This window comes from Psittacula echo, assembly GCF_963264785.1.
Source record: "Psittacula echo genome assembly, chromosome: 5".
In the NCBI taxonomy this organism is placed as follows: domain Eukaryota; kingdom Metazoa; phylum Chordata; class Aves; order Psittaciformes; family Psittacidae; genus Psittacula; species Psittacula echo.
In genome coordinates, this window is record NC_137739.1 from 71642894 (window position 1) to 71931251 (window position 288358).

The window sequence follows — 288358 nt, forward strand, 5'->3', positions numbered from 1 at the left end:
GGACAGATTTTATTTAAGGTGTCCTACAAGCTCAAAAATGTTTGGTTTGGTGCCTCATTTGCATCCTCAAAACCTCTAAAGATATCTTTAAAGAGCCTGGCTCTAGGACGCACAAGCCCAGTGGCCCTTTAGCTTTTATTTTGTCAAAGAAGGTATGCTGCCTATACCTCTGCAACTGCATCCCAGCTCTTCAGATGAAACACTCCCCATCCTCTCCTCCTAGGCATACAAAGTTGCTTATCCTTGCAAATAATAATGCCCCAAGCAAACTCTCATCAGAGGCAGCGTCCCTGGAGAATACCCCCCATTTGAATCAAAACAGGAAGGAAACAGATTTAAAATGTTCTCCAATTTATTTTGTGAGTTACTTTGAAGTCTGACTATGTAGCTGATGTTTTCTCATGGGGACAGGTGCATAAGCACAAATGCAGTCTCTTCATAAAAGTAACTGTTCCACGTATTTAGAGGAGAACATACAATTGCAATCAGTATTTTCCACAAAGCAAGCATTTTTCAAGATTTGCTTTCAACACAGCCAGATGTGACGCAGGTCTATTATTAGCAAGAATTTAAGCAACGCTACGTCAAAATGAAACAAGGGAGGTCATATACAAGGAACAAGAAAATAAGAAAAAAAGAAACTACCAGCTCTGCTTATTTCCCAGTAGCAGGTTTTTCATATGCCCCAGTGTGGCTGTACTCAAACAAGCCTTCCACACTTATATGCAATTTTACAGTCAGGCATAAAGCATGCAGGCACGGGAGGTAATGTCTCAGCTCACTAGCCGAGGTGCAGCCTAACCAGTGCTGAGTACAGGGGGACAATCACTGCCCTATTCCCGCTGGCCACACTATTTCCGATACAAAACAGGATGCTATTTTACAGCAATAACCAGATTAAGTTCTAGTTGGGCTTTCATCCTTCTAATTTCTTCCCTGCATAACCTCACAACATCTTTGTAGTCCTGCTAAGTTGTCTGCCCCTTCTTCCAAAGGTCATAAAGTCTTCTTTTCCCAAGTTCCAGCTAATGCTCTGTTCAGCCAGGCCAGTCTTTTTCCTCACCAGGTTCTCTTTCAGCACATGGGGTTGGCCTCCTCCTGACCCTTAAATACCACTAGAAGTGTATTGAAATGATCCTCAGTTGTCTTTAGCACTGATCTGAACTGTGTTGCAAGATGTACTCATTTCAAATTGGATTGAAGTCAAAGCTGCTGGAGACCAAACTTCCTTTACTTTAGATCCTTCAGCCAGCAGGAACAATGAATTATTTAACAATAAAAATCAGAGCAGACTGCTGTAACACATATCTCTGATCACCTCAAGTCAGCACCACTAGCTCTTCTGGCAGCCCAGAATCACAGAGCAAAAGAGACCCTCCTCTGGCTGTTATTCCCATCTCTGAGGAACAGCTCAGATACAAGGACAGAAATTGACACTACCTGAGCCACCAGGATGTCCCTTCTCAAAACTCCCCAATCTAGATGAACCCCCAGTTCTGCCAATGGTGCCACTGCTCCATGCAAGTGCAGGGAGGGTTTGCATCTGCTGAGGTGTCTGTTGGGTATAAAGCTAAACAGAACAATACAGATTTTCTCACTTCAGTAAGAATCATAGTTTATATCTGAGTGAAATTTAATACCAGCACTCCAAGTCCAAGGAATGCCACAGTATTAATTTAATACTAGGCTTCCCTCTGGTCTCTTTATTCTAGGTTATTATTTCTCAATCAAAACATTAAGTAATTTTCAAACAGATGAGGAATTAACTGTTAGATACACATACTAAGATTAAATATTGCAAGCCACCAAGTAACTTAATGAACGCAAAACACATGAGTAGCCTTGAAAGCATGATGCCTCAGACCAAGGACCTCAGCTCTGCAAGACAGCTAATGCTGAGATAGAGCAGGATGGAAGTCCACCACATCTGGACTGACATACAAAACAATGGGCAGTGCATGACACTCCAGTGGCCCTGGGCCAAGCCAGATGAGCTTAGCAGAGTTTATTAGCTTGAGTCTCACTCACTGTGGCACCAGTGAAAGGTGGTGGCAGCCCCAGGAAAGCAACACATGGAAGGAACCACAAGGAACAGAAAACAAAGGAGCACAGACATTTTCCAGCAAAGCTCACCTAAAGCAGTTTGGGAAATGATGATCCACTCCAAAGCATCAGCAGCTGAACCAGAAGACAATGCATATGTCTCCAGTCTGCTTTCATACACTTCGTACTTCAGTGTATCAACACTTCACCATTGCAGTGACCATACTTCATGGTGAATCCCATCCCTTGTATTTGTTAGGCTTATGAGGAGCTAATTTACAGCATCATAAGAAACTTTAATGTTCTGTTTGCTGCTCTCTTAGTCACATTATGCTGTTTTACCTCTTATTTTAAGTGTGAGGAAATTGAACTAAACTGAAATTCTAGAAAAAAAATCCTCCAGTTCCCCTTCCCTAGAAAGAACACCAACATTCTGCGTGCCCAGATCTGATCTTAGAGCTACGGCCTACGAAATAAAACCTCACTTGGAGCTCTTCTCACCCCTGCTACAGTCTTAGGCTGGGAGAGCCTGTCCACACAGCTGATCCAAGCTCCCTGTACACCCAAAACCAACAGCAGAGGGTCAGAGTGGTAGGTGCTCAGCTGCCCCCACACCTTAAACAGTCACCCACCAAGTAGCACAGCCTGAAGCCTGAGCCTCCTACCAGAAGAGGAGGTCCATTAAACAAACAATACCTCTTGTAAGTATTTTGGAGAACACGGAGGTGTTCTTGTTTAAGGAACAATGCAACAGCTCGGCTGACTGTTGGGTCAGAAAGATATCGAATTAATTAAATATTGTACAATTACCCATTTCACATTTGTGCAGCAAGAACAGAGGTGAGAAGCCAAGCCACCATATTGTCAATAATTCGCAAAATACTAGAAAATGAAAACTAATGATAATTATGTACTGAGCTCTATTAGTACCTTTGGATCTCTACTTTGAGGATGTAACTAACAGAAGGACAGATTCTGCTAAGCAAAAGTGTACTGTTACTCTGAACAAACCAAGTCAGTTCCTAATTCTCCCAAGACCACCCTGAAGTGTCCACAAGTGTCCACATCACATCAGCCTGGGCCTTGCCTGAGATGACCCTTCCTCAGAGACACAGCCTCAAAAGAAAACAAGGAAACAAGGAACAGCAAATACATGTGACCATCACCAAATGACAAAAGGAAGAGAGAAATTTAACTCCTCATTAGGTCCGATCTCTTGGAAAAGCTCAAATATAGGATTTTGTTCCTAAGACCTTAGAAACTGCTGTGTGCCATCCTGATATCTCTTAAAGGTTCATGTGATTGTTTCCCCCAACCTGGCAAGAGATACAGTGAATCAACCTAGCAATCTCCATGAAGCGTTGATGTTGCTTTTTCTACAGTAAATCAGGAGGAGACTGCCAGCACCTTGGCTAACAGCAGTAATTCAGGTTCTAATTCACCAGTGCTGTGATCCAAAATATTAATAGAAATACCCGCCCTTCGTGCAGCAGCACCAGTACCATGGCCAAGACCTAAGCCATGGTGGTAACATGCCATCGGGCAACAACCTAATCAATCAAATAACAGAAGGCGATCATCCCTGAAATCATTTGTATTATAGTATGGTCAGAAAACCCAGAAACTCCGGATCTCTCAGACACAGACAACCCTCCCGTGATTACAAGAACACCTGTTCTTTATTAGCATCTTAAAAGCAGGCTTTCCTATTCCCTTATTCTCCCTAAAATTTGTGTCCGTGCCCACTCACCTGCCCATTCCTTCCCGTGTGGAAGGCAGTTATCACACACCACCATCACCATCATCACCCCATCCCCTGTGAAGCCCCTGGGGCTCGGGCAGCGAAGCCAGGCCTTCTCATGGAGGAGAACGGACACCCTCTGAACCCCGTATTCCCTCCTAGCCGGGCCCCGCGGTCCCGGTTCCCCTCCCTGCCGGTCCCAGGGGCAGGGCCGCCGGAGCGGGGCCCGCTTACACCCCGCCGCGCCCGTTCCCTGCCGCTCCCCTTCGCCCGGGCCGGCAGAGGCAAAGCCCCTCGACCGCAGCGCCGGCCGGGGAAGGGCGCGGCCGGTGTCGATCGCGGCCGGCGCCCGAGTCCCGTCCGGGGGGTGCCGCGCCCTCCCGTGCTCCTCCGCACTCACCGTCCTTCGCCATGGCCGCGGCGGCAGCCCGGCCTCCCGCGCCCGCTGCCCGATAGCGGCGGAGGAGCCCCGCAGCGAGGCGGGAGGCGGCCCGGGCCGCCGCCGACAGCGGGGAGGGTGCGCTCTGACCCCCACTGCGCCTCCCCGCCTCGGTGCGGGAAGGATGCGGGAGCGGCCGCGGGGTCCCCGGGCTGCGAGAGTAAGCAGCGCTACTGCAACCCGCGGCGGTGCCGGCGAGCGCTGCCCGGGGCGCTTCGGGCGGGGGGACAGTGCGGAAGGCGGCACAGCCCGACTACACCACACCGCGGCCCCGGGCGTATCGGCACCGGCGGGGCTCCGTGGAACGTCTTGGGGTGCAGACCCAGCTTGGGGTGGTAAGCTGCTTCACCTCGCTTTACAAAACGTTGTGGCATCGTTGCTCACGAGTCCTCAGGCCTGTGATGACCTGTTAGTAGCCTACATAAGGGACAACAGTCAACTCCAGCCTAGCTTTCGGGGACATGGTCAACACACAGCCCTGGCTCCGAAACGAATGTGGAGACACAGCAGGTTGCACTGAGTCTGTCGCTAAGATTTAAATGCTGCTTCACTTTTCATCACACAGACAAAACTCACTTCCAAAGAACCAAGTCACTTCAGATCTCAAAAAACTTTTAGCAGCTGATGGCTGGCCCTTATGTCCTCCATTATTCTCCATATCCAGGTTTATGATTAAAGAGAAAGCAGTTTGGGGTCTGAAGCTTCAAGCTGCTGCAAGATAATTTTGCTTTGCAGTCAACAGAGAAGACTGACCCAAGTTCTGAAGTGGTAGGGCCAAGACAGAGTTTTGGCACGTTTCTCACTCCCTTGTAGCTCACAAAGTTCCTACTATTTCACTTCCAAGTGTGGGGCTGCATACACATGGAGGAGGGAAGTATTTCATTACCAGGTGTAATCAGATGCCTAGATTTAAGGACAAAGATGAAAATAGGGTGAGGAAGCCAGATCCATGCAGCAAGCTTTTAAAACCTGAATGGGCAACTGCAGAAGCAAAATGAACTTTAAAATGAAACATGCCAGAAGAGATAAAATATCTGTATCATTTGAAGAATTTGCTATGCATGCATGAAGAGAGATAAACTCTCTGCATAGGGTCCTGCTACATAAAACACACAAGTATAACACTAGAATGAATCTCTAGTCCATCTTCAGTCTCCAAAGCAGGACTAGGTCTACTTCAAACAACCACGACTCATGTTTTTCCAACATTGTTTTCAACTTCAACAGTAAAAGTGATTCTGCTGTTTGTTATAAGGCCAAACTGTTTACTTAACTGCAAAAAATCTTATTAAGTAAATTAATGTTGCTGCAAATTGTATAGCTCTACCTCAGTGAACACAGAGAACAATCACCATTTGCATAAACACGTACTTTAAAGCTGTAAAGACCATTACCAGGAATTGTTTCACTCTCAAACTTTCTTTTCCAGACTAAATCCTCTTCCACTCTGTTTTCTGTTTGTGAATGCTTTTTTAGGATTCTCTAATGATTTCAGAAGTGATGTCTGTACCCTCCCCAAATTATACACAACACAGATCACCGCTGCCACCCATTGCATTTGGAAGTTGTCACATCACCCCCATATTGCTGATCCGCCTTCAGTTTGAGGGCTGCAAAAACATGCAGACTGAAAACAGCGGCTCATGCAAGCATTGCCAAGCTGACATTTTCATCTAATCTGTCCTTCCAAGTGCAGCACTGTACTTACCTTTAATTAATTAGACCTTGTTGATTTTACCCATTATAAGAATAAAAATTAGACTGGAAAATGTCTTCTACTTAAACAGTTTCTAAACTGGTGTCACCCATAAGTGTTTTAAGTTTATTCTGCTTTTCATCACCCACACTGTACTTGTCAACATTGCATAGCAGTAGCTCAAACCTCCACTTGGAGGATCCTTTAGCTTTGCCAAAGCAATGAATGTAACTCTTCGCTCAGTTGCATATCCATCTCAAAGATGTTTCAGCCAAATCGTATGTCTCTAATTCATTTACGAACACTGTAACAACATCCAGATACACATTGTCACATTGCCTTACTTCCAACCACCATATCAGCCAGAAGTTAGGCTGGCCTTACAGACAAAGTTTCCTTGCAGCCTTCAAGGCTGCAACCTTGAGGCTACAACAAGAAGAGAAGTTAGAACCTAGAGAACAGTATTCTTGGAAGTCCAGATTTACTTTTTTGGGGGGAGAGGTAGTTTTGTTTGTTTGTTTTTTAATGACAGCCTGCTTGCTTCAAATTAAGCATTTAGGAAGTCCTGTTTGTAAAAGTCTGTAATTGCCCATCAGACTACACAAGGGATTTATTTTTAAGATTACACCAGCATTATGAAACTTTGCTTACAGCTGCCTCTAAATTCTCAGGATTACCATTTTGAACTATTACCACTGCATATAGTCAGCGGTTCTAAGTCTATCCTTAAGCATAACTTCCATTTTACATCTGTGTAATTTTATAAACAAATTAAAGAATGCTTGCTTTCATAATTACAACACGACACCCATCTTTGAGCCTAGTCAAGCCTTTGCATGCTTCCAATGTGGATTTGTGAATAATTTTTAGAAGTGTGTGCAGGGAATTTAGTTGAAAATAACCTGTCAAGAAAGTAAAAAAGAATTTTTTGTAGCTGTGTTTCATCTTTAGCTTCTTTGAGAAAGATACCTGCAAGTTGGAGGAAAACAGAAAAAGAGAAGTCACTTTCAAGTTTCTCTTCAAGGGAAAAACACAGTATCATGTAGCTGGAAGACCTAGCTTAACCTTGGTGCCTAGAAACAGCAGAAGAGGATTGGTGCTGTAAACTTCATCCTTAAGCAATTTCCAAAGTAAAGAAACTCACAAGAAATTATGCATTTGAAGCTGTAGTCCCACTATCTGCTAGAAAGAACTCTCCATCTGTACCTTAGCCAGGAAGAGATTCAAATGCTCCACTGCATCTTATCATCACATTGCTCCACTATTACACCTCTCCTGCTATCCATTCCCTGCAACGTGAGGACACTGGAAAGCTTCCTCTATACCCACACCCAAAGCAGCAGCTGAAATTGACAAAACTGACAAACACAGTATTACCAACAGGATCCTTACGGCATTAAGATGAGCAGAAAATACTGACCAAGAAAGTCTGGTTAAGTTTTCTTTAACAGGTCTCTTCATGTTTCTTGTATTTGCTTGCCAAAAAATAGGAACAGAAATGCATAGAAGCAGAACGAGTTTAAGCTCGCAACAGAAAAACACAAGCATCAGCTTCTTCCATGACTCTCCAGTTTACAAAGATCATTTTGAATTCCAATCCCAGCCATGTACAGCTTAGGGTCATCTGCAGAATCAATAAATACACTTTACATTTCTTTATTTGAATACACAATGATTCCAGATCTGCTGGAGACAGAGTACAATAAAAGACCAAGTCCATTTCCTGCACCTGTGGAATCAAATCACAATAAACATTGCTGAAGTTACACACTATAAAATGGAGCAAGTAAACTGTGGAAAAATAATTTATTGTACTAATTTTCAACAGTCAATAACCTTAATTTTATGCTCACAGACAAAAGATTACAAATGTCTCATTTGGGGCAATACTGTGAGCTGTTCTTTTACAGTCTCGGCTAAACCCATCATTTCAGATCAACATGAGTTCCAAGCAGTAACTGACATTGTACAAACTAAATACAACAAGAAACCATGTTCTCTTTCAATCTCAAACAGAGCACAGCAACTTTGTTTCCCAAAAGAAGCATTCACCAGGTGAACAAAGGCACCAGAGGCTGTACCAAGAGGCAGCTAAAGTAGGCCACTCGTTACCAGTATTCCAGCATCACCTGTAGTTTTGGGCCGACACTTTTGTTGTACATTCAAAGACATCCAAAACAAGCACTTTGTGTTACCTCTGACATTAACATTTTGTCATTAAAATTAACATTAGCGCTTCTCCAACTGGATCCTCTAACATCTTCTTTTCTTCTTGGGAAGAGATACTTCTGAAAGGAAATACAGAGATTTTCTGACAAGCTTTTCAATCTGTCTTCCTTCACAGGAATTATTAAAGTAATATTAACTCTGCCCAGCAAAGGAAATTAATTAGATGAGCTCTTGAGATCCCCTCCCAATTCCTTTCCCCATTGTTTTAAATATGAAAAAAAAAAATCTTACTGGATTATACAGCACACTATCATTCAAAGTGTCAATTACAATTCCACTGATAAACAAATACTGTACTTCAAAAGTTACTCAACCTTCACAGCTTTCTGCTTCTCATAAACACCTTCAAGATTTCATTGCGAGTTTGTCAAATTGAATACTAACAAGATTAAGCACAGAATACTTTAACAGATTGCTCAGGGGTATTTTTAATGCCTCGGAATTTTCTGAGAAATAGAAAACGTAAGAAACTTTTTGTCCACAACATCCTGAAGGATAAGTAAGTAAATAAAGTACGATATTAAATGCTAAATGCACCATTGTGACTTCAATCTGATCATTTAAAATTGAATGAATTCACATTGTCTACAAGTAAGGTGATCAGATAATGCAGTCTTGTTTCAGTATTACAAAGCACACTTCTGCTTTTAAAAAGCAAAAATGTAAATGTGCTACCTCACTACAAATGTATTTTAATCAGGATTATGCTTCCTTGTACGAAATATCCTTCCATTACATAAAATTTTGGATAGTAAATTAACTCCAAAAGATATACTCCTTGCACTTACCTATGTCCTTAAAGATTTCCAGAAGTTGTTACTAACTCTTTGCCCCCCACTTTACATAACCTAAGTAAACCCTACTCTTTCAGGTTAAGAACCAGAACCTCTGGTCTATCAAATCTGCCTTCCACTCTGTAAGCAAGACTAAGCCAGTCTTAGACCACCCAGAACTGCCAGCAGAAATCACGCCTTCAGCTGGCCAGCTACTCTCCCAGGAACACTACCCATCTTTGAGACATGGCAGCAAAGCAGTACCCTGGCTCTTCCCAGAGCACTGCTAAATAAGGTACATCAAGATAAGGAGGATGCAGCATCTGTTCCATGGTGCTTATGTTCTCCTCAAGCAATACTGAGAACAGACCCTGAAGCTTCTAAAACCTCAATTTGTACTACATGCATTTGATGCTTCTCAGACCAGCTCCACCATCAGCTTTGAGAAACCTGCTTTACCATTGCTTCCAAATAAAAATCACATTATTTCTAGTAACGTGAGTGATAGAAAAATCATCCACTTTTCTGCTGCAGTCCCCAAAATCTCATCCCAACTATGTCAGACAACTTCTAATACAGCAGAGGACACTGTTACTGTACATGTCTACTGGAACATAATCCTTGAAGCACTGCCCAGCTGAAATGAAAGCTAGAGGGGAAATTTCAATGTTCCTTCAGTTCCACAGAGTTGAAGGTTGAGAGGCAGGTTACATAAATTCCCAGAGCTACTAGATCAGGTATCTTCTGTGAGTGGGAGAATGACCAAACAAACCCCACTTTTCCCTATACCTGGGAACATTTCAAGACAGACTTTATTACAGAAGAGTGAATCTTCTTTTAACTGGGCCACTTTTAACGCGCTATACTGAAATCTATGTCAAAAAACATGACTCTAGGGATTTTGCCACCATGTGAATGCACAAAGACTCAAATCAAAGCTTCAATTTTCATGCTACAATTTACAGGCTAAAACTAATACAGATTTTGCACGGCAGCCACACATGGTCCAAAATACCAACTTTAGTTTCAAAAGAATATAGAATGCAGAGAACTATTAAAACCCAAGTCACTGGTTTTGTTAGAATTTCAATCACTGTACCTTCCTCATCTGAGTTTTCTTCTGTGATTATAGGCATCCCAATATGCTGAGTAACAGTTTCCTTTGCCACTTGCATTTCACCTGCAGACAAATATTCAGGAAGAACTGTCATCTTTTTTTGCTTCTACATCTCAGGTGGAGCAGTTAAAAGATTGCTCACTTGCTCCTCTCTTGACTTTCTAGTCAAAGGCTGTAGAGAAACACCTATGTGTCACAGCACCATCATACAGCTCCCTAAAGAAACCTCCAATAAAAAGGAATTAACACTATAAGTGTAAAGTGTATTAATCACCAACTCAGTGCAGAGATAATTCAAAATGCCTTATTCCGCTTCAACACTTCATCTATTGTTTTAGAACGAAGCAAAGGCAACATTGTGTAATGCTCACATCTGAAGAGGGATTTATTTTCTCAGTGAGTTTTTTTTTTAGGAGAAGCTAAGCAAGTCAGGAGAGAGTCTGGAACTTTGAAATGAAATCCCTGTGTTCAAAATAAAGTTCATTCAAAACTATTTTGCTGTTCAATTTCATTTAAACTTTAATAAGTAAAAACTTATATGGTAGAACAGCTTCTATCACTTTAAAAGCTGTTTTTAAAAAGTCTGCTCCTTAAAATTGTTTTTATTCCTAGCTAAAATTACAATGCTCATAAGAAAAAAAAACAACACAAAACCAAAAAGACCAGAATTACAGAAGAGAATCAAATAAGAAACAAGTCATGGGTGTATAAAAACCACTTCTGTCAAGAAGGTAAAAGTTAAGTCTAGCTATAAACTAGACAAGTCTGGAACTATTATAATGTAATAATTGCAATACTGGGATTAAGGAAACAATTGGAAGAGAGTTTTGAAACTACATGAGTTATTGACAAAAGATTTGTGTTCATATGGAAGGACTAAAAATTTCACTAACAAAAGGACAAGATAAATAGATGGAAGGAGAATGACGGATGTGATAGTGTAAGACTATACTGATGTACTAGTCTTACAAAGCAATCATTGTCATTAAGACATCAATATAATTTTCAGAAGTATTAGAGAATATTCCTTCAAGAGGTCACAAACAGAATAGAAACAGGCAAGATTTACTTTGGATTTCATTAAAATAGTATGAACTATTAGAATAATATGAAAATTACCAGATAGGCTGATTTTCCTCAAAAAGATAGCTTCAAAAGGAGAAGCTATCTGTCAGAAGAAGAAACTGACATATATCAACCTCTAATATGTCTGTTATATGGCAATAGGAAATATTTAGACACTGCCACACAGAACACGCTTCTCCAAGGTCAAGCCTTTCCAGAGAAAAAATTAGCAGGAGTGTATGAGAGAGACTACAGATTAACAACAAACTGCATGTAATCACATTGTTAGGTAGAAACCTAACCAGACTATGGAAAACAAATTTCCGTTACATACTGGTATAACAAAATATTTCTTTAATCTTCTACCTCTACTAATCAACAGTAAAATTTAACCCAGCTACCTCAGCTAGCAAAGCAATGGATAAACTTTTATAGTTGCTCCAGGTTCACAAATGCAATGGAGAAATACCTTTGATTCCCAAAGAATCTCTTTTCCTTGCTACCTGTGGTCTCCTACTGTTTTTTTTACTTCGGCTTGGAGATTTCCCATAATTCGATCCTGATTCAGAAGATTCCAATTTTACTTGTCGATGTCTTCTGGATTTGGAAGCCTAAAATCCAAAAACATACATATGAATGATACAGTAATATCTGGCTGTAGAAGTTTAGCTTTTTTGTATGTCACCCAGTACTTTACATATCAGCAACAACTTCCATGTCAGGGTGGAGGAAGGGATTGAAGGTGTGTGGGTGGATTGCCACCAGTTACTGTTCTTCAGTTTTAACAAGGCAATGGGCTTCTATGATTTAATGGGTGTTATCACTTAAATTCAGGCAATGAAACATTCATTTCTTTTCAAACCACTCTCTGTTGGCATCAGCCTACACTATGTTGGACACTGCTGCGTGCAAGCAAAAGGAACACCTCTGAAAACCGTTGCACCATAAAGCCTCCTTACTGTCATATTTTGCTTAGGTGCCTAGAAAACTGCCTGTTATACATTCAAGAGCTCGGTTTCATTTAGTAGTGCATTTTTCAATATAAGATTTTAATCAACAAGCAAAGTTTTGATGTTTCTCACAGGCCTGATACAAAAAAGACAAATCAACAGTATTTTTCAAGTAGCAATTATTGAAAAAATAACTGTACTGCACCAGCTACTAAGGAGGAGAAAAATAATTGTTACAGCTGAACCCAGGACACAATGTTTCCAAGAACTTCCAACTGACTTTAAAACCCCAAGATCCATTTTCACAAGCAGCTTTGGAGATTCCCATGTCTAAGCTTCAAGGAATTTGAGCGATTAAACTTGTAAGTATTTTTATTCCATCTACTTGAAATTCCATCTACTTAAACAGAGCATAGACATTAAAAGATACCTTGTAAATTAAAACTCCCCAAGCATAGACCATATCTGCACTGTTACCATAAATCTAACAGGAATAATAAGAGCTTCAAGTTTCCCCTATGTTTTAGGAAAACTAGAACATTCAAAGGTTGAATTAAAGAGCATAATTTTAACTCATTCCTTTCTAATCCAGCATTTACATTTAAAGTAAATTTTATTTAAAATGGTAAGTCATTAATGTAATAATTCATTACATACCAATTTAAAACAAATACACCCCAATCCTCAAATTTTGCACCAACCTCAACAACCGCCGAATAAGACTTGTATTTGATCCTAGCCAAAGCATTTGCTCTTTCAGAGCCCTGCAAAGAAACAAGAGATCAGTCAGAAAGTTTTAACACTTATTATAGCAATATTTAAATGAAATTCCACATCAATCACTTCAACAATATCTCACTACCACTGTTATTCTGTAACTAGTTCTATGTTATTAGAATGCTACCAAACTGTTACTTTAATAAATAACAAATATATTTCAAACTTCATAAAAAAGAGCATAATTTTGATTGTCTTTGCTGTTACAAAGCCCAAGAGAAGTAAATCAGACTTAAAACTTCACATCTTACTTAAATTCAAAATTGAAATAAGCAGCTAAGTACAAGAAGAGACATAATTCTATAACATAAGAAAACCCCCATGGGTACAGCATTTATTTGAAACTGCAGGAACCATAAAGAGTTTGACCGAGAACATGAAGCTCTTTCCCTCCTTATGTGAAAGGGATTTTTTACTATGATCATCTAAGAGCTATCACAGCAGTGAATGTTCAAAGATTAACAGAAAACAATCTGATTTAAAAACAAAACCAACCAAATAAGAAAAACCAAACAGCCCCATTAGCTATTCCTGGGAAGTTACTTTGACACTCAAGCCCTAACATCCACTGCTTAGCCTGTGATTTGAAGTAAAAAACTATCAGATCTGCCTTGCACATCATAGCAAACTAGTTAATTTTTCTTACCTCTGATTCTAGCAGATTCCCTTCTTCCTTTTTATTTAGCATTTCATCAGTTTCCTTAGCATTTAGGAATAATTTCTGGGGGGAGGAAAAGAAATGGGTTTTTTTTAAATGTCTGTCATATACAAGACAGCTAAAATCCAAGACCTGTGAAAAACTAAACAAATATTTACATACACGTCCATTTTCTTCATTGATCTTACGCTATGGCCTATCCTTGATTCAAGAGTAAGTGTTACAGAGGTAATTCTAATACCACCCATAAGTCACATCTTCCAGGGCTTATCTCTCAGCAATCATTTACATTAATATGGAGGCAGTACCATATTCCACATCCTTCACACCATACCATAACTCTGCCTAGGGCTTTACTCATTCCATGTCTTCAGTGTTACAGTTCCTTCTACTTAAGTCTGAGATTTGCAAAGTATGCTCATAGGTAATTACACTAAGAAAGACAGCTGTTATGTTCACACAATCTGTTAAGCCGCCACAGAATAATGGTTGGTATTACCTACCATTCTGTTCTGCTGCCATTCCTGATGTTCCAAGGTTATATTTTTAAGAGTAGCTACAAAATCATCTTTTATCAAGCTCAGGGCCTTGTCTGGCTGGGATTTGTCAGCTGAAATGACACACTTCATTTTCTGATAGTGGTCATGAATATTCATCAATTCCTAAAAATAAGAGAGAAGCTTTTTTCAGGGGGAAAAAAAAAATTATTCCAGCAATAAAGTAGTATTAGTCCTCAAAGAATGAAACCAGGTTTATACAAACCATTCTAAATACACCAATGAACTAGAAAGAGTATTAGAAACAGATTCTGCTTAGATCAGTTTTAGGGAGCCTAACAATACTGCTACCTAGCACTGAAGAGTATCTTGCATTACTCAAACTGACAAGGAAGTATCAGTGATACTCAGGATCGGCGCTCACAGAGGATTCACTCTGATATGGTAGTCTATTTTCATCTCTGAGGAAGTATATTACTTCCTCCTTTCGAGGAAGCAGGTCTTCTCACCCTGCTGTCTCCCAGACTACTGATTTTTGTACCACTGCAGTCAACCTTACTGATAGCACCTGGTAGCAGCAACTCAAAAAACCTGTAAACAAAAATCTATTATTGAGTAATAACGAGCAATAGAAGAACTTATACCTGGCTTGAATTACTCCATTTTTTATAAAATTTAAGGCTATTACCCTAGTCTGCATTCCATAAGGTTTACAAAGAACAAGACTGTGCTAATTAGAGAAGCTGCTCCTCTTGGACAACATCAGAAAAACAAAACAAGCCCCACTGATTAATCTTAGTTTAAAAGTATGTACCTCCAATACATCATTAGTGATAAGGCTGTTTACTCTGCTACTTGGCTCCTTAAATTCTTCTTTAAATTCATTTTCCTGAATCTTCTTCTTAGTTCTGTAGTTTAGCTAAAACAAAAGATAATATTTAGTAACCTAAAAGCAGACTGAAAATGCCACCTCCTCTTGAAAATCCTTACTGCATATCCAACAATCAAGAAACGCTGAAGGGCATAAAACCATCTCATCAGCAGTAATATACAGCTTTACTGTCAAGTGCTTGGAGTCAGCATTTAAAAAAAAAGATTCCCTAGTCAATAATGTAACCCAGCACTCAGACTCACTTCCACTAATGGTAAGACATCTCAATTATAGTAAGAACATTAGATACCGAAAAAATACTTTCAGGTGAGAAGCATGCTACATGCAAACATCCTCCAAGCTTCACATCACATACCCAGCTACGTAAAGCAAGACATTACATTTCAACATAGCCTTAAAGCTAAACTAAATATGAGTGTTACTGAATTGTTAGCCATTGAAAGCTAAAGATATTGTATTAAAAAAATTAAGTCATTAATTTAATAAATGTAATAACTCACAAGCTTTGGCATTGCTGTGAAATGGAATGCTCTGGCAAGTCGCAGCGCCCTAAAAATGTATGCTGCGTCATAATGTTGGGAGTTTATCAGATCCTGTTGAAATTTATGGATTTCAGGCCAATCCTTGAGCGCGATTCTGATCTGCAACAGAACAGTTACATATTATCATACCTACCTGCATATTTCAACTAATAAAAATTAATCCAGCTGACAACTGTGATCATGCTATAGTATACACAATGCCTGGATGTCCAGGGTGTAGCATGTCATATGATCACAGAACTACAGAAAGGATCCTACTATAACATTTGTTATTATTATCAAGATGTTATGTAGATAAGCTTATTATACTGATATATTAAATATTCTGTCTATATCTTCAACAGTGACATGTAACACAAGCCCTTTTTTACACTTGAAAAAGTTAATTCTTCACATTCTGAAGTGTCTGAAAAACAATACACACCTAGGAAAGAGACTCCCATACACTAGGAAGCAATACTTGTACCATGGTTTGCTGCCACTGAAATGCTCATAAAAGTATCTCTCCATTATTTCATGCTTTTGTTCCTCTCACATCTACTCTAACCACTTCATTTTTAGTCTCTGTTAGCTTCTTTAATAACTCCTATACTCTCTACTAGTTGGTATACAGTAGTGGTTTTAAAAATTGCCTAAATTCATCTCCATAAAAGGTACTGACTTCTCTGAAATCAAGATATGAGGCATAATGGTATCCCTGTAGACTACTTAAACTTCAATTTCTTACTTAAAGAATCTGGACTCAACTGTGCACATGTGCTCAACATGCATCACACGGTTTCTAAGTAAACCACTTCTTACACGGTTTCCAACTCCTTTACATACTGGTCTCCTGTCCTAAAAGCAGCAAGGAGGCATGTTGTTTAGCCATTCACACTTTCAACCTATTTATGAATTCCACTTCTGGAAAAAATTCAGCCAGTCCTCATTATGTTGAAATTCTGAAGAATAACTGGGGCTGCAATGGTGTTCATTGTACAGCTGATGAGCACATCCTCTGTCCCCATTTTGAAAGCTAGTAGTCTTCATTTCCTAACAGAGAACAGCTTCCTATCTGGTAAACAAGATATCTGAGACCACAGCTACAATTTAGTAGGCATAAGCAATATTTTAGTCACCACCCCATTAAGTTCTCAAGCCCAAAGGTGTCTGAAAGGCTACCTTTTCCAAAGGGACCATGTTTCCAAATATTTTTATTTTAAAAAAGCAAGAGGAAATGCTCTGCCCATTTATAATGACAAAGTAGACAGAGGCATACCATGTATCTTATACCTAGTAACTCCTGAGAATAAAACATCAAGAATAGTTACCTTCTGTTTTGGCTGACAAAGCTGTGTACTATAAAGCCCATACAAAAGGTACAGAGCACCAACTCGAATCTGGAAAGCGTACGGGGGCAAGAAGTACTGCTGTGCCACTTCTAAAGTCTTCTTTGTGAGCTTATTCCTCTCCAAAGCTCTTATTCTACCACTAAATTAAATAAAAGGGAAGCAAGTTAAAGCAAGTAAATATAAAAGCGCAGGTTTCAGAAAATACAGAAAATTGCAGAAACATACCTTAGGTATTTTAAAATATATTATCGTAGGACCAAAGTCCTGGGAAGTCTTGAAAGACAACCAGCCCTTAAGCTCTCACACAGTACTGCATAAAATTCTCTGTGCTAAATTAGATTTAAAGTGAAAAACGCAACATCCACCAATCATTTTTTAATCTCATGAGGATTACATCAATCTCCTAGATGGCAGTATCCAAGTCATGCATTACTAATGTACAAAATAAATTCAGCTAATATCTGGTTTTAAGTATCACACAGGGACTGATGTTTCACTGCCATTTACCTACACACCAGCCAAGCAAACCTTTCCCAAACGCCATGCCTGAAAGGAAACCTGGCTCCCCAGCACACCACTTCACGGTCCTCATTACTATCCCAGGGCAAACTCAGCACTGGAAAGCTGTGCGCTTTGGGAGGGAGAGGAAGAGCTTCCTGAGGCGGGGAACGGGCAGAGGGCCCGAAGGGGCGACCGGACCCGGTGCCTCTAAGGGCGGCTCGCAGAGGGCAGGCCGCGGCGGAGGCGGCCCGGGGACAAGTGGGCCCACCGGCCTCCTCACTCACTAGAAGATGGTGTGAAAGCGGCGTTCCCGCCACAGCTCAGCGAAGCGCTCGAACCGGACAGTATCAGCTTCCTGGAAGGCACCGAGCAGCTCCTCGCAGTCCACCTGCAGCCCCGGCACCGAGCTCATCCCGCCGCCGCGCTGCCACACAGCACCTCCTCAGCGCGCCTGCGCAGCTTTCCCGCGCATGAGCGCAGCCCGCTGCCGCTGCTCCTCCGTGAGTGGCAGGGGCTTTTCCGCCTCGGATATCCACTTCGCGCCTGCTGCGGCGGGCGGCCCGGATGCCCAGAGGTTCATTTGACCAGCGTTCCTCCCAGCTGGCCCCGGGGTGTAGTCGGGAGCAGCCCGGGGAGATGCGGGGGTTTGGTCAGGAGCCACCGCTGTACAACAGCCACAGGGAGCCTGGGGATGCCGGCGGGTTCCGCCGCTGTCCCCGCGGAAGCGGCGCAGGGAGCTGGCCGTCCCGCAGCGCGGCAGGCCCAGGAGCAGAGGGGCTGGGCAGGGCCGCGGTGCGCCCTCGCTTCGCGGCTGTGTGAACGTGAGGCGCCGCCAGTCTCCCGAGCAGATGTGCTCACGAAGTCCTGCTGCCGGCCTGCTTGCGCCCTGCTGCCGAGGGCCGGTGCGGTGGCCGCCCGCCTCCCGGCGCTGCCCGCAGGGCTCGGCGGCTGCTGGAAGCCGCGTTTCCGCCTGAGCGGGCGCGGCGGGGAGCGGATCTGCCGGTGGCCGCCCCCCCTGCGCTGAGGGCAGCATGCCGCTCCTCGCATGCACGGACACACGTAGGCGGCCGGGGCGAGACGGGCGGGCGGGGAGGGGGCCGCGGCTGCCGAGCCGCACGTAGGGTGGGTGGGTGCGGCCTCGCCGGCGGCGCGGGGCGGGCGGGGGGACTCTAGTGCCCCGCGCACGTAGGGGCGAGCGGCGGCCGAAGCGGCTGCGGACAGGAGCGGAGCGCTGGAGAGCCCTCGCGCCCCGAGTGAGTACGGACTTGCGGCATCGGCGAGGCGGGCGAGCCCCGGCGCGGCAGAGATGCGTGTTCTGGGGGAGCCGGGTTTCGGTGCTGTCTTCACTGGGGAAGCCCCGCAGCCCTCTAGCAGTTCCCATGGGGGTTCGGGGACGGGACTCCGGTTTCAGGACGTTGTTGCCAAGGTAGGCGCCCGCGGGCGGAATCGCCGCTACGGCCGGGGCTTGGCCGGAGACGGGCTGTGGACAGCCTGCGGTCCGCTCCCGTGGGAGCGGAGCTTAGCGACGGCGGCACCTGTGGGGAGAGCGGGTCTGCTCCCGCGGGATGAGGCGGGCTGTGAGCTGGGTTCGTGGGAGTTTGTCCTTGCGCTGAGGGAACCTCGGCGGGTGGAAACGGCATGTAGATAAAGTAGGGAATGTACGGGATGGTGCGCTGCGTGCTGCCCTCGGGGTATTTAAACCTGCAGGAGTTTCCCAATGTGATCAGGTCAAAACCTCACGTTTCGCTTTCCTAAATAACCGTGCACTACAAAATGGATTTTAAATTCTGTTGGCTCTGCTACCGTGGTGTTCTCCAATTCACCATTAGTATCAACTAATTGAGTCCAAGGTAGCTCCTAAAAGCTATAAGCTCCTACAGTGACAGTAGCTTCCACAATGCATCAGACACAAAACCATCTTTCCATATTTATTATATTTCCCACAAGGTTGCTGGAATATAACCTCCAGCAGAGCCTTTGTAGATGAGGAGGAAATGAATGGCTATCAGCTAAACAGCCGTTGCGCTTGAGCACCACTGATTGTCACTGATGATTATAGGAGCGTTAGTAGAGCTGTTGCACATGAACTGGACAGGTTTTAGCAGCTGCAGGGAAGGAAGAGCTGCACCTGCTGGATTTTGGGTTGGCTTTTCTCTGAAAAGACATTTTCATCTCTCATTTGGATTAATACTTAAGAGACACGGGGCAGTGACCCTGTTCATCCAGTACGTGACCCTGTCTTCAACAGATTGTACTGATTTTGAAAGAGAATGCCAACGCTGAAAACAGTTATAACATACTCCTTCTGCAATGGACTCATGGATTAAAAGCACAAGCAGGTTAATAATTGACATGTCATGGAGCGAGTTTGTCATTGCTTACGGGTCAAGCCAAGCCCCATGTAGTTACAGGAGCTATCCCTTAGTGTAAAAGGAGTGGAGGAGCTTGGCTCTGGAGTGATGCTGAATGTGTAAGGCTTCAGTGTGCTTTCTGATTTTTGTACTTTAAGCATGCAGTGAGTATTGTGATTTCTCAGAGATGATGTTTCAAGAAATACTAGATGGAAATGTCTTAGTTTTTCTAAAGCAGATGAGGCTGCATGTCATGACGCTGTCATTGTGTAAGATGATGTAAGATACAGTAAGGATGAGGCTATTGTGCCCATATGGTAATGTGTGCAGTAAGAGAATGAAAATGCAGATAAATAAAAAAATAAAAGCAACAAGGTCTCTTCGTAGAATTCCATTTCTATGGTGTATATAATGAAATAGTGTCAATTTTTAGGTTAATATTCTACTCTTCTTGATAAATTGTGTGTTTTCATCTAGTGCTCCTTCATTTTCTCATTAATACATTTTAATTCTTAATACATCACCTTCCTAACAAAAAAAAAAAACAACTCAAAAACCCAAGAAAAATCAGATGATATAAGGAGGTGCTGGTTACTGTATCTTCTTTGTATTCTTATTTAACTCCTAAAGGATGAAGTCCTGTTTCCTCTATTAATTCCTAGCTTATAAGTTGCAAGTTAAAAAGCCATTTTATCCTGCATAGGTATAAATACCAGGGTGTTCTCTAAAGGCACATTGCATAAGACAACTTTTTTCTTTTTTTTTAATATCTTGTATGGTTGTATTCTACCCCTTTTCAAATTGAAAGCATTAAAATCAGATTTTCATGTATTCTCATGAAAATAAATCATGGATACATTTTATTAAATAGTATATTCAAACTTCTGTATGTACAAGCCTATTATTAACACCAAGTAACAGGATCGTACTCTACTGTGACAGCACTGGCACTTGCCTTTTGCTTTCAGACTTCCCAACAAAGCACAAATGTTGCCAAAGACTTTTAATGTGTGCAATAAGAAGCACTATTGATTTAACAAGGCAGCAGGAGTCACAAGTTCTCATGAAGTTATTTGCATGTACTGAGAACAAGTGAACTCACCTGGAGACAGCACCTTGGATTCAAAGTAGTTCCTGTTTTGTTCCTAACAGCATTTTTTTTTTATGTGATTACTCAGAGGCCTCTTTAGTTCATGCATGTAGTCTACTTAATTCAGGTGGGATAACCATTGTGTCCAATGTTCTATGATTCTATACCATCCCTGGAAGTGTTCAAAAAAATGTGTAGATGAAGCCCCTAGTGACATGGTTTAGTGGTGATCTTGGCAGTCCTGGGGTAAAGGTTGGACTTGATGAGCTTAAAGGTCTTTTCTAACCTAGGTGATTCTGATTCAGTGTGAATAGGATTCAGCTGTAAAGTCAAGACAGAATTTGTAAATACTTTTGGAAAACAGACCACCTGTGCTTAGTGTTAAAGTTTCTGACTTCATTAGTAAGACCTCAAGCATGCAAGGAGTCTTAGTTATGCTGCATAGTGGGTTTTAGTTCACTTTTTTTGAAGTGGTTTTTGCCATCTGCCATAATCTTTTAGAACAGGGATAAGGGATGAACAGACAGATCACAGATGTCACAAATTAGAAACAAACCCTCTCTTTTATTGAATTTTATACTGTTACACAATCAAAAAGAAATACAGTCACAAGTACATCAAAATGTTTCAAGAGAAATATCAATTGCAATATGTTGTACTTGGCTCCAAAAAAGAATTCCATTAAAATATACCACTTCTTCATGAGAGAATACTGCTATTATTCACAAAGTCTACCACACTGTATAAATCCAGTAGCAAACTCTTTTAATTTTTGGTAACTTGCTCAAGGTAAACAGGGAAGCAGAATGAAAATGACAACTAATTTCTGCAATTTGGATCAAAAATAAAAACATAATCACAGTTCTCCAGAACGGAGCATTCCAGGGAGTCAAGTCCCTGTAATTGCTAATGGTACTTTTAATGAAAGCTGGATACCTAACTCCTGGGAATTACTATGGAAATGGTCTTCTTATAAAGTACTCTTGGCCTGTGAAATGTTTATTTTCATGCTGGCAATTCATCTGAATAATGTGCTTAAGTGCAGTGACCTTTGTGGAAGATCTGTGTTGGGTTCAGTAGCAGCTAATAAGCAGGCTGGGAGCAGATGGTTGACAGTGGCAGGGCACTCACACTTCCCAGCTTCCACTGCTCTGTTCATCAGGGAGAACAGTCCACAGTGGAAGTGGGGAAGAAAGCTTGCCAACAGGTACTGGTCAGACAGCCCACATCTCTGCTTTTCACTGCCACTGGCTAGCTGTTTAATTTAACAGCTTTTTCAAATAATGAAAAAAAAAAAAAAAACAAACCCAAAAAAAACCCCCAAACTATTAAATATACAGTATCTTAACCTGTAATGATCAGACTTTTTTAAGCTGTATTTCAGTGGAAGCAGGGCTAATCAATTCATCTAATATAACCTTTGAAATCTTTTAAATTGTAACCAGTGTTACAGGTAAAGGCCTTAACTTGTTCTTTAATGCAGTAATTACTTAGGAAGAGTTTAACATGTGAACAGAGACACACAGGAAAGGAAACTTAATAGCAATTTCTTTCCATTTCACCTGAAGGTTTTCAAAGATCAGCACAGTCCAAGCCTTTCTCACTACACAGGAGGGAGGTATGTTTGTTAGAAAGGTGTACTTTGGACTCCTTAATGTATTCAGTATATTACACCTGAGATCAAGTTACTGGGCAGCAGACTTCAGTGACTTCTTGGAAGCTGCAGCTGTAGTTAATAACTACTTTCAGGTAAGGGAATGAATGATACCATAAGTACTAGTTTTAAAATTCCTTTCTTTTAACAAAGCCATCAGGGCTTGACTACTACTACAGTGACAATAATCTTCCGGAAGCTGACTTTGTTACAATCTCCTCACTTTATGTGGAAATGATAATTGAGGATGTTTCATATGCAGAATGAAGCACTGTATCCACCTACAGTTCTTTACTGACAAAGAACAAACGCTCTCATGTACTGTCTCGACATTTAAAAAAGATAGCAAGTCAGCAAAGAAATTATTCAAAATCCCTAAGAAAAGATTTAGAAAGTAATGTATTATCATAGAATGGTTTGGGTTGGAAGGGACCTTAAAATGATCTAGTTCCAAACCCCCTGCCATAGGCAGGGACACCCTCCACTGGACCAGGAAGATTGTCCTCCAAAGTAGGTTTAGAATCAGATCATGCATTCTGAGAGTCTAAGAAAAAAATACATAAAAAATTAAAACAAGGCAGCTAGAAGGTGTCCTACTAGATTCTGTGAAATTCCAGATGCATTTAGCAAAGCTCTTATGAGCCCAGAGCAATTACTGTTACTTTTCCATATGTTCTTTAGTGTCTTTGGGACTTTTGGTGGTTGGTTTTCTTTGTAAACAAAACAATGAAGTAAACAGTACAGCTACTGCAGTTCATGCCATTAACTGCTTGTTTCAGTCACTTTTACATGGACAGTAAGAACAAAATGCTATGCCTTATTATGTATAATTGAAAAAATGTGAGAGTTGGGAAGATTCTTAGATGAAACATGGCTCATTTAAATACAGAGCTGCTCTCATTGAGACCAGAGATGATTCCAGCAGGCACATAACCATAAATCATGTAGGTCACATAAGTTTCCTCCTCTCTTTAACATGGATTTTCTTTATGAAAACTTACTGCCCTCTTAAAATACACTGAAGAGGAACTGAGAGATCCAAACAAGTCAGGCTGCTCCAAAACAAGGTCAAGAGAGTAGCAAAAGAACTTCAAGCACGATGGTATGAAGTTTCTCTTGGAAGATGGAAATGGAAAACCCACCAATGCAGCTTAAAGCTTGCTGGGGCAGTAAGAAAAGCAGAACCCACTTGAACCTTTCACACATATCAAGACTCTCCTATCTCACAGAAGCATCACATCAATCCACATTGAGCTGAGCGGAAGGGATGCCCATACCAGCAGGTTCTTTACCCTAAGCCTTTAGCAACTTCACTGGTAAAACCTTTTAATTGCTGATAGAACATCATCTCCAAGACCTTACGCAGCAGGGACACAGTAGCTCTGCTGCTTTCATCCAAAGAACTTTATAAGCTTTGTACACTTAAAGGTTGCATTAAAAATCTGTAGTATTCAGCAGCAGGTGTATATATATATATATATATATATATATATATATTCAAATGTTGCCTGCATGAAGCTTCAACTCTGGCTTAGTGCACCTACATGCTTTCTCCTCTATGTGCAACTTCTACTCAAAACTTAAGTATGCAGCCATCTTCTGCTACTAGTGCCTTATCTTTTACTTTAAGCTGGTAGCTGATAGTCTACATTTAGTTTAATACAGTTGTTTTAGTTTCAAAACTGCTCATTTTCGTGAAACACTGATTTGTAGAAAACAGGTTAAAGCTTATGTACTTTTATATTGATTGCAAGAGTCTAATGAAGGCAAAGTTTCAAAATAAAACCAAAATCATTCTTGTGATGTGATGTCTTACATTGAGATAGTTTTTAAAGTAGATTGAAGAATGCACAATTATCTTGACCATACTTACACATGACAAGGTTCTATCAGTAGTAGTGTGGTTTATGGCAACAAAATGACAAGTCACCTAGTTAAAGTTATGAGTCAAGAGCACAAGAATGCAGAACAAGCTTATCAAGCACCAGCTTAATTTTGTAATCATGCAGTTTTGTGAGAAGAAAAAAAAAAAAAAATAAAAAAATAAAAAAAAAATAAAAATTTATCTTTACCTGATCAGTCCCGTGAATTTTACTTTTTCCTGCTTTCCAGTGTTACCTTGATAAAGCTTCCAGAGACAAGCCTTTAAGCTGTTCACAAGGAAGAATCTTTCCACTCTGCAGTAACACAAATATGCTGTCTCCTCACTTTAAAGTTTGCTAACTGGTGTGATAACAGATTTAAAAGTTAAACATCTTTGGTGAGCGGTAGTACAACACTGTCTAGGAGACTTAAGTACTGAATAGGCTCAAATAATTAACACAGAGATGTTACAATCAAAATAAGGGAGCAGTGATTTCCAATCAACTCTAATTTAAAAAGGAAACACGGATGAACAATAACCACTAACAAAAATATAAATTATCTTATTTCTCTCAGATAACACACTCCCCAAGGGGGCCTGGTCCACATATAGTTTATTGATGTAAGAAAACAATACAGTTAGTGTTAGATCCAACCACAAAGAGCAAAAGAATGAGTGAATGAAGGTTTTGTACAGTACATATAAGGAAATTAAGATGTTTGTGACAACTATGTATTTCTAAATAAAAAGGCTGCTAAATATATTCAAGTTATTGAAATCTACATGAAAACATATGGATGTTAATAGCAACAAGGTGCATAAAACCAAAACATCAAGATATTGAGCAACTCAATGATGTACTAGATAAAACTTTGCTAACAATGCAAGATGTTTTACAATCTGCTTGAAATATCACCTATACCACACAGGGTAAGCTGAACATTTAGATTTAAGATCATACACAATATTAGCATTAACTTCAACAGCTACAGGCAGGGGATATTTTTTTTTTTAAGCTGGCAAAATGACTACTTTAATAACATCAAACTTTCCTAAATTGAGAGTGAATCCAAATAAAATGCTGCTAGCCCTTTCCAGATAAAGCCTTTCCTTTGACTAACCACACTCATTTAAGTCAAAAGCATAAGACAGCATTTAAGAACAATTTATATTACAACATGACTAAAATAATGACATAATCCAGGTTTAAATATGATTTCATAGGCAAACAAAAGAGGATTCTTCTTAAAAACTAGTTTTTATAAATGCAGAATATATTGCATGAGGAACTGCTGGTATTTTTTAAGAAAATATATTGTGCGATTGTGGCTACAATGCACCGCTGCAAAGCATTGTTGTTTCTTATAAAAACTATTAAAATAAAAAACTTATTTGAACATAAAGAGTAAGAGAACACAAGTCTTCCAACTACCTATGAAAAGCAGGGTGGAAGTACTGCCAGTTTTTCCTGTGTTGACATTTTACTACTAAGTTTTGGTGACCAACTCCCCAGCCAAAAAATAAATATTTATATTTTTTTAGATCAGGTGCATATTTCAAAGTTGCTATTGCAAGAGTGTTTTAAATGTAATGGACTTAAAAGTGTATGTACCAAAGAATTATAAAAATGCACTATAGTTTTGAGTTATTGTTACATAAAGAACATATTAAAAAGACTGTCAAAAATAAGTAGAAAGGGGATCAAAACTGAACTAACTGAATTAGTGCAGTACTGTAGCCAGGCTTCTAAAATCAGATATAGAAAATATAAATAGACTGCTTTAGGTGATGATTCACCAGTGTCCAAAAAAGGAACAAGTATTGTGAAAGCTCAGTTAACTTGATCCAGAGCTCTGAGCAGTTCTTCACCCTGTAGCAGGTTTCTGTTGCCTTGTATGGGAGCGTTTACTTCACAATCGTAACTCGTGAGTTGGGGTAGCCCACTTTCATCCATCGACTGCCCTAGAAGTTTACTCGCTATGTCTAAAGAGGGAGGGGAAGGAGAAAAAGTGCACTTTATTCACCACTTTCAACTTTTTCTCCGCAATTCTTCATAAAGGAGGTAAGTTTGGGTATGCTTTTGTCACTCAGTTCTCTTTCACACAACCCCCTCTGCCCCCCTCTAGGTATTTAAAAGGAGAGACTGACCAGTTGATAGTAGAATGATTGTCTTTTGCTCCACTCCATTATGGCCATTTGTTTTGCATCCCTTCACACGTTTCCAAGCAAGTGATGCATTTCCTCCACGGTCACCTGTCTGCTGGAATAAAGACCCCTAGAAAGGAATAAAATAAATCTTCTTTACTGAATACTGTATCTTTGTAGCCCTCCACGTCCCTCTTCCAAACTAACAGTTCCTGTCACTAATTACTAGTGTAGGCATTGTTATAATTTAAAGTGGACTTCATTCAGAACTTGGGGAGAAATACATTTCCAAGTACAGTAGCCTTGAGAATTATTTAAAAGAAAACTGAATCAGATTTCAAAGACCTTGCTTCCCTTACAGAAAACAATTACTAAATCCTGGTTATGATCGGTTACCATGCTTAGGATTAGCATGTTCCTGTACACATACACACCCATTTAATTGCCACTGCTCTTGTGTGAGTAAGCATCAGGTTTTCACTGAAGTCTCTAATGGTTTCCTACACTGTAGTTAATAGCGTAGACAGGAGATTCAGGAACCTTGGTAAGTCGATTCTATCTAAATTTAAGACATAAATTCTGCTTGCACTCCAGTTACTGCCACCAAGCCGTCTGAGCCAAGCAAAGGGAATGCAGTCCTAAGCCATTATACCACAGATACAGCTCCTTAGCATATTGTTTTGACAGCAGTACAGAAGATATGGCGATTAGAAAGCTTTTAAAGGTTCCATATGATTAGTGTAAGTAAGAAGAAGCTGCCAATGAAACAGATAGGATGGAAGGAAAACACACCATCTTAGTATCAAATTTATTAGCAAAAGTAGTGGAATCTGCAAAGTTTTGTCTTGTTAGTAGTACTGACTGCTGCTAAAAGAGGAAAAGGTATTTCAGAACACTGCCATTATCCTGAACACTTAAAATAGCAAAGAACATATGTTTTCAGGTTATAAAGCATCCATGTAACTCAAAAGGACAGTTGTATAATAGAAGCTAAACAACTTTGACTTAGAAGTTGCATTTCATAGTAAGGTTGGTCCACCTGCATGGTTGCTGGGGTTTTTTGTTTGGTTTCTTGTTTGTTTTGGATTTTTTGGTCTTGTTTTTACTGTGAATGCAATACAGCCTTCATATTAAGAAAAATATAGCTCGTATCTTCTTGTATCTGCTTGAAATAATATCACTAAGACCCAGCTACATGGAAAATTCAGCTTCTGACTGTGCAGAAACAGTCGACATTTGCAACACTTATTTCAAACACAGAAAAAAGAAAAATATTTAGTGAAGGATGAAGTCTGAACCTTTAAGCATTAAGCATAAAAGCCTGAACACTATTACAGCAGTTAATGCAGAACTGCTTGTTTTCTGTGTACTTAATGACAACTCAGGCTACTCTGAGTATTTAAGGACAGCTGTAGCACCATCACATGAGAAAAAGGCAATGGAAGGCAATAAAGTATCTTGCAGAGCTGTGAATGTTACAGAGCTACTGGAAGCAAAGAATAACATGCATAAAAGTGCAAAACATTTAGCAAATGAAATCAATAGTATGATTGTTTTAAAGTCTGCTTGCCTCATAGAATTAAAATGGACATACAAAAGTTCTTAGCTCTTCTGGAGGACAAAAAAAATGATAAAACCAGTATACAGTAATTTGTCTCATGCCCAAACCAGAATGCCAATACAGGAATAATTCATAGTTCAAAAGAAAAATCATCCTGCACATGACAGATTATTACCCCTAGGAGATGGATTGCTGGAGAAACAAAGAATCTCAAAGACTACCTTGCAGTAGAGGAACTAAGAATTAACTGTACAAAACTTAAGACAAGTGGGAATTTGCAATGAAGGCAGAAAGAGAGATAATAGTATGTAATGGCAAAGCTCAAGATTTCAAAATACTAAGAGAACTGACAGTAAGAGACAAAGATTACGGAGACAAAATACCCTTGGAGAAAATAACCTAGATAGCCCCAATTAAGTGACACAAACCTAAGAATACCAAGGTTTCTTTTGAATAGCTAGAACAGACAATGATGAGCTACTCACAATCACGCACACTTAACACTACAGAAAGTGTGCATGTAATGGAAGCAGTAGTTATATGTATGTGCTAGGTTATATTAATTCTATTCCTTTATGGTTCAGATGGTCTTGTTATGTGATCAAATAAAAGAACGTAAGACTCAATGAAAAAAAATGAAAGCATAGAAAGAAGCATAAGAACACTTCCTCCAGTATTGACAAATATGAAATCGAGTTTGAATTCAAAGGTGAAATCTGGCAATTTCACATTTAAATGTCATGTCTTACTCTTCTGTGAACATATCTGTTCTTCAGTAGAATACGCACAAATATATTTCCTACCTAATCAAGAAATGTGCTTAGGTTTAGAGGGTACTGTTGAAACAGCTGATAGTAAAAGAGAACTAAAAATCAGAGTACCTGTATATACATGGGAATTTCACTACCAAGCAATTTTCTCTGATCCCAAGATTCCACTGCATACCAAGAACTAAAAATCAGGAGTCTGAACTGGTGCCTCATTTCAAAAATTGCAAGGTTAAAAGTGAATATTTTAAAATGGTAAAACAAAACTCACAATTCCAACTGCCTGAAAAAGTGAACCATCATGTTCCATTTTTCGTTTTCTCTGAGCATTATGCAAAGCTAGCATCTTTGGATTTAGTTCTTCATCCATTGCAGTAGATCTAAGAAAAATTGATTCAGGCTGTTAAGACGTTTCTACTATCCTCAAGCCATTTTTCTTTCGTGGACACACATACAACATTACAGAACTGAATTTATGAACTATACTACTTTTCTTTCATAATCAACTCATTTCAACAATCACTGTGTATGAGCATAGCAAATATTAGCTTTTCATCTTGCTATGAAGCTCAGAATGAATTATAATAAAAATTATAGTCTTTGCAGGAAAAAAAGCGCAAAAGTTCAGCAATTCACTTTCAGCAGAAAGGAGGGAAGGGTGAGTGAGGAAAAGTCTATTCTGAATATTCTATGTACAGAAAAGTGTTCTATAGATCAGAATTCTGATGTTTGACTTCGTAGAGTTTTCTATTGTGAAAAATATCTACTACATATGCCACAGTCCATCATTATGAAATACGGCTAATTTCAAACACAATAAATGCAGCACACAGACTGCAGTCACCTCTTACCTCATAAAGTGGACAAGAAAAGCACCAGAAATAGTGTGTACATAACTACTTGTAAATTGCCTACTGTGCTCTTTTAAAAAGGCTGCACATCAGATACAAGAGCAGAACAAAATTTATATGTAAGAGTCTGTATACAGTAGCTGCCTATTAAATCAGATGTTTATGTAAAAGCTACTGCAAAATTAACTTTAGGGAAACTTACTATAAACCATACTAAACTGGTTTCAAGTGTCTAAATTTAAACGTATTGATTTCTACTTCGAAATAGAATGCCAAAGGCAACATATAACAGTTGGTGGGATTTAAATGTGTAATACATCTAATTTCTTCAACAGATACTAGGGTTTAAGCTTCGCTTTTAAAATACCTTTTATTCAGAGTGACTGTTAGCAAACCGGGTGCTCCAGGACAAGATTTTTCTGTCTGATCTGATGTTCCTTTTCCTGCTCTGATTGGAGATGCAGTTCGACTCCTGTTCCCACTGTAAGGCGATCCCGGGGCACTACTCGTTTCATTGATTATGTGAACAGGAGATGAAGGAACAATTAGCGTCTTCACATCATCCACACGTTCCGTCACTGGTTTTATGTCATCAGCAGTACTTGATGGTGTCTGAGTCTGCTGAAATATGGTAATGGTGGCTGCATTCTGAGAGCCAGAAGAACTGCTTTCCAGTGGAGACAGCTGATCGAAGGATCGCAACTGGAAGTCATCATCCATTGGTATATAAGGAGCCAACATCTCCAGATCTAAATCAGTTTCCTGGAAAAGACAAGAGGTAAAAATTATAAATATGTAAGAACATCTCAGCTGTGACTTCATGGCTTCATTAAGGCTTTTCCCTTTATCAAATCCTTACAATATTTTTTTGCCATTTAACAAAAATGTTACATAGAAGAGGATGTTCCTGAAGACATTCTAAGAGAAGCACAGAGACTAAGTATTAAGATTATACAGAATTTTAAGTTAGTGTACATTACCTGAGTAGAGAATGGATTTTTTGCCTCTGTATCTATTGCAAAGAGTTTCTCCACTAATTCCAGTTTGAATTCATTAGCCATATCATTATCCACATCAAAGCAGTAGTTGTTGGGACTACTGGGCTGTGAAAACATTGTAAGTGCGGTTTTAAGTTTCTGCCATTACATTATTTTGCACTGTATCTACAGGTTCTCTGAAAAATGTTCTAATGTGAAAGCTAATTCCAAACTATACTTACACAAAATTCTAATGGGAAAGGAAAACACATTTATACATTCAAATTTACTCCACTCTGGAAGCACACAATTTTTTGGAACTCAGAAGTGGCCTCTACAGTAATAGGTAACATCTAATTTGCTGTTTAGGGAAGTTGTCTTTGAGCCATTTTTTCTTCTAGACAGAAACAAGAACTTGAGATTGCTCTATCAGGCAGTACTGCAAGCATTTGCAAGACTCACTTTGCTGAAAAGGTAATACTCGGTTTCAAAATTGATCTTTTTCCTCAGATCATGGCATGAGCTTAAGTCACACCATAGAAATAATTTTCAATTCAGGTCCTGGCTACATCCTTAACCTGATTTGCTCCACAAGCCCCAGCAGCACTTAAATTTTAATGACAGTGTATCCAAATTACATAACTAACCTCAGGTGAACTTTGGCTGGTACTTGCATCAGAAGGGCTGGTTGGTTGCTCTTGCACCTGAGGCATGGTAAAAGAAAGTTCGAGTGGCTCTGTGTTTGGCTCCAGCTTTGATACAACTTCTCTATTTAGTGCAGGATCAGCATTGCTACGAAGTGGCTTTGTAGTTTCAGAAGCAGGTAGTGGGGACATTGCCATATTTATATTCTGCAATTTCTCACTGGATGAGGGGAGCATTACATCGTTATACAAAGGAACTTCATCACATTGTTGTTCATCAGACTCTATAAAAATTAAAAGAAACCATCAGCCTAAGTAACAATACTGTGCATGTCTACGGACCTCATTAAATTCAAACAGCAGCTGACATACCACTAGGCAAGTGATACTGGGAGGTTATTTTTACTGTAAAATACTAACTTCACTAATTTGCATGCTCTCCAACTTAAACGCACACCCACCATTACTGCTGAAATCTAGAGAGATAATTGTGTCTCCAGCAGCTGGGGCCAGCACAGTTAAAGCATCTGGTTCCTGCTTCAGTTTTTCAAATAGGCTGTTGGTATCTTCCAAGTCATCTTTGCTGAATATTTTGGTCATTTTCATATCAGGAGAATCCACTGGTTTCAGCATACACTCAGTTTGTCCAAGGGAAAAAATCAAGTCCTTCTGAACAATTCCACTGTCAGACAGAGAGGAAGAAAACTCTTAAAAGAACAGCTAAAAGGAACAAATTCAGAGTTAACAGTTTTGTAAGTTGGAAATAAAAATTTAAAAAATAATAATAAAAAAATACTGCCCACACCACAAAATCACCAGGATAGGAGCTTTAAGAAGTCTTTTTTCTTACTCATTCTTTCCCCAAATGTAACAAATAAAGCAAGTACTAATTGTGGTGCCATCAAGAAAAAGTCACAAAAATAAACGTGCTTTTCTGAAAGCATTCAGAAAGTAAGAAAAAAAAATGTTACTTTTAAATGAATGTGTAATACGTTGATAGATAGATACTGGTATATTCACTGAAGTTTCAAAAAACTAATTTAGAACTATTGTACAGTTGCAGAAAAAGTCAACAAGTCTGCTTTCAGTCGAAGCTTTCAATTATAAAAGAAATTCTATGGAAAAAAATAGGATTAAAAAAAAAGACACCATTACTGCTGCTCTGAGTCCACGACTAAAAGTTATTAGTGAAATGAACTGCTCCAGACTGCAAAATTAGGGTGCTGTCTAGAACACACACCAACTCTCTCACTTCCATTGCAATAGAACGTAGAGCTAGCCTCTGCTGTATGTTTGCCTACAGAGATCTTCCTGCTGACACTACAAGATCAAAAAAGTGTTTTGTTTTCAAATACAATTCCTAATCTTAGGACTGGCAGTATTCTAAGCAAAGTTTCATTAGTAGGAAATAGTCATACCATAACACATTCAACAGGAGACCACATTCTTAAAAAGTGAGAAAGGATGCAGTGCCATCAGAATCTGACTTTGTCTTCAGCAAAGATAATGACAAAGAACAGCAATGCACACTCAACTTACCTCAACACATAGTTTACACAAACTATGCACTGTGGCTGAGAATTCTTAGTGTTGTATATAACAGTTGCTTGAGTTTCAACCCAGACATAGCCACCTTGTTTAGCAAGCATTCTGTACTGTCCTGTTGTCACCTGCCCTTTGGTGAACACTGAAAGCAGAAAGGACACCAACTTTAATTACAGGCAGAAAAAAAAACTGTTTTAAGGTAATTTCACTGCAGTTCCATATCTGCAATTAAAAGAAAGCCCTCATTCTTCTGTTGCTTTACCCCGGTGCTGTAGCTCATCTCTTGTAGCTGGAGGGCTTTAAATGTGTCTTTTACTTACTGTCATGGTGTGTTTTGGTCAGATGATCAGAATCCAGCGCATGATAGTACTCATAGATTGAGCGACCCAGGAGTTCCTCTGGCTCATATCCCATCAACTCTGTTATTCTTTAAAACGAGGGGAAAAAAAATTGCTAAGTAAAAGCAGACATTGACTAGCACAAACATTAAAGAATTTGAATGCTTGCACATCTAGAAAAATCCCAGTACATACACATTAGCAGCAATTTTGGTTTATTGGGAGTTTTCATTTTTAAATAAATTGCCTTTTTTTTACACTTTTTTAAATGGAAGTTTCAGCAGGCACAGGATTTTACTTCTCACTGAATATTTATAAATCACTTTCTGTGGACAGGATTAAGTAAATCCCTGCTTTGTAGCCTTCCCCCTTCCTCCTTCCTCCTTAAAAGTAGACTAGCTACTTATGGACTATAATATCCAGCTTAAGCAAATATGAGTATTTGCTAAAATAATATAACCATGCATCAACTATTGTAAACCTTCAACTAAAAAATTAGCAATCAGATTTATTCTTCTTCCCACTCAACCACTGCCAGCTTCTAAAGAAAACAGTATTTTCTTCAGCCTCTAGAGGGCCCTGCTAAACAAGGGAACACATTTATTTTGCCCTATTCTACATGGCAAATGTGACCAAATAAGTACTTTTCATATGACACCATCAACCCTAGAACAGTAGTTACTGCAGAGGACAGAAAATAACTTGCACTGACATCTCTTTGCATGTAACTGCAGCAACTAATTATAAGTTCGCTTTTGTTATAAAAAAAGCGAGGCAGTAGCAAATAATACCCAATTAAAACCACAAAACCCCCCAGCCTCAAACAAGAAAAAAAACCTCAGGCCAATGATTTCTTTCACTTCTGTTTTTAAAATTTGTCAAGCTAAGTTTCCAGAGAATAGTAAGAGCAGTCTTGTGTATTTGACTACACCCATGATTTGTACCCGAACACAGACATCTCATTTTCAACAGCAAATGTATTGCATCAAAAGTACAGCTGAACTTTTGGGGGTTTTTTGGACTGGAGAAAGCAGACACTGCTCTCCTGAGGAAGGGAAGTGGTAACAATAACATGCAACTGACAAGTATTACATACACACTCTTTTCAGTCACTGAAATGCACCACCATCTTTGACAAACCTAAAATCCTTCCCTTTTTTTCAGTGTCCAGGAGAATCTTATGATTTCAGTTTAATTACTGCTGCTACACTAAAGACCAGTTTGAACAGGCAGTTAACTGCAGGCAAAAGATTTATTCCAAAATAATAACCTGCACTCTCCCTAGATTTAAAAATATGGCTTTTAAATAAGACATCCTTATCAGTTAGTAAAAGCTGAAGTATCCCACCAATGACTCTGCTGCGCAGATGAATCAAGTTGCAAGACTATGTAAATGTATAAGGCCAATATTAACCAACATGTACCAACCCTGCAAATGCTTCAAATTAATTCTTTTTTAAAGTACAAAATATATATTACCTTTCATCACAATATGAAAATTTCATATCAAGACTGTGACGACTGAGGAACGTTTTACTGTCCAAGGGGACCTCAATGTTCGATGGATGAGGAATAGGTTCGCAGATCAACACCAGACATGTCATGGGAGGCTTTTTGTAGCCACAGTGAGTTTGATTACCACATGTGTCATATACACGTATGTGTCCAGTGCAGTGGAGTACCTATGAGAAAGTTCTATTTTAAAAAGAGACTAGGTTCTTGTCTGTCAGACAACACAATCCATTAACACACCCAGAGCAAAGTCCTTCCCCTCCCTACCCCTCAATGTGATAGCAACAACAGAAGGGCAGCAGTGCTTTCAGATGGATGGCTACAAGAAAGCAGTTTTCCTCCTCATGCTATGCAGAAAGCAATGAGCACACAGGCTGCCAACAACTTCCTCTTGGGAACTGGCTGAAGCCACACTTGATATTTCAGTGTTTCTGTGAACTGTTCTGTGTAAGTTACATTAATGATGACACTGATAAGCAATTGCCTTACAAAGGGTATCTTACTATTTAAATTGGAAAGTTATATTAACAGTAGTGACTTCCATTTTAAATCTTCTGCAGAAGTAATCAAATACATTCTCCAAGACACAATAAGTTTCACATTTTGTGGAGGTTTTTTTTAACCATTCTGAAGCAGAAATTAATCCAGAATAATGAAATTTAGGTTATAAAAGAGAATTGTGAGCCATGATACCACTCAATACAATAAAAGGTTACTTTTTGTCCAGAGGATAAAATGTATTCACTGGAGAAAGTTATCAGGCTGGGCTTTTTTTGTTCCAACCATTACAAAAGGGATAGCCAGCAGCTTCAGAAAGAATTATATTGAAGTCCTTCAGAGAGACTTCAACTGTCACGTTTACAGTGTCAAATCAAAAGAAATCGGGTATCAGCATAAGTGGTGTCAAATATTTTTTTCTCAGAGAAGGCTTTATGCAAGCATATTTAGTAATCATAATTTCTAGTAAGCAAAATACTTTAAATTTAAAATGGAGAATTCATGAAAAGTTTTAAAAAACTAATTTTAAAATACTGTTTCAGTTACCCCCACGATGTAGTCAGCATTAAAATTCAGCATATTGAAGCACAATCATTAGATAGTGAAACTCCATCTCATTACATGAAGTCAAGATGTTGAAATACAATGTTATGACATGTGAACACGAAGCTGACAAACTACGTAAGTATTCTTTTGCATTAGTTACCTTCCATGTAGCAGACTTGATATTTACTGTTCTTCCCCTGCTAGTCAGTGTACACTTCATTCTGAGAAAAAAGCTGCGCTCGGTATTTTGCTCTTTGCCCTTTTTCACAGGACCTAGAAAAGCAAACAGTAAACCAATTCTTAAGCTCTTGGATCATCTTTGGAAGGCATAATTCCCCAACCTTCCCCCCCCCCATAGACTTCTGAGACTAGGAGAAGACCCAAAAGATAAGTTAAAAAGATTGGTAAACCTAGAAGTGCTTTTGATAACAACACTTTTCAGAACAAGTTTTACTGTGAGCCAACTCCACATTCCCAGGAAAAAGAAGTGAGGAGAATGAGAGACCAACTGAAAAATTAATATCCTTTAAAATTGTGAGAGGACAAGAAAAGCATGTGCGGAATAAGAAGTACTATTGAGTTGGTTTCCACTGAAATGCATCAGTAACTCACTGAAGGGAGGTTTTGACCTGTAGCTTTTCAGGACTGCAGTGTTTTAAGTTTTTCAATTCAGAGTTTACAACTCTGCTGTTTACATGCATTCAAATATTTACACTCTTAGAGTAAACAGTACCAAGTTTTTAAACACATTATTAGCATTCTTGGAGGAGAAAACAGTCAAGAAATCCTAACACATTAATATTAGTCACACTATTTTTTTAGTCTTTCTGCCATCAAGCTTTAATTTTTTGTCTTTACAGAGGGAGAACCTTTCAGAGTCTATTACTAGCTAGGCTATTCTGGGCAAAGAAAATGCAAACTGATCCTAACAGGAGGGCAGCTCACTGTGCATGGAAGAAGGAAATAAAGCACCTAGGATAAGGAGCAGTGGAAGAGCAAGTTTGCTGAGGCATGCTAAGGGGTGAGGACCAAGTCATGGCAGAGGGTGGAGGTTCAGAACATGCGAGCTTACTTCTGATACAAGTTTATACAGTAATTTGCTCTCATCCTCCACAGACAACAGCAGCTATGAAATTCTTCAAGGTGGCTTGTACTCCAGCTACTAGTTTCACAAAATTCACTAGGAAAACGCTAAAGCCCTTATGCTACATTGTCGATAGCTTCTAGCAGAGGCTAATGGGGGACAAGCCTACTTCATGCCACATCAAAATACCCTCCCTAAAAGGGAGGATGAATAAAGCAGAGTTCAGAGAAGTAACCAAAACTTATTTAATTTAGTAAGTTTTTTTATAAAACATAAGTTAAACCAATCTAGGAATTCATAGTTGAAGACCACACATTATTGTTACCAGTCCTCATGTTTAAGGCTCTGCTTTAAGAAGCCATTGTAAAATTTGGAGCAACGTTCTCAAGTCTGATTCAGCACTGGACATTATTTTTAAGATTGCCAGCCTTGAAAGTTTAAAGAGCAACTTCATAAAATCAGAATGCAGTTCAGTTTCTGCCAGTCACATTTATAGTCATTTGCACCAGTACAATCCCAAAGGGGAGTATTTAATGCTTAATTCAAAACCAGAATAATTCCAGTGATGTAAGAGCTGCAGTAGAATGCAACCTGGGAATTCTAATAAATATAAAAATGTAGTATTATGACTGTAATTTAGACTTTTGTCTGCCAACTTCATTTGCAAGACAGATTTTGTAATAATGCTTTCCAGACATTTTATTCCAGTCTGGCCAATTTAGACACACGACAGTTGGTTTGCATGAAAAGCTCAGTAATATGACATTTTTAAGAATAAGCTTTTCCAACATGATTTTACACTGCTGTAGTGAAGTTGTTTCCCCATCTCCTCCCAGATCCATTACTGTATCCCAGAAGGATGGGGAGGAAGTCTCATCAAGCCTTAGAAAGATACTTTAATACTAAGGGCAGTTTAGAGAACACAAAACCAAAGTCAGGGCCCTTAATGTTATGGCATCTTATCAGGTCTTATCTTATACAGAATGGCAAAGTAAGATGAAAGCAGAGGTCAGGCTTGGTAATTTATCACAATCTAGATTCAGAGTCCATATAACCCTTGTTTGATGAAACAAATTAAAGAGGCTTGATTTTGGACATCTAACAGTTGAATAAAGCAGATTTGTTTGGAGGCATGCAGGCTGCCAAGTCTTTATAGCCATTAATAAACCTTTAGAAGACATAAAAGCAGTAATTCATGGGCACTGGTTAAATTCAAAAGCATACAGAATATGTGAACACAGTGTTCTGCTCTCTCAGACAGAGAAGAGTCAAATCTGTGAAAAGATACCAATTTCATGCACCAATTAAAAGGTGCAGAGAAGCATCAGTCCCAAAGCCCTTTCTGGGACTATCCAAGTATTGCACAACTAGGTTTTCAGTATCTTAAATATAGTATCTTTTTTTATTTTGTTTTGTTTTAAGTACACCATCACAGATTCTTGGAAGAAAGCATTTGCTTTCAAATTGTCCCGTAAAGAGAAGCCCAGATCAGGATAAATGCAGCAATTTATCTTCTCCATATCCCTCTACAGCAGTTGCTTAAGATCATTCTTATTCAAGTTACCTCTAATTTTATTCCTGCAGGCATGCTAATTCTTTCAACCTTCAATAATTCCATTTCAGTCATTAATTTTGTTTTAGATTAAAGTAGTAATGAAGTCTCCTCTCCTTTTTAATTAGGATACTGCCAAAACATTCTGGTTATTTCTGTTATTATCTCTGAACAAGGTTTATTTTGAGATTTAAGCACTGAAAGATATTAGTTTGTTCTCTCAACAGCTTTTTCTGGCAAATATCCAACTGTACTAATACAAACAGGAACTATCCATAAATAAAATCAAATCAATTTTGTCCTTCTACTCACCATTTCTGTGTGTAAGCATTTCTCTCAGCTCTTCATGGTCACATGGATGAGTGAAATCAAATACACTGTGCCCCGTCAACTCAAACTGCAAAAAATAAGAGGCATACAGGTGTCTAACTTTATATATATAAAAACATAACTTTTATAGACTTGAAACAGTGTTAGGAAATGTTAGTATTTCACCTGAGTGAGTCCCATACACTTGTTCACGTTTTCAGACATGTAAATCATGTCCCCATCTTCAGACAGAACCATGACAAATCCATCAAGAGCTTTCAAGTAGAAACAGTTCAGTTCCTTCTCCATTTTGGCTTCTGTCTCCAGCTCACCTACAAGCAGCCACACATTTTTGCTTAAGTAAACATCAGCCATTCTTCACTTACTATCAGGAACGACTTCTGGCACCAGTCTGCAAGGAGTCAAATCTTGCAGAACTGCTCAAAACTAGTATAATTCACTTACCTAAGTGGCCAATTAAATTTTTCAAGCTATAGAAATTGTATCACAAATCACAGAAAATCAGTGAGGTTAACCCTCTGTACTTTTATGCATAAGCCAATAAACCTTCTACCTTAAGGAAGAGGACTGCATAGCAAAAATCTTACCATTTATCTCAAAAAGCCATTACAAACTTCTCAGGGGCTTCCTAGGAGACGTTTCAGAGTACAGCTTACGAAAGTTACTTCTCCATATGGTATAGGTATGCATGCATGAATACAAATAACCAGTACAGCATCTGTGGCATGCTATACAGATACTGGTTCATAAGCTAACTCAGATACTCCTGTAGTTGCATGCGTAGGTGTAACTGCAGAGACAGATATATATTCAGCTAACTTGCCATGATGAGCTAACTAGGATCACCGAGATTGAAAGGGAAAAAAAAGCCCATTGAACAGTGGCCATAATTCTCCTGTACCATCACCAACAGCCTATTTCTACTGCAAGCTCTTCCACCTTTCCATAGAAAGTATGCCACTATTGATATATTTAACTGCTGACAGGTTTTGGAAATAGCTTGTTCTTCAATATAACTCCAGCCCCTTTTCCAGACTCTGCTACACTATCTGCTTACCAGCATCTAGCAGCTTTCTCATGCGCAAGTAGCTGATGGTCAGTCTCATAATGGATGCCTTGTCCAGATGTGCACTCACAGTGTGAGGCAAGGGAAGCTGATGGGCAAGCTCATAGAATACTTCTGATTCCTTGCTCCTTCGGCACCGGGCTGCATCTCTTGACTTCTCTTTTCTGCGTTCCGAGCTAATCCTATATAAACAAAGTTCGGGTTCAATACAGGAAACAGAGTTCTCTTTGCAAGTTAAATTTGAAACTAAGCTGCCCAGTAGCCAAGTACCTAGTTATCAAAATCAAGTAATTCAAAACCTCAGTTTAAAAGTGTAACTCTAATTCTGTGTAGAGAGTTCTGCCATCGTTGGGCTCTGACAGAATTAAATTCAAACCCACAGAGTACTCCAACAAGACAAATTCAAACAGACATCCACATACTCAGAACCGTTCCTGAAGTACTTACCTTGTACTTTGACAGCTGCTTCTCTAGCCTCCAAATCCTGTTTTCTTCCTCTTTCCTAGCTCCTTAAGTCCAATTCAAAATACCACAGTGTAAACTATCTCCAGCTCAAGGCTCTAGCAGCCTCATGTACACCCTCCAAGTTCTTCCCTTGTTACCATCCTTATAAAGCCCATGTTAACAGGTCAGATAAGCAAAGATATTGATTTAACATGAGGTGTCCTGATTTTCAAGCAATCCAGAAAGTCTCTTTTCCAGCTTTCTCCAGTACAGCCCTTTCCATAGTCTCCCCTATACTGGAAAACTCCAGCTGTTAAGAAGTTGCCTTATTCTCCTTCCATTGCCTCTCTGAGACAGAGAGACCTGACAACAGAAGTTCCTGCTCTAGTCATGGATATCTTGGACTGAGAAGCTTGAGGCTCTTAACATACAGATATATCTGGAAACAGCTATTACAAGAAGTCTGACCTTTAACAATACCGAAAAAAATAATGCTTTTGCTATATAAGCTGGTTGATTAAACATTTCTTATTGAAGACAGGCCTAAAGGAACTTTCCTTTTCATAGAAAACTAAGGGTGGAGGTGAAAACACATCTGGATTATCTTTGTTCTGCTTCTTAGACCACAGATTCACTGACAAAATTAACACAAGTAATTATGCTACCTTAGACAGATCCACCTTTATACCTCCGATTTTTCTTCATTAGCTACTCATTCAAGATCCCTACACCTTCAGAAAGTTCATTCTACAATAGAAACTCAAGGGAGCATTACTGGAAGTAATTGGTTTCCATCTGCCTAGATGCCTGCAGTTTTGTCACGGCTTCCTTTTCAACTGCAGACACTTTTAAGTTAAAACCTCCATGTTTTGGCAATAACGCTGCGCACTTCAAGTCTACAAGTTTGTCAGGCTTGTGCAAATCACAAAGGGCATGTAGAGAAGGAGAACACAAGAGATGGAAATAGATGCTAACCTCACAAGTTGTGATTTGAGCCCCTTCCCTTATATTTTCTTTCGCAAAGCCTAATGTTCTTGAAAATATTTCAGCTAGTTTCTGGATTTTTGCCTGGTTTTAGCATGCTTAGCAGCAGACTTCAACATGAACAGTCAAAAACTTCTCACAAACCATTGAATTATTAATCACTGAATGAAACACTGTTCTAATCAAGCTCATAGTGCTTCTGTTACAAAATAATCCTGGAGTAAGAGAATTAAGTGCTGCCTACTGGGGGGCTGCCTGAGCTCGCAATGGGCAAAACTCAGGAAAAGTGCAATGCTGGTACCAACCAGTGCTGTCCAAGCAGCAGTCTCCTTTTCCTCTTACTAGGTATTTCCTTTCTAGAAAAGCTACTACTATAGACAGATTATTTAAACAGTACAGCACAACAGTTTGCTATTTTTAGCTGCTGTTTAAAACTAAGCTGTAACCAATCTGAGTAAAACCCAGCAATTTAAATAGGAAGATTAACTACCAGCTTCAAAGAGTGTTTCTTTACTGGATCAAATTAAAAGAGAAAAGGTCTTTCACAAATGAGGTTTAATTACCAAGTGAAGTCAGAGTTGCCTCAACATAGGATGCCACCAACTAAAAAAATCCTTCACTGTTGCAACTACTCTAAGCTTTGTTACAGTTGCATAAAGTAAATGAAAAAACACACATCATCGTGTAGCTGCCTACAGAGTTCTGTGTAGTCAATTAAAGGATGACAAATCCCTGTACAGAAAATATGTTTCCTAAGTGAGCTGTCTTTCAACTAAGGGGACAGGGGGGCAAAGGAGCTCAAGGAAGCTGGACTTTAAGCAGCCAGATGTGAACTGCTTCAAAATCAAATAAGTCATTTAAGAGAGATTTTTCAGAACTGCCCCTATGTAAAGAGGCAGTTTGTCTTCACAACAGAAATAGCCATTCTGTTGAGACAGCAAGAACCCAGGCTCCATTTAAAACAAACCCCAAACTTAAGAGCTGTATTACAACCTTCTTCTATCAGTCTTGCATGAAAGAAAACCTCTTAAAGACTCAGAAGAAAATCTGAGCTCAAGAGTGGATTATACGTGCAATGAAAATATCAGAAATGCCGGTGCTAGGCAGGAAATTGCATGCATTTTCAGGTATGATTTTTCCTGCACAATTTCAGTGCCAGACATTCATTTCCATTTTGTATTTCTGCCATCAGAATACAGAAGCAGAGATCAATCCAGAGCAGGTTATGCATCACAGCTCACAGAAAGCAGTATTTCACTGACAGTTTTAAACACAAACCTATGCATTTTCTATATGTAAGAGATGTTCACATGCAATAGCTGAATAAACAACCAAGTTCCAACAGATATTCAAATTAGAAACCCAGAGCAAAAACGTATTTCACCACCAGGATTCACTGCAGGCTCCCAGTCACTGCCTCAAATCAAAAAGGCTTTAAAATACAACAAGGTGGACATAAACAAAGTTTTACAACAAGCAAGAACTGGCCCAATGGCCTTCAGAACAAAGCACATCAACAGCAATCACATTTGCACCAGTAACAGATGTTAACATGGCCTCTCTACTTGAATGTGCTTCTGTCATTGTCATATGAATGATTTGGGTCTCTCAAACAATATATTGTTCCCCCTAGCATCCCAAAGAGCCCTCTGTCCACCACTGCATACTTCTACACATGATTCTCCAATTAAATACACCCCACATTTTTCATCTCCTTCAGTGGAAAACTAATCACTGACCACATTTTAAGCTGACTTGTTCCTGCGTATTTACCACAGGACCCTGGAAAATACCATCAGTAACCGATAAATTTCAGTTTAAAAGAACTAGATTTAAAATGGTCAACAGACAAAGCTTAAAACATGTAGTATATGTCAACTTTGTCTCCTTCTAGCTTTCTAAATCACCACCCACTATAAAAAAAAAAAATCTTACATTGTGTACACAATATTACATTAACAAAAGAAACAAGGGGGTTCTTGTATGCTTCTTTATTGCTGTTATCTATTTTCTAGCATTTCTCGAATTCTAACTTACTGTTTCATCTAATCAGGTAGATTTTGCCCTAAAAATGTTTTCAATTCCCATGTAAAAGAGCTATAGTGCATGTATTAATTAATCCAGGCTAATCTTTCTTGATTTAGATTTTGAGAACATTCTAAAAATTCACAAGCATCTTCTGATAGCAATTCACATTTTTTCACTCTACAATTGTTTTCTACAATTGAGTGGATTTGTATTTATCATGGTATCTGCTCTTAAAACAGTTTCATAAAGTATACCATGTGGAAATAATATAATCCAAATTAATAATGTGCCTCAAATCTGCTAACATCTCATTATTGAACTTCCAACTAGTTTTCAGTTCTGCCATAAATTCCCATCATTTACCAGTACAAGATTCACACTCAGTACTTCAGTGTTAGATGCAACTTCTCCTCAGACTGTAAAACTAGCACAGGAAATACCAGGCTTAGAAATGGATCCACGAAGACCATATCTGCTGTAACACAGGAAGAATTATGCAAAAAACAAAAAGATGCAGCTATTACAGTACCATAATACCCTAACAGAATATGCCATCATGATGGTATCAGAAAGTAGACCCGTAAGCAACCTCCTATTTCACTTTTAAGATTGAACACATCCTGTGGCTGGTACAAAACTTGGTCATCTTTTCACACCTAGAATAAACCAAGTGTTTCTGCCAGCACAGCTGTATGCAACCCCCAGTTTGCAGCCATACCCCAGCAGAAGACATTAACACTGGTATCTTCACACCAGCCTAACTAGCTGCATTCAGGTGAACCATCTGAAGAGCTCAACCCTAGGCATGTCCATGCCAGCTGCTCTCACCTACAGCACAGTAGCACACCAAGAAAATACTGACCACATATAAGCTCATGTAAAAATGGCACAGACTGCCAAAGCCATTCATTTTTCCTGTGAGGAAGATAACAAGCAAAAAAAAAAAAAAAAAAAAAACACACACCGCACCCAAATCTCATGTGTAATCATAAGCATGTGATTTTCTAGACAAAAGTCTTGCTCTTTATGAATTAATGAGCATTACAGCCCAGTAATCCATCTCAGGAAAAGAAATCAGAAATACCTTATATACAGTAAGAATTAAAAGAGATCTAACTGCAGAAAATAGCATAATAGCCATAATAGCCAGGCAAAGATGACAACACTGTATGTAAACTATTAGAACTCATTCCATTGCATATTCCCTTCTAACATGGCAATTTGATCCATTTTTATTACATGAGAGTAGTTACAGGCATTTACTCTAACCTGACTACCACCAAAAAAACCCTAAGAGAGCCAGCAGGCAGTTCAGACCAAATTAACTACAGCAGCACAAATGTTCTAAGTGAACATTGAAACCTACTGCCGTTCGCAAAATGATGGTGGGGAAAAGCAGTGAGAAGAGAATCCATCAAGCTACACATGCACTTACAAAGTCACATCTTACTACCAAAACTGTGAAGTCTATACAAACAGCCGTTCTACAGACAGGTAAATTGTGGCACACAGGAACAGGCAGCAGAGCCTGAAACTCCTGAAGCCAGCACAGGACCACACACTGCCAAGATTATCCATCACCTCAATTTGGCCTTGAGCTGATCTGAAACCCCAACTACCTCACCGATTAGGAAATGTGATCAAGAAAGTGAAAGCTTCCAGAATTAGTATTTCCAATTCAGAATGTGAAGCGAACCTGCTGTGTCCTACTACACAATGTAACCCACTGATATTTTACCTCTGCATAGTAATTTACCGTTCTCAAATAACCACATGGCATACGAATAGCTGTTTGCCAGAATTTTTTTTTTTTTTTTCCCCAGCTTGGTTATTTGGCTTTTTCCTATAATACAGCATTATTTTTTTTAATTACCTCTAGTCTGCCCTTCAGGATACACTGTACTTAAATTGTGTTGATTATTACAGAAAAAAACACAGCTATTGAAGAGAGATATCTGGACACCGGCTTTACACAACTAGCCACTAAGTGCTCCCCCCGCTTCAGCCCTCCTGCTTTTACTTCTACCAAGCTCACAAAAAAGATGCAAAACATAACCCTGAGATATCTGTCAGGCTCTCAGTTAAGAATGCTTTAGCTACAAACTGGTCTATCTTCCAACAGATGCAAACTCTTGATGAAGTAACTAATTTAGTTTAAATCATGGCTTTAATATATACAATTTATGTCATTGTATTCAGATTTTCCAGATGGGAGGCTGGGCATTTTCCCCTCACTGCTTCCATCCAAGTTCTTGTCCTTTTACCTCATGTTCCTCAACTGCTTTCAGTTAACAGGGCACTTATGATCAAAGGTTAATTAAAAAAAAAAAAAAAAAAAAATCAACCAAACAACAGAACTAAAGAGATAGAAAATCATATTTTCCTGTATGAATAAAGAACTAACAGATCCACTAAGCAGTCAAGAAAAATACTTTCAACAACAGCTAGGACAAAAAGCCCACAGCAAGGTCAGCTCAACATCCAGGAGATTCAATAGGGAACACAGGAAAAGTCCTTTCTGAAGGACTGGGTACCAAATACTCCTGTCCCCCTCTAAACCACATAGACCTTCTCATTTCTTTAGCTTAGCTAGGCTGAAGCCTTTACATTTGATGTTGATTACTTCAAGTCTTCTGTTTCGTGGAACACATTCTCACCTCTTCCGATGGATGTGAGCAGAGGGCAAACATAACAAGGTAAGCCTCTAGTAACTCCCTCCCTAGCTTTAACAGTCCATTTACTATTCGCAAAAAACCACAAAACAATCCCCCCCCCCCAAAATACCATCAAAAAGCCCACCAAACAGGCCTTGGCCTCAAATTGTTCAATTGTGAAAATACATTTCAAGAAACTAACACCAATCTGCTTTAGGATTGACAGCAAAATGACTTGTTCTGGCAAACAAAATGCGTCATCTTTTTCAGGTAACACTCCCAGGATTGTTACAAATTGAGTTGATAAGGTGATTTAGTAAGTTACTTGGTGAAATCTCCCACTGTTGTAAATATAATAGCACAGTTCAGTGCTGCTGATTCAGTTTCCTCTATTCTTCACTTGAACTTCAGGCTCTATTTTAATGTAGTGAGTTACAAGATGTTGTAACATTTTTGCTCAGAACGCTTAGCAAGCGTTCATTCACACCACACCAAATTAAACAGAAGATGCACAGCGTCTCGTAACACACACAGAGTTTATTATGTATTGGATGTCTTTAAGGAACAACTAATGGATCATCTTGAAACCAGTGCCAGCAGAGCCATTTCAAATGTTTTGATACTAAAATATCTCAGCGTTTTAAAAGACTACATTTTTGTACAAGCCCCAGTATTATCAGGCTTCAACAGGAAAAAAAGAAATTACAGATTCAGCATGTGATGAAACTCCTCTTTATCAATGCACTTACTCTTGAGATCTTAGACCAAACTCCCAAGCTGGTATGAATGGGCGTAGCTTCAACCGAGCCTATGGCTCCACATCAAAGAACCCTAAAGTGTTTGTCACCTACATAAACTGTATTAAAAAAAAAAAAAAAAAAACCGAAAGAACTTTTATATATATATATATATATATATGCTGGTATGTATTCATTTGATTTCATGTTCATGTTTTTAATAATTTCAGAACTTAAATTTTATAGAGGCTTTTATTCTAAACTAAATAATAGAAGAAAACCTAACAGTCTTCGTATTCAGAGGTAATTTGGAAACCTGTAACTTTCCTGAATTTTCAGTCATTAGTTAAAGTAAAAAGGCTCACCTTCTCTCCTGGGCCATTTTTGTTGTTACCAATGTCATAAAACCCCCAAGTGCCTCACATTTTGGAGCAGTACTCAGCAGAACACTCAGGTTCTCCTGCATGCTCCTCCGCTTGCTCTAATACCAAGATTTCTCAAGAGAGGCTCAAAATGCTCCAACTTTCTCAAATTCAAAAGAGAAAGGGCTGTTAGAACATGGAAAGATTATTAAGGTCCAAGTTCTTTCCATGCATTACCTATGTGGTTTTTCTGAGGCATGTAAACACCTGCCTATATAACTGTGTCTGTGAAGATAAAAGGCACATTTGAGCTGATGACTTATAATCTGGAACATTCCTGCCTTTTGGACATCGGCTTACTAGAAACGGGTTACTGTGCCTTCTTGCTACAGTTCTTCCAAGATTTGTTTTTGGTTTGAAGCTGTTTGTTTGTTAAATAACACATCTTGTAATCAGATCAGTATTTGCATCTCCTTGACAGAGCAGTATCATCAGGAAAATCTGGATGCTCTCGTTTACCATTGCTGAACCATGCAGTACTTCCCTCCTGGGTTTACTTAACAATGCATATTCTACAATCATATAAAAATTATTTTGTTGGCATATTATAACACCAAGCTCTGCAAGAACAAATTGAGATAATACTGCCAAATTCTCTTATGCAGAAGAACAAACAGAATACTCAAAAACCAGCTGTTTCTGTCATGCAATGTCCTCTTTAATACCAAAAATGTCACATGAGCCTACTTGAAATGCAACCTTTAACATAAAATGGTGCAATATTACTACTGAACAACACGACACACTCAAGAATTCAATCCACTGACTTACATAGGCTCAGCAAGAGTCTTCAAGGCTTTCGGGTCAGAAGCACACCAAAGTGAACAGGCGCACTCTCAAGAACCTCAGAAGGGTTTGGGCTTACACTGCAACACTGCTGACATTTGCTAGTGTTATTTATATTTATGGACTTTTTTATTTCCACTTCACCATCAGCAATCAGAGTCCTGGAAACAGCCTTATAAACTCCATGCATTATAGTTCAAGGATATGGAGGAACAAAGGTCTACGATTGCTTTCACAATGCACCAAGAACGAAGTAAGCACCTGCAAGTGCATACTGTAACATTGCTGACTGAAGCCTTACATGTGATAGCAGCATGGTCTTCTCTGGCCTCTCTTCTGGTGGTGGTAGAAAAACAGCATGCAACTATGCTTCTCAAGGCTTACAAAGGACATACTTTAGCATGATCTTACCTAAATAAGCCCTTGATGGACATTTCTGATGAGAAACCAACCAAGAAAACTGTGATGGCAACTGAGGGAATAAAATGGATTATCCCCTTCACACCTTCACCATTAAACCAGTAGCTGACTTAATTGCCAGACTGAAGTTGCTGTTAACAGTATGCAGCTACATTTATGTTGTTTCCCCTCCCAAAAAATAGTCCAGGATGCGCTTCCAGAGGCACCAGAAAGGAAAAGCATTCCTACACAAGACAGAGTTGCTAAAAAAGCTTGAAGGTACTTGAAATAAAAACCTTTTACCATCCCATCACCCTGTTACAGACCACCTGACAACCAAGGCCATCTGATCAGTCTATGCTAGATCTCTTCACTAAATGTGGACCGGTTGTTGGTATTTCAGGCATGCCAATCAAGAGCCCCAGACTGCAGACTGGAGACACTATGTTTTAAAAGGGCCAAGCAAGCTTTACTGTAAACAAAAACCAGAAAACCCTCCTGCTGCTTCCATCAACATAGTGCCAAACACTCACACCTTCACTGATAAAAGGCAATCAAAGCATCACCAGAACAAAATTATGGAAAAGATCTTCAGTAGGCAAATCCTCCACAGCTATTCTTCCCTGATTGTCAGTGCCTTGATAACAAGACAAGAAGGGCAGTGGCACTATGCTGTTGCCTTTATTTTTAGTAGGCATTCAAAAGTAATTTCTGATGGCTTTTATTGAAGGAACTCAAAACTGTTTCATGTTTGAGGAAATAGCAAAGAACAGACAGCAAAGGCACTACCACAAGGTAAGCCTCATGGTAAGACACACAATCCAGAAAAAGCCAGAAAGCAGTAAAACCACCATTCTGTAAGCCAGAAGCCACCCTGCCCTCCCCATACCTTTGGGGAGACACTACAGCGATTTTCTGAAAGATTTCTCTTCTTACAACACAGTAGATACAAAAGGTTTTTGTATTTGCTTTCAACTCTAGTAATGGTGGCTCAGTTCCACCAGTATTGAAAGAAACTAACAGACAAAAAACAATGGCACATACGATCCTGAAGACCTTACACAAGTTTAAGAAAAAACAGCAGTAGCTATTGCCCTTCAGCACCAGCAGCACAGGACCTGGGCTTCTCAAACAGATTTTGGAGCTGGACTCAGTGGCAGAGATCCAGCAGCAAAACCCTGGTCTTCCAAATCATTCCTCAGATGCTAGATGTCAAGTTTCAAGTCCCAGCTCCAAGAAGCTGAAAAGCTGAAGCTTTTCTGTTAAGACACTCAAGTTAGGATGTAAGAGTTCACCATCTTAAGATTCAGAATGAACATTCAAGGAATCACTTAAATCCTCCTGTCTCTAATTTTTATTTAGCACCCATCCCATTAGAAAAATGAATTCTGGATTGGTTTAAGTCCTCCTCTGCAGCATAACATACGTATTTTTTCTAGAGTGTCTACCAGCTGCAAGCCACTACCAAAGTAGCATAACCAGTAACCCTAAATGGCTCATTTACTTAAACTGGTGCGAGAATTACTCTGCTAATAGTGAAGTATCACACCACAGACCTGGGGAAAATCTTTTCATAGCATCTGCCATCTACGCACTAGAGCTTATTAAAATAATATTGAGAAAAATCAGCATCCTTCTCAATAAGTGCCTTAAATTTGAACCAAATGAGAGTCAATAAGCAAACAAAGCTCCCAACAATGCTGTTTTACCAACTCCAAGCACTGAGACAAACTCACCCTGGTAGCACATGGGGGAAAACCCAGGCGCACATGAAAGTGATACAACTACTGAAGAATAGCTAAAACCCAAATAACTCAATACCTAATCATATTATGGATACTTGGTTTCTTATGGAATCTTTTCACCTGTATGTATATGAGAAGCCTGGGACTAGATCAAAGAATGGATTCAACACATCAGTATATGAACCCACACTTACATTTACTATTATGCCTAAATTACATTTATGTAAGACCGACACGCACACTCGGTCAAATTCCATAATTCTGCATCTCACAGCACATAGTTAAGCAAATAACAAGCTTCACTTTAACTATCAAGAGCTAAACACTATCCAAATACAGGCACAGAGAGAGACAAGGAATAAAAGGATTGCAATGCATGCCAAAGCAGAGGTGTATAATATATACAATCAGTAAAATTTCTATTATCAAAGAACAAGACTCAAAGGTCTTCTCCCTTAAAGGTATTCTCAACATGGACATCATCAAACCTAAACCCATCTAAAACAACCCAGGTTCTTGAGAAATGCTCCAGATTCTCAGCAAGTTCTCTGGTGAGCTCATATCCTTCCTTTTTGCTTAGCCATCTTTGCTCAACTGCACATTCACAGCCCCCAGGATGAGCTTACCACAGATACAACTTTGTTTTAGATTACGACCTTACAACAGAAATAATCTGAATGTTCCTTACCGTTTTATAAGAAACATTCCCAACTTTGAACTCTGCCTACAGGAAACAGAAAACAACGAATTCTCTTTCTTAAGCCCTGCCTTTAAGGAAGGAAGGATAAGCTTTGCATACTGATTCTTACATTCTGCAGAAAGCAGATTACATCCAGGATAAGGAAATTGCAAAAAAAAAAAAAAAAAAATACCCAAGTGGGACAGAATGGCAAGTAAAAAATAACAAAATAACAAATGCTGAAGGGAATAGAAGAAAAAAAAAAAAAAAAGCCCACACCAAACAAACAAACAAAAATAAAAATCAACCTGACCAAACAGAACCAAAACCAGCAACAGAACAATTTAAGTCTCAAAACCCCTTTCTAGACCTGCAACTAAATTAGAGCAGCCGAGCAAAGCACAAAATAACCATTTCTGTTGCAACATTTTCTCCCAGACTTCTCAATAGCCATCAGCTTTCAGTAGAGAAAGGTTACAGAGAACCGGCGCACCCCCAGGTGCCCTACTGTACGGATTTCATTAGACTACACACACACCCCTGCACCACTGTAACAACTCCAAATCACCACCGAAGTGATACAGACCTAGAAGTGAAGCGCTGCCCGCTCCCAAAGCCAGCACCTTGCACTCCCAGCTCAGCACAAAGCTCACCATCCATTTTAAAACCCAAGCCAGTCTACTTCCCGACACAACTTACGCACTTTAACACTGACGGCGTTTAACCTACTCAGATGACCCTCTGATACAACAGCTAAGAAAACCTATCTCAAAAAAAGAAAGCACCCCCCAAAAAAGGTATTAATATCAATATAAACAAACGACGTCTTCTGCAGATGGCGATTATGGCAATTAATCCCTCCACAAAGCGCGCCGGTGGGGCACCAACGCAGAAATCTGGTCACTCAAAAACTCCCTAACTTCACCGCCTAACAAAGGCTTTTAAGACTTTTATTTCCCCCTTCTAATTTGAGGTAACGATCCTTGGTGAATTATTCATACTCCTCAACTCACATTGTCCTGCCACCCTACACCCCCCCAAAGGTTTAGGTTTGATGGGGTTTTTTCCAATGCATATTTTCAGGTTTCAAAAATGCCCGTTTCTACACAAAACCAGGCGGCCACCGAGCCCGGAGTGATCTGGAGTAAGGCACAATCGATTCCCCCCTACTCGTTTTCAGAGGCAAAGACAGCCCGCGGTCGCTCCCCGCAGGCGGAGGGCGCGCTCCGGCTCCCCTCACAGCCCTGCGGCCGCTCCTTGTCCGACCCGGGTGTCTCGGTTTGGGCGCGCAGGCCGCCCGGGCGCCACGGCGAAGCACGGGGAGCGGAGCGGGGCCCACGCCCGTCCCGCGGGGAGAAAACACAGCGCACGCTCCTACCCGCCCGCGGAGCCGTGCGCCGCGCCAGGCCAGGCCGGCGGGACAGCTCCCGCCACAGGGAGCACCCCGGCAGCGGAGCCCCGGCCCGCTTCCCCCGCCGACAAAATGGCGACGTGGACGGCGGGGAGGAGAAGCAATGAAAGAGCGAAGCGCTCGGCAGGCCGGGGCAGCGCGGGGGAAGGGGAGGGGGCGGCGGTAACAAAGCGGGGGGCGGCGGGGTGCCCGGGGGACGGCGCCGGCAGCACCGGGGGGGGCCGAGGGGGAGGGGGACAGAGGCAGCCCTCAGGCCGGCCGGAGAGCGGGAGGGCGGGCAGCGCGCTGCCGGCGCGGGCCGAGCCCCGGCGCCGCGGGAGAACACCTCGGGAGGCCGCCGTGCGGCCGGCGGTACCTCTTCTTGTCGGTGACGCCGCCGGGGCTGTCCATGGCGGCTGGCTGGCTTCTCCTCCCGCCGGCTACCCTGGATGCGAGGCAGGCGGCTCCAACGGCCGGAGCGGGGAGATGGCGGCGCGGCCGGGAAGGCGCCGGGTCTGGGGCCGCGCGGGCTCAGCACATCGGGGCAGGCTACGGGGAGATGCGGGCTGCGATGGGCGCAACGGCGACGGTGGGAGGCGCGGGGCTGCGCGCGGAGGAGGAGGCGGTGCGGGGGCGGGCGCGGCCTGCCCAGGCCCCGCGCTGCGCCAGTGAGAAGCGGCGGCGCGGCCCGGCCCCTCGGCCGGCGGGGTCAGCTGAGCGCTCAGCTGGGAGCGGCTGGCGCTGCACGTGTGGTGCTGCGCGGGGCGGGACCGCCGCAGACCGGCTCAGGCGGACCCCAGGAGAGGGGTCTCCAGGCCGGCACCAGCCACGTCCGCAGAGCGGGGCTCGCCCCAACCGGGGTCGCTTGGCTTCATGCGGAACAGCGCTGGTGCGGATCACTCGCCCCAAATGGGACCGCCGCTCCTGAGAGCCCGCCGGCACGGCCGCGCGTCCGTGGGCACGTCGCGTACTTTTATTTTTATGGCACAGGGCTTGACGCCTCTCCCAAAGGTTTCCAAGTCCTAAGCCCAGGACATTTACAGTTAAAGAGTTCAAGCCCTCACGCTAATTACAGGGACAAGGCGCTACGTCTCCGGGCGGGCCAGCGGGGTAACGCGCGGGTCATCCCGCACATTTCCAGCAAGCCGTACAGCTTCAGGAGCCCAGGGAGGTCTTGAAGGACGGGGGTGCGCTGAGGCACAGCGCTCCCGCAGCCTTCCCTCCCTCCTACCCAGGCAGGCCCCGACCCCGCCGGCCAAGCACCGGTCCAGGCTCGCGGGACGCTGGCTCTCAGTCGGCAGCATCGCAGTCTCTGCCGAGGCTGAGGGGGAGCGTCCCAGTCCCTCGCCATGCCCCGGGGGCGGTGGGCGGCCCAGCGGCGTTGCCCCGAGCTGCCCCTGCTTCACCAGCGGCCTTCGGGGGCACCGTAGAGCGGCGGGACCGGGCGCGCTCCCTCCCACAGCCCCATACAGCCGTTTTAAGCGTGGCGCCGGGCTCTTCTTCCTAAGGGCCTCGAGGCCTCCTGCGAACCTCGGCTGGCCCTTGAAGCTCCTGACGAGTGGGACACTTGACAGGGCCTGCCCGAGCCTTACCAGGAGGCCTGGTGTTTACAAGGCCAGCAGGTGCTCAGAAGGAGGGAGTCAGGCCAGAGGCCACAGCCGTCGGGGCACAGGGAGAGGAAAAGTGGGGGCTGAGCCCATGCATGGAAAATTACAGGCTCCACATTGACCTTAGCTATGTACCAAGGCTGAAGAGTTGCAGCTTCTGACGGAGGGACTCCAGAAAGCTCAGAGCTTCCTTCATGTTTTGTGGGCTTCCTCCAGCAAGGACTTTAGGTGATCCTGCAGAGCTGAACCTTAACGATTCTACTCGGTTTGCAGCTCAGATGTGATGACACCTTTAAAAAAAGCAGCTTTGACTGGCATAAGTAACAGCTCTGTGCTGCTGTGTGTGTAGGCAATATAAGAAACATCTGCAGGGCAAAGCCATGCTTCAGTACTGCACCTTCCCAATACTTCCCTGGTGGGGTCCAAACTTCCAGATAATGAGCTGTCCTTTTTGCATACAACCATGAATGTCTTGTGGTTTTTTTTTTTTGTGGGTTGTTTTTTTTTTTTTTGTTTTTTGTTTTTTGTGGTTTTGTTTGTTTGTTTGTTTGGGTTTTTTTTGGGTGGAGGGAGTAATTTCTTTTAAGAAAAAGCAGGGACCATGGCATTAAATAGAAATCACAAAGAATTTCTGTATGAAATTAATTGCTTCTGCCTGCAGCAGTCAGATACACAGAAGAGGCACAGGTGCTATCAACTCCTTTCACTCCTTTAAGGTTTCTCAGCCCAACACTGACAAAGCCCAGCTTTGCTTAACTTATGAGATGTGACAACGCAATAGCCCATGGCAGTGTGGCTGTGAACTACTGGTATTTCTGTTGTTCTGTGCTCCCTGGAGCCTTGAGAAGAGAAATAATCAAAGCAAGACTCAAACTCAGGTCTCTTGCATAAATACCAAGAAGCCCTATGTAAGAGCTCACAGACAACTTCATCTTTCAAAATGAGGTATAGAGAGTTTAAACATAGGAAGAAACTCCCCCATGCACAGTAGTCATGCACTGTTTTAGTACAGTCACAGAGTCACCATAAACAGCCCCTGAGATATTTCTGTAGTGAAATGGAGGGATCTCCTGGCAGGTGCAGAATTGACATGTCCCACCACCACCAGGGGAGCACACACTGGGAGTTTTGGTAGTGGTGTTACCAGAGATGCTTCCTGTGCCTTAGAGAAGGTGGCTGCAACTCAGGGCAGCTGTTGCAGCTTCTCTAATCTGAGCATGAGGATGAAGTGGTTCCTGGTGAGCCCACCATGCGCAGACATGAAAGCCTCTTTTTCGCTTATGACTGCAATCTCATTGTTCACGTTCCCTTCAAAGACAGAGTAGCACCGATGTGGTCCAGACCTGAGACTGCCTAGCTGAAAACTAAAGCTACAGAACCCAGCTTATCCTACCCAGTGAACTCTTATTTTCAGTCCTACAGCTGTCACTCCTTTGAATGATGTTTTTGGTGCCCATAAGCACGAATGTATTGGATTCACATGTGCACTTGTATTAGCATTACCCAAATTCACATACTGTGCAATATAGCAAAAGGATTACTCTGAGTATTCAAACACTAGGTTCTGATCATTTAAAATCAGGCACAAAGGCTCAAGATGTGTTAGCAATCCCTGAATAAAAGACACTGCAGAAAAATCTCAGTCTACAAATTACTAACACTGCTCAAGTTGATTGTTCAAAGCTATTAGACTTCCCAGTACGAACCGGCTGCAGAGCTGTGAGTAAGTGTTGTGGTCTCCTTACTAGACATATTTCTTTTATGCCAAACTTGCTTATCCCAAGCTCATAATAAAGAATGCTGCTTCAAAACCCAACTGTGTTCCAGGAGGATGTTAGTGGAAACTTGTTCTGCAATTAAGCATTTCATACTATAGCAGCTCTAGAGAGATGTTAAGCAAACACTCTCCTCCACACGCATCCTCCCCCTTATTAAGCTTTTGCTTCACTACACTAAAATTCTGCATACACATTTTCTTTCCCTCTTTGCTGGTGGCTGATAACAGAAAGTTATTACAGTATACAATACCTTAGTCACTTTTCTTGACATTTGTTGGTATGCTAAGTTCAATGCTCCAACTTAGGTTAAGAGAATTTCCTGAATAAAATAGTGATTGCATATGACTAATTAGGGCAAATACAGAAGCTGATGAATCAGCAAACAGCTTGGGGAGGACACTGGAAGGGATTCAGCAGCAGAACGAATCAACATGAAGATGTGAGATATGCTCCTGTCTCTGGCCTCAGATCTGCTTGCTGGTGGGTCACATCTCAGCATGATGGGCTCTGTATGCATTAACTCTCAGGATGTGTCTCCATCAATGCTGATTGATGAAACTTCAGATAATTTCAATGGGAAGATGATCAGGGGCTTAACTGTCTCATGTATCATCCCTCTGAAGAACATTTACTATTTCTAAGCATGGACTTACCAGGTGGTAAAGAGAAGACTCCTTCCGTTTGTCTTGCTTGAGTTGACAGCTCATATCACATGGGATGTCACTGTAACAACCTGCCTGCAGCACTGGCTTTCCTGGGCTTTTGCTTCACAGAACAGCCACTTACATTTAGGGAATTAATATCCATTGATTCAATAAACAAGCAAGGTCCTACAATGAAGGGTACATACTAGTCTATCAATATTTGACCACAAAACCTGCCTTACCCATAGCATCCCTGTGGGAGCATTTACTTGAAAGAAAAGTGCCACATGGTCTTGAATGCCGTGCAGACCTGTGGCTCCGCTACACAGACTGCCAGTGATCTAATGCCTGTTACTACAACTTACTGTGCTTAACAGTGCAAGAACCTGAGATCTGTGGTGGTCATATAATTTCACAACAGAAAAGTGAATTGAAATTTGAATCAAATTCAAGCCAAACCTTTGGTAGTGAAAGCTTAGTGCTGCTTTTTCCTAAATATGAAATATTGTCTGAAACAAGAGTACATGATGGGGGACACAAGTTCTCTTTGGCAACTGTTATTTCCTCTGGTCTTTTCTAACCTTAGTGCTTCTCCTTCCCTTCTTATGCCAGAATCTTTTTTATTTTCCTTTTTGCTTTTGCACAATCCGCATTTTTTAAACTATGACCACTTCTTAAATCCTGCTTGACTCAGTGCACATTTAGGCATTTGGAAATACTCTCTTGACTGTGATTTCTGCACAGATGTTCACCAATGTGGGTTACAAACTCTGCAGTATAATAAAAGCACTATGTCCAATTCAGAGTAATTAGATTTGGGGGAAGGATTTTCTATCCATGAAAGGAATTTACCAGATGAAAGCATAAGGCAAGCAGGCGCTCAGCAGGCTATGCTGTACAGTCTCACCAGTCGGCTGTATCCTGCCAACCCCAGGCCACTCCTGAGCAGATATTGCCAATTGTATGGTGGTTTTCCTGATGTGGACAAAAAGCAGGATGGAATTTTAAAATCATCATTACAGAAAAGATGGGTTTGTGGTCAAAGCCCTGAACAAAGACTTGGGGAGACGAGGTTTGGTTCCAGGCTTCCTGTTGGACTTCACACAAATCACTTAGAGAAAGGCTTTTGGATTTCAGTGCTGCAATCCTTTACTACTATGCTGAGCGGAGGAGTTCATTGCATGCTAGGCATGAAGCCTGGTTCCCCATGCTGCACACTAGGAGATTTGGGGACCTGAGCAGGAGCCACAGAAACCAACTGAGGAGGGACTGACTGAGATAACCACAATGTCAACATTGAAAAAAGGAGTTCTACTTAGACCCATGGTCTTGTCAAAGCCAGGTCCAGTTTTTGTCCTTCAAGATATTTCTCTGTGTTCAAGATCCTCAGCTGATAACTCAGCCCTGCAGCTGGCCACAGCAATGGAACTCGGACAGACTAGCCAAAGTCTGGAGGTAAAGTGCTCTCTTAGAGGTCAGAGATGCTTGTTTAGCCTCTGTCCTGTCCAGCTCAGACCAGGGTTTGGCACCCACTTGGGCAAAGCTTCATTTCTTCCATCCTCAGGGAGCTGTTTCACTTCAGCCTCTTAACTGCTGTTTACAGAGAGACACTTGGGGACATGAGGGAGCTGGGTTTAAAACCTCTCTTCAAGCAAGACAAAAAAGAGATTTGGGCACAGGTTTGCCCCAGTTGGCATTTAGAGAGTGCAGGAGAACTTAAACAGCAGGTTTGGTGCTCCTTGTCTTGGTCCTGAGTACTCTTGAACATACCGTGTGCTGTTTTCATGGCCATCAGTCTTACTGTGTAAGATAGAGATAAAACACTCTGTTTTCCTCCCCTTTGCCTCTGCTCACGCAATCCAAGCACAACTTTCTTGTGAGGCTGCAGTGACCAGCACAGCACAGTCTTTTGTCGCACAGGTAAGCAGCACACCGGCTGGTTTTGCTTGTGACCAACAAAGTGTTTTTAACTTACATCTCTGCAGCCAGCAAGACACTCCCAATATGCCAATCAGCCCTAACACCTCATACCTACCCAGCTAGTTTTACTTTCTTCTTTGCCCAGCTTCCCTTTTGAAGGTACTATAAACACGAGTGAAATGCTTTGAGGACACGTAAGGGAACCCAGAGGAGCAGTCAGCAGATGCAGCGTGAATTGTGCGACAGTCTTTGCACAAGTTATAACCTAGAGCAGAGGGAAAATGTGTTTCTCAGAAGGAGATGTGGTTTCAATTTCATGCAAATTTCTGACTCCTACAGCTAGTTATGATCTGCAGGAACATTCTGAAGAGGTTTCTTTTCCCTTTTTTCAATTCTTTTTGTCCATTCTTTCTACCAACCCCTTTATTATTTTACAGCCTGGACGACAAGTTTCTCACATGGAACAAAAAAGAGTCCAAAATAAATCAAAAGATGAAATTAAATAGGCTTCACTTGTAATTAAAATGTAAAGGGCACCAAACTATTTTACCTGATCTGAAATTGAGAACTGTTTCAAATTCTGGAGTTTTCCTCCCGGTTTTTACATTAAAACATTCTTTCTTTCCAAGGATACAGTTTCTCAAGTGTTTCTACTTAACATTTCCCCAACTTGGATATAGCTAAAATACAAAGGGCTTGAGGTTTTATTTGTTTGTTTGTTTGTTTTCCCACAACACATTAGAAAATGCAGTGCAAGCTTTAATGACTATGTCTGTTTTAACATGCCTTTTGGAGGACTGTAGGCATTTATGAGGGAATGAGGTAATTAATGTATTACTTAGGCATGCAAAGACAAGTTAGAAGCAGCTGTCTTTCTTCTCTTGATATGGCAACACAATTGTTAAAACAATGGCTTCTTATATCTTTTATTTTTCTCTCTTCGTTCACAGACCATTCAAGTTGCTTAAGTCAAAACTTTAAGAGCTCACTGTATTTTCAGGACCAGCAATTTCTCTCTCAAACACACTGTTCCCTATTACTTATTTGAAATAGCAAAATGAAAATCAGTATCACAATCCCTTTAAGGAAACGTTGGTATTCAAGTAAATTCAAAAGCTCACATGTTCACATTTCAGACGCAAAATAATTACTTTCATAGTACATCAATTTCTCTTCCTGAGTCAGTTTTTCCACCTATTAAGCTAGAACCACAGCCTTTACAGATGCTATGAGAAGATGTGAGTTCAGCTGACCAAGCCAGCTGTGAGAAGTATCAGGAACCCCAGAATCTGGGATCCACAAGCAAATGAAGGACCACGTCACATTGCTTTCTGCTTTGCAGAAAGCCAGGTGAGTAAGGATACTTAAACCAGCGTTTCTAAATGGCAGGGTCAAGGAACCGATCGTTGCTCTAGGCAGAAGTAAGCATTTTGCCAGCTTGATAACAACGGAGCTGAGACACAGATTACAGTTCCTTTAATTTTCTTCCAGTTAATTAAATGATCAATTGCAGTATTGGCTTTCAGCTGAAATGAGCTCTCTAGTTTATGAGAGGTTAATCAATAGGCATCATTTGCAGTACTGATATGGTTTTTTTTATTTATTTTAAAGACAAATATCAAAATGCAGAGGCAAAATACTGCTGTTATTCACAGCAAATTGAGATCTTCTCAAACCCCTATAAATCCCAATAAAGGGAAGAATGGCACAAGTAGTCACAGCTTTAGCTTAGGTTGTGTTTTCACTTCTTTGCTTACCATAGACTTCCTGCGTGACCACAGACGAAACACCTAGGTCCAGATATGCAAAGATATTCAGGCAACTGAGATAAAGATCAGTTAGACTGAGATATGTAAGTTGTTTGTGGATCTGATGCTTTGGAAGGAGACTGAGTTTTCCACTTATGAAAGGTATAATAGGTACTTTCCAGCAGAACTGCAGTAACTCTCATCATGGAAGACAAAGGCTAAGCAAGAGCTGAGGGAAGGCCCCGAACAGCTCCAGGGCATTTGACCACAAAGTAGCATCTGGGCTCTCTGTCCGGTGTCTTCTCCTTAGTGCTACCCACCTCAGCCAGCAGTAAGAGACCAACTTCCCCTTTGTTCCCTTTCCAGCTGTTTCTTGGTTCAAACTATTCCCAAGGACTTTAGCTGGAGTTACTGTGGGGTGCAGGAAGGGTGAAGTGAACAAGGACCACCAGTGCTGGATTGAAGCATACAATAGGCTGGGGGCATTCCTATATTGTTAATGAAGAATTTGGAGATCCTGGCAGGTTATGGTAGGAGCTAATAAGCACAGCATTTGAGACCAGGAAAACCCTGTGTTTGTATGTCAAAAGATGTCAAGACAGGATAGAATAATTTTGCCAAGGAACTGAGTAAGCAAAATTGAGACCCATAATGACAAAGTTGGTGCACCAAACCTCTCTTTGCTATCTGAGATCACATGTTAAATAATGAAACTGTTTATCAAAAACAGGCAACTCATGAGCGTGGGAAACAAAGATCTCATAGGAACTGGATCTAGATAAGAATGACCACAGACCTCACCATTTTCAGAACCAAATGAAAATTTGCTTATGCTGCCAGCTTTTGCTCAGTGCAAACCTGTAGTACATATAGGTATTCATGCACCCAACAGAGGTTCACACAAGCTAATCAAGTTTTCTTTTTCCTATTGCCTTGGCAAAGAGAAAAAAAAAGGTCATGGATGTAATTTTCATCTTTAGACAGCTGAGAAATCCTCAGTTCATCATGAACAAAATACCTCACAAAAAAAAAAAAAAAAGAACATCAAGGTCAGAAACCAGTTAAATTTCATAACTATTTCATGGCTCCTGCCTTTATTAAAAAAAAATAATGATGCAAGAGGACTATAGCAATAGCATCGCTACTATTCATTTATAGTACTAGGACTGTTATGCAAAACTGGGAGAAGACAGTACTACCCACAGTATCCCCCAGGTAAAAGCAAGAATAGGCCTGAGTACAGCAGCTCGTGGATTATTGATAGGACTAGCAGCTGAACATTAAACCATCTTCTCCCAAAGCAGCAGCAAAAGAAATCTAATTGGTGGAGTAGAACACGGTTTCTCAAGAAGGAAAAATCTGCTCTGGTATAACAGGAACAATTTTTCAGGGTTTTAAATTTATTTAAGCTTGTAAACAAACAAGATAAAACCAACCCCTTAGGTACCACGATCCATAGGAGACATAATCAAGGTGAACTGAGCCAGGAATTCACAAGCCAAAGTGTCTCAGTAGCTGTTGGAGGCATATGTATCACCATAACTGATTTATTGGGCAGGAATGCACACCCTACTCACCTGGTATTCTCAGCCTGACATGTCCAGAGTGTCACACCCTCACCCATCTGCCAAGCATCCCTGAGGCTCAGAGGGACAGAAAGAGGCCTGCAAGTGCCGGAGTTAGGGGAAACACCTCAGTCGCATCTCAGGCCAGCCTCACTCACTGAGCAATGCCCCTTACAAGGCAACTTGGTGTGATCTCACTTCCCTGCAGGTACGCACAAGAGGGGGCAGAGGAGAGCCCATGTGAGTTGCCTTCAGTTCAGCAGGCTGCAGGAAAGGCAGGGACAGGCAGGCTGCTCTGATCATGTGTCTTCTCAGTGGGAAATCGGAAACATAGAAACATAGCCACAATAATAAAAACCAAAACACCCCCTCCTCCTTCAAAATACAGGCATTCAGGCTTGGCTCAAACCAAAGGTCAGCTCGTTGCCAGTCCATTGGCTTCTTCAGGATCACGTAGGCAGCCAGTTAGCTTCTCAGGGATACAGCCCAAGTTTCCAAATCCACAGATCTGCACCATAACCACTAATTTTCCTCGCAGGGATTTTTTACAGACAAAATGTCCCTCACATGTTTTTATCCCATCAAGAAAAGACAAGTAGCTTGCATCCTACAACTTCTAGTATTTTTCCCTGCAAAACTTAAAAAAGTGGGCTGAAAATGGCTGAAAAAAACGAGCTGAAAACTACCCAGGAGCACTGTGTATTTAGCAAAACATAGGTATCTCATGTCCAGGAGCAGCCTTCCTTAATTTGAAAAGTTTCCCCATGACCTCAGAGTTTCTGTAGCATGTGTGACTGTCCTACAGCCTCTGCTGCATATCATGGTAAAGAAATTGCTACTGCAGCCGTGTGGAAAGAATAATAGTTCTGTCTATCATGTCTGAGATGGCACAACCGATTTACTTGTTAAAGTAAGTTACAGTACTGCACATCTCAGTGCGAGTACTTAATTGCTGCATATGCGTGCTCACCTGAAAAATGCTGCTAAGCAGTGGTAGCTGCTGGTCACAGGGTTATGGCCTGTGTCAGACACAGGTATGCTTCCTGAGATTGGATGTGGCCAGCTTTGAAGTCCTGGGTGTCAGTGAAATCAGGCCAAGCTCTTGCAGGCTCATAGGAGGAGTATGAAGAAAATATAATTTCCTGGAGTTAGCTAACACATCTGACCAGAGAAAGTCAATCACCTCATTGATTAGTATCTCTTCTTCTGTTGGCCCTCTCTAATCTCTCCTGCCTGGGCAACCCCTCCCAAACACCTCATTGCTAAATAGCAATTAAAGCATAGATACACTAGCAACACTGTATTATAAACTCCTTGCAAGCCACCCGGTGCTGCCAAGCCTGGCTGCGACAGTGGGACTCTGCCTGATGGCTGTCCGCTTTCCCATGCCAGGCATATCGATCAGTCACTCTGAAATGATGTCAGAGTTCATGCCCCGTTATAACACAATTTTGACCTTTACGAAGTGGCTGCAGCTTCTGCAGGGTGTGTGGTGCTAAATGGGGCTGGGCTCAGGTGACCTTCTCTGTTCCCTGCTCCCAGGCAGCTCCTGCGCCACCAGCTGCTTTCTCCTCTGCTTGACTGGGTCAGATGATGTCCTTTCTCCTTTCAGATGACAGGAAGCATTCATAGTCCATCATAAGGGCAATAGCATATTGCAACTCTCCAGTCAGTGCTCGCTGCAGCACCCATGCAGGCACTTGATGTGCTGCCCACAGCAGGTCAGCGAAACCCAGAGCTTTCCCCTTCAATATTCAGCTTATCTCCAGGAACACAAGGACCAGCTGTGGAAACCTGTGTCTCCATTTACCTCACTGGGGGTGCATCAGTTTGGAAAGGGGTTTTTGTGAAGCTGAGGAAAAGGAGTTTTGATGGGAAGCTTTTGTCTCTGGTGCCTGGAGAGAGAACCAAGTGTGATAACCCTGTTGCTGCTGAGCTGGGGGCAGGCACATGAAAGGCGGGAGGATGGGCAGCAAGAAGGCACCAGCTCTAACTGCTGCTATACGCAAAAATCTCTGCTCTCCTGCGTCACCCCTGTGACGTTCTGCTGTGGCAGGTTGTAAGCTGCAGCTTCCAAGGTAGAAACAGGACACTTCTCAAAACCACATTGAGTTTGACTCAGTTTGCCAGTGGTGCTGAGTGCACGTACTTCCAGGCAAGCCATTCCCCCTTTGCTGCTTTGTGTCTTATGTGTATCAGCATAGCCAAGTTCACTTCCCCTGTGGTCAAACAAGGAGATAAGGAGTTATTTTAAAGTCCTGGAGACTTGTGTGAGGGCAGGGTGAGGGCCTCCTCATTTATACACCATTTTGGTAGAAAAGCAAAGAGGTGGGCCTGGGAAGAGGGAGGCTTTCCCATGGCATCCTGCTGAGCTGTCCATGGAGGTCCCCGAGCTCCCAAACCACACAAGGGATGGAGTGGCCTGAGAGCACAGGGATGGTAAAAACATGACTCAGGCATGAAGTGGTTTCAGCAGAGGGATGGTAATGCACAAGCAATAAAATGGGAGCTACCAGCACAACATTTCCTGTTAACCACATACCAGCCTCTCTCGGCTTTCGAAGGAGAAGACACCCGGGAGAGGAAAAAGGGATCTGCTGAGGAGCCATGGCTTGGTCTGTGCCAAAACATTACACTAGACGTAAAAGATGAGAAACTCGCATCACAATCCAGAGGGGTCTGGGCACACGAGAGCTGCAGCAGACAAGAATAAGCAAAATCAGGGACAGAAATGGGAGCAGCGCTGGAGAGAGCTGGGTGAAAGCCCACAGCCTGGCAAAGCTCTGCACAGCCCTGGGGAAGCAAACACCAGTCCTGTGCAGAGCCTGAGCATGAACCAGGGCTTTCCCAGGTGGGCGCAGCTTGTTTTGCCTCTTTAGAAAGGAGAATTTGTGCCACGGCAGGTATCCGGAGTCACTTGCTGTGCACGGCTGGTTTTGGAGCTAAGCTGCCATCAGGAAAGCCGGCGTTGTGGGTTGCTTTAATAAATGCTTTCTGCAAGCAGCCTTTTAATGGGCTCTTTTGCCTCTGGAGGATGTGACGTGTGGTAACAGTCTGTCTGCAGAAACACTTGCCTGTCTGTCTGCAGAAATAGTCCAAACATGGAGTTTTCTCCTCATTCACACCAAAAAAAAAAGGTGGTTTTTTTTTAACTTAAAAACATGAGTGCTTTCGCAGAGCACAGGCACAGCGCTGTCAGCTGCCGCGGGAGAGGTTTTCTCTCCATCACACACAGCGGGATCTGCTGCCAGGTTGCTCTATAGTAGCTGCTCTGACCGCTGCTGTTTATACTGGTGGAATATATTTTATGCTTCCCAACGCCTGGACTTACTGAAGTCCTGCACCTCTGGAAAGCTACCGGATATTAAAAGAAGGCGCTAGGATTGAAACTGTAAAAATATACAATATTAATAGCAGCACTGACTTTTAAAGGTGTTAACATCCATGGAAAATATAACTGCATTTCAGAAATGTTTAAAGGATGAATAGTATTCTGTGTCAAAATATGGCTCTCTGTGACAGGTCGGGGGGCAGCATCTGGGGCAGAGGGACTAAATGACATAAATTTGTCTTCCTGTGTATTTTGGAACATGATTTATTTGTATTCATTGAAATGACAGCTTTCCTGGTAATTTCTTCCTTTCCCAGCAAAGAAACCTTAATCTCCTTACTGGAAATTGTACTATTTATGCAGAAAATCCTGCCTCTGAGATTGCTTGAGATCATGAGTTATGTAACCCAAACAGATGGAGCTGGAACCTTTTTTTTTTTAATGTCAATTCATATTATAATCCCAACAGGCTGCAATCATTTATCAGTTCATTTGTAGCATAGAAAAAATAGAGTGAGGATTTTAAATGTGCATTTAATATACGCTTACATAGGAACACTGTCGCTAAATACTAATGATACTAGTTACGCCTATTAAGGACTTTCCTCATTCTTACGAACAGAAGGACTCTGTGTGATACACATAATAATATGTACATGATATTATGACCATCACCCTGCAAAGACATGTATGTGGTTGCATTTACATGTTGGATAGATGTGGTTATCTGCAGTGCTAGTATGAAATTAGATCTGAGAGAACCTGGGAGATCAAACCAGTGAATAAGAGAGAAGGAGGAGCTAGAGGAGAGCTGGAGGGAAGGAGAAGCTGGCGAGGGCAGGGCAATCAGTGTGAAGAACCTGGTTAATACTGCCTTGTTCAACTCTTGAGCAATATTAAGTCATCCAATGATGAATCATCCATCCAGCTCCCAGCTGATCACGTGCATACATGGTAGAAGCAAATATACAATACATAGCTTTAAAATTCACATTAGCATAATAGTCCTTCTGTTAACATGATCAGGCAGATAAAATCCTAAAAGGCTCAATTACACTTGCAGAGATTTTATCCTTTTTTGTTACTAATGTGGCAGCTCTTATTTCATGTGAGTTTAAGCTAAAGTGAAAAAGGGAAAAAAATTATGAAACGGAATGGGAGGGGAAGGTAACAAGCAAAAGTTATTCCAAAATAAAAGGAATATAAATTGAGTGTCTAGGTGTTCTTAAAACTGAAAAGGGCTTGATCAGATGGATTTGGGAGGAAGTAAAGAAAGAAAGAATGATTTGAAGCCAAGTCTAATTTTCTATCAAGCCAAATTTCAACCAGAGCTAAAAAAAAAAGCCCAACCCACTGCATTTAAATATGGTCTTTGTACAACCACATTACTTTCATTCTGTTCTGTGGGAATTCCCCATGTGAAACACTTGCATAGTTGGGCCCAAACTGTGATCTAAAGCTTAAACCGTGGCAAGGAGCTTTGCTAGAGGAGAGCTTTCAGAAAGCTGAGGCAGAACTCCTGCTATGACACAGTATTTTCTGCAAAAGCAAAACCAAAACAGAGGCCTCCAAGGCTGGGTTTTGGGGTCTGTCCAGAGCTTGACCACCGTGGACCTGGCTGTGTCTTGTGTTTAGCTGTTACAACCACCACTTCGTTAAAACACACTGCCTAATTTTGCTGGAGTTTGCCAGCAAGAGGTGTAAGGTGGCTGGGATGGGCTTTGATCCAGAGAATGTAATGGAGGCACCAAGACCTGGTCTGTCTCCAGCACCATCTGCTACATTTCTACATATCTGTGGTGGCATTTCTCCTCTTTTTTAGGGACTTTTATGGTGCTTGCCCCCAGGGTTGTCATTTCCAAAGGCATACCTGGGTAAGATGCTGGGAGCAGAAGCTCACCTGTATGCTGCGACTGTGGATGATCACAAGACAAATCCCACAGTTTGATCCCATCTTTCATTTTGCTAAAGCCTGAACCCTTTCTCTGGTGAATGTTTTCCAGGGAGCAACCTAGAAAACGGAACCAGACAGCAGCTTACAGCGAGGCGCTGCACCATCAGCCCTTTTCAGGTCTCACCACGGACAACACATCTTCCACTACAAATATTTCCAAGCAGGACAGTAAAAACCAAGTCAGCAGGAGTCAAATTTTAAATCCATATATGGTTATGGCCTCTAAATTCCCTTGTCCCTTCAAATTTAATTTGTTTTCCTTGTCATATTGTATTTAAGACTGCAGAGAGAACAACAGATTTTAATGACGCGTCAAGTGATAGATATTGTTAAAAGATGGCCTGAGAGTAGAAGAAATTAAATCATTTCCAAGACAGACCCATTTTTACCCAGGGAATTGCTATTTCTTATTCACAATGCTATGCAACACTTTGACCTCCTTTCTTCTGGACTGGGGGCTTTACCTACTTAGTACTACTAATGTGAGAAAAATTATAATGTGTTTTTAATTAATTCTGGACCTTGGCCAGTGATTAATTTAGTCAGATGCTTTTCTATTAGCCAAAACTTCAAAGATCCTCCTTTTATTTTTTCTTCACAAGGAAAGAAATGAGCTTCTGCTTGTAAATATATGTAAATGTTTAAGTGAGCAGGATTTTGCTCAGCCTTATGAAGTGTGCTTTCTTCAGAATAGCTTTTCCCTGGATGATGTAATTTACTTGACTCTGTATTTTCTACTCTTGCACAACTGTGTTAGTTGCTCTGAGCAGATTAATCTGAGCACCAGCCTAGCATTTGCTTTGCCAAACAGTTATTCAGTGCCCTGCAGAAAAGAATTGCTATTTTAGGGAGGTAAAAAGATCACTTCTCTGTGCCCGAGATGACTTTCAGATGGATGTTAGTCTGTTTGTGTGTAAATAGGTCTACAAGCCCCAAGGACTGATGGGCTGAACGAGCCAGATACTGTATTAGCAGTTACGTAATAGAAGCAGCACTAAGAGGAGGAAAAAATGCTGGTTTTCCCCCATTGTTACAATGACAGTCCAGAGTCAGATGATATAAAGGGCATAGAGATGATTTTAAAGGGAGCATCCCAGCACTGGCTATGCTTCCTAAACCTTGAGCCTCACAGAGCTTTTTATACTAAGAATGTGGATTTGGGGGGGGGGGGCAGGTGAAAAGAGCGGAAGAGGAGAAATAAGAAGGTTTGTTTTTAGTGGAAATTATTCCACACAGGGGAAAGGCAATAGACTGATAGCTTTCAGGAAACGTTTCGTTTAAACCTAAAGAACAGACTGTGGGGAGCAGATTCAAGCCATCTCTGTAACTCACTCTAAAATGCTTCAACATCACTCGGTCGGTCTGCCCTTAAGGGTGAGATAATTACAGCTGTGCTGTCTGATTGAGGGATTTTTTGGTTCACTGATCAAAAATCCATTTTACATCAACTTGCAATGAAAATCTGACCCCTTGTTTTGTTTGGGTTTTGGGGAAGTCAACATTTTCCCTCTTTTTTCCTCAAAATTATTAGTGTAATTCAGGCAGTATTCAAGAAAACACAATTTTTCATTAGTATTCAGGAGATATTAGGGGAAAAAATAATCATGGAAATTTTGCTATTCTAAAAGTACTTCATAAATTCAGCTTGGTAGGTATTTGGTCACTCCAAAACTTCAGGCTCATGTGGTGAAATTTCTTCCTGGGCTTCTAGTGATCTCTGAGTTAATATTCAATTCCTCGATATTTCTGCCTATTAAAGACCTAGATTTAGTACATCCAATCACATCTCCCTCTTGTGGCTACTTCCCACGACTAAAACAACCTGTTATTTATTCAACATCATATGGGATTATAGAAATTGCTTCTTTCGCTCACATAGTTTCTCTGCTTCACCACTATTTCTCGCCTTGTGCTTCTCAACAAGATGCCACCAATGGCACTTTGGGGCTTGGGGACACTGATATCAAACTGGAGGGTCCCACCAGCCCCATGCCAACTGGCTCATCCTTTCGACAAGCCGTGAGAGATGTTAGCAAAGAAAACGCTTCTGCATCTGCAGGATGGGCCGCTGAACAAACACACTAACTAGACAATGCTGATAAAACATGGGCTTTATAAGCAGTTTTACCCTCCAGAGCCCTTGTGGAGTTTCCCCCTTAAATTACAGCAAAATGCTGCTCCCCACTTGGGTTTTACAAATAGCTTCTTTTATAACTACATTTATTCTCCTGCTAACAGTTTCGCAGAAATGATATTTCATTTTGATGAGAAAGCTTTTGAGCAGAAGCCAAATTGCTCCAGGCAAAGCAGATTTTGTTTTCCTACAGTTTAATCAGTGGGAAATTAAGAGGCCAATATTGTGCTTCCACAGACGTAGAGGCGAGCTGCTGCCTTTGCTTGGGTGTTTTCCCTCCCTCGCTCCCCAGAACATAACTGGGAGTCAAAAGTCACCCTGTCTAACATACAATCTGATGGTCCCAATCCTCAGCCCATGTAAATCAGCATCACTTTATTGGGAGCAGATTTACAGCCTTCATCAGTCGTCAGGTACACAGCATCCGCCACAGAATAGCCCATGATCAGCCAACCTTTCTTGTTAAAAAGACAATTTTACCTTTTTAGAAGAAATTGAGAGGATAATACAAATTCCTGTTTGTGTCCTTGCCTCAAGAGGAAGGCAGCTCCTAAGCAGCTTCTGGCAGCAGCTGGTCAAGACAGTATGAAAAGCCACTGAAATTATATATACATATATATTTTTTTTTTCATGCTGTCAGAAAGGGTCAAGGCTGGCTGCTCCAAGGGAAGGTGTTTCTAAGCAAACATTAATGTGACATTCTGTTTGCAAGGGTTGACATAGCCACAGAAATATGTGCCTTTTATCACACATTTTGAACTCTGTAAAAAACAAGTTTAGGAGACTTCAGTCTGCTTATTCCCTAGTGAAATTCAGCTTAAATTCTCCATCCAAAAGATGTTTATCTCACAGTTTTTTGCTAATGTCAAACACTATAGATTAAATGCTTTCCAAGGGGTATGTATTTTGTTTAGCAAATACAATACCTGTGTTTCTTTAAAAAGAACATCATTATCTAGTTGATGGTTTTCCAACACACGCCTGCAGAGATTTGTCCGCATAAAGCCTCACTTTACAGCAAAAGACTGATTATGTATCCAGTACCCCATCCTTAGGAGTTAAAACTCCTTGCTGGAACCCCAGGCTCTTACCAAAGGACTTTGTGGGTTGCTATGGAGGAATGCAGCAGGCAGCTGCCGGTCCCTGTGGTCACAGGATTTTAGCACTCAGACTTTTACATGGGGCTATCTGAGGTTAAAAGCAACAGGGGCTGTGCTGGCTCAGGCTCCTCTTGCCCTCTTCAAATCAGAATTAAACTGAAACTCATTTCAGTGCTGGGCCTGGCCCTGTTACTTCAACCTGAGGCAGGGTATTTCCCACCCACTTCACTGGGTTTTGAAGGGAAGACATCTGCAAACTCCGTCTCTTGCCCTGTCTCTCTGTGCAGATCACGTTCATGTTCAAGCAGGCTAGATCCAGAAAGGAAGAGAGCAGCCTGGAGAAGCAAACACTGACCAGGCACAGTTTGGATGCAAATAAACCCTGTTGAGAGGAAGGGGCTGAGCTGATTCCAACCCCACATGGGTCAGCCATATGCTCCAAGGGTCCCCTTTGCAGCATTCAGAGCCTGTGGCAGGGATGATGAGTGCATTTGACAGTGAAGGAGCATCTTTCAGCACTGCCTTGGTGTTAAGCGCCTCTCCTGGGAAGGCAGCCACTGACAGCTGGTCTTAGGAGAGGAAAGGGGAGAGTGGTGGCATGGAAAACCCTGTCACCTTTCTCCAGGTTTCCCCATTTCGAGAGTCAGCACTTTATCATATCTCTTACGGAAACTTCTTAAAGGCTTCTTAATTTTCCTGTGGTCTTCAGCAGTTCCTGTGCTGGCTGCTAGAAGCACCCAGGCGATACCACAGGGCTCATTTTGTCAGATGGAAAAAGTTTGCATGCAAGCCACAACAAAACTGTGTGTTTGCCTGACTACCAGGCTGGCAGGGGGTGGTGAGTGGAGGTGAAGAGGGGGCAGTCATGGTGGGTGGGATTTGTTTGTGCGATACCCTGGTAGGAATGACAGACTCTATATGAGCTGGATCTCAGCAGGTCTCACCTCTGAAGCGCTTCTCTGTTCCAAGCTCTTGCCACAGCTGGTGAGAGGAGGATGGGAATTGCTGTGCAGAGAAAAGTCACACAGCATCTGAAGCAACCATTCCTGTTTTGCCCACCACATCCTGCTGTGTAGCTCACAGCCAGTGTAGCTGGGGTTTTCCTCTTTTTTCTCCACTTGAAATCTCAAAAAAAATCCATTTTTTTTGTGGGATACCTCCCCCCTTGACCTGTGCCTGGGTACCACCACCATGGCAGCTTCACCTCACTCTCCTGCCTGCACCAGGGCCCCCAGCTATGACACTATGGGATTGAGGGTCAGAGAAAGACCTTTTATCTATTTCATGCCAACAGGGGAGCCTGAGTTAAAGCTTGTAATCACCTGCTAAAATATTGTTAAATTAGGTAGTTAACTCAGCTCTTTACTCAGCTGAGAAACCTGCTTTTCAGCTGGCAAACCTAGCTGCTTACCCCCGTGTTTTGGCTGAACCCCAAGCAAAACCAAATGACAGCTCCTGAGTTAGAAGGGGATCCAAAACCAGGATCTTTTCCTTGCTGCTTCCCTCCTCAGGGGTGTACCCCCCATTCCCTAATCCCCACCTGCTCTGTTGCTCACACTCTATAGGAATGGCTTCCAGAGCCAGCTGATCCTGCCTGTAGCAGGGCTCCCACCCCCTCCCTCCCCCAGTCCCCAGTACAATTCCCTCCCATTTCCTCAAATCCTTCTATGGCATGTATATGCATCATGCAGCTTGGGGCTTTTCCTTATGAACAGAGGTGCCCTGAGTACATCTACATCGGCTGTTATGTATAAAAAAGCAGCTGTACAGAAGTATGTGCACTCATGTGAATATGGTCATGTATTACAGCAAAATGTTTCTCCCACAAGTGTCCAGAAAAGAGTGGCCGGGGACTGCCTGTTGCTGACTTTTCTCATCTTTACTTCCACACATGCAGGGGAGGATTTCATAGGCAATAACAGCTGGAAATAGATTTCTGAAGAAGTTTAAATTAAGAATATTTTCCTCTGCTTAGGCAAGCATTTGACAGTGTAATTCTTAAATACACTTTATTGCTATTAAATTTAATACCCGTGAAGGATTACATATCTGCTTCTTTGTGAGTCTGGCAGGATTAGGAGAGTGGTGTCTACTTAGTGTTTCTAAAACATCAAACACTAACAAAGCCCTGAGCAAGAAACCTTTCTATGGGCTCAAAATGCCAAGGGTTCAGTGAATTGCACTGTGCCAGGAAATCTGATGGCATGCTCTTTAAGAAGCTCCATGTTTCAGCTGCCGAAACACATGGTGACAGGGACAAAGCTGCTGCAGAAATCCTCTCTGCACCCAAATACTCCAAATTCTGCTCACTGGCAGTGCAAAACTGCTGGCTTCAACTCAGGCAGCCAGCTAGAGGAGCAGAAGCTTGCACCCCTTCTCCACAGGCTGAATAGCTCTGGCATTTGGGATTTACATACTATTTCAAGCGCTCACGTAGGAACTAATTGTTCATAGTTGCATTGTTTGTAATGATCTCTCTATTCCAGAAATATATATATATGGAAAGAAAGTCAGTTCTCTTAGTCCTGAAACTACGGATTTGTAGCAGAGATGTTGAGTCCTCAGAAGAGCAGGAAGTGTAGCTGGGATGGGATGAGCCAGGCTGGCTCAGACCCTCCTGGCATGGCAAGAAGATCGGCACAAGGCCCTTTGAGGGATCTGTCTCTTTAAAATGATCCTCAGTTTCTCAAAAGAGGCTGAAAGTCAATATTGTTTGCTCTAATTAATGGCCTCTCCAGCTCAGGCACCAGCCTTAGGCAAATCCACCCCAAAAATCCCCTGGAATAAGCACCACCACTTTGATGATAGCATATGAGGTGACTTGCCTTGCGTTACAGTAAATTGGCATGTGGGAAGAACAAACCAGCCTCGCCGCTTCCCTGCTCCCTCCGGAAAGCTCTCGAGCAGGAATGGGATTCTCCACCCTCCATCTTCAAGGACAGCGGGACTGCGCACTGTGAGTTGGAGCCAGTCACTGCCAAGCTCTGAAGGGCCCATAAGCACAACATATAGGTACCACGCAGGGACAGGGAAGCGTAGTTTTGATTCGGCTGCTATTAGGGTGACTCTGGGCATCTATAAAGATGAATTAGCTCTGGATATTTCCAGGCATAAGGGTTTGGCACTGGAACTGATAGAAAAAACCACTTAGGCTAAGCAATGGTTGGGGTTTTTTTGGTATTAATATTATTATTGTGCTTTCCTTTTCACAGCTAACGAGTATTAGTCCCTGGGGAAGGGAGCATGTGTAGTAGGAAGGCTGCGGGCACTAAAGGCATCTTTACAGGCAGAGCCTGTCTGCAGAAGGTGAATGACAGTAAAGCAGCACTTCCTGATAGGTACCAAATGGACCCAGAGAGGATTCACCCATCTCTGGCAAGATATGGTGGACAAGAATCCCCAGAAAGCTCATTTTCTGCTACAAAGGCGAAAGAAGAAATTACAAAACAAAAGTCACTCTAAGAGTTGCCTTCAAAACTCCAGCAGCAGATTTAAATGTCATCTCCAATTACTTCTTCACCTCCACAGCTCAGCTCAAATTCCTCGTAACTGTTTCCTTTACATCAAAGACACAGAAACTTGAAAAAAAACCCATAATCAAAGTAGCAAACAAATCATGAAGGAAAAAGGGCTTCTTAAAGCAGCATGCGAGACAGATCTCTCCTCATTTGCCTAAGGAGAGCCCAAAGACAGAGCCTTGCAGTTGCTTACTAAAAAATGGGGTCACATGGGAAGGCTCTTGGCTAAATCCTCCATCCCAAATCCCACAGCTAGGCTGGAGTGAGCCTAGTTTAAAGCCGTGCTTCCAAACCAAGCGGCTTGCATTGAAAAGACCTGGGGGTACAGGAGAAATGCTGGCCAGCCCCACAAGCAGCCAGGCATCGCATTTGCCAGGGGCTGGGAAAGGGGTCAGACCTTGCCAGGGGCTTCTACAGCCTGAACCTTATCCACAATTACCCAGACCTAATTAGGTTGATGGGAAACAGGAATTTTCATGAACAGAGGCCAGGGTGAGGGGCTGTCACCATAGCTCAGCTTCAGTGATGCTGGTTTGAATCCTCAGCTCGAAACGAGATAGCAGCACCAGCCAAGAATAAATATTTCCATCCTTGGCTCAGATTTGTTGTCATTGGAGGATGATGTGAGTGCAGGAGGACCCAAAGGCACCCCATATGAGGCACAGCAGCTTTTCCACAGATGGCCTAGTGGGAAGCAGAATTTGTGGGTAATTCATTATCCAGCCCGCAGTAGTAAATGCCGCACGGTGTATACACACCCAACACAAGACTGATTGCCCTGGCAGAGACCAGTGCAGTCCTGGGAAGTTTCCTTTGCATTAAGTTCTTCTGACACTAATGTCAGTGCCTAAGCAAACATATTAGGATGACTAAAACACCGTGACTGCTAAGAATCACAGAGCACACATGCTGGAAGTGTAGCAGCAAACCCAGAGCAAGAGGGAAGCAACATGTCTTTGTTTTTAAGGCTGATCCTTGGTCTCTCCTGCCTTTGCATGATTGTGTTGAGTTTGGTAAGGTGCTTATGGGTGAGCCAATACTTCCTCACGACACTTCATTGTTATTTATGAGGCGCGCCTAAATATGCTAGGCTAAAAAGTATTGTGTGTAAATTATGCACGTGTGAAGATTAATTGAATTTGATTATGTCCTTTACAGATATGGGAAGTAAAACCACAGCCTGCACTTGGTAGGATTACAGTGTTGTAAGGACAGCTGAAACAAGAAGAAATTCAGGTTCATTGCCCATGTTACTTGGTGCATCCACACAGTACTAGAGGTTTGTTGCACAGATATGCAGCCCAGATATTCCCATTTGGAAGAATCTGAGATTCAGGGGATTATGAAGGATGCGTGGGAGTATTAGGCAGTTCTCCATGCTGAAGGTGAAAAAGACTCTCATAGAAATACTTAATGGCCTTTGAAACAAGAATAAAGCACGCAGGATATTTTTAGAAGCTGGCCTGCACTTGCCAACACCTGCATCTGCTGATGGCAGAGGCTCCTGAGTGTCGACACCCAGCATCTCTTCTTGCCATACTGCTCCAGAGATTTACACAAGATTATCTGCTGCAGCCACAAAAAAAAGGGAACTATGAAATGCACGTGATTGGCTGAAGCAGGTAGCATACCCTGACCAGAGCATCCCTGAAAAATCACCTCTGAAAACTCCAAGGACCTTGGTTCCCCTTCTGCAAACGAAGAACCTGTTTGTGCTTCAAAAATGCCACCCTGGAGCACCAGGGGTTGCATGGTGGCAATATCCTGTAGTGTATGAGAAGAACAGAGGTGAGACTTGTCCACAAGACTTTAACAGCTCCCTCCTTTGCCCATCTCTTATCTTGGTTAAGGATATGTCATCTCCAACTAAGTTACCTGGTTTGGACTTTCTTCTGGAAAGCCAAATGGTGGCTGCTGCACAAAGACACCAGCACTAGTCAGTTACGGGAATACTGAAGTGATGCGAGTTAAAATTTCTTTGGAACTCACACTTCAAAGAAGCATGAAAATACAGAGTGGTTTAGTGTTTTGCATGTTTACCTACCACTCCAAAGAATGGTTAGAAGCAGGTTGATAAGTAGAGGTTTGTAATTATCCTGTGTGTTTTTCCCTTCACCCTATTTGCTAATAGTTCTCTTAGAAATAGACACACAGACACTGGAATGAAGCATTTTCCCATGAAAGACTACTAATGCCAGATTGTGTAAGTTCATAGGAAATTACTTGTTATTACTTGTTTGGGTTTTGACATTAAAAATCTGTAGTGTCTGAATTTTCCAGCAAGAGAAACTTAATCTTATTGTATAAGAATAATCCCAGGCCAGTAATAACATTTCTGAAGGAACCAGTCATGGAAAACATGTTTCTCAGGACTGTTCTCAGGACAAGAAATTTCCTAGGCAAATCTAAAACTGGAAAAAAGAAAAAAAGGAAAATTGAGACCAAGGGGTCGGGATAGAGGGATGGCTGGAACTGCTGTTCTAGAGTGGCATGTGGGAATTCAACATGTCACTTCTGCTAGTAAGAGCAGTTAGCCATTCTTCACCAGGATGGTTAACTGCTGTGCTCTAGATTACAAAGGGTCGTTTGACATGGGAATAATAACAGTAAAACTATCAGTTTATAGGGGCTGTGCTATAGAAATCCACATACCAATATCCACCACCCCTCAGGCTCGGTGTGAAAGTCCAGGATGGTTTTCTTTCTGTATGGTTTCCTCTCCAATCCTGAGCAGGGCTTTGGAGGAGAAACCAAGAGGCAGCCCTGGCAGCAGGCCTGCGACATAGGCAACTCTCTGGAAAGATAACAGGGCATGTTATCAGCCTAGCCCTTAAGGGTGCTCTGGTTTTAGGGGTACAGCCAGGCATCTCCCTTGATATTCAGCCGCCATGCAGGCTGGCTGGCTGCTCCCTGCTGTTCGGCAATGAACCCGGGCTCCTGTCCCCAGGACTTTCTCTTGCTTGCTAAGCATAGCTGCAGGGACAGGCTCTTTTCCTACCCAGAGCCATACATGGAAAATATATTTTGCTGACAGCATTATATCTATCAATTCTCCTATTAAAAGAGGAGACACAAGTTTTGTTTCTGCTAAGGCTTGTATGTGCAGTAAAAGCCCTTCTATCAACAGAGGCACCAAGGAAATGAGCTGGCTGAAACCCAGCTAAACTGTACAAGATCTTATCTACCATCTCACAGCCTGTTGGATTAATGCCTGCTTGCATTGAGGGCATTCTGTTGGAGCAGGGTCTGGGACCAGGGGTCAGGGGAGAAAGGAGCCACACTGCCTTCAAACCCTCTTCTGGGTTCTCCTTTGTATCTGCCACCTCAATGTGCTATGTACTGTCTATGCAGGTATCCCTTCTTTCCATCAGGGTATCCTCACTCTCACCCTGAAGAGAAAGGTTGGAAAAAGGCTAGACAGGGAGGAGAAAAAGAAAAAAAACAAAGCAGTATTTCAGCCCTAACAAGGGCTGTAAAGAGCAGCATCAACCTGATAAACACTTCTCACTGGCAGCAGTCATGATTTGTTTGTGAAACATTAATTTGGAGCCAGTCTGACATAGATCTTTCTTTTCCCCTGTATTTATTGTTACCGCTCAAAGTGTTTTGCCGTGATCTAAGGGCATGTTGCAGAGCTGAGCACTGCAATAATCATGGCAGTCTTGGATTATTCACTTACCAGGCCAACAGGGAGGATCTTTGTAACAGGAGGCCAAGGGCAATTCCAATCTCATTCTGAAAAGCTGCATTTCATTCAGGCACCCTTTGAGGATCAGAGTTTCTCCATCATCTGAAGCTATTGCCTTAATCTAAATTGTTATTTCAATTGCTTTCCATGAATTTTCACTTAAAGGGATTAGGGCAAAAAAGTTTTAATTTTCCTTCTGACCTTCTAACATCATCAAACGAAAGTTGGGACATCAGCAAAGGGATTTTAAGTCAATAATTATTTGTAGTGACTGTATGTTTGTGGGCCAAATGCTGTCCCTGTCCAAATTCTCGCTCCCTGTATGGAGCAGAGTCATCTGCCGAACTCTTCTGGGTTTGGCTTTACACCGGCCTCATGAACAGGACAGAACTTGCAAACAAGGCAAGAGAGCAGAGATCCAAATAAAAATCAGAGCGATGAGGCTGTTCTGCTTGAGTCCCAGCAAGTTCTCTAAATGGGCTGTTGCTGAAATCCTGACCTTGTTTGCTCTTGGGCTGCCTGAGCTGCTGCCTACCCTGTAGCCAAGATAAATTAATTTGTGGCAGTCGAGCAACTTCCATGAAATCATAAAACAAGCAGAAAGCTGTTGGTGTGCTGTTGAGGAGGAGACAGGGAACCAACATGTAGGGATTTACGGCGCAGCATACCAAGCTAGCACAGCTATAATCTCAGGTTGTGTTGCCTAAAAAAGAGGCACATCAGGTACCTCATTCTGTTTTGTATTACTCTGGGCAGAAGTTAATGGATTTAAATAGGCTCAAAGCACTTGCCAGTGAAGGGACAGTAACCAAGGAGACCAGATCTTTATTCCTTTGACGTTTCATCTTTTATACCAGGTAAGAAACTGAACTGTGAAGTCTGCTTTTTGCAGACAGGTTTAGTTACAGTGATGAATTGTAGGTATAGATTTCCTTTCAGTCCTCAGAGCTCATCTTTGTCTCCTCCCTGGTCCTGTGTTGGTTCTCCATGCTGTCACTTCACAGTTATGGTGACAGTGCTAGAATTAGAAAGGCTGATTTAGAGGTGTGGTTCATGCTCATGGAGGGGATGGAGGTGAAAGCAGTTGTGCAAGCCCTTAGGGGCTGCAAGAAATAACAAGGCTAGCAGGAGACCTGGAAGGAGGCATAACTCATGGCAGGAGCCTCTCATCAGCATTCCCTTGAAGAAGGTCCACAGATTGCTTGGGCAGCACATGGTGGTGGGGTTGGGATAGATAGCTCATGCCATAGTGGGTCTGTGGGGCTGAAACAAGGGCACAGATCCATGGCAACATTGCCTTGCAGCAGGCTGCGCATGAGGCCAATTCCACCTTCTTTCTGCTTTTGCAGGTCTTTTTTCTTCAGATACTGCCTCCTTGGGAGGGAACCATTTCTTGCAAAATCTCTGCAAGCACTTTCAAACACAATGAGTCCCTGTTAGGAGTCTTCACTTACTCCGGTACCAAAGTACAGGTGAACCACAAACAAGAACTGTAGTGTTGCAACACCACTGTGCTGCCACAACCCATCTCAGCTAAAAATAACTGCTGGGATACACTGGCAGCCTAAACAAGCTTCAGACTTTCTTTCACCAAACGCCGTAAGCAAGACACCCTTCAAGAGCATTAACCCAGACAGGGCACAAGTAGCTTCAAATACTGCAGTGAGTTTCATTTTTTGCCTCTCTTCTGAGTGTTAAGTGCCTCCTGAACCCTCTCCTGCTCCTCTGTCCTCAGTAAGTAGCCTGGAGCCCCTGGGATTTTTCCAGAAGCATTTCTATCTGAAGGCTTTGTCCTTGCTCTCATCACTTCAGTATATTCATGTGGCCCCCAGGAGAGCAAATCCCTGTGTGGGGACAGGAACAACCCTCACCTTTGCTTTAAGCTGAATTCTAGCGATCCGTAAGCTCTGGTTTGTAGCTCACCTCTTCATGTTTTGCGGTGATATGCAGGATTTGCACAGCTTTACAGGGAGTGGGGAATCGGCCTTGTGGAAAACCACCCACAGGCAGACAAAGGCTGGCAACAAAGCCCAGCAAGCTGTTTTGTCTGAGCCGGGACTGCTCTATCTCTGGCTTCTGCTGAGAGTGGCAGTAGTTGAAAGCCAGGCTAGTTTTCTCAACTAATCTTGCTTTAGTCTTACCAGGCTATCTGAAGTTCAGCTCTCCCCCACTGCCCCTGTGTGAGCTGAATGGAGTGTGATACTCGCCCTGAGTCGCAGCCACACACCAGGCTGCCCACAGTACGTCGTCCTGTTGCTTGTCAAGAGCCCCTCTAGGCAAGTTCCTCAGCTCCTCGCCTTTTAAGATGAGCTGGAGAGAGTAAAATTGTCCCATGATGGTCCTGAGGACACTTTCACAAGGTTGTCCAATGTGCATCAGACATGGTCCCACCACAGCAGCAGCTTCCCATGAGACCAAGACAACAGACAACAGCTCCCAGTTTCGGAGGCCACACCGTGTGCCTCATTTATACAAGATTTTCCTTCCCTCTCTCAGTACTTTATTTTCAGTGTTCTCCAGCTCTGTGAGAAAGCCAAAGAGGCTGGAAACAAAGCTGGATCTTTTTCTCTTCCTCTCCCCTAAATGCAGAGATGAGGTGCAGCCTCATAAGACCCACCAGCCTCTCCACAAAATTGCCACTGGGCTCAGTGGGAAGCCTATGACCCACATTTGATGCCTCCTTGGTCCTGCCATCCTATAGAGCTGCATAAGACACTGGGATGCAATCCAGAAAGGTTTGGATTTCACCAATCCAAAATCAGTGAGGAGAACAGCACAGCTCCCTTGCCAATCCCAGCTCCAGTGCATCCCCATGAACCCCATCAGCAGAGACATCCCCAGTGCCCCTTGCTGGGCCCAGGCATACCATGTCACCAAAAGAAGCCATGCCTTTACCGTCCACTCTCTCTGCTTTGTGTCCAAAATAGCTACACTCGGGGGCTCAACCCACAGTATCACCAAGCTATGCCTGGGAGGAAATCCCTTACCCTTTATCTTCTTTCTTTGCCTTTTGGCCTTTTAAAAAGACTCTGACCAAATAAGTGAACAGGATGCTGGCAAGTGGAGATAAAAGCAGGCTGCAGGTGGTAAGGGACAATGCCTTTCCTCTATCATCAAGCAGTCATGGAGATGGTGGGGCAAGTCAGGCTGCTTTTCCGTACCACCTGGACATGGAGAATCCCAGTTCAAGGAGAGGTGATGCTCAGTCCCCAGCTGGATCCCATGGCAGGTGCTGTGGATACCATGTCCTCAAGGCTGGCTGCAGATTTATAGGCTGGCTTGCACTGATATGGTTCACAGAGTGGTGGAAGAGAAAATGCACATTGGCTCCTACATCTGCCCTCACATAGCATGTCTCCTTTACCAGTGCAGAGTAACGGTGGGAGATGCAACACTGGAAGATGCCAATAGTTCAGCATGGACACCCAGTTGATAGGAAAATTTTTACAATGTACCCAGTTTCAAGCAGGACCAAGTTCTGCAAAGGTTTTGATCCAGAGATGCCAAACCGCTTCCAGCTGAAAGCAAAGGTACCTTTAATGCTCCCTCATTCAAGATTAACCCTTGACTTACCCCAGCATGGCACCTCACTTGGATACCACTGAGGGAGGGCAAAGTGTTTTTTAGTGCACAAATCTCTGCTGCAGGGCTTTGGAGCTGCATGTAGGATCATTTGTGGCTTTGTGGAAACGGTTGATCACCTGAGTCCTTCTCAGAGCTCCTTGGCCAGAGAGCGTGGTGTGCAGAGCATGGGGCCAAACCACTTCCAAGCCCTGCTCCCACCCAAATCACAGTTGGAGCAGGCACAGACACAAGCTGAGCCAGTGTTAACCAAATGACAAAGAGTTTTGACTGGCACCTAGTGAACGGTGAGCAAGGGATGCACTTCAGATCCCTGTAACAAACAATTTCATCTTCAAAACCTCATGTAAAGATTTGCTTATAAAAATTGCTAAAAAAACCCAAGGCACAGAAATTCTTGGGCAGGTCCATCTGTGACCAGCACGGTTAGAGTCTCGTTTCTTCAAGTTATTAGCAGGTATAAAAGAACATTAAAAATACCTCAGTCTGGGGGGGATTTGGGAGTGAAACCACGCCCTGTCCAGATCAGGCCCTGAGAAAGGCAGAGGCGGTGAGGGTGCAGGAGCAGGCTCTGTTTCCCTGTGCATGGCAGCCAAGCTGCAGCCAGCCCAAAAGGCAGAGGAGAAGACTGTAAAGCCACACTGATTATGCCTTTCACTCACCTTCATTTGCTGATTGCAAGACCGTGAAGGAGGGAGGCCGACAGTACAATTAAAGCAGCTGAAGGTTGTTGTTAGAGATGCAAAGCAGAGATGCAGTTCCCCAACCTCCCAGCTGGCCTGTTACACTCCGGTCCTCTGGGAGCAGACTGAAACCTACTGCCTGATGGTGGTGGGCAGTGTGAAATCCTCGGTCCCTATGAGATAACTGAGATCGGGATATGGCATTTGCAATGAACCTGGAAGAAAACAAAGCAACAGCTGGAGCTGCAGCTCCCTGCCACAGGATGAATTATGCCTTGCAAGAGAGGGGCTGATGCTCAGTGTTAATTCATGCTAACAGGAACTTGGCCCCATGTATTTGAAGCCTCTGTACCAAATCCCTCGTCATTGGCTGCAGATGTAGCAGCAGTACATCAGCATGGAGGGGTGAAACAGGGTCCTGGCCTGGGGCAAGGCTCCTTCAGCAGCAGGAAAAACAATCGGCTCAGGTTTGAGCAGAGCTCAACACCTCCCAGCTTGCCTACAGAAACACTGTGGTACTGCAAACACTCCTTGGGTTTTTGTATGTTTTCAGTCAGCGAACGCTCAGTCTGGCTTTTCCTTGTTTCTGCAAAAATGCTTAAAATTCTCCTGAAATGCCCTTGTAAAATCTTCCATTTTTAAACACAATCTGGAGGTTAAAAGAAAAAATAATAAAATGAAAAGAGGTGTGCAGCTGAGGCAGACAATGTTGGCTGGCTATAGGATTTATGCCGCATCATTGTTATATTTGGCTCTTCCTAATGTCAATACCCACCGCGTTTTTAAGGCTGCATTAAAAAGATAAAAAAGGAACCAGACAAGGACAGTTCAGGCCAAACTTTGGTACCATTGCATTGGTCATATATACAAAGCAGCTGCTCTATAGTCCAGAATCAATATTTTCACATCAGAGTGCTGCACAAAACACAAGCCAGAGAACTGGGAAGGTTTTGACACAAATTTCTTTGAAAAGTTCTGTTTAGGCTCAGGCAGCTCTGGAGGCTGGGCTGGCGAGGAGTCAAGGCTGCAGGAAGCCTTTACAGGAGCTTTGTGCAGGGAAACATCCAAGTGTTTTACAGCTCTGCAGCTGTATGGGCCAAAGTTTAACTTGCTGGGTTACAGCTATTTTCCACTGGATCAACTGGGAGCTGTAGCTGCTGCTCTGTGGGATAAGTTTGATCTTGTGGTGACTTGAATTTCCTCACATGAAGAAAAACATTTCCCTGCTAGTTTGTGTGTCTGAAAATACACTGAGAAGGGGAAAGTCATGTCAGACGGTGCAGCACAGATAGTAACCACATCGCTTGCGCCCTGTGTTATCCTGACTGCGCTGCTGAATAAATGGGGCTGCAGGGGTGGTAAGTTGTGATGCCACTGCTTGGAGAGTAAATTACCGCTTTGAGAGCAAAAGCAGCAAGGTGAGTTCATCAAATAGAACTTGTTCCTGCTAGGAAGGAAAATCTCAAGCCAAGGAGCTTCTCTCCACAAAAGCAAAATTTGTAAAGTAATTCATGCCAGCAAGTTATTACTTTTCTGATCAAAGCATCTTTAAGATTAATAGAGAATCCCTCTGTATACAACATGCATAGGCACATGAATGCCATTTCTTAACTGCTGTCTAGCTCCAGGAGATAGGAAGGTGGAGCAGCAGTAAAAGCTGGATCCATCCAGATAGGAGCCAGCACAGCACACAGAGAGCTGACTTCTGAGGAGAAAATAAAAACTCAAATTATCAAGAAGAAAAGAACGTTGAGATGTGAGGGATGCTCAGTGCCCTGCTGTGGGGCTGGGTTCACCTCTTGTTTGAGATTATCTTTTATTAGTTCACTGTTGCAGGTTGAGATAAAGTCCTTGAAAACAAAACTGTAGTGACCTCTCAAACTCTAAGGAGTTTAGGCAATGTTTAAAAACATGAGTTTAAAACTCATGGCAATGGCCACAGTTTTCCAGGGTCTGCTTTTATCTGGATGTCTATATGAGGAGGGATAGGCTTTCCAGCAGCTTCAAGCATCCTTGCCAGGGAGGGAAGACACCACTAAGTCAGGGACACAAAAAAGCCTTGAGTCCAGTGGTGACCACCACAAACCGCTACTGGAAGTCACGATCCCATGAAGGTGATCCAGTGCCTTAGCCTGAGTATGAGGCAGTGTGAGAAAGGCAGAAGCAAGCCCCAAGTACACCCCCAGATACTCTCCAGTGAAGTCAAGCAGCTCCTCTCCCCAGCCTGCAACACTACAGCACCTCCTATTTATACACCCCATAACCTGTAATTACCTTACTTGGAACTTTAATCAGCTGCAGCATAAATACATGGGTGCAGTAAACTGCTTCTGGCAGGGGGGGAAGCCTCTCCTTGCTCAGGCTTCCCAAGGGGGACAGGGGTGGAACAAAAAAGGGCTGTGTAGTTTAGCCAACACTATGATGTATGGTGTTGGGGAAGAGTTGCAACCCCTACATAAGACCCAAAACACCAGCCTCGCCAGCACACAGCACTGGCCATACCCACCTGCCATCCCCATGGGTGGCTAGAAACTCCCTGTGTGATTTTGCCTCGGTTAAGGCCACATCCAGAATTCCAGCATACTCCTGCTGGGATGGCCTGTGAGCCAGACGAGGCTCTCCATCCTCAGGAGAGCAGGCACGAATTGTGCTCCTGAGGACCCCATCCCTCTTGCCCTGCAGAGGGGAGAAAAATGAGACACCAGACATGTCCACATGCATGGTGCTTAGGTCCTTTTCAGGGTGGACTCTCACCTCGCATACCAGACATATTTTGCTAGCAGAGCACGCTGATGGGGCATCAACGGTGCAGCGGAGGGCAGAAATGTCTCAGGAGAGACTTAACTGGGCAAAACACATATATTCTGCAATCTCCTATCCACACCCATGCTTGGCTTCTTGGGCAACTCTAACTGCCTGGTTTGCCCTATTCCTGTTCCAGAACAGTGGGGATTGATTTGCAGTCCAAGCTGATGGGGTGTTGAAGAGGCCAGGCTGACTCAGTGGGTGCAGAGGGCTGTGACTCATGCCGGAGGGTGGATTTCACCCAAGCCCTTGCTGCCTCACTGCCTGCCTGCTGCGATGCCGAAGGTGCTGGCTCCATGGTGGGCAGCTACTGATCAACTGATAGCGTCCCAGTTGGCGAGGCGATGCCATTGGGATCAGTGGCGTTTTGCACTAATAATCTGGATCTGCAAACCAGGAGTGAGGAGTAGAGCACCACTGGAGCAGAGATGCCAACATGCAGGGTGGGTGGGCAGCAGCCAGAAACATGCTGGGTGCTGCAGCTAAATCCCCCTGGTTCAGTGAGGCAGAGCTCTTCACCAGAGCTGACATGCACTTCAGGAAGGCAGTGGGGATGCTGAGCTCAGCTAACAGAGCCAGGATGGAAAGAAACCCTGCCACTCTGCAAACACAGAGCCTGGAAACACCCAGGGGGTCAGGAGGTGAACCATGGTGTACCAGGAAGGGGGAAATGGGGGGCTGAAGTAGTAAAAAGCTCTGATAAGCACCTTGTAATCAGGACAAATGCTGAGTGATTCAGCAGCAGCTGATCAAGGAAGGAGTAAAGTATATTTGTTGCAATGTTTGACTTGCTGACTGTGACGGCGCCACAGCCTCCGATGAAGCAAAGCAGCACATGCAGCGAGCAGGCAGCTTCCCCCATCACCATGGCACCTGCTCATCTGCTTCTTTCGAAAACCCTGGCATCTGTGGGCTTTCTGCAGCCAAAGAGATGCCTCCTCCTGTGGCATGTGCGGATCTGTTTTGCAGGACAGCAGCAGCACTTGGTACCAACCTCCAGGCAGGAGGCCAGGACAAACAGCCAGGTTGTTTGCTGCCTGTCCCAGTAGACAAACACCGCTGGCAACCCACGTTACCTTGCGTGGGGATGTTGCAAGAAATGCAATCCCCTCCTTGCCAAGCCTTGTAACAGGGGCAAACAGCCAAGCTGCAACTAAATGTCCCGACAGCCTGTGTTCAGATGGGGCAGGTCTGCCTTTAGCCCTCATTTCACAGTGCTGGGGTGCGGTCCTCATCATGCTCATACCACCTCAGCTCTGGGCTCTGTGGCTGGGTCAGTGCCCAGCATGGGCATTGCCTTCTATTTCCCCCCTAAATCCTTGCAGCAGGTAGTTAGGAGGGGTCTCGCTTGCTTTCTTCCCTGGGGAGGCACTGGGAGGTGTCATGAAATGACCCACATAGGACTTTGCTGGGCTTTGAAAAGCCAGAAAGCCAGTGATGCTCCAGGTCATGGGTGGGGTTTCCATTATCACCCTCAGGAACACAGACTTGTAGTCCAGGCTGAGCACCCTCCTTCAGAAATTCAGACCTCTTGAAGGAGACCTAGAGCTGCAATGGAAGAAAGCAAACAGGAAAAAAACCCAGCCCAACCCCAGCACCTCCCAAAACCATGACCCAAAGTTTACTTGTGAAAATCTAAGCTCTCACCCCATACATAAAACACACATGTGCTTCCTGCAGGCATCACGTCTCGCTCATGGCATGGCCATTGTTTCACAGTGCCTGGCTGGCAAAAGAAATCTTCATCTTTCCTAGCGGAGATAGGCACCAGCTGGGGTCTCTGATGTGCGGGACCTCCATACCTTCAGCCTCTTTGCTCTTGGCTATCACAGATGTGTCATGGCTCGGAGAAACTTTGGTGGGACACTTCTGCTGCCTATGGAAAACTAGCAATGCTCAGGGGAGAAACGAGCCAAAACATCCCCCAAAACGGTGGTGGGTGGTGTGAATCCCCACACCATGACATAGCGGAGATGGAGGAGGTTCCTTGGTTGCATTGGGTCTTTCCACACTCCCTGCATTTTTCCACACGTTGTGTCAGTGCAGGTGGCTGGGAGGGCCCAGCAGAGAGGTGCTGTGGCAGGATGGGCTGTGTGTGCCACGGGGCTGAAAGATGTTCTGCTGGAGCAACATGGGGAAGAGTGGGAATAACTCCCTGTGCTGAGAGCACCTATCTCCTTTTGTGGGAATAAGGGCCACTATGGTGCTGAGGAAGAGGCAGTGGCTGCTCTCCCCATCAGTGGCAGAGGGAGGTCCTGTCCATGCCATCACCAAAGCTGGCATTTCAACACCACATCAACACTGCTCACACAAAACAGACCCACAGCAGACACATCCCTACCCAGATGGGCAGAGCTGTGCTTATCCATGCCAGCTTGCAGCACTGACTGAGCACAGGAGTAGCTTGGCAAGCTGGGTAAATGAAAAACAAACAACCCCCAAAACAAAACACAGTTACAAATAGTGATAAAACCAACTTTTCAGAGATCACATTTTTACTTTCTCCTCCGTATAGCACTGCTCCTTCCCAGCCAGGGTGCTGAAATGCCTCTGGAGGATCAGATAGGCAAAAACACAAAAGGAGAGGGAGGAGGATAAATAAGACAATACAAAGATCATGTAGGTACTGAGTGAGGCATCCCTGCGGGTTGGCATGACTTAATGTGGATTTGCAAAGGCTTGTCCAGCGATTGACCAACCTGCAGTGCTGAGGTGCCCCTGAACATGACCTGAAACCAGACTAGTGAGAGATGGAAAGTCCCTTCACGACCTGCCATCACCAGCTAAGAGGTAGGGAAAAAAACATCAAGCAGGGGATTTCACTCCCCTGGAAAACAGTTCATGGGACAAAAATGCATAGCCCTGCTGGTGCTCCACTGTTTGAGCTTCCCATCAGCATAATTGGGGTTACAGCAGCCACCACCGGCCACAGTTCCTGCAACTGGTGATGCACAAAGAATGCTTCTGTGCAGCTGGGGTTCATCACTGTTGCTCCAGCCCTGTGCTTCCTACCCCACTGTACGTCCCCAGCCACCTCCAGTGTCTTTGCCAGCAAAGAGGGAGGGCAGTGAGTGAGCTGTGGTGAGAGTCTGGGGATGTGTTACCAGTGCACTGGTATGCACACGGGGAAAACACAAGGTGTTCGCCGCAGGCTTCTTGCCACAGTGCTTGCTGCTAAATCGACTACACTGAGACTTTGTACTCCATTTGGAGCTCCTTGCCCATGGGAAAACAGGTATTGAAACACTGAGGCCCTCCTGATAATGCCAACAGCTCTGGCAGCCCCTGGAGCCCGGTGAGAGCGGCTGCCCATGCCTCACAGTGCCTCAGATCGTCAAGTGCCTGCTCTGGCCACCAAGACCACTTTCCCTGCCCGCCCTGGCCCCAGCCTGCTGCCGGGGTTCCTCAGCGGTGCAAGAGCTATGGCCTATTGCATCATCCTCGTTCCACCTCCCCAGGGCAGGTCTCCATCAGCCCCAAACCTGCAGCTTCTCCTGAGGGATCTTCAGCAGCTTGCCCAGTTGGCCTAAGGGAGGCGAGGCCATGCTTGTCCTATGTCCCAGCAGATACCCAACGTTTTGAGTTGTTTCCTGGTCCCAGGCCATGCCAAAGCCAAGACCTTCTCAGTTCCAGGAGCAGCACAAGTTCCTGGTGTTCCTCTGAGACAGGAGCACCCTCCTCTGTGCCGGTTCCTGCCTACTTGCAAAAACTTGCCTCGGACGGACAGGGTTGATGGATTTTGAAGTGGCTGGAGAGGGCTGTTACAGGCACATATTCAGCTATACCCATTGCTAGCAAGATGGTTTTACTCAGGCTCCTGGGAGACTGGAAATGAAGGCAGAAGTGGAGCAATTAGCCTCTGAGAAAAGGATGGAGAGGTGAAGGTTTAAGGGCAGGGTGAGTGTCTCTCAGCAAAGTGGGGCCTGGGTGCTGCCAGGAATGCCTTGGTAATACTGTGAGAGAGAAGATGGTCCAGAAAAGTAGCTCCCCTTGGGCTGGAGAGCACCCAGAGACACTGCACCTTCTCCATGGCCACCCACTGCCTGTCTTCTGGGATGGGAGGCATTGCAAAACTCTCCATTCTCCTGGCCACCTGCAGCAGGAAGGCTCATGGCTCTGCCACAAGCCCAACAGATCAGAGTCTTAAAAGCAGATGCTTTTAAGACTCCCTCCATATAAAAATAAAGTCATCAAGAGCTTTTGGCCTGAAGGAGTCCACGAGCTCCTGCGGGGAACGGGCCAGTACCAGAACCAGATGAGGACCTTGGGAGCTGCATCTCAGGGGGTGCAGAGGGAGGTGGCGAAACCATCGCCGAATCACACCCGCGATATTTTAGGCATTCCTTTGTGGGCTTTTCTATTTTTGACCTTCCATCTAATCACATAAGCTGCTTTCTAGGGCAACTACAGCATTTGCAGCTTTCAGTGACTTCCTCCAAAAACAAGAGCAAGGATTGCCAGCAGGGAGGTGCCAGAGCCGCACTCGCTTTGACGTGGTTTATTCACCTGGATGGTCCACAGGCTTCAAATAACACCAGGCAGGCACCTGGGCAAGCAGAGGTCTGGCAGTGCCTGGCTGGCATCTGCCACCACTTTTTTTGCTGGCAACTAAGAAGCAAAAGATCTGTTAAAGAGGGTGAGCTGTTTGTTTACAACCCTCTCCACACAGCAGAGGCTGAACTTTAAATCCAAATCACTCTCCACTCCACAATAAACAGTGGGTGTTGGGTTTTAAAGAGCATCTCACCATGACCTTGATGGCCCATTTTATTTGTGGTGGCATGGAAGGGAGCCCGAAGGTGAAATGGCTTACTTGGTAATACTTCAAGCTGATTACTACAGCCCATATATAGGGTGACCTGCATCTACTATCACTTAGCATGGTAATGACTAAGTACAGCATGTGGTTTAAATATCTCCTTAACGCTAAAGCTAAAAGCATCTATAGCCCTAACCCTCTAATTGACTGATTCTAAATATGATAGATTAGCTTTCCATCTCATTATATGTATCTAATCAGGGGATGAAGGTGTGTATACCCTTGGACACATGGTTTTTCATTCCTACTGCCCTACAACAGCAATTAAAACAAAATGACTTGTCTGCTTGGGTTTGTTGCAGGCTTATCTCATACCCTATCTCAGAAAGCTGCCAGATTCACTTTATGATGATAATAAAAATAAGCTGCAGAATCCTGCTTCCGTGTGGACACCAAAGTTTAGGAACCTAAGTGTTGCCTGTGTGACCTTTGCCTGATGACCCTAAATTGTCCCAGGGCTCTCACTGCCTGTGGTCATTTCCCCATAAACAACTGGTTCATGGCTCATGGGCAGCAGTGACAAGTGGAAAAGTCTGGGAGCAAGCAGCAGGGGAAGGTCCTGGCACAAGAACCAGCTTAGGCGTCAGTTGCCCATTCTCAACCAGGATGCTCCTTTAGTAATTGCCTAAAAGAAGTTTCCTGATTCCAGCAACGCCTTTTCCTGCGGTCATCAAGCCCAGCTGCAAGGTCCTACACATCAGGCAGGTTCCACTCCCTTAGGAGCTGCTCACCACATCACCAGCCTGAGACACAAATGGGTGGAGAACTAAGGCAAAGTCCCCAAGTGACCTCATGTGCACCATGCTGAGTGCTAGTAAGCTTGCTGCATTTAGGCTTTCACTCTAGGTCTGGGTAGCTCCAGGCACCTCCTTGCTCATCGTGCCTTGCCTCTGCCTAGGAACCAGTCTCCAAAGCAGGATGCTATTGGCCAGTTGCCTGTGTTGAACTCCAGTTGCTACTGGGGGCTCCTAAGCCATTTATATATATCCTTGTCTCTAAATTGGAGAGACATCAGTTTGATGGGTGGACCACTCAGTGGATAAAGAACTGGCTGGATGGCCACACACAAAGAGTTGTGGTCAATGGCTCAATGTCCGACCAGTAACAAGTGGTGTCCCTCAGGGATCGATGTTGGGACCGGTCTTGTTCAACATCTTTGTCGGTGACATGGACAGGGGGATTGAGTGCACCCTCAGCAAGTTTGCCGATGACACCAAGCTGTGTGGTTCGGTTGATACGCCGGAGGGAAGGGATGCCATCCAGAGGGACCTTGACACGCTTGTGAGGTGGGCTGATGCCAACCTGATGAAGTTTAACCATGCCAAGTGCAAGGTCCTACACCTGGGTTGGAGCAATCCCAGGCAGAGCTACAGGTTGGGCAGAGAAGAGATTCAGAGCAGCCCTGTGGAGAAGGACTTGGGGGTGTTGGTCGATGAGAAAATGAACATGAGCCGGCTTCAGTGTGCGCTCGCAGCCCAGAAAGCCAACCGTATCCTGGGCTGCATCAAGAGGAACGTGACCAGCAGGTCGAAGGAGGTGATCCTGCCCCTCTACTCTGCTCTCGTGACCTCACTTGGAGTATTGTGTGCAGTTCTGGTGTCCTCACCATGAAAAGGACATGGAACTGTTGGAACAAGTCCAGAGGAGGGCCACGAGGATGATCAGGGGACTGGAGCACCTCCTGTATGGAGACAGGCTGAGAAAGTTGGGGCTGTTCAGCCTGGAGAAGAGAAGGCTGCATGGAGACCTCATAGCAGCCTTCCAGTATCTGAAGGGGGCCTACAAGAATGCTGGGGAGGGACTGTTCATCAGGGACTGTAGTGATAGGACAAGGGGTAACGGGTTCAAACTTAAACAGGGGAAGTTTAGATTGGATATAAGGAAGAAATTCTTTACTGAGAGGGTGGTGAGACACTGGAATGGGTTGCCCAGGGAAGCTGTGAATGCTCCATCCCTGGTGGTGTTCAAGGCCAGGTTGGACAGAGCCTTGGGTGACATGGTTTAGTGTGGGGTGTCCCTGCCCATGGCAGGGGGGTTGGAACTAGATGATCTTAAGGTTCTTTCCAACTGTAACTATTCTATGATTCTATTAGTGCTCAGGAGTCCTTGGGATACACTTGTGCTCTGTCAAAACAGACAGACACCTACATGGCTATGGATGCTACATTTCCTCTATGTTTAACCCAACATAAGGGCTATGGAGCCAAAATAAAGGCCCAGATACCTTTATGGTCGCACTGGCAGGTCCAGACCAATGCTGATAGGTCTATACATAGACACAGTAATTCAGCACGGGCAGATGAGCCACGTTATAATTTGGTCATTTTTCCACTCAAGTGTCCCGGGCACTGACTGTAGTTCCACCAGCACAGCTGACAGAAAGCCCCATATTGCATTACATCATCTTCACCAGATTACCACCAGCACAGCTCCCCTCTGTGTGCGTGAGGGAAATGCCTGCCACGGGCAGGACACTTGGGGCCATGGTAAATTGCTGAAGCGCAAGGAAAATTAGAGGAGTCAGGGTAACAGATTAGAGAAGGCATCCCAAGCTGGCAGGGGAAATTCTTGCTCATTAGCAGCAAAACCAAAAGACATCCTTCAACTGCCAGGGTGTAATTTAGGTGCAGGCTCTACATGGCCATTTTCATGGGTCTGTAGGGAGCCCTGGTGAAACTTGGTGATGAAGGTTCCTGCAAGTAGAAGTATTTTGCTTAAGTCCAGGCCTAGCTGAGCAGGTTTAAAGTCACATTTGCCTTTTTTCCTCCAGTCAAAAATGAGTTTTAACCTACAAAGGTTAGCATTTGAAAAGGAAAATTATCCTGTGACGTATGGCTCACTTGACCAGTTTCCTTAGGCAGTTGGAGGCAGGTTTTCTCCACTGTCCAGGGAAGCAGCAGAAGCAAAGAGCTGAACAAAACCACCACCCAGCCTTCCCCTTAGAGAAAGGGTTAGCGACGAGTGAGAATAAAGGGCCTGAGAAGTGGCAAACAAAGGTTGCCCCAAGGAGAGCAACAAGTTCAGATATGTCTATCAGATAACAGTGCTTAAGCTCAGGCCCCAGAGTGTGTTCACAGAGCTTAAAAATAATGGTGACTCAGCTCTAGGTGAAATACTTACTCACCTGTAATATTGCCCTCCTGCCTCAAGTCAGAAGGTTCAAGCTACCAATGGCATTGCCTTCACTCCAAGTCTGGGAGACATCAGCATCCCAGAAGCTAGAGGAGACATCGGCCAGAGTTCTTGTTGGCATTTGCAAACCCAGTGACCCAGTTCTTGAGATGAACATGACACTGTGTCTCAGTTCAGAAGAAATGCGTGGTCAGCATCAAACTCTAATAAAGGCTGTCAATACCCTGGGTCTTATGGACTGCATTTGGGAAAAGAAAGCAAGACTTTTGTGCAGAAGGTACCTCTGGGCAGCAGACAGGTATGTAATGACTAGGAGGCCTGGAACTGCTTCCTGTCTGAGTCTAGAAGCAGATAAGATGAAGATCTATGAATTGCCTCTCAGTTCCAGCCCAACCACAGCACATCTTGACTAATCTCCAAAAAAAAGGCTTATTGACAGCTCTTGCAATGTTCTTCTCTCTTGGCATACGTGGTGGTGGTGCTGTTGTTGCAGTGGTTTGAAGATCATGAGATCCTGCTCCTGGAATCAAGTGAGACCAAGGTGAAACAGGTGTCATTTAAGGAGAAACACAGTTTTAGCTGTCACTGTTGTAGGAAAACTGAGGCTCTGACCCCAGCCCACACTAAACATTTGGAAATGAGAAACCAGGTGACGAATAAACCCCTCATTTGAAGGAAAGGGTAAGGAAGCACTGGAGGAACTGAGTCACCAGTTTGAAGCAATCCTGAACTTGCTGCTAAAATCTCTCAACTGCACTTTTATAAGACCTCTTGCCAACAACAGCTGTGGGAGTTCAGAGCTGGAGCAGGAGAGCTACACCACAGGCAAGTTAAAACTGTTTCAGGGCTAAAACCTTCACAATGACATGTTACCTGTGGGAGCCCATGCGGTGAAGCCTCTGCCTCTGCCTGACTCAAGCTCATTTCAAGCTTCCTTTTTGGGATGAAAGGGTTTGGGAATGTTCCTCGGCAATTCTGCCTGGCAGCCTTTTGCTGCAACACTTTCTAACTCCCACCATCCCTGGGACCTGTGGTCCCCAAGTCTCTTCAATCAAACCACCCTCACCGAGGCAAAGTCATCTGCCTTCCCCAGTGTGGATGGGGGCAGAGATGAAAGGGCAACTTTCTCGCATGTCTTCAGTAGTTGCCTGCAAGCAGCCTAAGGCACTTCTAAAATAAACTCCACCCTCTCAATCAGAACTCAGAGTTGTGACCCCATTTCTCAGATGATACTGTCCTGCTTTCTCTCTTTTCTAGCTTCTAATACAAGGTGTGAGAGGGCATATAGCCTATCCTTCTCCTACAGGTTTCAGTCATATACGGACATCACTGGGACAGTGACAGTACCAAAGTCCCCACCACATTGTTCAGGACCAGAAGGCACTCAGGAGGTCAAGCACCACTTCTCTTTCTTCCACGCTTCTTGACCTCCTGCTCTTCCTACAGTCTTGGCTCCATCAGCAGGACACATCCAGTGATGATGGTCCAAGGGGCGATGCAGAGTGCTGTGCCCAGCGGAAGGCAGGACAGGCAGTGGGGCGGGTGGGGAATGGTAGCACAGGCTGCAGAAGGCAAAAGGTGAAGGGCTTGTGCAAGTACTGATGCACAAGTTCAGAAATGCTGCTGGGCAAGCTCCACACACAGTGACTATACAGCATATACACAGTAAATGCCTTCCCCAGCCTTCCTTTTCTCTTTCTTCACTCCTGGGCCTCCTGCATGCTGCATGCCCTGTTATGTGGGATTTGAGACAGAGAGACAAGGGACCACTGTGGTGACTATACATAAAGAATAGGAAGACATGGAAAAATACATAAACCCCATGCCCTCTGTTCTTGCAGTTTTACCACCCATCTCTTGGTGTTTGGCATTTTCTTCCAAGCTCCAATGCCTGGCTTCACATCAATTCATGAATCCCAGCTTTCATCTAAAATTATTATGATGACATGACATTCCAGTTTCTATTGATGTGGAGAATAAATGCAAGTCATAATCCAGATGTTAAATTAAAAAAAAAAAAAAAAAAAGAAAGAAAGAAAGAAAAGACTTTTGACATTTATTATTTTGGAAAGCTCTTGATTCCTGAGTGAGCCAGGATTTTCAGACAACCTGACTCATCATTTCTAAATGCTTTGGTTTGGCAGCTCAGTATATATTTAGTAATACAAACCCTGACTTGCAGCTTCCAATAAGGATCCTAATGGCATGATAAGACAGATTTTCATCTCATTCACGTCATTTCCAAATATCAGGAAATTTACTTAGCAGCGAGAGTTGTAAAAGCTGTGAAATGGTCTCCCTGGGGAGAAGCAGAAACCTCCTGCCTATACACTCGAACAGCTGAGCAAACCCACAGAGAAGAGGCAGCAGCGAACAGCTCTTTCCTTTCTGGCCAAGGGACAGAGCAGATGATCCCAGACACGTTTTCCTCTTCACTTCTCCTGGCTCTGGGCATTGCTAATCAAGTCTTCATACCACAGCCACCAGAGCCTTTCTCATATCCAACTAGAGAAACGGCAACTTCTGCAGGAGGAGCATGCAGCTTCAAGGAAAATATTGCTGCAAACCATTTAGGACTTCACAAGGAGTAAGGAACCTGTGCCAGTGTTTGAGAATGCATTCAAAGCATCTTCATCCAGCAGTTAGAATTGCATTTTTTTTACATTAAAATCCCTTAGGCACTTGGAGTCTGTGAGATCTTTTTTCCATTGCCTATCAAGCAGCGGTATTAAAACTGATGTCTTTGGCAGCACAGCCAGCCTGAGTAGATGCGAGATGATTTTCATCTATTCATTCTAGACCATCTGCTTCTTACCCTCAACTTTCAAAGGCCGTGAATGAGATGTAGGCCACTGAATTTTACAGCTAAATTTCATGAACCTCTTTGAAAATGAAACGATTCCACAGAACACAAATTTAGAGACATCAAAGGGACCTTCCCTTTTCATGCAAGCACTAAAAGCAGTGCAAAGGGAACTAATTATAATTCGCTCTATTGTCAGTTTTCACACTGGAGCAAATACAAGCATTTTATGCTTTAAACCATGGCTGCCAGCTTAATATACCCCTAAAGCCAGGACCAAATTAATAGACTAAACCCCATGTTGCATCCACTTAGACAAACAATGATGGCAGAAGAGCTGGCAGGCTCGCTCATGGAAAAACTCTTTCTTTTTTTGTATCCCTGCTTTGTTTTTTTAAATATCAGTTTTTCTTTGCATATTCCATTACAGCATAAATACTAATTCAGCTTTTGGAAAGCAAACCTATTGCATAGGTACTTTGTATTGAGCTGATCTTCATCCATGCTGCTGACAGAGTCTGGCGGGAACACAATCAAAATGGCAGCTCCTTGGAAAAAGTATGGGAGAGTTCAAGGATCTCAGCCAAATGTGGCTGACTCAGGATCTGCTGACTCGAGCAGCCGAAATCATTACGTAGACATGTGAGTTCCAGGCAAGCAACGGAGGAGAAGAGCTGCCCTAAATTGTGAAGCAAGATCCAGGTGAAATTGTGAAAATCAAGGAAATTATAGCAGAACATTAGGCTTCAGGTCCAAACACAGATCTGCACATGTGCTTTGAGGCGAGGGTGATGGCAGGGTGGAGCGACCCTGACGCCATTTGAAATCAATGAAAAGTAAAACTGGGAAGAATCTCCCTTTGATATTTGATCCCTGCCCCATCAAGCCAACAAGCCCTGGGCCAAAGCAGGTACTGGCTGGCCAGGGCAGGAGCTTTTCCTGCTCCCCGGGGTTGGCCTTAGACATCATTTTATAGCTTCCACAAATCTACAAGCTTTCTGATTTATAGTTCACAAAGATCCTAACAGAGCACTACAGAGGCGTCTCAGTTTCCATCCCCCAAGCTTTCAGGACACAGATTGTTTGCTATTGCTACACAAATAAAGGTCTCCAAAAGTCACTATTGCACATTCTTCACACTGTCAGGGGTGTAAGCAGAGCTGCTTGGATCCTGTGACCATGGAAGCGGGATCACATTCTGATGCTGAAGATAACACTGTGGCACTAGCTTCTCCAGCAGGAATGATTCCATAAGGTCTCCAAAACCCTGGGATGATACCAACGTGCTGGCAAAAAAGCGTATCACTTACTGTTCTCTTGCACTGATCTCTAGGGAAGGTCATTCATAATCCTCGACAGTGGGGCATTCAAAAAGCTGTCAACACAAAATTCGTAGATAGTTTTGGTGCTCTCACCCTCAGTGGCCAGCTTAGCTGTACTCATCCCTTGCCAAGCAAGCACTGCTGCAGTCATAACACTGGGAAACTGAGTGAGGAGATGCCTAGGTTCATGTCTGCACCAGACAGGTGAACACTATGCTTTCACACCACATCATGGTTTAGACACCACAGTGGCCCCATTATGCAAATGCATTCATCCCTGTACCGTTTCTTCCTATATGTGAAAGCAATTCAAGCTGGCCTGCATGACTGGTTCTTGGATAACTTTTCTGGATATCCGCTCTCTCTTCTCCCACTTACACTACACAACCTTCCCTTTTTTGTCCTTCCTCCTCTCTTGTTCCAGTTTGAAGGATCTATAGACCAGCAAAGGGCCAAAAGATGGGCTGGCTGCAATGTGGTCAGAAGATGCCCATGGGGGAAGGGAGGGAAGATCAGAGAATGAAGCTGTCCTTACATGTAAGAGACAATACAGAGAAGAAAAAGGGAGAGCTGGTATAACACAAGCGCAAAGGCAAGAAGAGCCTGAAGGTAACTGAACCTTTGCCCCATCTGTCAAACAGTTCAGCAGCTTGTTTCAGGGTTGAAGTAAAAGGGACTCAGTCAAGTAGAGAGCGTTTGGGTGGGAAGGGGTAACACTTCTATGTAAATCTCAGCCTTGATTTCTTATTTCTAACTTGGTCTTACAGCAGGTGAACACGTACATACTGGTGGGTTTGTGCTCTAATGGGGGTTGTAGCAGTGTAATTTCCTTGACAAAGGCTTCTGCTCCCCTATGTCACCCCTATGTCCCTATGTCACTCCACAGTTGCAGTGGTGCAAGGCCTGCACAGAAGGTGTCCCTCTCTGCTGCACCTCACCCTTCTTGCAAGTTAAAGCATGTGACTAGCCCTATACAACCATAATCAGTTTTGCAAGAGGTTAGAAATCCTCCTCCTTCTCCAGTAATTCGTATCTGCCCAAGAAACAGGCTATGATCCTGGCGCACAGCTTCAAGCCCAGAAAGGATTGCAAAGGCGTGCCAAGGAGCTATAGAAAAATCATCCCACTTCCAGAACAGCAGGGAAAGCACAGAATCATTTCCAAAGTGTCTGGTTTCTATAAACCACGTAGAAAAAGTGTCTCAGTCTTCCTGCAGCAGAGGCTGCAACTAATAAGAAGTGCTCTGTGCGTAATAAGCCCTTAAATCCAAACCAAACCAAGTTACCCTGTTTCTTAGATAACGTTTATCATTCTCATGAGAGAAAGTTGTCCTTTTGTATTACCTGTTGGTTGACAACTCTGCTTTCGAGCGGTTTGCCATCTCTGTGGCTCTCGTTACAATAATGCTACAAATAATTTAAGTGCTACCACTTTGGATCAAAACTTTAATGAGGCACTAAACCCACAAAAGGGGCTCTGTATAGCATAATTAAATAGAATCGGCCTAAATAAACAGTAAGGTTTTACAAGTTACATTATAGTTGAAAACAGCTGGGAGGCAAAGAAAGGAGCATTGAAGATGCATGATGTAAAAAGGCACTTCACAGAATGCAAACACTAAAACTTTTCATATCGCACAAACAGTAAAACACTACAAGCACATGACTCCCCTTTGATTTGGAAGAATCTGTGTGGGGCACAGGGCGTTTGTTTTTCTCCTTCTGCTAGTCAGCACAATGAAATATTTCACATGGAAAACCCAAACAGTGGCAAAGAGAGCCAATTGTCCTTCAGAAAGAAATAAATACTGCAGAAACAGGTAATGTCAGTAGGAACACCAAGTTCAGTCAGGCCATGGGATGCTGGATCAAGGCTCCGAAATGCTGGACAGTGCTGGGACTCCTCAAAATAGTCTTGCAAACAATCAGAATTGTAACAAGTCTGTTTGGCTCAGAGCTGCAAGACACTTATTTCATGCTCATGCCGACTCCTTGAATCCACTGCAAACGGTGACATTCAGGCTGAGCCAACTAGCTCAGCATTCAGTTCTCTCTCTGCACCAGCTATTTACAATACCATGTTTGTTCTACCCCTGTCAATATTTGATCCAAGAGCTGCATAAATCCCACAAACACAGGAAGGTTTCAATTTCACATTAAGGTAATGTAGACAGTGGTGCTGCTGTACTGCGCAAAGTCAGTGCACTGTTACTCCTTGAAAACAAAATTTCTCGTAAACTTAGTTTTCATTTCATTTCCCCCCAGTCCCCTCAGCAGCCCTTTCCCAGAGGTGTAGCTATTGTTGCAGTTCTGGGCTTGTGAACGAAAAGTTTCTAAATTCATCTTGGTTTATCATTGGAAGAACTCCTTCTTCAATGGGAGTGAGAATGGGCTCCTCTTTTATAAAATCTGGATCAAAGTTGCTCACGTCATCTTTGGATTTCTGTCAAACAGAAAAGACAAAGGAAAGAGATGTCAAAAGTATGCATCACCTGCTTGATCCTCGCTCTGCATCTTCAGTCTAGTCTTGAGTGCAATGAGCCATCCCCTCCATAACCGAGACTGAGCTTACCAAAAGCTTTTTCTAGGGTTGGGCTGGGAGCACCTGAGTGCCCCACAGGACCTCGTACAGTGCAAACCTTCTAGAGCCTCTGCAGGCTTCTGACAGGGAAGCCCCTCTCTGATTTAACTGATACCACCTCTGATGGATTGCCTGCCCAGATACAGCAGGACAGGGCACATAAATCTGTTCCTTTCCTCAAGTGGCAGCACAGACTCAGCCATTTGAAGCAGTTATCAGCCATGTTTCCAATTAGCTGACTCCACACAGTCCTTCTTTATCTGCAGAGTGTCTATAGCTGGGTTTTAGGGGGAGGGTGGGTGTACACTCCCATGTGTGAGAGCCATTAAACCTGCACAATAATGAATTACTGGGCCACGGGAAGGCAAATGGCTTGCCTCCAGGTGCTGGATTCCTTGCTGTATGCACAAAGTGGGACTGTTTACAGTGCACACACACAAACTGGGTTTGTGGCACATTTTGACAAGGCACGTGTTTTTTCTGTATCCAGAACAAGATATTTTATGGATATCAAAGTCTAAGGTTCCCAGATGCTGTCCAGCTCGAAGCAGAATGAGGAGGCTCCGTTAGCCTTTGATTCAGGTCACAAACCAACCCAAGAGCCTGACTTTGAGCTGCTATAGCTCAACTGAGTTCATGATCCTGCACCCTGCAATCTTCAAGAAGCAGGACCGAGTCGACCATTGCTACTAACAGCTTGAAGAGTGACCACAGTATGAGACAAAGCCACTCTGGGCAACAATTTCAAAGGCATGTGTGGTGGGGTTTCACAGAGACAACCTTGGAAAGGCACTCCACAGAGAGCAGCACCTTCTATCACACAGCATCCTTAGGGCTGTGTGGCACCACTGGGAAAAGGGGCAGACTGGTGTCCTCTGCAGCCTGTCTGCCATTTGAACCACTCCACCGACAGTGGTCTGAGCAGGGAACATGGTGCTGGGTGTTGTACAGACGGAGATAGACAATGGAGAGACAGTCCAATTGTGAAGGGTAGGTGGAGTGGGCAGGATGAGGATTACTTACCCTGCCTTATGCCTGGGGCAAGGCAAAGGGTAGTTAGGTGCCTAACCTGCTGCAGCTGCTCTTACAAACCTGCATCTTTTGGCTGAGTTGCCTTTGAAAATCCTGCATGGAGGGGAAACGTGATCTGTACAACATCAGGTGGCCAACGAGCAGCCAAGCCAAGACCTCACCTCCTGGCTTGGCTCCTGGGCCAGGGCTTTTGTATCAAAGTTGTCCTCCCTTCACCTCCTTTCCTTTCTGAGGGGAACAAACCTACTTACAGAACCCAGAAGAGAAAAAAACAAACAAGGATCCTTCCCCTAACCCCTCCTTCCCATGTACAATTCGGGGCCTGAACGGTGGCTCCAAACAGGGATCGTTCCCCCCATCCCTCCTTCCCACGTACAATTCGGGGCCTGAACGGTGGCTCCAAACAGGGATCCTTCCCCCCATCCCTCCTTCCCACGTACAATTCGGGGCCTGAACGGTGGCTCCATCTGGCGCTGGTTCAGCAGGTCCCAGTCCAGATCTTTGAAGTAGGGGTGCCGCAGAATGGCGCTCTCGCCGCCCAGCCCCGGGCTGCCCAGCCGCATGGTGGGGTTCTTCGTCATGAACTGCAAAACAGAAAGGGCTGTTTGTTTCCTCCCATCCAGCAGGGCCATGGGAGAAGGACCTATTAGCAGTCACACAAAAGCTTGTCCTCAGCTTTCCTGTTGAACCCAGTTGCTGGCCAGACTTCTCCGTTTCATTGTACTGGAGCTGCATGTAAGGAACTTCACTCATTCTCTAAAGGAAGAAGTCAGGGTGTACTTCTCCTTGGTCCTTTTTCTTTTGGTCAGATCCTTGGTTACCACAATAAGAAAGGAAAGTTGAATTACATCCTTTTCACCATTATAAATGTTGCACAGTGGTTTTGATGGCTATTTATTTCTGTATTAAATTCTCAGGAATACAAGCTCGCTCCCAAATGCTGCTCCCCAGGCTTTGGACTGGAGTCAGTCCCGAGCTGCATCTTTTTCCTAAACCTCAGCCTGCTGAAGCACTGCCAGAAGCCTACACTTTCCTTCCTGTCATCTCAGGAGACAGAGAAAAAAGAGCAAGGCACTGGCTTTTAGAGCCTCCCAATCCTGAGCAGATGAGAGCAGATAGGTGATCATCTCCTCTCTCAACAGTGAAACTCTAAGAGGATTCTTTTTAGTAACACTTTTATTCTGTGACCAGTGAAAAGAAATCTCAAACCTCAGCCAAAGTGCCCTGGTTTTTCCAGGGAGAGATGAGAAAAGCCATACATCACACACATGGTGTGAGAGGGCCATGGTGGGTGCCCTTTAATCCTGACAAGAATGATGAAGTGTGAGTGCTGCAGATATTTCTTAAGGGGAAGGGAAATATTGGGGGAGGAGGGGAATCCTTTCCCTAGACAGGAAAAGAGCAAGTTGGCTTGTTAATTTAGGATTATAGTTCTTAAAAAATCAGTAAAAACCCAGCATTGCCCCTCCCCACAAGTATTTCTAATTCATTAGAGAAATCAGGTTATGTTTAAACTGGGAAAATAGCCGCTTTTATTTGCCTATTGAAATAGCAGCATAAAGCAAGCTCCACTCTGGTGGAAGTGTCCAGACGATTTCCTCGAAGATGAAAGAGCATTATGTTTAGCAAATAGCTGAACCAGCCAAACCAGACAATCAGTCACTGTTTCAGAAATGACCAAGTCTGCTGCATCTCGGCAATGGGGAAATTAAAAGAAGGGGAGGTGCAGACCAACTTCATTCTGACTGTAGGAGCTTTTCAGAAGGTACAAATTCTCCTAGGATGAGCAGATAAAAGCTCTAGTCATTCCCTACCTAGAAAGAAGACAGGGAGAAAAAAAGATGACTGCCAGATTTATTTTAGAAGTCTGCTCAATACCCCATCCTGATGGGGCTTCAGAGCCAAAGTACATGAGGCATCTGCAGCTGAGACCTTGCAGGACCCCCGACTCTGCTAGCATCAGCACAACCCCCCCAGCTCCAGCCTGATCTCCTGAGCCCTTCAAGGACATGTGCTGCCATGGGATTCCCTATGGCAGAACTGTTTCCCACCATTCCACCCCAAACATCAGTATAAAGGGCTGCTGAGTGCATTCAGATTTGTAAGAGCAGTCACCAGGAGAGGAGCAGACTCGGCATGACTCTCTGCAGCTGGGGTCTTCCCATGGGTCTCTGGACTCTTTGGCCCTCAGTCATGCAGCATTCCCAGCATCAGGCCCAAGTGAAAGCAGAACTTGTCTCCCAAGCCTTTTAACCCATTCTTCTCCCTTTCTACCAGCACAACCCCAACACAATTTGTTTCCCAAGAGACTCTGCCCCAAAACTTCTGTAGGATACTGATCCCCAGACAACAGTTTGGTTTCCAAGCAAGAAATGGGTCAAGCCAAAATCTCTTGGAGACCTGGTTCAGACAAGCCCTTTCAAGTCTTGAACTAAGCTTCTTTGGTTTGCAAAACAGGCTAGAAATCTCCTGGCAGTCCCATCTTTCTCTAGAGATTCCCTGCCCAGCTTCTTTGTCTGCACATATGGATATCTGCACCTCACTAGCTCTTATTTGCATTGCTGGAACACCTAGAAAGCTCAAACAAGATCAGAGCTTGCTGGTGCTGGGAGTGGTATAGACAAAAACAGCCCAAAGAGACAAGACAAAAAGGAGAGAAGAGTTGGGAGTAAGTTCCTTGTCTCCTGGCTCTTGACCTGCCACCACCTCCATTACACCAGGAAGCTTCTACTAAACCTGGAGAAGTAGAAAAATAACCACAACAAAATAATGAAAGCAAATAATCTCTGAAAAGGGTTGGTAACGTGCTTTGCTTGGATTCCCATTCATGCACAACCATATAAAACCAAACCCTAAACTGGACAGTCCCTTTCCAGATCAGTTCAGAGACCTGGAATATAAAAATGTCTTTACATTCCTGTTTGCTTGCTTTATTCTACATGAGGCCAAAATTGTACCAAGCAAAGGCATCCACGAAACAAGCTGAGAGCCAACGTAAATGCATTCTTGTCTGCTTAAAACACCCTTTTTGTTAGGACAATGAGGATCAGGCAAGCGCCATCCCTTGAGGTGGGCTGTTTTGAGTGCTGAAAAAACAAAACATAATATTCAAACCAAAATGACTATTCAAATTCAAATGGCCAACTCCCATTTGAGCACTGGACCTGCAATTTAAGAAACCCAGGAACCATCAACCTCACACTGGGTGCCCAAAGGAGGCAGGAGGAAAGTGAAGGCTTCAAATTCACCCACTGCTGGAACACATGCCCCTGTGTTCCAGCAGTGGGTGAGAGTTATACTGGGCTGCCACAAAACCCCTCCAAATTAATCTTTGCCTCCAATAGGAATGAGATGACCTTTGGGCATGTGATTGAACAGAACCTTCTGCTGCTGCCTCTCTTGCTACACAAGGAAGAGCTTTGACGTACGAGGGTATCAAAGGATGCAGTGTCCCACCAGCAGCATAAACAACTTCAGACATGTTTCTCTACGCTTGTTTTCCAGATACTGTGGAAGAGCCTAACACAGGCTTAGGACCTTGAAAGTGAACATAAATCATGCACTCTACATGAAGAAGCCTCCCTTTCAAGGAAATCAAACTCAAGCTAGTCTGCTTCAGCAAGAGAATCATAGAATGCTTTGGGTTGGAAGGGGCCCTAAAGCTCATCTAGTTCCCACCCCCTGTCATGGGCAGCGACACCTTCCACTAAACCAGGCTGCTCAAAGCCCTGTCCAATCTGGCCTCGACCACTGCCAGGGATGGGGCAGCCACAACCTCTCTGGGCAACCTCTGCCAGTGTCTCACCAATGTCTTCATAGTGAAGATTAATTTCCTAATATCTAATCTAAATCTACCCTCTTTCAGTTTAAAACCATTCCTCTTGTCCTGTCACTATAAGCCCTCATCAGAAGACGTTCTCCAGATTTCTTGTCAGTCCTTTTAGGTAATGGAAGGCTCCTCTTATGTCTCCCTGGAGCCTTCTCCAGGCTGAACAACCCCAGCTCTCTCAGCCTGTCTCCATAGGAGAGGTGCTCCAGCCCTCTGGTCATCTTTGTGGCCCTTTTCTGGACTCACTCCAACAGGTCAACACCCACAGGGTGTGATATCATTTCAAAGGACAGTTGGTCTCTTATTGTTAACTTACATCCCTGATAAATGTATTGTACGCTGCGCTGAGTCCTCTTGCTTCCATCTGAACATGGGACTAAAAATGTTGCCTTTGAGTAGCATCATGCAGTACATGAAATATGGTCCAGTATTCTGGGACCATTGCTGCTCCTCCCTTACATAAAAATTCATGGTGAATTTTGGAGGGGACAGGTCCATCACAGCCTGGTGAAGATGGGGCGTTTTCTCTGGGGAGCGGCTGTAGTCTTTATTTGGCAATTGGACTGAAAAGCAGGTGCACAAATGGTGACTCCAACTGAGACAGTACTAATGTTTTACACTGGAACAGAGTTACCTGCCTTACTGCAAGAGATATATGAAATTAAAAGATGAAATTTTGGAAGCCAATTTCACTAAAATGAGTAACTAGTCCTTTCAAACACTATTTGGATTCACTAAAAACTACTGCACTGACAAAGAAATGGATTTTAGTTTTGTTTTGATTTTAGTGTGGTTTTTTTGTGTTGTCCAGTATTTCACAAAAAACCCAAAAGACAGTAATGACCTCTCAAGGGCTCAAAACCCCATGAATCCTCTCTCTTTCTCTCTCTGTCCCTCCCTTATGCAGTACTGACGTTTCTCTGCTGCAACAGGGTAGCATCCGACAGCCCGTTTCATGACACCTCTGCTATCTGATGGCACTTCTAGCAAAGCAGACAAAGAACCTGGGATTTCTGAGGAACTTAATTACAAGCTCAGCCTTCATCTCTGAAATAAGTAGTTCATACCCACATCTCTGTCCATGTAAGAGGCACTTCTGCAGCAGGAGGGGTAAAGCTGAGTGCCCAGAGCAAACAGATGCTGCCTTCCGCACACATGCAGGCTGTGCAGGATAAAAGTTTTTGGAAGGGCAGCTAGTCTTTCACCTGATCCCTTTGGCTGCATTCACAAACAGCTGGAAAATGTCTTAGAAAGTGTTGCCCGCTCCTGGCATCCACATGAAGGCCAGGGTCTGACTCTTGCTTCACAGGTTGGGCAACCCTAAATGTCCTTCCAAGTACAAACCTCCAGTGTTTTTGCAGGTGATGAGAGAAGATGCTCAGCTGAAAGTTTTTCATCTGACAAAATGTCACCTCCTAATATTTATTATCTAATTTTGCATGATAATCCAGAATCCAGTATGAAGCTCAAACTCTGGCATACAGAGTTCAGTGAAGAAACAGAGAAAAATAATTCAACAGGAAAAACAAGGCAAAACAGAGATGTTCCTGAACAAAAAGAAATACGTTATCACCCAAATTCAAGAAGCCTCCCAGGAAAATCAATAGCAAGACCATCAATCTTACGCCTGAACTAGGCCATCAAGCCCTCACTTTCTTATCACATCCAACCAGAGGGAATTATCCCATTCCAGTGTAGACTCCCTTGTGAGCATCCTCAGACTAGGTCCCTTTAGGCTACACTAATCTGCCGAGCAGCAAACTTGAGCAAGGCTCTCATTGACCTCAGCTAACCCTCTCAGCAGCATCGCAGCCAAAACCAGCAGTTGGAATGAGCCAAAAACATGACTTCATGAGATCATTTGAAAACATTTACTGAAAGAAAATGCAGCAAGCCATGACAAGAAATTAAAAGCTGGAGATTAGTCCACAGAGGGTCCAAGAAGTTACAAGGGAAAAATACAACATAGCAGTGCCAACCATTAGGAAAAATCTGCGTCAGCCCTGGGAGCTCAGCCCACAGGCAGGTGAGGGAGAGAAGGGTACCCGTGCTGGTCCTCCCCTTTACCCACTATGTGGCACAGACCATGTTGGGAAGGGGTCCAGGTCTCCCTGTCTGCTGGGCAATGCTGTATGAGGCTTCTTCAGTGCTGCCCGCATGCAGCATTGCAACTTCTGTCTCAAGATGCTGAGTCTGCAGATCAGTCTAACGGCCTGGAAGTTGAAAGGGATGTTTGCACAAAACAGATGTTTCCAAGCATTAATTTCCTTGAATTTACAAGTTCCCTTTCTCAATACCGGAATCCCCAATAGGTTTAACCTAACTCATGTATGTGCTATCTGCATCAGGACAATTAACTTTATGAGAAATATCACGGTGACTAGATTGCGTTAAATTGTGTCATGTTCTAGGAAGACAGTAACAACCCCAGACCCCTTCACAGAAGTAATGCACTTCAGCAAGAGAAGAAATACAACTTCCTGCTCAGCCATTCCCTTCACACTGTCAGCCACCTAGACAAGGATGAAATTATTATTTCTTGTATTAAAGAAAGTCTTAGAGGTACTAGCTCCCATCAGGACTTTGTTGCCCTGGGCAGGGTGCATTTACCTTGTAAGAGAAAGCCCATGCCCCCAGGCAGCTCATCTTTCAAATGCAAGTGTACAGCAGAGATGGAAGCTATCCCCCATCTCACAGGCAGGAAAGAGAGACCCAGGGAAATTCATCACTTCATTTTGCCAGGAGCCCAAGAGCAGCCTGTCACAGATACAACAGCAGACCTTCAGTGTCAGCTGCTCTCTATCACATCATATGCCTCAGAGGACTTCAGGATTGATGGCAGATCCTCAGTCTCAGGTCCTCTCCATCACACCACATGCCTCAGAGGAATTCAGGATTCTGCCAATGCAACAGTCAAGCCCAATCCGTTAAAGGAACACAAGATTTCCCTGTTCACTGTATTAACATTTCCTGCCTGTTGTTTCCCAAAGCAAAAAGCAGCAGCAACAGCATAGATTAACACCCCGCAGTCTGCCCTCTAGGAATGAGAGAGAGCAGAGAGATCAGCAGATATCCAACACGCCCATCTTCGTTCAGATCCATGAGCTAAACTAACAGGGCAGAAATTAACTCAAAAGGAAACAAGATTTCTCAAAGATCTATCTGATCGCAGACAAAAGAGAATCGTTATATAAATAGAGCAATTACTCTAATTAAGGCTTCCCTCCATGAGTCTGTGGACTGAATGCTGCAATTGCTGAAAACAGTTTGGCTGCCTATTACGTAAGGCAAACAAACTCACACTCTGGGGTTTCATTAGCCTTCATCCACCCCTAAATAAAGGAGAAGAAAGATGGCTCTATGGCTCTGTCAATGTCTGTATTATTTTTAAAGATTGGAAGCCAGGTGGCATTAGCATAGCAGACGCTTTTTTTTCCCCTTTCCTTTATTTATCTTTTAATAAAAAGTCGCTTATTTTGAGCCAATCTTGTTCTTTGCTCTCTTGGGCAAGGCTCCCATGAACCTCCATCACAGTCCTGCCAGGGCAATGCTCACAAGCATGCCTCACTCCCCCATACAGGAGCAATCCAGGGCTCAGACACACAAGTAGGTTATGAGGAGCAACCCCAATTTCCATAAATGTCATCAGCTGTGGAGAGCTCTCCCATGGAATTCCTCGTACTTGCAAGCAGCTCAGCCGGTGCCTGGTACTGCAGCAATTTGGCTGTGGGTGGGAGCCAAGTGCTTGGGAGCCCAAGTCTTACTGACCTTCAGTGTGGATTGTGCTGCTGAGAATAGGACTTGGAGTCATTGTGGCTCTCTTGAATGCTACCTCTGTTTTACACTGGGCATTTGCTCTGATTGCAGCCATTCGAGGCCATGTGGCATTCTGGCTTCCTACCCTGGGCACAGCAGGATCGACTGCTAAAAGCCCTGATTTGTACTTGTGCAGAGTACATCCTAGCCAGAATGCAACCCACGCTTGTACAGGGTGCTTCTACCCGCATGCTGGGGTCATGGCTACAGAAAACTCTGAGCAGGTGAAATCCTTCAGTGCAGAGAGGGTCCAGTGGCTGCAGTGGCAGGGCTAAGAAGTACAAGACTGCTCTGTGAAAGCATTTTAAGGAGGAGGAGAGGAAGAGAGTGAGAGATCTCTGTTATCTCCTTTTCCAGGAATGGAAAGAGGAATGGGAAGGGAGGTAAAAAACAGTATGCAGGCCCTGCTCCTACAAGCCAGAAGACTGTAACAATAAGCATGACAACAATCACATGTTTAATGTGTCAGCCACAGGCAAGAAGGACAAAATGTCAGTGCAGTGGATAATAACCAGATAAATTTGATCTTGCTTTCCCCTAGTACAGAAATGGCTGTTCAATGCTGCCCAGTCAAAGCCCAAGGAAACAAGAAGGATTAACTGTGTATCAGCAAACAGTGCGAGCAAGGGAGCCTAGCAAAATAAACCAGATAGAGCAACCCAGATGTGGGATAGACATACCTGGGCCCAAATCTCCTAGTAGTGTTAACTGATATAACATTGCTTACTACCACCAGGAGAGAACTTAGCCCAAAATATGGGAATTAAATGTTGTCTGAATAGCTACAAACTTCTTTGCTGTTCTGAAATCTACCTGCTTCCATGCCCCTCCCCACTCATCAACAAATAACTCACCAATACTAATGCATATGAAAAGGCCACAAGTATCAAATGCATATTGGCCCCTGACAATAGCTAGAGATTTTTGACCCGTCTGCCCTCAGTATTCCTGTAATAAATCATATTAAACAGAAATTAACTTTATTCATTAGATATATGGAATATTTAACATAGGTTTTGGTCAAGATGTCATTGTAGAAATCTGTGTTTTCAGAACTGATGAGTCAACCCCAGTTCCCACGTGGATCACCAGCCACATGGGCTGCCCAGACAGTATCAAACTCCAGCTGCTGTTTTTAAATTACTCCAATTGGACTATAGGTACGACATGGGGATATGCAGGTCAATTACTAAATCAATACAACCATCAGACTAACACAAACATGGATGAAGAATGAGAAACTCACTTGTTAACAGTCTGTGGGTATGATCTCACTCTCGTTTTAAGCAATGGTAAAATTTCCCTGGGGTTGCATGGGAAAACAATTAATCCTTTTCTGATGGTCTTGTCAAGAGGAACTGGGAATCTATTACACAACCCTGGGTGGCCTATTTACATAGGGTCAAGTACAAAGGGACTAAAGTGCCCCAGACAAACCTGTAAAGGCCAATTAAGAAAAAAAAAGGAAAAAAAAAAAAAACCAGAGGAAAATACTTCAAAGGAGCTTTTTTGTGGTCTTGGTTATATTTCAATTCTTTTAATTTTAAAGTTCCTGAAAAGACACAGCAGGTCAGAAAGTTCAAAGCTGGAAGGACAAGTAAGACCTACAGCCCTGAATGGCTCGGACAGTTGGAGATTTGTTAGCCCTAGCAGACCCCCCAGTTAGACAGACTGGCCCCCTCCACTGGGGCTGCACAGCAAAACCTGGTTCCATCATTCAGCTATCATTCCCATCTCCAGGTGGAAGCCAGGTTCTCAAGGGAAGCCTTGGGCCTTCCCCCAAGATTGGATTTTAATGGATTTCACCAAAACACTTTTGAGGGGCTAAAATCACACTGTTTTAACTATAGCAGAGCTGAGAAGGAGCCCAGAACAAGTCTTAGGCTCAGACACAGGAATCGCTTCTTCCTGAGCACCTAAGAGCAAGCAGAAAAAGAAGAGCTGGAAGACAAAGTCGGCACAATGAATGCCCTTCACTTTTTTCCCATCTGGGGCAGGAAAGAGGAGGATGAGTCACACCTGATATTTCAATAGGCTGGGTTAGAAGTTTCTTTGCAAATCTGAGCCTGCATACTGCGGACTTCAACAAGAAGCTAATTTCAGCCTATTGGAAAGGGAAAGGTAAGTCTTAATGACTACATCAAGATGAATTTGTCTTTGGCAAGCAATGTAGAGATGGCTTTAGTTTTCTTTCCACAGTGAATTATTCAGAAGCATGGGACTATTGCTGTAGGGAAGAGGAGTGCTTCAGAAAGAGGTGATCAGATCAATCGACAGAAGAGATTAAAATCATTGGAGAAAGCTGCTTGTTGAGTATTAGGAGGCAAAGAATAAGAAACAGCATGTTACAGCGATGAATATGCAAGCTCAGGCAAAAGAGGTAAGAAGGCAATCCGTGGTGGAGCACAGCCTTGTCACTTCACCACAGTGTATGTTTACGGCAAAGATTATCAAGACGAGATCATTCAAAAGTGCAGAACTCCTTCCCAGTTGGGAAACAACAGGCTCTGGAGTCCTGCTTTGCAGCAGAGGGTCTGGGGCCAACCAGGAAACACAAGGTGAAAGCTTTTCTAAAAACAAAATAAAGGAAAAATGTGTACACAGAGCCAGCATAGAGTTTCACACAGAGATTTAAATATTGACCTCACTCTGACAGCCAAAGCTTAATCAAACTGTGCAAGAGGATTTATCAAGCCCGTCAACTCTGAAGAGATGCCAAGGAGAATAATTTATTGGTATATTTAAAGGCATTTTTAATATCTATCTGCCTCTGTTAACAGGCTCCTCAGCTCTGAGGATAAAGCAATGAGCTCATCTAGATCCCTCTTTGATTTCAGTGGGTCCACCATTGTGTTGTTCTTTTTCCTTTTAATCTTTATCTTAAAAATACTCCCAGCATCTGTTTCATTCAGAAACAAGTTAATTCTGGCTATTCCAGCACTGCATGTGAAACAGATTATCCACCTTTTTGTGTCTGTTGGAAAGAACGAACTTGGCTCGGATCTATAGGATGCAAGCTGAAGGATAGACATGAGCTTGCGCAGAGCAATGTAAAGGAAACGTAGGCAACCTTGCTGCCTTGTTTCACACCTCGCAAGTGTTCAGGAGAGGACTGGAAAGCACAAACATGAGGGTTTAGTCTAGTTCACACAGTAACCAAACTGACCACCTGACTGAGGGAAAAGGCGAGGCACAAATGGAGCAGGAATCGCCTATGTACTGCATTTAAACGTGCCAAGCAAAGCACAGCCCAGGTATTCTGAGTCTGTGCAAGGAGGATGCACGCACTCACCATGGTATCTGAGCTGATGAGAGCTAGTTCTGATCTCTCGGTATCCAGGGGTGCTGGGTCTTGAACAAGTGCAGTGCATGAAGAGAATAAACTTCTCCAGATTTCAGAAGACCTCCCCCTCTGTGCTGATGTTGGGGTGACCAACTGCAGCAAGCAGGCATCTTGGACCATACACATCTCTCCTGAGCTTAGGTGTCCTTGCAAGCAGCCCTTTCCCCTCCATTCTTCTGTCACATCAGACTCTTCACTTCGACTACATTTAAAAATGTGCTTCTTTCTGCTGTAAAAACGCTGGCCCTCTGCCTCCCCTCTTCATTAATCGCATTTTCAAGCTCCTCACAGTGGTGAGGCCACTCTGGTTCAGCACAGAGCACTCACCATCCAGAAAGCCTTTCTGAAAATAAGCTGCAGCACACACAAAAGGGCCCCTCACCAAGGGTTTGGGCAATCATGGTGGCATCCCCTTAGGATGGGTACTTTAGTCCTCCCAAAGCACAGCTCAATTCACTTTGCTTTCTGTCCTTGAGATGCACCAGGGTGGAGTGCCCTAGGGAAATCTCTATCTCTCCAATCTTCTTTCTTCTCAGCCTGTTATGGTAAGCACGAGAAGCACAACCTGAGTCTCCAAGGGCTCTGCTGGAGCTGTTATCCTTCTTACAGACAGACTGGACCGGCCTGTGCTCTGCATGCAGGACATTTTGAAATCATATCCACAGGCTTCCCCCATCAACTCCAGAGAAATTGCTGGTGGAGCAATACCCTGCTCATTACAGTACCTTGTGGGGAAGTCTCTTGTGTCTGATGGCTACCTGAGTGACTGAGGGACCCAAGGCAGCCTCACGTTCACTCTTCTGGGCAACAAAGGAATGACAAACTCCTGTAGAAAGTTTTGAGTGGCTTTTTTAATTAACAAGATGAAAATTGACCAAGCTATTGTAGAAGGGCCCCAATACCTCTCTCCCAGTGAAGGTGAAATGGCTGGCTGCCTTCTGCACTGCAACATTCCTGGGCCCTTTTCTTGCTCTCCAGAAAAACCCAAGTGTGCTGCCTCCTAGCAAAGGGGGTAATTTACACTGCCAACAAGCCCTTGGTGTTCAACACCGCTGTGTGTGCTAGCTGTACAAGCAAGCCAAAAAAAGAGGGAACTAACAGAAAATCTATCGTTTCTGGGTGTCAGTGTGTGACGTGAACTCACGTGAATGTGAGAAAAGTCTTCTCCTTTCTAGATCAGGGCTTTTTTTGACTTCTTGATCAGGCTTCAAGGCACATTTAACCATTCCCCTTCCAGCTGCTCCTGAGAATCATGCAAACTCTCTCCTCCCAGAAGCTGGGAAGGACATTCCAACTACCTTACCTTGTGCTCCAGCAACCAAAACTGAGTCCATAAATAAAACACAGGTCATCAGAGCAAGACCTGGCTCCTGCAGACCCACAGAGCATCACTGCTACTGCAGCTGAGTCTGAAGCACTAATTCCCAGACACAACAGCCCCTTGATGTTAACCTGGCAATACAGAGGGGATTTTAAGCAAATCTGCAAGAGCAAAGTATAAAGGAGGATGGGGGGCTGCTGTGCATGTTAGACTTCAGTGCTGTTGTCAGGGTGCAGGCATCTGGAGAAAGGAAGTTAACTCCGTGACACAAAGCAGAAGAGAGTTCACTAAACCTGAGTATTTGCCTTTTGAGTCAGCGTCATTTCCAGGCTATCGTTCTCTAGAAAAACAGTCTTCAATTTTTCTTTGCACCCTTAGCTCTGTATTGCTGACATCAATTTTCTCTGAGACGTGTCATGTTTACTCTCAGCTGATCTCCCTCACCTTTCAATACCTCTCCCTCTCTGCACTAATCCACGAGCGTTTGGATTCCCCTGTGCTGTTCCACCTGCCCTGGGCAGGAGTGCAGGCTGCTAAAATCACAGCAAATTTCTTCTGCAGCTTGCTCTTTTCTTGTCTGGTGTTTATTTTTCACAGGAAAACCACGTGGAAGGAGACAAAGATTTTTGCTCAGTCTCTTGACTCCAGTAGCGTTCTCTTCAAAATGCATAGTTTTAACCAGCTGGAAGGAGAACAGGCTTTAGTCTCATTTATGTCCCCAGAATATATAGCTACAGGCAAGGCTGCCCAAGCCTCACTTTCAGAAGGAGCATTTCAGCTAAGCCAGAAGTGTTTCAGAGCTCACATTAAGACTGGAGGTTGGCACGCAAACACTAAGATGACATACTTGGCTTCATCAGGCTCAGCTGTGACAAAAGGTCAGAAATCCAGGGTGCAGAAGGCAGAGCAATGCTGACATTTCTGTGGGGAGATGCTGCTTTCTAGCTCCTGCTTTTACCTGGCTCAGAGTGAAAACATCCAAACTGCATTTGCTCTTCTAAGTTTCCAAACCTTTAGGCCAACCACTGCTATTTCAGATCATCAGTCCATGGAGCGATTCAATAGGCTTAGCCCTTCTCTCCTCATCTGAAATCAGACTTGGAAAGGAAAATCCCTGTAGCTTTCCCCAGGAATTTGCTTCCTATTACGCCATCGACTTTTGAGATCTGATTCTCACTGTGTCCCTGTTCTCCCCTCAGCTAAGCCTGACTGTGAGCAAGATAGCATGACTGAATTGCATTTGAGAAAGTCATACATGAAGTGGGTGAAACATGCTGCCAAAATACCACCCTGCTTACGGGAAACGCGAGGATTGTGTTTCATTTTGCAGTTCAGTCAGCTGAATCCCGAAGCCTCTGGCTGCCTGGAAAGACACCCTCTTTGCTCAAGCACTTTCTGCTAGTGACAATTTACAAATTCAGAACATCAACATGCTGCAAACTCCAGCTGCACTCTCTCTGTAAAAGATACAGTGCGGCAGTCTCTGCTCTCTGCATGCTCACAAAGCTTCTCTTTCACAGTCTCTTTATCATCACAAACCGGTGACAACTCTGTCAACCGATGGCAAAGAGCATTTGAAAGAATTTCTTTTACTCACACAAACCAAATAACTCCTCTGGCATAAACTCCTTGTGACTGCATTCAGGCAGAGCTATGAAGAAATCTTTTGGGAGGAGGGCTCAAAATCAAAGCAAAACTTAAATGTTTAGAATGTGCTGAAGTGGTCTGAATCCATTTGACAGCAATTCTCCCTTTCTGCACTTACTTCACTCCCACAAGCAAATCCATGCCCAGTTGCTCACATAAGCAGTGGAGACCTCAGTTTGAGTCCTCTTCACCTGACTTGACCCACCAATACCCAAATTCCGCAGTGACACATGCAGACAGGGCAGAGTACACGAGTGAGATTTTCTACTTCCCTCCTCTAGGAGTATTCACTCCAGGAAAATCCAGCTGATTTACACTGATTTAGCTCACCCTACCCTTTCGGGAAAACATCCAAGGGTAAAAAAAAAAAAAACATTAAAAATGGAAATAGATAAAAACTTCTTTTTGTAGAGCACAAATATTTCTGCTTTCAATTCTAAACAAGGTCCCAGGCCACTGAGTTTGGTTTGTTTTCCTTGGTACAGTGCTCAAAAACACACCAGGAACACCCAGTGATCTAAATGAGGTCCTAAGGACGTATGTTGGTTATTACTGGGAAACTGCAGAGATGAACAGGATGCAGCTTTCAGAAATCAGCTGGTTTCTGACGGGGGGAAATCAGTGAAGCACAATTATGGCAAACAAAAGCAAACAAAAATAACAGCATCCGTAAAATGGGTCCTAAACCATATTATCCTTGTTTACAATGAAGCTCTTCATGAAGGCAAATGGGCCAAGTGCTTTCTAAACCTAGATATATCCATTTGTAGAACATCTCTAAGCACCTACATCTAATTGCATCTTCCTGGCAGAATTTGATTTCTGTTACAGAGCTTTGTACAATTCAGGACTAAGTGAATTCTCATTTAGACCTTTTCAAGGTTAGAGGCCAGAACTTTTAGTGAGGGGATAATCCAGTTATTAAGGCTATTAAAGCCTTAGCCTGTAATACAGGAGACCCCCCGTTTAACTCCCTGGCTTCCTATGCCATGTAATTACTTATAATCATTTATGTCACTGCAGTAGCTGAGTGCTCTGATTCTCTGGAGCATTTAATATCACGGGTTAGAAAGCCCTGTCACAGCTATAAGTCAGGGAGCTTAAGTTCACTTTTTGTTGGAGGCAAACACAGTAGTGATTAGAAGACACTCACACAGTAATAATGCTGTATCTAGGAGACATAATATTAGCATTAGTAGTCTCTGAGAAAAATAATCTATATACTTAGCAGCTGAAAATCTACCATTTTCCTTCACAAAATAGCCACAAAGGTACAAAAAAACTAGGTTCACCACTCTGTGTTATGCTGAAACCTAAAAATACTGACCGAACATTATCAGTACACTGCAAATATAATACCTCAGCAGTGATCACATTTGTTATCATTCAAAAGAAATCAAAGCATGTGGGTTTTTCCCAATTTTAATCTACAGTCCCAGACAACCTCATGACAGGATGTTTCCTTCCCATTAAAGGTAATATGCTGTGATGCCTCTACAAACTCAGCATAAGAAAGAGAGGTGGAAATGAGTTCTTAGTCCAAAAAAGCAGCTACTGTGAAGTTGCAGAAATTCAGGCTTTATTTTACCATCAGTGCTGTAAAATATGATGCAAAAGTTGCCTTAAGGTTGCAGCCACCCAGGGAACAGAAACACTGAAGAACTGAAGGTCCAGTGAAAATTCCAGTTGCAACTTCCCCTGGTTAAACACCAGGCTCCTGGTTAGTGCCCTAAATTTCAGCCTTTTTCCCAAAGCATACATAGCTTAGTGCTTCTCTTGAACAACACAAGTGCATTCAGAGAGGCAGTTTTGCTTTCGTTTGGGTTTCACCAGCAACACGTGACACAGCAGACAAGAAGAGTGGCTGGACAGGAAACCTTTTTCAGGCAAGTAAGCAGCAATTGCTAAGCTGACTGTGCAGTTTTGGAGGCACTCAGTCAGTCTTTATTTAAATTCTTAGCTCTGTCCCCAGTTCTGGCCCTCTTTCTCCAAAGCCTCTCATCAGGCTGCTTGCTATTAATAACAGAAGGGACCGATTCTAAAAGCTGGGCTCTGAACATGAGCTAAAGCAGCCTGGGGTGACTGCAGCTTGTGCTGGCTGTTTCTGAGGTCCCTACCTGAATTAGGAAAATAAGCATTTCATCAAGAGGCTAAAATTCATATTTTATTATATCCTGAAATTTCTGTTACGATGAGCATCTATGTGGCCACATTTTACCTCCATCTTATACTTACACTAGATACCTGCAACAAATCCACTCTGCTATTACTTGTTCAGGCAGAAGAGGAATTGGCTCAGACACTCAAGATTCCCAACCCAACAACATGAACGTGGCTCCAAATGCCATGAGAGTCTGAACTTCACTTAAAAAAATGAAATAAATAAAAATGAATAGGTTACAGGTTATTTCCAAGACCAAAGGCAGCCTTCAGCATGACAATCACTCCTGAGCACAACCTGTTATTTCAGTAACACAACCCTTTGCCTCTCAAGAAGTGGATTTTATTCTCAGTTGATTTCTGTAGAATTTATTAGATGTGTTTTCAGATACAGAAAGTAGCTGCTCAGTCAGTATACAACAGAAGTCTTTCGGCAGAAACCTGAGGATCTAATGAAAATGAACTCTCTTCTTTCCTTTAAATAGTCCCATCATTCATTGCCTCATTTCTTAGTGCCAATGCTCCACAAGTTACTATGAACTACCATTTTATCCAACTATTTTCTAGATCCTCTATTACCACAATATTTAGTTGTATCCAGTCTTAAATGCACCTTTGGTCACAGTGCTTTTGCAAGGAAATGGAATACTCTTATCCTTCTCTTTCCAAAGGGTGCCTAAATATATTACGTGTCTTGGTTAGGGGCAGGAAGAAGTCAGTAGCAGAACAGCTGTGTTAGGTCTTCTCATTCATAGGTTAACACCCTCATCATTTAATCACCTTTTGATTCATTACAGTAAAGCCAGGCCAATTCCACTGCACTAGGCACTGTTTGTACACACACAGCCTGAAATCTTAAAAAGCTCCACTCCCATGTCACAGGCAAAAGATGGAAGGCATGTGGATGACAGCTCCTGGGGAAATTCAGGAATACATGCTAGAACAAGGACTAAGTGTAGCCAGCAACAGCTTTCCTCAAACTGTCTGCTGTATGGCTCCATTTTTTTTTTACTCCACACAAAAAATCAAACCCCTGTCTTTGTATGCAAGTAGACAGGAAACCCTGGAGGATAACTGGTATTACCATCAGAAGGAAGGAATATCATGAAGACTTCACTTTTTCACCACTCCAATTGCATGGAAATCATATATTCACTATTGATTAAATATTGATGACTGTACAGTGTAAATCATTAAGTCAGCAGGGGAATGCCCAGCCACACAGACACACAGACACTTTGCTTGCCAAGCAGGCAGCTGAACCATACAAAGGACATAACTATGCAAACATACCTAAGTGTGTCAGGATTTGTTTGTTTGTTTGTTTGCCCTTCAATCCAAGATAAGAAAAAGACCAGGGTATCAGCAACTTCTGAGTGCTCACACCCCCAGCCCTGTTTCCTTTTGCTAGATGTAGGCTGAAGAAAGCCAGAGAGAACACGAGTAGCCAAATGGACTCACTGCTTTGAGAATTGCCACTGCGTCCTGCTGGAGCCATGTTGGGTAGACAACTTCATCATTCAGAATGGCCTCAAAGAGGTCGTCCTCGTTCTCTGCCTCGAAGGGTGCATGGCCACACAGCATCTCATACAGCAGCACGCCCATGGCCCACCAGTCTACGTCAGGTCCATACAACATCTCCTGCAGGATCTGAAGAAAAGATGGGGAAGAAATATCAACCCTAAAGCTTCTTAGGAAAGGAGGAAGAGGGGAGGAAACATTAATGGGGAAGTTCTCACTGTGTCCTAACAGTGCTCTCTGCTAAGCTGGCTATGTGACCAGGAACGTATAGGTGATCTCGAGCTGGTATCAACACAAAGGTACATCAGACACGTTAAATAAGAGCTTGGCTGCTCACAGGGTCACCTGGGAAACAAACCTATGCTAGGGGTTAGCAGGAGAAGAAGGGGATTTCAGCAAAATTGGCTGAGCCTCAGAAGCGGCAGAGCAGCCATGTGTGTGGGTTGACATCGCCTCTTCCTTGCCCCTGGGAAGGAATTGCTTACCCAGCTCCAATGGCAAGGCTTTTAGCTGCAGAGGGGAAGGAGCGTGAGTGTGTGAGAAAGGCACAAACACAAACCACTGGCAAAAATTCAGTTGTGTTGAAGAAGGATCTGAAACCCTGTCAGAACATCTGGCAGCATCTGGAGAGCAGCTGCTCCTTAAAGAGGTGTTTATTAATTTTGTAGTGAAATAGGGGAATGACAAGGAATAGGAGGAGGTAGAAAAAAAGGAACAAGGGTGAATTCAATCTCTTTTCAATTTAAACTGGGCAAGTATCTTTATGTGCCTCAAGATTTTTACAGCTGCTCCTCCATTTTTCACCTCACATTTCCTAAAGAAAAATACAGGCTTATCTTGGTGCTTACAGCAGCATGAAGGTTTACTCATGCTTTACTGGCACAAAGGACTGATGATACAAGCATACATCTAGGAAGAATCCTTGCACCCAGCAGTCAAATAAGGTGTAGCTAAAGACACCAGGGAGTACACTTGCTGTTCCAAAGCTAACCTACACTTTTCATATTGTAGCCAATTTTCCTGGGCTCAGAAAGGTTCCTATACCTCCGGAGCGATGTAGTCTGGTGTACCACAGAAGGTGGCTGTGGTAATGCCATCATGAATGCCCTCTTTGCACATTCCAAAGTCTGCCAGCTTGCAGTGACCCTCGTAGTCCAGCAGGACGTTGTCCAACTTCAAGTCCCTGCAACGAGAATTGTTGATCAAGTCACTACATGCTTGGAGCAACCCCAGCACAAATGGAGGCAGCGTCCCAGGCTTCAGAAGCTTAACCTGCAAACTGGACAAGCCTCATAATCATAAAAAAATAAACAGAAGTCATGCAGGAGGAGTTTTCTTTTGCTTCATCTCTTACAAAAGGAAGGGAGGAACAAACACCCATTTGCCAAACTGCATTTAGTATGGGCAGGTGCTATATGAGTTCGCCCACATGGCTTTCTGAACACACCACAAGCCTGGCTGGCACAGCTCCTGCTCATTTAGCTCTGGGACTCACTGGAGCAGAGGTTGCCAGAGCTGTCAAATTGCGTAATGATGGTATGATGCAGCAGAACGCACCGCACGAGATGTACTCTGATTCAGCAAAGCGCTGCACCAGGAGCACGGTGCTGAAGCCAGGAGGCGTGCAAGGCTTCTTCAGGGGGAAGCATGTCCCCTCTTCTCCTGAGGTGTGTGGGGTTAAGATGCCAGACTTGCCTGTACTAGGGCAAGCCTGACTGATAAACCAAGCCTGGAGCGTTATCCAAGCTGAGAAGAAAAGAAGCTCCCTGCTCACAACACACCATATAGACTGGGGGAACCTGCGGCCAGCGTGGGATGCCCCCATCATAAGACAAAGTCTTAGTCCTTCCAGGGGTATCAAGTTCAGCAGGACTGCACTATTGCAAGAAGTGAATGTCTCCCATAGCCTTCATTAGGGTGCGTGGGGACCTCCTTGCCACTGTCACAAAAGACCAGCTGCAAAAGGGCTCGTTTTCCAATACGTCACCCCTAGGAGGCTGGGAGCTCCCTATCAAAAGCAGAGCTGCCAAAATGACAGAGCCATAACACAGCTTATCAGCTTCCCTGACCTTGATACTGTCTGAGGGAATAGCCTGCAGTCAGAAGCGCTGTCAGGAACATGAGTAGAAAGCAGGGGGTCATCTGCAGACTTAGGCAATGCCTTCCTAAGAATACATACCAGGTCATAGCACCTCTGCTTTTCAGCTGCCAGGCATGCTGTAGGCACTGTCACAGATGGAGGAAAGGAGCTGAGATGGGAGCTTTGTGCAGTACACATAGTTTGCAGTTCATTTTTTGAAGCATCTCAGGTACTGGTCCAAGAGTTATACAGAGCCCTCACAGCAGCTCTGAGGCAGGGAAGTGTTACCATCACCATTCTACTGAGATGGAGTACACATTATAGGCCTAGACAAAGCCACTTTCAAAGTCATGCAGATGCCCAAAGAAGGATCAAATAAATGTATGTATTTGAGTGTCTCAAGACCCCTTCATGAAATCTGTGCTGGAACTTCATCCATTTTGCTTTCTGGTTGGACACCTATTTCCCTGGGAAGGGGGAGCAATGGGGAGGGTGGTAACATAGGTGGTGGCATCTCCATATCAAATATGAAAATCTCTGGATGAGCCGGAATCTGAATCCAGCTTGATCCTGTTCATCCACTGTAACTATGGTCTTAAAGTGAAAATCAGGTGGTCAGTTGCTTTGTTGTGCATTGGCATTTCTACAGCCCACACCACCACCAGAAACCTCTCTGGAGCTTGAGACAGCTGTGCAGTGGAAAGATCAGTGACGCATTGTGCTAGACAATTAGAGCCACATCCTGTCCTAAAGAGATAAGGGAAAGTATTATTAGCCTATGTTGAAAGCATGAGAAAGCGAGGAGTAGAGGTTAAGAAATTTGCCTGTGTCCCCAAGAGCCGAGACTGAACACCAGCTTCCCGAATTCCAGCTGCAGATCTTAATCACAAGATCACACATCCTCTCTCCTCAACTTTGACACAGCATGGCAACAGAAGCCAGCAAGAAGCCCTCTGCAGTGACGCTGCCCTTCCCAGGAGGCCCACCAGCTACATGGTGACCAGTGAGATTCAATGCCAAGGACAGTGCCCGTGCCTGCTTTATGCTGCCGTGTTTCCTGTGGGTGGGATGCTCAGCAGAAGACACTTATTTTTCCCTTTCTGAGAATCAAAAATGGCTGTCAAGGCCAAAGGCTCGTCCTGGAAAGACTTTAGGAAAGCACAGTGAGAGGTATTGTACGTGGTCGCCCATGACAGTACGTTGTCAGCAGCAGTTTCCAGCCAAAGCTCCTGTTGCTCTTCCCTGTGGTTCCTGGCAGAGCAGGGAAGCCCTTCAAGCATGAAGGCAGGCCTTGTTTCCAAGAGTCTGCAATGTGGTTGAGATACACAGTTTATTCTTGGCTCAGTTTTAACTACAGCAAACATCTTTTTTGGGCAGGACTGACTGTTGGGGGTGCCCATAAAGGTGAAACTGGAAGGGAAATTTTGATGAACGTGCTTGGAGATCCCCCTTGCAAACCTCCCCCCACAGTCCCAAACATCTGCCATGTACTGGAATGCCTTGGGAATACTTCACAATCACCTTCCTTATACCCAAGCTAGCAGAAACATAGTCACATATATGGAGTGAGCAGGTTACGGTTTCTCATGGAGAGCCTGAGAAGCAGAGGCAAGAGACCAGGGCCAGCTCTGCAGACAAGATCACCAGGCACTCTGAAATCCCTGCTAGCTTTGTAATACACCACGTTCACTACAGCAACAGGATGGTCAGAGCTTCTGCAGGTGCAAGAGCACTCTGTGCCTGCTGTGTCCTCCCAGAGAGCCCCTATATATGTAATTGCCATTAAATTTAAACTGCCTGACTTTCACTGGGTGACTACAGTTTTAACCACACAAAGCAAACCTCCAGCCCCTCAACTTCTCAGCATGCTAAATCCATTAAGAGTGCCTGTTGTCTCCTTGTGTAGTTAGGATATTGGCCTCTCCTGACTTCTTCCCAACTATGCGAAATCCAAAACTTGCATTTTCTGTTTCCACTAACCAGTAATGTGGCATCAATCTGCTCTCACTTGCTCAGGCGCTCCGGCTACGTGCAGATCACTTTAGAGGAGGACCTCCCATGACAGAGACTTCTCAATGCTCTGCTCTTGGCAACGCCACAGAAGATGGCCCCACACATCCCTCTTGGAGCAGGTCTCATGGACCAGCACAGTGGCAGGCTCAGCCACGCAGCTCCTCTGGAGCCTGCTTTCTCGTATGGTAATAATTGTCTGGGAAAGTTGCGGTTTGTCAGGTGTTCGAGCATTCATCCCAAGCAATCCCAGCAGCCAAAAGCTCTGTTCTCACTGCTCGACGTTGACAGGTCTCCCTATGCACCGTACCCTGTGAACCAGCACGGCCACATGAGAGGAAAAACACTGACAGGTTTCTGAGATTTACAAGGAGCTCTTCATTTTCGCAGTAAGGATTCCAGGAAGCTGATGAAACTGGAAGTCATTCAGCTCAGAAAGCCCAAATCTACCTCATTTCCTTAATACTTGCATTTTCCATTCAGTATTTTTAGCAGTTCGATGAAGCAATAAAGGCAGAAAGGTTTTCTGAGGGCTGAGTTTCTAAGGTCCATCTGAAGTTCTGCCTCTCACTGGCAAACCTCCACTGGAAAACAGGCTTCATCCTGACTCAGAAAGGCAGCCTTTGTCCTCGCAGGCAGCTCAACATAACGGCTTAACGGCTTCGGTTTAGTCTAGACCCAGAAGAAATGACAAAATGAGCTGCTTCAGCATCACTCGCTGGAAGAGGTGTTCTTTACACATCTGCTGCTTGAGTTTAACATCTGTAAAAGCCCAAAATTACAATTGCAGATGATCCAGCCCTTTCCTGCAGCATCTGTCAAATGCAATTCCCCTGCAGCAGGAAGCTTTGCCAGTGAATAGGTGTTATACATGTACCTGCCACTCGTTCTACTCTGATCATCTCACTCGTGATGTGGAAATGATATTTTAATGAACGGAGCTTTGGTTGGGGTTGGTTTTTTTTTCCCTTTCAATTTTACCACCCTGTGCTGTAAGGGCTGTACACATGGTAAGGATCTTCTTCACAGGAGCAGGGAGGGCAGAAACTAGCTTCCTGACTCAGCTCAAGGTTCTCCCAGGTTTAGTAATCCCAAAAGCCCAGTTTAAAGCTCATAGAAGCCTGCTGTTCCCGTCTTGACGCAAATCATTTAGTCATGAAAGATGTAGGTACAAAGCAGTGGGAGCTAGCCACAGATAGGTGCGACTAATGTAAAACTCCAGCCAAATGTTTGAGAAAAAAAAAAGGGGGGGGCAATTAAAAAATAAAATCCCCAAAACTGAAACTAGCTAAATGAGTAATTCTGGCAATTTCTGAAAGAGAAAATCTTTGCTTCTTTAAACCTTCAGCATACAAGGCCATTTAGATACTCCTTGGGAACACCTTTGGGTGATCAATTGCACATTCAAACACCCTTCGCAAGCAGGGAGCAGATTTTGGTTTTTCTCCACCTCTGCTGCTGAAGTCACTTTGCTCCATAGAAATACTAAAATCTCCATCACGATGGAGAAAAATGTGTTTCTATTGCCTGCTCTGGTAGCCTAAGCAACACAAGCTTCCAACTCCTGCTTAGTGAAACTGAGATTACTTTTTGCAAAATGAAGCAACTTCAATAGAGGAGAAGGAAAGACCTACAACCTGTGGAATAGCAACAGCTGGTAAGATACTTATGGGAGAGGTAGGATTTTTCAACTTGGAGGCTTGCTCCAAATACAGAAGACAACAGATTTAAACCAGTATTATGATTAAATAAAGAGGAGAACAGATGGAGTTCTCAGTTTTATGTAAAGCCCTAAAAACTCATGTGAAGCTAATATAATTTCCCATTTTCCTTTGCATTCATTAATAATACTCAAACCAAAATATTTTATTTTACTCAAAACCAACATTCTCTTAGGTTGCACAAAAATATTGTTAGTTTCAAGAAGCCCGAACAATTTTTTTGGGCCCACAACATCTGAAGCAATTTTTTATCTTTCTTTCCACACCAAATGTTGGAATCTCAGTTCCCAAACTCAAAGCAAGTAATTATTTTCACAATTCCATTCTCACCAGCTTGGACTAGGGACCTCCATGTATTCTTCCCAATATTCCATATCACTTTGGAAATTAAGGCAACTTCCAATCCCATGTGCCTTGGGTTGTAGAGAACTCACTTAAAAATGCCTTCACAAAGAACAATTTGTATCTCCCACATTTTTCTAATAACAATCAAACTTTTTTTTTATGGTCAATTAAGTTTTTATAAACAGAAACTGATATTCTTACAGCATCAAGGAAAAGTTAAGGAAATTTCCTAAGCAATGGTAAAGCTGAGCGTCAACAAGTAGCAGTAAGTGCAGGCTAAAGACAACACTTGCAATATATTCTACCAGAGCCAGGACATAAAAACACAGGCTAAGCTGTTATTTGCTTAGTTGGTAGACATCTTTAGGGCAGGGGGAAATAATGAAATCACAAAGGAAACACCATGTTACCAGCCTTTGAAAAAGAGAGCCACAAAGCAGAGATCAGGCAAAGATCAAGCTGCACCGAGTTAGAGAAAAACGGTTTGAAATCCTTAGTTTTGCTGCCAAGTAAAAGGACAAGCTGTTGCTCCCTCCCAGCCTTGGAGGCTTCCTCTAATTCAGCTCCTGACATACTTTAAAGGGGAAAATCAGTGTAGCTGGAGCAACCCTGCTGTGCTTAAAGAGGGCACCCTCTTAGGTGCAGAACCAAGCGAAGAACCAGGGGTAAGACTCAGCGCTGTTATACAGAATATAACCAGTGTGTAGCCATTTACATACACCATGTCATGGGACTCACAAGCTGAGATGGAAAGTGTTGCTACACACACCCACAGCTTCACAGCACAATCCCCCAAGTCCTATGGGATTTAGTCTGTGTACTTTATCCTTCGCGGTACTGCACGAGTAATGTTCAAATACAATGCAAAACATCACTACACTCCCTTTTTCCTGAAAACTGTTCTCTTGGGTGAAGAAAACATTTCTTCTAGTTTCCAAACAACTTCTGAGGTGCAAACCCATTCAGACCACCAGCATGCACGTGGACAGCCCCAACTACAGCAGTCATACTGCACCTTCCAGTGCAATATAATAGGACAGGTGTGGGGTGTCCCTTCCCATGGCAGGGGGGTTGGAACTAGGTGATCTTAAGGTCCTTCCCAACCCTAACTATTCTATGATTCTATGACAGAAATCAAGAGGAGATCTCTCCAGATACTTCTAATTCATAATTACCAGAAAGCAGGGATGAATCATAGTGAGATGCCCTTCTGCTCTAACGACCAGAAGTTATTTTCGAAAGCTGACCACGCATAAGTGTTTAGGGACTGTAAATACACGCACAACAGCCCCAGACTGAACTTTCACATTTCTCAGAAACAAAGCAAAAGCAGAAACGTGATATATTGATTCAGAGATCCAACTCAGACCCAGGTGAGTGGTATGAGTGAGTGAAACTCCACTAAAAGTTAACACTCAGTGCTAGGCCATGTAACAGGAGACAGCACTTGATGCAGCTGTGGGAAGCAGAAGCAGCTCATGGGGAAGATTAATTGCACAGGCAGCTCAGTACCTGAGCAGTTTTCCAGCCAGGAGCCCAGCACTATTCCTGGGGATTTTACAGCCTCATCCCACCACAGCACATTCTACAGTCTCTGCAGAGAGCCGCAGAGGGGGAATGTGCCAGTATAGAATACCCCCATGGCTTTTCTCTGCTTCACCTAACCCACCTGTGCTGGCACGCAATGTGCAAACCTTTGGAAATGCTCCGCAGCCGCATGTTAGGATAAAGGCATGATGGATTATGGCCACCCAGCCTCTAAAGCAGGCTCCACCTCTCCTGCAGACACCAGGATGGTAATAGTGATGCAATATGGACTCGTATCCAGGGTCAGATACACCACCAGAATGCATGGCTGAACTTCTTTGGAAACTCACACCGCAGCACTGGCCAAGGACCACCCTGGAGGACAAGGTCATGGGTGTTTTAATTTGTGCAAGACAGAGGGAGATTCTCATACCCACCTGCATCTGTGCTCTTCAGTATGTTCAAAGGCACTCTGTATCAGTCTTACACATTCACAAGGATAAGTCTGATTAAGCTTTGAAATACATTCTTGCTCTGTTGCTTGGGCTTCAGACTAAACTTTGACTGGCAAGCATATGTATCCAGAAGCAGTCTGCTATTACATTTTAATCTCGAAGTCAAGCAGCCCTTGAAGCACAAGGACAAGTTTCTGCAAGTCTTCTGCCTGGGTTAAGGCCACACCATGGGTTTTTTGGTGGAGATGGGTTGGAACCCAGTGCTGCTGGGTCCCCATCTGCCTGAACCCCTCCCGCTGTCGGGGCCTCTCTGGAAGCTAGTTCCCCAAACCACATCAGTGCACCAGTCCCCTCCTGGCTGAGACAAAGCGGCACCCAAGGCGTTGACTTCTCTTATGGCAAAGAAGCTGGCATTACTGGGGATCCAAGACCTCTCTGGTGGTTTCAAGTGCCAGCAGCCCCACCTCCCCTCCCTCTGGGCACTTCAAAAAAGCGTCTGTGGAAGCTAACACAATTACTGACATGATTTCATTGCTACTGAGATGAACGAGCATGATTCATCCCCCAATTAAATTAGAGTGGTAGGTTAAAGTATACAGGCATACACTAAAAAAAAAAATCCTCGGCATACCGCAATATATAATTACAAAGCTTCCACCAAGTTAGTGGGTCTGAACCTGAGTGATACAGATCCAGTGAGATCCCACGGTTGCCCTGATTCCCTTTAAGGCCAGGTACAGCTATTATCTTCCCCTTTATTAGATGCACAGCAGCTGTAAGAGAGCTAATGATAGTTTCCAAAGGCAGATTTACAAGGGCAAAAAGACACATTGAAATGGAGCACCCAAAAGCTGGAGCCATCACCCATTACTGCTGAAATACAGATGCGCTGGAGATTGCTACATTGGAGTAATCTAAAGATGGTGCAATCCATATATATTTATATGTCCACATTTGTGTGTGTACTTTTTTTATATGTATGTAAATATAATACATATATTATTTGCTTCACTTTTATGTGGAACTCTAGTCAGGAAAGAGGAGTTACATTTGAGGTATTTCCCCGAATCCCAGAGCAAACGTCCTCCCATTTACTGCGGGAAAGGGAGAGGTAGACAGAAGAAGGCTTCGTGTCCAGCTCTTGGTATGCATGCCACGCGCTCCCTCTCCGGATGAGCCGCCAGCCTAGTCCTGTGATAGACTCCTCAGTCCGACTGGGCAGCAACACTGGAATTTGCTGGCCCTGAGACATCACTTGCTGAGTTGCTCCCAACAGAGCTCCTATTTTATCCTTGCCAGAAAAAGAGGGAGAGAGAAAAAAAAAACCCAACTAAACCACAATACTTCATTCTGTGAGCCGCATTGCCTGAAGTCTTCAGAGGAGGCATACAACAGACTCAAGACCCAAATGCACAAACAAGAATCAGGTGCGGACTTACAACTGACAGCACTGAGAGGTTAAAAATATAATCCTATTATACCACTTTGACAAAAATAGACTATCATTGATTTGAAGCCTGAAACTAGAATTAAATCACGCTTGTGCCTACAGTACAGCACGGTCTCAACATTTCAAGATGTAATGAAAGAGTTACCCAAGATTAACCATCACCAACTGCCCACAGGCCACTGCAGAGCTGCTCAAAGATCCCATCACAGCTCCGAGCTTTCCAGGTAGGATCAGGGTTGGACTGTGTTGCTGAAAAGGCTCCTCTTTCCACTCGCACAGAGTGACACAGGTTTCACTGCTGCCTGCCACTAAGCCTGTCCTGGGGGAATTAGCAGCTCACACGAACGCAACTCTTGTGTGCTGTCACTGCTAATCTCAGGGATGCTGTGAAATCCACCCTCCCCACACTCGGAGTCCTAGGAGGAATGTTTCACTCCAGGAAATATCAAAGAACAAAAATAAAAATAAGGATGGCCCTATCCATCATGATCATGTGTTCAGACTGCCTTTGGCAACGGCTTGGGCAGCAAACCAACCTGTGCTAGCACTGGTAATGCCAGTAGGTCTTTGTGGGGGAGACACTCCTGCATTGAACCTGTATGTCTAGTCAGACAGACTTCACCATCTTCATCTGATACGGATAAGACTCACTTTACTGAGCCTGATCCTGAAACCAGGGAAATCAGGGGAAAAAAAATCCTGTTGGTTCAGTCAATTTTGGATTAGGGCCTTAAAAAAAATAAATAACCTTATTAAGGCTCTGAATTACAGATCCAGACTTATAAAGCTAAGGCTGTAGGTGCTAATCTCCTTTCTACAATGGAAAGCACAAAGCTGAAGGCAGAAGTTCTGTATTTTTAGACAGGACTTTTAAAAGCATTCTGCTTTAGCCTGCATGGCTAGATTTACTACTGACTTTTGAAGGAGCAACACTGGGCCAGCATGGATGCCTCCATGGCATGTCTGCACTGAATTTTTGTCCACGTGGAGAAAGAGCAGTCTCTGTGTTAATGACACATGGTGAGCACAAAGCACACAGGCATCCCGGTACACCGCAGGAGGGGTACTGCTTAGTACCCCTTGGAACAAAGTTTAAATACATTTCCTAGGAGATGCAGTCTTGAGAGTTGTATCTTAAAAAAGACTGAGACCATCACTGATATCATTGATTCTCTTTTTTTCCTAAGACTCCAATAAACCCACAGGCAAATTAAGTGCTTTCTTCACTGCTCTGATCTCCCTGCTTTTTGCCACAAAAATAATTTAAATAGCAGTAGTGAAACCAGAGGGGTTTGTAGGTATTTGTAGGAGCATAGCAAAATGGGTCATTATCCTAAGGTTTGGTTTCCTATTTCATGTGGATTACTGTTGCTATTCACTCATTACAGCTGATTCATGCAGGGCTGTGTGAAGCTCAAGTATCCTGGATAAGCAGGATAGAGCCAGGTGACAGTCCTGGCTGGGCATGTTGAGCTCTCTGCAATCCCACTCCCACTTCTGGGGACTCCTCCCAACCTGCCTGAATGCAGGAACCAGCAACACTGAGTTTTGTGCCAGGCCAACAGGGACAGACTAGATCCCACGGGTCACCCCAAATTCCATACAGGCAGTAAACAGACCCCAACCAGTCCATGAACAACGCTGGTTGGTTTTGTCCCTGAGTTACATCAGGCACTTAACCCACAAGTCTCATTGGTCAGTGCTCCCACTTTCCACTAGCTTCCCACTCTCCACTAGCAAGGGAGACAGGACGCTTCCCAAGGCAGCTCAGCCCCTCTAAAATATCACTCACCAGCTGGCAAGGCTACCTAAGTTTCCAAATTGGTGCCTTAGCTGGTTGCCGGATTGCAAGCAAAACAGAAGTTAAGTGAGAGCAGGAGTCAATCAACGCTTAGCTGACATGGCTAACCAAGCACAAAAAGCTCCCTTGTTCCCGTAACATACGAAACAAATGAATCAGAAAATGAAAATAAGCACTGTCTCAACTGACCTCACCTAGAAAAGACAGAAAGAGAACCAGGAGGAAAGTCTGTCTTTACACTGCTCACCTCTTGAGTGTTTAGCACATAGATCTATCAAGTCCCTGCTTGAAAGTCACTGCAACCCAACTGTCATCTCCTCAGTGCAGCAGGGCACTCTGGCCTCTGCAACAAGCAATCAGGGAGGTACTATGCATTTGTGCCTCTGGAAATACGCTTCCTGGCATGTCTTGTCTTTCCAGATGAAATATTACAGTCCTTCCCCTGATAAACAAACCAGTCCTTCCATGGACATTTACAGTCACAGCTTGCAACATGAAGAATCAGCGGCCCTTTCCTTTCATCACCCAATACACAGAGTATCAACTCCAGAGCAGAAGTAGGAAGATTGTGTAGAGGAAGCACAAGTGGCATTTTCAGGACACGAATGGGTAACACTAGCAAGCTCCACTGAAAAAGAAACTTGGGCATGTTAGGCACAAGTAGCATGTGCCCTTCAGTTGACTGATTCAGAGTCAATTCATGATGTGACTGTGTTCATCCTTCTATCCAGGACCAGGATGCCTTGCTTACTGGAGGTACCTCTGACAACTGTTCTTACCTTGGGCTTTTTCAGGACACAGACTACAGGACTCTCAGATTTTACTATTTTAACTAGGGAAGATCTAAACCCGTCAGGTTCTCCTTGCTTACACAGGCCTGGATTATATGCTTCAGTGTCTCAACTGTAAGTCCCTTTCTGCATGAAGAAGACCCCACAGATCCTCAATAAAACTTACTTCTTAAGGAGACAAGAAACAACAGGCAAACCAGACAGGAATCTTTGCTGAGAGGCATGATGGCACTGCACCAGATCAGAATTCAGAATTAAAGATTTTGTATCTAAACCTGCCATGTTTACATTGGCCAGAATTGCACACCAATACACATTTTCTATCACAATATAAAAGTCAATGTGAAGGCAAGATGTTTTTCAAAGAAGTCCTTGTCTGTGCCTGCTAAAGGTACACCCAACTGACATCTAAAGTGCACTGTTTTTCAGCTCATGTCCTCATCAAAGTTTAGCACACTCCACCTACAAGGCTGTACTTTTATTTTGTGGCAGGAAAGCAGTTCTTAATGGTATTGACAATTCCAGTGGGTTCAGTCATCAAGTACTTCAAATTCATCTACGCAGTCTAGTGCTGCTACTCCCTATGGGACTGCTGTTTTAAGATACTCTCCCATGAATAAATAACTGAGGACTAATGGAAGACCATAGAGACTCAGATTGACTCTTTACTGCCCTGAGAAAAAGGAACAAAAGGTGAATTATACTAATTTTAACATGTTGAAATATATCAGCCACAAAAGATACATTAAAACTAACAAATTCTCAGAACTATTCCAGATAGTCTATGCGGATGAGGAGCAACAGATGTTCCCTCTGCACTTTGGGTACGCTATATACATGTGATTTACCAGTCTCCCGATTCTGTTCTCAAGCAGAATCCACAGTCCTTTACTTTACAAACGGTTTGCAAACATCTTCATGATTTTCCGTAAGAAATTATTTCACAGTGGGGTTGTGAGAGCAGAGAATGATGCGTGGGGGATTGGTGTGGGTGCTGCAGCATACTTCGTGCTAGACTGAAACAGGAACGCAACCACACCATGATACAGCAGCTACTTTCACATCAAGATTACATCCATGTGCATTGGGAATCAACTTTTAAACACAGGGTCACTTTCACTTCCCACCTCACATTGTCCCTGTGGTGACTTGGGAAGCACCAGTGATACAAACGTAAACCCAGCTTGCTTCCTGCTCTCCAGCCAATTCCTTAAGTTTGTGCTACTGGTTTTGAATCTCCACATTCCCAACGTGCATGCCTGTGTCTCCACAGCCACCTGCTACCTGGAACTCAACCCTTGGGCATTTGTTTCACTGTCCCCAGACCAAGCACTTGTCACTCCTGGCACTGCGAGCAACCCTCACCATGGCTGGAATGACTCAAACAGAAAATGCCCAACAAACCTTATCAACAGCCTTTCATTCACCCACAGCAGCTAAAGCATGCTCCCAGAGCAGCTCTGCCCAGACATGGAGCAGGTTCAGCTGACACCTGGTATGATGCTTGGATGTGGCAGGCTCTGCCCCACAGCTAATCCAGACTTCAGGGATCAGGCAGAATCACCTTCAACTGCGCATCCCCAGATGAGCCTGTATGGCAGATTTCTTCACAAGTGCTTCTCTACCCCAGCGTTGTATCTCAAGGCAAAGCCCTCCACAGCCTGGCGGCTCTGGTGCCCACACAGCACCTTCATACCACAGACGTCAGAGCTCTGGCACTAGTGACACATTACTCAAACACACGGCGACTTGATATTCAACCCAGCAGCCGAGCAAGCAGAGCTCCCCTTTGTCCTCAGTTGCCCTGGGCAGCTGGAGCTTTTTCTGGCACCTGACTAGCAACCCTGTGGCTTTTACCTCATGTACAGAAATGAGACAGAGCATGGATTCCGGCTTCGCTTCTTCCTGCATCTTCAAAGAAAAGTGTTCAGGTTTAGCACTGGCCAGCCACTAAGTTGCCATCAGGGCTGCTTTTTAGAAATAAAGACAGCAAAGTCCATCTTTATGGTGATTTAAGTCTTCTCCTCCAGCACCATGGCCACGTGGATTTCTTACCTGAACCTGCCCTTCCATGTCCTGTCCCATCTGTGCTTTTTGGGGCAGTAAAGGTGCTATGTGCTGGGCAGACATGGTGCCCTGCAGAGAGGTACAGCGATGGAGGGGGAACCCAGTGCTTCCCCATGTATTACAACCAACCTCAGCAGCAAGAGGAAGGCTCTGTGCATGGCACAGCTGCAGGCTTCGCCCTTGGCAGAGGACAACACTGCACATTACTCATGTCGTAAGCAGTTATTGGAACTGAGAGATTTCCTGGTTCACTCTGGCCAAGCTGTGTTGTGGCTCTCTGGTGCTATCATAGGCCTTCAGCTAGACCCTCTCCTCCCTGTTGCACCCCCGTTTTTTTTGCCAAGCTCCAATGCATCTGTTCACATCACACAGTCTCCTGCTCCGCAGCACTGTCCCCTTACACAGTCTGAGACATTCCTAGGACCAAGTACCACTCAGATGAGCAAGACTGGAAAAATCTCACCCACCCCCCCTGCGCACAAGTCCTATTTTGGCTTGCTGTTGGTATAAACTACAGACTACTTCATGACTTTCTGGCACCCACAATCTACATCATCAGCCAGCGAGTGGGATGGGTCATATACGCATGAGAGCGCCCAGGCGAAACCACAGAAGGGTTAACCCTGCAGTGGGCTGAGAGAAAATTCGACCTTACAGAAGGCTCTCAGAGGAGCCAGAGGCTGTGACTCACCGGGAGGGGCCGCACAAAAACAGAGCTTTCAGCAAGGCCCAAAGGAATTTCTTTAGGGAGATTCAGACACAGTTGAGGGAAGGCGCCTCACCTTTCCCACCATGGATGGGATCCGATGACTGCCCTGCCAGGAAGGGAATTTGCTATTGTCCAGCTGATTGCTTACAGTCTGGCTAAAATGGGATTGCAGAAGACTAATTGCTTCACTGGAGAGGAAAAAAATAACAGTCTGGAGTGATGGAATTATTTTGTGGACTGTTGTTGTTTGGGTTTGTTTCCATCCTGGCTTAACGAGCATTAATGACTTCAGTGGCAGGAGAAAGAGGGGAGGAAATCCATTAGTGTGAGAACATGATCCACACAGACATCTCTCACCCAGCACACACATTTCAGCCCCAGACAATCTCTACAGCCATGCTGGCAGCAGCACATCGCATCTATCTTCCACCCATCCCTTCCTCCTCCAGCCCTTCAGAATGACGAAGGCAGCTGAAAGGAAACGAAGAAGTTAAGTTTTCCTTTTTAATCTGTCTGACCATGAGTGCCAGCCTTCCTGCAGCTCAAAAGCTTTAGAATGTTAGCTATGCTCGGCAGCATCTCCAGAAAAACCACTGTCCCTTCTCAGTGGTAGGGAAACAAAAGCAAAATGTCCCAAAACAGAGGATGCTCCAGGAGAAAGCAACAGAGCGCAAAGCTTGTAAAATAAAGTTTGTTTGTTTTGTTTGCAGAAGCCACACTGAATCTTCCGATATTGCTGCTGTCCAGAGAGACAAAATGAAACCTAAAGCCAAGACACGTAATTAATGTCAAAATTCTTCCTTACGTAACAGTGCCTGGGATGCAGCCACTCACTTGGCCAATGCTCTGAATAGCCCTGCCAACACAGGCCTTGGAAAAGCCTGCAAGCGAGCGATGCCTCTGTTATACCCTGTGGCTACAGGCATCCTTACATACTCAGTGTGGGCTTCAGAGGATTAGGGATCAGGAGCCTAAGGAAATCATGTGCTCACATCTACAGGCCAACTCTATTGCGGGACAGCCATCTTCTAATTGGCCACTTAGCCCCAGGAACAGAACAGCTTCAATTACATCAACCCACAGCAAAGTCTCAAGAAAGATACAAGCAGAGCAAGGATCTGGAAATATTAGGAGCTTCCCTGGAGTATTTCAGAACAAGTCTGGTTGTAAGGAAGTGAAGAGAAAGTATGGAGGACTCTCAGTCAGTCAAACAGTGACTTCAATTAACCTTTCCTAGACATGACAGAACATGGAGATACCTGATACTCCATGACACATTTGACTCATGCAGAGGTAACAGCTAGGCCTCTAGAAACAATCATTTGACATCCCCTCCTTTTCACATATCCCCAGTCCAGTGCTGGCTTACTGGTTCACGGCAATAGTTGGAATTTGCTGTCTTGCTTCCTGGCCAGCAGGGATTCAGAGATGCCACAAGTTTGTGTTGGGAAGCAGCATCCAACAGCTCTGACAGGAGCTTCTCTTGACTACCCTGTGGCTTATGGAAAGTCCTCAATCCAGAAAGACCCAAAAGGCAGCTGCAACTTGAAATGATGAGGTGCAGGAAATAGGGCAGGCTGCAAGACAGTTTTCCATTAATTTTATCACACAACATACCTGATTTTCCCCCTGGGGCTACCCCTGTCAGGGTAGTCACCAATCTGAGTGAGCAGGGCAATTTTACTAGATAAAAAAAGTGTACGGGGATGTGCAACACAGACTTTTCACTCATGAATCACACTTTAGCCCACTTGAGGCACAGATGTCTTGTGGCTTTAGAGGTTCGAAAGCCAGTCTTGCTTTGCTCTGACTCCTTTCCAAACCAGCATGATTTCCAGGAAGCAGCACAGGTTACTACTGTCTTTCTTAAAGCAGACAGGAAAGTATGTTTCAAGTGGCTAAGTCACAGGTAAAAGCTATCTATTTAACAGATATGGTGCAATAAAGGCTTATTTGGGCATTTTCTCTTTGTGTAGGGATAGGTCAAAAATCATGATTCTGGGTATTACACTGGTTCCATCTCAAACCTACCACCAACAGAATTTTTGACATTGATGGGCCATCACATCTTTGAAATTAACTCTGCAGTTCAAGATATGAGTTGGACTGGCTAAATCATCATTGGCTTGCATGCTGAGAGCTGTAACCCTCCTGCGGGGGTTGGCTCTGGCCCCAAAGAGACCCCAGTGGGAGCAGGACTGGCAGGACCATGCTCTGTGCTTACACAAGGGAAGAGGGACCTGGCAGTCCTGCACTGTGACCTTCACAGTGGGTGGACTATCTCTTTGGGAGCTTGGCCAGCTATCAAGAGTCAGAACAGCTCCTTGGCTTTCTCATTTATCAAGGCTGGGCTGAGAAACAAGAAGCAGGCATCAGCTGCCAAGATTTTTGCTCCCTTCAGTGCTCAACAGTGGGTGAAGGCAAAAATTCTGGCTGTAAAGCTGTGCTTGGGCACCAAGTTTCAAACTAGTAATATGAGAAATACTGCAATGGGGAGCTCCAGCTAGGAATAACTGCAGGCAAAGGCAAAGGCTACACCGAGTTGATAAGATTGAGTCAAAATCCCCAAAACATAGAAAAGCATACGGTTCCTCAACTTATGGTCAAGAGATGCTGACAGAGAGAAATACAACGGACACAAATTCAGCTTTTAGGCACAAGTCACAGGGACACAGGACCTTGCTACATTTTCATATCAGGGAAATGTCAAAACTCCCACATCCAGAGGAGGGAGGAGAAAATCTGATGCCCACATGCTAAATGTCACACATGAGCATGGACTCTAACACGGGTGCCACATAACCTGCACGCTGAAATGTGCTGCAGCCTCACTACAACAGCACACACAGGCTTATTTGAAAGCCCACAAAGAGTTTGAAGGGATCGCTTCCCATCACTCCCCTTCTACCACACAGGCTTGCACATGAAATAAACTCTCCCTGCTACCTTGCACAGCTAATCCTGCTTTTCCCAATTCCCTGTCCCCATCATGTCCCTTCCTTTTCCAACACAATAAACAAAGGAACATGACCCTTTGCCAAGGCACCATAACACTTCTGCGCCCCCCAAAATGGCATAGATCAGAAATGGTTCAGATGTAAACATTCACATCCTTATTGGATGGACTTTGCTACAGCAGTACACCTGGATCAGGGATTTAGCTAGTAAATAACCTCTCCTACCTGGCAGTAATTTTCCTGATTCATAAGCACTTCTTTACTATGCTGCTGAGAGATTTGTGAAAGCAGCTCCTGATGGTAATAATAAATTGTGCTTGTGAAATTTTAATTGATCCAGAAGAAATCAGCTTAAAGAGTGGAGGATCCCTGTGGTTGTGAATATATCACACCTTGTACATGGTTGAGACTTGAAGGCTTGCTCCTGTTTCCATTGTTGTCAGCTGGAATACTGCCACCTGCTTTAGTGGAATAATAATCAGGTAATACAATTCTGAGACTAAATTGTGCCTTTAGGCACAGCCTCATAAAAGGGGAGGTTCTCCATTCTAGTAACAGCAAAGGTGTTATGACTCAGAGGCCAAATGATGAGTAATGCTTTCCCCTTGCTTCATGGGAATAGGCTTTGCAATCTGCACCCTGGCCTGCACCAACAGCTAACTACAAGCCTCAGCACCAGCTCAGGAAGATGATGGAATTTTCTCCCACATACACTTTGAGTCGTAAAGCAGGCAACCATTGCTGCAGTGCTGCCATGTAATAGTTGAAATTTTCAACTGTGTTATTATTTTTAGTTTATTTTTTTATTGTTACAGGCAGCTGGTGATTCTGAACTAGAATCTAAAGATAAGGTGTTACAATGGTCCACCACTGATATTAAAAGCTGCGGATGACTTTTCAAATTCCTGTTTGCATAAAACCAGAGTACCTAAATGCTCACCAGCATAAAGAGCAAAATCTAAACACTGGGATATTGACCAAGGAAGCATCAGGCACTGATCTTGCTACAGCTAAAAGAAAAAGTCAGATTCTCCCTGAATAGCTATGGCAGTTGCTGCAGGCCAAGTATGTTAACTATACTGATTTTCTCATTGTCTCCCTTACATAGTAGCTTCGCCCGCTGCAACACAGCACATAACAAGAAATTTTCCATTTCAGCAAGTCAGAGGGAGCGGATGCAACAGCATTTTGTTGCCATAATCTTTGTTTCCAAAAATTGTGCAAAACATTTATTAAGGTTGACAGAGACCTTTTCCTCAGCTATATATACCAGCCTCCCTAATGCTACCCCAGGGGTCATATTCTCTGACATTAATATTGAAAGCTTCCTCGATTCAAGGTGGGTACAAAGATCAGTAAAATGATAGGATTAATGCTGGGCAATTGTGGGATCTCAGAGCAAAAGTTTTCAAAATTGGGTCCTTAAAAATCACAGGCCTGAATGCTCTTGATGGCAGGAAACACATTAAAAATCAGATGAGCAGTTCTGGCTAAAAAGGGAGCAATAATGTTCACAGGTGGTTTTTCAAATAAATTTTACATAACATCTTCAAATTTATTTCTGTTTTTACTTTTCTCTCCTCATGACCTTCATACCTTTAAAAAGAAAGAAAAGGGCAGGAAAGGCAGAAAATCGGTCTTTTTGTAGAAAAATTTCTTAGTTTCAGAAGTTCTAACCTAAACACTCCCAGCTGCTCTGGGACTTAAAAACTGAGTCTAATTCTGGGCTCCTTTCTTTAAAAACTTGTCTGTAATCGTTACACCTAGCTATTTCTTAAATTGCATCTATATGCTTTTTAATTGTGAAATGCCTTCATAAGGACATATTAATCATGAAAAGAATGACGGAACAGAATTCACATCTAATCACTTATCCCCTCCACAGATGGGTAGCATTGCTCATTTTATTGCACCAATACCAGAATCTCAGCTGACGCTGAGCTCTCCTTTCAAACACCGCATAAATGAGAGTCCATGCCTGCGAGAGTGTAGGTCTAACAGCTACACCAAAAGAGAAGGAGAGTGAAAGTATGAGACATTTGTATTTAGGTAAAGGTTATCCAGCCTTGGGGCAGGTGGGGAAACTAGACAAACTCTTGAGGTCCCTCCGAGCTCTGTTTTTTTAATGGTTTATACAAACTCATTATGTGCAGGGTTTGCAGGTTTCAAATCAATCCCTTTAAAGAGCCATAAAGAAAAAAGTAGACACTAGCAGAGCCAATAACTTCTGTAGGCTATTCAGTAGTCCTTAGTCATGTGGAAAGTTGCATTAAAGTTCACAGACTATATACAGTGGAGTCAATGGGGCACAGAGATCTGATCTCAAAACAGGACTGCTCTACGTAAGCATAACTGTAAATCAGGACTCAACTGTCCTGCACAGTGACTGATTAAACATGACATGGAAACGTGAGAGGCTGGTTTTTTTTCTCTGCACTTTCCATTTGATCAAGTGCAGAGAAACAATACTTTAAACACTGCATGCCAGAGGCTGTAAAAGAGCCCCCCTTGCAAGCATGCAATAACCACATTTGAGAGGAAAACAATGTGGAAGACGCACTGTCTAGAAGTACAAATCAGGTCTACATGAGCTGTTGACTGCCAGATAAGATAGCCACAGACATTACTAGACTCCTGACCCTAAGAGACATTCTTTTGTATTTCCTAAGCTGAATGAAGCGCTTCCAGAGACTCGAGCATGAAAATTTCTCTTCTGCACTAAGCAGTTTTTGTAGGGACAGGGCTGTTGGTATGCTATTCTGTGCCAATTTGCAGCTTTGAGCTGATTTGCTTCACTCATTCACCGTAAAATCAGCTTATAGTTCATTCTTTCCACTATTCTCATAATATAGCACATCCTTCATTTTGTTCTGTTTACATTAATCTGCTGTCATCTTCAGGGCCCCAATCCAGAGAAGCACCAAGTCCAGGGCAGCGACAGGGACCAGATCCCACAGCTAAGGTTATGGTGCTCCACGGAGCAGGGACTCACACCTGTTTTGGCACTTGCTGAGCTGTTTCCCACCCTTTCCTCCTGGATGCAAACAACCTGCCTCTGCCCACATGTCAGAGAATCATGGTGGGGAAGACAGAGGCATCAAATAGAGCAAAGATGCCTCTACTGTAGCACATTCAAGCAAAAACTTTGAGAAAACTTTTAAAACACTTCATTAAATAAAAGATTTATCTTTATTTCCTAAGAAAACAAAGCTATGCATAGCACCAAAGCAAACCAATGTTAATACCTGGAGAGCCTCCCAGCTGGTTTGCTTTGCTGGGCACTGCAGCTGTCAGTCACAGACCCATTTCAACTGCTAATTTACCTCTTGACTTCAGGGGAAACAAGATCTGGCTCCAGATGTGAAAAAGGTCAGGGGATGAGAATAAACAAATTCACCAGTTGCCAAAAGAAAATAAACAAACCTACACACACACAAAGTAAGAGACGGAACATGAGGGTTTCCATGTCTACAATACCTTGACTCATTGGAAAAAGCAAACTGAACACTAATAAAATTGCTCTGCTAACAGTGGGTGTATGTAATTAGGAAAGGCATTCAGCTTCTGTTTTCAGCATGTAATTTCTAATTGATTTTGCTGAAAGAAACTTTGGTGTTGTTTCAGTTAATAGGGGACTTTCCAGCAAAAGTGGTCTCCGTAAAAGGCTTATGTAAACCTTACATCAAGTGTCACAGGCTCATTGTTTGAATTGGAAGAGAATTAACCTGTTGCAAAAAAACCCTTCACTATATAAACCAATAGTCATGAGACACATACCTGCAGATCTGGTGGGTCTCCTACCCTAGAGAAAGGTGATGGTTTCAGAGACCTGGCCAGTATCCAGCAATCTTTCCAGACCCCAGAGGATATGAAGCTATTCCTTGTCGTAAGTACCACACATGTGAAGGTGGTGCTTTCAGGTAACATACAAAAAAGTAAACATTTCCTATTAACAAACTTATCTTATTTTCCCCAAGAGCTGGTGTTTAGCCAGAGGGCAAGACCTGTTCTCATCTAGGTAATTGTATAATTATCTTTTGCCTCCCAAAGGGACCACACATCCTATTAAGCACAATCAATACACAAGACTTACTTAATGGTGGCTGGTGCCACATCAGAGCATGGGGACTCTGTGCAAACCACCCCACATTCAGAGGCATGATAGAGTACAATGAGACCCCAAGCATCTCCAGAAGGATAAGCTGCATTAGAAATATTGATATGGACACAAAGGCAGTGAAATAAGCTAACTAGCATGAGTCCTCAGGATAAAAATAAGGTTCTGCAGCCAGCCAACAACCAGTCCCTCTCCTAAGCTCTCTAATCCAGTCTTTTAGCTTCTCTGGCTCTTGGTCAGCTACATTACCTACATGCTACACTACCTATACCCCTAACGATGCACCTGCCAGTCTGCTATGCCAAGCAGTGAGCCTTGATTATCACCTAACCTTTTCCTGGAAACATGCAGCATGAGCTGATCCCAGATATGTCCTTGTCCTACTACTCTGTGGGTAGGAGTGCACAATATACTATAATGTGACAAGTAGAAAGCTTGTTTCCATGGCTGGATGCATTCCCCTGTATGATGGGATAAGGAACCACACTGTACTTGTCGACATTTTTTTCAGGAAGCGACTATAAATAGTTGCTGCTGAGTTGACAGCTAAACCTCAGCTTAGGGAAGACAGAGATGTTTCCTTGATAAGCCCAGAAAGCCACTTCTCCTTTGCAGTGTTGCAAATGAAAAAAAGAAACAATCACCATAATCTGTGAAAATGAAAGCTCCCTTCTGAAAACAAACAAACTCACACATGTACGTTTACGGGACTTCTATTCTGGCCACAGCTTAGTAGCAAAAAGCAGTTTCCTTGAAGTGAGAAGCAAACCTGCTGAAAATTTCAGCTGCATCATGAAAACCATCCTGTAAGAGCACCAATCCAGCAGCAGGCCTGGTTTTAATGTTAAAAAGTTGCATACAAGCAAAATACAGCATTTGCCTCAGGAACCCCAATTCAAAGACTCACAGCAGCAACTGCAGGAATACTGCACCACGGCTGTTTCAGACTGCATATGTGTGGCTAGAAAAGTAACCAACATACACCTGATTTTAGCTGTTATCAGCATTGTCACCCCAGGGCAAAGTGACACATTTCAGCTACTTTTTGATGAATTTTCAGTGCTGGCTCTCAAGCCTCTCCAGCATTTCAAAAGAGAGAAGACACAGCTTTTGGCAGTGCTTGCAGCAAAAGCAACTCAACCTCAACTTACCAGGAGAATGCTCATTGTGTTGGTAAATGCAGACTCTCTCCTGAACTGCTTAATCTTGAAGGGGGCAAGGAAAAATACAGTATTATTATGTTTAAGTTTAGTGCAGAAGAAAAACAAATGATCCAGGGTATTCTAGGCCAGCATCATTCTTACTTCATTGACCCTGGGAATCCAGAAAGAAGAGGCACAATGAATAGCTTGTGGCAAAACACTTTCTGATCAAGCTTTTCCTGGTGTCTCTTTCCCCTGCTCCCAGCTTCCTAAGCAAGCACTCACATTCTGATCACAAAATCTCCAAACTCTCTTACACAAGTGCAGTGACTCCCTTCTCGGCATCTCCTTCCATTCCGCAGACTCCGTTCTGGAGCCCGGTGGTCATGACCCGGCAGAAGCAACCTCAGTTCAGTACAACTGGAGCCCGCAGCTCTCTCCTCTTACATCTCCCAGAGCAGAGCCACCCTGACTAATTTTAAAACAAGTCATCCCCCTGCAAATCTGGCCCTTGCAGCTGAAGCTGCCTGACTCCAAAGCTCAACCAGGTTCTTAACAAGATCAAAGCCCGTGCAGTTGTTCAAGCAGCATTTCAATTACTCCTCCAGTTTCTACCGTGAATTACAGCAGCACTTGAAGAGTGCGAAAACCCAGAGGGATCGATTACTCCTGCCCTGTGACAGGCAGCAGGCTGGGGGGCACAGGACATGCTGTAAGCACAGTGGCATTACATTATGCACAGATGCAGTTTTGCTGCTGAATGATTGACAATAACTACTGGATGTCACTATTTTAAGGATAATGTCATTCACGTAATTATTTGGCATGGTTTCTCTTTGGCGGCTGGCATTATTCACAGGGGAGGAATTAGACCAAAATCCAGCTGTAGAGTAAGTAGATTTGCTATTCTATGCAGACAATCACTGTGCCTTACAAGCTCAATACATATGGTATATATCAGTAGTAATTTTCATACTCTCAAGACCCAGAGAACATTAAAATGACACTCCTCTATTTCACTGTGCTACATATATCGTATGATTTCATACCTGAAAATGATTTCATATTCTCTGTCCTCACCTGACCATCTGGTTCTCACTGGAACTCAAGCTAAGAAGAGAAAGTCAAGTTGCTTTTACTTGATTTAGCCTATCATCTCACCATCAGATAGGAAAGTGTCCCCTGCACAACCCCTGGCCCTTCAGCCCTCAGCTATTCTGGTTTTAGTGTGTTCAAACCTGGTTTTATCTGACACAGGAGGATGCATTACTAAACGCAGGACTGCATTGCCTAGGTTAAACTATGCAAAGCCCCAAACCAAACGGCATTTGGCTCAACCCACAGTATGAAATGGTACTAACAGAGCCTGGCTGGGATTGGAACCGGTCCCATCCTAGACTCAGTTGTGGGTCTCAGCTGTACAATTGTAACCAACCAGCAAAAATCGAGAGTTGGCATTATTCTTTGCAGTGCTGGCATGCCACAAGTGGGACAGAGCAGAGCTACAGCAGACCATACAAAAATACGCATGTTTTGCTGCTGGAACCCAGGTAACAGTAGTCCAAAGAAAACAACTGGCTGTTCCTCTTTCCAGTGGTCTGGGCAAGAGGATGCCAGAAATGTTCTGCAAAACATGTTATAAAGAAGCCTTTCTGTATAACCAGAATGCCTCATCACTGACATCTCCCAGCTCTAGCTGTCCTGCTTCAATCCAGAAGTCTTGCTCTGCCCCTGGCCTATATGGGAGGATGCTGCTTACATGGTCATCTTGGCCAGAGAGGCTTCCGCAAAGCAGACTGGCTGTCTGATCCATGCTGGCTGGTCTATGCCTTGATGCCTGAGCTGACAGGGGAGCATTTTGGCAGTACAGAAGGGAAAAAATATAACTGTCAACCTGAGTACAGAATAATGGCAAATAAAGAGCTGCGTATAGGAAGTAGCTTGCTGAGAAAAGCCTTGAGACCTGGAAATGGAGGCTGACATAGGGAGGCAATGATGCTTCGATCCAGTTGCAATAGAAGGATGCCAGACATGGACAGGAAGGAAAAACTCCTGCTATGGGATCATGGCAGGAATTAAAAGACTTTTAGTGGCTGAGCTGCATGGTACTGGATAGGTGTGTCAAATAGATAGGGTTTAAGCACAGGCCTATAGCTAATACAGGGAAATAAAAAGGCTTTGGTGTAACCAGCACATATTAGCCTTTAAATAACACAGTGGCAAAAGCAACAGCTCCTTGCATTTATCTCCAAGAAAATCTAGGAAGGTTTCACTTAAAGCCTGACCCTTTGTTATCAGTTTGACACATGCTCTATGGCAGCAGGACAGGCCCAGAGCAGCACAACAAAGGCTTTTGCTAGTCAGCAGCTAACACCCAGCAGCCACACAGTCACCTGAGGCGCAGACAAGTTGCAGTTCTGGGGCCAATATAAACCAGCTACGTGAATTGCCACCAATGCAAACCCTAGCCTCTGTGCCTCTCAAAAAACCTGTTTTCCTATGTGCTTGCACACACATCATAGGAAGACCTTTCCTGCAGCCAATACTGCAGCCAGAAATTTCACTCTTGCCTAAAAGCTGGTGCACCTTGGATAATGTGCAGGGGAAAGTAGAGGTACTGTTATCCCAGCTGACAACTTGTTCCTGGTGGGCAGCAAGTGAGAGTTATTTATTATGCAGAAAACTCAGGCTATCATCTCAGCCATGGTATTCAGACAAAGAGAATGAATGAATGCAGAGCTCACCGATAAATGATGCCTCTTTCATGGAGAAACATAAGGGCTGAAATAATTTCTGCAGCATAGAACCGGGCCCGATCTTCATCGAAGCGACGCGACTTCTGAATATGGAACATCAAGTCCCCGCCATTTACGAACTCCATCACAAAGAACAGGCGATCCTTCACACACGCAAACACAACAGATATGAACAGCATTAATCATACCTTCTGTCAGGCTTAGAAAGATCTAAGTAAAACTATTATCTTCCAAACAAAAACAGATTAAATACCCATGAAACACTGGGGAAAAAGAAAAAATGCCAACTTCTTCAGGAGAGATTAATTCAATACCAGGAAGAGCTGTTAGTGCCTCCTTGCCCTGCACTCCTCCCAGAAACATTGTCCCTGTCATGAAATGAATTTTTGTCCATATGGCATTAGGCATAACCATAGGTGTGTGCTCATCACTAACCAGCTCCCATTGGGTTTCCCAAACTGTCCTTAGCCTGAATCAGCAAAGAGCGACAACCTTTCAGCAGCACTCTCCGAGCCAAGCAGGCACAAGAGAAATCTGTAAAAGGTCACTTGCTCTGTAGTAAACACCTCAGATCTCTGCGGAAATACACTCCATAGTAAAACAGGTATAACCAGACTATACTCAGACGGCAGCTTTGCCACAACAGCACGACGACATTGTCTGGAGGGTATCCTAATGCCATTTCTGGGGAACACACATTGTTTTCCAGAATGGGATTCCCTGCCATACACTTGCAAAGCAGCTGCTTGACAGACCCTCCAATTTCAGCTTTCCTATGGTTAACCTGCAGAGACCTCTGGGTGTTGAAGGAACTGATAAGGACAAAGTATAAACTAATTTTTGAGCCGGACAGAAAAGCAACCTGTTTGATAAAGTTCAGCTCACTAACCACAGCTGCTGGTCTCTGAGGTTTCTTTTTTGGCATTGTTCAGGCTTTTGTAAAAGCCTACAGATAGCGAGGCACTAGCTTACACTGCATGCTCACCAGGCTGGGTACAGGTTTAGTGCACGCAAAAGGGGTGCTCACTTACTTGCAAGAGGAAGGACAAACAATGATTTGGCACAAAACTAAACCCTGGAATTGTTGCAGTCTGGCTCAAAAATTTCCCCTAGTAATTGTTTCTGGACATTTGGTATTGATTGTTTCAGTTTTACTCGGAGTATCAGGAACAAGCAGACTGGAAAACTGGCATACAATTCAGTTGAGACTAGTCAGCCTTTTAATGGTGCTATTTGGCCTTCTTTCCCCACAAGCCCCTTCCCAGATCTGATGTTAATCATCTACAAGCTACTTTTAAACCCTCTCTAAGTTTAAGAGGATAAGCATTGTTATGCTCCACTTTCTGGCAGCCAGCCAGCTTGAAATGACTACTGGTATTAACATCTTGAGATGCACACAGCAGAAGAAAAGCCACCAGGAATCCTTTCATTCCTCTCTGCATATGAGCAGGAAAGCAAAATGGCTCATGACAGACAAGAACAGCTTGCTTCTCGTCACCATCCTGGGCTCTGCTCAAAAGCTTCTGGGCTCCTTCCAGAAGCTAAGATAGATGTGTTCCTGGCAATCTCACAATACTATTGTGTGTAGCACCAAGGCCATGTGTTTAATGTTATCTCTGGTCCATATAAACAACAATACTTCATTGTTTCACCGTGCCTTTATTACAGGGCTGCTCAAAGACACCCGAGCTGGCTTGTCTATAGCACCAGTCTAAGACAGTAGCACAAACTTTGCAAACCAGCAAAACTTGGCTCTTCAGCCCACATCAGATCTCTAATGCTACATCTTTGATGCACTAGTTAAACTGAGCCCAGCTACGCCTCGCCTACCTGTTCAGCAACCCTGCCTCCAGCTGCAGTGCAGTTATCACCCCTGCCTTGCCAGTCAGGCCAGCTTTTACATCTCGTTATTCCTCCCGGCCTCCTTCCTTGCTGATCTCTCCACAGAGAGGTCTAGGTTTACCTAGACCAGCTTGTCCAGGCATCTCTTCAAGACCATACTTAAAAAAGAAATCCGTTTTGCCAGATCTCCAACAGGAAGGAATTCAGCAGCAACCCAATGAGGGGGGGTGTGTGTGTGTATTTATATAAGTAATATATATGCTTGTATAAACATGAATACAGTTAGGTGAACATGCATGCATTTTCTACTCTTTCCCTAAAGGTGAGCTTCAGGGAAACAAAGTCTTCTTAGCATAAAACTGCTTCTCCAATGCGGACAAACCCTCACAGCCCATCTCAATGTTTTGGGGGTTGGAACTAGATGATTTTAAGGTCCTTTCCAACCCTAACTATTCTATAATTCTATGTACTCACCTTTACTATGATGCTTAAAAGAGATACTACTTCTTTCTCAAATGTTCCAGTGAGCACTGAAACAGCCAGGCTTAACATTCACATCACTGCTGTCGTGGCATTAGCAGCTTTGTTTTAAAAACAGCTCTTGCTTCAGACTAACTATAAACCTGAGCTGGTATAGAATCACAGAATGGGTTGGGTTGGAACGAACCTTAAAGATCATAATGCCTCACTTCCACCCACGGTCTCACTTCAAAGGTCAAGTATAAATACAGTACTTTGAACTATATATATATATATATATATTTTTAAGAGGTCCAGCTAATTATCAGTCCAGTATTCTAACATTTAGAAATCCTGTGGGGCATCTGAAGAAAAAGGCAGAATGGGTATTATAACTTGTTTATGATACAGCATTTGTGCACTGGCCTGCTACATGCCTGGCAACAAGTATTAGCAAAATGAACACTAACAACCACCCTTCAGGGAACAGCATCTAAGAACCAGGCAGTCTTCCATTTTCACTCTTAAGCAAGACCATCGGCTTGACAAACTGCAAAGACCAAATGCTCCCCCAGGAATCACTGAGAAATAAAATAAACAGTGCTATTTCATGGGAGGAAGAGGTGTAGGGGAAGGAAGGCAATTCTGCAGCAGACAGATTAAGAGTAAATAAACAGATTAAAAAGGCACCAGGAAAAGAAATCTTATAATGACAGACAGTTCAGATACTTGAAAATTTGACCTGATTTAAAGTTATGTGCATCCTTTCTTGGGGATTAACAGTGAGAATCAGAAGAAGTTGAAAGCTGGAGTGTTTTTTGACAGGGCTTAATACTGAATTCCTCAGATTTCTACTCACAGAATCATAGAATCAACTAGGTTGGAAAAGAGCTTTAAGCTCATCAAGTCTGACCATTACCCCACGACTGCCAAGACCACCACTAAACCATGTCACTGAGGTCCTCTTTACACAGTTTTTGAACACTTCCAGGGACGGTGATTCCACCACCTCCCTGGGCAGCCTGTTCCAATGCCTGAGCACCTTCACTGTGAAGAAACTGTTCTAGTTTTCTATTTCGCATTGCTCAGAAGTCTCCCCTGATCTGCTATCTCTGTTTGACGTTGGCAAGAGTAAGAAAAGAGCATTTGAGTCAACAGGAAACAGTGACGTGAAAGCCTTTGCAGCGGTGGCAGCCACATGAGGAAATCACATTGCACCATTTCTGGGCTGGGATTGAGATAAATAAGTCACAGAGCAGTTGTTACTGTAAATTAAAGAAACATTCAGAGGAAATAAAGTCCATGAGATCAGGTGGGGTCATTTCAATGCTGGCCTCCATCTAGAGATTAGCCTTGCTAATTTCAGTGTGAGAGAACTGTTTGAGGTTTTTTTGGGGGGGTTGGGTTTGGGGTTTTTTTATTTATTTATTTGTTTAAATTTTAATTTGCTATTCCTATGCATTTGTCTATTAGCAGGACAGAGGCTGTTGGAATCACATACTATGTCTTAAGGACAGTGTTTGATAGCAATTACACTTAACTTCAAAGCTTCATTTGCTTGTTGTCTTAGTGGGGTTTTGGTGGTGCTTGAAGAGAGTCCTCTGAGTGCAAAAGCCACTGGGTGGGACAATCCACATACAAGTTACTGCCCCTTGCAAACACAAGCACTATGAAATCCAACCCAAACATTACTTCAGCCCTTTGCCCTCACCAGCTCTACAAGCAAGCTGTTTTGAACCCTCATAACTTTCCTCTTCATTATCACATGAGAAAAAAAAATAAATAAATACAGATTTTATTAAAAGAGCATCCTTTCCCTCTGCATGACCCAAAAAATTCAGTGTGATGGATAACTTACACCTCCTCCTAGTTAAAAGTCTAGCTGATGTCCATGTACAACCTACACAAGACCAAAGACCTCTGAAGAAAGGTAAGGTGAGAACCTTACCTTTGATCACAGGCTTTCATGCTAAGTAAATGGGATAGGGCAGCAGGATTGCCTCCTTCAGGAAACACGGAGGGAGGAGATGGAGAAAGAAATATTTCTTATATGCAGGCTGTAATAGCAAAGCTGCCTTCCCTATCTGCCCTACAACAGCTGTTGTGCCAAGGGCAGCATGGACCAGAGAGAACTTCTCTCCAGAAAGTCATCAGCAGAGCTTCAGGAAACCCACTGCAAAACACCAATGGGTGTCTGGTCTCCAGCCTCCACAGCCATCAGGAATAGGCCTGGACAAGCCCTGCACATCCCATTCACAGCAGAGCTCTCCCAGACACTGCTTCTGCACACACTGATTTCTCTGCAGGACAAGCGGCTGAGCTGACCCACCAAGGACACATCCCAGCAGTAATTCCACCCAAGCATCTTCTTTAGCTACCAGCTACCGTGTAAGGCAGCATTTGCAGGATACAGAGATCTGGTTAAATGTGGTTTAAAGCAATAGCTCAATTTCCCCCCCCCAAAAAAAAGAATGTATTAATCAGAATTCCTGGCTCAGGAATTCTGCTAGGTTTGCATTCATCTTTTTGGAAATAATTCACGCACACAGCTTCTCAGAAAATCAGCTTTAGGCTCAATCTGAGTTCCCTGAAGCCAAAGGATTTTCCCAAGAAAACAGTAGTTTTTCATTGTTTTGGCAGTTCATGCTTTGCAGAGCAGAAGGCAGGCTTTCAAAATTATCTCCATACAGAGACAGCTGAGTCACTGCTTCCCAGCAAAAGTTTACTGTTTCCAAAAAAAGGAGTAGCAGGGCTCAGGGAGCTTGCAAGCAAATTATTACAAGATAATTACAAGAGCTGGCAGGCTCCCTAGCACTCCCAATGTTCCTGTTCTCCCTTTGTGGTCCACAAACCCCACACAAAGCAATCTGCCTTAGGTCTTGCTGGGAGTGTGCAAATAAACCGTGCTGTCACTGTACCAGGCTTTGGAAAGCCACATGTCCAACTCCCCCAGCAGTGCAAGTAGCCATCCATATCTAGGTCAAGGCACTGCAAAGCACAATACCCAGAGAAAGAATAATAAACAGGTTTGTTTCTCAATGTTTATCTTCATAGGTGTAACAGAACCATGAACCACACTCAGGCACTGCTCTGCATTGAAATGCCTTCCCTCCATACCCAGCCCTCCGACCAAGGATGCACCGCATCCTTGTGAGCCGAGTACTGGTCCGGCTAGGAAGTTTACAGGAGAGCAGTCTGTTCAGGAGGGTTATATGTGGCAGTGTTTCAAATCCAGAGACGACTGCAGGTGTCATAAGAACAGGCTCACTAAAAGCAATGTGTGCGCACAACAGCTGAAGCAGATGGGATGAGCTCAGCCCAAATTTCCAGACAGTGTCAAAGCCACATTCACCTGACTGAGATGGGGCAAGACACTGACTTATGTTAGGTAAAGATTTGGTCCTTTGATTTCAAATCAGAATAACTACATCAAGCAGAGAAGAAGAAACACCTCCATGCCACGCTTGCTCAGCTGGAATTACATGCACGCGTTAGTTGCGCTTCCTAAACATGGCCACAGTGATGACTGCCATGGTACCTGCTGCTGCTCTGCTTGTGAGACTTCCCAGACGAACAAGGCGGCGGTAGAAAGGCAGCAGGTTTTACAGCCATCTGCCAGATGGCTTTTGGTGCTCTGGCAGACGTTTTACCTCCCTGCTTCAGTGGCTGCAGAAGTGCACACCAGCCTCAGGAATCTCTTCTGCCTAGGAAACATCAAGCCACGCAAGGGAGCATGCCACAGACGGCACATACAGCCCTGGGGCTATTGAGATGGAGGGATCACTGTGTGCCACATATTAAAGGCTGAGAAAGGGAAGGTTTCTTTCTTCTGATGGTTTTGGGGTGGTTTGGTTTGTTGGTTTGGGTTTTTTTTTTTAGCTAGAAAGGGGTGCAGTGAAATTAAGCACTCAATGGGGATAAGGTGCACGTGGCATCTACTCCAGGCTGGGCAGCTGGTAAACATGCTTCTGAGAAGCGCGGGTCACTTCCTCATACCAGGCTCAGTTTTAGTTCCTTTAACAAAGCCACTGGCGTCACTGTCGCAACTCCTTGAACAGGACAATTATCACCAGTTATCACTTAAAAACGCACTCTGCTATCTGACGCTGCTGGTAATGGGCCCAATGCAGGTTCTCCTGTGTGGCAGTCAGGTACATAAACATTGCCTAGAGAATAACAAATTGGCTCTTCCCATTTGCATAAATAAACTCTGTGGGGTCCCTCAGGGTAAAGGCTGCCTTCTGCACACGTGTGCATGGCACGACACAGCACGAAACCTGAGCTCATTCCAGAAGAGCTGAACAGTGACAACCACAATGCAGGGCAAGCTGATGGGAGTTAGCATTCCCACCTGCTCCAGGAAAAGTAAACAGATAAAAAAATCACAAATCTAACTACACCCTCCAAATTTCTGCCTCTGTTTTCTTAACCATGCGACTAAAATCTCAAGCTCATAGACCGGAGAGTTTTTGTAACACACAAATTCATTCAGCCATTTCTCTGGAACAATGCAGCCTTTGGGGTACACAAGTGAACCATATGTGCACCCTTCCTCTTCATACCCTCCCCTTAAGACGGTCTAATTCATACACCATTACACGATTAGCTCATCTTTTGAGTAGAAACTTTTACTCAGTACAAATGCAAAAGGATGCCTTTTATCACTCTTGTTCATCTGTAGTTTTTCTATTAGAAACAAACCAAAACTCACAACTAGAAAAAACCCTAAATTCACCCCAGACACTAAGTCAACCGATTAAATCCCGTACCAAAAAAAGCCTGTATAATCCCAACTAAAAAAGAAAAGCAAGCCAGTTTAGCTACCTTTAAAACAAAACATCAAAAAAAAAATTAAAACTAATTGAAAGAATAGACAAAATTAAATCTTCCCCTCCAGACCTTTTAAAATGGCATAGAAAACTACATAAACACTCCTTTCCACCTCAAAGATCAAAAACCAAAGGGTTGGCTGAATTTAGAGGGGAACAAATTGAAGAATAAGGAATTAGAATGCAGCAAGATATAGACATCACCTGTTAATCAAAGATTTATAGGACATCTGCACCCCTCAGGTGGCTGCTGGTATCACGGTGTCTCAGAAGAGACCTGTATGAGCTCTGTAAAGATCATGCTCATTTTACAGCCCCCGGTTCAGAAGAAAGCTATTGGAATGGGTGTTTCTGGTTTGGAGTGACCAACCTCAGACAGCTCTGAACTCTGCAATACTTGCTGGCCTCAAACTGTGCAAGGGAATCATGCAATAGTTAGGTTTGGAAAGGACCTTAAGATCATCTAGTTCCAACCCCCCTGCCATGGAGGCTAGAGAGCTTTACAAGCTCAGCCAAAGGTCTTCAGGAAAACTAAGGATGCCAAAACATTCAAAGGCCACTTGGAAACTGCTTAATTAGAAGGCTTTGTGGATCCATCCTCCCACCCTAAACATCACCTGGAAAGCAATATGTATTCAAAGAGACTGAAATCTACACAATTGCTGGGTTGCTCCTCATCTAGTTACCTCTTCTCTGAGCTTCAACTGCCCTTTCTTTTGGTTCTCTCCTCCTCCTCTATCCTTAGTGGCACCTGCTGGCTCAGGCTGCTTGTGAATTGCTTCCAATTTGATCTGTATTTATGCTGCAACTTCCTTGATTTTAAGGTCAAAGACATTAGTTTCACATGCTCTGGCTGACCATTGGCAACAGCATCTCCTCCAGCTGCCCTTGCAATAAACTTGGTAAGTCTAAGTTACAGTCTCTCCCATAAGCCACTGCAGATGGAGAAAGGCATTTTCTCAGTTTCATAAAGATGCAAGTATCCATGGTCCCTCAACAACTGGAGGTGGGAAAGTTACACTCAGGAGCTACAGCATGATGATGGCAGCTAACCCTTCAGCTCATCTCACCTTTTTGTGCAGCCTAAGTGTGGACACCCACCAAAGTTCACAGATCAAATCAGAAATGTCAGTCGGATCCTGTTTCATCTTCCACTATGCCCACAAAAAAAAAAAACCAACCAAAACTCTGACCGTGTTTGTTCCTGCAATGAAGAGACCATCACAAGGTGTTACTGTGCACAACAAAGAAAGCTGAGCCTTTCAGATCGGGCTTTGGAGGCTTCACACATCTGATTTACTGGCAACTTGAGCTGGCATACCAGCAAAGATGTCATGGGTTTTGGTGGATACGAACATTGTAAAACCACAGGAAGACACACTTTTTACCAAGCTGCCTTTATTTGGTGCTAGACAAAACAGGAGCCAGAGAAAGGCAGAAAGAAACTGCCTGTCCCATGGTCACAAAGCCAATGTGAGAGCACCATGATGCACATACCTGCAGAAGCCACACTGGACAGAAAGGTGGAGAGAGGGAATTCCCCTGTGCTTCCTGTCCAACAGCCCCCCCCCCCCCAACCCCTAACTCTCCCCTGCAGAGTCCCAGGTAAAACACAATTCACGCCTGACCTCAGAAAGACTCTGAAGCCAGCCTCCAGCAGCGTGCTTTGTGTTTATAGCCAGGAGGCATGCTAGACTGTACCAAGCTTTTTGGAAAATGCCTGGCCCAGAAACAGGATGTCCCCATCAACTTCTTCACTTGATTTTTGACTGACAGCAAGAAAACTGAAGTGTGCACTGGTCTTCCAACAGAGTGGCCTGGGGTGGTGGTCTCAGTGCCAAAGAACAGGGGAAAGGTCTCAATGCTTACAGAAAAGCATCCAAGGAGTGCACTTGGCTGTCAGGCGTATGCATGTATGGAGTCATGCCTCCCCAACATGTCAGAGAGGGAAGGTTGGGGTTTAGCACCTGGGAGATGATCAAAGCTGGCCTCTCTGCTTTTAAAGGGCTCCCTCTCCAGCACCTTTCAAAGAGACTATCAAAGAAGCCTCACCACTTCCTTACCACCCACCAGCACGCTCCTAGGCCTGTCTCAGGACACTTGTTTATCTAACCAAAGCCCTGGGAAGGCTGCCACTGCCTTTCCAGTCTTCCTTACCTCCACTATGCCATGCTCTGCCCGAGGGCTGCCCTGCACTGTGACCATTTGGTGACAGTGGAGTAGCTGGTGACAATCAGGGTGATACAGACAGCCACTGGAAGGACCATGACTGAGGGACTTCCCTGGACACATAAGGGCACCTAGACCTCTCTTGTGGCATCTGGGGACTAATGGGTGGGTGAGCAACCAGCCAGAAGCCACTGCTCAGTCCCACCACTTTGGCTGGTGGGCCCTCACTTGAAAATTATGCTCCTGTCAAAGGCTCCAGGTTATCTCCAACACTTCTAGGAAGTGAAATAAAGGCTAATCTCTCCAAACACCTGGGTAACCCATGACATGATGCCCATGCTGACCATGGGAGAACTGCTTGAGTGCCCCAAGAACCAGCAGAGACGTGCAAAAACCTTCCCCTTCCATGTCAAGAGCATGACATCAGCCCACAGCTTGTAAAGGGAGCACAAAGCTGCGTGCCGGACTTCAGGCTGCCCTCGTAAAATGGGACCAGTTCAATTATTATGCTGCCCTGGAGTCCCTGGGCCAGTCCCTATTGGCTTCAATAGCACTCCTGCTAGCTATTATCTCGGAAGGACGCTCGTTACAGAAAAATCACATCCCTCTGCCAAGTTCTCGTGTCTCACTATTTTTGGAACAGCATGGGCAGGCTCTGTGCCTCAGCAACTGTCAGCAGAGCCACCCAAAGCAAATCCATATAATGATCACGCTAGCAAGGACAGTGCTGGAAACAGCATTCCCTGGGGTCCCCTGAAAGCATGAGAAAAGGGATAAGGGCAATAAACATAAAACCCAGAAGCTATTTGACACTATTTGCATAGGAAGCTGATCTCCCCCAGCCCTCTTCATTCTCATGCATATGAGTGGAGGCAAAGGGATTTAAGAGCAAACCACCTGCACAGGAAGGATGGTTCCTAAAATCCAAAGAAGACAGGACCTTCCTACTGCAAACTCCTTTTAATTAAAACATTCCAGGATCCGCATTCCCCAGGATTAAATTACTGACTTAGCTATTTATACGTATAGTCTCTTTCACTCGTTCCAGGACAGTATGGTTGAGGTGTTGGATGACAGTGTCAGGTAAACAGAAACAAGCATTTTTTTGTGCTTGTGCTCCCTAATACAGGATCCATGATTATCCACAGGTCTCAGCACCTGTCAGCAACTCACAGATTACTGGAGAAGGAATATAATCCTCTGTGACACTAAAGGATGATTCTAAGGCCCTAGAAAAAGCAGAGGTAAATGGCTTGGGCAAGCTGCAAAGCTCCCATAGCAAGGCTTTCAATAAAAAAAAAAAAAATAAAAATTAAAACCCAGAGATATGAGGAGCAAGGAGAACCTCACTTGGATGCATACAAGCACAACTTAAGACTGCAAGGAAGCAGCAGGTCTCCTTCCTTGCCTTTCACAGGAAAGGAATCTGGAGGTGCAAGTCCAAAACTGCTCAGCCAAGCAGTAGGCACGCAGAGGGCCACATCCAGCCTCTGCCAGCCTGCTGTGCAGTTAATATGTCCTCTTTAGGCTCTGAAAACTGTGACCTACAGCAGGCAGAGGCAACACTGGCAGCTCCTACCACCTAGCGGCTGCAGTATTTCTCTGTGACACAGCAAGGAGGCTGTTTGGAGGGCAGGCAGCCTCAGCTCACCCTGGGCTTTATTTGCAGCCCTTGCAGGTACCACTTATGCCACAGCTGAGACAAAATTAGGACCACAGTGAGCACAGAGGCAGCACAAGAGAGCAGAAAACCTTTCTGGAAAACATCAGTGGCTAATGTAAGCATAAAAAGCTCTCAGGCAAGCAGAGTAGCAGCAATATAGATGAACTCAAGTAATGCATTGCTGTTTCTGGTACTTATTCCAGCTCAGCTAATGCTAGATTACTGGCACTACACAACATGGCACCATGCAGCGTAGACATGCCCCAGGCTGTTTAAGTTACCCCCTAGGCTGCTTAAGTCAGGGGAAGAGTTTCATGGAATCATATAATAGTTAGGGTTGGAAAGGACATCAAGATCATCAAGTTCCAACTCCCCTGCCATGGGCAGGGACACCTCCCACTAAACCATGTCACCCAAGGCTCTGTCCAACCTGGCCTTGAACACCGCCAGGGATGGAGCTTGTTGGCTTGGGTGGAATATTATACAAAAGCCAGAATTCAAATGCCTCCAGATCCAGCCAAACCCTCAATCCCTTTGAGCACTGTGTCCTCAAACTGCTGCAGTATTTCAGGCACTTCCAAGGTCCTTCCTTTCCAGGTTCCACAATTTCCTCTTGAACTGGGGAAGGAAGGGTGAGAGAGGAGCATAACTGGACACCTCTATTCCACATGCAGCCTCACCTGCAGAGTGCCAAGCAGAGGGTATAATGACTTCTCCTGAGCTCCTGAACCAGGCTAGGACATAATTTAACTTAAGTGCAATGAGATTCCAATGCTGACTTATACACCGACCATAAGTCTTTGCCAGTTAGTCCCAGCCTGTCTTGACGCATCTTGTGGGATCAGGCTCTGACTTTGCTTTGACAAATGGAAAGAAGACTCAAAATGGCTAGTCCTTGACAATGTCCTAAAGGCAGGCCCAGTAGCTCATTATTTAACCAGGATCTCCACAGCTGACTGCAGTCAAGCTTTGCTTTTTTATAACATGAACTGTTAAAACTATATTTTCAGAGTTTGGGCTATGTGATACATGTGATGTGATTTCCTTGTAATTTAAAGTGAAAATGGGTATTGTTTTGTGTAACCTTGTTCCCAACTCCAAAAATAAGTAGTATTTTTAAATATTCAAAACATTGGCCAGCGGCCGTAAGTGGTTAGTTGTTTGGTTTTGGTTTTATTTTTTATTTAATTTATACATATACATATATTATTTTCTGCTAAGTTTTTGTTCATGGAGAGGATAACGCCATGCCATATAAAGAACAAGCAGAAACCCCAAGTACTGTATCAGCCTGGCTAAGTCCTCCTGGAACAACTCTGTCCAGTGAATACCCTCCTGTTGCAATCACTTCTCTAATGTAGCAAAGGGATTTAATTATGATTTTATGAGCAATTTAAATCTGGTTATTCTGGATTGCAGTGGGTGTCACTGAGTGCAGAACATGGGCAAAAGATGCAATGAACCACGCTGGTCTTAAATCTACTTTTTCGTTTGTAAACACTTTCTTTTTTGGTTTTGTGCATTATTTGAGAGAAGTGGTTTTCTGTTACTGACAACCTAGACAACAAAGCAAAGCGAGATTCAAGTAAAAGTGGAACCTGAGAAAGACTGGCAATAGCAGGGTCCTGCTGTGACAAGCACCACTCCCTTGGCACCTTTCAGAGACTGACCAGCTCTGTGTTCTTGGCGGCAAGGGCTGAGGAGTTCTTCCCTCCACTCCTCTGATAAGCTGGTCCAGAAATTCCTGTTCCAGGCTGCTCTACTGTTTAGCAACCTCCTTTTCATTTCCAGTCTAACTGTATCCATGGTCAGTCTAGACTCATTTAATCTGAGCCAGCATCTTGACAGCTTCTTTTCCCTCCTCAGTGTTCAGCATCTGCAGACATCAATCAGATCCTCTTTTTGCTTTCAATTTGCTAGTCTAAACAGACTGAGCTCTTCCATTTTTTTCCTCTTTACAAAAGACTCTGTAATTACTTCATTAGCCCAGCAGACCTTGTCTGCACCCATAGCAGATTGCATTCATTTCTTGAAGATGACGGACAATACTAACACAGTGACCTTAAATCTTCCTTAAGTTCATGGGAAATACTCTACGTAGCCGAGCAGCACACCTACTATTTTCACATCTACAGTGCAATTCAGTAAGCAATGCCATAGCAAAGGGCATAGCAACAGCTCGCAAAACCCACTGCTATCCTGCACCTGACTTCAAACAGCACACACCAATACTGGACATCTCCAATACTTATATGAGAACTTCAGGAAAGCCATTAAAATATGGGCCCTGTTTCTTCACATTATAAGATACAAGAGGAGTTTCCTTGGTTACTTGTGACAACAGTGAGGTTTAAGTTTTGTTTCTGCTCTACAGCACAGCTGCTCTGTGAGCCGTGTATATAGGGAAAAAAACAAACCCAAACCATCTCAATATAATTTCTGCTACATGAGTCTACCCAAGGGCTCCACCCTAAATGAGCACAGTTCTAAAACTCCATAGCTGTCTGTTGCATCACCCCAGTGAGAAGAGTAAGACATGGGTGTGTGGCAGGATCCATTTGTCTGCCTTCCCCCCACCCCCTTTTTTTATTTCCACAGTATTTTTGGTATATGTAGGAGTGAAGCCACAACTAAAAGGGCAAGTTTCTCCTGCCTCTTCTAAGAGGAAAACAAGCTCTATTATCATTTAGCAATGGACAAAAAGCACCTGGAAAGGAGTCCAGGCAGTTTGAGCGAGCTACGCTGAAGAAAATGCTTTGGTCCTAATAACAGCTTAGCTCAGGGGCTTCCAATCTTACCTTGCTGGTACAGTGCTGCTGCCACTGCCTCCATCACAGTCACTCCTCCTCACCACCCACACCAGCAACAAGCTCCCACCCACATGCACACACCACAGGAGGCTCTGAGCTGGACAGGCAGCACATGCGCAGTCCTTCACTGAGGTATACATACCACAAATGACACACTTCCCTGTTATTACCATTTTCTCAGGGAGCTTAGGACATGCCACGATTTTGTTTGCCAAATGCCCAGCAGTTGTTAGAGGTGAACTACAGCAGAGTGCCCTGCTCACCCCTGAGCAAAGAAGTTTTATCCTGGTTCCAAGTGGACATTTATACCAGGCCAGGGACCACATACACAGCAGAGGGCCTCTGTTCTGAACATGCCAGCCAGTGTCAGGAGGAAGGCTGTCCACCACCTGGGCTATACTTACAGGAGTCTGGAAGCAACAGTAAAGCTTGGTGAGGAACGGGTGGTTCCTTGCTAAGGAAAGGATGCGTTTCTCAGTCATCGTGCATTCAACATCGTCATCTTGGAGAATGACATCCTTCTTCAACACCTTCACTGCATACAGCTGCCCACTCTCTTTCATCTTGGCAAGCATCACCTAAACCAAAGGGGAGGGTGAATTACAAGGGCTGAGCCCTCACTTTATGAGCAACACAGAGACTCTCACATTTTCTCACACTAGAAGGGTCAGTTATCTCATGACCAGGCTTGTGGATGTGAGTCAGCCTGTTAGTATGGGCATCAGTGTACAATCAATGACACATATGCTACACACATTACTGTGATGTCTGGTGCAGGACTAACTGCTTGAAGCTCATTCACTGTGCCAGGGCAAACACCCTGAGCAGTACCATTCACCCCACCTCCCTCCTCAATTACCAAATTCAAATGCACCATTCCACACCATCTTTGTGGCAAAGCAGAGAAACAAAGCCCCCATCTCACCACATTTGAAACCACTGCCTTGTTTCCTTTAAAGGAAAAGTCTTCACATGCTCCAAGAAATGCTGCCCAAACGAGTGCTAACGCACACACTTGTAACTACTGGTATAGGCCCTGGCATGCATCTGCTCTTTCAGTTGCTTTTTTCTTTCTTGTGATATCCAACTCTTCACTTTGCTGTCAGCTTTCTTTCTCTTCCCTCTTCTCCCTGCTCTCTGTATCCAACTTTGCTGCACAAAGCATACTTCAGCAGACAGTCCGTGTGCCACATTATGAAATAACTTCATCCATCTTGCAGCTTCTTAAATAAGGAATGTGGTTCTCCCCAAAAGAGCCACAAATAACTCTCACCTTTCCAAAACTGCCCTTTCCTAATACACGAAGGAAGGTTAAGTCTTTGATCCCAAGTTTGCTCGCTGACGATTCACTAACATTGTTGCTGTCTTTCAGGCTGCCTTTTCCCTGGTGTCTCAAAGTAGATCTTGAAAGCAGTTTCTGTGGAAGAAAGTAAATAAGCATCAGTCTGCACAGAAATTATACTTCTTCTTCAGAAGTGCTGACATGCAGTTAACCTACCAACCTAGGCATTCAGGACCTGTTCAGATGTACGGCCACTGGAACAGAAAGCACACTGGTACCACTACCCCACATAGCTGCTGTGTGACCAGCAAACCTTGGTACTGCGCAGAGCTGTGTTGAGATGTCAATGCTGGTTCCTGACCTGAGCATTTTTAGTGGTAAACCCACTGCCCAGCAGATCCAAGAGGCAAGCCTGACTCTCTCCACCCTCACTCCCCAGAAAAATAAGACACTGAGTGTGGAAAATCAAAGTCTCCTATATAACATCAGAATGAGGGAAACTGTGTAATTTCTGCAGTACGTGAAGCCCTGGTGAGGTCTAGAACCCAAGCAGATTTCATCTGATCTCTGAGGCTTCTACGCGATTTTGAGACTTTTACTCAAAGCCTAGTTCAGTGGGTCCAAAACATCAAAATATTTCTCTTCTCCACAGCTGGCTGCTGGCCAAATGTAATGGAAGGCTGCTCATTCCCATGCCAGCAGTGAGAGGTCTGCACTTTCAGGACTTATAGCAGTATCAGTACACATTACTAGAGATCCTTTATTTGCAGTATGTGAAGATCAGTCAACCTTCAGCGCCCTCTATTCACAGCTCTCCAGGTACGAGTGTACGCATATAAACGACTACTTTTATTCACTTAATTAGCCCGAACAAAGTCACACGGACTTCTTGAGCTCCACCTTGCGACTACTTTGGTATAAAGCAAAATTCTTCCTGCACAGAAGCCTTGTCTCAAATGCCATAGAAATGTCAATCCCTGCCATGGGTAAAAACACAGGCGCATTCATCACAGCACCTAGCAAAACTTTCAACAGATTTAAGCTTACAGCACTCTGAACACTCATCTACAGCCTTGAGCTCACAGATAATGGGAGCAGATTGTTAAACACCAAGCACAGATTTTTATTTTCCTAGTTTCATCTCCTTTTGATGTGCAGATTATGCAAACAGCAAATGTTAACAACTGCTGTTTTTAACAGAGTTGAGAAGGAAGTGTGGGACTTGCGTTCCTCTGTAACTCCCAGGATAACTGTGTTGACCAGTGTAGCTGGCTAACTGTATGACAAGATTTACCATGTCTGGCAATTATGTTTTGGGGATTAATATTTTCTTTTGGGCAAATAAAAATAAACAGACCAACATTTTATTATGGGTTATTGTGATGTCAAGCAAACTCACTTTTCAGTACTGCTCGCAAAGGAAACATGATGAAAACTGAGTTGTTATCAAACGACAGCTCTGATTTCCATTATGGACTATGGGCATTTTCACTCAGAGTGAAATTTAATACAGAGTGTATTAAACTCTGAATAGATTCACGTATAGAACAGCTGGATTTTTAGGATGCCTTAAGTACTGAAAAGCAGAAAGCATACAAATATCTCCAAACCATGGCAATAATCTCACTGAGACCATGTCTCAGACAGCAAAGACCAGAGATAATGTTGTGTTGACCCGGACCACAGATTTTAGCCAGGGAAACTGTAGTGAAAAGTGAAATGGCTTCCCAAAAATCACTCAAAACAACTGTGACAAAGCTGTGAAGAGAATTTAGGCTCTTGCTGAGCTCTTCCTTTGATCTGCCACAGGCCACATATGCAAACAGAACATTTATGCTTGCAGTAAAAATAAAAAAAGGTATGGCATGGATTAGATTGATCACTTATTATTTAGGGCTCTTATTCCCCTCTCACTCATGCCAAACAGATAAAAGAGTGACTGGAGTCACAACAATGAGAAACATAAGCAAACAACAAGGCAACACCTCGAGATTAAAGCCTCCACCAGGGTAAACCTGGATATAAGACATCCATTTTCCAGCTGAAGTCTTTGCCACAAGATGCAGACAATAACAACCTACTCATGCAGTCCACTGCCCAACACCATCTGTCATAACGGAAGTCTCTGGCTTCTCCTGCACCATGTAAAGACTTGGCCATCTTGTAATGAAATGGATGAAAGAAAAAAGAAAAAGACTCACCGAATGTGGGGAAATGCTTCCTGGTTGCAGACCCATGCATGCCAAGGTTTTAGCAAGCTCTGCTGAGTTCACCCCACAGTTCGGTGCAACGTTTGCTTGGCATCGGATGTGGACGTTCATTTTACAGACTGACAAGGGTGATGGTAGGGATAGAAAGCAAAAGCAAAGGAACAATTAAAATAACTTGGAGGGATTTATTGCTGAGAAATCATTTAGCAATTCTGCTTCAGGAAATATGCCCATATGGATGTACTCCGGGTCTTTAAATTAAACAGATTTTTGCCTGATCTCAGCAGAAACAAAATCAGGTCTCTCAAGAGGACAAACTCCTGAAAGTCAGGAATATACCCCAAACCCTCCAAAAGCAGGATGCCACGTGTGAAGCTATTCACAAACACATGTTTGTGAGGTATATAAATACCATTGTATCTATGCCTGCAGATACAATTAGTATTTATAACTCTACAGAATTCACAACGAACTTTCCCTGCACTTGCAGGTATCTGATTTTATAGACACGCTGTTAAGTAGGAAAACTAAAATCTTTCTTGCTCTCACTCATGGATACACACACACCCTCTTGTGGGAGATGGAAGTAAATGCAGACTGTTGGGATTGTGCAGTCTGAAGCAAAAACATAACACCAGGACACATCTTGTCATCAATTAACAGTGTGACAGACAGGGTAGTCAACCTAAAGCAATGACCATTCTTCTCAAATGCATTGTCGTTGCCCTATTTCATTAACTGAGGAAAAACGTTCAGGTAAAGGGGAAAATGAATACAGAAAGCAGTGTTACCCATGAATAATTTCAATAATGCAAGTCAAACAAAGCTGTGCTGACAGTGCAAAGTAGAGTCCTTCTGAAAGCCAGAGATTAAAAAGTAGATCAGTGTTTTTTAACTCTTGTAAAGATGAATATTTATTTCTCAGCTTTCTCTTGGTTACAGAAATCAAGCCCACACTGTGTGCCAAGAGTCTAAAAATATATGTATTTTGTGCAAAAGGCTACAATAAGAAGCTGCTCACTTTTACACTGTAGGCCCTGTCGCATGATTCCCCACAGCAAGGAACCACAGTGGTCACAGAAAGTCGGGACTTTGTAGTTGTGAACGCTGAATTTGTGAGGAATGTTGATTCCAAACCTCTGTTCAGTCACCTGAGGCACCAAAAGAAAAGCACAGATTTAAAATCCAAATATATACATCTATATGAGCTGATGTTCACTTATACACAAGCATTCAAGTGCAAAACTATGAAAAAATAATGACATCTCAGAAAACGTCCCAGTACATCACCCTACTGAGGTTTACTGCAAGTGAACATGAGTGACCAACCTCACCTGCTGCAAGCCTCTCTGGTTTCTCTGCTGGGCAAGCTGGGCTACCTGGCAGAGCAGATTTTAAAGAGAGCTGCCTAGCCAATTTTAAATTCTTAAAACCGAGTTAGGATTACAAGTGTGGATTAGCTCATCACAAACCTATCATGCTGAAGTGCCACATACAAATTAAAGCTACAGCATTTTGTAACTAACCAGTTTTCCAATTATTAACTTGTGTATTATGTGCAAACAAGTAACTTCAGGTCAAACTGTTGATTTTATTAAATTTAACACAGAATAGTTTTCCCAGCTCCTAAAATCCTCATTCCTCTTCTCATCCTCCTTGTAATAAACAGCCTTTTAGCCCACATTTCACTGTATTACTTGCTCTCATCCCCTTTTTAACCTTGTTCTTTTCCAATTATGAATCATTCACATCTCAAAGACACCTTAGAAAATGTTGTACTGCTGAAGAAACCCAACATCCGCTTAGCCTCTTTGTTATTTTAAACTTTGTTTCTGAACATGCAGATCCAGGAAGACTGAAGGAAAACCCACAACTTCATTAAGTCAAGGATGCAACTGAAACTATGAGCTTGAAGTGAGCAGTGCTGCTTCACCTTTGTCTTCTTTTAAAGTAGCTTAAATGTGTTATAAACCCTTCATAATCCTAAGAAAGGGGTATGGAACCTCACTATTTAACTTGCAGTTCAGCTTTAGGCATTTTAACTTATTTTCATCTGGCTTGGCAAGGGGTCATATTAAGAAGCCTAGCTCTGCACTTTGGAGGCAAGAAATAATGAACAAAAGCAATTACATATTTGCACTGGAAAACAGGTTTCTGCATGACACACACAATTAAAAATATTACAATTGAATTTTCATCAAACAGTTATTAAATAATTTCCAGTTACAGAAATGAGACACACATACTGCACAGGGCAGTTTTAGGTAAGAATGGCACTCCTGTCAAATACAGCCAAAAGCAGCAAGAAAACAAGCCTTCAGAAACACAAGTTATACCAGGGTTCTTTACTTAAATGTACATAATTTCTTAGAGTAAAGGTGTGGAACAATGACTAAATGGGCACTCTTGAGTTACCAGAAGAGTTAAAAAAAGACGCATAACAAAGACCAGTGGTTGAATTTTAAAGCAGAGGAATCCACATTAAGAACCAAGCATCAAATTTTGATGCAACACAGTCAATCATTCAAGAGAATTACCAAAAAAAACCAGTGGATTTGCTATTTCTTGATGTCTTCCAGTGAAGACACCCTGCCTTCCTAAACTAGGTACTAGTCCAACCACTTATTAGCATTGACAGTAGAACAACCAGATGATACTGCATGGCCTTTATGCATGTCCCTATCGCTCTCACTTTTAAATCCACGAATAAAGATAACACAGAGTAAATTCTGTTATAGGACAACCCCCAGCAACCCAGACAACCCCAAAGCATCATAAATTATCATGACCCATAATAACCAACATGACTTTACCTTGAGATCGGCCTTGTTAGTATTGTTTTGGCACGTGCAAGCTGTAACAATTAGATGATGGCAGCGCTTGTGTACAACACAGGTGCATACTAGGAAATAAAAGAGGCATGCTGAAAAGAGCTCTTGAAAGACTCTAAACACATCAACCCACCAGCTGGGTTCTTTAAGGCTCAGCTGTGTCATCAGGACACAGTAAAGATGTGAAAAATAATCAGTGGCTTGGAATTTCCAACAGATCTGGAGATGCATCTCCAACCCATCGCAACAGAAATTCTACACTGGATCATTCATACAGCCTAGAAAACAGCTGTCTATATAAAATATGGGTGATGCACACATAACAACACTATTACTTCTCAAATGAACTAAAAAATTATTGAAATAGTTACCCAGGGGAGAGTATTTCACACAACATACAAAAGCAACATTAAAGAACACAGGTCTCAGATACTCAAAGTCACCCTGACATCTCAGTGGCAATAGTGCTTCTTACACTGGATATCCAAGTGAGTCTCAACCAGGTTAGTTTGTTACTGATGCTCAGCCCAATGCTTCTGTCTGGGAAGCTGGATAACTGCAGCAGAATGGTGCTGTGCCTAGGCTAATTAGCTAGTCCCCATCAAAAGGGCTAATCAGCCTGAAAGCAGAACTGGGCTTTCTCCAGGTAAGAAGCTGGCTTGGCTGGAGTGAACTTCCACAACCCAGTGTGCACTGTGGACACCACTAAGGGCCAGAGACATTGTCTACGTAAGGAGATTTTTGTAACAGAAACTGCAAGCTGCAGATACATTGCAGAGACCCACACTATTCTGTTTGTTGCTGACTTAAGCTTGTATTTATGAAGGGTTCTCAATAACATTCGCTTTCACCCAGAAATTTTATGGGGGATATCCATTTTATTTACATGAAGCTTCCTTTCATACGGGGACACAAGTACCCTACTATATTGCACAAGAAACAGGCTGCATTAGAAGGCTATACTGAATGACCATGCACCTCTAAAGCAAGTAATTCTGGCATCTCACCACAGAAAACGTGAAAGGCAGAACAATAATTAAGAGCAAACAAGCACCATAAACATCATTCAGTCAAAACATGCATTCAGACAAAAGTGCTGTGCCAACACATAGGACTGCCCTTTGAAGTCACATTCCTAATTTCACTTTGTTGAATTTCATAGGGAGACAAAGGATAGAGGGTGGCCATTTCATTAGGGCACTTTGTGTACCAGTACCAGCTGAATACTGGCTGAATGCTGTCCTGAGGAGACCCTGGAGGTCTCAAGCCTAGGTGGGTGTTGCAGGTACTCAGCAACTCAGTGGATCAGCACAGGAACCAGACCCCTAGGTGTCTGTATGAATGTAGGTGGCTGCTCCTGCAGCCTGACAGCTGCTCAAGTGTACAGTTTTGGCTGGCTAGGGAGGAAGAGGAGTGGTGACTTCAGAGAAGCTTATAACCACAGGATGTCCCAGCAGCATGGGAAAGCATTCCCAAAACAGCACATCCTACACACTCACCACACAGGAGAAGAGCACCTTACCTTGGCACTGGTATCCCTGCTTCCCGAATACACCCCTGTTCAATACAAAGTATGAACATAATTTAACATCAGAATGCCAGTCTTCTTCCAGATCACTTACAGAAAAGAGCCAAAACACAAGGGGATCTCAAATGACCAGATGCTTGGGGCAAAACTGCCCAGCAATAACGGTACAACTCAGCACATGGGTATGACAGCATAAGAAAGTACTGCAGAGGCCATAGCTTATAGGGCAGGCTGTCGTATGCATGTTATTCCCCATATTCCCTCCTCACAGTACTTTCTGAAATAACTCACATTATTACAACATACACCACACTTAGACTGATCCCAGCAGCCCACACCCTGTTATTATCTCTCCCACTCCATGCTCTTTTGAGACATATCTAAGATGTTCTCCCTGCTGTGCCTACTCCCGCACATGTATCACCCCACACTTCACACCTGATAGCTTTTCTGTTCTCCAGGCATTTACTCTAGTGTTTCAAGCAACTGTTTTTTCTCAGTGTAATATCAAAGCTCCACTCCAGTTAAGATCTGGGGTCTTACTTCAGATTGCCTGGGTTACTCTTCCCCCCCCTTGAAATAATCGGTATGCTTATATAAGTGAAGAACATAGCCTCATCCCCATAGCTTCCCAGTTTGTTACCAGCATCCAAGATACACATCACCTCTGGCTGTTCTAAAGTAAACTCCAGTTTGCAGCATAAATGTGCCCTGCTAAACCTGATGGCCAAGGGGAATCACATCCATGGCCCTTGGTACAAAGTGCGGGGTTACAGATTCAGGATCGGGCTGACTGATTCAGGATGAGGGTGGCATGTTGGTCCCCAAAATGCGAAGGGATAGAAAGCTTCACATCACCATGTTCAAGCCGTTCTTACCAGATGAACTCCCTGCAGTGCGAGCAGTACGTTGGCTGTCGCAGATAGGTAGCCATGAATTTGTGCCCATTCACCTGATGCACTCGCCTTCGCATTGCCCGCTGGCGCTTCCGAGTGAGGTTCTTAAAAATTCGATCCCTTTGGAGGGTTCCTGTGCAGGTGGCAGAGAGGAAAAAAACCAAAAGACAACAAAACATTAACATTATCAAACATTATCATGCACAGTTACTGCTCCTGGTTTTGCTACGGCATAAGAAGGACATGGACCTGTTGGAGCGAGTCCAGAGGATGCCCGCGAAGATGATCAGAGTGCTGGAGCACCTCTCCTGTGAGGAAAGGCTGACAGAGCTGTGCTTGTTCAGCCTGGAGGAGAGAAGACTTCAGGGAGACCTTTGAGCAGCTACCAGTGCCTAAAGGGTCCGACGAGGAAGCAGGAGAGGGACTTTTTACAAGGGCAGGTAGAAATAGGACAAGGGGGAATGGCTTTAAACTGAAAGAGGGGAGATTCAGAATAGATATTATGAAGAAATTCTTCACTGTGAGGGTGATGAAGCACTGGCACAGGTTGCCCAGAGAAGCTGTGGCTGCTCCATCCCTGGCAGTGTTCAAGGCCAGGCTGGATGGGGCTTTGAGCAACCTGGTCTAGTGGAAGGTGTCCCTGCCCATGGCAGGGGTTTGGAACTGGATGAGCTTCCAATCCAAACCACTCCACAATTCTATAATAAAATGCTTTGAGAGGCCACAACTACACCCCTGATTTAGAAGTCAGGGAACCACAGTCTTTACCAAGGATAGTACCTGGGACTGGCAACAAAGGTAATTGCAAAGGCCCCTTTAGCTCAAAATTGCATTCTTCATCTAGAAATAACTGCCTCTTCCCATCTTTCTCTCCCTCCTCTCCCATGTTGAGACATGTCACCAACAATTAATTCACAAGCTGTAATCAGACCAGAAGCTCAAGGCTAATGAGTTGTTATAACTCACAGCTTTTTGGGCAGTAACTCCTAAACATAACTATATGTAACCAACTGACCAGCACCCCAATTGCTGAGACAAAGCAGTGACTTCCTCAGTGAATAGTTTGTTCACCTTCAGTATTCACATGCTACAGTTCTGTATCACCATTTCTAGAGATTTTGCTTCCTGTATTGGAGAAAAAGGCATAGCTTAATTTTTCAAGGACTGTCAATTGTTTGGTACATGCCACTCAGCTTTCTTTAAAGGGATCATTTTCCAAAGAGTAGATAACATTTTATAGCTCTGGAAAGCAGGAAACCAGGAACTGCTGGCCTTAAAATGTGCATTGTCTCAAAACTCATTTTTAGAATACAATAGACTGTTGGAAGGCACCTACCACAATCACCTAGTCCAACTGCCTGACCAATTCAGGGCTGACCAAGTTAAAGTATATTAAGGGCATTGTCCAAAGGTCTCTTAAACACTGACAGGCTTGGGGTATCAACCACCTCTCTAGGAAGCCTGTTACAGTGTGTGACCACCCTCTTGGTAAAGTAATGCTTCCTAACGTCCAGTCTGAACCTCCTCGGCACAATTTAATATCACTTTTTAATATCTACCAATTTAATTACTTCTTTTTTACTGGGTTTAGTTCAGTCATTGAACAATTTCCTAGCAAAGCTCAGCTTACACAAAACAAGCCACTCTTAAAAGGCAGAAGTGAGCTCTACATCAAGAAAGCCATTCCGGCACAGCAGCAGCCATCTGACTTGCAAATCACAGCCAGCTGCTCTCAGAGATGCTTGCATAGACCAGGTCAGACTCAGCTGAGCTTCCTAGATCAAAGCCTCATCTGGAGCACACTTGCCTCAGAAGCAAGAAATTAAATTTGCTGTTTTCAAGTTCATTGCTTTGCAAAGTAAAGGCCCTGCATTTTGGGGATGCACACTGGAGTCTGATAGAGGTGACTGCGCACCAATATATGTATCCAGGGCTCTTGTTTTGAGAGTGTGGACTGAATGCAAGACAAAAGCCAGCTACTGCCAAACCCTCTGCATGGATATAATGATACATGAAGGGACAGGCAGTCTGTAAACTTCCCACACATCTGATCATCCTGGAGCAGTGGACTGGCAGCAATACCCAAACACAGCTGTTACTGTCCCACTTCATTTACCCATAAAAAGGGGGCAGAGCATTTCCCTGCTTTCAACTAGCTTTGTTGATTAACCACTGGCAGGAAAACAAAAGGGAAAAAGCTGTCAACCTGATCAAGGCTTGAAATGTGAGAGTCCCACATCACAGGCGTATTTCCCAGTCCTCTTTGTAGGAGTGGGGATAAAGGAAACAATCCTGTCAGTACTGAACCCAGCCACTTCAGAGGGCTGCAAGCCACACGATGTATTCCTTTCAGTACTCTTGCCACACAGGTTTAGAAGCAAAGCTGGTCACAAAGCTTAAGGGTTTTTTTTTCTGCTGTGCTCTCCCAGCCACGGGCTGAAAACCTCCTAACCAATGCTGTAACTATGGGATGGAGGATGGCTTAACTTTGAGACAGTTCGCATTTATTTTTAATAGAAGCACATGCTATACATTAGAAATTTCCTATTAAACACAAAAAAAGGATGTGGTAAGGTTGGTCCAAGTACTTAAAAGAAACCGGCTTTCTTCATTGCAGAACTTCTCATAGATGGACAGAAAGACTGGCACAGAAAAGCCTGCCTTTCTAGGGAAGTACTTAAAGATGTGTTTAATTCTCACTGAAGCCAACAGGACTCAGGGGACCACAAGAATTGCCAGACTGGATCAGAACATCAGTCCATTTAGTTCAGCATGCTGCCCCTGTCAGTGGGCAATCAGAAGCACGTAAGAGCAAGATGGAGGAACCCTGCACCTTGGAAACATCATTTTGATCTCCCGAAGTGAGAGCTTATGTGCAGAGGTTTAAAATCCCTTCCAAACATTCAGTCATCATTGCAAAATTTCAATAGACTCATTAACCACCACAGGAAACATAGCTGAGAAGAACTTCAAGAGGTCAACCAGTTCATCCATCTTCTCCAAAAGAGAAGAGCATATTGCTTTGCAGAGCCCAAGCTTCCTACAACTTCATGTGAGAACTATAAACAAATAAATTCTTACAGTATTACAGAATTTGCTCACCTTTAAATTCAACAGAACACCTCCTTCATCCAGATTTAAACATAGACTTAAGTGTTTTCCTGAATCAGGGCCAAACATCTCAACTAGCAAAGTGCCCATCCTGGCATTCAGCATGTACAGGAGAACTTCCAAGGCATGGAAAGGGAAAAGCAGTGTTTATGAGTGGTTGGTAAGCATGTAAGTAAATCACCTAAAGCAGCAATCCAGTTCCCAGCTTGCTCCATACCAGCTGCTCCAGTAGAAGTCCAACAGCTGATGCCCTTTAGGTTCATGCACTTACATTTACCAGAGTTTAAGAGAATATGTTCCCAATTTAGCTCATGTAGTTTCTGGTTTTGCTACAGTTCCCCTCAAGGATCAGCATGGGGTAACTGCCTCCCTTGTGCTCATCCATGCAGCAAGAAGCCCACACGCAGCCCAAAGAAAACCAGACCTTTGCATGAGGATTAGGGGACACTCGAAGGTGGTCCACAAGCCACCAAGTGGGACACTGCTGTGCATCTCTATGGTCTGCACAGCTTCGGAGAGACTGCAATTTTGAAATGGTTCAGGAAGACCAAAGGATAACAGGAAGTCAATTTTTTATGGGCAATCCAGGAATTCTTCTCACTGCTTGCACTGGTGAACCACATCCATGGCCAGCCTTGAGCCTTCTCCTTCAAGCTGTCCTCGGTCTCCCTCTCCTGTTCCCCAGCCATCACCATCTCACACAGCACAATGGTTTCCATCTTACAGACTCAACTTTTCACTAAAACACAGTCCACAAGTCTTTTTGTATTTTTCCTCTCTAATAGCATACTTCGTATTTAAAACATTCCTCAAATTTCACATTTTTCCCACATTACTTGGCTGCATTTACCCACTAACTTTCTCCACATACTGCACATCTTCCAGGTGATCCTCACCCATGCTTACTTTCACCTTACATTACACTACCTTATAACAAATCTAAATGTTACTAAGCAGATGACTGACTTCAGCAAGACCTGGATTACCTTCTATATACAGTCAGCTCTTTTGGGCACTGTTCTTCTCGTTTCCTGATACTCTTCTGAGCAAAAAGGAGAGGGAGAGCACAGGACAACTTCAGCCACACCTAGGCCCCAGTAGGAAACCATCCACCACAACCTCACAATCTAGTGGAACTACATATACAACCATATCCCACAGTATAAATCCCTCTTTCAGAGGGCTTGGGTGATCACCCATCCCACACACCACACCATGGAACAGGCAAGTTCAACCCTCCCACAAGGTGCGATTTTGAAATGATGGAACATTTTGCTTTCAAATCCACCTTCCTCCCAACCACCAGCCCCCCTCCCCCAGCCACCAAGATGGCAGAGGGGATTGGAACTAGATGATCTTTAAGGTCCTTTCCAACACAAACCATTCTGTGATCCTATGAGTTTTTCTTCATGTGGAGAGCATTTTACAAAACAAAGCAGCTCTAAACCACTTTAGGAGACCCATACTTTTAAAAGCCTCTAATCTCTGGTAAAGCATCAACCACCATGAATGGAAATGTCCAAATACTGCTATGAAAATAGGCAAGTAATTGCTCAGTGAAGGGAGTTTCCACATCCATGGTTAAATTTGGACGTCTGTAACTATGGATATTAACTGTGTCTGGCTCTGTGCAAAAGTAACTACAAAGTTCAATAGTAAAAAAGCTTCTTCCTTTTCCGCTTCTCCCCTCATGCCTAACACGTGTTTATGGCAGTGGAAATTATGCACATGGATGGAGAGGAGAATAAATAACCCACCAAGTCATCTGAGGACATCTGCACGCACTAGCACACCGCTCACCCACTCAGCAGCCTCATGATGCTGCCCTACCTGCCCCCTGAGCTTACCCGATCCTGCCCTGCTGACCAGAGATCCTCTCCCTCTTTCTCCCCCTATTAGGTTATTTCAGGTAAGTCCTTTTGTGGCATAACTGCAGCAGTAAGACAACAGGAAGAGCTGCAGAATTAAATGGTGTGTGTGTGTCCAAGTAATTATTTGCCTCTAGTAGTTAAAGCCTGTCAGGTCTCATCTATTGGAAATCAATCTCACCATCACACTATCAACCACTGCTATCATGCTAGCACAGCAAAGGTCATTTGGGCACCTCCTGATAGATGACAATTTCTACTGTTATACTCCTGTATGTGTCAATGGGATTTTTGTTCGAAAGAAGATATCAAAAAAAAACCAAAACAAAACCCACAATGTAAAAAGTCTTAGAACAATAATGCTAATAGAGTAAAACTTAATTAAGCCTTTTTCATCAGTACCAGTAACAACATATGTTACCCTAGCTCCCCTGGAAAAACTGCATGAAAATCCCATCGTACTGAGTGACATACAAGCATGGAGCGGAGGCCGATCACCCAACTTACTGGACTGTAAAAAGCAACATAGTGGATTGACAGACCCCTTGCCTTGCACTGCAGCACTTAACATTTCAGATCAAGCTACATGCTCATCTAGCCCATGCCCCAGTGGTGAGTAGTAGTGACTGTTTTAGGAAAATAATATATAAAACCAAGTAAATGGCAGGGAATGAATACACTCACACCCTCCAGCCATCAGCATGTAGGTGTTCTCTCAATATTTATCCAACAGCAGGCTTCCTGACATATACTGAATATAAACACAGGCTAAACCAAAATGAACCAAGATGTTTATTTTCCAAGCTGGAAAACACATATGTCAAAAATCCCTTACAAAGGCTTGATATCTTAACCAGGAGTTTTATCACCATAATCCTGTGGATAGCCAAATCCACAGGAAGTCTTGCTAATTAAGACATTACAAACACAACACAGCCTCGAAGAAGAGGCTGACAGCCTGACTCTGAAAAGGGAAAAGGATTTAAAGGCTACAGCCCGAAGTGGCATTTCTGGTGCTGACTGTTCTGCTCCCCTAGTATTAGCGCTGCAGTGTGAAAGCATTGCCTTTCTTCATTACTGTAAAGTATTTTCTTCAGTTCTCCTCAAAGGTCACTTGGATACACGAATTGGACAGCTAGAAAACAGCCACATCCACGGGGATGGTGTTAACCACACAGGGTTTCTCTCCCACTTCATGTCTGTCAAAGTTTCTGTCCTTCTGCTACTTTTGTCAGTCTGTGCATAAAACCAGATTGGTTCAAATGCCAGGCGAGGCTCACTGCAAAGCAGACGTGCGGAACATCAGACACAGACTAGGCCTTATGTTTGATCCATCTGTCATTTTCCTCTCCAAATCTGGATGAAGTTTTGTGCAAAGACCAGAGAAAGAGCCAGCTGGTGGTGGCAGCACTAGCTTCTAGGGCTTCTAGGACTTTACAGAAAACCCATGTCAACGAGCAGTTCATCTGTTATGAAGCCAGCCTGTCAGTGCTGTCTGAAAGCATAAGAAGGAGGCACGATGCTGTCAATCCAAAAAAAAAAAAAGGATTTTCCCCAAATCACGAGTATGAAACAGCATTATCAGCAGTCTTGGAAATGTAAAAATATGTAATCATCCATGCATCAAATCACACAGAACTCTGCACTCAAGACAAGGTCCCTGTTTCCTGTCCGAGTGCTGAAGTAGGCCAGGTCCATCTTCCTTGTTTTCCTCACAGGTCTAGGGCATAAATTCATCTCAGCTCTCACCCTCAGCTCTCAGTGATTAGCAGCAGTTGAGTACTGAGGCTGAATGATGATGTTTCAGTGCAGCAGCAGTGACAACACAATCAACAAAGTTCACACAACAATATTACTGAGCATGTCAACGCGCAGCTATTGCTACAAAAGCACATCACAGGCTTATTTTTACAATTACACAATGATGCCAAAGCTCTAGTGGCACTAGTAGGTGAGACAGAAAAGCCCAGAGGATGTGCCTCCATGTTTCCCAAGTTTATCAGCTACAGCTCTGCTCCATCCATCACTGCTAACCTTACCAGTGTGGAACTGGGGTACAGGACTTTTTGGAGGGTTCAGTTTTCTTTGCTAACAGTCCCTTACATTAGGATGTAGTGGTGCCAAGGACAGCAGGACAACTCTGTTGAGTTGCAGTGATTAGTATGTGCCTGCTGGGAGCTATCCACATGTGCAGGAAGGGAGACGGCTGCAAAGCACAGGCTAGAGCCCAGTGCCAGGGCTGAAGGAAAAATAGCTGCTTCTTATCTGTTTGCATAAGGTCTGTGAGAACATGAGAGAGAAGGAAGAAGGTGGCTTGACAAACTCTTAAAACAAGTATTCTGCTACCACTTCAAGTCTACCAACCAGTTTTGAATACCATACAGGTTATTTTGCATAGAGTTTGAATCATGATTGCCACACAGGTTTTCAGACATGCACAGGCCACTTCAAAAATACTATTTTCCACGTCTGCTTTTACAAGTTATTTCTGGGAAAAGCTTTTATAGATGTCTGCTCATGGACATTGACAGCGATGAAGCAAGGCACTGCAGTACATTGCGCAAGGCAGAAAAACATGAATGGAAAAGCCTTTCCGTTCACTTCTGTGGTGAGTAACAATGAATGAGCAAACGGGATACCGAGGATAACAAAGTATTTCAGCAAACATGAGCAACCCCACACCATAAGAGACCAGGTTCTCAAACACAGATTGTTGCATGCCAGCCCATTTGACCTTTTCCAGGCCACAGGCTGCAGAAATGCTGCTGGCTGACAACAATGATATGTGTGAAGGAAGTGCAGGCACTGCCCTGCACTTTCCTCTCTCTTCTGTTTAAAGCCACACAACTGTGAGAGAAGGAACGGGACAGCCCCATTTTTCACCCTATGCTTGTTTCTCTGCCAAGAGCAACCAAGGTTTTACCCACACTCCACTTAATCATTCCGTCTCTGTCAGGCTTTGCATTTGTTTGGCAATGGTAACCTCATGATACTTCTGGTTGTAAGAGAGATCAGGCTGTGGTGATAATAGCAGAGAAATGTCTCAGCTTGCACTAAGAGAGGATGCCAATAGAGAAGGATTTTATTTAAAATTGGAGTAGGGACTTGAGGGAGACACAGAAGAAACCTGAACACCAAATTGAGCCCTTCAGAGCCTCAGGCTGGCTCTGTGTGTGAAAGGTCACCCCATGTCTGTCCAACACCTAACAAGAGACTCACAATATCCATGCAGTTTGGAAAAGCAAGATAAATTAGCCAGGTCCTATCCAGCAAGATAACAGGTATGTGCTTCCCTCTGGCTGTAGCTGAATATGGTCTTCCAGCAGCAGAAAGACAGCCCAGTCCTACTGCTCCCTCCTCACAATGGCATCCCCTCTCTACCATCTAAGACCTGCCAACATAACTCCACCTGCAACTGCTCCATAACCCACTCCTGCCCCATTGATCTGGAGTAAGATCTTCAGGCAACAAAACACAAAATAAAGCAAAAAACACTATTATTAACATTTTCAGTTGACCCACACAAACAGTGAGAAACAGGCAGTAATAGCCGCCTCCCGTACTCAGCAGCAGGTAGAATGGCACATCTGCTTGTAGTCTCAATTTTATCATAAGATGGGGACAATTCTCCTTCTTACTTTAAGATGTGCAAATCATACTAGTACCTCATAATTCTTACTGCATTGCTCATTAAAGCCTTAACGAACTGATTCCTCTCCTCCCCTCACCAATTATAATCATTATAATTTCCTTGTGCTTAGGCAAGTGAATTTCCATTGTAAAACCTCCTGTTAGTCCTTCCCACCTATTAAACTCCAGAGAAAAACATTGAGATGTGATTTATTAGGCAAGGAAACCATTTGAATACATTATTCATTAAAAACAGGAAAATAAAACTAACATAGCAACTTTGATCTTTCCCATGATTAATTCATGCACTATAAGCCCTCTTCTCTGTAAGTTTTAGATTTCAAACTATGCTGTCTACAGAGAAGCAGCAGCACTAAGGGAGTGACAGCATTCATAAGTCAAAGCTACCAGCAGTAGTGCAAAATCCTCGAGAAAAGCAGCATTGGCAGGCTGGGCAAACAGCAGAAGATCCTGAACCCTTCTCTTGCTCCCAGCACCTCAGAGCTCGTGCATGTTGCAACCATCAGAAACTCGCATGCGCATCGGTGGCTCTGTAGTAGGTATCACAACATGCCATTAGGAGGCCATACCCACACAGGGAAGCACGAGTTCCAAGTTAAACCTATTTTTAACCAGATGCAGTTTAAAGCTGTATTTAAGCAGATGCTCTGGGGACATCCTTCTTTTGAGCTATGTGGCCAGCTTCAGAATTAAAATCGACCACTTTGGCATTAAACCAAGATTATCCACACAGGGTTTTACACTCAACTAAATGAGCTTAAAATTCACACTTTTATGTTTAGGCAGTGCAATTTTCCAGAGACAAGAGCTTAGCATCTGTCCCAAAGGAGAAAGACCATGAAAATATTCTTAATGTAACATGGGACAAAACACACAAAAAAACCAGGATCAACAGAAAGCCAGCTAAAACAGGAGCACCAAGCAGCTTGTGCTCAGAGGGACCCAAAGTCTTGCAGCAACTCCACAAATGGCAACTGCATTCCTCAACACAGCAGCCATCCCTAGGACAAAACGTCAAGCTTTCCTCACCAGAGGCACTGCATCTCCTGGTAGGAAAGCAAACTGTAACACAAAGCACAAGTGGGATCTAATCAGGAACAAATTAACTGTGAGAGCTAATTAAGTAGGACAAGTTAAACACTCCCCTTTTTCTGCTGTAGGGGCCTCGACTGGTGGTGTGCAACACCTCAGCCCTCCTGCAGTCCCTCGAGGTGCACTGGCCTTGGGCTCACCTGGGAAAATGACCAGCCCCTGAATCACAACCCTGCAACACCTGGATTCTCCTGGTTGATGGGTCACCCAACAGTTGCACCAACCCAAGTGGTCCAGCCACATACTCAGCTCTGATTACACAGCCCATCCTCAGCACTCTTGCGATTTCCATGTGGCAGCTTGGTAATAAGTTCTCTAATTGCAACAGCCTTAAAAAGCAAGTTGTTTACCATGTCGCTCTCCCACTCATATTCCCACACACCATGGGCTGAGTAAGACACTGCTGCGGCAAAGCATCTGTCAAGAAAAATAAATTCAGCCTCTTGTATCCCAAGCATATTGCTATTATGAAGATATCTGCCAAAAAGCAGCACCACTTTTCATCCAGACAGTCGCTACCTTATTACAGTGGTAATACAGCAAGGCAATGCTCACTTCTCAAGCACTCAGGCTAGCAATCTCACTTGGCTTCACTGCACAGCCTGTCCTAACACACTTTGGCAGATGGCACAGACCATTGCTGCTCTGCCACACACTGCACCCCTTCTAGTGCCAGCAGATTATTATTACTATTTCACAGAGGGATTTCCCAAGGACTGCAGGCCAGAGGAATGGCATGTTCAGAAAATACGTCTGAGCTGTCCGCAACAGCATCCCATGCAACTAACACAGCTAAACCTGATCTATCTTTCTTCCCCATCTCCTCCCCAATGAGGATTTCACCCTGCAATACATATTTCTGCATTTCTGAGATTTCAAAAGCAGACATCCCAAAGCTTTAAAAACACTGGGTGCCACATGCAAAGGGTGTTGCTTACCTTGGCTTAGAATCTCTTTACATGTAGAGAGAGGGAAGGACCCCACTGGTTTCACCAGCTCCATAACAGCCACCAGCACCATCAACTCATTTTATTCTTGCAAATGGCTGGCCCTTTCCACAACAGCAGGAGTAATAAGCATGTATTATGCCTCCTTGCAGGCTCCCCCATCAATTAATGAACAAGCAGAGGTGGGTGAGGAGGAGGAAAGTCTTTCTCCAACAGCTTGTGAGAGACACCTAAAATCTGCACTTTTCATCATTTTCCCAGTCCCTCAATGGGGAAGGAACACACAGGGAGGGAATTTGTTTAGGCTCAAGGAACAGTAGAGGAAAGCCATCCTGTGGTCTGAAGCTCTCAACAGCTCACAGATTTAAGCAGTCCTCCCCCCATACAGCACCCTGCCTTCCTTCCAGCACCCCCTCCACACATTTTCCAGTCAGATCAGTTCCCAAATCTGGTTTTCCATGCACCCCACAAATAGCTGCAATGGCATGATGTGTGACATGAAATCAAACCAGAGGGAAAAAAATCAGCCAGACTTCGTAGTGCCTTTTGTAAGGTTCGTGTCCTTAGCATCCAGGCTTCGCGCCCCTCCTCACAGCACAGCCCAAAGCCACATCTGCTGCTGGATTCAGCCCTGCGTGCCCACCACATGGGACACAGGGTACCTCTACAGCTAAGGTGTGTGATGGCCCTTGTGTGCAAGTCATCATCAGCCCTTATGGATGCAACACTGGAGCCCTCTGAAAGACTTGCTTTTCTTGCCTTAGCTCAGATTCACAAGTGAAATACATGACCAGAGTCAATGCAGGTAAAAAAAATGCATGGGACCAGACTGAGCCCCCAGATTCCTCACCCACTACTTAAGCACTCCAAGCTGGGCAGGCTGGAGAGGAAACATCTTTCTGCCTTTGTTATTTCTGTTCTGCAAGTGTGATCTGCACTTCTGTATCGTGAATGTAGAGGAAGGACAAATTTTAGACAAAAATTTAGCATTTCCTGACTTTTGAGAGTTTGATTTTCTAACATTAGTGATAACCTTCAAATGAAAAGGTTTCTGGTTTTAAGACAATGTCCTAAGCTTTCTAAACAAAATAAACTATCATTGGAAAGAAGTTCATTCACTGGAACTAGAGCAGACTTCCCCCTCCATGGTTGTGGTTTACAAGCATGGCTATGGTCCCAGGCACACAGCTTCAGGGAGAGAGGACAGCACTAACGGAAGCGCTTCGCAGAAAAGGACTATGCTCTGCCGTACTAGCGACAGGCAGACACACTTGCTCAACAAGTTTGACAGCTAGACGGCAGAAAAGAGCTGAGATTCTGGGACTAAAAACTTGGTTCCAGGTTCTAGCAAGAAACAGGCTTTGCTGGTCACAGCATTCTGCTGCAACCTTTCCTTGTCCCATGCTGCTAGAGGAGCTCCATTTGTCCAGTCTTGCCCTTCCTCCACCTTTTGAGCTTCTTTTAGCTTCTTCCTTACAGTACCTGCCCATACCGACCCCTCACCACTCCCCAGACGAGTCTCCTACTTTCCTCTATAGCTCCTTATATTTCTTCTATATCCTTCTTCCAGACCCTTATGGCTCTATTTCTTCTCCAAGAAGTTTTTCCCAGTGTTTCCACCATTCACTGTCTTTGTCCCATAACAAAGGCAGGGCATAGAGAGCGGGACACCCGCTCAGCCAGACTTCCTGCCTTCCTCCCTCCTCTGCATCACCACCACCGGTTCCCCTCTTGCCTGGCTGCAGCACCCCAAGCCAGCACTGAGCTCACCCAGAGGATGGATCTGGCCCAAAACCAGCCCACACCCCTGCTCCAGATTTGCTCAGTTCCCCAGTCCAGCCAGTGCAGAACTGGCCCCACACAAGGCCAGCCTAAGAGAAATCCAAGAGCATCCTTTTAAGACACACAGACTTACCCTTCAATTACCTAACAGCCTCATTCCTGTATCTGCAACTACCAGCAGTGTCAGCATTGCCAGGTTCAACAGCCACTGAGGTGGGAACCTGCTCAGTGCAGGTGATGTCCACAGCCCAGCCCTCAAAGCCACGCAGATCTCATACGGTTTATCCCAGAAGATAACAAGTAGGTAGATTTTCCCAAAGACAGCAGAAGGCAGACAGGGACAGTGGAAGCTCTCATCCCCCCCACCCTTTACTCACCAAGCTGGAGGTTGCCCTGGCAAAACAACATCAGGATCTCTTCACTCAAAGCTGTATTTTTATTCAGCTTCTCATTCTGGAAAGCAACTGAGCAATTTCTGGAAGCACTCCAGAAAAACAAAAACCAGCTGGCATTGAAGAGCAGGAAATGCTGGGCACACTCGAGAACAACCAAAAACAGGGGCATATAAATTGCAAGCATGAGTATTTGCCTCTCAAAGAACCACTAGAAGACAAGCTCTGCTTCCTACAGCTTCATGCCATCTTGCCTAATGCTGAGAACCCCATTCGGCTTGGCTGTTAGTGTTAGTGCCCTGCTCCAGTGAGGTGTGGGAGTCGACTGCCATAACATCCACAGCACGCAGCAGGCTGATGCTGCTGGTCCCCCTTGTGTCTGCAGGGCCAAAAGGAACCTTGCCCCTTGCCCTGCAAGCACTAACAATGCATAACTACCCTCCAGGTAAACTGAGGTGATTAAGCACTGTGGCACAACAGGATCCTGTTACACATCCCTACCAACAGGCCCAACAGATCTACTCACACAGCAAGCCCAGCACTGTGCCATGCAGCAGACATGTGACAGGGATGACTAACTGAGCTGCCAGATACCCTACAAGGAAAACCCTTGCCTGTCGTGGTACCACCTAAACAGGAGTCTATTCCAGCAGCCAGAGCTGACAGAGCTGCAGTTTCTGCTATAGATGTACAGGGTGACCCTGGGCAAACTACTGGGGCTTTTGGACAGCCATTCATTTATTTCATCAGTCAGGTACCTTGCAAATTAAGGTCTAGGGAAATTTAGGTGCAGCAGTGAGCTGCGCTGGTACATGGGGCACCCCCCCTTCATCTCAGTTCAGGGCATCATCCAAGTGCCCTTGACCACAATGCGTGCAGAGAGAGATAGCCATGAAACAGCATCCCTCAGGGATAGGGCTGCTGTCATCATCCCTGGCCACAGGATCACAGTCTCAGTTTTCAGTGGCTTCCAGCATTGAAAACTGTAGCAGCATTCTGCTCCTTCCAGCACACATTTGCCATCCTGCTTCACTGCAGCACAAGCATGGCACTGTTGTCCAAGGCCAAGTAGACAGGTTTAAGCTCCTCTGGGAACCACCATCACTTCTTCCAGGAATCACATTAAAATAAAGCAAAAATCTCTGTTCCTCATTACAGCCAGGAACACTGAAATCCCAGAGCAGATTGCAAGCTTGCATATTTATATCTAGGTTTCAGAGGCCAGACAAAACAAAGCCCATTGGGGAAGCAGAGTTAACCCTGATATTGCTGTCAGTTGCATTTTTACAGTGTCTGGATACCTAAGCAGTTAGCAGATCTTGGCAAGCCACGAATTACTGCCAAAAATCTCTCAGCATGAGACATAATGCAAGAGCTGTGGAGCTCAAACAGATCATTTTCCAAGAAAAAAAGGTGGTCTTGTGGATATGCAATAGGCTGAGGTACTGTTCACCTCCTGGCTCTGCATTAGAGTCCCTCCATAACATGGAGCAAACCATTTTCCACGGCCTAGATCTTTCAGCAATCAGGAATAAACAAGTTTTGTTTCTTTCTTTGTTTTCCCCATTGAAATCCTTTTTTTTTCCTCCCCCTGTAAAAATCCAGAGTTTATCAAACTTGGTTTTGTTTTCTTTTTTTTTTTAATGGAGGCAAATGTGAGATATAAAAGTGTCAGGGTGCAAAACCACTTGGGTTCTCTCTGCAATACTTGAATGTGAAATGCACCGTGTAACTTTAGAAGGCTTCACTTTTAAGAAATATAAAAAGCACTATCCTCCCACCCTAAACAGCAATTATTATTTATTATATTCATTACCCCCAAGTTCATTCACTTTGTCTATCTTCCAAGACTGCACTGTCATTGCAGTGACCCCTTCTCATGCCACTGTCAGCTTGAATATAGCAAGTGAAAGGCGAGTGACACCCGGGAAGATGCAGTCAGCCCCTTCTCCTAATGGCAACTCATAGCTCAAAGGAGCCCAAAGACTCCTCCCTGTGAAAAGAATCTCCAAGAGGTTCTTCATGGTCTTCCCAATTTTGAAATTCTCTCCTGAGATCGTCAGTGTTGCTGAGAAGCTTTCCCATCCTTGTGCTTAGCTCACGCAGGCTTCATGACAAGGATAGAGCTGCTCTTGCCCTACTGACTTGGCTGACGTATCTCCGTCGGGGTGCAGGTTTGCAGAGTCTAACCTCCAGGAGAGCAATACCCACTCAGGACTTCAAGGTCAGCTTCTGGAACTGCTTTTTAGATTTCAACTCAACTGGCATCTTCCAGTGAAGGTGGTGATCCACTGAAGTTCACCCGCCTCCCACCCAGAGATGCACAACATCTGGGGACAACATTCCTGGTCTTTGCAAGGGCTCAGTCTTCTCCAGGCTGCGCTTTCGCCTCCACGGGACTCAACATTGTTCTGACCTATTTCCATCTGGAAATGCAGGGTTGAACCAACACGGGGTGCATATGGAAACCCCTTGCCTGCAGCATGCACGTGTGACATGCACATGTGTAAAGCACTGGAAAAAGTGTAGGCATTGGAAAAAAATACAGGGTATAGGAAAAAAAACCTCCATGTCTCTTGCTTCTCTCTGCCACATTAGACTTTGGGCTAGACACTGAAGACCACAATGTTCTCAGACTGGGAGCCAAAGACAGACAACCCTTCTTTACGCTAGCCTGCACTGATATTGCCTATTTAGATCTGGAGGTTCTCTGGATGGTGTCTACTACATGCCTTATAACTTTGCTTGGGCTAGTGACCCAAAACAGAAGAGTGGCCAAACTAGGCAGGGGATGAGACCAGGACATTTTTTGTTCCTTATTCCTAGTTTCCAATAATTATCCCCTTAACTATAAAAACTAGGCTGAAAACAGTCATTATTGCAGTTTACGGAGGACCAGTAAACATAGTTTTTCTCCCTCTTGTGAAAGAGCCCAATAATGTATCTGTAAATATAAGTTTTGCAGGGCTGAGGAGCTACATTACAGTACAGAGTAAGGACCTACTCAGCACAACACCTATATACCATTTGAGACTTTCAAGCTGAAAACCTTTACTGGTGCCTGCCTGACTTGCTATTTCTTTAGATATACACCACTTAATGTTAGAAAAATGTGTTCAAAGAAAAACAGTAGTAAAAGACTGAGCCTTCGTGCTTGAGAGCAAATCATCCCAAACACATGATGTGACAGTTGGAAAATAAAGCAGCATTTCCTGCTCTAGAGGCAGGTGCAGGCTTCCTTGCTGCTGCAAAGCCTACCGCCATTAAATATTTAGTAATGGGTACTATATCTGCTCTACCAAGTCACTTAGCTTTTCAATATTCTCACTGTTCTATTTCTTGCCCAGAACTCAAATTTGTCTTTGTCTTTCCTGACACTGAAAGAAAAGAAACAACCATTACTTACCTCACAATGACGAAATCGAAATTGAACTTCAAGCCAGAATTATCACTTTGAATGACAATGTAAAAGAAAAATAAAGAAAAAAGGCTAATTGCAAGAGTCTGAAGCACTAAAAATAGAAGCACTTTAATTTCTACAAGGCTTGCTTCAGTCATTGATTCAGTCAAACAATTAATTTTTATTAATTTCATTAGCTTTGCTCAAAATTAAAGAACAAATAGCAAGAGAGGTGGCAAACCAAGGGCACAGCAACACACCTTTCAGGAAAAGCTAGATAGGGTTCAGCTTGCTCTGGAACTCCAGTGTTGCAAGGGAGAGAGGTTCATGCCATCTTTCAGACACATACATTGGGCCTCTCAGTGTCGAGTCTGACCTTGCCTCAGTGAAACACCCTGACCCATGCATGATTGCCTGCTCTTCGGTGTCTCTATTAACTTCTCACAGGTGTCCAGAAGCACCAACAACAAGAGTAGCTCACCCACACTCATTGCAAGGCTCTTGATTCCAAATCACACAGTCACGCTCAGAGGTAATCTCCTCCCAAGGTAAGGGGATTTTCATTTTACTTTTGCACTGGTCACTTTACACAGGAAACGCCAGCTGAATGAGGGGAGTTAATATAATCAGATACAGCTAAGTACAGCAACAAATACATCCAGCAGAGAAAATAAAGACAGGCAGGGATAATTTCACTAGACCTTCCTCACTTCCTATTGATCCATTCCTTTCTCTTCCTGAAAAGTTACATGTACTTTTAACATGTGAAACAGATGTATTTCCCTGCCTCAAACAGCAGGTTAACACTGATGGACAGAAGAGCCAAATGGGAACCTTCAAAAGACAACCCCCTTCCAGCTGTGCATTTTCTATATTGCCCTCATCCTGACAGTACAGGAATACTTCTGTTGGACACACTGGGCCACTCAGAGGAGTGCCTCCCTTCTACCTCATCCCTGCCATAGGTAAGCGCAACCAAATCACACTTTTGGTCAGAAGAACTTTTAATCAAAAAAAACCAACCAAACAAAACAACAGAAAATCCCACTAGTCCCGAAGCCAAATAACAGACAAGCTGCCTAAACCACTAGGACTGTCTACTTTGGGTAAGCATTCTAAGACAGCAAAACAATACAGTCTCAGGTGGGCATAACATCCCAGTCTTGTGTTGCCTTTTTTCTCAGCACATGACCATTGCTTGATCCTTTTCAGAGCAAGAAACAAACTAGAGTCACACAACCATTCATACCAAAAATCCTAAACATCATATTGATTGAAATTCCACGTGGGTCTATATACCACTTTGATAGGGTCTAATGCAAACTAATCGTTGGGTTCTCTGTGTACCCATAGACACACACAGCCTTTATGCGGCCTCTGCATGTTAGCCATAACAAGCAGAGAGGATGTGGTAGCAGCTACCCTCCAGATTAGGGCAAACAAGTGGGAAGCCACTTTTTGTGCTTTCAAGTTGCAAGTTATTCTCAGGCTCCTTTCCAAAAAACCTCAGATTTCAAATACAATTCTGAGCCTCCATATTTCCACCAAAAAAGGGAGAAAAGTCTAATAAAACAAGATGTTATGGAAGAGACCTCACCTTTTTTCAGAAGGAAACCCTTCCCTGATGGATGCCTTCACTATCTAACAGATGGGAGAAGTCAGTATCTGCAATCAGGCTTGAACTGGCTTATGTCTATTCTTGGAAACTAACTGTAAGCACACATGGGACTAACTAGTTAAAAAAAAAACCAAACCAAAACCAACCCAAGAGCTGTCTTTGATCTTCCTGTTCTGTAAGTCCACACATCCTCAATAAAGGCAAAGGAAAGAGAAGTATACATTTTCCAATATTTCTCATTTTCCTCAGGAAGCAGTAGCTGTACAAACACTTCAGTTCTCCATCTCTCATCTTTGAGACCTTGTTAGCAACATGCCTTAACAGCATGTGGCCTGTCCAGCTTTACATGGTAAGTGAACTTCACTGGAAAAGGTAATTCTGGTCCTCTCCATCCTGCTGCAGTGCTGGGGTGTGATACTCCTCGTCTTTCCCATTGCTCCACAACTATATCTCACTAGTAGTCAAAATCAGGCCTTCTGTTCATGTCTCCTTCCTAAGAGACCTTCTGCAAGTGGGATTACGCCTTCCCCATAGTCCCTCAGAGTAAGAGCAGCCTCAGCTGCACACAGAAGGATGTCTTTAAACCTGCCACCATTTCCACACCATGGGGCTTGGGATGCTGCTGTGGAGAACACCATCTCCCTGTAAACCCTTGCTGTGCCCTCAGGTGAGGCTCCGCTGATCACTCCTGTAGTTGGCTCAAATGCTTTCAAAGGCCACAGCCGTCCTGCCAGGAGCAGAGTACTCCTGCAGTGTGAACCACCCAAAGAAAACCAAGTTTCACCAGCTCCTCTGCTGCAGCAGCTCTCCACCAAGCAGCTACCCCAGCACACATCAGGCTGCTGGCTCAGCAAGAGTGAGACAGCTCCCCAACAGCACAAGCTAGAATTCAAACCTGTATTTGAAAAAACAAAGGCAGAGGCATTGACAGGCCTGGGCACCTAGCACAGGGTATGAGCTAGGGGAACTGCTAGGCAGTGGAGCAGAGCTCCCTCACAACCCTTGAAGGAAGCATCCCTTCAGCTCACACCCTCCTTGTGTCCAAGACACAGCGTGGCAGGGTGGACTCCCCATGCTGCAGCTCCCAGCAGAGCCTTCATGCTGAGAAATCAGTTTATGGGCAGAACAACAGAAAATATTAAAAACCCAGCTCCCCCAGGATGCAGGTGACAGCAGAGCCGACCCTGCCTTGATTCTTGGTGTCTGTACAGAGAACAGCTCTCAGTGAATGCAGTTTGAGGCCATGGCTGACACAAGTAAGAACCATGCTGTAGGTCTGAAGAAAATAGTTCTTTTGTGTGCCCCATCCCAGATTTCCTGGGTTCTTCCAGCACAGGTCACATCCATGCTCATAGCTGGTATCACAATAAACAACACGGAAACTGAAAACATCACACTATAAAATATAGTTACGGAAGAAAAAATGTGCCTGGATACTTTTCCAGAGCAGCTGCCACACTAAAAAACCTCCTAAGTTTCCTGTGCAAAGTGAATTTGGGAAACAGAAGTAAACATGAAATAGATGAGAATCATTATGGGATAAAAATCATCCAGATGTTTTGAATGTGTTCTATTTTAAACATGCCCTACATGCTCTGTAGCTTGCCCTTCAAGGGGCACCCAGGCAAAAAGTACAGGTGACCAAAACAATCCGTTTGAAGGACAACTTGAGATAAATAAACCAGATCAAGCATGAATCAGCTCCCTGGGTCTGAGATCAGAGCAACAGCAGAGCAGTGGGCACACACAGGGTGAGCCATTAAGAAGAGCCCCTTCCAGATTTTCCCTAATGCTCAGAAAGTCTTCGGCATGCAACAACATATGGCCTGCGTGAAGAATGCCATTCGCTTCTGTACTGCTTGGTGACTGATGGCAAGAATAAACACCAGGATTCAACACTTAATGGAAACAAGCCAAAATAATTCCCTTACCTTCTGTGAAGCTGCCTGTAAGAGTTATGACAACAAACACTTTGCCTTCAGGCTCCAAATCCACCTGAAAAAGTAAAGGAATCATTAGAAGATTGTTTTTCTAGGCAAAGACTCTTCTTGGGATTTTGCACGACAAATCTGGCCAACAGTTGATAAAAAAAGAAAAAAAATCAAGCATCCATAGCTCTAATTGTTCAACATTCAGGGCTCCATAAAGCATAACCTGATCCCTTCTTTTTACTAGAAGGGCTGAATAAGCTCAACCTCGTAGAGAAAATAGAGATTAAAGAAGAAAAAAACAAACCAAAGGTTAATAGTGTTCCAATTTGTCAAATAAATGAAATGGGAGCAACATTAAACATACGCAATTCTCTGAAAAAGATCCATGCACACCTGTTTGGTGAATTATATGGATATTTCCTCCCTATTATATCTCATCACATTGAAATTCTTTCAGTCTCTCAAAGTACCACCAGTGCTGGGGTAAATGCTGATTTCTTTCTTAAATCACCTTTTGGCCTTAAACCATAGAAAACAGGAAACTGTTCATGCTGTTACCTAAAGACTTGTTGTCATTTAGTTTACATTAGACAGAGATGTAGAACATAACTTTAGGGATCAGAGAGTCAATCCTGGTGTCAGCCAACCTGTCTTTGAAGGAAAATATGTATTTTCTGGTGAGTAGATGTTTTAATTTTTAGTTACATTTTTACACAATTAAGGTCTTTGGTTGGTTGGCTTTTTTCTTTTTGGTTTTTTGTTGTGGTTGTTGTTTGTTTGTTTGTGACATTTTTCCTCTGTTTACTAGCCAGTTTTTAGCAAAAATCACAGCTAAGGATTCTTGGTGTTTGAGTCAGGCTGTCACGTAGAAATTTCACCCCAAAAAAACCCAAAAACAACAACAAAGCCAAACACACACACACAAAAAAACCCCACAAAAACCCCACACAAGGCACCTCCCATGCATCCCCAAACTGCAATCTTAAAATTAGCAAAGAAAAGCTTCACACCTTGTGGGTATTGACAATCTGTGCAGAACAAACATCTTGAAAATAGAGCTCTCTGGAAGAACAACTGAGCACAACTGTTCAAACCCCGTCTGCTCTTGTACAGCCACCTTCCCTTGGTCTGGCAGAAAGAGAAGCAAGTCTCCTATGTCAGCAGCATGGAGTTTCATCACAGCAGTGCCCAGAATTTAATACACTTTGCTGTATTTATGTCTCCCTCTTTTTTCTTTGGTATCATATATATAGTGTGTGTATATATATATACACACATATATATATATGTGTATGTGTGTGTATATATATGCACACACACACAACATATCCTGCCAACACTTTGATTCCTTTCCAGTGCTAATACATATCACACCATTCAAATAAACTTTTAAGCATAAGCTCCCACAGCAACGGTATATGGTCCACCACTAATCCAAACAATATTCGTGCACGGACTGTAAAACCCTGCTGTGTACCAACCAGTCCTTTCAAGGGAATAACATTAAGACACAGTCAAAAGAGATAGCTGAACTCTATATATCTAAAGGAGGAAGCCAGACAGCCATGCTACAAATGGACACAAAGTGTCTGCATAGCTGTAAGTAGGGGAAGAAGGTGTCCAAGTCTGACTGACCCCGCTTCGTTAAGGTATAGCAGCTCTTTCTGCAGCCACCTTCACTCCTGGGGATGCTAACTGCAGCTTCACTAACATGAGCTGAGAGAAAACAATATTCTGAGGTGGGTGACAGAGAGCACACACCATCCCTGTACATTTCCCTAGCCTACAATGTGGTGCAGAAACACAGAAATTGTTTTTTAAACCATTAAGAACTTGTTAGGATGAACAGAGCAAATAATTTCAGGGAAAGGATGACAAAACATCCTATTCACACCACTCCAGCTACAATCCAGAAGTGACACACCTCTACCAAAGGAACACAAAATAGGGAAGCTGGAACTGTTTGGAAATATCCTATCAAGATGGTGATTTTGTGGACACTGTATTTTCTGCTTTAAAAAAAAAAAATCATTTAAAAAAATCAATCTCACAGGGAAAATTTAAATTAAATATGTAGCTCTGACTCCGTATTAATTTTTGTGTTTGCTTGGGCTGCTTGCTTACACGCGCTTTAGGAAGCTGTGTTTAATGGAGACAGCCTTCTGTCTCCATTCCCCCTAAAAAAAAACCACTTCAACTCCAGTGATCTCATGCATCATTTTTGCCTAAATTTCAATTCTCTGGAGAGAGACGCAGCTTTTTAAAGAAATGATTCTTTCAAAAATATTTAATATCTATAATATATACAGTCACCCACATTGATTTATGGGACATCAAGAATTCAGATTTTATGAGAAAATCCTTCCTTACTTAGTTTTCCAAAATAATTCAGTGCTTAGTATTTCTCTGCCAGTCTCCATATACATACATTAGACTTCTACTTTTGCATCCACAAAGGGGATCTTTCCTCCCTTCTTCTGACATACATGGTCTGTGGTGGGAAGCAAAGCAAATTCTGCACTCCTTGTTCAGGCTTAAAAGCAAAGGCTTGTCAAGACACAAAGAGCTGGGCTGAGACCAGGAGATGAAACAAAAGCAGCATCCACCTTTGACACAGGGCACAAGCAAAAATTGTTCCAGGCTCTGTGACACACCCTGTTCTCCATCATCTCTGCAAATGGAATTCCTCTACCAAGGGTAGCATGGTCTTACAAAACAGAAACAAAGCAATTCTGAAAGTAATAGCAAGATTTATGACAGTTATAAAACAATCTCACCCCCCTCCGGACTCCAAGATTAAAGGCCAGTTAAATCCTCTACACCAACTAAGCAGTCCTGCGCATAGTATACCACAGTTCAAGAGCACTCAATAAACAGGATCTAGCTATACTTAAGACGATCTCACAGCCCTGTGTAAGCACATGAAAATGAAAAAATACAGCTAAAATGCTCCAAAATGAGGACTGAAGCCTCAGCGTGCCAAAAGCTGCTGAAACTTTGGCACACCAGCTCCCCACTGGATGCAGGACCAATAGTAAAATCTATGCAAGAGGTGAAATCAGACAGTCTTAAGAGTTTCTCTGCTCTTAAACTGATAGCAACAGCAACAACAATAAAGAAGATACAATGAAATGAGTAATTAAAATTAATAGACCACTGGTAAAAGTCTGGATTTTGGAGCTGCTGTGATCTCCTTTAAAGATAAATGTGACCAGCTAAGCAGCAGCCAACACAAGACCTGAGGTCAACTCCCGGATACGTGGAACGCACCTGAAACAGAAAATAATCTCTGACCTAGAAAGCTAAAAGGAAAATATCTGACTGCAGACCTCCTCCATGAGCCTGCCCAAGATCAGACAATCGAGCAGCTCCCGGACAGCAACTCCCACCTGACCACACATGCTTCCTCACACCATCACACAGAGCCCACATACCATAGCCACACAACATGGAGGAGCCTCGTGCTGGCAGCATTAACTCCTGTGAGCTCCTCACATGTACTGGACCACAACCCATGATGCATGTGCAGCCTGATGGATGCTCATATGCTGAGCTGGCATGCACAACAAGCGGCTTGCTAAGCCCAGGTACCAGAGCTAACCTCAGTCATCCTTGCAGCACACAGCTCCTCTTCCTGCCCCTTCTTTACACCTTCATTACCGCCTTCACACTTTGTGGTGCAGCTACCAAAATAGCAAATGCTTTGGGATAGCTTTACCAACACAGCAAACAACTGCAGCCACATCTGGGCACATAGAAATATGCCATAATATGCGATGACACCAAGCTGTGTGGTTCGGTTGATAACGCTGGAGGGAAGGGATGCCATCCAGAGGGACCTTGACACGCTTGTGAGGTGGGCTGATGCCAACCTGATGAAGTTTAACCATGCCAAGTGCAAGGTCCTACACCTGGGTCAGAGCAATCCCAGGCACAGCTACAGGTTGGGCAGAGAAGAGATTCAGAGCAGCCCTGCAGAGAAGGACTTGGTGGTGTTGGTCAATGAGAAAATGAACCTGAGCCAGCTTCAGTGTGCGCTCGCAGCCCAGAAAGCCAACTGTATCCTGGGCTGCATCAAAAGGAGCGTGACCAGCAGGTCGAAGGAGGTGATCCTGCCCCTCTGCTCTCATGAGACCTCCCTTGGAGTATTGTGTGCAGTTCTGGTGTCCTCAACATCAAAAGGACATGGAACTGTTGGAACAAGTCCAGAGGAGGGCCACGAGGATGATCAGGGGACTGGAGCACCTCCCGTATGAAGACAGGCTGAGAAAGTTGGGGCTGTTCAGCCTGGAGAAGAGAAGGCTGTGTGGAGACCTCATAGCAGCCTTCCAGTATCTGAAGGGGGCCTACAAGGATGCTGGGGATGGGCTATTCATCAGGGACTGTAGTGACAGGACAAGGGGTAACGGGTTCAAACTTACACAGGGGAAGTTTAGATTGGATCTAAGGAAGAAATTCTTTACTGAGAGGGTGGTGAGGCACTGGAATGGGTTGCCCAGGGAGGTTGTGAATGCTCCATCCTTGGCGGTGTTCAAGGCCAGGTTGGATGAGGCCTTGGGTGACATGGTTTAGTGTGAGGTGTCCCTGTCCATGGCAGGGGGGTTGGAACTAGATGATCTTAAGGTCCTTTCCAACCCTAACTATTCTATGATTCTATAACCATCTGAAAACAGACGTTCACAAGTGAGTGTGCTACCCTACTTCCTTCTCCAAAAGGAGGAATTCCTAACGTAAGCCCTCCTTCAACCTCTTCAGTCTCTACAGAACTAAGTCACTAGAACACCCCCAGGATCCAGACTCAAAACAGCATTGAGGCCGTAACACCAGTACCACCCATACACCAAGCTTTGTTACTCACTTTTCTTTCTTGTCTTCCCAGCATTGACCTTGGCTGCACAAAGATAAAAAATGTATTTTTACAGAGAAGCAGGGGCCACAGTATTAACCTTGATGGAATTATTGAAGTCTAAAGCAGACCATGCGATTGATTTAAGTCAACAATGCAGCTGATGCTGATTTTCTTTCTCAAAGAAAGTACAAGAGGCTGAGAAACTCAACAGCCTGAAGACAACACAGATGATGCTAATGGGGAGCTCCTATATCATAATATAGGAGATAAGTGATACAGGAATGTAACCATCTCTATGTATTTGGCAACAATATTCAAAGAGTAATAAGTACAGAGAAAAGTTTTCTAATGCCAAGATCTATTTAGCATAGGATAACTTTTGGAGAATCACAGAATTCAGCCTGGAAGGTTTAATATCAGAGCAGGAGTTATACTGCAATGGGAAAGTCCTGTTGCATTGGGAGAAGCAAAGGAGAAGCCTGAATTTTTATGCATGCATGATATTGCGAATATCATGAGGTACACCAGTCTCCAAATAAATCAAACTAAACTGGTGGCATGCAGCAGCACACCACTGGCGCACACAACTGTAAACAGTAATCACCCTCCCCTCTCTCCAGTGCTTTCATCCTCAGCCTGGTTCCCCAGAGAACAACTGGGAGAAAAACCATCCACTTTCTGGCTGTTTTAGAGGCAATTGACCAAGTTTTAGTTAACTGTGAAAGTGTGCTTATCAGTGTAGAAAAGCCTTTAATCACTGCTCTCTTCCAGTTCAAGGAAATGGAAGACAGCGTGCTCCTCCATAGCATAAAGACTGGATAAGATCAACTGCTGGAGCTCGGTTGTATCTGTGAAGAGCAACACAGGATTTTGGCCCAGAGCTAAGCATACACTTTTAACTTCTGTTGAACTTCACAGCCATACCCAAGAGAACACAAGCAGTGGAGGATTTCGGTAAGCGAGCTGGAAACAAGCAGGTAAGGACTCATGAGTTCAGCCATGGTTTCATTATGCTTCCATTGTGAGATGCAACATCTTGGCAGCAAGGCTGAACACAGGACCGAGGACTCCACTCCTAATTCAAACCACTCACACAGTGCCCCATGCCTGAACTTGCCAAGACTGCGCAGCTCCGCGTGACTTCAAAGGGAGCTGCAAGGGATTGGTTTCCCACAAGGAGGGGCCCCAGTTAACCGTCTCACACACCTTCTCCAGGAAGGGATCGTAACAACATCATTCCCAATAACTAGGCAGGCATTAATTGCTCCCCTTCTCCTCACTACAAAAAAAAAGAGCTAGTTCAGGAACAAACAAGGGAACAGATGCAGGGAGACCAGAAGAGGGCTCCTTAATCATAAGCCTTCACACATATAATAACTGGTCGCGCATGATTCATCAGTGGAAGAGGTTTAGAAAACAAATTCAGGAGGAGGGTAATCTCTCAGGCAACATATCAACACCCAGCTGAAGCATCCACTGAACTCGAAGAGCAGGTATAGTCAGTCAGCCTCTGAGAGCACCTGGCAGGTTAAAAACCTGCTGTGGATGGGAAAAGGCAGATCTGAAGAGTGGCTGCCTTCTTGCAAGTCACTTGTTCACCAAAATGGAGACAAGGTGGACCCCCAGGATGAATAGAGATCTTCAACACTGCATCTGGCATGAGCATTAATTCTTCCAAACACAAATTCAGAACAAATTTTCCACCCTTCCCTGCAATCGATAACCCAGTCTGGGAAGTCTGATCTGAAGTGCGCTAAAATCAGTGGGAATCTTTTTATTGTCTCTGGATCAGACACAAAAGACAATTGCATTTACCCTGGAGCTCTGAACATCCTTTCTCCCATTGCTGCCCCGTCCTTCCTTTGCCACAGGCACAATTAGTAAGCATCCTAGAAATACAACCTTTTTCCTAAGCCATGTCAATGTTGACGTGGCTTCAAAAACAGAACAAGCCAGACACTTGCAGTGAGTAAAGCAAATATAAAAGCTACCTGGGGACTTAATTAGCTTAATTAAACAAGTAGCTGTATCTTCTGACTTCCTACACAATTTTTAAATTTAATTAACAGAACTGCATATATAATCAGCCATTTGTGGAGGCAATTCCCAAGGCCCTGTTCGGTTGAAAGGGCTGAAAGTCTGGGTTAGGCTAAAGCTGTTTTTTCACACGCCCCTAGTTATTTCTTTTATTTTTTCTTGTTTAAGCTCCTAACAGATCATGCGTGTGGAATGTCAGATCCTCCTGTACTTTAATTATAGATAGCACCTCCACCTGAGCATGCCTTTGTTGGACAGGTCAAAGTAGCAACTGTCTCAGCCAAATACATGGTGTCTGGATTAATCAGTCCTTCTTGTATGTTTTGAGGCCGACAGACACCTGCCTAACAAGACAAGCACTTTTGAAAATCCTTAGGGCTCTCTCATACAAAGGCGAGTTTGCATTTCCAGACCAACAGATTAAAGCATTTTTCCTACAAACACACAGCATGCAACCTCTAAGATTCAAATGTGTGTGCCTAAAAACAAATAAAGTGGGGTGCTGAGGCATCTTCTCATTCCTGCAAAGGCTACAAGTGCTTTGGGCAGTAATTTCCACCATAAGCACCAAGTGCAGATGTGGATAGTTTCTCAACAAACCATGGAAAGCTCTGGCCAGGGGAGGCCTAGGAGATGCCATTTGGTGAGCGGCAGCAACCCCAGCTCACTTGTTCCACCCAAGCTTTGGATCTGAACAGCAGCATCTCCCTGCTCCCACGAAGATTTAATTTTGATGCCAAGTCTCAAAACAAAGCAAGCACAGGGTGGCACGGCACTGGAAAGGCTGCCAGTCCCGCCTCAAAGTGGTAAGTGCACACACCATGCTGAATTCGGACTGTCGAAGCCCTCGCAGCTCAGTGTTTCCAGCTTCAGCAGATGCATGATTAGACCTAGAGATGAAACCTGGTCCCCTGGGGGTCAGCATGCCCATCCCCTGGTAGGGGACAAAGACTCAAAACTTCCGCTTTCTGCAAGCCATGGTTACTGTCAAAGTTTCAGGGGGAAAAAAGAAACCACTTTCCAATGACCATTACTGCCACACGATTGACGCTCTGGAGGTAAACCCACAAATGGGTGGAAAGTTAGTCTCTCTCATAACTCCTATAACCTGTTATTCCACCTATTACTGTAATATTGTCAATCTAATTTTTTGTTCCAGGATGACTGTTTAACATATTACTTTTGTTTTCAGTCAAGCTGCATAATTACAAGCTGTGCACCAGCCATGAACAATCATGCATAACTAATGACTCTTAGCCAATCCTGGACTCTTTAATCAATTTTAGTTTCATCCAAGAGATTACACCCCTCAACAGTTTTGCTCAGGTAGGAAGAGCAAGGGCTGCAATGAGATTTATCTATTCTGTGAAAATTCCTGCCAAGAAAACCTGTGATTCTATGGAAACCTGCCTGAAAGGCTACAAATAAAATATAGACAAAAAAGGAGGTTCCAAATCTTCCAAAAAATTACATTTTCAAAAGTGTGAGCCAAAGCCTGCTCCTAATGGGGTTACACCAACTTATACTGGTCTTGATAGATCCCACCTCTAAAGCAATAAATGAGGTATGAATAATAGTTGTGGGTGGCTCGTTTTTAATATATCTGAAAAATAAAGGTAGCATTATCCATCTAGAAAAATAAAGAGACACACACACACACACACATAACAGTTCAGACTGTTATATTTTTGTTTTCCGTATATTTTTAAGGAAAAACAACAGCTACCTTCTGCAGGGATTTCCGATCTCTTCCCCCCTCCCTGAGTTACATGGCAGAAGGAGAAATCCAATTGCCTGTTCATTAGTGCCACGGTACTGAAATTTCTCAGACTCCAGGCATTAACCCAAACAGTACCACCACTGAGCAAGAACCTGTTCCTTCAGAAATTAAAGTGAAACTCAAAATGAAACGGGATGGCGGAAGAGCCCAAGAGTCCCATGCACACACTGGAGTCTGCAACAGAGGAGGGCTTTCATGCACAAAGCCAGGATAGTTTGAAATGACAAGGGTGGTGAACAGGCTGAGAAGTAAACATGAAAGGTGATGAGAGCCTAGCAGTGAGGATCCAGTTTCTGAAGGTACAGAACAGACTAATGTGGGATAACCACAGGTGCTGAAACTCCCGCCTCTGAGCTTTTCCCTCTCGAGTCAATGGGGCATGTTGTCACACACAAGGAGGTGTGCTGTCACCCCTCCCCGGCCAGGCCTGTGAGGCAGGGGAGGAAGGTGGTCTCCCACGCTGCTGGTTAGAAATGGCGTGCACAGCCCAGGCTTACCGCAGGCGGCTCTGCAATTGCTGGGGCACAGCCACGCTGCAGCACGTGGCTTCCAGCCCTACACAGCTCCTGCAGTGAATCCCGCTGACAGAGAACTCCTGTACAGAGAGACGGTGGAGCAGCACTACTGGGATGCAGGGCCCTGGGAGGCCAAGGTCTCCCCTTTTGGGCAAAGCCCTGGGGAACAGATAGGAGCAAAGCAGCAAAAAGCCTGCTCTGAAACAACTTCAACCCAGGAGACATCAAGTCTTTAAAAAATGTGTAGATGAGGTCCTCAGTGCCATGGTTTAGTGGTGGCCTTGACAGTCCTTGGGGAAAGGTTGGACTTCATGATCTTAAAGGTCTTTTCCAACCTACTTGATTCTATGATTCTATGAAGTTGCAGGCGCCTCTGCTCTGTTTTGCCACCTGGCTGACAAACAGCATTTCACTTGCTCTAGTGACTGTATGTGGCAGCCAGGGGAGATGACAGGCAGCAAGCAAAGACTGCTCTGTGCCTCCCTGAGCAGCTCTGCAACCCAGTCGGCTGCAGAGAGCAGGGGCAGGACCCACTTCCCAAAGGGCCTCTCACTCACACCTTTGTGCCATCTCCCTCCCTGAGCTGTGTGACCATAGCCTGTGTGAAACCAAAATCGTGTGGGCAGGACACAGTCTGCCTTTCTCACCACATACACAACAAGCAGAGCTCTAGTTCTGCTGAGCACAATTTATTAAGCACACATCCTGCTTTGTAACATTATACCAAATACCACCACGTCCCGTCCATCACTGGATTTCCCTCCCAACTCCTCCTGCCTTCTTCCAATAGCTTTATTTTATTTTTTTAAAAGATGGGAGATTAATTTCCTAACAGGCAGATACTAATCAATGCAGGACCACTAAATTAAAGGATGGCAAATGCAGGGCTTCGTTTTCAGCTGCTTGAATACTTAATTACAGCAAATACGCCCATGCACATATTCAGTAGCTGGTATCAGGCTATCGGCTATGCATATGCAATGTATAGAGAATCTGCCTGCAAACACCTGTATGTGCAATTGCAGGTAGAAGAAGCTGAAAGTGGGAGAGGGTCTCTGCTCTTGGGAAAATAAAGCAAACAAAAATCTTCTATTTCCACTCAATGAGCTGTAACAACAGGTCAATAAACCTCAACAACCAGTTATTGCCAATAAAACAAAAATCTTTCAACAGTTATAGAGCCCTGGGACACCACTTTAGCTATTACATTCTAGACATATGGGTTGTAAAGGGATGATGCTGACAGTTCACATTTTAGGTACCTCACCAAGAACACAACGCAGGAAACACTGTTTTCTATCTCCAGGTTCTGGAGGTGATCAATAAACATATTTTCTGTCACATAACTAACTTGGCAAAAAAAAAAAAAAAAAGCCGAACAGGAAGCTGTGCCAGTTTTGCAAGCAGGCAAGTTAGCAGCACTTCCCATCTGGAAACACTCCAAATGCCATAGCAATGAGTTAGTGAGTGGAGTTTCCCCCATGAAAAACAGTGACAGAGCTGAGCTTAGCAGTGATGCAATGTCCCTGACAAGGACCGGGCAGGTGAGTGCACTAGCAAAGGAGTGAGCCCAGGTAGCCCATGCACCATCCAGCACACACCAGAGACCGGGTTTTGCCCAGGGAGGAACAGAACAAGCACAAGGCAGAAAGATAGAAGGAGAAACAAAGAAATTGAGCAGAAAAGAATTAACGATGGTCTCAGCCTTAAGGAGAACTCTTCCTAGGCACAGCATTCACCTGCAGTTTTAATTAACCTCATTAACAAATCCAGGCAGGCTTATGAATCATTCACAACTTTACATTAAAGGCAGCAAAGTCTGCATTATGGTCTGAGGTTCTATGTTTAAGGCACTCCTGTTGAACACCCAAGAACAGTCACCGCACAGTTACAGCAGGAGAGCACTGGGTAGGTTAGGGGAAATCCACCGGGTTGTACAATGTCAGTGCCCTCTATATCCTGTTCATGGATCCAGCCCAAGGAATTGTGAACCCCTAAACCAGCTGCAATACTCTGCAAAGAACCCCTCTGTAGTTGTCTCCCCAGCACGTATTTGCCCATCTACGTATTTGCGCTGTCCTCCAGTATTCAGTGCTGGAAACTGATTTTCTTGTTATTCATATGTTTTATTGCATAACCTTAAACTTTTGTGAAAATCTTCTCATTCGAGTCTCCATTAGGTGTGTCACTAGTTCTAAAATATCTTTCTATTACATATAATTCATTTGGTGTACTGCTGCTTTTCCATTTTTGTCCAATAGCTCTCCCTTCTTCATAAAACCAGGCCACAGCCAATAAGATCATGAACCATTAAAATCCATTAGTCCTCCAGATATAATCCATCATATTTCCCAAGTAGAAAGGGGAAAGGTCACAACTTTCTGCTACTCCAACCGTTTTAAGTCAGAGAATCACTTTTGAAGAGCCAAACCCCATCTTTTCAGTAACAGTTAAAAAGTTAAGTCCTGGTGGTATAGCAAAAGGCAATCTGATGGAAAAGTCCAGCTGTTTACAGTGCTTGATCACTACTGATGGGGCGCTGTAAACTAAAAACTCCTTGAGTGAGATGTAATACGCATCTTGATGCCTGCAGCTTGACAGCAGGAAGCTGGGGTCGCACGATACAGAGATTCAAATCCAAACCAAAAACTCTGCAGAGGGCTTGAGTTACAGGCACTTACCTTCTTCCCTTCAACACCAAGTGTTGGGAAGGTCTGTGTTTAATAGAGGGCCTTGCAGTACTCAGCGCTATGCTGTTTCGTGGTGGGTAAACGTTTTGTGTGCTGCATGAGGGTCCAACAGCTCTCTGTCCTGACCATTGCTCACCTGTCTCAGCCTGACCTCCAGAGCTGCTGTAGCACAACACTGGGAATAGCTGGAACCCCATAACATGGATTCTAAAGGAACTTCTATGCCAGGTAAGCCTACAGTGCTTGCCTTCATCCAGGGAAATTTCCCACTCAGGCTGCTATCCCCTTGTTGTATCCCTGGTATATTCCTACAGCAGCGTTGCTGTATCCCTCCTAAAGGCAATGCGATGTACAGAAGGAGCTACATAGATGAAATCATACACATCTCCACCTTTTCAATCAAAAGCCACAGAGCCCCTTGGGGTGCTGAGGAAACCTTACACCATCAATTTTATAGACAAGGAAAGCAATGTATGGAGATAGCACAAGTAGAGCCAGAAATAGCACTTACGGTCTTCACAAACCCAATCTAGCACACTGTGTGGCAGGCACATTACGCTGAAAAAGTGCAAGGAAGACTCTGCAGTACCCATGAAAGCGATGAATGAGTGCCTGGACTGCTCAGCAGTCCAATAGCAAGAAAAGTCAATTGCTCCACAGCACCAGAACCCACCATCCTTCTCAGTGACTATAAAGCCTTGCACTAAGTGTATTTGAGGGGCATACACCACCACCACCCCTGTCAATATCACAATTACTTAATATGCAAAATCAAGTTATCAGCAATATTTCTGACAAAACATAAGATTTCAAATGACACATCTCAGTAGCAAGCCAGTCTTTAGAACTACAGTTCCCATCACAGATATTTCCCCATAAAACCTTTGCATTAATCATCCTTAGGGGATCACCTGCTACAAGCTCAGGAGTGTTGATTCCCAACTAGAAGGCAGTGCAGGAGGGCCAGGAGACCTCCTTGGATGGATAAGGAGCTGCTCAGGAAAATTCAAAGGAAAAAAGAGGCTTATAGAAGGTGGAAGCAGGGACAGGCGGCCTGGGAAGAATACAGGGATGCTGTCCAGGAAGCTAGGGACCAGGTGAGGAAGGCTAAGGCCCAGTTAGAATTGAGCTTGTCTAGGGATGTTAAGGATAATAGGAAGGGATTCTACAGGTATGTAGCGAGTAAAAGACAGACTAGGGACAACGTAGGCCCCCTCCGGAAGATATTGGGAGAACTGGCTACCCAGGATTTGGAGAAGGCTGAGGTTCTTAATGACTTCTTTGCCTCGGTCTTCACTGGCAAAGTCTCTGACCACACCACCCAAGTCTTGGAAGGCAGACACAGGGAGTGTGAGAATGAAGACCCTATGCCTGCTGTAGGAGAGGATCTGGTTTGAGACCATCTTAAAAACCTAAACGTACACAAGTCCATGGGACCTGACGACATCCATCCGCGGGTCCTGAAGGAGCTGGCGAATGAAGTTGCTAAGCCACTGTTCATCATATTTGAAAAATCACGGCAGTCAGGTGAAGTTCCCGACGACTGGAAAAAGGGAAATATAACCCCCATTTTTAAGAAGGGGAAAATGGATGAGCCAGGGAATTACAGACCAGTCAGTCTCACCTCTGTGCCTGGCAAAATCTTGGAGCAGATTCTCCTGGAAGGCATGCTAAGGCACAGGAAAAACAAGGAGGTGGTTGGTGACAGCCAGCATGGCTTCACTAAGGGGAAATCCTGCCTGACCAATTTGGTGGCCTTCTATGATGGGGCTACGAAACTGATGGACATGGGTAGAGCAGTTGACATTATCTACCTGGACTTGTGCAAAGCCTTTGACACTGTCCCACACGACATCCTTGTCTCTAAATTGGAGAGACATCAGTTTGATGGGTGGACCACTCGGTGGATACAGAACTGGCTGGATGGCTGCACGCAAAGAGTTGTGGTCAATGGCTCGGTGTCTGGAGACCAGTAACGAGTGGTGTCCCTCAGGGATCGGTGTTGGGACCGGTCTTGTTCAACATCTTTGTCGGTGACATGGACAGTGGGATTGAGTGCGCCCTCAGCAAGTTTGCCGATGACACCAAGCTGTGTGGTTCGGTTGATACGCCGGAGGGAAGGGATGCCATCCAGAGGGACCTCGACACGCTTGTGAGGTGGGCTGATGCCAACCTGATGAAGTTTAACCATACCAAGTGCAAGGTCCTACACCTGAGTCGCAGCAACCCCAGGCACAGCTACAGGTTGTGCAGAGAAGAGATTCAGAGCAGCCCTGCAGAGAAGGACTTGGGGGTGTTGGTCGATGAGAAAATGAACATGAGCCGGCTTCAGTGTGCGCTCGCAGCCCAGAAAGCCAACCGTATCCTGGGCTGCATCAAAAGGAGTGTGACCAGCAGGTCGAAGGAGGTGATCCTGCCCCTCTACTCTGCTCTCGTGAGACCTCACTTGGAGTATTGTGTGCAGTTCTGGTGTCCTCAACATAAAAAGGACATGGAACTGTTGGAACAAGTCCAGAGGAGGGCCACGAGGATGATCAGGGGACTGGAGCACCTCCCGTATGAAGATAGGCTGAGAAAGTTGGGGCTGTTCAGCCTGGAGAAGAGAAGGCTGTGTGGAGACCTCATAGCAGCCTTCCAGTATCTGAAGGGGGCCTACAAGGATGCTGGGGATGGGCTATTCATCAGGGACTGTAGTGACAAGACAAGGGGTAACGGGTTCAAACTTAAACAGGGGAAGTTTAGATTGGATCTAAGGAAGAAATTCTTTACTGTGAGGGTGGTGAGGCACTGGAATGGGTTGCCCAGGGAGGTTGTGAGTGCTCCATCCTTGGCAGTGTTCAAGGCCAGGTTGGACAGAGCCTTGGGTGACATGGTTTAGTGTGAGGTGTCCCTGTCCATGGCAGGGGGATTGGAACTAGATGATCTTAAGGTCCTTTCCAACCCTAACTATTCTATGATTCTATGATAACTTCTGAAACCCAGATCCTGGCATGGGCTATAACACCACGGAGAAGCCTAAGTACCTATGCTCTGGCGATTCTTTCCAGATCTTGAATTCATCACAATGACTTTCTTCCTCCTCTCACTTCCTCACCAGGCAGTTTCTTAACACTGAAACTATTAACATTTATATCCAGCCAGTATTAATCCACCACATCTTTTCTCACACTCCATGCTGCAAGATGATCTGTCAAAAGATTTGACACTGAAGAATGAAAAACAAACTATCAAATATGGGTAATGTCTCAAGGACAGAAACTTCTTGGGGGACAGAGAAGGATGGAGAGGAAGGTTAAAAGTCCTTTAGCTCACACACTAACTCCTCTCCCATTCCCTGCCTGCAGCCTATGGAATTGTTTAATATCCCTGGTGCTGAAAGAAGCAGCAGTTTAAGAAGTCACCAATTAGATGTTTCTAAAGGTGTGGAAGAAAAAAAGAAAAGAAGGAAAAAAAAAAAAAAAAAAAAAAAAAAGGAGTGCCAAGGCATGCACTCCCTCAGCATTCCTGAAGGTATGATGCTTGCTCCTGGTGTCCAGATGTTACCACTTGCATCTCCGCTCTAATCCCATGAGGTATATTGCTGGAAGTCACAGTCAAGTCTTCATGCAGCAAAAAGAATGTAGATTGGGATCCAGTACACAGCTGACAACACCCAGAAAGGACATGCCGCTGCCAACATTTGCTTTGCCAAGTTAGATCATATCCTATTTGTATAATGTTTTTTGCTTGTGGGGGTTGTTTTCTGTTTAGGGTTCCTTTGGTGAGAGGAAAGGGGAAGAGTACAATAAAAATATTTCTGTAAAATAACAGTTAAAAAAAGGTGCATAGATGAGGTTCTCCTTGGTGAAGGACCCTGGGTTGTACGTACAAAAAAGGACTAATGGGGTGGGGGAGGGGAAGTCTCAAAATCCTGAAGCCAAGCACTGCAATAGGAAACAGACTGCCCAAGACCAAACAATATTTAGTCCCATCAAGTCTGCGATTACAGTTTTCCTCATCTACCTCATGAGAGAGATGATCTCACTACCCACTTGTGACCATAAAGTCATAGCTGTGACTCCAGCAATTGAGTTGAGTCAGGAAGGAGCTGAACAACATCGGCCTCCAGTCTTCTGTAGGCCACCGGATGGGTGACAAGGTGCCGTGACACTGAGATATGCTATTCAGCTGACCCAGCCATCTGCCTCCATCTGAAGGAGGAGGCACTTGTGGGGTTTGCGTGCAATTGTGAGCCGATAGGCAGCTTGCTGGCACTACCAACAGCACACTGTCACATATTTCCCTTTTTAGTATTTCTTTTTCCCTTTGCAAAGTGTGGTTTCAAGATGAGGAAGCACTTCCCACCAATGTGACCAAGATGTACCTTGGATTAATAAAAAAAGGGGGGAACACAGAAAGGGTCTGTAGACAAAAAGGTCAGAACACGGTTGGAGTGGTTTTGCTCAATGGAGAGCATAACCTGATGCTGTCCACATTTCCCACCCAAAGTTCAGCATTACCCGCAAAGCTGCACATAAATGTTCTTCTCTTCAAACAGAGCTTTTACTGGGGATCACTGCAAGTCCAAGCACATGGTAATCCAAGGAAAGTCAAGAGCAGAACAGGTTCTGTTACATGGCCATGATATTTAGGACAACTGATGTCATATTCCCTCCTTGATAAATATTTAGTTTCTTTGTGAATGGAAGGTTTGGCATTTTATCCATGCCACAGCCAGTGTTGCACGTGCTTTACATTACAAATACACATGCTTTTAACTCCAGCCCACTCTCTAATAGGATTAAAAGTATAAATTCCCTTCTGCAGAAAAGTACATCCCTACCTGGGTGTCACTGCTAATGTGGACCTTATGCACCTCTTCCAGTTGACAAACAGCCCTTGCTGAGAAGAAGCAACGCTACCTCAATTCCCAAAGCAAAATGTTATTCACTCCAGGAAGAGTAACATCAGTTTTAGTCTCACAACCTTAACCAGAAAGTTTTCACCAGCTGGGAACATAAATCCCTTAGATAGCATTTATCTTCTTTCAAAATAAAATCAAATAACTTTCCTTTTTTAAAGTTTACCAAGCCCTGTAACACAAAGACAAGAAGCCACTCAGACAGTTCCTCTCCTCTGTACAAGCAGAACACTCAGTGATGACCCTGGGAGGAAGAAAATGGAAGAGATACAGTCACTGTAATAACTTCCATATATCCAATGAAGTGAACCATGACAAATACAGTCCCCTAAGAAAGATAATAAAACACCTAACACATCCTAATATGCATGATATTGAAGGACCCCTAGATAAGGTTACAGAAGTGAAGAGTTAGATCCTAAACTAGCTGCACTGGAGCTGCTAACTAGACTCTCACCACCACCGCACCGTAAGTTTTGGCTTTTTATGAATATAAAAAGATCCCTCTTGCAGCCCAGCAGCACTTGAAAGGCTTCTAGGACATAACCACACTCATTAATATGAAGCACTGGGGTGGTTTTGGATACTGAGATAGAAAGTCTGAACAAATAATGACCCACTGGAAAATTCATAGCGAGAGATGGAAAGATCTGGTACTTTTCAAACACCTACACGTTCTGACTGTGGCTTTGAAGCAAGCCACAACACCGTCTATTGTAAAGAGCACCGTTCCTGTGGAAACAGTTGCTTAATATTGCTAGAGATGGAGTAAGAATAGATACTATAGGTGTACAGAATTTTGCAACTACCCATTTACTGGCGAAAAAAAAAATATTTAAAATAAAAATAAAAAAAGGTCCTGTTCTTACTGTCGACAGTGAAAAAAAAGTAGCAGGCAGAGATAACGAGTAGTTTTGTGCAGCCAAAGTAATTAAAAAAACAGATAAATGAACAAAAAAACCCAACCCACATTGCTCTGCAAATAAAATTTCATATGCCCAGGACTATTAACATAAGGAGACTATTTGGTCAAGCTAGAAATGAAACATAGAACTTACACTGAGAAAATGTTGATGAGGTTTTTTTGGGTCAGGAAGATTCCTTCGGAACAATTTTTTAGGAGCCAAGCACAGGGGCACCAGAGGTTGTTTAAAGCCAGCAAGCCTCTGTTACTCTTTTCTCACCTAATGTTCTTGTTCAAAACAGGAACAGACGCTTCCAAAATGTTACTAAAATAAGAAGTGTCATTGCTTAAAAACAATGAGTGCTGCACATCCACTGCTGAGGCAAGTCTCTTTGCAGTAATCTTCTTTATGTATAGAAATAAACCCAGTGACCCCATATTAATCATAAACACTCCTTTCTCTATGACAAAGGGAAAAGACAAACTAGCAAGGACATATCTGAAACCTTCCAAGATAATATCCACATAAGCCAAAACATGCGACAACTTGAATGATCATTGCTTTTCTCTGAAGAAATCCACTCAGACCCTACGGTTTATTCTTGACAAAATCAGAAGAGTGCAATTCTAAAATGAACCACCTGATGGTTTTGGATATAGCTTCAATGCTCCACACTCAGGTTCTTCTAAAATATTGGGAGTTTTAAAATTCTTAATTATAAGAATTTTAACCAACAAAGCAGTAGCCAGAAGGTGCACAATCAAAGGAATTTTTCCTCCTTACATGAAGTGCTGAGAACTGAACTGAGTGTGCATTGTGTTTTGTCTGCCCCACAACATGCACACGTCCACAGGCAAGTATTAACATCCTGTGCTCCTGCAGATGTGCAGCCCCAAGCAGCAACTGCTCACCTAAGACAAGCTAAAAGATGCAGCTTTCAACACCCCTTCAGAAGAGCTTTGGTAACATCAGAGTGAGGTTTTGTACATGTCCAACAGTGATTGTAGTTAACTGCTGGGAAGAGCACAGGCTTGATTATGAACTGTTAAATCATTAACCGAGTTCCTCAGTACACATATAATAAAGGGAAAAGCCACCTTGGTATCAAGCTTTGATCAAAAGGAGATTACTGCCCCAGCTCCCCTCCCCCGCCCAAGTTTCCTCCCGTTCTCTTCCGGCTGTCGCCCCTCCTCTGCAAAGGCACCAGAATGGACGCTGCTTTCGCACGACTCCAAAACCACAGTTCACAGCCCAGCACATTAACTCATTCGGTCTTTGACTGATGTTTTATTTAGCAAGCTCAGCTGTGAAATGGGGTAGGTGAGAAGCAGAGACACAAGAAGAAAGCACTCTGCCTCTCCTGCTGCACAGAGACTGCCCACAGGGCAGAGGAGGACAAACAACTGGTGGGTATCCTCCTAGATCTGCCCTGTGCAAAATGCCAGAGCTCACAAGACACTGCAGAAAAAGTACTCCACCATGGTTAAACACAAACCCCATTCCTACTCTGGATGTCTTTGTAAGCATTAGCCCAAATAAAAAGGGTTTCATACTGGCACATGAAAGTATTTTATCTACAAGAGGCTGAAAACCATTCTGTTAGGATGTGCAGATAGCCTGAATTTTTGATGCTTTATTCCTGAGCTAGAGAGACACTCCAAAATCCAAGAGTTTGCTCTCCATTTCAATGCTGTCCCTCCAAGACAATGACAAGCCCTAACGATTTGGATAGTGAGTCCTGACCTGCGGAGTCAGCACCATAACAGTACACACAGGGATCCCACTGTCCTTCAGGTAGAGCTAGAGATCTTACCCTCAACCTAAAGAAATCTGGAACATGCAAGAGAAACCGTATCTGCTTCTGTAACACTGCTGCCCATTTCTTTTGCCTGCATCATACCCCTTTTGCACCTCAAAAGCAAAGAATAAGCACCTGATATCTGGGCTCACGAGTGTACTAGAACTTGCTCTTTTCATGTAGACCTGAGCCAAATGAACTTGATGCTCTTCTGGGCTCACACCAAAATCTATTCAGCAAGATTTCACAAAGGAAAGTGAAAACATCACCTTTATTGGCAAGGCAAGCTAAATATTACTTGAGCTAATTATTTGAAAATGTGGTAAAAGTTATTTACTATCAAGTACTGATGGGGTGTCCTGGTTTAGCAGTAGCCCCTATTATAATAGGGGCTAATTTCTGAGAGGAAGATGGCTTATCCTAACACAGCTAGGTTTCTACACAATTTTGCTCCACTCCAAAATGAGAACAGTTTAGTTGCTTATATAGAAGATAACCAAACCACCACAATTCCGTGCCACTGCGTTAAGGAAGACTTAAACCAGCATTTTGATTAGCATAGGTCTGTAAGCTACTATATCATGCAGAAACAAAAGGCTGAAACTTCTAAGGGAAACTGACTGTAGGGTCATTTCCAGCAATATCCAAGAAGTTGCCCTCTCTCACATCCACTCTTGTGAGCAATTTTTTGTGGGAATACCCAAAGCTCCTATACTGAACTTTCTACTGCTACTTAAGCAGATAATGAAGTGATAGGCATAGGGTTCCATCTTGCAAAATCTGACCATCGAAAGCAATGCTCCTACAAAGCCCTATTAAGAAATGGAGGACCACCCTACACATTTGGCACCACTGTAGTTTTTGTGTTAAATGGTGTGTCATGAGTATCTTTGACAAGAAATCCCACCATGGATTTGGACTGCACAGGAACATTTTCCTCACATGGTTATATTTTCTTGAAGGCACAGGAGCAAACAGCCTTACAGAATAAATTTTCATTGAATATATTAACATTAGATGGCTCAGTCTGTGAATGACCTAGATAACAAATTCATAGCACAGAAGCCAATTCCTTCCTCTTTCTCAAAGCTCCACAAGCACTCACTGTACTCAATAAATTATGTACAACCCAGCTATCATTATAAACCCTTGTTGCATGCAAGGAAGGGGAAAGAAATGTGTCCAATTCTGCTCCTAATTAGATCAGTGCGAAACTGGCAGCATAACTCCATTGATGCTGTTGGGAATACACTGATGTAAACCTTGCAAGCAAAAGCAGAGGCAAGAACTGGACTCCTATTCTGCTGAAATCTCATACAAGACACAGGCAAACCTTTTATAGAGTGACATTTTACAATAAGAAAGAAAGGAGAAGGACAACTTTCACATCAATGTCACAAAAACTAGATACCAGAAAGTAGTGAGGTACGGAGAGCACCTTCTCACGGAGTGTGCCAGAGTTTACACGGGAAGGATAAGAATTGGGCCCCACTGCAAAAAAGATTTCTCTCCCTCTTCTTGAAATTTAAAGCATTTAAATTTTAAAAGAATTGAAGGAAACAAAATAGAAGAAAACATTAAGTAAACCAATCTATAGGTCTCCCCACTTAGACCGAGGTATTTTTCCTCCACTCTTCAGTCCTGGGGAAAAAAACCCAACGAGCTATATGGCCTCATTTGTCAAAAAAAAAAGTAAATGCAGGACAAAGTAGGAATTAAAACAGGATAAGCTTGTCTTTCAGTAGCTGTTCTTGATCTAGACAACTTTCATCATTCTGAAGGAACTTAGCCCAGAATTGAATACATTTAGTACAGGATGAGCACATTGACCAGTCTAGGCAGAGAGAATCACCCGAGAAACTAATTTGTACATAGAAAAGTCAACTCCAATGCTATCAGAGACAGCATTTATTTGCAATCACTTTATCAGATAAAAGCACTCAGGAGTACAGACATCCCATGCTTATTTTTACTGTCATAGTAAAACTATCACCCTCTTTCCTATGCAGACCATAGAGCCAGCCAGCTCCAGCGAACTGACAAAACCCTAAATGACCTTTCTGACAGCTCACATCTCTCTCTGACTCACGCCTACAGCACTCGGCATAGTTATGGCTGGTGCCTGCTCGAACCTTCTACAACATCTATAAAACTGTGAATGATGGCAAGTATTTCCTATCCAAAACCAATAAAATGGTTCCCAAACTAAGACCCCATTGCTACCATAGAAAATACTAAAGCAAGTGAAGATCATAGAATCACAAAATTATTTGGGTTGGAAGGACCTTAGAGATCATCTAGCTCCAAGCCCCAGCCATGGGCAGGGACACCTTCCACTAGACCAGGTTGCTCAAACCCCCATCCAACCTGGTCTTGAACACTGCCAGGGAGGGGGAAGCCACAGCTTCTCCGGGCAACCTGTGCCAGTGCCTCAGCACCCTCACGGTGAAGAATATCTTCCTAATATCTAATCTAGATCTACCCGTTTTCAGCTGTACATGAAGATGTATACAAAGACTTTAATTTAGAAGTGACACCTTGCTTACACAACAGAGTAAAATTAAAATTTAATTTACCCAAGAGAAAAACACAAAATACAATACTTTGTTAAAATGGGACTAATGACAAAGATCTAAGAAAAAAGTAAGAAACAAGCAAAGGCAAAACAGAAACCACAAAGCAGGTCAGAGAGAGGGCTAGACACCAGAAATGCTGTAGGCAGGTATGAGCTGCTTTTTCAGACCAAATCAGGCCAGTTGACAAGTCAAAATCCTGCCTCTGAGGATGGCTGATTCTAAATATATGAGACAAAGGCAAGAAAAACACCTCAGTGTTCAGATATGGAACTGCCATCTGTCAGACTGTCAGTATAATTCTTACTGTTAGGTGTAATGTCTTGGGACAGCATAAATATGTGGGCTGTTTCTCACATTCTCTCGCTTACTTGCCTCCATCCGAGAGATTACAGGGCTCTGCTGATCTGTCAAATGATTTCACATTGCAAATTATTTTATCGATTTTTTTATTTCTTTTTTTTTTTTTTTAGAACCCAGAGCAGACATGCAATACGCATACACCAAATCACATGTTTAAAAGTATCTCTCGCATGGGTGTATTTTCCTCTTCTACTCTTGTTGACAGAAATACTCGTAATATTAACTGCAATAAAAGTTAAAAAGTAAAAAAAACTTCCACTAAAGCCTACACAGCATTATCATGTTGGTTAAAATAACAGAATAAATTATCTATCTCCTATCTCACAAACTGAAGTCAGCTACCAAAGCTGCTCAACTTTTGTTTCTGTGCCAGTTCTTCATCTCCTGTCTTTCAACAGCAAGGAGACCTCTCCTGGAAGGAGTCTGGACAGCTGCCACGGTATCACTCATACAAATACAATCAACTCACCCATGAAACTCAATCCTTACAAAACTTGGCAGATAAACACCAAGAAGAAGTCTTTATGTAATGTCATCTACAGGTTCACACTCCCCTCCCTCCTCCCCTGCCAACATTTTTTTGTATTGGCAAAGCTTGTTGTAACTACACTCATGGCAGGACACTCTCATTTCAGTGCACCCGAAGGGCAGGTCTACACTGTATAATGGAGTACAGAAATTCCCACCCAGCAACCAGGAGGGACACCAGACAAGCTGAAATCTTATTCCAAACCTGAAGTTCCAAATATGAACAGCCCTGGGCTGCTATCCTTCCCAGGCTGGGCTTCATGGCTTGCAAGGTGACACTCAGAGGAGACAACCTGGATGTGGCATCCATCTGTCACACAGACAAGACACAGGCAGCCCCTGTCTGCAGCAGATGGTACTCTCCATCTCGAGGGCTGCATCCTTCCATCAGGACACCAATGACACTTGGCTAGAGAATACAAGTCTTTCTAGAGATGCAGTGGGTCCTACAAAGAAGACAGTGGCTGAAAACAAGCTGGCAGATGCCAGAGCAACTCTGCCTGCAACCAGCCCCCTGCCCCACATCTGACGAGCCCCAGGGAAGAGCAAAGCAGGGAGCTGACCATCAACCGGTAAAACTGCTCTGGCAGGCCTGTGGGATAGATCTGGTCATTGATTAGATGCCTCCAGTCTAGTGTAGCAAGGGCACAAGGGCACACAAGGCCTCACTGGGGGAGTCAAAAAGCTATTTTTTCCATCATCTTGGGCCTAGCACAGAGACTGAGATTTAGTGCTGAATGTCAGTAACACCAGAATTGCTGAGGAACGCTTGCTCTCACACAGCACCGCACTAATTCAATGAAACCTGGCTTCACACTGCTGGCTTTTGAAATAAAGCATGATGGTTTCTTTAGCAATTGACTTCCCTGACAGAATATCTCATGATATCAAAGAATAAAAAATGCTGGCATTGCAGAAATTTAAGTAATTAATCTGGCTTACCCTAAATGGCTTAGCAACATTAACTGGATGCTTCAGGATGCACTTTGTTTTAGACATACATTGGATATCCTTGATATAATTATAAAGCAAGTCTCCCTTGCAACCAGCCACGGCTTCTTGTACCAGCACATGGGCATGGCTTGAGAGAGGAACCACTGCCTGGTGAGCTCCGCCAAGACACGACGCCAGGTTAGTTATCCAGGACTCCAGCCTGGTTCACTGCACGGCCCCACAGGTAATGCAGGGGTGGAATAAGAAATCAGAACAAAGATTGCTCACTGTCTCCAGAAGAAATTAAGTCTGCAGCATGGTTTGACATATATTAACTGCATGCCTAAATAGGCTGAGATTCGGGAGGCAAGGAGACACGATGCCTGATCCAGAACCCTTGACAAAAGCCTCCAGCAACTCATTTCACTGATAACCCTTCTGTTCATGTTTTTCTCCATGGTTACACAAAAGGTCCCTAGGTTCTTGATTGTATTAGCAAAGCACACTAGCTATAATCGAGCCTAAAACACCAATGGAGCTTTAATAGTCTGCAAAGAAAGGGTGAGAGTTTTATTCACTTCAGTAAGGGATATGCTTTTCATATTGAATTAGGGGGAAAAATCAGTAGACTTTGTAATGGTATTTCAACAGCTTAAACATCCCCTTGGCACTCTTTTCTGCAGGGCTTATTGCCTAAAAATGCTCAAAATGGCCCGAAACCAATCATTACTTAGAACTAACTCTCCAAACAGAAAGCCTCGGACAGCCTGAGTGAAATGTATTTCTACAGAAAGGCCTGTGGTAAAAGCTAAATATAAAACACAGAGTGAGGTGAGACCTGTAGGGTGCAGAGAGCAGGGATGGGGACAGAGCTTCCTGGGGTACCGGGCTCACTTGTGCTGCAGTCACCCTGATGGCCTCCTCCTCCACACCACCCCAGGACTGGGGCATGGGTCTGCAAACACCCTCAGGAGCTGCTTCTGCCATGACTATCGCTGCTGAAAGAGACTCAGGCATCAACCCCTGGCCTGCCCTTCTCCTTCTAACTGCGGCTTGCAGGTAGTTCAGTGGCAACACCATCAGAGCTAGAGGCAGCAGAGAAATAGGTAACCTGGCAGCAAAGTCACCCTGCACCCAGCAGCCACATTAGCAGGGGCTTTGACTCCAGAAAACCCTGTGTGACGGCGTGACCTGCAGCCTCTCCCAGCCACCCTCTCCACCCCACTGGAGAGCCAGAGCGTGGTGAGTAGACAGGCAGGCAAAGGCAGCATGGGCTGACAGGCCAAGCATGTGGGAAGTAGACCAGGCTGCAGCTGGAAACACTGGTGCCCACCATGCTGCAGAGCCAGAGAGGGCCTGGGTACCTGTCAGCTGCGTCTGGGTTGAGCTTCAGCTTAGCAGCTGCTCGCAGCCAGGGAAAGCAGTGTGGTGGTACTTGCACAACCTATCCCAAACTGCATTGGGGAGAATGCATGCTCCTCTCCTGCACACCTCTCCGGTGTTCTCAGAGCCCTTCCCAACTCCAACAGCATCAAAGCAACAGTTCTCAAGGTGTAGCTGTGGAAAAAACAGACTAAGGAACATACTAGGAAGTCAGTACCGCAGCAGGACCAGGCACCCAGCTGCCTGAAGGACAGCGAAACCCATGTCCTGCTCTACCCAGTTGGAAGCCAGGGCATGAACCCCAGTCCCACAGGCCCCTACTGGCATCCCAGCAGCTCCAGCTCCTGGAAACTGGCTTTCTGCATGCTTTAACCAAATCTTTCCAACCTAACATACACCCATTTTCTCCAAGGATGTTCACAGTTGCCAGACTGGCCGTTTATTGGGGAGTAAGCATGCAGCTCTTTGTGACACAGTCATCTCTAGTTGTCCTCACCTGCCTTGATCAGTAAAACTGTTATTAGCATCCCACACCCCAGGACTATTTAATACCTGACAAATAGCAAAAAAATTTCCTTCATTTATTTATGACAGCCTTTATTTCAGACTGCAGGGCACTCTCAGACAGCTTTGGTGCACCGGACTCTGCTAGCATTCTGGAGGGTTTGTTTGCAGGGCCAAAGGACAGCTGTTTGCTAAAGGAAAGCACAGAAGCCAAAATTCTGGTAGTTTTCAAAATACATCCTATCTCCTGCAGTGGGTGTTTCTCTCTACTAGTCCATGTTGTAATGCAACATAACTGCGTATCTGTAATAATAATTACAGAAACAACTTAAAATTGATCAAGAAATAGGGAAGGAGCTTAGTTTACTCAAGCCTAGTTTGCAATTAGTGTGCAAAGTGACTTCCACTCAGATCAGAGATCTGCACTATGTACTTGTTTGTCACATGTATGGAAACAGAAATTACATGGACAGATTGCTGTTGCTTTCTATCTCAGCCTGCTGCTGACCTATGGAAGGAGATACCACTTACTCCCGTGCTAAAAACTGTGGTCCATATCTTCAGGAGGGCACAGGCTGATGCAGACACAAAATACTGCTTCATAAAATCCTCTGTCACGACCTATATCGTATTTGTGGCCTCCTGATGCAAGTTGTACACACCTGGAGAATACACTGCAGCAAAGCAGGACTCAAAACAAGAAACAACTATATTGTATTTGACCTGCAGCACTGTGGCTCTCTGCCAAGGTCACAATGCTCTAGTGAAGAAGTTGCATTCTCCTTTAACTCTTCGATTTAATGTCCAATATATACAATTGCATATAGACATGGGTAAAACACAATTATTTCTGCCTTAAGAAAGAAAAAGTCACAGGAAAATATAAAGGCAAAAAGAGCTCAAGTTAAAGAATGCATGAGAATTATTTGTATTAATCTCTCCCTGCACACATGAGCAAATGATAACAAACTCATCAGGAAGTTGCGATTGGCTCATTAATCTTCTAGTCCATCTGCAATGTAATTTCCTTCAGTATACTCTGATAATTTGCTACTTCAAGATCACAGTTTGATTTTAACTCCTTTTTAAAATCCTAGAAATTATGACAGCCCTACACAGGGACTAACAATTTTTACAATCATAATTAAATAATTCCCTAGTCACAATGCAATTCAGTATCTGTAAATGGTGTTTCCCCAAGCTTAAAAATTACCTCAGCTACTAAATAAAACTCGTAAGAATAATCCTATGTATTGTAAATGTCTCCCCTTTCGATTACAACTCAGTACTCTGAATTACTTACATTGTTTCACTGACATATGACTGCCTCCTATACTGCACTCAGAGACAGTTAAAGAGATGATAGAACCTTTTCAAGATACATATGCCAAGTAAAAAGATCTTAGCACACGCTAGCGAAAAATTAAGCTTTAAAAGACAAGTTTCAACCCTGATGTAAATCATAACATAACAGCTCTCGGACAGCAGCCAACTTAATTCTCTACTGCACTGCACCTGGCTGGGTCATACGCACCTGTGTAAAATGCTACCATTCAGGTTTGCACAATTTCACACCCACACTGGAAAATGACTACCAGAAAGAACACGATACCGGGGAGAACGCTCCCAGTTTTAACTACATTAAAGCATCCTCAAGGCAAGACGGCATTTAATGGACAATATTAATAAAAACTACAGCTCTGCAACTTGACAAGTAAATATAAGACATTGGAAACAAAGAGACAAATCTTGAAGTTTATAAGCTTTTATGGATCTGATCTGCGTCAAATTAGTCAAGTGTGTTTAACAAACAAGATGCAACTTAAAAAATATCCAGACCATGCTAATATGTTTACTAGAAAGAGTTCAGAAAATAATCAAAATGTTCAGAAGAAAAAGGGTCAGTTTTGAAGAGTCTCTGGAACATGGATTTTAATGCAAATCATGAACAGAGAACTCAGTGGGATGAGTCAGGTGTGGAAGCATTACTGATGAGACAGTTCATGTCCATACACTTACTCATCTGCTAATTGTTTGGGGTCATAATTGCAGAGATCTACCTGCAAGTCACGCTTACACACCAGCTGCTCATACTTGCCTCTCGCTGACACTTCCTACAGTTGTCACAAGAGGTGGTGACCAGTGTTACAGCTAATCTCTTTTTTCATTCAGTAGGAGAAAATCCATGTTCATAGAATCATAGAACAGTTAGGGCTGGAAAGGACCTTAAGATCATCTAGTTCCAACCTCCCTGACATGGGCAGGGACACCTCACACTAAACCATGCCACCCAAGGCCTCATCCAACCCGGCCTTGAACACCGCCAAGGATGGAGCATTCACAACCTCCCTGGGCAACCCATTCCAGTGCCTCACCACCCTTACAGTAAAGAACTTCCTCCTTATATCCAATCTAAACTTCCCCTGTTTAAGTTTTAACCTGCTACCCCTTGTCCTATCGCTACAGTTCCTAATGAAGAGTCCCTCCCCAGCACCCTTATAGGTCCCCTAAACATAAACAGAGCAGCATGAGCCTGGGAGCTTATGCCAAAACTTTCAGGCCAGTGTTTATGAGCTGAGGAACTGTTCCAGGTAATCCCTGGCAGCTCAGCAATCTGGAGAAGAGTTGAAGGACCAGAGGCAGCCAGCTCCGCTGCCCTGCTTGGCAATCCAAGGAACATTTGGAGGTTGCTTGTTGTCCTTGTCTACAAAAAGTGAACCTAAAAATCATGCACAGTCACATAAGTATAAGCCAGGTTAAACTTCAAGGATTCACCAATTCTCTCCTCAGTCCATTCACTTCTTCCTTGCCTACATGCGCTTTAGCTTTGGGGATGGAAAAAGGGCAGTATGAAGAATTTCAGAGTGGAGGTGTTGCAAATTATCTACAAACCCCTTGTGCTGTCTTGGATCACGCCAGCAGTTCCTGAACCTTCGGTTACTACAAATCAGCATTCCATATCCTTCTGATTACACAAAACTCCATGACAGCCTTGCTGGATATGTCAAGACATTAAATTATCAGGGCAAGATGTTGTTCCCTCTCATCATGTGATCCTGGTTGCACACTATGCAAGATGCTAACGAAGCAAGCCAAAAGGGAGAGGAGAAAGGGAACAGAATATGAATGCTTGCTTACTTCCCACTAAATCCACCCCAGTTGTAATATTTAGACATTAACTGAAAAGGAGAGAAGCAGCTCTGTCTACATGCCCAGATATAGCATCAGTTTACAGCAGCCAAGTTGAAAAGAATCACCAGTTTCCCACCCCATTGCACCCATCAATTCACAGGTACAGGAGTTCATAAACCACAAGCCTATCCAGCAGGGATAAAAGACTTTACCCTCACCAAAAAACAAACAAGTGTTTCAGGCCATCTGTCTTAAAAATCAGCACTACAGGATGGACGAAATGAAAGAAACAGTGGGTCCCTGGACATGCATGCATCCACACCAGAGGCAATACTATTACAGATATTTTGGCAATGTAAATAAGGCCACCACCTTTGCAACAGAGCAGCCCAATCCCATGGGTGGCCAGACCCAGTGCGACCAGGACTCCAGCCTGCCAGGAGGACAGGGCCTCTCTCAGGAGCAAAGAGGAAACACCCCCAGCAAATCAAACACAAAGAAAACCCTCAAAACCACAGCTCTCTATCCTGAGCTCACTCCTTTGCCCTGGCCATTCTGTATTTAAAACTGGTTTAGCACAAGTCCCAGGAGCAGTTTCCCTCCAGCAGCACAGCTAGCCTGCGAATCAGGGTACTTACACACTGAGCAAACCCTTGTCAACTCTGCTCTGGCTGTGCTGTCAGGAGCAACACCCGAGCTAACTTGTTTGAGGCTAGCTTGGATCCCTCCACCTGACACAAAATCACATCAGTCAGTGCCTGAGAGAGACCACCTTGAGTGCATGAACCTCATGCCTATCTACAGGGTATGCAAGTACACCATAAGAAGAAAATAAAAGAAAGAAATAGTACCAACATACACCAATTAATCCTGCAACTGGTATTTCCCCATAATCACCTCAGAGGCACAACATCACATCTCAGTCACAGACACCACCTGAGAACAGAAAGCACCAGCATTCTCCCCAGTGATATGATCAAGATGCTTATCTGTTCTCTACAGTGTCAGCTCTCTTTCCTCCACATGTGATTTTATTGTGGCGGTTATCTGACCACGCGTGCTGAACTTCTTGGCCTTAAAAAGCTAATACCAATCTTAACCTTGGAAATTCTCAGCTCTTTTCCACCCTCTCTACCAGAAGAAATACCCTTTTTTTCCCCCCCTGTTTTAACTTCACACTTAAAAACAACTTTCTGGATCAATACAATCACTTCCTCCTCCTTTACAGTAGCAGAAACAAAGGTGCAACTTTAAAGCTAGTACTATTCCTTTCACTTACCATTAGGACTAAGACATAAATGAGGTTCTCTGGACCGGATGCCAGTGACACCTACTTGGAAATAGCCTACAACTAGCTGTAAGTGAAACTGTTCAACCAGCACATCAGGAGACATAATAGACATAAGACTATTCCTGCCATTCTGTTAAGAAGTCAAAGAAACTTACATTCACACATCAAACAATTGTGCAAGCATGCACAGATCTGAACAGAAATATATCCAAACCCAGGTATTTAAGTTTCCAAGTACATCTCTGCACGCTAAGCAAAAGAACAAAGGTACATCATCATGTAAGTCTACAGGTGTACTTTGATGGTTATGTATTACAAGTCTTCTCTCTGCTAGTCTACAAAGGGAGAGACTTCAAATCCCTCAGTTACAGGGTCTTGACCCTCAAGCTATGACAGCCAAGACTTTTTGTACTTAGGGTTCCAAAATGCATCAGCTGAAATAGCAGTCTAAATAGTAGGCTAAACAAGTCTAAAGCATAAGGGCACAAACAGATGCATGAAAGTTCATCTGTGTAAATGAGACACACACACCGGGCTGCGTGCATCTGCAGCACAGACATGCAAGGACAAGCCCCAGCTCTGCAAATACCCTTCGAGCGCATTCATTCATTCAGAGAGGAGCCCGGCTCCAGCTTCCCCTCAAGACGGGTACTCACCCAGCCTTCAAAGCTGTCACTGGGGCCCGCCGAGCGCAAGATGTCCTGGAAGTGCAAGGTGCAGTTGGCCACAAAGTCATCGTAGCCGATGGGGGTGTCGTGGAAGACGGACAGCTCGATCTGATGGCCGTCACTAACCGTGGTGGAGAACTCCTCATTGTAGGTGGGTTTGTTGGTCTTCTGCTTGGTGCTGGTCTGCCCGACGCGCACCTGGTCCACGCTGACGGTGACATAAGGGTCCAAGAGCTGGTATCCTTTGCGGAAGAGCGAGTGCCGGAGGGACCAGCGGGTGGGCTGCAGTCCCACCGCCTCCCCGATCCGCACCTTCAGGTACCCGTTGAACTTCATGGCTCCGGACATGGCCGGCCCCCCGGGGCGCCCGGAGGAGAGCCCGAAGCCAGCCCCCGGTTCCGCCGAGCCGGCAGCCAGCCCCGCCGTGCCTCTTCAGGGGGCCGGGCGGCGGCGGCGCGCCGGCCCCCAGGCCATGCCGGGGCCCCGGAACCGCCGTCCCCCGCGCACCGCCCACGTCCCGCGGCAGCGGGCACCGCTCCACCGCCCAGCCCCGCGCCGCCGCTGCGCCTGTCCGGGCCTCTGCTGCCGAGGGGCAGCGGCTCAGCGCGGCGCGGCGTGGGACACCTGGGGCGTGGGACGGCGCCGGGCGGGGAGGAGCCGCGAGGGCGGGACGGGCTCCGATCGGCACGGCCCGGGCTGGCCCGACAGCGCCCCCGCCCTTAGCGAGGTGTGCCCGGAGCCGTGCCGAGGGGCGGAGAGCGCGGGGGAGCTGCCCGCCAGGCCGTGGGGAGCGGCGGGAGAGCGATGCCAGGGCCGGGCTGTTGCGGGGACACGGCCCTTCCCCTGCCCGTTCCGGCTCGCGCTGCCCGGGGAGGGGCTGCGGCTGCTCTGGCCATACCTGTGGTACAGCTGTGCGGGGAGACGGGTTCGACAGCGCAGCACTCGCTCAGCTGCGTTGTACGTTGTCTTCTGTGGCAGGCGATTTACTGCATCCTAACGCTGGAGCAGCGCATTTAACTAGGAGAACGTGTACAGAGAATATAAGGATGTGTTAATTTTGCTATTGAAAAGTTTATTGTTATAACTTTGCCGTTTGGGATCAATTGTATGTCATCACCATTCTTGGCACTCAGTATGCAGGGCTTGTTTTGGAGTGGATTCCTTTTGCCTTTTCAGTGCACTTAATAAAGTCAGAATTTAAATACTTTTAGTTACTTTCCAAAGGTCACAGCAAAACTGTGTGGACTGGATAGGGGAGCAGTGAAATCCTGCATTTCTGGTGATGCTGTTTGGCCAACGTTGTCTGGATTAGGTTGCAATCCCCACAGTGGAGTAAGATGTCATTTGAACGTCCCTGCCACAGCAGGATGGTGCCACAGTTGGTTGCGAGCACACAGCCTGTGTGTGTTTCTTTTTTTATTTTTCTTTTACCTTTTCAGCCTATGCCTTTCCCCCCAGCCCTTCATCTCTCACATTCTATCCATTCCCTAGCAGACTGCCTCTCATTTCCCACCCCTTTTTCTCCTTACGCTCCTCCCCACACCCTCCTCTCCTTCTAGCCACTCCACATTTTGCAGGAGCACCAAGCCAAAGCTCCTTCCAGCCTCAGAGCAGGGCTCTTCTTGCCTCCTCAGGAAAGAGCAGGTGGAACAGGTTCAGTAATGTGATCATTCATCACATAGAAGCAACAGTTCTGCCAGAAAAGCTTGTAGACCCTTAAATCAGACTTTTGACAGGTCTCCCTGCAAGGCTTTTAAGTTCCTTGACTTCTCATTGTTAGCCTGAGAAAAGAAGTGTTTAAGAATTTTTTGAGCTTGGTTAGGACACTTCACCCTGAGGAGGCACAGACTTAATTACCAAGCTGCATGTAATCCAGGCACCACAGGGGCTGGGATCTTGTCTCCAGGAGTGACCAGCTCCAGGTCTTTTAGCAGAAGGTATGGCTGTGAAAACACAGAGTAGTCTGTTCCTGTAAAAGACTTAAAGATACAGGAACTTTTTTGTTGGGTTGATGATGCTTCTGAAATGCATTTAGCATTAGGGGTGGTCATTCTGAGTGGTTTTCTTTTCCTTACAAATATTCTGGGTTTAGTCTTCATACCTTTTTGATTCCTCCATCCCACAGCAGTGAGGTGGTCAGAAATAAACATTTCATCAGCTGTATATCTGCTGTCACTTCAATTTCTTGATTCACCACTGCTCTTCTTTCATGACAGCAAAGAATAAAAAAGCCCACCATTTACCTTCTCAAGAGCATCATTACTTGTCATTTTGCACTTTCATCACCTCTATTCTATCATTGCTGGTCAGGACCTGTCCCTTGGAGTCCAGCATGAATGTCCACAGGATGAGGCTCAAGGCCTTATGCAGGCTGGAGTGCTCACTCTTTAAATTCCAAATCATTAAACATAGATTTTACTTTGTTTAGAGGCCTTCAAAATGCTCAGAACAAAAGCAATGAAGAATAATGCAGCATGTCTGCTTTGCCTCTGAGTTTCCTGTGCTGGATCTGTTTGCCTCATGGAAGTTAAAACCTCAGTATGCTCCTGCAGCTGTGCAGATAAACCCTTTACAGAAGTTTTAATATCAACTGAGCTTCACAAAAGCTCTTGGAGATTGGAGCCTACAGTTAATAGCTAAACATGAGTTACCTTCACAAACTGCTATCATAGTGTTTTATCCTCATATCATAGAGTTTTTATCCTCAGTTTTCTGAGGAATCAGAGAGGAAAACTTTCCCAATCAACTTGTTAGAAGTAATGACTGGCTCACATATTTACTGACACAAACAAGAAATAGACTATCTGCTAGTTACAGGTTCAGGCGGTGCCACTTCCTCTGCTTAATCACGCAAGGTGAAGTACTTTGCTACACTGGAGTTTCGTATGTAATAGCAATAGCAAAGGGGACTCAGAGAACTTTTTCTGTGCAGTGGTTCATTGGAGTTTCATTGATAACATGATTCCGCTACCTGGGCCTTTAAAAAAACAGCAAACATTTTCAAACATATGGAAAAGCAGGTGAGCTATAGTTATAAATATTTCTGACAAGCAACAGTACCCACTGCTAGCTTGTTTTCCATTGGAGGAAAAATTCAATCCTGTGGGCTCACATGATGTGAATCTAATTAATTTTGTTTATCCACTCAAACCAGTCTGGAACAGATCATCTCAAACAGCATCTGAACACACCCCTATTCAGAACTCCCAGCCAAAGCTCAAATGTCCTGTTCTCAAAGAGAACTGAGTAGTGACATGAAGTCAGAACATCCCCTGCGTAGTCTCCAGACAGCCGAGCAGTGGAAAAACACCCTCAGTACAGTATTTTCTTCCGAGAATCAAAACGTCCTTGTGAGCGATGACCTTGCAAGGCTGAACGCAGCAGCACCATCTGGTGATGGCTGCGCTGAACCTCCTTGCACTGCTCTGAATGCCGGGCAGGTCTGCAGGAGCACGGCTTCTCTCTTTTCTCTCTCCTCTTTCTCCAGCAGGTGCTTGGAGACCAGGCTCCAGACAAGGCAAGTTGATTCATTTTGTGCTTTCAAGTGTTCAGGGAGGCTGAGCTCTTCCCAGTGCTTCCTGCCAAGCTGCGTGGTTTCCTGAGCAGTCGGCCACTGATACATAGCTGTTAAAGAAACTGATGGAGAAGTACAGAAAGATCTGATGTTGTGCCTGAGCAGCAGCACAATGGATCGCGTGCAAGGTAACAAATACAGAATAATGCACATAAGGAAATACAATCTGAATTACAGGTAAATTACAGAATAAACAAAGAGGTAATAGGTGATCTTACTAACCTTCTCCCACTCTAGAAGATTTTAGGGTAGTGGTGGAGAACCAGTGGAAAAAAAGTTTAGTGCTCAGCAACTATCAAAAGGACAAATATAATATTAGTAATTACAAGAAACACAACTAAGAGCAAAGCCAAAACTGTCACTCAGGCACTGTATAAATGATACACCCATACCATTTACATGGTGTGCAAGACTGCTTCTCCCTCCATCTCAAAAAATGCAGAGTAGAACTAGGAAAGGCTGAACTAGAACTGAAAAGATGGCAAAGGTGATCAAAGCCATGAAACATAGTTGTGAAGGGAGAGAGACTGCCTAGCTTAAGAATTCAGGGTCTGGAAAAGAATGACTAAAGAGGAAAATGTGGTTGAGATCTGTACAATCATAAACCATATGAGCTGGATGAATGGGAGAGAATTTTTCATTCTTTCCCAAACAAGACATAAAGGGCACTCAGTGAAATTTGAGGTAGCAGGTTTAAAACATACAGAAGCATACATCTTTTTACAGAATGCGTAATATAGAATTCATTGCCAAAAATGGAGGCCAGAAGTATAAAGGGCTAGGTATTTATGGAGGATAGACTTCCTACTGACTACCAACCATGAGACAAATCCTGGCCCAGGAACCTCTTAAAACACAAATTGCCAGCTGAGAGGATTAGCAGAGGAAGGACCACTCTGTACCTCTCTTATTTCTTATCCTTTTTCTGCTGAAGTATCTTATATCTTCCTCTGAAGCCTCAGTTACTTGCCACTCTTTGCAACAGCATGGCTGAGGTAATGATGGATCCAGGAAGGACCCAGAGTGAATTATATGTTCCTCTGGACTGTAATTTCCATATCTAAGTAAGAAACCTCAAGAGTGACACCTCTTCAGATTGGCTTAGACACCATTCCCTGCATGTGGTTGAATGGCCAAAGGTGGGAAGAGCTCTCTGAGTTTACTCTTGCATTCTTCCTCCAGGTCACAGTAACCTTAAGGATAAGTTTATGCAAGGTCTCTTATGTTTTTGGGAGTCTATCTGGAAAACTTGCAAGTTGGCTCCACAAACAAAGTTGAAGAGCTTGGCTAAGCCCTGTTATAAGTTTATGATTTAAGCCTGGCCTCATCTCATGCTACGACTATACACAAATTAGAGCCCATTCATACACATTTAAATACCTCCACTTCTTTTTTGTACCAAAGTGTACGTTATTCCCTTCACCAGTAACCTATAATTCTGTAATAATTTAATATCGTCCCCATTTGGCAAGTTAAGGGCAAATGCTTAAATTGCTCCACTTTAAATTTCTTCCAAACACTGGTTACATTCAGAAGTGAGTCTGTAAAGCCGTGGAAAAACTTTGTCTTTCATAACTACCATTGCAAAAATGCTACTGACATTTCTTGTAAATAGAACTGCAGTTAAATACACTTTAAAAATACAGAAATTAAAAGAGCTGTAGAGTCTAGTGAAGCAGGAACTAACTCTCTTTGGTTCCTCTATTAATTTTAGTCTATTTATACAACTTCCCTTTTATAGTTCTTTCTATAAGCGTGCTTGTTAAACCTCTAAATAATGACAGCTGCTAAAAACTGAATATCCCGTGTGTGGAATCATTTGTGGTCTGTGGAAAAAAAAAAGGAAGAAAAGAAAAAAAAAAAGATCAAATTGCTCTCTAATGATAATAATTACAGGAGCAATCCAAAACTCACCAAAGTCAAAAGCAAAGCTGCCACTGATTTAGGCTGTACAAGAATCAGCCCTGGTTTGTATGTCTGCTCTTGCTCCTGATTTATTCCAGTGCAAACTAGAAAACTAGCCTACTATCAGCTTTTCTTAGTTAGCATGCATACTTATTTTCCACTGCTAAATTGGAACTCACCTGATCCTTATTATTTTTTATTTTTTGGAAAACACCAGGTCGTTTTATAAAGTGCTGGTATTATAAACTGCAGAATATAGTTTATAAGAGCACTAACTCCTACAAGCCAACCATTAATACAACTAATGGCCTGTTTGTTGTATTAAACTCCTCTCATTTGTCTGGGTCCATTAACAAATGCAGTGGTCATTAACTGTTAACAGCAACTCAGTTTTTAGATTTTATTACTTGTACAGGAAACAGAGGAGAACAAACTGATTGTTTTAGTTTACTGGAGTTTATTTCTTTCCCAGCAATATTGCCCTATTATTTATAATTTAGCTTCTCACTTATTCCCAAACATGATGCTGGGGATGGACTCTTCATCAGGGACTGTAGTGACAGGACAAGGGGTAACAGGTTCAAACTTAAACAGGGGAAGTTTAGGTTGGATATAAGGAAGAAATCCTTTACTGTGAGGGTGGTGAGGCACTGGAATGGGTTGCCCAGGGAAGTTGTGAATGCTCCATCCCTGGCAGTGTTCAAGGCCAGGTTGGACAGAGTCTTGGGTGACATGGTTTAGTGTGAGGTGTCCTTGCCCATGACAGGGGGGTTGGAACTAGATGATTTTAAGGTCCTTTCCAACCCTAACTATTCTATGATTCTATGATTCTGTGACTGACACACTCAGAAATGGGTTCAAGCCACCCTTGTAGACAGTGATTTCATATGCCAGCTGTTCCCACCAGCACCACCTAGCCTAAAAACCCTCCCCTTTAAACCACAGAGCTCCAAGGCACCAGGCAGCTGGAGTGGCCTCTGCTTTCTGATTTTTCTGTATCTTTTCATTGGGCATCAGCTTCCACTCACATATATAATAATGGGATTTAAGTAAAAGATACATCAATGTGTATCTCAGAGGCTGTAAAATCTTCTGCTTCATTCATAGCTCTCTAATTCACTGAAATCCAGCAGCAAGTTTAAAAATACTTTTTACTTCCTCTTAATTGAGACTGATACAGTGATCCCTTTGGCTTGCACAAACATTTAATCCAGATAATTGTAGAGGACTGTTCTGCCCTTGTGGCTTACAAATAAGCTTACAGCCACAATCTTGCAAATGCTTGTATGTGAGGAATATTACCCAGTATTAACAAGATCTGAAAGACCTTCCTCATTCTGAATGCTGAAGAGCCCCTTACTTGCTCTGCTTGCTTCATTATATACAGTTCAAAGCAATAGAAAAACAGTACCAGTGTCAAATTTTCATGAAGCACCGGCAACAGCTTGTCATGAAAGTGGCTTTCCTTAAGCAGTCTGAGCAGTTTTCTTCAACCTGTAGTGCCATGATACACAAATGAGGGAGGAGACACCCAGAAATGTGTTGTTAGTGCTCTTTGGAAACAGGATCTTCCAGACTCCTGCCAATCAGTGTTGGACCTGACTGGTGTTGCAAGACAACTATCAGTACTTCAGAGGCGGAGACATGTGGGGTGACTGTGGTTTACCCTTTGTGCGGATGGCTAAATTGAATGAAATTGAAATAACACCATTTTTGAGCTCTCTGAGACTTTTTCTACTGCATTGCAGTTCTTAATAGTACTTGTAAGTTCTTTTCTTCTACAAAGGCAAAAGGCTACACCTGGTATAAATGATCCTATATGTTCACTAAAGGCTTGGGTCAATCAGAAAGAAAAGGCCACAACCACCACAGTGGCACAGCGTAGCAGCGGCACACATGGTGCTTAACTCTGAAGAATCACAGAATCATAGAATAGTTAGGGTTGGAAAGGGCCTTAAGATGATCTAGCTCCAACCCCCCCTGCCATGGGCAGGGACACCTCACACTGAACCGTGTCACCCAAGGCTCTGTCCAACCTGGCCTTGAACACTGCCAAGGATGGAGCATTCGGAACTTCCTTGGGCAACCCATTCCAGCGCCTCACCACCCTAACAGTAAAGAACTTACTCCTTATATCGAATCTAAACTTCCCCTGTTTAAGTTTGAACCCATTACCCCTTGTCCTATCACTACAGTCCCTAATGAAGAGTCCCTCCCCAGCATCCTTATATAGCCCCCCTTCAGATACTGGAAGGCTGCTATGAGGTCTCCACGCAGCCTTCTCTTCTCCAGGCTGAACAGCCCCAACTTTCTCAGCCTGTCTTCATACGGGAGGTGCTCCAGTCCCCTGATCATCCTCGTGGCCCTCCTCTGGACTTGTTCCAACAGTTCCATGTCCTTTTGATGTTGAGGACACCAACTCTTCAACCTGAAGAAAGGCCACTCTTCTCCAAACAAAGTAATTTACAGTACTGTATCTGAATGTGTTACATTGGAGGTGCCCCACCAATCCTCTTCTCATTTGTCTTGCGAAACAGGGTCTTGTCATGTTGTAATTACACACAAAGTGGTGGGAGGATGGTCATGGAGAGCAAATTTGGCCAAATTACATCAGCCCAGTGCTATCTGCAAACCCATTTGCCTGCTGTGACAGCCAGTGAATCCAACAAAGCATCAAGAGGAAAAGGGTGAGAGATTTTGCTAAGAACAAGGTCAAGATATTTCTAGTTTTTACAACAAGCACAGGTGATTAGAAAGTGCTTACATTATCCCTGGGGCAGGGGTTAAAGCATCTTCTGTATGCCCATGCCTGTGTCTTACATGGCACGTGCATGGGGATGTGTAATGTTGCAGTGCTGGGGACTCAAAGATATGAGTCAACTTATCTGCTCCTGCATATAAACAAAGCACTTCTTATACAACTTGCCTCCTATCAGCTTGTGATAACAACTTCCTTCCTACCCTCTTTCCCAGGCTACACGTGCTAACATATTGTGCAACAAAACCAGTTAGACAAGAAATTTGAAAGTATTCAAGAACCCTGAGGATGTGTACATTATGCCATTAAGAAGCAGAGACTTGCTAGGAATGGCCCCAGACTGTCAGGTGTGTATGCATTCTCCTTACCTTGCAGTAACAGGGCGGAATAAAAAGAGCATCTCTGCCTCTTTCAGCTCCTGATACAGTGCAGAACATCATAAATCCCAGGATTTTCCATGAACAGCAGGAACTGTTCAAACACAGAAGAGACCCCACAGTCTTTGCTTTCCATACAGAAAGTAGGTGCCAGAGCTGTGATCTAGACCGTTGTCACAAAAAGTCTGAGCACCTCATTCTCTGCTTTTTCATGGGATACCATGTCATTGTACCAACCTCCCCTCTCTTGTTCCCTTTCCTTCACCCTTAACCACCTCTTACAGAAATGGATCTTTTTAACAACATCACTGTGTACCTCATGCAGCATGTTATTCCTTCCTTTTGCTCCCACTGGATCTTTTTTTTTTTCCTCCAAGGATCTGGCTGTCACCTCAGCAAAGGAAGAGATCCTGTCACAGCAAGAGCTGTGGTGTGGTTGACACACCTGAGGGACTGGATGCCATCGAGGGACCTGGACAAGCTGTAGAAGTTGGCCCATGTGAACCTCATGAGGTTCAACAAGGCTAAGTAAAAGGTGCTGCACCTGGGTTGGGGCAACCTCCAGTATCAATACAGGCTGGGGGATGAAGGGATTGAGAGCAGCCCTGTGGACAAGGACTTGCGGATACTGGTGGATGAAAAGCTGGACATGAGCAAGCAGTGTGCACTCACAGCCCAGAAAGCCAACTGTATTCTGGGCTGCACCAAAAGAAGTGTGGCCAGCAGGTCAAGGGAGGTGATCCTGCCCCTCTACTCCACTCTGGTGAGATCCTGCCTGGAGTACTGCATCCAGCTTTAGAGTCCTCAGTACAGGACTGTCTCTGTGTCTTCATGGACCTGTTGGAGCAGGTCCAGAGGAAGGCCACGAAAATGATCAAAAACCTGGAGCACCTCTCCTGTAGGAAAGGCTGGGAGAGTTGGAGTTGTTTGGCCTGGAGAAGAGAAGGCTCCAGGGAGACTTTATTGTGATCTTCCAGTTCTTAAAAGGGGCTTATAAGAAAGTGTTACACTGTTTAGCAGGGCCTGTTGTGATAGGAGGAGGGGTAATAGTTTTAAACTAATAGAGGGTAGATTTAGACTAGATACAAGGAAGTAATATTTTCCAATGAGGGTGGTGGAACACTGGAACAGGTTGCCCAAGGGATCCCGGAAGAAGGATAGTTTCTGGAAGTAGGCACCTGCCACAGCCAAATAAAGCTTGCGTGAGTCTAGATCAACAGGACAGACTTCCAGCTGCACTAGACCTTGTGCAGGCGTCAACATGATGTCCCGGGAGAGGAACTGTTCTGGCTAGAGAGCTGGGGAATGTGTTGCTGAGGAGACTTGAAGTTTGGTGGGCAGCTCCAAGGGCTGCTGCGCTCTGGTCGTAAGAAAACAAAGCAACACCCCTGTCTGTTTGCATTGAGGGAGAAATAACCTCTGTGAGAAATCAGCATGGACTGTGCCCACCTGCCTGGTCCTCATGGGAGAGCCTGAAACTGAAATAGGTGAAACAGCAAACGATGGAGGGCTTGGTAAACAAAACTGCTACAGTGGCTGCTAGAGATCTGTTTAAGTACTAGCACACCAAATGTTCCCCAGAAATGTTTATCTAAAATGAATATTATTCCTTAAGAAGTGGGATGTTGGGTTTCTTCCTTAGTAGTTTAATTTTACATATTTTTAGGTCCTCAAAAGATTGAACTATGACCTACACTAAAACAATAGTAGATATTGTTTAACAGTAAGTAGGCTAAAGAGGAGAGAAAAAGAAATGTATTAACGTAATGGGACTATTATGACTACATGTTGCAGACTCATTATATTAGCTAATAATCTCTGAGTTGACTCCTTTAACACTGGCAAAGTATCAGCAAGCCCTCAAAGTTCTTTTTTCAGCCAAGACTTAGCCTGATCTTTCAGTTTCCTGCTGTGTCTCTCATTAAATTCTTTTTTTTCATAAAGAAAAAAAGTCCCATCTGCCAAGAACTGCACATTCTTTTCTTTGTCTCAAGTGCTGAACTGTGTTGCATTGAAATGCAGGATTTCACTAATAACCTCTATTTATCTGTACATTTTCCAGTAACCACGAGAGCTATTGCCTTTAATACCTATAGAGCAGGTGGAAGTTGAAAAGCCAGCAGGAAAGGATTAGAATGGAGTAAAAAGTGTGAGTGTACTATACAGAATATGATGATAAAGAATGTTCAAAGGGAGAAGGAAACAATCACCTGGACTAGGTGACTAGAAGAAAAAGAAACAACAAGGAAGTTTTGGGCATTATTAACCTGTACATTCTACATAAGAAATACTGATTTTTGTTCTTCATTCCATTACAAAGAACTCTCCTCTTGGTCCAGAACCAAACCCCAAACATCCCCCAGCATACGATTACAGTGCTGTGGTAGCCTGCACCCTGGGATATACCGTGCATCAGACGTACCATTGTGTTTCTGCTTTAATCATTACTGACAGGAAGAAAACATGCTGTGCATGCACTTTTACTGAGATCTTTAAAATCTCAGTAAATCGTATGATACCAAATATGATACCAAAATGCCATCCGAAGTTCTTAGTGAGACAAACTGTTAGATTCCTAGTTACTTAAAATAACACCTCTGTTGGTGCACATCGATGAGTAGAAGTTACTTGCATGGCCCCATCCCTACTTCATGGCAGTTACCACAGTGATACTCTCCCCTTCTTTTGAACCAGAGTGTAGGCTTAGCCACTAAATATCAGTGTAAATTTGAGCACAGCCTTATCTCACATTTCACACTGACAAATTCTGAGATGTTATGAAGAAACAGAGAGAAACAATGGTCAGGACTTCCCTGTCCATCCCATCTCCGCACCAAACTATGCACACAGGCAGCAAACACTGTACATACGGATACTCTTGCTGAACAGCAACACACTCTGAGTAACAAGGGGAAAAGGGGGGAAATGTCTCAAGATTGCTCTGAAACTTCAAGGCCCTGTTCCAAAATCTTAGAACTTATAAGACATTTAGAAATAAGGTATAGCTATGCTGCATAAGAGAAAGCACACCCACATACACAGTGCTGCATCAGACAAAAACTCATGCAGTGCAGAGCTATGAAAAACAGGTTTTATTCTTTTATCAAAGACCTCTAGATGGAGCTGCCTCTTTTGTTTTGAAACCATGCAGCAGCGAGTGAAGTACTGCCAGCCCTAAGGCAAGAGAAATACAGTGCTGTGTGAAAGAAGAAAGCTTAAGCATTTGCAACAAAATACATGCAAGCATCGGTCTGCATGCATGTTGTGCTCTCTTTAGATATTCTAAGCTTTATCATAATCCTTTGAGAAACCAGCTTTGCCTGTCTAGCTTAAAAAACCTGCCCGTTCCAGAAGAGTAACATTTGTGAGTGAGAGTCAAACTGGACGGCAGGCTGCTGAGATCTAAATGTAGACAACATGCCAGATCCCCAGCTGAACAGATCAGCCAGACTACTTTATCTCAGTGGTGTGGCACTGATATACAGAAGCCTGGCAGGTGAGCTCAGAGCTGGAACAGGTCCCTTGGAAGAGGCAAAGACAGCAGTACACTGAAGAATTCCTTTGCTTCTCATGATGGGGGGCTTCATTTCTGGAAGGGCTACCCCTTCTACGGACAGCAGCAGCAGTTTTCACAGCAGGGCCAGCCAGTTGGAAGAGAACTGACTGCACGGGTGTCACGCTCAGCCTGCATCATCCCGTAAGCCTGGAGAACAAGCCTCAAGGCACCACCAGCACTATGCACAAGAAATACTAACAGTGTTATGTCCCTCTTTGCACTGCACTATTCCCATCAGGTCTGAGAACCACAAAGCCCAGATTTTGGAAGGATTAAGGTAGCAGACATCTCCTTTTCTAGGAGCAGCTCTGTGGAAAGGGACCTGAGGATCCAGGTGGACAGCAAGCTCAATGTAAGTAAACAGTGTGCAGCTCTGGCAAAGAAAGCCAATGGAATGCTGGATTACATCAACAAGGGCATCACGAGCAGAGATAAAGATGTCATTATCCCACTCTACACAACACTTGTCAGGCCACACCTGGAATATTCTGTTCAGTTTTGGTCCCTGCTATACAAAAATTATGTGGACAAGCCAGAGAGGGTCAGAGAAGGGCCATGAAGAAGATCCAAGGACTGGGAAGCCATGTGAGGAAAAGCTGAGAGAGCTGTGTCTGTTCAGCCTAGAAAAAAGAAGGCTCAGGGGAGAACTGTTCACCATGTTCCAGTATTTAAAGGGTGGCTACAAAGAAGATGCAACCTCTGTTTTGCAAGATATCCCATGGAAAAGATAAGGGGTAATGGGCACAAGTTATTCCTGGGGAGATTTCAGTTGGACACAGGAGGAATATTTTTTACAATGAGAAAAATCAGCCACTGGAATAATCTCCTCAGGGAAGTGGTGGATTCCCCAGCACTGGACACTTAAGATTCTCTGGACAGGCTGCTGGGACATCTAGTCTAGTTCATGCTTTGTCCAGAAAGGTTGGACCAGATGATTCTTGAAGTCCTTTCAAACCTTGTATTCTATGATCCTTTTCAACATAACCCCTAAACCAATCTGCACCCTGTCCCCCTTGCACAGGGTGAAGCGCATGGGTGGGCAGAGTCCAGAGTCAGCATTTCATTTCCCCTAATGTCTCATGGACCTTAAAGAAGCCCCTGGTAAGGCAGGGCAGCAGCCTCTGTGTTTCACTGCTGCCAGAGCCTGTCCCACTAGAGGGTACCCTCAGCCCACAGCGATGCTGAACAGAGAGCTCTGTGAGCGCTGCTCTAATGAAACCTGAAGATCAGGCCCAGGAAAGTAAAAATCAAACTTTAGAGAAAAGCATGCTGTAATTTTATGATGGACTTTAATTTGGTTCTGTTTATTTAGAGCAGCCCCCTGGGCAGGCTGGGACCACATCATGCCACATACGGCTGTGCTTTCAACTAACAGCTCCAGCCTCTTCCAACAATGTGAATGTTAAAGCCTCCTGTGCAATCAAAGCCAAAAATTACTCTGGGGAGTAAACGAAAAAAATAAACAGGAGGCCGGCAGGAGATGACATTTAAAATACTTGTTTAATCTTATCAAAGGGATAAGAGCAAAAATGTTGAGATCTCTACTATTATTTGCAGTATAGCAGTGCCTGAGGGGACTCAAATAAGCATAGGACTGCTCCAGAAAACCTAGGAACTGGATGAACACCTAGTAAGAAGCACACAGCTTGTTTCCCATAACTTGCAATTGAAACAGACAAAGCGTAAGAGAAGAAGGAGAACAGATAAAAGAGGGGAAAAGTGGTGGCCCAAGATTACTCTGCAATGGGACAAAGCCAGGAGCAAGACCTGCTTACCCTGGTCCCCTACCAGCATCCTCCTCCTTGGTTCACACTACCTCAAATGCTCTATGCTCACAGCATGCCCTGTTTTCACTGTTGTTTGTGGTTTTCCAGCTCGGTTACAAACATGGATGCACAGCTCTTCTGAAAGCCAGGTTCCCTGCAGTCCAGTTTCAGCTAAAATAAAGCAGGTCACAGGAAAAACCTAGCATGAGTAAACATTAGCCTAAACTGTGACCTAGAAAAAAGAACCACATATTTGGAAATGTCACCTATTTTCATGTTAATGGAAAATACGCTGAGCACATCAAGCTCTGCCTGTTCCAATACCTCTCATACTCTTGGAGACAGGTGGCTAAATCTGCACCTGCTGTATTCTAAGGGAAGCTCAGAAGGATTTGGTGAGCATTTTGGCTCACATAAGTGGCGGTGCTAACAGTCAATTTTTCATATAGATTAGGGATATCATGCTGGAATTCATGCAACTCCATCTCACTTCTATGGCTACAGTGAGCACCCTATCCCCATTCTGCTCCGTACTGGTGCGAGATCTGGCTGCTTTCTACTAAACTGTGATTTTCCACCAGCTCAAACCAATGAAAACGGCAGTTCATGTGAATATTTGGAGTTGCTGCAGGGGTGTCACTGATGAAATGGGATCAAATTATGAAGGAAATGTTGAAATGTTGCCTGAGGTCTTGCAGCAAACACAGTAGAAGAATCAATAACTGGTAGGACAGAAGAGAATTGTTGAGCAAAATGCATTGAAACATTCCACTGCAACAAAGCCCTCTGATGAGAAAAGTGCTGGTTTCCACGCAGCTCTTAGAGGCAAAGCTGGCTCAGCCCATGATGAGATTTTGGTCAACATTAGAGATGGGTCAGCAGACAAGCACTCTGATGGGATGCAGCACACCAAGGTGTAAATCCCAGGTTTGCAGAAGGACTTGAACTTGGGTCTTCAACATCTCTAGTATTGCCCTAACCACACGGCTGTTGGCTATTTTGGTACCAGCTCTCTTACTCACACAGTATTTTTGTACTAAAAGGAGAAAAGAAAAAAACCCTGAACTAATAACAAAAAAAAGTTTTCTTCAGAAGGCTGAAAAATTATTTGCTTCCTCGTATTAGTTACTTAGCATCTACCTTACATGCCTGAATCTGTCCCTGATGTCTAAAAAGCAAGTTGGATGGAAGGGATTTCTGGGAGCCGAGCAGTACTGGACTTGATTTGAGAGCCAGGAAAACCTGTATGCAGGTACTTATGTCTGTCCTTGTAGCAGAAATTATCGAAATCCCATTGACATTGCTGGGGAACTTTCCTGTCTGATAAGGGGAAATAAGGAAGTCTCCTGTAACATTAAATATGACCCTTATAAAACTTGTCCAGATAGAGCTGGTGTTTTATTTTTCATTCAAACCTTTTTTGTCTCTCTTTTTTTTTTTTTTCTTTTGAGAGAGAGAGAGGGGAATAAACCATGACAGATTTCTTACATGAACTTATATGGATTTGACTAATATGAACATTACTGATATATGTGTCTGTACAACTCTGCCTGTAAAACATTTTAGGGGCCTTGTGCACAAGATGCTTTCTGATATAGGTGGATTATGCACGAACAAGCAGTGCAATAATGCGCACTTACACACTTCCCAAAACCCCTGTGGGTTGGCAGATATCAAAACCAGAACCCGAAATTCCGTTTTGGAAGCCTTACATACGTGCTTGGAGCTTCCTCCCTGCATTTGATCGACTGATTTACAAAATGAATAGCGTATGAATGGCTGTCATTTCCCTGCTTATTTTGACAGTGGCTGCACCCTTGTGACAATCAATGTTTTTTACTGGAAAACACCACATATTTCAGCTGCACTGCTTAGCCATATGTCAGCATTCCATTTATGACAGAGAATTATTTGTTACTGCATCCTTAGTGGTCCATAGCATCAACTTCATTCTTATTACCAAAGCAGCCAAGTTATAGTTTTCTCCATTTACAGATATTTGTAGGACTATAACCAGAAAGCAAGCCATGAGTGATTAGGCCAGTAAACAGTGCAGTTTGCTGACTAGTGTTTGTTTTATAACCTTTGGCACATCTTGATACGTACATAATAATAGTTCTTAACCCATAAATAATATTTTACAGAGGTCACACTATAGTTATTTAAGTTCAGGGGTTTATTTCCCAGAACACTAAGTAGCTGTGAATGAATTATGTTTAGTCTGATCTGCCACAGAAGGGTCATAAAATTATAAGTTGTAGCAAACCATGGAATATTACTCCTGTATGTCAAGCAAACTGTAAATGTAAGAGAATAATGCTTGATAAGGGGAAAGTCTTTTTATTTTGTTAAAGTAATATATGTTCCTAGGGAAAGACTATAAAAAATGATGTTAACTTAAGTGACAATTTGGGCAATCTCTCCACATACAGCTTGTGAAATCTGCTTGCTACAGGGGACTCTCTCTGCGTGTCTGAGAGGCTACAAAATCCACTCTGAGTGGGCAATCTTTTCTTTTCTTGACTCCCTTTAGTTTACAGTATCCCAGAATCCACAGGAGGTGATGAGAGAAACTCTTGTGCCTTTGCATAGGACTAATAAAAAAACAGGGGCCATTAAATGCTGCAGATAGCCTGTTCAACTGCAACAGCCATGCACAGAGAAGGCCACTACCTCATTTATTAAGTCTGATGAACACATAAGGGACAGGGAGGGAAGAGAACTAAACTGCTGATCAACAGGTAGGGACTTTGATCCGTTTGGAGACTGCTCAGGGTTACCTGACAAGAGGGTATAGCAGAAAGCAATGGCAGGGAATTGACAATGAAGAGTCCAAAGGGACTGTATATTCTGGGAAAGACACTGTGTGCATGAAACAGGAGATGGGGCATGCTTTGTAACACAAGGATATTTTTTAATTTCAAGAGTATCTGAAATAAAGAAATGGAGCCAAAAAGGAGCAGAAAAGTCTCCCAAATCCTGAAGAGCAGACATAGGTGTTAAAAGTCAGAAAGAGCCAATCTTGCAAGAATGTTGCCTTGATCCCAAAGAGGACACAAAACCAAGGGAAGTGGGGAAGCAGATCTGAGTCTGTATGCTTTTTGGTGTTGATTTTAGAATTTAGAACCTCCTGAAAAACCTGAGTTTCTACATGCTTCCATCCATCCATGCTCCTGGGCTGCATCAAAAGGAGCGTGACCAGCAGGTTGAAGGAGGTGATCCTGCCCCTCTACTCTGCTCTCGTGAGACCTCACTTGGAGTATTGTGTGCAGTTCTGGTGTCCTCAACATCAAAAGGACATGGAACTGTTGGAACAAGTCCAGAGGAGGGCCATGAGGATGATCAGGGGACTGGAGCACCTCCCATATGAAGACAGGCTGAGAAAATTGGGGCTGTTCAGCCTGGAGAAGAGAAGGCTGCGTGGAGACCTCATAGCAGCCTTCCAGTATCCAAAGGGGGCCTATAAGGATGCTGGGGAGGGACTCTTCATTAGGGACTGTAGTGATAGGACAAGGGGTAATGGGTTCAAACTTTAACAGGGGAAGTTTAGATTGGATATAAGGAAGAAATTCTTTACTGAGAGGGTGGTGAGGCACTGGAATGGGTTGCCCAGGGAAGTTGTGAATGCTCCATCTCTGGCAGTGTTCAAGGCCAGGTTGGATGAGGCCTTGGGTGACATGGTTTAGTGTGAGGTGTCCCTGCCCATGGCAGGGGGGTGGGAACTAGATGATCTTAGGGTCCTTTCCAACCCTAACTATTCTATGATTCTATGATTCTGTAATTCTATCCCTTGCCCCAGAGCAGTGAACGATGAGGTTACAGCCTTAAGAAAGGTAAAGTTTAGGCAAGAAGTAGAAAAACACTGGTACTGAGCCTGTTCAGCTGCTGTACCTGTAGTTGCTATTTCAGGGAAGAGAAGTTATGCTCAGGACAGAGCCCCCACTGCCAGCTTATCTGATGAAAGGATGCAGAAGAGCCAGCTCACTGTATGCAGGCCCACACTCACGACCCCAGCAGCTGGCACACGTAGATCCACGTCACACTTCCCTTCCTGGGACCTGCCCTGTCTCACTGGTGGCAGGTACAGCACTGTGCTATCACCACCTTTTTGTTACCAGACGAACTGGAGAAAGCCAAGGGCTCCTAAAAATCCGTCAGGCTTCATGGGTGATCTTTGAGGGGTGCCATCCTGAGGCAGTGACAACTTTCCAAAACAGAAAAGAAGCATGAACCAAGAGGTCAATAATGAAGATCAGATCATCCTGGTTCTCCAACATTTTCTGACTCCAACCAGGTACTTTGCTCCCGCTGTCTGCAGGGGACCCTGTTGTGAAATTCTAGCTGCCCTGGAGGCTTTTAAGAATAGGAGATAAATAAAAAGAAAGCAAAAAGTCACCAGCTGCTTTTTTCAAGCTTGCACCCCTAGTGCTGGATGCCTAAATCCAAGATCTAGTGAAGAGCACTGTGGCATGGTGAGACAGGACCTAATTCACCACCCAGCTGAGCCCCCTGTTGCAAGCTGTGTTAGTGTTCTGGCACTTCCCTCTATACAAAATCAGCCCTGCCCAAACGAATACTTGCATACAGATGGGGAAGATCTTTAAAGTAAAAATACAACAGTGAATTGTTGAGTTCCCGCTGAAAGGCAGCAGGAGATGCATGCCTAACTTGCTAATTTGCCTTGAAAAATTCCAATGAACATTATTTTGAAATTCATTAACTGTTAAAAAGAAAATAAGATTTGGGTGACTTTTATTGAATTTTAGAAATTAAAGAACAAATTATTTCTTCTGTGTGTAATCTTTGAGGGAACTTTGTTGAACTCATAAAAACAAGCCTTTTAAACAAAATTTTTATTTTAAGTGCCTGACTGTCCAATTCATGGAGGCTTTCCTATGATACTGAATTATAATTGAATTGTAATGTCTGGGGGTGGGGGTCTAAAACCAAGGGGTGCTCTGAACAGCATAACTCATGAAACCTGGTTTCCTGTAGCTACGTCTCATGCTTGGATCATCCTAATATAGCATGAACTCCAGCAGAGGCTTCTCCTCTTCTTGGAGTCCTCAGTATGACTTTCCAATGTATTTCCCATTTGTATTAATACAGCAGAGGCTATGCTGAAGCTTTTCGGGGGGGGGAAGAGAGAGGAGACATTCATTTTTATCTTTCCCTTTTACACAGACATCTGCTTCCATAAAACCTGTAGGAATCCCCTGTGAATCCTTTAAATATTCTTCCTATTTGATGGATTTGGTTAAAATTCCCTAAAAAATTCAAAATTTTCTTGGGTGAATGGAAGCCAAAAAATACAGATGGGAGAAAATGTGATATATTAGGTAATTTTGTTTCCTTATTCATAACTGTAAGGGTAATTTCAGCTATATTTTATCACTGAGTTTATTTTTTGTGAAATTTTAATTCAAAATAATAGGAAAATAAAATAAATTTACTAACCACAACATTTCTTATGTCCAGAGAAGTTTAAGGACCAGAAACCTTGAGTTCCCTGGTGATCCAAACAAGTGATCTGTCACAAAGTTCCTGGCTGTGCTCTGTGACCATCCATTTCAGAGATACCAGCATGAGGTCATGCTGTATTTTTTATCATTTGTATTTTAATTCAAGCATTTGAGATTACAACAAATAACGTCACTGTTATATAAAGCATAATAATTGTTCAGTCCTTTTCTTGCCACCCTCAGCCATCAGACAACAGAGGGATATAAAAAGGTTCATATATTTCCTAGGTAGTGAAACCTCATGAAATGATGTAGTGTAAAGATTACCAGTTTTCAAGGCCACTTTATACATACGTGCCATTGCTCTGGACTGGACAGAAGTAGTGACATTCCTATGTTGCTAGCGCTTATACAGCAAATAGGACTGTGATTTTAATGCATGAAGGTCTTTGCACTGGATTTCTGAGTACAATACATTTTGTTTCATTCTGTAAAGAAGACATTTACAAAATAAGCCATTTTAAACATCTGTCATAATTATCTGATCAGAAGGAAACAATCAGCTTATTACTAACTCAATACATTGTATTTATTCAATGCTTTAAATAAACAGATGATGCCCTCAAGGATGCTATTGTGCCATGCGATGTACAAGTAAAGAATGAAAAGTGGTCATCTTCTCCCAAGAAGCCTCATGCCCATGCCTAGTTCTGTTAAACATATGGGAAGTTTGGCATCAGGGTCCATAGGCACATTTGTGACCATCGGTTCCTTGCTGTCTACACCTACCTGTTATAAACACAGCAACTCTTCGTTGCTCACACAAGACATCACTTTAAGCTGCACTTTTCTATGCCTGCACTTTTTCGTGAACTGAAAACCTATACTGGTGTCACTGGAATTTCTAAGGGAAGCTTAGTCAAGCAAGCCAAGTCCATAGATGTTGGTTGCCTAAATAAAACTGAAAATGTCCTTTCAAAACTCCTAGCCCTGGAATTTCAGGTGCACCAGAAATAAAAATTGAGACACTTTCTACAGCTATTACTAAATACAATATATGATAATTTATTTAAGACTCTGTGTTTATCCTTTCTAGATATGAATCGTTTCCTAATACCACAAAGCATCACTCAAGCACCATTTTTCACTCCCAGTAATTTACAGCATAGTCAACCTTGACTAATCATCCTAATTATATCTGACATTTAGAACTATAGCACCCTTCCTCCCACATCCTCACTCCCCTCAAACATACACATTCAAGATTAGTGATAATTTGAACATACCATGGTTTTTTCCCAGCTTTCAAAAGTGACATTTCTAAATTACTATGTGATCATTATTTATTAATTACAATAGTACCTACAAATTCCAAATACTGTTTTTCAAACAGAGCACAGAGAGGTTTAAAAGCCCTATAGATGGAAGGCCCAGAGACACAATCAAGTTACAGCAGTTTGAATTATCACAGGTCGGCAAAACTGCAGTTATTGAGCATGTGCATATACTTAATCTGTTGTGGATAGGACATAAAATGTATCCAATCAAACCTGTCTTATTGAGATGTAAGTGAATGTATTCTACCTTGCTTTTTCTGCACAGCCCCAGTGGGACTTACGCCACAGTAATTCAGAGCACCTGAGCTCACTAGCATGCCCTGTATCACCCAGGCAAGTGTACAATTATCACTGTAGACCATGGGCATATGGGCACTATGAAGCAGAAGACCAAACACATGTGCTTCCTACTACCCTCTGCAAAAAGGCAGATTAATACATAGTTAACATGTATTGACTTGTCTTGTGGTGCTTATAAAATGTATTTTGGGTTATGTTTTTGTAACAGTTGGCTAGCAAGCCTTGACCTGCAAGGGTTAGGATGAATACCTGCACAGCTGGAGCCTTCAGTGGCCAATCACAGTCCCGCTCTCATCATTTCCCAGTTTTATAAATGTAAATATTGGAGGTCTTGTTTAAACCTTCAGAACCTAAACATGTCATCACTATTAATAACATATGTTATAAGACACCACATGCTGGCAAAATAACCTGCAGTAAATGACACCAAAAATATTGAAAAGCTTAGCATAAAATTGAAACTCGTTAATGGTACACTGTACAGTTTGGCATACAACTAGAGGCAAGAATTCCACACAATGGGACTGTGTGAGTGCTAACAGCAGGCTCCCACAAGATAAAATAAACTTGTTTTATGGACATGAGGAATTGATTTTTAATGAGATTCTGCTTGGCCATAACATCATCCTGGGAGGGTGAGCTGGTTTTCCCCTTGCCTTTGGTGCAAAATTATAGTCTGCAGAATAAAGACACATTTAAATTAGGCCTATGGATTTGCACCTTCATCATATTGAGTGAAAAGTAGGTGCTATGCCAGGTCTGAGTATAAAATGGTTGTTAAAATGCCTACAAAGAAGATCTCTTGTGTTACCTATCTGTACATTCTGGGATTGGAGGTCAGCCTTACAGAGAACACACACTCCTCTAGTTCTTTAGGAGATAAATTATCTTCCAAGCTTATTTCCTGCAGAGAGAAGATTAGTAAAAAAAGGGATAAATTTCTTTCTTTAGAAAAGCTGAGTGCAGGCATTTGAATTTATCTTTTCATGTCCACGTCTCAACTGCCTGTTAAGGAAATGTTAAAATGTAAAGAGGTTATCAAACTTACAGTTTGATGTCAAATTACTGATGCATTCAGTCACAGCAAGAAAGGACTGTCCCTTTGCTGCCTATTTACATTTGATTATGTTTCTTATTCATTCCATCAATTAAAACCAATATCAAACCTCCTCTTTGAACCCCAGAAAGAAAATGAAACAGATGGGAAGCACCTTGAAACCAGGCATCACTTAGGGAAAAACAGAACACAAAAGCCAAAACAACTATCAAGCCACTTCAGCTTTAAACTGAAAACATTTTCTTTACAAAGAACTCAGATTTTTGCTTCTGAAATCAATGTTATTTGGCCCTGAACAGGCTGAGCTGCACTGTGTTGTTGCTTTTCTTTCCTCTCTGCTGTTACAGTTTGCACTGTTTGTGTACAATCATTGGCTTTTAATTACCTTCTGTTGCTTATTTCATTTGTCAATAAATAGAAAGTGCAGACCTATCACCAAAGGCCTTACATCTGTTTCTCATACATCTTAGCCACCCATGGTGCCTTAAGCTAAAGCTATCCCCTACTGCTAACCAGGCTACCAGTTTATTAGGTTTTTTCCCTGCCCTTTTAAAAAGATGAAAGTTCCTAAAAGCTTTTTTTGTGCAAGTGATGGTTGAAGTTAATGAAGTAAGCATCTGTTAGGTGAGAGAAGGTCACCCTGGGGTTGGGCACCTCCCAGTGGTGGAACTGGCATTCACCCAGCGATTAGTATGTGATGACAACACCTTAAAGATAATTAGTTGACAATGAGTTGAGAGCCTGTTAACCCCTTTAACACCTTATAGTTTATGATTATAATGAAACACTTTGGGACAAAACAAAATGGATCTAGTTTTCCTTGAGTGATTTACCATTTTTTCACTGTTTTGCTTATCATTTTTGTGACCTTCTTTCAAAGCAAGAAACAAATGCCAGCAGCCCAGAGCAAGTTTCTTTATCTTCATCAACCAGCGCTGAAATGTAGCACCACGTTTCTTTCCATTTTTCTCCACTAGCTATGAGACTAAAGACACTTTGGCCTAGGGTTGGAGCCTTTGTTGGGCTAGACACATGAGAAGAGATAAATGCAAATTCTCATGTGACTGAAGGCTGAAATATCAAGGTAAAATTTGTTTTCAGGTGTTTTTTTCACACTGATGTGGACATACCCCTGTGATTTTAATGGAGGCAATTGGATTTGTTTCACCTGAGTATCACAGCTGGGTTCGCCCAGGCTTTCCCCAGAAACAAGGGCTATTTGGCAGAACAAGAGAGAGGCTTTTATAAACTAAGTGGTAAGAAAGGCAGGATCAGGGCACATCTCCATTTGAGTGAAGCAAACAGGAAACAGCATTGATCATGGGTGTGGAGAGAGAAGGAGGAAGCAAATGGAGAACAACTGGCAGTCTGCTGTGATTTATACACACTGGCATTTCCCATCTTCATTCGTTCACTGAATGTGTTTAATCACAACATGAGAGCTCAAATGAATTATGACTGGCAGTAGCTCAAGAAATTTGGCAATAGCGAAGTAAAACAAATCTGTGCACAGTGTTCAATAAAAGACTGTCTTGAGATTAAAAATAAAATTCCATTTAATTTAAAAAATGCATTCCTTGCTTCCTTCTTCCTTTGTATTTTCTAGTTCAATGTGACAAAGGTAGTTCTGATGAAAACATTTTATGAGAACATGTCCTTGTACCATTTTTTGACACAGACCAAGAACAAGGACTGATCTTGCTTTCATTAGGTTTAGCATAGGACTTGGATTCATTTCAGCAGAAACAGGCTTTATGTACCCAAACACATGGCTATCATCTCAGCTATTCTGTAAACTTTCTGAAATGTGCCCATCATTAACAGTTACCAGGGTAGTAGGATGCACAATAGTTCCACACAAGTCTCATTTCTCTTGTGCCTCACATTTCAGTCCTTAAAGTGCTTTAAAAACATCAGTAATTTAAGTTCCATTGTGGCAAACCCTCCCTGGAGAGAGTCTGATTCCCAGGTGACAGGCAAGGCAAGGCTTGCAAAGGATTCCCACAGCGGTTACGACCCAGACCTCCTGGCTCCCAGCCTCGTGCTTTACTGCTAATTAAATACATCTAGATTAATGCAGAAAATGTAGAGAGTTTTGTTACAGCTTTTAGGGTTAAAGGCAATATATGGATTCAGCACTGTATTGAATGTCCATAAACTCAAAAATAAAGTATTTCCAGCAATTTCTAAGTGCCTTTTTAACTAGCTTGTACTACTGGGTAGTACCAAACTTAAGAAAACTTGCTGTCATTTATCTTACTAGAATTCTAGAAATAGAAAGACAGTGTTTATCTGAAAGTGAGGACTATTATCCAAAACTGATTCACCTCTCTGATGTTACTATCAGTTCTTCTAGCAGTGTAAAGAACTCATGATAACCTCATCTTAAACACAGGAATGTAATTTGCTATTGTAGGTAGATTGGTTAAAAACTCATAATTCCTGAAACACATCCTTGATTGTTTGAGTCTTGATTACTAAGTGTGATTCTGGGTTAATTAATCAATCAGCTTCATGATACAGCAGACAAAATATGCTTAAAATGCCATACAGATTCAGATTCTTGCCTGAGGGCTATTGCTCTAATACTGGTCTTTAGATTCACTGTTCCCTCTTCCTGCAGTCCTTAAATGCATGAACAGTTACAATGTTGAGTCCAGAATTATTTGTCTGACTATGAATTGCAAAAATAGGGTTCATAATTAATGATGGAATTAAAATGGCAACTTTATGGGCTGAAACACTAGCCGGCATAAAAAGGCCTGGCTTCACTGGCTTCAGCAGAGCTACAGAAATTTGTGGCAGCCAAGGATCTGTCCTCTTCACTACAAAGTCTTTTTTAGCCGGTTATTTCTTTTATTCATTTTTAAACTGCTTTAGAACATCGCTCTGGGGAACCCATCTAAAATATCTGGTTTTAATGAGATTCTGTGTCAAACTGCACAATCCTGTTGAATTCAGCTCTTACCTGCTTTTCTTGCTATCTAATAAAAAATGACAAAAACTCATGCTGATTTCAGCACACATGAATCCAGAAAACATGCAACATGGACAGGTATGTTGGAAACTGCAGCTATGCTTCATTGTCTTGAGAAGCTGGATGTAGAGTAAGGACATTTTTGTACAATTCACAATCTCTTTCAACATACAGCGCTGTTACCACCACTCTGCTTTGCTGTGGGCTGCTGCCTCCTCCGGGAGGTGCTGTCAATGGACCTCACTTTCCAGCTGGATTTGCATTATCCCAGCAAAATGGGAACAGCCATTTTGGTTTTGTTGATCCTTTCAACAAATTTCCTTAAGAATTTTCAAGCCATATAGTATAGTCTCCAGGCATTTCCAGTGCTCAGTGACAAAAATTCGCCAATATAGAAGGATTTGCCTATTAGGTATATCACTCCACCATCTGATCTCACAAACAGGCCAAACCACATCATCTAGGCTGTATAGGTTAAGTATTTTGATGGAGCGACAGTGTGTTACTCATGTCTTACAACCAGGAAGGAATAGTATGAGCTGGACATTTTGACAGACATTATTATTACTACTTATTTTCACAATGTTGTTCTACAGAGGTGTAACCACAGCCAAAATGCAAAGCCATGCAATGGCTAATCTCAGCAGCAGCTTCTGTGACAACATTCTCATTATCCAGGAAAGCTCTCCTGGACTGGAGAGAAGCAAGAATATGACCAACATGTACACCCTGTTGCTCAATCATGAAACCCACTCAAACGGCTGCTCAGCAAAATGGCCACTGCTTAAGCAAATGTCTTCAACTCAAGCATTAAGTCATTTGAAAAAGAAGATCTCTGATGAGCAGCGCTGCAGATGGAGAAACTTTCCATTGGTATAGAACTAAATAAATACTCCTCTCTCAATGCCAGCAAAATGCCTCCACCAGCACAGCCAAGAAAAAGAAGGAAACCAGCATGGGAGCCAGCACACAATCTTGTTTGGGGCTGCCTGAGACTGGAATGGAGTCCTATGTGTTGCCATTTTCCGTACACCGGCCATCACAGAAAAATAAAAGTGACAGAAATAAACTTTGTGGGACCTCAAAAAGGTGAACACAATTTTCCAGACCCACTCATAATTTTACAGTGTTAAAAGCTATTGCTAGATCAACCAACATTTTTTCTCCCAAGGCCTATTCCTGAAGTTGACAGAGATCCTACATACAGAGCATGGCCAGAACAAAATCCACTAAAACCTAGGGAAATGCTGAGTCCATGTGAGGATCTTTTCAGTAACAGAGACTACGAAAATGCCAGGAGAATTATCATATCTTGCTTTGTCACCTTTATGTTTAGAGAAGTTTATACAAGTTGCAAGCCTGTGTCATCGACTTTTGCTTTCAGATAATGCTAAAGATTCAAGCAAGCTTCCTTCTAGAAGGGTAATCACGTGCCTCCAAAGGTCACTTGTCCTTATGTTTATGTAGCAGCAGCCTATGTTTGTCATGTCCTGTACCACATAATTATCTGTGACTTGTTTTTCAGGTCAGCAATATCTCTGCAGCTCTACCATGTCTTACTAGTACTGCTGCTGGTCTGCTCATGAATACCAGCTTTGAGAGATTTCCCTATTTATACAGCAGCTCGTACCTGTTTTGAAGGCTCTTCCAGTATCCACAGCTCACAGGCACACTCAGTAACAAGTAACACCAATCCTGTCATTTTCTCTGAACCAATTATGATTTATTTTAAATTATAAAGGTGACTTAAGACCCATAATAATGAGGCATCAAAATGGGGCTTTAAAAATCCTCTTAGCATATGAAAGTTTCCATGCATAAAGAGTCTGTTTCTGCCCAGGTCAGACTAACTTTTACAGTTTGAATTTAAGGGCAGGAAGGGACTTATACAGAATGTTGCTCATGGGGGACCTTGAGCATTTGACAGACCTGTCCAGGAGTCACCTGGCATGGGAGAACAGAAGTTATAAAAAGATCTTTTACCAGCCTTTTTAGGGTGGGACAGATACTGGCTTCGTATTTCAGCAGAGAAGACAAGGGGATTTACCGTAGAATTAGAAGGCTCTGAGAGAATTGTGTGAGAGTGAGGAAACTTAAGAAAGCAAATAAGCAAGAAGAATTTATATTTTAAAGATCTGTGTGTTTTTCCCAGAAGCTGATGTAGATTAGTACCACTGATAATTAACAAAATTAGAAAACTTTATTCATCAGTCATCTGTGTTTCAGCTATTATGTGTTTCTGAAAATATGACCTCTTAGACTAGAGAACATAAAAACTTGGAGCTCTGCCGAGGGTATTCATACTAGCTGGAGTGTCTTGAGGCTTTGTGGAAGTTTCAAGTGGACAATAAGGTCTATTTTTGCACAGAAAATGGAGAAAAGGCACCTCAGGAAGCATGCCAAATAGAGGAGGACTGAGGTCATGTTATGCCCAATCCATACCAATCCATACCACGGGAAGTTTAAGGATAAGCAGACCTTGTGTGGTGAGACCCACACATAGGAGCCAGTTGTGCGTCCAGCTGGAGAAACTCTACCAGGGCCATGTGAAATGCAATGTTCATTTTTTATTAACATCTGTGTGGTCTAATTTTCTATTACTGTCAGCAAGCTATTTCTAGGACTGCCAGGTTATTTTGTCCATAAACATTGTCCCCATCACACATTTCTAATTTTAACCCTATTTGTCTCCAGTTGATTTACATTTGGCCAGAAGCAAATGACCTATTGGAAGCATTTATTGAAAATTAATTAGGTGGCTAAAATACCTCCAGCAGATTCCGTTAACAGTGTCTGCTCCTTGTAGCTCTCCAGAATTCAGCATTTTCCAGTTAAAACACCTAGCAATTAAAAAAAATTATAAAATAAATTATATAGTTAGTTTAAGAATTGAACTTGGTCTCTTTGAAATCAGATGCTTACTTTTAAGGTTACAGTGCCATACAATGGCACTTTTAAGGTTACAGTGCCATACAATGGCAAAGGGGTTTATAGTGTCAGGGGATTTTAGATAAAGGAGAAAGTAAGCACTTACAATAGCTAAGTCATTGCATGAAGGAAAATAAAGGTATCGTTTGTAGCTTAGAATCAAGCAGGCGTATAGGGTAACTTTGCAAATACCAAAGCAGAGAACAGGAGGAAAGACAAGATGTATGAAGCGAGATTAAAAAGAAAAATACAGAATTAAAAGAGAGGCAATCACAGCACCCATGAACATGGAAAAACAAACTGCATCCCTCTAAAGCAATGCCAGGATGTTAACATGATTTACTGCAAATAGTTCCACAACATTAAAATAAGTTTTTATTTTCTGTGTGTGCTGCTTCAAAGAACAACTCTGTGGGCTCATAAAAATGCAGAGAACAAATAGGGGCCTCTAAGACCAATTTATATGCCATGCCCACTGTGCACTGAGACACATATAATCTGTAAAATGTCAGCTTCAAAGTTCCACAGAGATTGGTGTTAACCCTGACCCCCGACCTTGCCGACTCTAGCTGGGCCCTCATGCTCTCTTAACCAGCTGTTTTAGATAAATGTGCTCCATTTTTAAAGACATTGTCTCAGAGTTTTACGTGAATAGTAGTAATATTATTAACTCTCACTGAAAAAACCACCTTAACCGAGAGTCTTTACAGATGGGCCAATCAAAGTCTTACCCCATGCGGAGAGTGGTGGGTTAATAAATATGTCATTGGACTGAAAATATTTAAACAACACCGGGAGGAAAGAGCAAGGCATGCGACAAAAGGAAAGCATATTAGTACTGTTCCCTGTCAAAATACACAGAGGAAGCACTTTACTTTGACCATTTTCCTCATAAAGAGACACGGTAGGCCAAACCAAACAAAGCTAAGGAATCTGGTTTATCCCACTGTTGGATAACAAGGACTATCAACTTAAATGAAGTAAAGTTGAGTGACCAAAACCAGGTCCTCCTTGACAAGATTGTTAATTGAACATATCAGCAAAGGTAATAACACAACCTATGGCCCTGTTGATCAATACTTCCATTTTATAAGGCCTTGTAGATGTTTTTCATATTTCACTTTATGCATCTTTCCACAGGTAGGTGAAAGATTAGCCACTTGTGGTGTGTCGGAAGTCCAAAAGTATGATGTAGCCTGCTGGTTTGGCAAACCATGGACAAAGTCTAAATCATCCTCTTGGAAGGAAAATGTTGAAGTTCAAGGGCAGACAGTATATTTTAGACAACAAAGAAGCAGCTGGTGTCTACTCATAATAAATAAAAATAAGCTGGGGTCAGAAATACAAGTCAACTGGCTCCCCATTCACTGAACACGAGCCAAAGACAACTGGAGTCAAAGGGAAGGCTCAGAATGATTTCACGAGGTTTTAACTGAGACCCACTGTGAATTCAGACCTACTTTTCATGTAGATGGAGTGAGAATTACATCCACAGACTTAGATGGGATTTGGGTCTAGCTCTTCAGCATTGCGTTCAGGAGACACCCATCCTTAACTTTTTGCTGCTGGTATGTTCAAAAGCTTTCCGAAAAGATAAAAGAATAAGATGTAACTCCTTAGAAGCCACAACAAACACAAAAACACTGCATGTAGGTTAAAAAAAAAATAGAAGATTTAGAAATATTCCTGTTCTTTAATTAAAAAAACCCCATATATTTGAATTCAAGCCACTGTTTAAAATATTGCAGCCGGATTTTTTCACACTATTTACTTTCAGGGGCCACAGTACAAACCAATCTTCTCACTGTGCTTCTAAGTCTTTATGGGTTAGCAGATAATCATAATATTGAGAAATCAAATACACAACTGTCAGGAAATGGGAAGTTAGAATCAAAAAAGCTCAGCTTCTGCTTGTCCTTTCAGTATCTCGTGCTTCAAAAAAGAAAATCTCTATGTAATTACCACTTGTTTGGCTGTTAACGTAATGCAAACAAGAATCCTATTCACTCATATCACAGTACTTTGCCTGCAAAACTGACTCAGTTTTAAGCATCAAAATGAGATTGACAAGAAAGGGGAGTTTGAAGAGTAACACACTATAATCCAAGTTCTAGCATATTTAAACATTTGCTTTCTCAGCTGCCTTTTCCTTAAAGTGTGAAATTTTCCAATTTCTTTGACAATGCCAGTAATTTAGGTTTGAAAGTTATTTTCCAATTATTAGAATCATGTTTCCTAAACAGAAAATGCAAACGCACACTCAGGCACTGGTGCAAAAAGCTAACAGAGACACAGCAAATTAAAAAGGAGAGAAACAAACAGAGGCTTCAATAGATGCAATAAATAAAAATAAAAATATAACTAACTACAAACAATGTAATAAGTAAAAATGTATAATTATTTACTATTTATCATTGCTTTTAGTTAATATATAATTTAATATTTGATGTAATATAAAAATCTAAAATACTTTCCAACAGAGGAAGCATTAGGAAGTTTGAGGACAGGATATTCAGAAATCCTTTACATTGTACTGATCTGTGGCTGCTTTGCTTTTGTTAGCCTTCTTTAATACATAAATTGGCTCCCTAGAAAATCTGTTTGGTTTTGAAATGTAATCCCCTTAAATGTCAGGGGAGAGAAAATGAGTTTAAATTACAGGCAAAAGAAGTTTGTGAAGGTAAACAGTTTGTTTTCTAAATACTCAAAATAGGTTAATAGTTTTGAGTTCTATGAACTTCAGGAGGTTTGCCTTTCCCCACGTGAAATATTTACTTCCTGTTCCCACTTGTGTCAACAGAAATTCTGTTGACTAACAGGGAAGCAAAAAAGGACATGAGCACATGAACCAACCTAAATAAGAAACATGTTTCCCAATGCTTGTTTATGGTAAAAATCCAATTATGGGTTCTCAGGATGTCTGAACAGTATGACAAAGCCCTTGGGAAGTAGTAGATTGTCTTGATTTCAATAGCAGCTCTTTCGAGGAAGAAGAAGCTGTTCATCCTTGAAGCTGATCCATTATTTTTAAACTGAATATTGTCTCTACTAGAACCATGAACCTGTCTTTGCTTCTCATTAGGATGCTGTGAATTCTATATGGAAATCCAAGCAGAAGCACACCATGGAGCAGCAGTTACTCTTTGTTTACAAACTCCCCATGGATTTTTAGACCTAATCTTACATTTTTTTATGCACCATCTTTGTACTTTGCGCATCCAATGCAGGGCTTTGTCCTCCACCTCTTCCCCCTTGGCACAACTTGCTTGTTGGTAGCATTCTCATGTTACTGGTTCCCTTTTAAAACTCTGTGGGGAAAAAAGCTGCTCTGGCTCACCCTTAATTGGATCACTGCCTCTCTTGTGTTGATAGAGACATCACAGCCCTGTGGTTAAGGTACTGGCCTCATATTTGGCAAACTTGGGCTCACATCTTTTCTCTACCAAAAACCTTTTCTGTGGCCTTGGATGAATCACAAAAAGCTTAATTATAATGCATCTTTGGGTGCCCAACTCACAAACTCAGATCTTCAGCACCTTGAATGCAGTGCTACTTGAGCCTATGCATCTAGATTACCACCCTCTCAGTCTTTTGTTGCTGGGCATGTGTACAACCACTCCAACGCTGAGCACATGTACAACTCCAACTGTTCAGCCACAAGGAAACATTTACCAGATCCCACACAGCACAACACATCGAGCTGAGAGATGTGTGGAAATGTATTTCTTCTATATGTCTCGTATAGAGAAGATTGGAACTTTCCCCACAGATGTGCTAAGCTTCACATTTTTTCCTGCCCAATTCAATCCTCTCACCTTCCTGGAGATTTTCCTATCACTGCACTATAGGATATTCAGAGGTAGGATGTTTCAGTCTCTTGTGTTTGTACAAAATAATTAAATGCTTGTTGGAGCAACTGCTGTTGCCTGAGTGATTGTGCTAACCGCCAAGCTAGAATAATTCACTCTCTAAGCATTTAAGCATTTAGAAAAATTGCTGCTTGTGACATTACAGAGCTGCAGTTTTCAACAGTTTTCAATTTACAAGCCTCCTAATTTTTTTCCAAAAGAGGTGTATATCCTTGCATAGAGAATTTAAACCAACTGACAATAGGCTTGCTTCTGTTAGTTATTTTTCATGGACCTCTTGGAGTATTCTACAGACTCCCAGAGGTACACAGACCACAGGCTGAAAGGCACTGTTGCAAAAAAGCACAGGTTTAGTAACATTGGTTCATTCTCCTGATGCCTTGAGATTGCTGCCTTCATAATACGTGTTCTGCAGACCTTGGCTCTGAGAAGACAGAATATGAGACACAATCTAGATGTTCACTTGCCAAGTGGGGAAAATCCTTTTCCTTACCAATGAGATGTAAGTATTGGCACAGGAGGTCACTAAAACCAAGTGTTTGCTGTTGTGGTGATGTGGGTTCGAAAAAGACGGATGTGCGTGAAACAAGATCCTCTGTTCCATATGATCCCACTGTACTGTAATAAAGTCATACAGGAACTCTGACACAAGTGGAAACTGTTGAGTTTTGAATTGCAAAAGACATGGTTTGCTCCCTTCCCCCTCCCTGCAGACAAAAAGGAAAGGAAAGAGACATGTCCCTACCTGATGTTGATGGAAAGCATATTTCAGCTAATCTGGAGGATTTCCTGAGCTGCAGCTTATGTTAATAATGTCACAGCTACAATATCTGATTGTTAGAATCACCCTAAGATACTCATGACAAGTAGGAGCTCAGCCTGAACGTGGTGGAAAAAATACAGTAACAACAATCAACAAGGTTGCAGACATTCTAACATCTCATTTCTCTAAGGAGTAAGAGCACTTAGAGGTCTGGTTTTTAATTTCTTTATGCTCCCTTTAATCACTGGAGAGAATGAAGATGAACTAGACCACTTTCAGGTCTATTTCATCTGAATTGCTTCAGACATCTTCAATGAGATAAATCTCACACTCCGTGAGCCTCGCTCTCCATGCATCATAAAGAAATGCAGAATATTATCACAGTGCAGACAACTACACTGTACGCACTTCCATTTGGACAAATAAAACACACCCCTCATGTTTAACCAGTGCTGGTTCAAACTTTCTGGCAGAATAGCAAAAATGCAATGTCTTCAGCAAAGAAAACATCCATTTCTATAATCAACTTTGCAGATACATTTTAATTTTCCTGCTGGGAGTACAGGATATTTACCTTTGGTCAGTATTCATTTCTGCACACGACTCACCAAAATAGGGGCTACACGCCAAGTACCTCAAGGTCCTATAGGTTGTTACGCATGGTTGGACTGCTTCCTGTGATGGACTGTGGCAGTTTTGGCAATCAGCAGAGAAAAATCCAGCTACTACTTATCTGGAGCTGGGACAAACTCCTGTAATCTGGGCTTTCATATGAAGGGGATTGGGATGAAAATGCTGAAGAGCTGGAAGCCAGATGGCAGAGGAGCAGAGACTGAGTTTATTCGAAAAGAAAGCCTCCTGGAAGCAAGCGGGGAACTGAAGCAGCTCAAGAGCCCAGTGACTCTAGTATAATCAAAATGAAATCCTGCTTCAAATCAATTACTTCAGTTCTTGGCCTTGGGCAAAAAATATAGGCACTTTAATCAATTCCAGTGTATTTCTGCAGCACATAGTCTACAGAAGAATAATTAAGACCATAACTAAATTTTCAGTAAAAGGCTAAAGAGGGTCCATGAGGAATAATGCAGGTATTGGTGGACGCTGCATTGCTGTGTTTTTCCATTGCATTGGTTATGGTAGGTGCTTGCCAGCTGGCATCAAGCAGAACAGTGGTCAGTTGTCAGATGATTACCCACCATGACATTGTCAGGTTTCCTGATTTCTAACTCTAGAACAGCTTGCCCAAGAGTAATCACAGTTACACTGTCTATGGAAGGGGAAATGTGTGCTCACAGTTTGTCACTTTTTTCTGCTTGAAGTAACACTTCTTTCCAAGATAGTATTTTAAGCATAAGTTCTTCCTTAGCTACATCCCATAGCATAGTGCAGAGTTTGAAGAATGAGGGCAGTATGTTGATGGCCGTGACATGAATATAACGTAAAGTGGAAAAAAACAGTTATTTGGGAGAGAGGTTTTGTCTTCCTCTTCTGGATTTTTGTAGCTTCAACAATGGTAGGAACAAGGACAATAACAGACTGCAACAGGGATAGTGAACAAGATATAATAGTAGGGGCTTAAGATCTTCCTGCCCTTTCAAGATACAAATCCTGAAACACTGTATGACATCAGAGTGACTGTAGTGCCAGCTGTGGCTCTGAAAAATAACCAAATGTAACAGATTTGAAGATTAACATTCCATCACAACAGAAGCAGGAACCAAGGCTATGTTTCTCAAGGCCAAAGAGAAAGAACTACATATGAAGCGCATCTTAAAACCAAGAACTTTCTAGAGCTTAGAAGCCAGGTCTCAAAAGCTTCATCTCAACAATAATCTGTTTTTCTCAGTAGGCGAATCATTAACAGATTTTTAGGCCACAAGGAATCATTGTGATGACCAAATTAGATCTCCTGTCACAAGGACAGAACTTTCCCTTGATACTCCCATATCCATAACAATGACATGCAATTCACCTATATCTCAGATGCAATTTCAGTAATGCTATTTTGACATTTTAAAAAGTGAGAAGGACACACAAATGTAATGAAAAGCAAGCTGGACATATAGCAAAGCTATTAGTGTTCATAAAAACACTACCTGCTCCATAGAACAGCATCCAGTACCAACTTCAAGAGTCCAACCGATGGAGGTTAAAGCATCCTTGGGCAATGCTTTTGGTTTGATTATTTCCTAGGGCTATTGTATTCTTTGCCATGACTTCATCACTGCTAATTTTTTCCATCGTAATTTGATTTTTTTTTTGTTAAAATGTTCATGCTTGACTCTGCATTTGAGATTTTGATGTAGTCGCAAACTCTCTTTGCTCTGTCTGCACCCTTAGTTATTCTTACAAAAAGAAATCTCTCTTTGTATAAGTTAGGGTTGTTGGGAAAACAACAATGATGTTTGACCTTTGGTTCTATATGTATTCTTCCTTTGCCAGGTACCAAAGCCACCACTTTTTTTATAGACAATGCTAGCTTTAGTTCCTTAAGAAGGGTTGTGCTCTCATGGTGTCCGTGACTCTAGTTCAGTGTGCACTTAAAGGGGGCACTGCCGGTGTAAAGAAAGAATACTTGCACACCCCCAACCCCACTCCTCCTGGCTGCCCACTTCTGCCTCTGCAGGACGTATTTGTGCAGCCTTGCAGCAAATCAGATGAGGGAATAGTGCTGGCTGAAAACAGATGAGCCATGCAGTCTTATTGGCCCAAACCTAATATCCAAACCCAATATCCGAACCCAATCATTCACACATTAAGTGTGATCAGTTCACCACCCAGCTGTGTAAATGACTGTGCCAAGAACACATAGAGAGGAGCAACGGGCAGCCTAAAGTGAATACAGAGGGAAAGAAGCACTGCTTTTTTCAGTGGCCAGCTTTTTTTCAGTGGTCACCAGACTACGTTCTGCGTGTGTGTGCTTGCACATGCATTCATCAGTCTCTGCTATTGCCTCCATCTCCCTGTAGAGCTCTTAAATCTGTCTGGAAATCTCAAGCAAACCATACAGCAGGGCTGAGGACTCAAATGCATCAAGTTCCCACTTCTTACGTAGACATCAGAAAAGGGGAAAGGTTGAAGTCAGAAACTCCTTAGAGGAATAAAAACACAGTGTGAGCTCACCTCTTATCAGCCATCAGAGAATCCACATGTGCAGCCACTTCAGAGACACTGATGTTATTATACACCAAAGCATCCACACTGGAGAGGCACCGGAAGGCTGACCTCACAATTCCACTGCTCACTGGGCAACTTCCTAGATTTACTGGCTTTTATTCAGCTGTTTGGGGGTCTCCAAAGAATCTGCAATGCTGACTGTACGAGAACAACTCACTCTGGTACTGACAAGTAATTAGAAGGAAAAGAACCAGAACAGCCATTAAAACAGTTAAGGCAACTTTTTGATCCAGAACCGTTAAGAAAACTCAAAACAAAACAAAAAAGTCCCCAAGCAACACACACACACACAAAAACCACACACACACACACACACACACACACACACACAGAAACTAAAAAACCAACAAAACCCAAAAACAAACCCACAATAAAAAACCAGACAAACTAAATTTCAGCTTGTAGGAGAAGAACAACTCCCAGTCTGCCACACGCACACTATCCTCCATCTCAGTTTTGGTTCTAGGGGACTGAGTTTCAAATTCATAGCAAAGCATGGCCTGTCCTTGGGCCTGAGAGCCATTCTGCAAGAAGCTTTTCACCCTGAATAAAACCAGTGGCAGGAGTTAATTACCCTTCACAACCATTCTGTGCATCAGTGGGAGCAAAGGAAACCCCTATTTGAGGAGGCCAAAGCTCACAGAAATTTCACCTATGTCTTTCTGTAAACATGCACTGAGAGTTTTACTGAAGAAAGTAGGAAAAGAGGAAAGACTTTCTCCAAAAAAATGGGAGAACACTTGCCTGTTACTGCTGCTGCTACCAGCCACAGATCCATTCAGAATAGTTTTCCTTAGACTTGTTTCACTTTGTCCTGCAGAGGTCGGTCTTGCCTGCAACACTCTGCAAAGTAGCAAGCCCTTTTGCTCTGCAAACATCAGGTCTATTCCACTTTCCTAAAACACTTCAGGGGAAACAAAAATGATTGATGATCCTGCTAAATTCTGTTATCTATACCAATTGTGTTATCTATACCAAGTAAAGCAAAGAGCAAAGAATAAATCTTATTTCTCCCAAAAGTCTGGTAACTAGAGAATAAACTAGTCATAGTTGGTGAGTCCTGATATAAATATGCTGAATCAAAGCTTTTTATTGCCTTTTTCAGCCCAATCTTTGCGCTTGCACTAGCCAAGGTCTCTGGGCATAAGATACAAAGTAGATCAAGCCTCTAATACAATCAGATTTTCTTCACTTGTAATGGACGCACATGTTCCATGTGTTGGGATGCAGCCTTGCTCTTGAAGCAGTACCAGAAAGCAAACTCAGAGACTACAACATGCTTTAAATTCTGCTTTAAGTCCACAGTTCTTAAATGAATGAGTGTAGACATCCTTTCCTGACACTGCACCCCTTGGGTATCCTGCACAAAATGGACTGTCATCCTTCAGGAAGAGAAAAAAATATATCCCAGTCCCAAAGCAGTGAAGCACTGAAATTCTGCTTATTGACCCTAAACTAGGTTTGACACACCAAGCGCTAAAAGCTCCTGGCCTCTGCACTGTGTGGGAGCTTTCTTGCCTCTATGCTGCTGACACAGGAGCTGAATGGCAGCTCTCTGCTAAGCTGGTCTGGAAGGCGATTTCACTAACATTTTCCAAGCCATTTCAACTTTTCCACCACCTCAGGATCAGTCCCCATCAAGAAGTATTTAGTGTGGCAGCTGCTTCCTGAGACATTTGGCCTCCTGAATTCACTCCTTTGGGACTAGGAAAAGGAATTGAAGGAAGCCGGAGGTAGGTCACTTTTCAGCATTTTGTGGCCAGCCTCCTTTCCTCATCTGCAGCCCTGTCAGTACAGATCCTCAGATTAGAAGGAAACAGAAATCCTTGTCAGTTTAAGTAACCTGGAAAGAAGCAGAGGCTCAGAACAGATATGGATCTTCACCTTGCATTTGCATGAGGGCAAATTAAGTCAGGAAACTTGTTTTAGATTCAATTGCTGTGAGAGAAAGGACAGTATCTTGGATTTTTAGTAGGAAGAATAAGAATTCACTAGTTAGGAATGAAGTTAAAAGTTCATCTGAGGAAATAAGGTATTTGTCTGGAAGGCAACAAGGTGCTTTATTTAGACTTTAACCTGCTTTGTACATTCCTCTCTGTTGCTTTATATTGTCATGTGCTGGTTTGGATGAGCAGATAATAGCAGCTGGCCTGATTTAACCAACAGCCTGAGACTGCCTTCAAACCAAGCACAGAAATCTGTGCTACTGTAGATGTGGATGTAGATGACCTGACTGCTACCTATGCCTTCTATTAACAGGCAGCATTTCCTTATAACTTCTCTGTACTTTCCAGGTGAAATCACTGAATCCCTACTGGGGATTACACATAGGATGGATCACAGAGTGGATTTTTGTCCATAGTTATTATGTCTCATTATTCTTGTCTGGCAAACGTATACTCTCACCTTTATTTGTCACCTTTCCTGCTCTTACACTTGTAAATGCTCCCCACAAGTTAAAAATATTTCTGAAGTGACTAGTCAAATATATAAAACAGATGCACAATTGCATCTTGGGATGAATTAATTCTGTCTGTGTGTGAGCAAGAGAATGAATGTGTGGGTAGATCAGGGAATACACTGGACTAAGCACACCAGCTGATTTTTAAATCTCTAGATCTTGATCACTCTTTCTTTGTGTCTGTTTTTCTCCCCTCCCATGTAGAGGGGAAATCAAACAAGGACATTTTAAGCGGTAATCCCATGTCGAGTATCACATTTTAATCCAAATCCAACTACCTTAAGATAAGGCCAAAATATATCCAACACTTTTAATTTCTGTTTTTCTGTCATTTCAAGTGTAACATAAAACCAGCCAAATTGTCAGGAATTTTCCTCTAAACCAGTAAGGCAAGGAGCCAGCTCTGTAAGCCTTCTTTCAGATCAGTTCCTGTAACCTTCACTATCGGCGGGCAGTACAAATATTTACTGGGATTTTTAGGTGTAAATTAGGCTACCACATACACTGTGGCAGATATTAACATGCAGAGAAGCAGGTTCCCTGGGTGTATTTTGAGCAACTGTTCTTTGTCTGAGAGTTTGACAACCTGGCCCTATGTCTCAAGTGTCAGGGCTACAACAAGTTTTATGCCTAGGCTCAGATCTTCTCAATTACATAGATCATCCTGTATTGAGAGAGACAGTTGGACATTGCTTTTCTGAGGAGGCAAGCACCACTTGTGTAATTAGATCCTCACCTCTGAAAATCTGCATTAAATATTCACATCCTCCACAGACAGTACTTCATGACAGAAATATTAACATAGTGGCCAATGAAGCTATAACTAATGGCATAAAGTGTGGCTAGTGAAGGAGGTTCTGCATAACCATGAACATCTAAGAATCTAGATGAGGCATTTGGATCCACTGAACCCAATTTGGGGTACCAAACCTGTCATCATTTCCGAAAATCAAAAGCTATGTGCCCAGGACAACAGCCCCTAGCCACTTTCATTAGCTATAGAGCCTGGCTTGCTTTCACATCATGTGCTTTATTACCTTCAGTGGGACAAATGTTAAAATAAAGAATGTGCATGGTGTTAGTCTGGCTCTCAAGAGAACTCGAATCATTACCTGATAACTTCTTATACTGCCTTGGGCATGGGAAGCCCAAATCCAGCAGACACAGTCCATTTATGTCAATGGAAATTTTGAACTGAACCATTTTGAGGTGATTCAGGTTTTCGTGTTTTGGCGATTCAGTTTTCAATCTATAAAATTCCCTGTTTATTATTTATGACCAGTCTCATGGGAAGACAGAGAGGAATATGTATGTTTTGATATATATCATGCATGTATGTTCTGAATACGCTATGCTGATGAGGACAGAACAGACAAACATCTAGAAAAGCGAAAATAGCCATACTAAACAGGTAAGATTTTGTCCTCTTTGCTTATACTGTTTCATCTGCATTCTGCTTTAGAAAGGAGATGTGACAGAGCCAAATCCTGTGTATTTTCTCACGTGCTCATTATATAGTTGTGTGCAAATATCCAGACTCATGCAATCTAAAATAATGCATTAATGCCCTTGTAAAAATTCAGCTCTTCGACTTTTCCAAGGAGCCTGCTGAAAGAAACAGCTACAGGGTCGATCTCAGGTATAATAGATTTTTCTTTTAGGCTTCAACAATAAAATAGTTGGTGGTCTCTAATGCTACTGCCTTTAAAACATTCCTGGGTTTTATTAGGATAACCCATAAGTCTGGAAAGTCCCACCCTAAGAGCAGCAGCAGCTTTTGTTCAGAGAATACAAGTTTCTTCTTGTACAATGTTGGACTCAAGGGTGTCTGAACTATGAAGGGGTGGCTAAAGGCATAATAGGCAACAGGTTTCAGACTTTTATGAGGAGGGTGTCGGGGAGAAAGGCAGCCCTACATCATGGTGCTAATGTATAACACTACCTGAAACATGAAAGGATTTCATCCAGCTCCTGTTATATGCATGGTCAGATCCTCAACTGGTATAGCATAATGAAGCTCCACTGATCTCCAGGGGGCTGTGCTGATTTACATTCCCAGATCTGGCCGTATACCTACACACAATATGCTGTCTGTAAGCAATGAGAGAATGCAGAGATTTCTTCGGCAAAAGTTTCCATGAAACCACATGCAAATGAGTGTGGTTTCTGAAGTGCATGGAACATACCTGCAGAGCTAAAAGACAATTTCTGATGCAAAGTCATTTGTTCCACTTCAAATTATCAAGTTGTTCCTTTTCTTTCTAAAATGCCTGCTAAATAGTGCTGTGGCTCACTGCTTTTATGAAACTGCATTTCTTCTCCATTTATTATTGCTGACTGACCTCATGAACTAACTTTTCAGAGGAGTACATGTGAATTTATTTACATACATGCCAATTATATTAATAGAAGTTGCAATGACTCACCACTGCACTTGCTAAAAATCCTCCCTCATCTCATCTTCACAGTGAGATTTTTGTTCCACGTGAATTTCCTCAGCTTACCTTGTTGGAAGTTCCAACATCCCTACTCTCTTGGAAAGAAAAGTTTACTTTTCTTTCTAAGATGGCAGACACTCAGCCTGCCACCCCAGTGAAGAGACCTGCAGCATCCAGACTTTGTTGCAAGGGCCACTGCAAACTGTAATCCTATTTGGGATTCAAATCCCAATTATACTTCTGGAAGAGAACAGCCACTTGCTCTGTTATGTCTTGGCCCTTATTCAGTGACACTTAAGACCACACACCTGTACAATCAATAAGAATGTATCATTCAGATTTGAAACTCTTTTGCAGTAGAATAGAATCACAGAGCAGTTTGGATTGGACCTTAAAGACCACCTAGTTCCACCCTGCTCCCACAGGCGGGGACACCTTCCAATAGACCATGTTGCTCAAAGCCCAATCCAACCTGGCCTTGAACACTGCCAGGGATGAGATAGCTGCAGCTTCTCTGGGCAGCCCATTACAGTGTGTCACCATCCTCACAGTGAAGAATTTCTTCCTAATATTGAATCTACATCTCCCCTCTTTCAGTTTAGAGCTGTTTGCCCTGGTCCTATCCCTACATGACCTTGTAAAAAGCACTTTCCAGATTTCTTGTCAGCCCCTGTAGGCACTGGGAGGCTGCTCTAAGGTCTCCTTAAAGTCTTCTCTTTCCCAGTACCATAACATTTGTGTATAAGATCAGGTATATTTCATAAGGCCAGAGCTGTCTGGACTGTCATATACTTCATATAGATAATATTTGTCAATTAATAGGTTTTTTCTATCCTTGTTTTGCTCTTTCACATAGCCCCCATATATTTGCTTTTTCCCAATCTTCCTGCCTTCCTTTTTCTCAATCCCACTTGATTTTTCTCCCTGTTCTTTCTTCTTGTGGCCTCACCTTTAAAAAATACATATTAAGCTGCAATCAAACTGAACCTGATAACCTTACAGTATTAGCATACATACAAGATTAAGCAAAATGCTCAGCCCATGTAAACACCTGCATGTACGTGGGCAGCATGACTCTGAGTACTTATGGCAGCCTTTACGAGACTGCTTTGCCTTAGCCCAGCACAATTTCCAAAGAGAACTTTTGAAAATCCCACTGCAATCTAAAGTTCAGGAATTATTCATAAAGAAGACCATATTACTTGAAAAATGTTACTGAAGGTGGTGGTTTATAGGCCAGAATCCAGATAAGGGGTTCTTCTTCATGAGAACTATGAACATGTTCATGTCAGTCTGTCTGAGTGAAAGACAGAACTGGAATAGCTGAGGTGTTTTGCATAAAACTCTCGACAGTCATATTTTAGATATGCACCCATGTGGGCAGCTATTTCAGTGCCCTCTTTTTAGTTAACTATCTGCAGGTAGCCTTAGAGGGTAAGGGCAGTACTTCTCAAGAGAGTTTTGACAAGAACTCCTTGATAAGAGCTAATAGATGCTAACTGTATGGCATATCACTAATCAGATTTGTTGGTGGCACTGCTGTTTACAGAACACTTCAAACAATTTTACTTTATTGTAGAAAGGCATCAAACAAAAAAGTGGTCTGTGCTCCAAAGAACTGGCATCAATGTCAGACCAAATAACGACCCTTTTCACTTCTATAGTGAGGCAAGGAGCAGATAAGGTGTGACTTTTTAGCACAAAACTGAAGGCAAGGAACAGTTGCAATCTAGGACCATGGTGGAGCATAGCCATGGAGCCTGAGAGAGTGTAAGCAACTTCCTCCCAGAGCTCACAGGTCACCTCACAGGACTGAGCTGAGGTAAACTGAACTGAACCCAAGTCTGTCAAGTCCCAAGCCAGTGCTTTAACTGTTCTTCAACTTAGGCAGCTTTGCCCAGGTAGCCTCAGAGGTCCAAATCCTGCCCTGAGGTACGTGTAGCCTCATTAACTTACTCTAAGTAAGAGCTGCAAGCAGAACTTAGCCCACAGCAAGCAAGATTTATAGACTGAAAATGCCACATACTTTGTTTTTTATTCAGTGAGGGGAAAAAAACACTTGAAACGAGCCGAGCAAAATAAATCAAAACTGCATATTTTTCATTCTGCAAACAAGAAAATATATACATGTGACCATAAAAAACACAGGTGCCCAAATACTGCAATCGCCTCCTAAATCTGCACCAATGGCTATGTTATACCTGTCTCCAGACAGATACATAAATTACTTTTTTTTTGGAGGAGGAGGGAAAATCACCTTAAATAAGCTTTCTTTTTTTTTTTTTTTGCACCTTTTCCCCTAAGGCCCTGTGACCATTTCACTTGAATTAAGTGTGCATAGGTGCCATGCGCTTTGAACATAAACTGCACAACAGTTTATTCTCAACTGGAAAAGGCAAAGCTTTGGTTATGCTGCATTCCTAGTATTTTTTTGCAGTTTATGGAAAACTCCCATAAACAGAGTACAACACAGTAAGCTTTCTCTGCTAATATGGTGTCTAGACTGCTTAAAATACGAGTTCTCCTTGCCTACCATGTATCATGGCTTAAACTTTTGACCTTGTTTCTTTTCCCTTTGACCACTTCATAGGTTTTGACCCTTTTCAAGTATTTAATACCCAAATGGCATGTCACCAGAGCTGCTGGGGATATGAGAAGAAGAACTCTTAAAACCTGCACTTTATTGTGAAGTCGAGAAAACTGAGTGCAATCTAACGTTAAAAGTTAGAGAACGTCTTCCATCTTTATACAGGCTCCAACATACGGCACCTTCCCAGGCTACACGACACTGATACATTATAGAAGTGACAGCAGGCTATTCGGTAACACCATCACATATGTGCTAGAAGGGGCAGAGGGTTTGTCATGGAACCATACAAACACTGGGGCATTGCTAATGCATGCCTTTGATTTCTGTTTATGGCCCCCAAGTTGAGTGATCTGTCTTGTTGGCACCAACCTGACTATTTTTAAATGATGTAGCAGCTGGCTCAACACATACTTCAAAGATTTATGTTCATGTCCCATAGCCTTCTTACTGAAAGGGAAACTCTGAAGTAGCTTCTACTAGCTTACCCCGTACACAGATACAGTCTACATACTTTATCCCAGGCCATCATAGCATACATTTTAACTAAAAGAAAGCAGTGAGATATATAAGGGAAAGCAAATATGGAACAACAAAGGCAACAATTAAACATTTGAGGGTTTACAAACCTTGAAGCTCCTGAATTACAAGGCATAATTCTGGAGTTCTCATGCTGAAGAGTCAAAGAAACTCTTGATAGACATTAAGTGCAGGAAATTGGCCCTTCCTGTGAAACAAAATACAGAAATAGAGTTAATTCCTGCACTTACAGAAGTACATGGATAGACACACACCCACATGAACTTAGATCTGCTCATATTTCAGTAACAGAGCAAAAAAGCCACACTGGAGACCACTGTGCTCATTATTATAATCAGATATCAGTTTATGGAGAACATCTAGCAACACCCATATCTGATGCAGAACCGTAGAATATTTCATCTAAGCTTTTCACATGCTAGCACTAACAATTACTAAAGACACTCTTGCATGGAGACACTTAATGTGATATTTGGCCTAAAATACCTCTCCATTACAAACAGTCTGAGTGAAATCCTGTGGTTAAGTCATTCCAGAAGTGGCAAATCAGCCTTGCCTTCACAGAGGTCTAGAAATCCTAAGGTCCATAACGGAATATTTTTCACTATTGACTAGAAAAATATACATAATTCTTGGCACTATTTCCCCAGGTAACTCAAGGTGGACACTCATATAAACCGGAGATCTGCAAAAGCATTAACAGAATCCATACGAAAATGTGGGAAGCTGCCCCAGCACAATCTATATATTTAGGCCTGTTGTGATGAGACAGGCACTTCCCAAGCAAGCCTGAGACATGAATCCCATCGTAAAGAGACCCTTGTTGATGGGCGAAGGGTGGTTTCTACTGCTGTTAGCTATCACAAAGTGCCCTGAGACTATTGCAGCTCTGATACTGTAAGGCAGGACCTCCTAGCCCCAAAAACCTGGAAGAAGAGAAACAACGATCCTGTGTATGGATTAGCTTCAATTTTTTATTCATCTGTGTATGTTAAAGGTCAGTTTTAACATGAGGTAATAAAAGGTGTCTACCTTTATGTGGAGAGCAAAAACTGATTGAACAAAATCGTAACACGACCCCTTCTGTTACCGCACAGCTGAACTTGCCACGATAACTTCAAGAAAACTGCTCTGACCATGAGGCAAATTCCTGAGCCCAAGAGAGTTTAAATGAGACTCAAGCGTGATTTGCATTCTCTCATCTCATTTCTAAATCCTCCCAGCAAGTAAGCTTACACAAGGCAGCAAGCTCTCCATCCAGTTTACTGCAAGATTTCATCGCACTAAATCTATGCAATGGCTGCAAACCTGCCTTTGGAAGAACTGTCAAGAGCCCATGCAGATGAGAAGGAACGAATCTATGGGACTTTCCCAAGGGACTTTACCACTGAAGCCCATGATCTCCAAAACCCGAAGCTGTGGGACATATAGCCCCTCTTCTCTCTTAGCCTCTGCATGTCATTAACCATGGCAACAGGGTTTAGTATCTTTTGCTCTATCTGAGAACTGAGAGGGGCTGAAAGCAGAGGGCGAGCTCTGTGGAAATTGGGGTAGGACACCCTGAATTCAGACATTTCCTTCTGCACGGAGTCCTGCTATGAAAGTAGTACTGTAACTGTGCCTAATTTTGTTCCTTCAGCTGCTCTCGAGCTGTTTCCTCTGCTGTCTGGTTCACCATCCTAAAATAAATCACTTATAAAAGAGATGTTTCATTAAAACGTCCAAAATCAACTGGTGTTCAAATGCTTGGATTATGGAAAAATTTTAACAATATAAAAATTTTAACCACAGGGAACATACACTAGGAGATTTTTAAATCCCTCTCTCAGTTTTATTATAAGGTTGGCATTGGACCCATTTGAACCTTGTGAATTCCTCACGTTAGCAATCTCCAAGATTTCTCAGGCACCTGTGCTGATAATCACAGATCAGCATTACTGGGTGCTGTGTACCTAAAGGGTAACTAGACCCAGCTCTGTTCTCTTACAGGCTCTTCTCCTGCTCCAAAACATTTCAGTTTACTCACAGCAGGTTTCTGTTAGCAGGACTAACACTGAGAAATTCCTACACACATTAGCCAAGCCCTCGGTCTGCCAGTCAGCCATAGCTTGCTCTCTTTTGTGAGTGCCTAACTAATCTTTCTTTTCCACAAGTGCCCAGATCTGACAGTCCTAATGACTAAGCTTTAGCTTCTAATCTTTGACAATACGAGCAAATAAATCTTTAGTTACTGCTCTTCCCAGGCCAGTTTTTGCCAGGCTTTTCCTGAGTTAGAAAGAGAAATCCATCTTCTTTCCTTTCTCAAGAACATTTTTCAGGGGTTTTAAAACTCATAGAGGGTTCAAGCACCTTTCTCCTCTTTGCCCAAATGGTCATTTAGCTGCTTTTCAACAGCCTAGGGACCAGAAGTACACCTAACCCATCACCCTTACTCAGGGCTGGCCACTTGTGGGGCTGGAGCATGCAACTCCTCAGCTTCAGAGCAACAGTAATTCCACAAAGCCCCCACTGAATACATACATACACACACACACACATACATTTATCAACTGTATGTCTGTCTCACAGCTTTGTTCAGACCTAAGCAAAAATCCTTCTAATCTGTATCAGACACTGTGGTTGTCATGCTTGTGATATCTCAGTGTCTCATTGCCTGTAATGTTTTTAGCTAATATTAGGAAATATTAGCCACAAGCCTTTGAGAACAGTAGGAATCTTTCTGTCAGCCCCCTTGGGTTTAAGATCAGGACCTGAATCCGTGGTCTGAGTCAAAATCTGTACATTGTCCTCTCTTTTCCCACCCTGATTTTCTGATGTCTGCCCCTATTCCCTGTCTTTTGTGCATCTCTATCTGAGGGCTGAATTAGACACATGACTTTTAAATTGCATAAAATATTTTGACATCTTCCAACCTACTCCTAAGTCCTGGGTCAAATTATCTGCTAAGATCTGCTCACTGGGTCTCACTCTAGTGTTTTCTTGTCCCCAAATGTGCAAAACAATTATGTAAAATGGAAAAAAGCTTATGTTATAATTAAATTATAACAAAGCTTAAATTTATGGTGCTGAGCTGAGGAGTGAAGTTGGGCTAAACATTTTGTCATCACGTAGCAAACCAAATGTGAATAAGGAACTGATATCCTCTCTACATCTTCTTCGTGTTCTTGTATGTATTTTTACTTGTAAGTAAAAGTTTGCAATGATACAGATTTCAGGCATGTATTGAACATGTGCACACCATAATATTGATACATTTATAATGGTCTTCATATGGAAAATTTTAGCAAGTTCAAATGATTCACTAAGATTTTGTTTAGGTATTCATGTCTGAACCAGAAACTCTCCAGAGGGTCATTTGCTTGTTTGATAAATCCTAAAAGAACACATTTTTACACAAGTATTTTGATACAGGAAATATAAGTCTAGTCAGTATCTTTTCTAATACATGTGTCTGAGTGGGTTTTGATGTGAAATGCTGCTTAATGTCTTTTAAAGTACTATTTAAACAACTTCACATGAGCAACTACCAATCAATGTGTCTCCCGTTTTCCAACACTAAAAGGCCAACACTGAGTAAATGTATTTTAGAATCACATATAATGAATAAAACAGGGGAAAAAAAAGTTAGACGAGGAAGAAAAGATAACAGCAATAAGGCATTATTTAAATATGTATTACCTCAAAAATGTAGATGGTCACCTCTAGGTTGGCTCTGTAATGGAAAGCAAATAACATGAAAATGGGCAATTACAGACCTTCTGCTGAGGTATGACTCAGCCTGCTGCATTTTGTGAGGTCTAGCAGGAATGGCACTGGGAGTACTGAGCAGTGTCCAGACAGGCCAGAAGTGACTGATTTATGACATGAAGAAGGGTGTAGCCAGAGAATAACTTCTAACAAATGCATCTAAAAATGAGCTGTAAAGAAATGATGGATTGATGGTAAAGAGCATGCCCCCAGGAAATGCTGGTGTTTGAAAACTCCCATTTAACTCTTGCTTAATTCTGTTTTGAGTGGAAGCAGCAGAGGAAGGGGAGACTTTTCCCAGAAACCATATTTTTACATTGTAAAGTGTAGAGCAATTCAGACAAAGAGTCTCAAGCATCTCAGCAGAGGAAATGGAAGACAAAGCTGCTTGCCAAACATGCGCTAGCAATGTTTGCAAAGTTTTCCTTTCAGAAAAATAAGATCTAAGCCTTTTGGTAGTATGGCTGTTCAGAAGCATTTTTGAACAAGCATCCATGTGGGATGAGTTGTCTATAACACAGTAAGCCACATGAGTGGGAGTAGTCACTTGATGTTTTGGATGTTAGGTTGTGCACTAAAAATGCTGGAGAAAATGGCAGATGCTTGAACAGCTTGGACTGCTTCATTCATCAAAAACAAACAAACAGCAGATTGAGAAGTGACTTAGTACTTAAGTCTCTCCATCAAAATGCCAAGTACTGAAGGCTCTCTATCCCCAGAAGTTATGGTGTCCCAGAAACCCACAGGTGAAAGAAAGTTTTGACTCTTGGAAGGAAATATTGAACAGATAGTTGCAGGGATTCATCACCAAGGAAAGTGAGAGGCCCTCTGTCTCTACACGTTCAGATCAGGCCACCGTGCCTTTTTAGAAAAAAGGTTTCAGTCAAACCCAGTCTAGTTTTGTGCCAAACTCAAATTACTGGTCTCAGAAGACCATTACCCTTAGTAAGTGGATTACTCCTTGCTAAACTAGACTAGATAATCTAATGGTTCTCTCTGACCCTGAATTATCTTGGTCTTTAAGTCTTTATCTACCCACTTTGGTGAGTGTGGATGCAAATGGTAATGTTAAATGAACATGCCTATTGAGATTTGTATTAGCATATGATTGTTGGGTTGGAAAAACCTCAATCCAGTTTAAGGGAGCACTTAAATGTATATTAAAGTTCCATGAATCCACCAGGACCTAATCTCGTGCCCTAACGTGCATTCCTGTAGCACACTATAGAAGATAAAGATATCCATGTAAAGTGAAATACATGATACTTGGTAACATAGCATCCATGTTTTCTACTTTCCCAGTGTTCTTAGTGTATGCAGTTGTTATTTTAAAACCTCTCTTCCTAAGTACAGGGCGTTCCAAAATAAGAAAGAAAAATAGTACGGCATAATGGTGTTGATGTTAATTGCAGTACACGTGGAACCAATTACACTGCATTTTATTACAATTGATCAGCATTTGTCATTGCAATGTCCTGATTTTGATTTCTTATAATTTATGAGAATGCAATTGCATGCACTTGGATTTCTCATATAGTCCAGAAGCCTCAGGTTGAATCTTCGGGAATTTTTTATATGATTTATTTACTCAAAGGAGTTGTGTTGTTCAAAAAAAATAGGGTTGGGAGAAACTTATTATTTTATCTATGTTAAAATTATTCTGGTGCCATTTATACGAATAGCTGTTGTGCTGCTTACCACCTTCTGAGTGAATAACTTGAGAGCTAGTAAGTTGTTGGAAGGTGAATTTTGCCATGCTTTATGAAAATGTCCCCATACAGCCCAGGAAAGAAGTTTCTGGAAAATTCACAGTTTCCCCATGCTCAGAAAACACTTTTCATACATCTGTTCAAAAAAAAACATCACAAGAAACCTTTTTATTCAGCATGTTCAACTACCGTATAGCTCCCAGAGCAGCTCAGACTGGATTGGGGCCTCCTCACAGGACAGCTATGGATGCCTATTGGACTCAGAAAGGCTGTCTCTATAATTATTGCTTTGTCATTTGGGTATGAGGACATGAGCACTGAGAACAGGTCCTTGTCTCTTCTGTGGCCTCTCCCCTGGTGTTCAACTAGCATAAAGTAGACAGCAGCCTTATTCAAATGTAGAGGGGATGAAAGCTGCTCTAGGCAAGGGCAGACAAAAGAGATGTGTGGGTTAATTTTGTGAAAAGGATATACTTGAGTAATTAGACTGTAAAGAGCAGTAGGGCTGAATAAAAATTGCACAAGCAGTCCCAGTTTGGGTAGTTCCTGAGTTTTGTGGACCCCATTTTGCATCTACAATGTTGTTCCTCCTCTTCATCTTTATATGAGATTTGGAATACTTCAGCACAACTAGTATGCAGTAATCATAGAATCATAGAATAGTTAGGGTTGGAAAGGACCTTAAGATCATCAAGTTCTTAATGAGAGCAGGGACACCGCACACTAAACCATGCCACCCAAGGCCTCATCCATCCTGGCCTTGAACACCACCAGGGATGGAGCATTCACAGCCTCTCTGGGCAACCCATTCCAGTGCCTCACCACCCTCACAGTAAAGAACTTCTTTCTTATAGGCAATCTAAACTTCCCCTGTTTAAGTTTGAACCCGTTACCCCTTGTCCTGTCACTACAGTCCCTGATGAAAAGCCCCTCCCCAGCATCCTTGTAGGCCCCCTTCAGATGCTGGAAGGCTGCTATGAGGTCTCCACGCAGCCTTCTCTTCACCAGGCTGAACAGCCCCAACTTTCTCAGCCTGTCTCCATACGGGAGGTGCTCCAGTCCCCTGATCATCCTCGTGGCCCTCCTCTGGACTTGTTCCAACAGTTCCATGTCCTTTTCATGTTGAGGACACCAGAACTGCACACAATACTCCAAGGGAGGTCTCACGAGAGCAGAGTAGAGGGGCAGGATCACCTCCTTCGACCTGCTAGTCATGTTCCTCTTGATGCAGCCCAGGATACGGTTGGCTTTCTGGGCTGTGAGCGCACACTGAAGCTGGCTCATGTTCATTTTCTCATTGACCAACACCCCCAAGTCCTTCTCTGCAGGGCTGCTCTGAATCTCTTCTCTGCCCAACCACCAGCTGTGCCTGGGATTGCTCCGACCCAGGTGTAGGACCTTGCACTTGGCATGGTTAAACGTCATAAGGTTGGCATCAGCCCACCTCACAAGCGTGTCGAGGTCCCTCTGGATGGCATCCCTTCCTTCCAGCGTATCAACCGAACCACACAGCTTGGTGTCATTGGCAAACTTGCTGAGGGCGCACTCAATCCCACTGTCCATGTTACCGACAAAGATGTTGAACAAGACCGGTCCCAACACCGATCCCTGAGGGACACCACTCGTTACCGGTCTCCAGCTGGACATTGAGCCATTGACCACAACTCTGCGTGTGGCCATCCAGCCAGTTCTTTACCCGCCGAGTGGTCCACCCAGCAAATTGATGTCTCTCCAATTTAGAGACAAGGATGTTATGTGGGAGTGTCCAACTGTCCCAAAGCAGTATCATTCTGCTACCCCAGCATACAGCTCACTTTCCTTGGCAGACAAACAGCAGATCTTGTTCCCACCTGCATGTACCTTTGTGGCTCTCTTCCCTTTTTCTTCACATTATCTTCTGTCTGTGTCCCTGTACCTTCCATGTGTATTTTACAACCTTTCTTACACAGATGTGTAATGTCTGAGTAGTCCCTTCCCAAATCAGTCCTTCTGTCTCCCCTATGTCTTCTCTCATTTTGCTTGCCCTTTTCCTTTGCTGTTCTCTTACTCTTTAGATCTTTTTTCTTGTATTCCCAGGTTTTATTTCCTCTGGCAGTTTTTTCTCTTGTTCCTACTTCCTGATTCCCTAATCTATTAATCTCTTCTAAGTTTTTATCCATTCTCCCCTTGAAACCACTAAATTTCTTGAATCCATAACATCCTCTGGTAGGGATTTCCACAGCTCTGTTATCACTGTGTGAAGAAACACTTCCTGTTGGTTTTAACCTGGCTCTTCCTAGCTGCAAGTCATGCCCACTGGTTCTTGTACTGGAAAAGACAGTGAACTATTGATCTCTGATCAACCTCTTCTTACTGTTTGTGGTGGTGTGGACCTCTGTCATATCGCCACTCCCAATCTATCTCTTCCAGATCCAACCATTTCTCATATGGAAGTCATTCCAAACCTTTGATCATCTTTTTCACCCTTTTCTGAACCTTTTCCAGATTACTATACCCTTTTCTTCAAATGAGGGGATAGAACAACACACATTATTTGAGGTGTGGGTGAACCATAGCTGTAGAGAGTGATGAAGTGATTTTTGCTTTGCTTTCCATTCCTTTCCTAATCATTCCTAACATTTGATTTGCTTTTTTTTTTTCTGGTGGCTTCTGAGCCTTGAGCTGATGTTTTCATTCAAGGTTCACTTCTTGGTGGTAACAGTCAGCTCAGAGCCCATCATTTATAATGAATCTAGGTTTGCTTTTCCCCACATGCATCACTTTATGTTTATATATACTGAATTTCATCTGTCATTTTATTGCCCAGTCACTCAGCCTCATAAGGACCTTCTGCAATTCTTCACCCTTCACAATCCTCACTGTTAAAAACCAACAGGAAGCCTGTGGCTCCTTTTTCTCAGGAAAGGTTAGCAGGGTCTGAGCAATGCAGAGAGTCAAAGTTGTCTGTTGCTGAGCTGCTATTATACTTTTCTCCAGGACAAACTGGGCACTCTCGGGGAGCCCAGGCAAGAGCCTGCAGGCAAGCGAGAAGGCTGCCTAACACTCCTGCATGACTACACTGCAGTCTTCGCCTAAGCAGGGTCTGAAAGCATGGGTATCTGAGCATGGAGAGGAGCAAGGCTTACCCTGTACAGCTGCACATTGCTTGGAAGTTAGACTGGCTATGGTACAGCCACACGTCTGCTAATGTCAGCTCATAAAAGGAAAAAAAAAAAGAAATCGCCTTTGGTTTAAAGTTTGCCCCCTCTGTGCCCCCCTTTTCTCCCCCCTCTCTGCTTCAAAAGAAAGACAGGTTTGAGTCTGACTCTGAAGCACCCTCCGCTACAGTATGTGCCATTTACTTTAGTAAGGCTGATTAAGTCATGCATTTACAAGTAGACCTTCCATCAGAGTTAATTTAAAGCAGATGTTCTGGGTTCCACAGCCAGGGAGGCATCAATCTGAGAATTGCAAGGGTCTCTGTAAGAGCACTGTTTTTACTGCACTTTATACTGCACTGGGAGGAGGTTAATTGGTGTAAAAGTTTAATTTCAAATAAGGAGCCCCTTTTAAAGTTGCATATATGCATATACTTTTTATGGAGCGTTATATTACAAAGTCAAAGTGGGGGACAAAAATCATCCAAAAACATTTCAGGATCAAAGACACCCAACCTGTCAAATGCTAAGATATTTTTATGAGGAAATAGGACTCACATTTTCTCCAGAAGACGCAGGGAGAAGTAAGGAGTGGAAAAATATTTAACTAGATTCCATGGTATATTAGAAAAAGGAGGGAAAAAAAAACGTCCATGCCAATATGTTAGTTTCAGAACCTTCTGGCTTGGCTTCTGCTCTGAAAATATTGGCAAGAAAATGCTCTGTGCTGGGATTATTTATTAGAATAGCAACAGATTTGTACAGTTTAACAATAGAGGGAGGATTCAGAATCATCCATTTGCTCCATGTTCTAACTTTCAACTACTTTTGTTTTTTATTTGTGAGCCAGAATAACTACACTTATCCCTTGAAATTATCGTCAGTACTGGCTTAACATAATTTTGTTATTTGATTAATTATATTGCCTCTGAAGGGGTTATGGCCTGTTTCTTACGCTAAAAACTGCACAGGCTATTCCCAGATGGAAGACCAGTTTCCTTATGAATCTTAAATCATTTAGATTTACATTTTATACTTCTTAGAAGTTATCACATTTTTGCATTTAATAAAGATAACAACAAAAGAAATCGTATTTACCTTGAAATTCAGTCTAGATTTGCAGATAATACAGACTCTGGCATTATTCAACTCCAGAAAGGCTCTCCCTCACTCCTTCCTGAGGGAAAATGTCATTAAATTTTGCTGCTCTTCCTGCCTTGAATTACAGGAGCAACTATGGACCTTGGCCAAACTTGCTTAGCACTTTCCAAACCATGGCCTTGACAAAGCGCCTTCGAGTCTACCAGGATAAGACAGATAAAGACAGGCCTAGAATTGCTTTTTGTAAATGAAATGAGTGATTTATTTAAGACTGTAGGAAAGCTATGCCTGGAAACTTCATACATGCTTCTTAAATCCCAGCCTAGAGCCCCAACCACAGCAGGTTCAGTTTCTGTTCCTGATAAAGACTTCTCATCAAACAGCAGCAAAACATGACAGCAAAGCTCTCATCTGTTACTTCTCTTTTCCATCTGTTCAATGCACAGAGCCATTTCAGGCTTGTATAACTGAGAGAGATTTTTCTGGGTTTCAATGTAGAGAGTCATTTCAGACTCACTGTGCTGTAACCTACAGATTGAGCTCAGTCAAGTCTTGTGCCCTATCTCATGCTCCTCTTCTTCTTGGCAAGGACTGTATTTCAGGCATCTGCAGTGTTGTGCAAGAGCAAGACCTCCACGGTGATGTTCAGACTCATGTTTGTATTTCCTACATGGGATCTACATCACATTAGCCAAAGTGCTCATTGAGTCCCTCACCTCTGTCCATCTGTCCATAAGTGTCACCGTTCATACTGGGAGTGCACTGATCTCTGTGCAGCTCAGTAACAAGGAATGTATAGCACCTGAGAAGAGGAAGGAAGGAGTTTACTTTGGAGAATTCCCAACAGGAGCTGAACACTGGGGAAGCTGGAGGTGCAGACAAACAGTACGTTTCCCAGACAGCAGAACAGTGCAGGTGTTGTAACTGCACTGGCTGAATGAACACTTTTATCATGGCAATGTGGTGAAGGAGTTGGCAGGATTTTATTGTTTATGAAAAAAATCCTTTCCCCAAAATTAAGGGTAGCTGTGTAGAAGAACTAAATCCTCAAAGCTCTCATGACAGGGCAGGGCACACAACGCCCATCACTAAATATGCTCTGCCGAAAGGTAACTCAAAAAGGGATTGACATGATCAGCGGAGTTCCTGTGCAAGGTTTGCACTTATTCTTTATAGTCTAGTTTAGTGGTACACAGAGACCTGAGTGGGCTTTGTGCCCAAGGAAGAATATTACCCTTCAGGGGATATGGAACTAGCAACCTCATAATGTATTGGAGCCAAAACCAGGCAGAGCACACTGGGCCAAACGCACCCTGACTGGAAATCCCGCAATTTGAGAAGTCTACAGCACACATGAATTTGAACAAATGCACTTTGAATTTAGAATAGTGCCAAGAAGTAACCATTCCCATGTGAAAACAGCTAATACATCTCTTGGAGACCAGTATGTTCCAGTGAAGTGCATGAACTTGAGGATTTTTTATTTTCCAGGTGAATAATGCTAGAATAAATTAAAAGCAGGAAATCCTGATAAGTGCTACAAGGACGTCCATGCTCCAAAAACACCTATCCCCATCTTCTTTGGCTCCCTTTAGCAACACCTTCTTCCTCATTAATCTTTCTTTCAAAGTTTTTCAAAGAAACAAGTTGCTGCCAAGCCTGGTATCTACAGCCAGGCAAAGTTTTTTATACTACAGCCACTTAAAATATGTGTTGTAGCTTTGTTAAATACAGGAAGACTGCCCAAAAAGCAATTCCTACCCAGTTTACACCAAACAGTGAGCTCTGGATTCTTTATCTTTGTTTTGTCTTTAAAATTCACCTCTGAATATATTGCTTCCAAATTCCACATGGCAATTTTCAGCCAGACTGAAAAGTCTGCAAACTGTGAGGTCTTACAGTTAGCAAATACTGAAACCTGCCGTCAGCTTTTCCAAAAAGGCTTCTGAAGCACTTAAGAGTGCTTCTGACTTTAATAGGGCCTTTTGTTTTAGCCTTCACTGACATCAGTAGGTCCCTAGTGACTTGGGGTCTCTCTACCCGGAGTTGTAGACTTGGTGTTGTAGGCTTAAAGCCCTGGACTTGCAGCTCTCCAAGTGTCTCTTTTCCCAGATAAAATACAAATACTTACCAAGACCTTTGAGAGATCTTGCATTTGCATCTAAATCCAAACTTGAGATCCCCAGACTCCTGTTCAAAAACTTCATACCCTGCAAGTGCCTAGAATTTTTAGTGCTCATCAGCAAAGTTCCCTGGACACCTACATTCATGCCTTGGATTAGGTGCCACCTCCTCCTTCCAGATGCGGTTAGACATTACCAGCACCACCAAAGGAACACAGTCTGGACTGGGAACGGTAGACAGAGGAAGGTGCTTCTCTGAGAACAGGTTTAGGGGCCTAATTATGAAATCAGAAGAGAGATTACTACTGCAACCTCATCTCAGGTTCTCCTGTTGATCAATCTATGCAACTTCCATCTTCACAAACTCCTTGTGTTATACAACCCATTTGTGGGTACATTTCCTCATGAGTTGTCAAGGAAGAAACCATTAATTAATACCAGGTTGATAAAGACCAAAGCCAGTAATTACTCTGTTTAATACCTTTGATATGGTATTATTCTGCAGAGGGTATAGCTGGGGGTGAGCTGGTACTATGACTTTCCTAAAAGCACAGAAACCTAAAGATGGGTGTAAGCCAGATGTACTCCTCTTTATACTGCAGTGAAGGCTCCAAGTTGCCAAGAGTTCATCAGATCTGTCCAGATGGAAGATTTCTCCACTGGGGTGAAAGATGATGTCCTGAGACAGCTTTCAGCCATGACATTCACTGCTCACTAGAGACAACATGCGTTTTATCCTAATTTTCAGCTGCTCAAATGCTCACAGGGGACTGAAAGTATCTGAACTGCTCATGTCTAAGCCAAAATTTTAAGATCTGAATGCAAGAGTGTGCCTGACCCTGGAGGTCTAACATGACCATTTCCATCAGCTACATCTTTTTCCTTTCCTCATGTACTTATTACTTGTCTCTAACATCAGCGGGGAACTGCTTGCTTAGAAATACCGGTATGGGTAGGACTTCACAGACAGTGACGTAATTCTTATATCACTCAACTTTTATAGTGAAACATGTTCAATAATCAGAAATGCCACCATGCTACAGATGTGTTTTCATCATTATTTTTCCTTCTCCATTTCTAAATACACAGATCAGTTTGATGCTCAAAAAACCAGGAGACAAACTGCAAGACTGTGTCCTTAGATGCATCTCCATGGATTCTGGAGTCTGGCTTCTGATGCCAAACAGACTTTATGCACAGCACCCCATTCAACTTTTCCAACACATTTCTTGCTACCCACTAACTTATTATGTCACTTGGAGCAAAACTCATCTCAATATCTTACTTTTATTACAGTAACTGTGTTGCAAAGCTGAAAATAAAAGCAGCAGTACCCTGGCTTCTCAGCTGCTAGATAAAGAGGAGCTGCATCAGTTTATGCCAGCTGAGGATGTGGTTCAAGCTGTTTGGGGTATTTGAGTTTGTTGGGTATTTTCTCCTCTGGAAACTGTTTGCTGTAATCTCAAGGACATTAGAAAAATATTAACATCAGCCAGTTGGGGGCAGGAGTGAAAAAAATCCCTGAAAATTCAATATAGTTGCAGAGCATTTTTTGTTTTTTCCATTAACTGATATTCTCAGGTTGCCAGAAAGCAATTCATTGTACTTCTGCGCTGCTAGTGAAACTGGAGAGTGAAAGATTTTAGAATAAATGGCTAAGCTGAAAGCTAGTAGTGCTTGTACTGGGGTTTGGGCCTTTACAAATTCAAGGCTGATTAGACATCTCTTTCCTGGTCCTCAGCAATAAGACTAGGAAGTGAGGAAATTAATTGCCTTCAGCTTGCCACTGCTGGCTTGCTCCAATAGCTATATATCACAAAAAGGACTGACAAGCTCAAAATGTCCATGTCAATCTGCAGCTGCCTTTAACCATATACAGATTTACAAGACACCCTGTCCATACCCCCTTTGGAGATCTAGAAACTGTGCTTTGTTTTGACTTGACATACATTTTTCCATTTAAGATTAAGAAGTATGAGCCCTATTAGACTGCATTGCAGCTACAAAGCAAGAGGGGTAAAGCACTGTCTGAAATGGAGGAAATGATGATGTCATTTTGAACTGTTAAGGACTGAAGGTATTAAAAGATTTGGAGTAGGATTTGGAAAGTCTCTGGTGTTACGTACAGTAGGGCTGTATTGCCTGCCTCACCATCTGGACAGTGAAGGCCTTTTTCCTATTTACCAGTTTGGGGGTTGTTGTTATAGCTGTGCAGCTCACGAGCACCACAGTACTTAATGCTCCATCATCATTTCCATCATAAACCCTTTTTTCCCCTTGAGCAACTACAAGGTCATGTAAATATTTGCTGCAGGGTAAAGCTTGCCACTAAGGTCTGGTCTCAGGCCTAAGAGCAGCAGGAGCATAAGGCAGGATCAGGCTTGGAAGCTTTCCACCTTCTAGTAACATTACACTTACCTCATTTTCTAAAATGAACATTTCTAGCCATTATCAACAACCATGGACCAAAGACTGACGCTCCTTTTCCATGGTTTTGGACAGCTTGATGTTCAGTCCAGTCCCATCCATGCAAATGACCAGTTTCATGGCAGGACATGTGCCCTGGGTGATTCTGGCCAGCCACATATCACATGAGGGGGTATATAGAACCTCAGCAGGCTCTGCAGCGTGCTGGATTAGCTGCATGCTGGCTCCACATTGCTAATGACTCCAGGCAGCTGACCTCTTGATTCAGTTCTGTGCTTTCTGATGCACCAAGCAGGAGTTGTATTAAAAGGAAAGTGACTGTTTTTCCTCAGCCATTCTGCCCTTACAAAAGGGAACAGAGATAAAGTCATTGCATGCTGTAGAAACTGTACTATTGTTCTGTCCTGCCAAAGTCCTATAGCTGTTCCTTGCAGCACTATATTCCTACAGTTCAATAATATCTGGGATCTCGCTAGTTGTTTCCATTAAAAGAAGAAATATACCTCAATTTTTTTAAACTCCATAATCAAAACCCCTTTATGAATTCAAATCCTCTTTATTAACCCAATCTAATTGCTCTGAGCAAAGCAGGAATCAAGTAATGTGGGGCAGCACCTGGCTGTATTGCAAACAACTTCTCACCTGTGTTCTCTCCCCCCTTCTGTCATTTTCTCAGGGTTGGGCTCTAAGCACACCTTTGGCTGCAGCTCGGCTTCCTTGATAACTTTTCTGTTTGTTTCCTTGTCCGCTCTGCTGCTCCTCTCATGTACAGACACACAATCACAACCAGAGCTATACACTGTCCTGCCTGTATCATCAGAAATGCTTTTGTTAAGTTTTCCATGGAAACTTGAATTTTCCAATTACAAGTATGTCCATATCAAGTACATGACATGGATATCAAGCTAAGAATAAATTAGCAAACTGCAAGACAATACATTATTTCTTAGTCTCTAAGAGCAGAAGTGATATTTTGACAACTGTTCCTGCCAGGCTTCAAAGGATAAACAAACCCCATGAACACTCTAAACACATGGGAAGTAAGAATACATGCAAAAAAGAGGGCATATTCCCTAGTAAAAATCTAATTGGGAACTGCATTGCAAATATATTTTCAAAGCCTGTTCTGTAATTGCTCTGCTATATGGAAACACAGCATGAATTTGTGGTCTGCTCCCATTAGTTTTAATCACAAAGCAAGCAAATAAAGTCAGCTGTTCAGACACGCTGAAATAACTTTAAGGGCCTGATAAATTTGCAAAAGCAATCACAGTTGCAAATCAGAAATTATTTACAAATCAAAATGCATCAGTCTAATTCAAGAGGCTTCCAAAGATCTGTTTCCTTATCTGTTTCCAAGGTCAGAAAAAATTGAGTGTGATATGCTCTAATAACAACTTTCAAGAGTTCTCTATCTGAATAAAAATAGCACAGGGACTGTGTCACTAGTGTGACTGTAAAAAAATGAAACAACAGTTTTATAGGAGCCTTTGGGACTTATATCAGCTGAAGACTAGGCCATACCATTACAGCATACAAGCTGGCCATAAAGACAGTGTTAAATCAATCTTAAAAACTTTAAAAGTGATCCAGTTTACTTTAAGAAATGCTCAGTGATTTACAGGATTCATATTCCTGTATTGGTTTTATTATTATTACTTTATTACATGGATCATCCAGAGTCAATTGAGACTCCAGAGCTCTCTGAAGCCGAGCTGTGCCTGTTGCAGTGGCTAATACAAGACCTAATGCTGAGGAAAGGAAGTCATGTCTACCTGCCCCATACCTGGACATACATTTATGCTGAAGAGTGGTGTGCTGCTTGATAAGGAAGAAAGAATAGCACTGTATTGCAACCAAACGTATCTGGGGATAAGTTCTCTAGAGAACAGCAGCCTTCGTGGGTCTCAACGGGAGCATTTTGAGGTTGTCCAAACACAACTGCTTTCAGCAGCAGCAGAAAACACTCTTAGCAGGTAGATCCTGATTGGGTCCTGAAATACTACTCTGTAGTAACAGAAAATAATCCTACATAAGGTAGAAGGCAGCCTGTGGGCTTTGCCCTGTATTTCTGCTTGGATTCGTGTGAATCTGGTCATCATCTTAATTAGAAAAAGGAGCGGGTCACACAAGTATGCACATGGATATGTTATTCTTATTTGGAAAGGGCACAAAACCATAATTACCCAGAAGAAAAAATATTGGGCCATATCCAAAAATCCTCTTTACTCAAAAATATCCCACAAAGAGATTGTCTATCGAGGGATCATAAGCCATATCCCTTAGCAAAGCTGAAATAATGTGGCAACACATTTTCATAGGCTGCCCTGATCTATGGAGTTGGGGAACAAACTTATACAGCCTATACAAATTTTGCTTACCAGTGGCTGCAAACCAGAGAATGTACACACTGTCTGTGCCATCTTCAGAGCAATTATAGAAAGCTATCCAGTAGAAGATTTCAATGCTCGGACTGAGCTCTGCAGCCTTCTTGCAGATCTGTTGTGCTCATTATGGGTACCAGAAAGAATGGTGGAGAAGCATCAAAAGATACCTTGCAATAAGTGATGCTTTCACAACTGGCAGGCTGAAAACAACAACCTGTTTTACGCAAACTGTATTTTCAATGAGTTGTCCCTCAGATAGGTATACCACACCATCAGTTAGTCCTTATGTCCTGGAAAGAGTTTGGTCCCGCCTTCCCTGAGCCCTAACAGGCAGGTGGATTTTTGCCATCAACATCCGGGGGGGAAGTTCCCCTTCAGTTCCAGATGCATGGATTAAATCTGTAAGTTCTGGTCAGTGTTGCCATTGCTGGCTTTCACAGGGCTGTTTAAAAGGGCTTTTTCCCATTGTTTTTCCAAGGACCTGCCCAAAAATGTTTCCATCCAAACCACCATCACGCAGGACTCCAGCAGAGGAGCTAAGAACAATAGCACACAAGGTTCCAAGTTCAATAGCAATTTCAAGGATTTCAGCTGTCACAGTTAATTAGCAGCAGTTTCTCTCAGGCCTCCTTTGCTTAACCCCTGAAGAACAAGGCTTGGAAAACAGATGGTTAAGAGGGAGAGAGGTCAGAAGACCATTTTGTAGCAGCGACGAATTATTAAGAAAGCAAAAGTAGAAAATAGAACGTGTTGTGAAGATTTCAGACAAAATGAGATTCAGCTTCTAAGTCCACTTTTGCTAAAGAAAGAAGCATGAGCCTGAAGGGTAGGATCTGGAGGCTGGATTTTGGGCAGGGTTACTTTAGAAAGCTGAGTACAGTCCAACTGTTGTTCTAGGGCAAGCACTTCCCAACTGTACCCTGATCTGAAATCTGTGGCTTGGGCTTGTTTCTAAGCATTACTTTTTCTTGCATAAAAGAAAAGGCATCGTATGGTAAGCCACTGCCGAAAAACACTGTAGCTCTGCTTCCTCACAGGAAACTACCTTGGCATGCTTTCCCTTCCAAAAGATGCAGTGCGGTTGCTAGATACAAGACTGAAAGACAGGAACAAAATGAGAAATCTGATGTTGCCAAACCCTGATGCACAACGCACTTCAAAATGATACACCAGAGCCGTTCCTGACTCCTCTGTGTGAAGAGCCCTGACACCCTGAGCAAGCAATTCCACGCAGACTATGTCAGAGGATGCCATCTGGGTGCACCATCTTATCTTAAAGCTCACAGAGGCACTTCTTCCCCAGGAGTCTCCAATGCACACCATGAGGACTGTTGACCCATTGTGCTCACCACCTCTGAAATAATAAGGCCCAGCGCACACTACACTTACCCAGCCCATAGCAGGTTTCATGACAAGAGGCAATCCTCATCATGTGGACTGACACAGGACAAACACCACCTGAGACAGCCCAGGTTTCATGAGAGGACCATGTGCCCCAGGCTGGATCATGGGGATGCCCTTTATTTCAGGTCTTATCACACAGTGCACATATCAGGATTAAAACTTGTCCCCTGATACAGCCAGGAGACTGTGAGAGCTCCCCAGGCCAGACCTTGAGAGAGGGGTCAAAGGGAGGCAAGCATCCACAGAGAAAGGCACAGGATTTCAACCTGCCTTGTGAGAAAGCCCGTATTTTATGGGAGGTTAGCCACCCTGCCAGGCATTGCATACTGTATGCAACCCTAGTTATATAGTGTATACAGTATGCAACTCCGAGCTAGTTACTCCTGCAGCAGAGAGAGATTGATAAAATCTTTGGGACAGAGGGAGCATCTGAGCAAGTTGCACTGCTGCTGTCTCCCACAACACTGAACTCGGCATCTTGGATCATTTAGCATCCAGACACGCTGATACCCCTTCCCCTGGGCTTCTCCAGCCTATGCAGCTACCAGCAGGACCTGTCCTGCAAGAGCCTCCTCCACAGGTGCCCTGTTTTGTCCCATGCTCACACACCTCATAGTCAGAAGCAGTGGCTCAGCTCTGCACAGAGGAATCAGCACAGTTCTCTGGCACAGCCAGTTTGGAGGTCTGAGTCCTAGTTTGTCACCAGTCCCCTACCAGAGTGGGGTCAGGAGAGTCCCTTTGCCTGACTGGTAAAATGGAGCACCCTGCTGCCATGTCACTCTGCTGTGCTTGCAGAACACTGCAGAGCAGTGTAGCATGGTCTCTCTGAGAAGCTGGCTCTCCTGAACACATGAAGGCAAGGACTGTCCCTTATAACATGTTTCTGCCACAATTCCCTGCACCTCACTGGGGTCATGGGGCCAGCAGCGCCCAGCCTTTGCTGACTGCGTACAGCATAGTACTTTGTTCCCTCTACCTCCATTTTAATGTATCCATGCCCTGTGAGCAGGAATGGTGTCACACATGGGAACAGACCAAAATTAGGGGTTGTTCTGTAGTAGAAAACAACAGTCTATTCAGTACATCTGCACTTTGGTGTTACCTGAGATTCATCATTTGTGGTTGCTGGTGGTATTCCTAAGCCTCCCGTCCATCTCACATACAGCAGCAGCTGAAGCATGGATAAACCCTCCAGTACATCTACAGAAAAAACAAAAGACCCCACATCCAAGAAGAATGTTTGTCACAGCCTCACACTTTATATGAATGAAGGGAAGCTGACAGCAGGTGGAGATCTTCAGGCTAATTACCTTGAATAATTTGCCTGCGGGTGCTGTGCAGGTGGTCTGAGCCCTATGGTACTGACCCAGGAACAGCAGTGGGAACCCTGCATCTGCCACTGCTCAGTCTGAGCTGCAGGCCTGGGATGCTGAAAGAAATCCAGATTCCACATTTCCATCCATAGTTAGCAGTTCAGGGTTGTTTCCCTAAATGCTTTTGGAAGAGGAGCAAAAAGTTTGAGCCCATGTAAAAGTCTCACTCTGTTCACTTCAGCAGCTTGCTACGTGTCAGCTTTAAAATCACTCTAAAGTGAAGAACTTTCTTGCAGGTTGGAAGAGTATCCAGCAGCTAAACCCAGTGCACGTTTGAGAAAAAACAAAACAAAGCACACATTCTTTCCTGAGGCTGGCAAGGCAGCCAGTGGGAGTCTCACTCTGGAACAGCTGCATTAAGGTTTACAGCTATTTAACAGCTCCTTATTTTAATTGCAATTCTGGAGGCTTACGAACCCTGTGAATCACAGAAGTTTCTGAGGTGAAGCAGTAACTCCTACCAGTGGAAGCTGGACTACTGGATGATCAGAAAAATCTCATTTCTGGAAACAGATGAAAAAGCTACCCTGGCATTCTGTGCTTTGACATACAGGAATATATTATGAAATAAGGTTACTAGTTTACGCTACATGCTCTATTGGTTTCTAAAATCAGATACAAGTCTGTGGTCAAGTTAGTGTTTTATCACACATCTTTTATTTTTACATGTGCAATGCTTGGGGTTTATCCCAAGAAGCAATTATAATCCTTTCCACACCCAGGGAACATGTTGGTTAAGACTCAATATAGTCCCAAATTTATCAAGAACTTAAAGTTTTGCTCACATGCTCAGGGCCAAACTTCTGGGTGGAGGTAGGAAAGTGCTTCCTGTGGAGTTCTCATTCAGATTGAAGAAGATTGCCTTAAACCCAGCATGGATTGAGGACATGAATTTTAGAGTGAAGAAATTAAAAGTGTTCAGTCTATTTCAAAATTCACTATTTCCACAAAAGTTGTCCTCTGGTATCAAAAACTGAAATACAACAAAGAGCTACAGGAAGGATCAAAAGAAGTAACTGTTCAGAGAAGAGAGCAGGAGTACTGAAACCAAAGGAATTCCAGGCTGTTAGGAATATCTGAAATTCATGTTCATCCTTCACAAAAGGGAACCTGACTTGTCATAAAAGAAACCATTATTTTAGCACCCTTTTGTGATAAAAGGGCCACCTTGTGCACACAGTGGGCTACATCAGATCCAAGAGACAATGGATTTTTAAGTTCATAGAATCATAGAATCACAGAATGTGTTGGGTTGGAAGGGACCTTAAAGCTCATCCAGTTCCAACCCCCTGCCATAAGCAGGGACACCTTCCACTAGACCAGGTTGCTCAAAGCCCCATGCAACCTGGCCTTGAACACTGCCACGGATGGGGCAAAGTTCTTTGGAGAGGAGCTAAAGCAAATGGGTTTTGCTTTTGGTGCAGTTACACACAACTGCGTAGCATGTATCTTTTTTAAGAATAAACATGTGGAGACCTGTAACTGCTAGTATATGTACGTGGGCATCCTGTCATCTCCCTCGACCCGAATGGCTTCGAAGTGTTTCCACAAGGAGAATGCATGTGCTGAGTTGAAGTTAGATGCCACTTCACTGCCTTTATGTTTATTTTTAGGAAATGCAAACTGATCCCCATGTGACAGGGCACGGTGGGATCAAACAGCAGGAGGTGGCTTCTTTGCTCACCCTGTAGGCCTTGTGCTTGCTACCACGCTGCCCCAAAGCTTTTGTTCTTTGTTCCTTCAGGATGTGCCTAATGTTTGCTTTATCTCTTGCTGGTTTTGCCCACTCTGTTCTATCAAATAACATCAGCCCCTTTATTATACAAAATAGAAATATCCTGGGAATGTCTTGATATCCCTCTAGCTCACAATTCATTTTTTAACCATTCACCTATGTTCTGCTGTGTTTTTTTCAGCTGCCGGCAAATAAAGGAGCTGTTTCACTGGAGAAAGGAAGACAGCAGTTACATCACCACCACGAAGCTGAGACAAATCACAGTCTTTGGGAGCCTGTTTTCCAGGGGAACAGCATGCTCTGCCAATCTTCTCCTGCCTCTTCCCAAGTCAACACCTAGCAGAGAAAAGGACAGTGGACAGACTACAATGGCACAAAAGCGTAGTCAGGAGCCACTAGTTTTTGTCATGATGTTTTCATGCTGCGAACTCAGTCTGAGCCATCTCTTATACAAACCTCTTGGGGGATTTTTAATCTTCCTGCTTGTTTTTGTTCCATCTGTCTTTTCAGAGAGTCTCTGAGGAATATTTATTCTTTCTTTGGAATCTGCTGTCTCTTTCATAAACTCTTTCTCACTTCTCCTATAAAAACATATTCAGGACAGAACTCCTTCCAGTTTCCAGTGTAATTTTATTCCCGGGTAGTTCATACCCAGTTGTTTCCATGCTGTGGTTCTGTCTTAACTTGAGTAGCTCTTTTCCATCCCTGGTGTTCTCCCCCACAATGTGTAAAAGGTAAATTATTTCTTTTCAGGGCTCCTTACATTTCTTTTTGTTTCAGATGAGCTGCCTCAAGCTTATCACAGACCACTTATAAACAGCTCATGAGTTCCCCTTCAAAGTCTTCAGCATGCATCAGAATATCAGCTAGATACAACACACTAGACAAAAGACTCTTACCACACATCAGTCTCTTCTTTAGTGGATAGTGCATTTTCAAGCTTAAAGTCATCTCTTTAAATGAGTGCAAGCCTTGTCTTGTGCTAATGGCAGGGCTTCTCTCTTCCTGGCTTGTGTATCCACCATTTCTCCATAATAAGGAAAGTCCAGATGAATCCATTACAGCATTCTGAACGTTGTCTCTTGATCCAAGCAGTATCCGTCTTTAAAAATTTAACTTTCCAGCATTCAGTCAGAAACTGGTGCTGTCACCATCCAGTAAGAACTGGATGAAGGTCAGCGCTTTACTGCAGATTTAATTATGCTTAGTTAATTCATTTTTTCAGTAGTGCTTAAAGCCTTTTCTCCTTTTGTTACTAGTAAGTGGCAGAGTGATGCTTAATGAGTACTGAGCTTCTGCCAGTACCTGGACCAGTTTTAACACCTATACTTCTGTGAGATCTGGAAAGTAAATCCTAATTCCTTTTCAGAAGTTGCCTTGAACTGTTGTTTTCCCCCATTTAGAGGTACCACGCTGTGCTGGGACAGTCCAGGGACAATTCTGAGAACTTACTTGCACTCCAACTTTGTCTTCAGCTCTTTGTCCCTGCACACATATATCTACTATAGCCATGTTTTGTAGTCATTCCACCTTTTACAATATTCTACTCCACAAAAGTCCAGATTCCCTGAACTTCTGTGCAGGTCTCAGTCATGCTGCACTTTTCCTCTCTTGGAAGCCCATCACAGGAGGAAGTTGTTAGGATTATTTCTGTCCCTGGAGGCAAAAGGAGTCATGGACTGAAAATAAGGTGCATGTACCTGCCCTCCCAAACCTGAACCACATGTTACAAAGGGAATTTACAGCAAATTGTTGTGAACACCTTTCCTCACTCTGGCCTAGTGAAATTCAGAGTGATCAGTAATGCGTTTGCCACCTTGGCTAATCAGTCTTTGTGCTCAAACCGCAGAGATTCGGTCTATAATCTTTGTTTAAGTCCTTTTTGGACAGATCCCCCCATCTCTGACACCAGTCAAAGGCTCAGGTTTGGATCCCTTGTTCTGTACCTGTTTTCACATGCCTGTGTTCACTGCCTGTGAGTGCTCCCAATGGTTATGTTCAGTTGCCAGCATACTGCCTCTTCTGCTCTTCGATTGCCATGTCCTTAACCATGAGCTGACTCCAGCTTTGTGTCACCTGCTTCTCTAGCCCATGTAGGGGGAGAAGCTTATATTGGGCACTTCCAAAATTCTGTTCCAGATTATTTTACCTGGTTAAAGGCTTTTTCTGCAGCCAGGACTTTTTCTCCCTTTGATTGCAAAGTGAAAGAGTGTAACAAACAGAACTATTATTCCTCCATTTTATGTCAGTGCAATGTTCCTTGTTTTATGAGGATCGAACAGTGTTTCAAGTCACAGGCCACTAAGTATACTCTCTCAGCAGCATTACATTCAGAATGATCTACTTGCATATCCCTCTGTAAAAGCTGCTGCTGCTTCCAATGAATAAAAGCAAAGACCAAGTCATGTTCTGTAAACCATTTTCACAGCCTCTTGGAGCGGCTTTTTTTTCTCTTGCTGGCGCAGAATGTCAAAGCCCACTTGTGAATCTATAAACAGATCCATTGCCAATTCATCCTGGAAGACCTCACTGTGCCAGGAACACGCATTTCCTCTGCTTCTCCACCCTTTCAAGCAGGCCATCTCCCTTCCCTCCACGTCAAGATTTTGACTCTTTCCAGGCTAGTGCCTGGTCCTAAACCATATACCAAGGACTTGCACAAAGTCTAAATAATTCAGCTTCCCCCCCCAGTCTGGCAGTACCTCTTGCAGCAGCATCAACACTGGGCTACTCAGGTTCATCCTTACAAACCCATCTATGTTCATCCTTCCCTGTCAGCATTTAAACCATAATGATGAGTTAACTGAAAAACCTTTGAGAATTCTTCCCCTCCCAGTGCAACTTTGCATTATTTGAGAAAATAAACCCTCCCTTATTCACATTTCTTCTTTACTGATGGGTACAGGAAAGTGCTACAAATGTCTTGGTTTAGCCAAATTCTCTGGCTGGCCCAGCTCCCATACCAAGAAAGCTGACTTGCACTGTCCTCCATGACCCTTCCATCACTTTAGTCAGGCAATTTTTCAACTCTCAAAAAGCGATTGCAGAATCAGGAATTAATTTGCTGCATCATCATTTTCTGCATCATCAAGCACTGTATAACTGGAAGAATACAAGAAAATACATCTGTCTTTTTTTAGACTATATTTTTAGGCTTTCCCAGGTTACATCAATCTATTTTTAGTCTAAATAACTATCCTCTTCACTCACCTTCTGATGGTTAGTCCTGATAGCGGGAAGATTGTTGAAAGAGATAGATACAATCTGTGTTGAGAAGTGCTCAACAGGGCAGCTGCTCATTCTCCATTCCAGGGGCCAGTACTCAGTGCCAAGTTGTGCATGGGGAAAGGGCATAATAGAAAAAATGGATCTATCTCGCATTAGCAAAGGAGGAGAGGACCAGCAAGCATCACGTTTCCTTCCACGTAAAGTTAAAGTCAAAAATGTAGGTGATAGATAGAGGAGTTTAAATGTGTGCTATCACTTTGTGTCTGGACAATGTCACTTGTCCAGAAGGTCTACAGTGCTTCATAAGAAATGGTAGCTCCTGTAATGCAGCATGATCTGAGATGAGGTGATTGAGTTTTGGTTCAAAGTTTGAGTTTGGTTTTTTGGAAAGAAAGAAAGAAAAACACAGTGCTTGAAAGAAATCAGTGATGCAGCTTTGTTATGTTGTGTAAAATGTCTGAGCAGATGAAGTGATGGCATATTAAATTGTACTTTTGCATAGAAAAGGCCACAGTGAGAAGCAAGGACTAGATATAAAAGCCAGGCAAATCCACGGCAGCAGCTCTACACACGTTTAAGTGAAGGCCTCTAATCACTGGCGCAATCCCCAGAGGGCAGAGGTGGATTGGTTTGTATCTTGCCATCTCTTCAGATAAAGGGATGGAGCTTGGGGTGGGGGTAGATGACTATTATGTTAGGCACACACAACACAAACCTTAGTGAAATGTAAACTATTTAACTCAGAAAGGAGGTAAAAGGATGAAATTTAATATTCAAGATGTTAGAACAGATGTTAAAGTTCCCCTGGACTTCAGCCTCTGTCCATATACAGTCAAGGATTTTCTGGGTTAGAGCCAGTATTTCTATTGAAGCACCTTATTTGAAAAACCTTTTCTGTCTTTTACTCCTTTGAGACAAAACCCAGACGCTGCTTATCTGAACTTGTCCACTTTGCTCTTTTCTTTTTGAGAACCTGGCAGGGAACATATGACCCTGTAAAAGCATTGTGGGGTGCTGGGTCTCTCCCTGTTCCTGTCACAGGTAACATATTACATACCATCAAAAAAAAAAATAAAGGGGGAAAAAATATCAATGTAAAGGGAGATGAGCATTTTATAATGAAGATATTTTTCCTGTCTCCATTTTACAAAATCTGAGTCACCCTGGCTCAGGTTGGGAAGAACCAGTGTTCAAACCTGCAGAGATATTATCTGCCTTTGGAATTCTTAGGAAAACTCTCAACCTTATTTGGAAAAGTGGGATCTGCTGTGATAGCCATGGCCTTGACTAACTGGGAGAAGGGTCTCAAACACCTTCTCCCTCCAGATTAACTCCTGATCTATCTGTGTGGCACCCTTTGGGGCTAATGGCACCTTAGACATCTCACACTTGTTTCCAGAGCACCCCACAATGTCCCAGGCAACCTCTCGAAGGGCTAAAGTCCTCTTTGCCCTATTACTCCTATTAATGCAAGATCATTCAATCAGTGATCCTACATCAGCAATATACTTATGGATGCACAGCTTTTTTTGTGTGCCTCCCCTCTGGGACCAGGGCTGCAGTACACTCCAGCCCTGTCCCTATTCTAGGAAGAATCCTGTGTCAGTAAGATTATGGTGCTGGGTTCATGGGGCAGAACAGACCCTGTGTCACAGGAAAAGCCACCCTGGGGAGCCTGGGCTGGGAGATGGGAGCTGGCTGCCGGCAGAGTGAGTGCAATGTTTCTGCATCCAGAAGACGAGCAACACACCACTTGCATTTACACAGTCACCAGTAACACAAGATCTGGCAGCCCCTCAAAGATGAGCAGTGGTTTGGAAATCAAAGATATTTTTCATACCCGAGCATTTCCATTATACCCACTGAGTGTCTTTGATTGTATTCCGCAAGAAAATAAGGCAACCAGAACTGTGCAAAAGTGGTGGGAAAAGACACTCTCCTCAATTTGACACATTTATTTTACCATTGCTAGAGGATGGCTATACCACTGCTCCTTAGAATGTGAATTTCCTTCATTATAGAATTTTTCTTTTTCCCTGTAAAAGCCAATGGAATGTAGACAATGAACAATTTCACATTTAGAAGCCAACTTTTCATCAGGGTTTATCCTTTTGATTTGGAAACTGGCTCATTTAAGCTGGAAAATTCTGTGAAATGTTGCAATAAAAGAGGCTCTATTTTTGCATTAGCTAAAATATGCACACACAGAAAACCCAAGCAATACAAAAGCAAGGAAAGAAATGCCCAGCCCATAAGATCCAAGTTGCTTAAAATTTCTCATTTCAAGTACAAATGTCTCATAGATCCTTGCCATCTCTAATAATAATGCAAGCTGCCACCCAGCAACAGCATAACATTTCCACCAGGCAGTATATTTTTCCTTGCAAAACTTAGTGAATGTGGCTTCAGCTGCCTAAATGTCATCTCAGTCTGTTGCAATCGGCTGTAAACTTTCAAGATACTAGTCATATGTCATAAACTCACAACAGTTTCTGCATTTGCCTTAGGACCAAAATGTTCCTGGGCAAAAGCGATTCACTGAGGAAGAAATTCTACCCTTTGCTGTTTTCCTGATTCCCTAGAAGTAACTTATCACTGATTTCCGTGCCCCCCCTCCGCCCTTGCCTACTTCCTACTCCTGCCATTTTGCTTTATAAATCAGATCCATCCCAGTTCTAGCCATCAGAAACAGGAGTATCTTGCTTTTCTGTATTGCAAAGCAGAACAGTAATTGCACATTTGTGGGGGGAAGGCAGAAGGAGTATCCAAATCCAGGATAGGCTTCTGGCCAAAGCAGCTCAGATTTTCCCTCTCATCTGCAACTCAGATATGAAAAGTGTGGGTTAGCACTGGGCAGCAGCATCCAACAGCAGATTCTGGCAATCTTATTTCTAAAGTTTGTGCATGTGACTCAAGTTATGGACTTTTAGACCAAATACAGCAGCACTAGGTACAAGGAGGATATGTTTAGACACTGAGAACCAAAGTTTGAGGGAAGGGCAGGATTTTTACATTCATATGAAGCCCACATATAATTGCCGGTAGATATTTATAGAACATGACCATATGAACTGTGATCTACAGTCAAGAAGTAAGATAAGTTACATGAATTCAGTGCTGCCAGTTCAACATAATTTCCTTTCAACACCGTGACCAAGTTGCCTTGATGTTCACATCTGTACAATGGGGATAATACTTTATGCCTTTTACAGGGGATAGTGTTATACACATTAGTTAAATTATTTGAAGAAGCACCTTCATACACAGCACACACTTCATACTGCAAAATAACTTTATCTTTACCAGCTGGTATTACACAGGAGGAGCTGGAATCTAAACCAGGAAAGTGAGGGAGAAGGTCAGCATAATTTCCTGTTGGTAGGATGTGCTCTGCAAGCTTGACTAAGGATATAAAACAAACAGACCTTGCAAGAAGGTTTTTTCAGCCTGCTTTCCCTTCTTTCACCAGGTTGTGCTCCTGCAATGCCATGGTCCCCAGTAAAGGTATTCCTTATTTACCCAGTGTGTGAACAGAACCCAGTCCTTTCACCTCGAATCAATTGTCCTTAGATTCCAGAGCAGCTGTGGTGCTCTATGCTAGTGACTCTCTCCTATCTCGCATGCTCATGCTGTGCACAGTTGTCCCCTCTGGTTGCAGAGTAAATAAGAGGAGCCACCACGGTACAGATGAGATAGTAATGGAAAATCCAGCCAGGAAGCTTTTACTTCTTGATTTCTGTGAGGTTCTCCATGTTCGGCAAGCTTTGCGAGCTCAGTAGTGGGAACTGGAA

General features: G+C 43.4%; 3 protein-coding genes across 7 annotated transcripts; all 3 read right to left on the reverse strand.

The window, feature by feature from the left end:
* Nucleotides 1-7823: 7823 nt before the first annotated feature.
* On the reverse strand, nucleotides 7824-17671 carry SNAPC1 (small nuclear RNA activating complex polypeptide 1). 4 transcript variants are annotated; one of them, XM_080619221.1, is made up of 10 exons: nucleotides 17536-17671; nucleotides 16730-16889; nucleotides 15378-15518; nucleotides 14800-14904; nucleotides 13992-14150; nucleotides 13477-13551; nucleotides 12755-12817; nucleotides 11573-11714; nucleotides 10021-10101; nucleotides 7824-8204 (listed from the first exon to the last, which is right to left on the reverse strand). In XM_080619221.1, exons 1-10 carry the CDS (start codon nucleotides 17661-17663, stop codon nucleotides 8173-8175), a joined length of 1086 nt encoding a protein of 361 aa, XP_080475347.1. In that variant the 5' UTR covers nucleotides 17664-17671; the 3' UTR covers nucleotides 7824-8172. The 4 variants fall into 4 exon arrangements, 3 of the variants coding, with proteins under 3 accessions (XP_080475347.1, XP_080475346.1, XP_080475348.1); XM_080619220.1 differs by having other exon boundaries at nucleotides 7824-8207; XM_080619222.1 differs by lacking the exon at nucleotides 14800-14904 and having other exon boundaries at nucleotides 7824-8207.
* A 3588-nt stretch (nucleotides 17672-21259) lies between these two features.
* On the reverse strand, nucleotides 21260-52390 carry HIF1A (hypoxia inducible factor 1 subunit alpha). 2 transcript variants are annotated; one of them, XM_080617525.1, is made up of 15 exons: nucleotides 52271-52390; nucleotides 39618-39808; nucleotides 38726-38871; nucleotides 38543-38627; nucleotides 35755-35867; nucleotides 34518-34720; nucleotides 33021-33127; nucleotides 32695-32842; nucleotides 31617-31837; nucleotides 31159-31439; nucleotides 30515-30637; nucleotides 29902-30296; nucleotides 28955-29063; nucleotides 26359-26485; nucleotides 21260-26193 (listed from the first exon to the last, which is right to left on the reverse strand). In XM_080617525.1, the coding sequence occupies exons 1-15, from the start codon at nucleotides 52303-52305 to the stop codon at nucleotides 26042-26044; spliced, it is 2436 nt and encodes an 811-aa protein (XP_080473651.1). In that variant the 5' UTR covers nucleotides 52306-52390; the 3' UTR covers nucleotides 21260-26041. The 2 variants fall into 2 exon arrangements, with proteins under 2 accessions (XP_080473651.1, XP_080473652.1); XM_080617526.1 differs by lacking the exon at nucleotides 30515-30637.
* Nucleotides 52391-98322: 45932 nt separating this feature from the next.
* PRKCH (protein kinase C eta) lies at nucleotides 98323-216712 on the reverse strand (the record flags this gene model as incomplete). Its single annotated transcript, XM_080619506.1, has 14 exons — nucleotides 98323-98469; nucleotides 100080-100223; nucleotides 117217-117405; nucleotides 118321-118459; nucleotides 143193-143347; nucleotides 157381-157554; nucleotides 158250-158393; nucleotides 160460-160587; nucleotides 161490-161619; nucleotides 163282-163370; nucleotides 164822-164856; nucleotides 165706-165856; nucleotides 185516-185579; nucleotides 216353-216712. 14 exons carry the CDS (start codon nucleotides 216710-216712, stop codon nucleotides 98323-98325), a joined length of 2049 nt encoding a protein of 682 aa, XP_080475632.1.
* Nucleotides 216713-288358: the final 71646 nt, after the last annotated feature.

Coding starts and splice junctions, on each gene's coding strand:
- SNAPC1 (XM_080619220.1), bottom strand. CDS start 17,663: ATGAGCTCGGTGCCGGGGCTGCAGGTGGACTGCGAGGAGCTGCTCGGT. Junction 14,905..15,377: donor TCACAGCAATGCCAAAGCTT/GTGAGTTATTAC, acceptor CTTTTGTTTTAG/CTAAACTACAGAACTAAGAA. Junction 12,818..13,476: donor GGAATCTGCTAGAATCAGAG/GTAAGAAAAATT, acceptor GTTTCTTTGCAG/GGCTCTGAAAGAGCAAATGC.
- HIF1A (XM_080617525.1), bottom strand. CDS start 52,305: ATGGACAGCCCCGGCGGCGTCACCGACAAGAAGAG. Junction 35,868..38,542: donor AATGCTTACACACAGAAATG/GTGAGTAGAAGG, acceptor TTGCTTTTCTAG/GTCCTGTGAAAAAGGGCAAA. Junction 30,638..31,158: donor CCAGCCAAAGTTCACCTGAG/GTTAGTTATGTA, acceptor ATGTTTTCACAG/CCCAGTAGTCCCAACAACTA.